Source organism: Dipodomys merriami, unplaced genomic scaffold (genome assembly GCF_024711535.1).
Source record: "Dipodomys merriami isolate MVZ:Mamm:240054 unplaced genomic scaffold, mDipMer1.0.p SCAF_36, whole genome shotgun sequence".
Taxonomy (NCBI): domain Eukaryota; kingdom Metazoa; phylum Chordata; class Mammalia; order Rodentia; family Heteromyidae; genus Dipodomys; species Dipodomys merriami.
In genome coordinates, this window is record NW_027205159.1 from 269,486 (window position 1) to 545,827 (window position 276,342).

The 276,342-nt window shown below is 38.3% G+C and overlaps 2 protein-coding genes and 1 non-coding gene across 3 annotated transcripts; 1 reads left to right on the forward strand and 2 right to left on the reverse strand.

The window, feature by feature from the left end:
• Window positions 1-14,508: 14,508 nt before the first annotated feature.
• On the reverse strand, window positions 14,509-206,543 carry Tmem131 (transmembrane protein 131). Its single transcript, XM_069988476.1, has 41 exons — window positions 206,269-206,543; window positions 155,343-155,404; window positions 141,330-141,370; window positions 123,473-123,541; window positions 103,475-103,598; window positions 97,330-97,446; window positions 96,009-96,131; window positions 89,927-90,007; window positions 87,792-87,942; window positions 87,636-87,692; window positions 86,845-86,906; window positions 79,686-79,794; window positions 75,589-75,697; window positions 74,657-74,810; window positions 74,397-74,567; window positions 69,619-69,729; window positions 69,396-69,530; window positions 67,691-67,795; window positions 66,032-66,118; window positions 65,076-65,228; window positions 64,904-64,979; window positions 64,456-64,573; window positions 60,280-60,418; window positions 59,883-59,992; window positions 59,166-59,232; window positions 55,262-55,413; window positions 54,866-55,008; window positions 54,279-54,465; window positions 53,149-53,334; window positions 52,283-52,441; window positions 51,197-51,798; window positions 34,120-34,295; window positions 30,656-30,783; window positions 25,339-25,463; window positions 25,013-25,162; window positions 20,477-20,642; window positions 19,280-19,401; window positions 19,094-19,190; window positions 18,220-18,317; window positions 16,646-16,806; window positions 14,509-15,576 (listed from the first exon to the last, which is right to left on the reverse strand). The coding sequence occupies exons 1-41, from the start codon at window positions 206,447-206,449 to the stop codon at window positions 15,292-15,294; spliced, it is 5,649 nt and encodes a 1,882-aa protein (XP_069844577.1). The 5' UTR covers window positions 206,450-206,543; the 3' UTR covers window positions 14,509-15,291.
• Window positions 21,056-21,893, forward strand: LOC138804289 (small ribosomal subunit protein eS1-like). Its single transcript, XM_069988475.1, has one exon. It carries the CDS (start codon window positions 21,074-21,076, stop codon window positions 21,536-21,538), a length of 465 nt encoding a protein of 154 aa, XP_069844576.1. The 5' UTR covers window positions 21,056-21,073; the 3' UTR covers window positions 21,539-21,893.
• On the reverse strand, window positions 120,435-120,541 carry LOC138804399 (U6 spliceosomal RNA). The gene has a single exon (XR_011365233.1). It is a non-coding gene; the product is annotated as a U6 spliceosomal RNA (small nuclear RNA).
• Window positions 206,544-276,342: the final 69,799 nt, after the last annotated feature.

The following is a 276,342-nucleotide window of genomic DNA, read 5'->3' on the forward strand; positions in this document are numbered from 1 at the left end:
AGTATATTTTAGATATGAGACCCTTGTCCATTGTATGGCTAGTGAAGATCTTCTCCCAATCTGTAGACTTTCTATTGGTCTTGCTAGCTATGTCCTTTGCCATGCAGAAGCTCTGCAGCTTCATGCAATCCCATTTGCCCAACCTTTCTTTGATTTGTTGTGTGTAGGGTCTTTACTAAGAAAATTCTGGCCTGTGCCAAGGAGCCATAGACTTTCTCCTATTCCTTCCTGTAATGTTTTCAAGGTGTCTGCTTTTACTTCGAGGTCTTTGATCCATTTGGGGTTGATTCTGGTGTAGGGTGACAGGTGTCTTACTTTTTAATCCAACTTTCCATTCTTTTTTCTTTCTTTTTTTTTTTTTTGTTACTGGGGTTTAAACTCAGAACCATGCCTCCAGCCCTGATTTTTGTTTGTTATTTTGAGATAGGGTCTTGCTTCCTGCCTAGCATGTACCTGCTTATGTCAAGTTTCCTGGCAGCTAGAAAGCAGAATAACACTACTGCGTCTTGCTTTTCATTGAGAAGGGATCTCTTGTACTTTTCTCCATCCCAGTTGGCCTTGACCTATGATCCTAACAATCTTATTTTCCCAATTGCAAAGATTACAGGATGAGTCACTACTGTTCAGCTTATTCTATATATTTTCATTGGTGAATTGAGACCATTAACGTTCAGTGTTATTATTGAAAAGTGTGTAGTCATTCTTGCCATTTTTGTTGTTTTTGTAATGTTTGGCTCTTTTCTACTCTTTTCTATCTGCTTAACTGGTGGGATTTATTTTCTCCTTATTTTTGTAATTAGACTTATCTTCTTCTGTGTGTAAAAATTTTTTTGAGTATCTTCTGCTGGTTTAGTGGCCACACATTGCTTTGGTCTTATTGATTATAGAAGGTTTTTCTTTGTTCTTCAGTTGTGAATGACAGCTTTTCTTGACAGAGCATTCTGGGTTGATAGTTACCAGCCTTTCTTTTAAGGTTTCTGTTGAGAAATCAGCTGTTACTCTGTTGGTTTTACCATTATAGATGACTTGTTGCTTCTCTCTTGTGGCTATTAGTATTCTTTTGTTTGGTGCCATTAACACTTTAACTACGATGTGTCTTGGAGTCTGGGAGCCTCTTGGCTCACAGGCCACAGGCCACATTTGTGGGTCCATGCACAACTGAGGGCACCGTTCTGGCAAGCCACTTACAAGAGAAATGCTCGTCTGTCTTAACTGTCACTGTAAGATAGCCTTGTCCCTACTAGAAATGCAAAAATAAATCAACCTCAGTGTTAGGAAGGACATATTCCTGAAGCTGGTCTCCTCACCCAGCCCTGCTTCCCACTGCCAGCCTCAGTGTCCCATCTCAGAACACCCTTCCAGAACTCAGAGCAGACATGAGAGTGAAATGTTTGAAGAAAGAGTTATGCTCCTTGTGGTCTTGGAACCATAGACAGAGGCGGGAAGGGCCAATCCAAATGCTGTCAGCATTTGACAGAACTTTCTAGAGATTACAACTCACTGACAAACCCAGGCTGTGTTGAGAGTTGAGGAGTATGAGCACATGGGAGAAACTACTTTCCTCTGCTCTACATCAGGAGCCCAGACTGAGGCTCCTCTGACCTTTGTCCAGTGCCCTTGACCTCAAATTATTCCAGTTCCTCCCTCTGGCTCTGGAAGGCAGCTGTGTCAGGGTCATTTCAACAGCTCTAGGTGGCCAGGGCTGTATCCTTGAGGACCACAATTTCCCAGGAAGCCCAGTGGAACTTCAGGTTCTGCACACCTGCTCAGAGAAGCCTCCAGCAAACAAAAGCTTCAGAATGTATCAACAGGCTTAATGACAGTACAGCCACCATGACAGTAGGTACCAGGAAGGCCCTGCAGGGGTGAAGCTGATAAGTGCTCAGAGTGCTATGCAGGTCCAGCCCCAGTGGTTCCCATGCAGCTCAGAACAAAGCCCAAATCATCCTAGGACCTACCATCTTTCATACTAGGCCCCATCTCCCCACATCTGCCCTTGCTATCAGCTGACCTCAGGATCTTTACACATGCTGTTCTCTCTGCCCAGAGCTCTCCCAACCCCTCTCCAGATATCTGCAAGGCTAATGACTGATGTTACAAGACTTCTCTTCCAGCCCTCAGGGAGAGGTCTTGCATCTGCCAGGACCTATGACTAGAGCCTCTGCATACTCAGATCTCTCAGCCTAAAGTGCAGGGAAAAGTCTCTGAGACACAATCACAATTCTGGGCTTGTAAGCACTGATAGATTCTAGCACAATACCAGTGAGAGACTTCAGAACCTCACTCTCACCAGTATATAGGTCATCCAAACAAAAAATAAAGAGACCTCAGAACTGAATGATACTACAGATTGTACTTAACAGATATCTTTAGGATATTCCATTTAAGGGCTACAAGACATATTCTCATCAGCTCACAGGACTTTCTCTAAAATATATAATATTTTACAACATAAAGCAAGTCATTGCAAATACAGAAAAAATGAAATAACTTCTTCTATTCCTTTATTTTTTGAAAGATCTAACTTATTGTATTTAATTTCTTGATTTCTTTTTTGGTGGTCCTAGGAATTAAAACCAGGACTTCATTTATACCAGGCAAGTACTCTACCACTTGAACAATGCTCAAAGCTAACTCCTAATACAATTAAACTAGAACTCTACAACAAAAGACACTACTAAAAGCATTCAAGCACATGGAGACTAAGCAGCACATTGTTGACTGACCCAGGAGTCATCAAATCACAACTTTTTGGATATAGCAAAGGTGATATTAAAAGTTTATACTATTACTAGAGCATCTACATAAAAGAGAAAATCACAAATTCATAGCATAACGATATACCACAAATTCCAAGGAAAAGAAGAACAAGCCAAACCCAAAATTAGATGAAAGCAAATAACAAAGATTAGGGCAAAAATTAATAAAATGGATACCTTTAAAACTACACAGAAACCAGGCGTTGGTGGCTCATGCCTGTAATCCTAGCTACTCAGGAGGCTGAGATCTGAGGATTGCGGTTCAAAGCCAGCCCTGGCAGGAAAGGCTGTGATACTCTTATCTCCAATAAACCACTCAGAAAGCCAGAAGCGGTGCTGTGGCTCAAGTGGTAGAGCACTCGCCTTGAGCTGAAGAGCTTAGGGACAGTGCCCAGGCCCAGAGTTAAAAAAAATACAAAGCAAGCTGGGCACCAATGGCTCATAACTGTAATCTTAGTTAGTCACGAGAGGCTGAAATCTAAGTATCACAGTTTAAAGCCAGTCCAGGCAAGAAAGTCCATGAAACTCTTATCTCCAAGTAACCATCAGGAAGTTGTAAGTAGAGCTGTGACTCAAGTAGTGGAGCACTAGTCTTGATAAAAAAAAATCTCATAGAGAGTGCAAAGGTCCTGAGTTCAAGCCCCAGGACTGGCACACACACACACACACACACAAAAAAAAGAAAAGAAAAGAAAAGAAACTACGCAAAACATCAGAAGACAAAAAGTTCTTCTTTGAAAAGATGAATTACATTGATAATCTCTTACCTGATCTAACAAAAACAATGAGGAAAAAAAGACCCAAATTGGTAAAATTTTAGACTAACATGTGATATTACAACAAAAACCAATAAAATCCCCAGGATCATGAGGGAATTGTTGAAATTCAAATCAACTAGAAAATCCAGAGAAAATGGATAAACTTCTTGATGTAGTTGAACTACCAATATTAAACCAAAAGGACATGTAGCCACTTAAATAGATCTGTAACAAGCAATGAGATTGAAGCAATAATAATCTCTTAACACTGAAAACCCCAGAGCTGACAGACTTAGCTGAATTCTATATGACCTTTAAAGAACTAACTTAATAGTCCTCAAACTTTCCTATGAAGCAGAAAAAGAAGGAACACTACGAATGCCATTCTATGAAGCTAGCATTACACTCATTGCAAAACTGGACTATGACACAACAAAAGAGAGAATTATGAATGAATGTACTTGATGAGCAAAGATTCTCAATATATTTGTAAACCATTAATCCTATCACCTTATCCAGTTGCCACACTCCAGGGATGCAAGGATGGTTCAACATATGTAAATCAATAAATATAATACAGCACACAGAATCCACTGATGCAGAAAAATCCTTTGATAAAATTCAACATCATTTTATCATAAAACTTCTGAAGAAACTAGGATTGAAAGAATGTTTTTTTTGTTTTGTTTTTTTTTTTGGTCGGTTGTGGGGCCTAAACTCTGGGCCTGGGCACTGTCCCTCAGCTCTTCACCTCAAGGCTAGTGCTCTACCACTTGAGCCACAGCGCCACTTCTGGTTTTTTCTGCTTGTGTGGTGCTGAGGAATCAAACCCAGGCCTCATGCATGCTAGGCAAGCACTCTACCACTGAGCCACCTTCCCACCCCAAAAGAATGTATCTTAACATAATAAAGACTACATATGACAAATCTATGGCCGACATCATACTTAAATGGGAAAAAGGGAAATTATCTCTAAAATCAGGAATGAGAAAAATGTGTCCATACTACCCAATTTATTCAGTGTAGTTATAATATTCCTAGCCAGAGCAATTAAAAAAGAGAGATAAGTAAAAAGGATTCAGCTAGGAAAGGAATAAGTCAAATTACTTTATTTGCAGATGGTATGATCCTATACTTAAAATGTGAAAGGCCTTACCTTCTAAGAACAAAATATGGGAAGATTTCCTAAGCTCACGAATTGGCATAATTAACACCATGAAAATGGCCGTACTAACAAAACAAATTTATAAAATTAATGCACTACCTGTCAAAAGCTTCCTATATCTGATTTTTGGAAATGTAGCAGGCTATAAAAATCACACAAAAATCAGGTAGGAGTCTTCCTCCTGAATGGACAGGTGGCTCAGAACTCCCTGGGTTGCAATTATTCCTTGAGTTTTAAGTTCCTAGGTGCGGCTCAGTATTAGCCTGCCTGCCCGCAGGCTACTTGCAACCTGATCACTGTGGCTGTTCCTGCAGCCTGGGCTCTTGACTCGCAGAAGCTAGGCAAGTTGCTGGGGATTGCCCTTAGACAACAGGACTGCAACTCAACTCTAGTGTCTCAGTCCTGGAAAGGAAGTCCTATCTCAAGAAGGTGCCTCTTTGCCACTCTTAGAGACATGGAGGATGAAGAGTGGTCTTTCCTGATGGGAAAACAACCATGACAGCATGGCTTATCATGCTGGGGATGTCACACATTGGGAAATCTTCATATTGGGGTTTGAGGCTTGTGAGATGTGTATTTGTCTCTCAGCTAGGTTGGCCAGTCTGTCTCAGAGGTCACCTGGTTTACTTTGTTGTAGAGGCTTGGGCATCTCTTCCCACTAACAGAAGCTGTAAATTGTTTCTGAACAATTTACCATCCTCTTTTTAGCTGCCCCATCCCTCATCTGAGCATCTCAGTGCTCCTTTTCATTTGTTTCATATACAGAATCCAACAGAGGAAGTCTCTGCTCTGCTGTCTTAGAAGAAATGAAATCATCATTATATCTGATTGATACATTATTTCTTTTGTTAATACAAAGTGACCTTCATTATCTCTTTGGCGAATTTTAAAATTACTTTCATATAATACAAATACATTGATTCCTACTGGATTTCATATTCCACTTGCTCAGAACATCGATTTCCAAACTAACTTTCAGTCTCGGGTGAGTTTTGCCACTGAGTTTCTTGCAGACACAAAATAGTTGAATCTTGATTTTTAAACATCCATTCATCTAGTCTGAATCTTTTTCTTTGGAGAGCTAAGACCATTTACATTTAGGGTTAATACTGAAAAGAATTTTTCCCTTCTTCCTTTTAGAATTTTGCTGCTTTACTGACTTAATAATGTTTAAGTCCTCCTAATTCTTATTGTTCTAATGAAATTTACTCTTTACTGAATTCCCATGCTGGTATACACCTTTCTTCTTTGTGTGGCATTTCTTTGAATATCTATTGTAATGTTGACTTAGTGGTCATAGATTGCTTTAGCTTAAGCTTATCCTGGTAACTTTGCTGGACTCAGTGATCTTGATTGGCATTTAATTCAGAGCTTGAAATAGTGATGTATGACCATGCTTTCTTGGCCTTCTGTAGCAGCCAAGAGGTCTACTGTTATTCTGATAAATTTACCTTTGTAAGTAACTTGGCACTTTTCCCTTTCATGTTTCTTTATTTTATATTCTTGGCATTTAAACTATGACACAGAAAGGTTCTTTTCTGGTCACATTTGCTTGGTATGTGGATGTCCAGTACTTTCTCTGGATTGGGAGAATTTTCTTGTATAATTTTATTGAATAGGCTTTCTATGCCTTCCTTTAGTCTGTACCTTGGTTTCTTATTCTATACCACTGATGTGTTCTCTTGCTTTCCAGAGGTCTTGAATGTTGTGATCATCACTACCCTCTTATTGCTAGCTGAGTGTAGGAATTCCTCAGCTGTCTTCTATCCCTGTTATTCTTTCTTCTGCCAAGTCTAGCCTATTGGTAATGATTTTCATTACATTGTAAATTTTATTTACTGAATATTTTCATTTCTAATTTTGTTTCCTTCCCTCCCTCCCTTCTCCCCTCCGTCTCTTCCTTCCTTCCTTCCTTCCTTCCTTCCTTCCTTCCTTCCTTCCTTCCTTCCTTCCTTCTTTCCTTCCTTCCTTCCTTCCTTCCTTCCTTCTTTTTTGTGTGCTGTACTGGAGCTTGAACTCAGGGGCTTCTGTCCTCATTTGGCTTTTTCTGCTCAAGGCGATGCTCTACCACTTGAGCTACACTTCTACTTCCAGATTTTTGCTGGTTAACTGGAGATAAGAGTTTCACATAGACTTTTCTGTTTGACCTGGCTCTGAACTGGCTTTGGTCTGAATAGCTAGAATTACAAACATAAGCCACCAGCATCTGACTATCTTTATTTCTTGAATTTCTTGTTTGGGTTGCCATTTGTGTGTGTGTGTGTGTGTGTGTGTGTGTGTGTGTGTGTGTGTGTGTGTGTGTGTGTGTGTGTGTGTGTGTGTGTGTGTGTGTGTGTGTGTGTGTGTGTGTGTGTGTGTGTGTGTGTGTTGTGGAGCTTGAACTCAGAGCCTGAGCGCTGGCCCTAAGCTCTTTCACTCAAGACTAGTGCTTTACCACTTTAAGCCAGAGCTCCACTTGCACTATTCGGTGGTTAATTGGAAGTAAGAGTCTCACAGACTTGCGTGCTCTGGCTGATCTTTAGATTCTGCTTCCTGAGTAATTAGGATTACAGATATGAACCACCAGCACCTGATTAGGTTGCCAGATTTTTTGTTGAAGTCCTAAATTTCATTTTTCATTTCTTTTCTTTTCCTTCCTCCCTTCCTCCCTTCCTTCCTTCCTTCCTTCCTTCCTTCCTTCCTTCCTTCCTTCCTTCCTTCCTTCCTTCCTTCCTTCTTCCTCCCTCCCTCCCTCCCTCCCTCCCTTCCTTCCTCCCTTCCTTCCTTCCTTCCTTCCTTCCTTCCTTCCTTCCTTCCTTCCTTCCTTCCTTCCTTCCTTCCTTTCTTCTCCTCCTTGTCTTCTTCCTTCTTCCTTCCTTCTTTCTTCTTCTTCTTCTTCTTCTTCTTCTTCTTCTTCTTCTTCTTCTTCTTCTTCTTCTTCTTCTTCTTCTTCTTCTTCTTCTTCTTCTTCTTCTTCTTCTTCTTCTTCCTCCATCTTCTTCTTCCTCCTTCTCCTTCTCCTCCTCCTTCCTCTTCCTCTTCCTCTTCTTTTTGTTGGTTGTGGGTTTGAACTCTGGGCCTGGGTGCTGCCCCTGAGCTCTTCAGCTCAAGGCTAGTGCTCTATTACTTGAGCCACAGCTCCACTTCCTCCTCCTTTTTTTTCTTTTCTTTTGTTTTTTGTTGGTAGTGGGGCTTGAACTCTGGGCTTACGTGCTGTCTCTCAGCTTTTCAGCTCAAGGCTAGCATTCTACCACTTTAGCCACAGCACCACTTCCTTCCTCCTTCTTTTCATTTATCTGCTTTCCTGAATCCTTTTGGAAGTCATTGATCATTTTCAACATTAGACTTTTGAAGTCTGTTATTTTTGGAAGTACTGAGGTTTGGGTTCAGAGCTTCAAGCTCTTTTGGCTAGCTCATTTGGCTGGGCTCTAACACTTGAGCCCAGACCTCCCTCTCAGCTTTTAGCTTTTTGCTAGTTATTTTAGAGATAAGAGTCTTGTGAACTTTTCTGCTCAGGCTGACTTTGATCTTCCAGACTTCAGCCCCCAGAGAATCTAGGATTGTAGATGTCAGTCACCAGTGCCTGCCTCACTGACTTTTTTTTTGGGTCCGGTCGTGGGGCCTGAACTCTGGGCCTGGGCGCTGTCCCTCAGCTCTTCAGCTCAAGGCTAGCACTCTACCACCTGGGCCACAGTGCCACTTCCGGCTTTTTTTTCTTTTTGCTTATGTGGTGCTGAGGAATCGAACCCAGGGCCTCAGGCATGCAAGGCAAGTGCTCCACCACTGAGCCACCTTCCCAGTCCTGGGAGATTCTTATCTCTAATCAACCAGCAAAAAGCTGGAAGTGAAGTGTGGCTCAAATGGTATGGCTTGAGTGAAAAAGCTAAGGAACAGCATCAGGTCCTTAGTTCAAGCCCCAGTATCAGCACACACATACACACAAATCAACAACAATGCTAATAATTACAGACCAAGTGAAATGTCAAAAACTTGAAGCATCTTTCCTGGTCCTCTAATATTGGGAGCCACCAGTTTTGGGGTGAGGGAGGCTAGTGAGCCATATCTGGAGTCCACAGTGGCTGCTCTGTGTTCCCTTGTGTGGTTTGGTCCTATATGTAAGCTGAGAGCCAGACTGGTCAAGCTATTTTATATTTCACTTTGGAAGCCCTTTGGCACCCTGGAAGGCCCTGTTGGCCTCAGTGAGCATTGTGGCCCATAAGCAGGTTCCCAGTCACTGCATAGGTTCCTCCCTCCCAGTTTGTACATGTAGGTGGAACAAATAGTTGAGCTAGGAGTGACCCCCATCTCAGGTGCACTAGAAAAGTGTGAGGAAGCAAGCAGAGTACTGAGTTCTCCAGTGGGTGGAGAGAACCAGGAAAGCAGGGCTGCCAGTCTCAGAACTTTCAAGTCCTGCAGTGCAATAATCCATCCTTGGAGAGGGGAGGCTGTGGAAGTCAATCTGCTGGTTCTGTGCTCAGAGATCTCAGTCCCACCGGACAGTAAACCACATATAGCTAGGGAGGCAACTCTGGAACCATTTGACCACTTGAGCCACATCACCAGTCCTTTTTGCTCTTAGTTATCTCTGATAGGGCTTTCCATTTTTGCCAAAGGTCTGCTGGGATTATAGTAAGTACCACCATGCCTGGCATATTTTGAATATTCCTTCCCATTTGTTCATCTTTGTGATGATTTACTATATTGATAATGTTTGATTCTATTTCTCTTTTGTGTATCTGTTCTTCTAGTGGGATCTATACTTTTACATATTTACATGATGTCTTCCTTTCATTCTACATGTAGAACTTCCTTAAGAATCTTTTATAAGAAGCCAGGCACTGATGGTTCACAACTGTAATAATCCTAGATACTCAGGAGGCTAAGATCTGAGGATTGCAGTTTGAAGCCAGCCCAGGCTGGCTTATCTCCAGTTAACTAGCAAAAAGCCAGAAGTTGAGGTATGGCTTAAGTGGTAGAGTGCCATCATTGAACAAATAGCACACACACACAGACACACAGACACACACACACCATTTTTTGTAAGGCTGTCTGCTAGTTGTGAATTCCCTTAGTTTTTGCTCATCTGGGAAGATCCTTTTTTTCTCCTTTATTTCTGAGAGATAGCTTTCTGGGCATAGGAAAATTGCTTAATAGTTATTTTATCTCAGGACTTAGAATATGTCATTCCATTTCTTCCTGGCATTTAGGGCTTCTGGTGATGTCTGCTGTTAATCAGAGAACCTAAACTTGACATTTTTCTCTTGCAAAATGTCTCTCTGTGTTGAATTTCTCATTTATGGCCTGTATTATCTTCCTAACTTGTTAGTCTATGTTCTCCTGGATCTCATTTGATTTTTTTTTGGGTGGGGGGGAACAGTACTAGGATTTGAACTTGTGTTTGCTAGGCAAATACTCTACTACTTGTTATACCTCCAAGCCCCATTCTTTAAAATTATTTATTAGGCATTTCACACATTTGGATTTATTTGTTAATCTGTTGCTAGAGAGTTATGATCTTAAGGTCTGAGAGCATGGCTTAAGTAGGGTGAGGGGGAGAGCAAGAGAACAAGAGAGTGAGAGGGAAAAAGAGGAAGAGAAGAGAGGGAGAGAAGAAAGGAGGAGAGAGAGGGGAGATAGAGACATACACACAGGAACTGTTTTGGAGGCGCTACATTACCTTGTTTCTTTTCATATTTTTTTTTTTCAGGTAAGAGGTAGGTTTATTCATCGCTCCGGCTGGCACCAGGTCAGGTTGACACTCCATGCTGCTGGGAGAGAGTGTCTGGCCCTAGGCTAGGCCTTATCTAGGGTAGGGGTGGGGGTGGGGGAAGGTGTGGCCAGGCAAAGGAAGGTGGGACCAGGTGGGAGAAAGGTGTGGCCACATCAAATCCAGATGTGACCTCTTCCAGGAGTGCCAGGTGTCTAGGCAACGCAGGTACTGGGTGGAGACTTTGCTGCAAGGGGGGCGGAGTCTGCTCGCCATCCAGGAGTGGACCTTACATTCCAGCTTTTTAATAATCATGAAATAGGGTGCAGGTTCTCTCTGGCTACTTCCTGCTGACAAGGGGTGTTGACATTAGGGGTAAAAGGCCAGAATGCAGTCCCCTCCCAGAGAAGGCATCGAACAGCAGCTGTCCCTTGGTAGGCATGAGTCCTTAGATGAAGTCTGGAGGAGACAAGTCTCTTGGATAAAGTCTGGAGGAAGTCTCATGAGGCATTGGGGGACTGGACAAAAAAAAAAAAATACAGAGAAGTGGTAATACGGACGTGGATGTGAAGGCCAGCGATGGAATTGGTGAAAAGTCTCACATGGTGTCTCAAGGCAGTTCGGTTCGCAGAAAAAAGGTGGTTAGGAAATTGTAACATTTCCAACTCAAAAACTCCATCCGAGTCACGGCACCATATGTGAGGTATATTAAGTAGGTAGATTTCATTAGGTAGCCAATGAAGAGAATACCACATGCTGTAACTGCTGCCCCTGCCGTGCATGGTGGAGAGGCATGGCTGGAAAGGAAGGGCTTTTCCTATTTCTTGAGTTTATATAATATTTGTGCAGCTGGTGGAGCATTTTGATGGAGTGGTCTTAGTAAGTAGCTTTCTCCTGAAGATGTTTCTTGGGGTTTTGGTTTGTCATGCAGTGTTGGGTTTGATTCTGGGCACACAGTATCTCCTCATGGTCTCTTTGACTGGGCATGGTGACTTTGGGCAATGTGTACTGTGGTGGAGACCAGAGACACATTGTCTCTGTATGGTGCAGGAGTTGAGACACTGCAGTTGGCACAGATGTGGTAAGGCAGCAGGCAGCAGTGCATGTGTGGTGCTCAGTGTGGGGCTAGTTCTCTGTGAAGCAAGGTGGTTTTCTCTGTTAGCTTTGCTACTTGCCAGCACCTTTGGCACTGACTCATCCCAGCAGTGATGGGAGATTGAAACACGTCCTACAACTAGTCAGTGGTATGGGCCCAGGCCCAGGCAAGGTGGCAGCAGGAATGGGAGCGGCCCTCTGGGGTGCTACCCTGTCTTAACAGCAGTGCTTGGTTGGACAAGGTGTTTTGTGTGTGTGTGCGTGTGCGTGTGTGTGTGTGTGTGTGTGTGTGTGTGTGTGCGTGCGCGTGTGTGTGAACAGTGGGAACTGTTCAGGAGCCAGGACAGCAGTAGCCATGGTGCTCTGCTCTGCCGCATCGGTGGACCTTGGCTTGGTCCTGGTCAGGGGCTCTCAGTGCAGTCTTCCTGGGTGAACAGGGATTGTAGTGATGGCTAGGGCTTTTCTCCTGACTCCTCCAGAGCTTATGCACTTGGAGTGAGACCAACCCTAGAGCTGGGCTAAGTTATCCTGAGCATCCTCTTTGTGGGTCAGGGTGACAGCCAAAGCCAGAGTTACTCAACCCCCCTTGTCATGCCCCTGTGGTGGGACAGTAACAGGAACTGTGTTGTTCCCTCCCCATCCTCACTGAAAGAAGCACCAAACATGGCATGGAGGTGGGCAGGAGTGAGCCCTGCCTGCAGTGCTGGCACTGCCATGCTGTTGGTCCCGTATGGCAGCTCCCCATCTGATCAAGGGCAGTGGTCACTCTGCTGGTGGCTTTGCAAAGCAGCAACAGCACAGGCCTATGGAGACCCAGAGATGGGAGTGTGCAGGATTCTGATCCCTAGAGCTTCCCAGACTCAGACAATGGCTCTCTTCTCAAGATGGTTCCTGGCTACAGAACCCTTGGCGGGGGAGACCCTTTCCAAATCTAAGCTACTGTGAAGATTTCAGCTCTTATCTCAATGGGCTTCAAGTCTGAGGACTGGGGGATGTTCCTGTAGCCAGCACTGCCAGTATCCCCACTGACAGTTTGCTGGGGCTTCCACCCATCTATAGATATTCCTCCTTCAACTGTAGAGCAGAGATGGCAGATGTGGGAATCTCTGACTAATTGTCTCCTGCTAATCTCAGTGTCCTTCTAGTCAATAACCTCAAAGTGCAGCTATACACCTCAGTCTTTATGGAGTGTTGGGCACTTTTAAGTTGTCATTTTCTATTTTTTTGTATATTCATAATTCTAAAATTAATTCTTGATCTAGCACTGCAGTAGTTATAACAAATTTTCAACATATTTTGTGCATGGTCAAACTTTCAGATCTCGCTGTTGGGTATGCTGCCCCTTAATTCCCACAAGTGATTTGGAAAACCTAGATAGCAGCAGGAACCCATGTTTGTACTTTTTCTCAAGTACATTGTAGTCCTCAACTCTGCTAAGGACTCTCTCATCATGATATGAAATTAGAACTTAGGAAAAAAATGTGGCTGTCTCAAGCGATAGCATGATAGAGCATATCTGTCATACCCTATTGAAGTAGTGTGATGATGAAATACGGTCTTAATGAGGGTTTTTATGAAGGTTATAGGGTTATAGACCTTTATACCTTATTTGCTTTGGTGGAGACTCCCAAGCCTTAACTATATCTTGACTCTACAAATGTACATAGGAGACTGTGCCAACAAGATTGTGCAAGGTCAGCTACAGCCCAGCTGTGCACCATAGCTCTGGGTGTATGTATGCTTCTGTTGTCCCCTGAAGGGACAAATCATAGGTTGTTAAAATCACATGTCTGGTTCAAATGAATTTTAGTGGAAATCAGAGCAAAGGTCAGATTAAAAAAAATCACACCATATGGTGATTCAACTAAAAAAATCTCTCTTGACTTTCATTGGGGGTTGATTTCATATTGATGTTCAAACAGAACATTTATGTTTAGCGTATCCTCGTTACTTAGCAAAGACTAGCTTTAAAATAGACCTGAAATATGAGAATGAAAACAGCAAGCTGGAGCAGGCAAGCCTCTGAGAGATTAACCCAAATAGATAGATGCATCATGGCTTGCTGACACTTGTCTGGTATGCAGGCAGACTAAAGATCTCATTTAGAGGAATTGTAGACTTAAAATTGGAAAATGCTCGACATACTTTGCCTTAAGAAGAAAAAAGAAAGCCTTACATTTGTCAACTTTTCTTCTGCAGCTTACAGACTTAGCAAGACTGCCCCGAGCTCTCGCTGCCAGACAGTTCATGCTGGCATCTCGATGTGGAACTCCACCTTTCCTGCCTGTCTGTGGCTCCCTCCCTTGGCTTCACAGAGGCCGCCTCTATCTGGCCTGACTTTGGGGTACAGCTCTGCCAGTTTAAGTTGCTGGGTAAATGGCTGCTTCCAAGTCTCCCAAGCTCTATAAGCTCAATGCTTTCCTGGTTGACTCCCCCAATCTAGAACTGAAAGGGGCACCTCTGAGCACCCTCACTGTGGAGCTGCTCCTGGGTCTCAGGAGCCAGGTTCCCCAGATTCCTTTGACTCTTAGGTGTTCCTCTCACACACAACCTGCTTCTCCATGGCACAGTGTCTTCCTGTTGTCCTGGGATTTCCTTAAAGAGTTGGATATAGGCATTGATGAGTTGGACAGGCCTTGTCCTGAGAAGAGTAACTAGATCTGCAACCAGCTAGCCCCTGGGCTCTGAGTGGTTTATCAGCCAGGTAACACTTCCTCAGTCTCTCAGCGGAGACAACCAACATATCCCCATGTTTTAGCCAGATGCTCAACAAAAGTAAGTGTTCAAAAAACATGAGCAACTTTTTAGTTTATTTTGGAGGCCTTTATGTTTGAGATAGTGGCAGAGGACAAAACTATCCCTAGAAACAGGCTTGAGGTCATTCTCTATCAAGGACCCTCAGTGGTTACCATGGGAATTTCATTATATCACAGGTTCCAGCCAAGACAAATCTAAACTGATCTGTCAATGCCAGAGGGTAAGGCAATGATACCAGGGCTCATTGTGCTGTCAGAAGAATCTTGTGTATAAAAAGGCAAAACAAAACCATTCAAGGCTTTTGAAAAAAGCATCATTTATTTCAAAGTACAACACAAAGTTGTATTTTTAAGAAATACACATTCAATCTTGTATCAAGACTTGGCTATGTGCATTTCAGTTTATCTTTAAAATAAATTCAGGTATACAAATCTTACATACCTCAAGTACAAACAGCACAGAAAATGCATATGGTCTCAACTGAATGTTTTTACATTCATCCATTGTTCTTAAGTTGACTTACATTTCTGTAATCTGCTTTTAAGCCAAGACAGTCTTACTTTAAAAAAATACTCTATTTTCAGCACAAAGTCCTCATACATTTTTAAAATTAGATCTTGGCGCATAATATTGTGAAATTATTAAAAAACAAACTTGGTAATTTAGTAAAATTGTCACATGCCAGGACTTCTGAATCAATTCAAATTACTCCCTTAGCTGTAATGCCAAACTTGTGTTCATACAGTTTATAAAGAAAGCATGGGAGAAGACAAGAGGGGAGAACTGGGTAGCAGTTAAAGTTTTCAGATGGACACTTCTTAGTGGTCTGTGGCTGAGTGGAGACTTCTCTACAAGCACAACAGCAAATCTCATAGTATCATAATTGCAAGAAAGATCTGAAAGAAGCGGGTGGAATAAGCCTGCCCTGCTGAAGTCTGTTTTGCAAAGATGAGGAGGGTGGGGAGTGGGAAGCAACAGCAGTAAGAGCCTTAAAAAGATGTCTCAAAAACTGGCATATCATGATCTAGATGAGGGGCCCCTACTTTTGTTTGTTTTTGCCTAATTTCAAGTTCAATTCTCATGAGGGAAGTGTGAATTAGACCAAGGGTCAGAGCTTCTTCTTCCAATTGTAGGGCTCCATATCCGCCAGGGGTTGTAGGTCTGTCCCAAGTCATCGGATGGACTGGAAGTGGAAGGAGCATGGGTAGCGGGTGAGTTTTCTGTGCCCATGAGGCTGATGCCTGACAGTGTGTTCGCTGGAGTGGTGAAAGGAAGGGCACTGTTGAGGTTACTGGACCAGATTGAGCTGCTGAATGGAGTGGAGGACCACAAGCCACTGGTATTGCCAAGGATTGACTGTGACAAAACACAACACCCAAAACTGGGCATTAGAAGAGATAGGCAGGAAGCGAGTAAAGAGTATGTACACAAAATAAGGCTGCATCATATGTCTTTCATTTCACCTACTTTTTCTCTGGTACCAGTGTTTAAACTCAGGCTCACACTTGCTTGCTCATTTGGCACTCTACTACCAGAGCCATACCTCTAGCCTGTTTTTTTTGCTGTATTATTTTGGAGATGGAGTCCCTTAGACTTTTCTGGCTGGGCTAACCTCAAACAGGGATCCTCTGAATCTCAGTATCCTCAGTAGCTAGGATTATAGACATGGTGTCTGTCTTATTTTGCTGAAACCACATTTCATAATGCTACGCCAGAGTCTGAGCAGACAGTTGTAATCTTCCAAAGAAGGGCTGGCAAACGATGGCCTGGTTTTGAGAATTCATCTCTATGGGCACCAGTGAGTTACCTATGTTCTGGCTGTGCTATTTTTATACCTTGATGGTGGAGCTGAACAGGTGCTGTGGAAATAGGACAGTCTGCAAAGCTTCAAACACTGACTTCCTGACTCTTTTTGAAATCTATGAAAGTAAAATGTGTGAGGTAAAATAGCTCCAGTTAAATCTTACACATCGAATTTACTTTGCCTGACAACAACCAAATAATTACAGTGGGGTCTTATTTTTCTGTTATAATATTGTGGAGAAGAAACCAATCATTGTTTTTCTTGGTAAGACTTTTCTTGACTTTTTTTTGGAGGATAATCTTTACAGAAAAAATTAGCATAGAAGCAGAGAGTGTTGCTTCTTAGAAACAAAATACATTCCGTTTTTTAGTTTTCTTCTTTGTGGACAGTGAAGCCATGGTCAGTGCTCACCTGAGCCTCTGATGGCACAACACCTCATGTTCTAGTACATAGGGTGGGAAGAGGCTGGAAAGCACCCCTGTCTACTAGGTAAGAAGCCAGGGACACTTAGGAGATATAGACAAAGCAGTGAAGATCATGAAAGTACTACCCACCCATTTCACAGTGGTTTTTTTTGTTGTTCATTGACTGTCTGCAAAGGCCTAGGCCTTGGGTACTCACAGAGGCTGTGTGGGTTGGGGAGCTAGCAGTTGCTGGCCAGGAGGGGCTGGGATCTGTTGCTGGAGAGTCCCAAAGATATGAAGGGCCACTGTTAAACTCATTCCAGCTTCTCTGTGAGGCCTGATTGCAGGATCGAGATAAACCGAGCTTGCTGAAAACTTCTGAAAGTAAGGAGACAATCATCCAGTCTATATTTGATTTGGCTGCAATCACTAGAACTAGACAGGACTCAGTGACACACACCTCTCTGCTGCTCACTTGGAGCTGCCACACACTCAGAACTCTGACCCATGGCACACAATCTGCATTCTTAACCCATATTCATCATTAGATTACTTCAAAATGCAAACATTCCTCAAAACTTACCTTGTAGCTAATGCAAAACCAACATATAATAACACCTAATTCTTTCTTTTTTTTTGGGGGGGGGTCCAGTCATGGGCCTGAACTCTGGTCCTGGGCACTGTCCCTCAGCTCTTCACCTCAAGGCTAGCGCTCTACCACTTGAGCCACAGCGCCACTTCCGGCTTTTTCTGCTTATGTGGTGCTGAGGAATTGAACCCAGGGCCTCATGCATGCAAGGCAAGTGCTCTACCACTGAGCCACCTTCCCAGCACAGTAACACCTAATTCTAGATAGCAAGAAAAAAAAGAGGAAGCACCATGGCACATGTGAGTCTTATGTTAGACTAGAGTCCTTCCTGGAAGCTCCTAAGTACATGCTGTAGAGAAGATTATCAACCAGCCTGCACCCTCAAAGTGAGCCATCACAGGAAGGAGGGAGGAGGAAGAGAGGGAGCTTTCTATGTGGGTGGCAATGATGTGTATATAGCACACAGACATCCTTGAGGAACTGTATGTGGCAGGCTCTCGCAATCTCTCTAGGAAAGCAAGAAGAGAACCTGCTTCCATCACATCACATCGACCTTTAAGTGTTTGACTGCAAGTGAAGGAAATGTACTTTAAATACATCTGCTCAAGGGGTGGCCATGCTTCCTCTTTTCTTTTTTTTGGGTCTGGTCGTGGGGCCTGAACTCTGGGCCTGGGCGCTGTCCCTCAGCTCTTCAGCTCAAGGCTAGCACTCTACCACTTGAGCCACAGCACCACTTCCGGCTTTTTCTTTTTGCTTATGTGGTGCTGAGGAATCTAACCCAGGGCCTCAGGCATGCAAGGCAAGTGCTCTACCACTGAGCTACCTTCCCAGCCCAGCCATGCTTCCTCTTATGTAGCTTGTTTCTTTCTTTCTTTTTGTTGGTCATGGGGCTTGAACTCTGGGCTTGGGCACTGTCCCTCAGCTCTTAGCTCAAGGTGAGCGCTCTACCACTTGAGCCACAGCGCCACTTCCGGTTTTTTTGTGGTTTATTGGAGGTAGGAGTCTCACGGTCTTTCCTGCCCGGGCTGGCTTTGAACCATGATTCTCAGATCTCAGCCTCCTGAGTAGCTAGGACTACAGGCGTGAGTCACCAGCACCTGGCCTGTAGCTGGTTCCTCTTAACACATCAAACCACATCTCTCCTCCTCCTTCATGTTTGTCCATAAGCTTATTAAGTTATATATCTAGTGAAAAACACTCACCACCGGTAAGATTAAAAGAATTTCCAAAGGCCGAGAATGAATTGAGAGGGGTGAAGTCAGGGCTGCTTGGATTGCTGACAGGACTCCATAAACCCGAGCTAAATGTTAAAGGAGGAATATGTAACACACAAAATGTAAAACCGTTAATTGGGTCCATCATTCACAGCTTCAAACACAGGAGTGCTGCTTCAAATGGAGACTGCTCAAATATGAGAAACAAAGATGAGGAGAACTGCAAAGTGGCTGCTACACTGTGAGGATTAGGTCATAGAACTAAGCTCCTGGCACCTTCCTACTTCCTACTCACTGAGAGCCTGGTTCAGAGCAAGTGTCTTATTTATGTTTACATCTTCTTTGTAATGGAAGGCTTATTAAAAAGCGATTTCAAATATACGCTCACCTGTTACTCGAGCAAGGTAAGCTGTGGCCCTTACACCTCTGACAGGCTTTGTTCTTGCTATTTGCCTCAAAAACCAACTGATATGACTGCTGATGTCACCAAGTCGCTGAGTGAAACAAGCTGGGCTAAGAAGGGACAAGGCTAGTAATTTGCTGTAAGTGGTCTGGAATTTGCTTCAATTTCCTTTCTCTGAAAGAGGCTTGTTTTCTACTTGTAAATCAGACCATAATAACAGATGAATGAACAGATTTTGATCCACACATCTTCTGGGCTGAGGCAGGCCACAGGTGCCTCTTCCCTCACTCAGGAAAAGAAAACTGGTGCCTGCAGATGGGCTTCCGAGAGGCCAGTGACCACTCTCAAAAAGGCTTCCTTGAAAATGAGGAAAAATGCTGAAACCATGCTTCTACCTATGGGAAGAAGATGCTAACCCGACCCAGGGAATTTCTATTGGTTAAGAATGGCCTACTGTACCTGTCTGAGCCATCACTGTCAAGAGGAATGTGTGAAATGCCAAGGCTGCTGGAAAAGTCTGTTTTGTTTGAAGAAAGTTTAGCAAAGCCATTCCCACCTGCAACAATGGAGTTGTGTCAGTGAAAAGCAAGCTGAGAGGAAATCCACTCACTGTGCTCGCCCAGGTCTCCAGACAGAAACACTCACCTGGGCTTTTGTCATAGCCAGCTGTGACTGCAGCAAAGGTCGGGTTGCCATTTTTACCTGGGAGTGAGGCTGCTTTTGTCAATTTGCTTTTGCTTCCGTTAGGCTGCTTTGTTTTTGGGTCACTTGGGGAAGAAGCAGAGAAAAGGGTGGAACCGAGGGTGAGTCTTGGGAATTGCGGGACCCTATAGTGGGAACCCTGTGTATGCTTTGCTAAGCTGGGTTCAGGTCTTGTGACAGCTCAGTGCACAATTGAGTCTCATGGAAAAAGCCATGGGCTCAAGAATGCTTAATGAGATGAAAAAGGGCTTTCCAGGAGGCCTATGAGAACAACCAGGGAGGGATCACAGTAAGGGACTAGAAAGGAGGGCAATCACATTTTAGAGAAAAACACTAGGAAAGAAGTCACTGGGCAGAGAAACATGCTGTCAGAATGGGAGCTTACTGACAAGCATCACACATAGGTCAAATCTGTTTGGGGAAGGCCACTTCACTGTAGTGAGGATCAAAGGATTCCTTTTCTTATCTCTTGGTGGCTCTGTGTATGGAATCCAAGGCCTTGCTCATGGAAGGCAGACACTCTACTGTTGATGTACACCTCTAGGTCAGTCTCTGTCTCTTTTGACAACTGTGGAAGACCCTAACACTAAGCCTACCTACAGGATGTGACAAATTGGTGCCTGTGTGATGCTGAGCTGCCACAAGGTGAGACCACACTCCATGAATGTTATGTGTTGGGCAGACACAAAATGGTGCTGTGCTCAATGACCATGGCTACTGTGTCCCCCACTGCCACTTGTCTGTGTGGTTAGACAGTTGCCAACCTGTGTGCTCACTCCATGTAAGCAGGAACTTGTACAACACAGACGGTCTTTGCCTAGATCTTGGCCTTTAACCTCCTGAGACCAACAATCTGAAGGTTGATATAAAAAGGTGTTACATAAATCCATATTCCCCATTCATGGAGAACCTTTCTAGAGCTTCATTTAATGAGAACACAATTCTGGTAAGTTAAAAAATGTACTTCTCATTCTATGGTAATGGGAATGGGCAGATTAGTATAGGAACAGGGCCTCTGCAGCAGGAAGAACTGATCCCAGGTAGAGGGTTGAATAGCCAGAAAATGAGTGTGACAGAAGAGCCCTGTGGTTGTTAAACATCTCTGTGTCAGGGGGACATCAATCAGGTGGTAGAGCCTACCTGTTTGAGCTGTTGTTGACGATGCTGCTGTAGCTGCCCCGGGATGTGAACAGGCAAGGGGCAGCGGGGGAAGATGGAGAGGCAGGTGTTGGTGAGGTCTGGCGTTGTTTTAAGAAAATGTCTGCGTTGAGGGTTTGCAGAGAAAGTTTATAAAGACTGTCAGTAGCTGGAAGTGAAAATAAAAGGTCATATATTAATTAATATGTATTTTTTATAGTCTTCAAAAGAATTCAAGTGCTTCTGTATGAAAACAAAATGCTTATATGTTCTGTTTAATTGTTTTGAAGAGAAGGATATCTGTTGTCCCCTTCTGATAACCTTTCTTGTCCTCTCCACCACAAGGTGAGCAGCTTTCTTCTGCCATTCCCTTCTATCATTATGAAAAAAAATCTGTCTTTGTATATACTTGGGGCTTCTAGGAAATCCCATGCCACCCAATAACAAATCCTCAAAGAAACAACTACTCCATTAATAAGTGGGCCAAAGAACTAAAAAGTGAGAGAAAATAAGAATAGCCAATAGAAACATGAAGAAATGTTGAACATCTCTGGCCATAAAAGAAATGGAAATCAGCCTTTTGGCTCTCTGACCAGCACCATGGTGGTCGGCAAGAACAAGCGCCTTACAAAAGGTGGCAAAAAGGGAGCCAAGAAGAAAGTGGTTGATCCATTTTCTAAGAAGGATTGGTATGATGTGAAAGCACCAGCCATGTTCAATATAAGGAATATTGGGAAAACACTAGTCACGAGGACTCAAGGAACCAAAATCGCATCTGATGGCCTCAAGGGTCGGGTGTGTGAAGTGAGCCTTGCTGATCTGCAGAATGATGAAGTCGCATTTAGAAAATTCAAGCTAATTACTGAGGACGTTCAGGGCAAGAACTGTCTGACCAACTTCCATGGCATGGATCTCACTGGAGACAAAATGTGCTCCATGGTCAAAAAGTGGCAGACCATGATTGAAGCTCATGTTGATGTCAAGACTACAGATGGTTATTTGCTTCGTCTGTTCTGTGTTGGTTTCACTAAAAAACGCAACAATCAGATCCGCAAGACCTCCTAGGCTCAGCATCAGCAGGTCCGCCAAATCCGGAAGAAGATGATGGAAATCATGACCCGAGAAGTACAGACAAATGACTTGAAAGAAGTAGTTAATAAATTGATTCCAGACAGCATTGGGAAAAACATAGAAAAGACTTGCCAGTCTATTTATCCACTTCATGATGTCTTCGTTAGAAAAGTAAAAATGCTGAAGAAGCCCAAGTTTGAATTGGGAAAACTCATGGAGCTTCATGGTGAAGGTGGTAGTTCTGGAAAAGCTACTGGTGACGAGACTGGTGCTAAAGTCGAGTGAGCTGATGGATACGAACCACCAGTCTATGAATCTGTTTAAAATCCAGAGTTTTAATAGTGACAAACAAAAGATTTATTTGTGGGGGCTGGGAAGGTGGCTCAGTGGTAGAGCACTTGCCTTACATGCATGAGGCCCTGGGTTCGATTCCTCAGCACCACATAAGAAAAAAGCCCAAAGTAGCACTGTGACTCAAGTGGTAGAGCGCTAGCCTTGAGCTGAAGAGCTCAGGGACAGCGCCCAGGCCCAGAGTTCAGACCCCACGACCGGACCCAAAAAAAAAAAAAAGAAAAAAAAAAAAAAGATTTATTTGTGAAAAAAAAAAAAAAAAGAAATGAAAATCAAAACAACATTGAGATACCACCTCACTTCAGTTAGAATGGCCATCATCAAAAAACCCAAATAATAACAGATGCTGGATGGGATATGTCCAAAGGGAATGCTACTGTACTGTTGGTGGGAATGTAAACTGGTTCAACCACTCTGGAAAGCAGTATGGAGGTTCCTCATAGAGTTCCCCTATGATCCAGCAATCCCACTCCTGGGATTTATCCAAATGATAAAAAACAAGGCCACATTAAAGCTACCAGCGCAACTATGTTCACTGCAGCATTATTTACTATAGCTAAGATACAGAACCAACGTAGATGAATGGATCAAGAAAATAGTGTGTGTGTGTGTGTATAAAATGGAAATCTATGCTTCCATCAGAAAGATGACATCACCCATTTGTAAGAAAATGGAAAGACTTGTAAAAAATCATATTAGGTAAAGCCAGACCCAAAGAAACATAGGCACTATGGTTTCCCTTATTTATAATAATTAGTATATGCCTAGGATAGTCCTAACAGAGGATTACAATAGTTCAATAACTATGTAGATGTGACCATATAAAATGATGCTAACTGAAATAAACTCCAAGATATGGAAATAAATTTTGTTTTTGTTTTTTTTTAAATTTAATTTTATTTTATTTGTGAACATACTGTACAGAAGAGTTACAATTATATGGGCAGGATAATGCGTACATTTCTTACCAAGCATTGCAGCCTCCTCCTTTGTTTACCCTTCACATCCCTTCCCAGCCTCCCCCCTCCCCCCCCCAATCCCAATTGTTTTTGTTTTTAATGTACTGTGTGAAGTTATTTTTTTTCTTTCAGTTTACACTGTTGTCACTGTTTTTGATTTTGGTACCCTGTGTCTTATATATGTTTATCTGATTTGGGAAGGGAAGGGGAATAACAAAATGGTGAGACAAAGGACAAAGGGTGAACCAAAGCAACGGCGATACTCACAAGACACTATGTTGGAAATGAACTTCACAACATGGGGAGGGGATGTGGGATGGGGGAAGGAAAGTGGGAGAAAACAAGGGAGAAGGTGACAATGTTTGACAAGAATGTAACTGTAACCCCTCTGAATATCACCTATACAATAAAATTTTTTAAAAGTATGCAGAGCTAAAAAAAAAATTGGTCAAGTTGAAAATGTTACCTTCTGTAACAATGCTCCAAGTTGAAAGAGAAGACAGGGGAGGAGGAGGCCAAAAATTGCACAGGGAATATACAACTAGAGAAATTTTTGCTTCAAATATTATGATTCTTTTGCCTTTAGGGCTTTCTATTTACCTTTCCACTTTTTAAGTTATGGAAAACTTCCTTGGTATCTCATGTGGTACAGAGCCTCAAGGTAAGGGTCACTACTTGGGACAGTTAGATCTTTCATCAGACTGTAGCCCTATGACACCACTTCATCCTGGCTGGAACAGTCTTAAGTGGGACAACTTTCTGGGTTCAGCAGGATAAAAGATCAAGGGAGTAGTGAGAAGAAGGGGAGCAGATGAGGTAGGCATAAGGGCAAAGGTACAAAGACAGTGAACTGGATGACTCTTCGGGGCTTCCTCTGGCCATGGCTAGTCAATGAAGCCCAGCAGAGCTTTCAGTAAAGCTGGTGCAGAGCAAAAGCTAAAGGGCTGGTTACAGGCTTGGGACCAGGCCAAATTGTTCCTTGACTAGAACAAGTATTAAAGAACTGTGCACACTGGTTTTGGTGACAAGCTTTGCCCGGAGACCCCTACAGCCTTGTTGGATAAGCAGAGAAGGATGCAGAGGCAGTCACAGCCCCCAGCTCCAAGAGCTGCTGCTCTAGACCCTTGCCTTCCACTTCTCATTTCTTCTCTTTATATGGCATGGAGATGAAACCCCATGGGATTAGACCCTGTTGTCTTTTCCTCTCCATCCCAAAAGAGCCACATTAAATGTGGCTCAGGGCCTCCTGGTGGCATCACTATCAGTCAGCTTCAATATCTAGAAGGCTTGCACCCCTCTCCCTGGTGCTCAGTTTCACAAACTAGTGGTATTTCACAGCAGAGCGTGCTTATCTGCCAGGCCTCGGAACAGTTCTAAAACACTGGCTATGGGATAATCTAACAGCCATTTTTATTGGGCACCTCACCACAGCATCCAGCTTCTTTGCCTTCATTGGCTTACTCAGGGCTTGTCATGTACACTTCATCTCAATTTCCCTTCACCTTAAATGATCTCATTGTTCAACCTGATTCTTTAGTCCTCTTCATTTCCCTTAAGTACAAACGGGCCAACTGCAAGTCCACTCTCACATGGGCAGACAGAGGTCCTAAGGTTAGGGTGACTACCCCTAAACACTGATGTCTTCCATTTTAATCCAAAAGTTTCTAGAGGGTGAGGACTTCTACCTTATTTTAGTAGTCTGTGCTTATTGTCTTGATTTACCACAGGACACATCTGAGAAACAAAGTCAAGAAGATAGTAAGAGCAATCATAAAACTTTCATGTAGGTTGTTTCTGTAAAAGTTGTAAGGTTGATAGTAAACAACTTTTACAAAGCTAGTCACAGATAAAGAACTGCTGAGTTATTATGCTTACAAAGCAGACAATTCTTGGGATGCCTAGATGGTACGGCTGGTATACCAGCAAAATGCCTCAGGAATTTTCTGCTGATCTCTGTGTAAACATTCTACCAGGGCTAGTTTCAATTTCCAGTAGTGTACCTACTGGCCAAATGGTGTAAATATTGGCCCCTTTAGCTGCATCAGGTTGGTCCCAGCAGGCTACTGACAATGGATAACCCACACTGTAGTGTTCATGCCCAGAGTGGAGGTGGGCTGTAGGTGAGGGGAGTATGGTGATTTCTAAAACCTGTACTTACAACTGCCAGGCTTGTGAACTGGTACAGCATCCCACTCTGGTGGAGGAGAGTCTTTTTCACCCTCTGAACTACTGGTGTTGCCTAGTTCTTGACTGTTCGGAAGAAATTTTGCCAGGGCTGGTGGTCTGTTATCTATTAGCTTACTTGTACCTGCACAGAAATCAGGAAAAAGTTGTTAGAGTAATTCTCCCCCTTCAGGTCTGTTTCAATGAAACTTCCAATGATGATAAAATATAGATTTGCCTTATTACTAGTAACTGTTGACAACTTGCAACAATTATGAAAACAATGATTCAAGAATGTATCTATAAGCAAAGTGACAATACCTTTTGTCTTCTGGGAATTTCGTGGTTTGGATCCACTTGTCAAAGCAGTTGGAAGAGGAATCTTGGTTGGGAGATTTCTACGTTGTTTACTTTCCAATGACGGAGTATATGATAGTTCTAAAGAACTGAAAGACAATCAATGATGGAAAATTCAAACTCGTTGTTTTGGAACAGATTGTAGAAATAATTAAAGTCATTTGAAACTGATTATCCTGAGGTAGGTATGACCCACTTATAGTCCCACAATCTTAACCTAGATACTTGGCACATGCAGATTTCCTCTTTGTGTTTCTGAATGCCAACAGTGTGTTGAGCTGCATTATCTGTTAACAGACTAGGAGTTAGAGTGCCTGCTTCAGAAATGTGTACATAGCTTGGGTCTGACTTGCTGTGTGGAACAGTAAGGGCTGCTATGGGTGAGTCTCTTCCTCTATCATACCACTTGTGGGACTTTTGAAGATATCACAGGTTCTACCAGTCAAAACCCTAAACACCTTTTCCCACAGAAACTCTTAAATGAGAGGGGACTATGTTCTGGACACTGCAGACAACTGACAGAACTTCTTGTCAGTCAAGGCAAAATGGTAGGCTGGATGGACCATTTTAAGTTTCCACAATCTGATAAAAAAAAAGACATTAAATCTTGGAGGGAGACAAGCAGTTGCAGATAAAGAATCACTTAGGGCAATGAACTTCATAGCAGGTACACACAAAGCAGCACTACAAGCAGAGGAACTACCTGGACAGCAAAGCTGCTTCTGTGATGTCCACTAAGATCACCTCTTGGACTTGGGGAGCCCTGGGAGGAGCTACACCAATACACCCAACAAGGCTATTCCACAGAAGGTTGAGCACAGCTAAGGAAACTCAATGGACCCTCCTTGGAGCTTCAGTGATTGCCACTGAACCCAGGATAGCTGCAAAGCTGGCAGTACAGGGCGGAGTTGAGAGTTTGACAGTTTACTTTTCTTTACACATCTACAAAGTTTGTGTACATGTTTTAAAGATGTAAATCTGGTATTTTCTACCTGTCCCTATGCTTCAAGTCCATTATGTACTTCATCTTCTTCCTTCCCTCATTCACCACAATGCTGCCTATTTGTGCTCTGTTCTGGGTCAGAGACAAACAGTGGTTCAAAATTCCCAAACCTAACAAAACAACCTCCACTCCACACAGACCAAGAAGGTAAATTCACAGAATGTGACCTTATAAATAAGGACATTTTATTGTTGTTTTTTGGGTCCATTCGTGGGGCCTGAACTCTGGGCCTGGGCGCTGTCCCTCAGCTCTTCAGCTCAAGGCTAGTGCTCCACCACTTGAGCCACAGCGCCACTGCTGGCTTTTTTCTTTTTGCTTATGTGGTGCTGAGGAATCGAACCCAGGGCCTCAGGCATGCAAGGCAAGTGCTCTACCACTGAGCCACCTTCCCAGCCCAAATAAGGACATTTTAAAGACAGCTGTTTACAAACACTTTATAAGGTGTCAAAGGATATTTTTATCCTTTTGTTTCTCTACATTTCTAAAATTTCCATAATAGATAAGTAAGAACTAATCTAAATTCAGAGGATTGTTAGCAAAAAAATAAGTAGAATTTATAAAAATGAATGGCAGGGGCTGGGAAGGTGGCTCAGTGGTAGAGTACTTGCCTTGCATGCATGAGGCCCTGGGTTCAATTCCTCAGCACCACATAAGCAAAAAGAAAAAAAAAGGCCGGAAGTGGCGCTGTGGCTCAAGTAGTAGAGTGCTAGCCTTGAGCTGAAGAGCTGAGGGACAGCACCCAGTCTCAGAGTTCAGGCCCCACGACCAGACCCCCCCAATACCCCCCCCCCCCCAAAAAAAAAGAATGAATGGCAGGAAATGGAAACAGGAAGTTTTTCTCTGTTTAAAAAAAAGAATTTTAGGTAGGAAAAAATTCAGAGTTTATTGGAAAGACCACGACTGCTACAGCATTATAAAATCTCTGTCCTCCTTCTACTCCAAAAGGATTATTTTAAAACTTTGCTTTCTAAAAACAGCCAGAGGACACAGATACCCAATCTTGTTGGAGGCCATGTGGGTTGTGGGTTATTTTTAGGTAAGTTGTCTAAGTGTGGGGATGGGGATAGCTATTTATAAGAACTTAACTCTGCCACTGTAAAATAATTGCTTTTAAGAAAAAAGGTGGCAGACTATTTTATTTTTGTTGACTCATCTGTTTTTAAGAGAGATGATCCTCAGCCAAATCTTTATTAAGGCTTCTAAATAAAATGGGTAAGAGCCAAATTTCTTGAGATAATTCTTTCAAAGGGAAGAGAGAAAAGTGGTTCAGATGCCAGGTTTGATTCCTCATGTCTAGAAAAGACAAGAAGCAAGAGCAGAAAGACGGTCTTCCTGTGCTGATTGATGGATCTTGGGGAGGTGGAACAGGGTAACCATGACCTTTGAGCTGAACACTGCATGCAAACATTACCAGAGAGAGTACTGCCAGTCTACATGCTAAACTTCCCTCTGTTTCCTGGAGATTACAGTTATGTAAACATGTGAGTATTACAAGACTACGATGATCTTGTGGATAGCTGTGTCCTAAACAGGGATGTCCAACTGGTTTCTTTTGGTGTCTGAGATTTACTTCCTACTTCCTAGCATCCATGACTTAGAATAGTCACTTGGAGGGTTATAGGCCATTTCTGTAATGTTAAAGCTGAAAAAAAATCTGTTAGACCAGATTTCTGTCATTGGAACCCCATGTTCCTACTCCTAGGAGCTTACATTTTGGAGTCCATTTTTGGAAGTGTGGAAGGATAGCTGTGGAGATAGCACTGAACCTTCCTTTGGCCTTTTTCTCTCTTACAAGGCTTCCTAAAAAAAGTGATGATACATGCCTTATGACATGTCTTTAAAGAATGTGTGCACCTTTCCTTCAGATACCTGGAATCATAATGGATGGGGAAACTCGGGTATCACTAAAACGTGGGCTGGCCATGATTCTACCTGAGTGACAGTGAACCATATTTACTATTACAACTCAGTAAACACAGAGAGTGGCTCTACTCTAAGAGGCAACGTTTCTTCTTCTTTTTTATTTTTAAAGTTTTTATTTATCTAAATGCATACTTGATATACTAATGAATTCTGGTTCTCAATACTTTTATCTTTAAATTCAGAAACAAAAGATTAGTGAATTTAACAAGATTAAGGAGATTAAAAACAGGAGACTGCATATGGATTTTTCCAATTAAAAAAGACAATTTAACTTTTACAATAAACTTTACATAAAAAAGACAATTTAGAGGACCTTACTTGAACTGTTGCTTGGTAATGATTTATCTTGTAACTAACTATATAATCAAGGACTGGGTGTAACTGAAGGGGTTAGAGCACTTAACTAGCATGAGCTGTGCTCTAGGTTCCGTCCTAGCACTGAAAAAAAAATTAGATTGCCTAACTACATATCAGGAGACTATGTATAAACTGTCACTTGCACAGACCACTCTCACTGCAGGTTAACATAGTGGACTCAAGTGAAGTTTTTTAGACTTTTCAAATTAAAATATGACAATATTTCCTAACTCATTTAAAAAAAGGAGAACAACATAAGCCAGTGGAAGAAGAATAGGGTTAGGAGAAACAAGTCCAGCCTCAGTCTCTGGTACTAAACTCAGGCATCAGGACTAGTAAATGGCCGAGATGGTGACTATATCTCTAAGAGTTCTTAGAAACCTTTTTTTTTTTTTTTTTTTGGTTGGTTATTGGGCTTAAACTCAGGGCTTGGGTACCCATCCCTGAGCTCTTCTGCCCAAGGCTAGTGCTCTATCCCTTTAAGCCATAGCTCCACTTCCAGTTTCTGAGTAGTTAATTGGAGAGTCTCATGGGGACTTTTCTGCTTGGGCTGGCTTTGAATCATGATCCTTAGCTTTCAGCCACCTGAGTAGCTAGGATTACAGATGTGAGCCACGGGCATGCAGCTAGAAGAACGGATTAAAAAAATTATGATTGTAAGACCCATAATGTAAATCAATGTATACAATATTTCTAATCATGTAAAAAGTTTTTCATAATTTGGATTTATTAGCATGATTTACTTTAAAATATCCCATAAATAATCTTTTTAGGTCTAGAAGAAAAATCCCTCAACACTAGGTGTAGGATGCACGGAGATGCCTCAACATTAAAACTGATCAGTGTTTCATACTGGCTTCTCTCAGGAAAGATACAAGCATTGTCAATCTCCTTTTCAGAAGAGGTGGTCTCTTCTCCCTCCCCTCAAATGGTCAATTACTACTCTAGATGACATTCCTACAGAGCCAGGCTGTTTCAACAGAATGTGAGATTGTATAATTCAAATTAACAGTTTCCACAAAAGAGTATAATTTTCATCCACGTGCCATTTTCTAAGCTTCAGGTTAAGTAAAATTTTTCTGTTGTAATCACTAATTTCTTATTCTCTTTTGGGTATAATGAACAGCACTGGCAACCCTTGTCTGAGGCCAACTGTATAATCCAGGGATAGAGAATAAGTCAATGGTGTTTCTCTCCAGTTAAGCATTCTCAGAATTAGAGTAAGAACAGACCTTCCACAGATCTAAGATCCAAACTAACAGAAACAACTATGTCTTCCTTCTTAATTTATACCCAATCCCTTCGCTATCCTGGATATCACTATCAATAGCTATCAGCTTCCATGCTGTTGAACATTTTTATAATCAACTAGGAAGGGAATTATCAATGAGCTAAAACTGAAATTGGTTTATTATGTAGGTTTTAACCAAAGGTTTAATGAAAGTATGACATAACTTTAGTTAATAAGCCAGTTGGCTCAATGGGAAAGCCTTCTGCAGCAAGCCATCAAAATGGTGCTTGACTGAGTCCTGTCCTAGAGACTGACTCGAGTCATTTCATAGTAGAACTCTAATTGGGGAACATTTTTAAAGAATAAGCTCCCAAGTTTTATGACAAAGAACTCTAGATTCCAAGTGCAGCGCTGGGTTAGTAAGTCAATAGATTAAGAGATTTTTTTGTTTTTGAAAAATCATACTCATACCTATATCTGGGGCACAAGTGTACTCATGGTGCACAAGCTCTCTGCTTGGAAACAAATCATACCTAAATTTCTACTACAGATAGCACACTTCACTCTCTATATTCCTGACATCAGAAGCACATGGTTATTTTAATCAACCACAGTGAACACATTAGACATCAGGAAAACCCCAAGAGAAACTGGAGGCAGTGCCCAGCTTTGCCACTAAGCCTTACTTTTACAAAGCAATAAACCAGAACCAATACCAGTGTCTCCTTTTAAACATCTTATTTCTCTGCAATAATTTTTTTTCTCACCTGGATTTCACATCTGTCAGGATTTCTTTCTTAACATTTAACAGTTTTTTGCTTTTTTGCTTCACTTGTGACATTTCATTTTCATGTTTTTCAGGCATGGCTTGTTTTCCTTTTTGCTTTTCTATATCCTGCAAAAAAAAAGCATATACTTAATTGCTAGAGATGATTAGTAAAAATGTTGAAATTAGTCCCATTTCAAGATTCTGACACAAAACTTAAGATGTAACAGATATACAAGTCATATGCATAAAGAATCTTTTCCTGAAATCTGCTGTGTGGTTTTGTCTATTTTCTAGTCCTTTTTTTTTTTAAAATGTCAGTCTTGGGGTTTGAACTCAGGGTATTTCACTTGCTGGCCTTGCTCAGTCAGCACTCTACAAATTGAGTGATGCCTCCAGTCAGCTTTTTTGCTGGTTATTTTGGAGATGGGAGTCCCTTTGGCTCTGAATCAAGATTCTTTGGATCTCAGTCTCCTACGTTACTAGAATTACAGGTGTGGGCCCATGACACTGAGGTCTAGCCATCTAAACTTATTATAGTTATGTTCCCATGAGGCTAAGCTACAAAGGAGGTCACTTACATTTGTACTCATATCCTATCCTGATGGGGTGGGTGGTGGTAATAGTGGCAGTTATTAGTAACATCTTATTGAGGCAAACCCTTGCATTCATTTACAAGAAAAATCCATCAAGGACTACAATATAAAGTTAAACACTTCTAGCAATGTGCCTGATCCTGAGCACAAAACTCAGTCAAGAGAGCATTTAGCATATATTCTACTGCAATTGATAACAGTGTGTAGCCACTATAATGCTAACTACCACTCCCTTCAAAAGGAGGGCCCAGATATTCATTCACTTATTCCACATACATTTACTGGCTACCCATTTGGTGCCAAGCAGTGGAATTACCAAGATGGGCTAATCTCTTCCCCCAAATGCTATGAAGTCTAGCAGGAGGGAAGCATACATAATGATAGACACACTGGCCAGATGGAGCATAGAGAGGCTGTCTTTCCTGAAAAGCAATCCAAGCTTCATCTTAAAGTCTATTCAATTGACCCACCAGCTGCTATTTCCAATTCATAGCCAGAACCTGTACTACAAGTTTTTAGGCTAATCTGACCATGTTGTGGCATGAGTCACACAGGAGTTCAGAGGACTTGGCTCCTGAGCAGGGTGTGTATCTACTTAGGGAATGGTGATCTGACCTGAAGAGAGGCACGTGGGGTGGACTGCGTACTAAAAACAACCTGGTTCTTTTCCAAAGTTGCTCAAGAAGAATGGGTTAACTGGGACACAAGCAAGGACATACTTAGCAAAGGGGGGCCAGCCATGGGTGTGAGGATCAAGCATGTGGTTAGCATGTGGTTATTAGCACCTGCCCACCAGCTGTCTGGTCTCACAGTATGTGGTTAGTAAGATAACCTAGATTTAACAGGCCACACCAGGTCAGTCTATTTAATAGTTAAGAATAAGTAACCAGTGGTGGGGCTAATACCCTCTCCACCCATGTGTTCCTTTTTTGGGGGTGGGTACCAGGTTTAAACTCAGGGTCTCATGCTTCACAGGTAGACTGTCTAACATTTGAACTACACCCTCATCCTTTTTTCTCCCCCTAGATAGGATCTCAAGGTTGGCCTGGACCAGGATCTTCCCACTATGACTCCCATACAGGTAGGATCACAGATATGTGCCCCTATGCTCAGCTTACTGGTTGCTCATTAACTCCCCCCCCCCGCCCCCCCCCTGCAATCTCTGCTTCCTGAGTAGTTGGGATTATATTAGTGCATCACCATGCCTGGCCCCTTTTGAGACTATTTAAGAAGTATTTTCTGAATCTTTGATCAGGTTAAGCACCAGACCTACCACTTAGGTGCGTAATAGAGAAACAGGGCTGAAAAGATGCACAAGAGATATTTACCTGGTTGGAAAGAAAACATACAATCTACACACCCAAGAACAGTCTCAAAGAAATAAAAGCACATAACCTCCGCTTGAGAGTGCTGAGGAGGAGTGACAGAACTCATGTGAGGGCAGGGTAAGCAGGCATGGGTTCTCCAGAAGATGAGCTCTGAGACAGAGCAGATGACACGGAAAATGGGTTAGGACAAGGACAGGAACAACAGAGGCCAGAATGATACTGGGTTAGATGACATGTCAGTCAGAGAAGGGGCACTAGAAGGTGACCAGTAAAGAGACTGGAAAGTTAGGCAGGGAGTATGGAAAAGCCTGTGCTGGACATGCTTTCCAAATAGTGGAAATTGCTGAGACTTCATTCAAGATTAGTAGGCATCCCAATTCTCTGGTCATTTGTTAGATGGATTAAAAAAAACCATGTAAATTCAGTAATAGTAAGACCTGTAATATAGTAGGCAGACCACCACATCAACTGCAAGGAGATGCAAGGGGAAAGCAGTTGATGTGAACAGTAAGTTACACATACCCTTCAAGAAATTAATTCATCCAGGTGACTATTGGGTATGCTTAAGTCATTTCTTAGGCCACTAGATTAAAACTGAGAAAGAGATCCTGGACTGTAATATTAAAGCTTGTATTGAGATAATTTCAAAAGTAGAATATATTCTTTTCAAAAATTAAAAACGTTAAAATTTTAATGTACTCTTACTTTTTTGTACGCCAGTTGTAAGTCACACTGCTGAACACATTCACAACCATAACATCACCCTCACTTTCTAATGCCTGCATGTAACAGGCATTTGCAGTATTATTCCTGATGCTAATTCACCAACTATGAGTTAAGACTCAAAGTGGGTAAGATAGCATTCTCCATTGTGTTGCCAGGTCCTGGGCCTGGCCCCCGTTCAGGAGACAATTTATTATGCCATACTCTGGGGAGAGCCACTGCTTCATCTGCCTGGAGCGAGGTGCTTCCAGAGCCCTGCTTCTAGCATTATGATGTAATGAAAATCGTACAATTCCTTCTCATGATTTCTCTCTCTCCCACCCTCCTCCTTCACTTAAGGCTAGTGTTCTATCATTTGAGTGAGATACAGCTCTACTTCCAGCTTTTTGGTGGCTGATTACAGATAAGAATTCCTGTCTGGGCTGGTATCAAACCACAATCCTCAGATCTCAGCCTCCTAAGTAGTTAAGATTTATAAGCATGAGCCTCTGGTGCTCTGCTTTTGATACTTAAAACCAAAAAAACATTCTGTGATGCATACAATTACTATTCCATAAACGCTCTTAACTTTTAAGAAGCACCAATTATGAACTTTTCTACTATGATTCCAAATGTTGTTCTCTAGGGGAAGTAAAATCAACCAGCTCCAAAACTGGGACAGGTTCTGCAGAGGATGACTTTTTAGTCATCCAAGCATACTAAGAATGAATTCTTGGAACATGTGGACATGATATGTAAAATATTAATTTTGTATTAAAACCAGGCCCCTCCAGATACATTCCTGTTCCCTGTGCAGTACTCTGTGAGCTCCCTCATACCTCCTTGAGAAGTGGTTCTGTGTCGGGGTTGGAGGTCTCTGTGGTGGTGGAGGAGCTATCATCGTCAGCCAGGGAGTCCTTTAGCTCATCCTCCTGAGGCTTTCCCTTTCCCCTCTTCTCTTTCTCCTCTTGCTTCTTCGGTGGTTTAACCTTACGCTGAAGAGGTTTTCCTTTCCCTAGGGATAAAAATGGAAGTAAAAAACTTAATCTTTAAATACTTTAGAAAACAAAGGTATGATAAGTTTGTTTTTGGAAAAGGTTGGGCTCTTTTCATTCTCTCCTTATTAATAAAGATTTCTTTCTTACTTATTTCTTCCTGATTTTAAGGTGTCCAAATTAGTTTTGAGATTGTGAGTAGATGTTTTTTTGCTGGTCCTGGAGCAACTCAGGGTTTGGGTGCTGCTCCTGAGCTTCTTTTTGCTCAAGTCTAGTTCTCTACTGCTTCTAGTATTCTATCACTTGAGTCACAGCTCCACTTCTGGCTTTCTGGTTAGTTAATAAGAGATAAGAGTCCTAGGGACTTTCCTGTCTGGGCTGGCTTCAAATTGCATTCCTCAGATCTCAGCCTCCTGTGTAGCTAGGATTATAGATGAGCCACTGGTGCCCACTGAGTAGCTGTTGTTGTTATTATTATTATTATCAGTTGTGGGGTTTGAACTCAGGGCCTGGGCCTCTTTGTGCTCAAGGCTAGTGCTCTGAGCCACAGTGCCACTTCTGGTTTTTGAGTGGTTAAGTGGAGAGTCTCACGGGGACTTTTCTGCTTGGGCTGGCTTCAAACTGAGATCTTCAGATCTCAGCCTCCCGAGTAGCTATGATTACAGGTGTGAGCCACTGGTGCCCAGCAAGTAGATTATTTTTAAAATTGAGATATAGTTTATATACATGGAACATAACACCTATCTTAAGTATATTACTGTTCGGTGACTTTGGATAAAGTTAGTAGACTTGACAAATAAGTGCCTCTGTCTCCACCTTGGTGGAGCTTTGATAAGTCATGGCAGTGAAAACCAGAGAGCCTTGAGATGGAAGCCTAGAGGTGACATAGAATGAGCTTCCATGTGCATTACTTGGAGGGTGCTAAGAACCTCAGCCAGAGAGCCATAATAGCTGGTTCCAGCCCTGGTTTTCTGGGTAGCTGTATGATATTGATCTCTCAGGTATAAGACAGAGACAAACCCTCATAGGGTTGTATGGAGCAACTACAAAAAGCCCTTAGTATAGCAGCTCGCACAGGAATAAATACTACGTAACGCTACACAGTGTATGGACAGAGTAAAACTGACTAGGAAAAGCCTAGTATTTTAGGAGATCTGGATACTACCAAGACAAATGATAACTATACCACAATATATTTCCAGACTATAGTCCATGTGCTGGAAATAAAATACTGAGCAGCATAATCTTGGCCTCATGGAGGTGACATGAGGACACGATGGATGTACAAAAATAAAAATTCTCTCATTTCAGAACCTCAGATTACACTTGCAGAACTTCTAGGCATGTGGACAGGTTACAGTGGCACTGGCCACCAAATGTTAACCCAGTCTGTGCAGGTTACCATTTCTAAACACATCTTTAAAAGAAACAGTTTGATGATTTATCCAAAGGAATGCCACTATTAATTGGTACCAAAGACTCAAAATTTGGCATCTAGAACAGAAGTTCTGGCCTGTGTTGTGCTTTGTATGATTTGAGAGCTGAGAAGGGTACTTTCATTTTTAAAGTGACTATAAAAAATAGCAACAAAGAAGAATTTGCAGCACAGGTTGTGGCCTATTCAGTCTTAGACACTTACTACTTGGCCCTTTACAGAAAAAGTTTACTGAGCTTAATCTCGAAAAAGAGTAAGTTAAGGCACTACCTGATTTTGGGAAATGTCATCTTATCACTTACTTCACACTGATGAACGAGATATTAGATTGGAAAATGTAAGTGGGATGTTAAGTCTGGGACATTAGGGTTCTTCCTGTCAGACGAGGGCAGCCTAGTTGGTTTAGTTATCATAGCTCTTGTACTCCCAGGAGGGGGATTTTTGCTAAGTACCTTAAGATAGAGATTAGTCCTTACCACTCTCTCTACTCTTGAATAGTGCTCAGTAGTGCCTGTCAAGCTGTACAAGCTCAGTTCTGTGTTGTCTTAACATTAAAACACACTAGAGGTGTGACCTATTGAGACTTGCTACCCTAGTTAAAATGCTTATCCCATCTCAATTCTTTCTAAGTAACTTATCCCATCAATAAATGGATCATATTAGCTTTTTATGAGAGGCTTTTCTAGAATTAGTGATCTGGCCAATGAGTGTGGTTTTTGTAAGATTACACTACAAATCTCTACCAATGACTTTCTAATCCTATTTCAGCCTCTATGCTTACTAGAGCTTGAGGCTTACTCTAACTGGGAAACAAATTCTGATGTTATACTTTTGGTAAGATTGGATTGCTGTGCCTTCCCCTATTTTTCCTGCTAAGCACATAAAAACCTTTGGACATATACATAAACACTGAGTAGCCCAGAAAGATGAAGAGAAGGTAACAGACTAGAGAAGGGCACTTTTCTTTAGTCACAGATATCTACCCTCAAACAACAACAAAATACGCAACAAAAGCCAGCTGTCTTTAACGATTATGCTGGGAAGGGGACAATCCAGACAATCACCCTACTCCAGCCAAACATCACAGTAAAAACTGTGGTCTCATTTCCAAGATGCCAGCCAAAGCTCTATGTGAAGAGGAGACTTCATCCTTGCAAGGTTATAAACAGCACCCCAAAAAACCCATCATGGAGGTGTCAGAGAGAGCTAAGAAGAGTCTTTTATTCCCAGTCAGTTTGGTAAAGAGCTCCTACTTTACCAGGCACTAAGGAATGAGCCTTTTACTTCCCTTCCCTATTGAGACAGTGCCAGAGAAGACTGCACGCATGAGAATTTGGACTTTCCCCAATGCCCACTGCCAGTGGAAATAACCTGGGAAGTCAGAACTTTCAACCCCATCTAGGAATTCTAACTTGGAAAGCAGGAAATCAGCATTCCACCTGGCAAGTAATAAAGCCCATCCCTCTGTCCTTCCCCTGCTGGAGAGGTATCAGAAAAAGCTCACTAACATGTAAATATCCCAAGAGTCTAGGTCTCAATCTAGTCATTCTTCATAACACGAACCAGGAAGCTCTTAAACGTAAACGACAGAGAATGTGGCTTAGTGGTAGAGTGTTTGTCTAGCATGCACAAGGCCCTGGGTTTGATTCCTCAGTACCATATAAACAGAAAAAGCCAGAAGCAGCACTGTGGCTCAAGTGGTAGAATGCTAGCCTTGAGCAAAAAAAAGCTTAGGGACAGTGCCTAGGCCCTGAATTCAAGCCCCAGGATTGGTTAAAAAAAAAAAAGTAAATGACAAAATAACATCAATACCAAGACAACAAATACAATGGAATTATTTGATGAAGACACTCAGGCAACCATTCTAAGTGCTTCAGTAAGCAATTTTGAACATGCTTGAAATAAATGAAAGAATAGAAAGCCTCAGCAAAGAAATTTATGAAATAAAAAAGACAGAAATTTTAGGTAAGCTATGAAGAAGATATTTCCCCAAAGATATTCAGATAGTAAAAAAAAAAAACCAAAACACATGGAAATATGTTCAACATCATTAGCCATTAGGAAAATGCAAATTAAAATCACAAGATATAGTACTACAGACTTATCCAAATGGCTGAAAATATAATGATGGCACCAAATGCTAGTGAAAAATGCTAGATCACTCCTACAGGACTGGTGGCAATGTAATAAAGTGTTTTAAAAAATGAAACATGCAACTATAATATGACCCAATTAATTGAGTTCTGGGTATTTATCCCAGAGAAATCAAGTCCTATTTTTATATAAAAATCTATATACAAGTATTTATAGCATCCTTACACATATTAGTGTGAACAATCCAAATATGAGCAAATGATTTAAAAAACTATACTCATTAATAAAGAAAATAAAATTGATAAATCTCCAGAGAATTGTATTTAGTGAACAAAGTTAACTCAAAAGGGTAACGTATGGATAGCTGGGAAGGTGGCTCAGTGGTAGAGCGCTTGCCTTGCATGCATGAGGCCCTGGGTTCAATTCCTCAGCACCACATAAGCAAAAAGAAAAAAGCCGGAAGTGGCATTGTGGCTCAAGTGGTAGAATGATAGCCTTGAGCAGAAGAGCTGAGGGACAGCACCCAGGCCCAGAGTTCAGGCCCCATGACTGGACCTCCCCCCCCAACCCCCCCCAAAAAACGGTAACATACTGTTTGTCTGCATTTATGAATTTTTTTTTTGAGGTACTGAGGGTTGAGCTCAGGGCCTTGTTTTTGCTAGGCAACATTCTTGAAATGACAAAATTTTACAGAAATGGAGAACAGATTAGGTGCTAAAGAGTAAGCTGGGTGGGGAAGGAAGTGGTTGTGACTAGACAAGGACCCATGAGACATCCTTGTGGTATAGGAAGTACTGTCTTGGCTGCATCACCACTATCCAGGTTGCAGTATCACAGTATAATTTCACAACATGTTATCATTAAGGAAAAAAATGAGTAAAATGTACACAGGATCTTGTATTATTATTTACAATTGTATATGAATCTACATCTCAAAATGTAAGTTTAAAACAAATATCTATGCATGTATATGCACATGTGCATGTGTCTCATTTAACTTTAAAAGCAAAAAGAATGCATAAAGAATTATTGACTATAGTTTTAAAACCTAAAACACACATTTCTTTCTTATGCAGATAATAGGTCCATTAGGCCTGAAAGCCACTCTTCCTAACTCCAACTTTCTTCTAAATATGATATGCCCCAAACTGGAATATTTTCATCTTATATCTTGTCCAAGAAAGAAAAATAGCTGGTTTACAAAAGAATACCTTACAAGAAGACATTGCTATACCTTATTTCATTCATTGAGAAAACAGACTAAAACATAACTTATGGAACTGGACAACACTTTTCTGTCAAATCCTTAATCACAGATATACACTTTTAACATAATTTTATTTATTTATGCATGTATGCATGCATGCATACCAATAATGAGGCTTGAATTCAGCAACTCCCGTTCTTGTATTTTTCTGCTTAAGGCTGGTGTGCCACTACTTAAACCACACTTATACTGCAGGCTCTTGGCTGGTTAATTGGAGATAGGAGTTTCAATGGACTTTCCTGTTTGGGCTAGCTTCAAACCATGATCCTTAGATCTCAGCCTCCTGAATTGCTAGGATTACCAGGAGTGAGCCTCTATTGCCTGACTGCTAATGTAAGTATTTTAAATGATGTGCTACATTTGGTCAGTATACTGTAATTACAAATTCCATGTTCTTGGCATTTAGATACTTCTCATAATTTACATTTAGGTATTTCCCACAATTTTACTTTATAACACACTACAAATAAGATTATTTCCTTCTGTTAAATTTCCAGATATGGACTTACTAGTTCAATGGATGTGGATATACCGTTTTACTTTTTTGGTTTTGTGCTTCAAATTGTTTCTAGCAATCTGCAGATATGAATTTTTATTTAACACAACTAATAATTTTCTCGCTCTGAAGATCCTATGGTAATGATACCTTTAGAATCATAAAATTTTCATGTCTGAATTGAAAAGAGGAAGAGTCATTTGACATTAAATTCTAATCACCAACAATGAACCAGTATAAGCCCATGTACAAACAAAATGGTAAGCCTGCTTATAGACACAATTATTATGATGAGCTAGAGTAGACTTTGGCAAGCAGTTAGCCAGTGGTCTTGAGTAACATTCTTTCTTCCTGTCTTCATGCCCTGATTCTGGGGAAGGGTATCTCCAAAAAGTTGTACATAGCAGGTTGGAAAAACAAACCTAGGAATCTTCTGAAGTTCCACCTAATTATCTCATAGCCTCTCCTGTCACCTGGCATGCCCAAGTTTACAAAGTCTGATAGGAAGTTTTGGATCTGGAAGGAAAACAAATGGCTTTTCTTGAGTTCTTAATATAAACTTCTTTCTTCACCATTGTGCTAGCAAGAGCAGCAAGGTATGGGGAAGTTAAGGTATGCTGGTACTTTAAGAAAAAGAATACTTACTGCCCACTCAGTTACTGTGGCAGGAAACCTGAGAAAGAGGCATATACTTCACACTGCTAGTATCTGGCAATCACTGGTCAAGGTGTGAATGGCTAATACTAATCAATCTCAACTTGGGGAAGGAATGTATTTTGCATGGGCCAGGAAAGATGATGCAGCTAGCCTCATAATCAGGTGTACAGTTGCTGCCTTTATGCCTAACTGCTCTAAAAATAGAATGAAACTTTTTTTCTGTGCTTTAAAATGTAAGTATATTTTTCCAAGTAATTAAATATTATATTAAAAATTCTTTATTGACAAAAACATTTATCTCTACCTGCACAGAATTTTGGGGTTAGTGTAAATAAGAATGTAGTAAGTCAAGAGCTTTATTTGTGACTGAGGTTGTATGTTGGTGGCTCATGCCTGTAATTCCAACTTTTTAGGAGGCTGAGATGGGAGGATTTTGGTTCAAAACCAGAAAAGTCTGCAAGATTCCATTTTCAATTAATTAGCAAAAGGCAAGCTGGAGGAATGGCTCAAGTGACAGAGTGACAGCTGTGAGCAGGGAAACGGAGCAAGCATAAGGGTTAGAATTTAGTACCAGTACAGATACAAATAAAAAAAAATTGTGACAGAGGACTCTTCACTGTTTACAGTGACCTGACAGTATAGCTCAACTATGAACAGACTGATGCAGTACTTGTTCAGGGTCATAAATATGGTGGGTACATCTAAGAAGAGCATGAATATATGAAGAGTTATGACAATGTTGCCATGTCAGGTTTTACAAAGGGCAAAACAAAATGCATATGTGAAGAGTATTCTCATGTTTACTTCAACATAGACATGATGTCAATTGAATTACTGAGTGTCCTCAAAATCAAGGAGGAATCTAACACAAGTAAAGTCTATTTTCTCACGTGATTTCCTATGTCTCTTTTCCTACATTGAAACCAGATAATAACATTTTCTTTTGGCCTTACCCCAAATTTGCAGCTCAACATAAGCAACTAACTTTCTTCCAGGTTTCTGTTGTAGTGGCATTAACCCCTCCAAACAGAAAATCAAAACAAAAAAATAGATGAAACACCTCAATAATTTAAACTTAATTATTCATTGTTTTACACATACTTAAATAATTTAAACTACCTGTTTTAAAAAGTAGGCAAGGTATGAACTATAAAAAGTATGTCCTGCTTGTGTTTTGTCTCTACTAAGTAGTACATAAATGAATTTGTAATACCTAATCTGACAGAGCTATTTCATTTATTTCCTACTTAAATCATTTCATTTCCTTTCTACCCTGAAGATTTAGCTGGGGGACTTTGTTACTAGCAAATGGTGTCTCTCAACATGTCTAGGCCTCAGAAGCAATAGATGCAGGTCAGGTCATACACCATCAGTTATGATACTTAGAAGGGGCATCTCAGGAGAATAGCTACAGAATTACCAACTGGCAGGAATTTGCTCTTCTTCCTCCTCTTTTGGCTGTGTGAAGGATCTAAATGGACCAACAGAGACCACTTCACAGACTCATAGGATCAGTACTACTCATTTTAATCTATATGCTACACACCCCATTTTTGAAATGATACCTTTTGGTGAATATGATAAAATACACCTCAAAACATATATAAAGAAAACTTTTCAGGCGCTCTTTAAGCTTAAAAGTCAGTACTGCTCAGGCAGATACATACAGTCCAATAGAAGTTAGAAGAGTTTGTATGAAGTGAAACAATTTTTATTCCTATCCCAGGGAAGGAATTAATCATGTTTGCAAGGAGATTCACACCCTATTTTGTTCTCATTTCTCTTACATTGATTGAATACAAACATTCTTATGTGTGTAGACAATTCTTGGCAGAAGAACTGATAAGGTAAACAGGACTGGGGGGAAAATGGCTGCATAACTAAAAGTTTATGCCATCCAGAGTGCAATTATTTAATTATTATGCTCAGTAAGAGCTCAATTTGTTTATTCTAGAAATTAAAAAAAAAACAGCTCCCGGCCCAAATAACTACTAGATGGAACAGTGGCCTGCCTTCCAAGAACTATCACTAGCTGCATTCACTGAGTGAGTGAGCGAGTGTGTGGGTCACAATGACTTAATACAAGGTATCACATCACATGGAGATTGTGGTAAACACATCCTCATTTAGTTGTCTGGGTGGGGCCCAAGATTCTATATTCCTAACAAGTTCCCAAGTGGTATCACTACTACTAGTTCCTGTAGTAAGGTTTAAAAAGAGCCAATAGCCCTTGCCTTTCAGAGGTAGCCTCTTCTGAATGGGTAAGCCAGTGTACTTCCTGTTTCTAGATAGCAAGCTGTATGCATAGGACTTTATTCCTAAAATTTAACACTAGCCCTTCTCTCTGCATTGAGTAAATCAGCTTACTTCAAGGACTGGTTATATGCCTGTGGGATTACATAGACTGCAGAGGATAGAACATGAAACAACAGTGAACAAACTTCACCAGCACTGAACAGAGCAGATACCATGCTTTTGGATGAAGGGGATTGAAGTGTAGCTCTTGTCCACTTGTTTGACTGACAGGAAGCTGGGAAGGGAGAGGGATGATTGATCAGGTGTTTGTACATGGAACTTTGTACAATTAGGCTGGGTTGCACCCACACTATTCCTACATATTGGGCCTGGCTTCACTGCTGCAACCTGCAGATTTGTCCAGTCTCTGGGAAGAGACTGCACAGTCCCTTCAGGTAATAGGTCCTGTTCTATCCTGCTAATTTCATGTAGTCTGGCACATTCATCACTCTTTTGACAACAGGACATGGCATTTACACTCCCATGACTTTTGGCTGCCCCTGTCCAGTAGGAGTAATATCTTAATATAACTTTAGTTGTTACTATTCAGTCTGATGCTGCAGTGTATAATGCAGAAAAATAGTATACACATGAAGCAGTGCCACAGTGAACCTTAGCTGGCCCTCAGCTAAAGGGTTATTCTGTAAATACAGTCTCATGTCTCAGTGTACAGAATTTTCAGCTCTTTGGAATCTGACTATTCCAAAGCCTTGACTATTTTCTTTTTTTTGGGGGGGGAGGGGAAGGGGTAGGATGGGGCAGGGATTTTCTTTTTTGGTGCTAGAGTTCAGACTCAGGGCTATATAGTTCAAGGCTGACCTCATGCTGCCTTAAGTACTGGGAAAAATAGGCCTGTACTCACTTCTGGTCTCTTTCTGTTTTTTGATGATGGAACACAGTAGCATAATATTAAGGTAGAATCACAGACTGGAGCTTGGGTCCCTTATGCTCTGATACAAACTTCCTTTCTTAGATTGAGTTTTTCTCCTTGGAGAAAAGATATAACAGCAATACCAAATATTAGGGTTCAGGAACATAGTATAGTCATGTCTAGAATGTTCTTATGGGTGGATCAACATCATTGTTCTCAGATGTACTGGCCTTTTGACCTTGTTCCTTTTTTTAAAAAAAATTAAAAATACTATAATTCAGGACTCATTCCAGGGATGCAAAGCTGGTTCAACATAGCTAAGTCAATAAATATAATACATCAACAGAAGGCCAAGAACCACATGGTCATTTCAATAGATCAAAAAAAAGCTTTGATAAAATCTGATACCCCTTGATGATAAAAGCTCTGGAGAAGCTAGGAATACATGAAACATTCCTCAATATAATAAAGCTGTGTATGACAAACCTACAGCCAACATTATGGTGAAAAACGAAAACAATTCCCTTGAAAATCAGGAACAAGACAAAGATATCCACTTTTTCCACTCCTCTTCAATATAGTACTGGAATTGCTAAGCAAAGCAATAAGACAAGAGAAAAACATAAAGGGGATCCAAATAGGGAAGGAAGAAGTAAGACATCCCTTTTTGCAGATGACATGATCCTGTATTTAAAGGCCTCTATAGTCTCTACCCCCCAAACTACTAGAGCTGATTCAAAACTTTGGTAAAGTAGCAGAGTATAAAATCCACCCACAAAAATCAGAAGCTTTTCAGTACTCCAACTGTGAGAAGATTGAGATTAAAATCAGGAAAAAGCAACTCCATTTGCAACAACCTCAAAAAAAAAAAAAAAGAACTTAGGAATTAACCAAAGATGTGAAACTCTATAGTGAAAACTTAAAAAATTTAAAGAAGGAAATTGAATAAGACTTAAGGAAATGGAAAGTCCTTCCATGTTCCTGGATTGGGAGAATTAACATTGTGAAAATGGCAATACTGCTCAAAACAACTTAAAATTCAAAGCAATACCCAGGACAATCACAACATGATTCTTCAATGAGACAGAGAAAGCAATCTAAAAGTTCATATAGAACCAAAAAAGACCCCAGGATAGCAAAAGCACTCAATAGCAAGTAGAATAGTGCCCACAGCAATGAAAGCAGCTTAATACTAGCACAAAACAGGCCTGAAGACCAATGGAACAGAAGACCCAGCAATAAACCCACATACCTACAGCCATTTAATATTCAATATGCGATCACAAAAGCCTCTTGGTGCTGGCAAAACTGGATATCGACATGCAGAAAACTGAAACTAAATCCTTATATATCACCTCATACCAGCATCAATTCAAAATGGATCAAAGTCTTCAAGGTAAGACCCAAAAGCATGAAGTTATTGTAGGACAGCGTAGGGGAAACATTAGGGCTCCTGGGCACAGGTAGAAACTTTCTGAGTAAAGATCCAGAAGCCCAGCAAATCAAAGAAGGATTTGATAAATGAGACTACAAAAAACTAAGACGTTTCTGCATGGCAAAGGACATATCTAACAAGCTAAAAAATAGCCTACAGAATGGGAGAAGACTTGCCAGCTACACATCAGACGATGGCTTAATATCCAGAATATACTGAGATCTTAAAAAATTAAACCCTCAAAAATCCAACAACCCAATTAATAAATTGGCTAATGAACTAAACAATCTTCTCAGAAGTAAAAATGGCCAACAGACACATGAAAAATGCTCAACATCTCTGGCCATAAAGGAAATACAAATCAAAACAACATTGAGATTCCACCTCACTCCAGTTAGAATGGCCATTATCAAGAAAACAAATGATAATAGATGCTGGTGAGGATGTTGGTAGGAATGTAAACTTGTTAAAACAGTTTGGAAACGTGTGGAAATTCCTGTAGGATCTAGCAATTCCCCTTATGGGCATTTACCCAAAAGACTGCAAACCATAATATAGTAACGCCACCAGCACATTCATGTTTTTTGTAGCACTATTCACCATAGCCAAGGCATGTAATCAATCCACATGCTCCTTAATGGATGAATGGATCAAGAAAATGTAGTATCTATACAAAATGGAACTTTGCTCTACCAATAATAATAACGATACTGTATCAATTGTAAAGAAATGGAAAGACCTGGAAAGAACTGTAAAGTAAGTCAGATCCAGAAAGACAAAGGATACATGTTTTCCCTTATATGGGGAAGTTAGATTTGGCTAATAAACTTATCAGTAAATGTGTTGGGTGGTACGCAAATATATACAAATGTATTAACTGAAATGTTAGATTTAAAGATCTCAAATAGTGTAATTCCTTAGAAAGGCAAAATCAAAGTTCAACAAAATAAAAGGTATGGGTTGAAAGGTATGGGTTGGGGGAAAGGGGTAGATAAATGAAAAGGGAGAAAATGTATAGCTTACAAAATTAAGAAGAGGGAATGGATGGGTAAAGAGGGAAGGGTAAGAATGTTGAAAGGGGTGACACTGATTATGGTATATTGTATCCATGCTTTGTTAAATGGAAACTCCTTTGTACAACTTAAAAATAATAAAAAGAAAAAAGATTTCTAAGAAATAGAAATGTGTTTTTGTTGGTGGTAGTTGTTTTTGTTCTTGGGTTTCTTCTTTTTGGGGGGCAAAGGAGTACAGTAAGGGAGGGAGGAAGGGTGAACAAATGCAATCATACTATGCAGTATACACTATGTGGAAAATGAACTATGTAACTTGTGGGCAGGGCTGGGAGGAGGAAACTAGAGGAAAGCGAAGGAAGGAGTTGCTTTGTCTAAAAGAAGAAATGTACTAATTACCTGGATTATGAAATGTTAACCCTTCTGTTCAACATCTTAGTAATAAGAGTGCAATTATATTAAAATATTTCCCCCAAATATATGCATTTTTTCATGTTAAAAATTGAAGAATAGAGAAAATACAGGTTCAGCGTAAATATTATACACATACGAATTAGAGGCCATTATAAGAATCCCTCTCTCTAGGGCTGGAATGTAGCTCACTGGCAAAGTGCTTGCCTAGCAAGTGCAACATCCTGGGTTCAATCCCCCAGTACCAAAAAAGAAAAGACAAGAAGAATTTATCTCAACCATAGTTATCTGGTCTCTAGGCTAATGCTTTATAGAAACTATGCCATGGTCACATGTAATATTCTAACTTCCAGGCCCCATGCATCACTGTTCTGCCATTGCTTTGGCTGGCCTTAGTAGGATGTGCTAATAACCACATGGATCTTCTACCTGTCATATGGTCAGGTAGGGCCTTGCCCTTAGGAGACAATCTGTTCTAAGGCCACTTTCAACTCAGCAAGCTAAAGAGTATGTACCATTTCCTGAACTAATAGTAACTACTGAGTTGTGATATTGTATAATATAGGTAGAAACTATTCTACTTTAAAGGTAAAAACAATATTTTCCCAAAATATGTCTCCGAAGTTACCTAGTTCGTAAGCAGCAGATTTAATCTAGGTTTGCATCTGACTATATGACTATTATAGAGTCCTGCCTTTGCTAAGGCTGCCCCTAAACTGCCAAAGTTCAAGATGAGAATGGCTATAGGTACCATCATTCCATGCTTAACACAGATATTGAGAACTGTGCTTGGATTTTATCCCTCAGTTTAGCATTGGCTTTTTTCTAGTCAACCAAGTTTAAATGTTGCAGGTGAGAAAAACCACAGAAATCTAGATTAATAACCGTCCAGCTACATAATCCCTGCTCAGGATAATAGCAGAGAGCTTTCCTGGGCACCTTCCACTAGGAACAGTGACTACAGGGAGGCCAAGAAAATAGCCAGAAGGCCTGCAAGCTGCCCAACTAGAGAAGGAAAGCTCATAGAGAACTTGAACAATGGTCAGTATAAAAGGCCTATAAAAGTCAGACATATTAGTTCATTGTAAGAGGGATTTTTGTTGTTGTGGTTTGTGATACTGGGGGTTGAAAGGGGATGGGATATTTTAAGAAAGGAAATACATTTCATGTAAACATGATGACCATATGCAGGGATATGGTGGTAGGTTGTGAAAAATTATAAAAGTTCTCTCTAACTGAAACCTAAGGTTTCATGATATATTATAATTCTGCAACTTCATATCAATGCCCATCCCCTTTCTAGTGATTCTGGGGGTGGGGGAGGTTGAACTTAGGCCTTCATGCTTTCTAAGCAGGCACTCTACCATGCCCAAGCACCTTTTGCTTTAGTTACTTTCCAAGTAGGGTCTTGTATTTTTGCTCAGGGCTGCCTGAGATGGCAATCCTCCTTAAGAACTTCAATGCAGCTGGAATCACAGTTGTGTACCACCAGCTTTTCTGGTGAGATAAAGTTAGCAAGACTTTATCTAACCTTTTGCTCAGATTGGCCTTAATTTGTTATCTTCTCAATCTTAGCTTTCTTAGTAGTTGGGAACACAGGGACAAACTACTAGTAGAGTCCCATTTGCCCACCTTTATTTTTTCTTTTCTGTTGTTGTGCTGAGAATCGAATTTAAAGCTTGATACACATGGGGCAAGTACTTGATCACTGAGCTACATCCCTAGTCCAAAAGTTCATTTTAAAGACTGTCTACATGCATGTTACACTTCAATAAAAATATTTAAGAAAAGTTGGGCTGCGAAGGTAGCTCAGCGGTAGAGTCCATGCCTTGCAAGCATGAGGCCCTGGGTTCGATTCCTCAGCACCACATAAACAGAAAAAAGCCGGAAGTGGTGCTGTGGCTCCAGTGGTAGAGTGCTAGCCTTGAGCTGAAGAGCTGAGGGACAGCGCCCAGACCCAGAGTTCAGGCCCCATGACCAGCAAAAAACAAAACAAAACAAAACAAAACAAAAATATTTAAGAAAAGTAAAACAGATTCTGGCTCCTTCTTCCAAATCAAAGCAGTAGGAAGGGAAACAAAGACAGTGGCCTTATGCAGTGGACATATGCAGGTTGTAAGCATTGTCTCCTCATGGCCTCATGTATCACTAACAATTTGCTGACCATGCTCCATTATTAAATATCTTTTAGTAGGATGTCTCTCAGACCACTATGAAATTCCAACAATACTTTTTCATTTTAAAATCTAATTTCTAAATGAATGATCCTGAAAATAAGTGGACCTATCATGAGAGGCCTATTTATATTCATTTATTTTGGCAGTACTGGGGTTTGAATTCAGGGCTTAGAAAAGTGCTTTCCTACTTGACACATGTCCCTCACATCTTTGCTTTAGTCATTTTCTGACAGGGTCTCATGCTTTGCCTGGGGCTGGCCTTGGACTATTATCATCCTCTCTCAAAGCTGGGATTTGCCTGGTGTCAGTGGCCTATTTTAACACAGAATATTTATCTTAATTTTCCCACTTTTTGTGATAAGAAAGAGATATATGCTTATTTTATTCATACCCTGAATAGGTAAAAATACAGTAAGTAACTTTAACAAAAGAGCTTTTTGTTATTCATTAAGTATTATTATAAAAATTACCCTAAAATATGAAGGTTTATAGTAATAATTTAAAAAGATATCTATAGAGGAAGGTAATTTGTTTAAAATATTGTTTTAAAATTGTTTAATTTAGGAAGTGTGCAGTGGCTCAAGGGGTAGAGTGCTAGCCTTGAGCTGAAGAGCTGAGGGACAGTGTTCAGGCCCAGAGTTCAAGTTCCATGACTGACCCACCCCCCCAAAAAAAAGCTTAACTTAAAATTTAATTAATTTAAAATTGTTAAAATACTGATTTATAAAAAAGTGCATATAATTATAAGAGGATTCAAGATAGTTTTCATATCACTGGAACTAAAGGAATTCTCTGAGAAAAAAGTAGTTTTGGGATATCAGGGCTTGTTCCAGTCTTTTTGGACTGGCAAGCTCCCTGTTGTTTTTGTAAAGGGGAGACAAAAATTCCTTGGTAAATTAGAGTAAGGGAGGTACTTGAATAAGGCCTGGGGATATATTTATACCTATAGATATAGCTGTATAAATATTTCACACTTCAGTCCTGTTGGGAACTGTGCCTTGTATTCATGAAGAACTGAATCCTGTCAACAACCACCTGTGTTAGCTTGGAAGTATCAAGTGAATTTTAAGACGACTTCATTCCTAGCCAGAGGTCTGGTGAAAGCCAGAGGATTCAGCTAACCTGACATATGGGCACCATGAGATAGTAAATGAGGGTATGCTAAGCTTTGAAATTTTGGGGTAACATGTCACTCTGAAATAGACAACTAAGGACAGACAGTATGCAGAAAGCTAAAGTAGGGGTCAGCAAGGTTTTACTCTTAAAGGGCCCAACAAAAAGTTTTTCAACTTTGTGGGATAGTAGAGTCTCTGCTGAAACCTCTCCATAATGCCTCTGTAGCATAAAAACATCCATAGACAAGATATAAACGAATACCCACAGCTGTCTTCCAATAAAACTTCTATAAACAGGCAGTAATTTTTTTTTTTTGCCTGTTGGCCAGTTTGCCAACCTGTGCTCTAAAATAAAGGTTTTGTAGAAATATTCTTTTCTGAGCTTTGATCTTGCTATCTAGTCTAGGTTGGCTTTGAATATACCATTCTCCCACATCCACCCCTCAATTGCTGGGAATAGCTGTTCTGCACCACCATGCTTGGCTGAAAATACTATTTTTGAGTTAAAAGGCAGATGATCTCCATTTTCCCCCTGTGTTTAAATTATTATTATTTTTTTGGCTGGTCCTGGGGCTTGAACTCAGGGCCTGGATGCTATCCCTGAGTTTTCTTTGCTCACAGCTAGCGTTCTTACCACTTGAGCCAAAGCTCTACTTCTGGCGGGTTTTTTTGTAGATTATTGAGGGTAAGAGTTTCACATACTTTCCTGCCCAGGTTAGCTTTGAACCATGATGCTCAGATCTCACCCTATTGAGTACCCAGGATTACAGGCATGAGCCACCAGCACTTGGCTCAAAAATATTTTAAAAATGAATAAAAGCTTACCTTATAGGAAGCCAAAAGGAAAGTCACTGGACACCACCCAACGAACCTTTATTTTTAAGAAGCAATCTAAGAAATAATATTTTTCTTTTTTGGATGATACTGGAACTCAGGGCCTTATGCTTGCTACGCAGACAATCAACCACTTAGGGCATGTCTCAGTTCTTTTTGCCTTAGTTTAAGTTTTCACATAGGTCTGCTTTTGTTGGCCTTGGAGGATGATCCTCTAACCTCCACTTCCTGCAGAGATGAGATTACAGGTATATGCTGCCACTACCAACTTTTTTTTTTTTTTGGGTCGGCTTCAACTCTGGGCCTGGGAGCTGTTTCTAAGCTCTTCAGCTCAAGGTGAGCATCTACCACTTGAGCCATGGTGCCACTTATGGTTTTCTGGTGGTTACTTAGAGATAAGAGTCTCATGCACTTTCCTTCCTGGGCTGGCTTTGAATCACGATCCTCAGATCTCAGCCTCCTGAGTAACTAGGATTACAGGTGTAAGCCACTGGCGTCCAGCTCAACTTTTTTTTTGAGATAAGGTCTTGGGCTTTTTTTTTTTAATCCTGCTTGGGCTGGACTGAAACTACAGTCCTCCTATCTTGGCCTCCCCTCTGTAGCTGGAATTACAAATTGCTACCATGCCCAGTCTCAATTCTAAATGGACATCTCTATGTGAATTGTGATATGGAAACATTGATGTTCAATACTGGGATAAATTTGAACCAAAGAGCACTCACTATAGTAATCATTTATCTTACCTGTGCTCCTAATACCTCCTGGATCATAGTCTGGCTTCTCTCTCACACATTGTTTCTCTGATAACACAGAGGGGTGATTACCTTTGCTTTTTGACAATGGTGATGGAGGCTGCTCTGTAAACACTTCTAGGGATGGGGAGTCATGGTGGTCAAAGTCTTTGTCCATGGCTTCTATAAGACTGGTGATGTCTGAGTCCTCTGAGCTATGCCTTGTGCTGCTGGCACGTTCTGGGTGGGAAGAGTGTGCAAGATGGGCTGGAGACAGCCTTTCAGGCTGTGGTTCTTGGTGCTGAGGCACTGGTGGTGGTGGTGGTGGTGGAGGCTGAGAGTGTTGCTCCAGAGGACTGTGGCTATGATGCTGGCTGCTGTGTTGGTTCTGTTTTGCTCCTTTGGACTTTTTGCCTGATACATGACCTTGGGAAGCTGTATTTACTTCTAAAACAAGGGAGTTTGTTTTGCTTGCAGACTGTGATGAGGCTGTTTGAGAAGTCCTGCTCGAGGTACTTGAACTGTTTTTGGCCTTGATGTTTTCCACGTCAGCTGAGTTTCTATTGCTGTGGCTGCTATGTGGGTGGACTGATGGGCCACATTGCTTGTGACTCCCTGTACCAGATCGGGATGATGAGCCACTTGCTCCACAGAATCCTCTACTATGGCTGGCATCACAGCTGAGTGTGTTCAAGCTGAAAAAAGGATAAAGTGCAGCTTAGTAAACAGTACCTACAGCCATCACAAATAGAAATTACTCCATGGAAAACCAACAAAACTAGAATATTTACCAAAACTTTCTAGGCTTTACTTTATCTGAAAATTTAATCTAATCAATGATAAGACTATTTTGACCCCAACTAATGTAATAAATACAAGATATAGGGCTGGGAATACAGTTCAAGAGTGCTTGCCTAGCAAGCATACGGCCCATAGTTCAATCACTAAAACTGCAAAAGCAAAAAGCAAAAAACAAACCAAAACAACCCATATCATGTTATCCAGCATAATCATCTAGTAACTGACTGCTACTACAATAGTACTGAGTAATTAGAATTAAGGTTTTGATTTTTACACTATTCCCCAAGCAAAGATGAAGTTATTTTTTTTTTTTTTTGTAATTCTATCAGCTATTCCTTATACATTTACAGGGAATTGATTGCCAGCATGTGAACATACTTTCCTTCAGATGATATACCAACAATTCTCCTGAGATCAAAAGGCCTTCCCACATCAAAGGGTGGGTTTGAGGCCTCAAAGGATAGTCGCCTTCGAAATGGTTCCCAAATTCCTTGAGCTTCCAAATACGCCGTTCCAATGACCAAGAGAAACAGTGCACTGAAAGGGTATAGAAGATGAAGATACTATTTATTAAGGCAAAAGTAACAAAATCAGCCATTAGACAGTTTTTGGTAAGGAACAATGTAGTGAAAAGACAAAGATGCCTGTAAAATTTTTTTATGGACAAGGAACAGAGTATATGGATAAAGGTTTACATAGAACGTTTTAATAGAATGTTCTCTTACATGGAGGCTTTATATAAAGGAAATGACAATTTGTATCAGAGAAACATCGGGAGGATAATTTTTCCTGACTGAGATGAATTTGAATTTCAACTCAATGAACCTTTTTTTTGTCCCTTAAAGGATATGTGCAGTAACTGTAAATTAATTTAGAGGTAGGTGTATGTGATTCTCTACTGCACATAAAATAGGACTTAACATATTTCTAATTAGTTTCATGTTGGTTAGGCGTACAATTATGTTAAAATAATAACATACACCCAAATCATACACTTTTATCTGACAAATTATGAATATTTTCCTCTTTAGGAAATTAATGTGTACTTCAGTTACTTAACTTTCAAGAGTAAAAAAGATTGTTTATTGCATATGCCACTAAAGTGATTCACTTTTAACCATTTTGAGAGTATGTAATCTGATGGTGTCAGCATTTTGTCTATATGTTGGTGTATCTTAGCATTTGGGAAAGTTGAGGCACACGGGGCACTTAATAAACTCCCAGTGCTGACTGAATGTAAGTACCTCATTATTCCTGAGATGATGATATACAGAGCAAGTTCCCAGCTGGGTCTGGGCAGTGCTTCTGCACAGGTTGCTAACATGTGGTATGGAAGGGATGCGTTCAATATAAATACAAACTCAGAACCACTGCTTGTTACAAACTTCAGCTCACGAATAACTCTGGAGGCAGTGAAATCAGGAGTAAATCTAAAACAGAATGAGAGCAGTAAGACTATGCTTTAGAATAGACCACAAACAGTTCAAATAAAATACTAGCACTATCATCTTTAAAATACAATATAAAATGAGTGAACTTTTATTCAACTCTCCCATTTTAAGTTAAGGTATTGTCCCAAGAAGTTAATAATAGGAACTTCCTGAATAAATTTAAGAAATTACATAAAAAGAACAATAATCAGCTTCTCATGCACTAATCCAGAAAGCAGTATCTGTACTTCTTTCCCTTTCTTTTTCCTTTTATCTAGGCTATATTCCCAATGGTGTGTTATTAAAAACCTTGCTTACTGTCACAATTATTTTACTTTTGTGAACTGTATGCACCTTGAGGAAAGGTGTCATATTCCTCATTCTATTTTTAGTATCAAGCATTAAACTTTGTATAATATAGCTACCTATTAAGTAAATATCCACTAAAAATAATAAAATCATTATTCACATAAGGGGATTCAGATTATACTTATTACATAAACTTAACAATAAAACAAGCAATCAATCGCTTAAATATGCTGCAACTAAAACTGATTAAGACACTAAAAAAAGTCTGACTTAAGTATTACATATTCTCAGATTGCACGTGAAAAAGCTATACATGTAAGGTACATGTCTCTGCTTTGTAGTTGAGTTACTGTAAACTAAGTCTAACATTTCATGCTTAGCACATTGATAATAATATTGAAGTTCGTTTCTAAGATTATCTCATCCACTTAGAAGAATTTTATAATTTTAAACAAAACCAAAGGAATACCTTAGCTGAACATTCAATGACACAAAAAGGAACATATTAGTAAACTACCTTAGAATTTTTGTAAATATTAAAACATATCCTTGTGTAATATTTGAACAATTCACTAAAACGGGTTAACTGGGAAGTCAGTGATTTATTATGCCATATCTTATAAGGAAATACTTACAGTATAATTATGTCTCTAGAGGCATTGGCACTTAATGAAAACTCTTGACAATTAACTACTTTAAAGCCATATCCTTCACAGGGGTATCCACTGATTTCAATGGTTTCTATGTGAATCTGAAGCTGTCCTGTATTTTCTACTTTAAATGTTCTTTTCAATGTGAAATTTGGTTCTCTTAGTTTCAAACCTAAAGGAAAAAAATAAGGAGGATAGATAAATCTTACCATTACGTACTTCTGGTCAAGATTATAAATATTATTACTTATGAACTACTATATGTAAGAGATTAAAACTCACATACAAAGAGATGAGCCATTCTCAAGTTCTATCAGAAAGTACTTCACTCTGATATGTGATTTTAGATGGCAAAGTTATTAGCTTTACTTTCACGTTATACAGTGAGTATTGATACTTTAAATCAAACAACACTGAATACCATGACACAGGATTTCCTTAACATTGTAAATATTCATCACTAATAGACAGGTGTGTACATACATATTGTTTGTACATGTATGAATTATTTGCTGTTGAGGACAAATGCTGAGATTTGTGCCATTCTCATGATTAAGAATACTCATACTCACTGTCTATACAATCTTTTAACAATGCTTCTGTGATTTTGAAGCGCAAAGAACTTCCTGGACCCGGAAGCTTGCCTGCCACCCGCAAATTTTCAGTTGTTCCTTGTCCTTGGACCATCACAGCATCCATCACTGTCAAGTTATTTCTATGCAAACATAGGAATTGCAGATTTTTTCATTAAATTTGTATAATATTTTGATTTATAATATCTACCCTTACATTAAAAGGTACCACAAGAAATTAAATATTGAATTCTAAGGTAAAAATTTAAAGTTCCAAAGAGCAAGAATTATTCATTGTTAAAGCACACATGGTACACACAGGACAATACCACTCATGCTTCTGAGTGCTATAAGGACTTGGAAATAGTCAACCAACACTTATATCCCAGAACCTACCTGACTATGATTAGTGAAGAAACGGTTCTGTTGTGAATTGGAGTAAACTTTACTTTGACAGATTTCTTTTCTCCAGGCTTTAAAATTAGGTTTAAAATTAAATGTCGAGAGAGGCCCTCTGTAAATCCTGTTGAACTTTGCAGTGGATGAGCCTTGAAATCATTGTGTAAACAAATAGGAGTCATTAACATTAATTTTCTGGGAAACATTTTTCTTTCCTTAACCCCACCTAGAGCCCAGTACAGTTCTTCAAACTGATAATGCAAATAACTTTTTCTTCATGATTTCAACACTGGTAAGCTCATGATCAGAGCTTGGCAATCAGTGAGAAGACTTCATATTCTGCATTAAATTCAAAACTGAGCCTTCCTAGGTGACCCAAGTCCTCATGCTTGCATTAAGCATTTGTTTTTGTCACACATACTTTAAGCCTTCAATTCATTTTTTGAAAATAAAACAGTATGTTGAAATTGTTTTAAAGAAAATGAGTGAATGAAGAGCTCTGAAGGGAAAATGTGTAAAAATGTCACAATGAAATCCTACCCCCTTTGCACAACTAATGTATGCAAATGAATAAAATAAAATGAAGTAAATTCTTATAAAAATTTTTAAAGAATATAACAAACATATAAAAAAGATCATAAAACTAAGACAAATAGCAATGCATCAACACAAAGTATAACCAAAGCTCAATACCCATAGGTCCTCTTGCTGCTGCCCCTGGTCACAGCTGTCCCATTCTTCCTTTCCAGGGGAAACAATGGAAGGATTGAAGTATATGTTTTACTTGTAAAAATACTGCCAATTCATATCTCTTCTTGGATTTCAGTTTGAAAATTAGATACTTAATGATTTAAATTTGAGTATAGATTAGTTTAATACCTAAATATGACATTTTGATGGTCAGTTACAAATAATGTTGGAAAATACTTATTTTTAAATTAAAAACATAGTTCATACATGAAAATGTATTGTTTTGATTTTTACGATTAAGCATTTTGGGGAAAGGTTGGTAACATTTGACTTTAGCTACCCATAAGCTCCTCTTCATGGCTTGCTGATCCAAAGGGGAGTGAGTTCTGTACCCTCTTTTACTCCCCTAGGCAGAGTTAGGTCTGATATACATAGATGTATATACTTGCATTAGCTTGAATCCACATAGAGCAAATTTAAGAGTCAGTGTGCTTTATGAAGCACATTGCTCTTTATTGCTTCTAAAGTTAAAAAAAATTTTTTTTCTTTCACATCTAACATGTTCTGTCAAAACCAAAGTCCAGTAGGACAATATTACTCCCAAGTAGGTAGTGAATAAGTTCTAATACAAACTATTCTTGATATTTATATAATTACATACATTTCCAACAAATACTAGCTAATTTAAACTCTGATGAGTTGGGAAGCACTCCAGGATGTTGTGATTTTCCCAGGATATTGTTGACAGTTTCAATAGGTTTATAGCAATAATTCTCAAGGAGTAATTTAGCAATCCCTGATTATCTCAGAGATCCTTTCAAGGTATTCATGAAGTCAAAATCATTTTCATAAGAACATTGACAGACTATTTGCTTTTCACTGGGTTAATATTTATTTACATTAATAGCCCTCAAAAGCAATGGAGATAACTGTGCTGACTCTTCAGTGTGAATCAAGGCAGTAGTGTCAAACTTCACTAGTAGCTACTCTATGCTTCCCTGCCATGCATTTGTACAAGTGGAGAAAAAAAAGTCCTCAGTGAAGCAATATATGAAGCATGCATAAAGCACTCCTTCAGCACAATGAAGTTCCATGTTGTGTTGAAAGGCTACTTGAGGTACAAGTAGCTACTTTGCTTATAAAACTCTTATGAATGTCCAAAAGAATGGCTGACAGCCAAGTTATGGTCATTCAGACTGGAGTATTTAGCAGGCATTTTGGGGAAAATAAGGCATTGAGTACCTTTGAGGGAAATAACTGCAGTATTAGTTGTTAATGAATCAGCTTTTAAGAAAAATTTAGTATTTTCGATAATGTCATCCCAACCCGTTAGCTGATTACTTTCTAATGTTGAGAAGTCAAAAACTTAGCAGAGTAAGACTGGTGGCTACATTAAAGAATAAGGTTGGTGTGAGTATTACAGTGAACCAATATTTTTCCTATAACTGTATGATATAGTGATTTGACTGTAATGGTACAACTAAGTTACTCTTTGTTTTTATAATTACATGTAAGTATTAGGTCAGATTCTCACCACATATTTTAATTTAAACAATGTATCGTGAGAGACTGAATGAGACAGAGCCTAATTACTTAATGGAACCATTAGAGATATTTGCAAAACTGTAAAGCAATTCATTCTTGAAAATGGAAGTCTTTAAAAAATATAGCTAGTTTTCATTTTATGTATCTATGTTAAAGATAAAAGATTTATTAATTTAAATGAATGAAATCAGCATTTTAAACATCTTAGTTTTCATTTCCAGTATGATAAAATATCAATAATAGATGTAATCGATATAGAAAAAAAATCCTCTCTTGGCTCCTTAATAATTTCAAGACTGTAAGGGAGTCCTTAAAAACAAATATTTTGAGAACCACAGTTCTATAACACAGTTGAAAACTGGCATAGACTTTACACTATTCTCATCTTAGGACCTCCCCTAGAATTTCTTATTTAGAATACATTCCTAGCTAGTCTGCAGGGACTAAAAGTCATTCTTTTTCCTATCTACTGCCTAGTTCAGTGCATTGTACTTTACAAACACTACTCATATGAGAAAAAAAAAGCAAGCACTAGCTTATAAAAATAGAGGAAATGAAATTATGGTTGAGCCTTTTCTTTTGGTTGGTTGTCAGGCTTGAACTCTAAGCTTGGTCGCTGTCCCTGTGTTCTTCAGCTTAAGGCTAGTACTCTACTACTTGAGCCACAACCCCACTTCTGGTTTTCTGGTGGTTAACTGGAGATAAGAGTCTCATGGACTTTCCTGTCCAGGCTGGCTTGAACTGTGATCCTCAGATCTCAGCCTCCTGAGTAGCTAGGATTATAGGCATGAGCCACTGGTGCCCAGCGAGCCTTCTTAATAACCTCCAATAATAGTTTGTTACCTTTGCATTTTATGGATGGGAAAAGCAGGCACAAGAGAAAAGGCCTGAGACTAGAATTCAGAACTCTCAACTTCAGCCTAGTGTTCCATCCATTACAACATGAAACTATAGAAAACACCACAATATCTCAAGACCTAATAAGCAACACCTCAGCAGCAATGATCCTGTGGTGCAATGGTAAGGATCACTGTTCTGGAATCTGAGAAAAACAGATTTGAATTGGGCTCTGAGCAGAAAAGGCAGGGAGGCCAAAAAACCCTTGCTAGTCTTCAGGGGCTTTAGTTCCTAGCTGTAACTTCCTGACTTATCCACACTCTTCTCATCAAGGCCTTACACAACAGTGATTAGAAGTTGCTCAGCCTGAATGATAGGAAACAGTTTAGTTCTTAGAACAATTCAGCCTATGCGTTAATTTAGTGCAAGATTATCTACTGAGTAAAAACCAAGTATAAGGCCACACCAACTATGAAAACAGCCAGTACAGACCTCATATTGATGGAGCTTACAATTCTACTAAAAGCATAAAGAAAGAAATTAAAGAACTAAATTCAATATTTTGAGGTTTAAACTTCACTTATGATGTCAGGTAGTTAAGACAAACCTCCAAGGATTTAGTGTTTCACACCAACCAAGAGCAACCATCTTAGTATGCCCTGCCTTGATTTAAATCCCACCCACTTTTCTCTATTTGCCTTTCAATTACTGGATTGTTTCACCTAGTTCAGTAACTTGCCCTTCAACCAAATTTATAAGGGCAGTCCATAGGTTTCCTTCACATTTTCTGCAGTCATATTACAAAATACTATGAAACTTTAATACTTACAGTGTTTCTGTAGACTTGGAATTCTAGTGTTCTCAAATCTATCTTTGCCACCTTACTCAAGTTAAACCTGAAATAAAAAAAAGTACGCATGTCTTCATTAACAACATTATAATTAAAGGGATTATGGAATATTGGTCAAGTTTATGCTTTACTTATAAATTAGCTTTTGGAAGGTTTGGGAATCAACAATGTAACATTGATAATCTTTAAAATATTAAGGACCACAGTCTATAATTAGTATCTTGTTTGCCTTTTTTTTGTGTCAGTTATGGGGCCTGAACTCTGGGCCTGGCAACTGTACCTTCACTCTTCAGCTCAAGACTAGCGTTCTACTTAAGCCACAGCATCACTTCCAGCTTTTTCTGCTTATATGGTGCTGAAGAATTGAACACAGGGCCTCATGCATGCAAGGCAAACACTCTACCACTGAGCCACCTTCCCAGCCCCATTTTTTACTTATTTTTATAAATGAAAATACTGGAACATTCTCAGACACTTAAAAAAAATTTGTTAGGAGGGAGTTCCACACTGCCTTAAATTGAACCTTTTCTAAATGCTTTAATGCAGAAACAGCTGTTTTCCTCAGTACCTTTAAAGCAACTTTACAGATTCAGAATCTATATTAAAAACATCGATTACTATATTACCTACAATAAAGCTTTAAATGTGTAATCAAAACTATGGAGAATAATTTTGATTAACTAAAGTAATGCTTACCTTGAGACTAACTTATCTACAAAGACTGAAGGGTTGGAATATAAAGCCAGAGGAATAAACTGAACATAGACAGGAACATCTGCAGGGTTTTCTAAGGTAATCTCTTCTTCCTTAAACAATGCAGCAATACAAAAGGTAAAGATTTTTAGAGTTAAAAGTAACTCCTTTATAATCCTATATATTTTTTTAATTTTTTTTATTGTAAAGATACTATACAGAGGGTTACAGTTACATGAGTGAGGTAATGAGTACACTTCCTCTTGAACATTGTTACCCCCTCCATTGTTTTCCCCCTACCATCCCCTCCCTCCCTCCCTTCCCCAAGGTTCTTTTTTTTTTTTTTTTTGATTGTGATAATCCTATATTTTTAAAACCAAACATTACTTTGAATACTTACTGAAGAGCAGTTTGTATTAGTGAGTGGGAACTTCAAGAACCGGGATGAGTCAAGAATGGAAGGCCAGGATAGCTCAGCAGTGATTTTTGATACTATATTTTTTTGAAGGTCTGTATTTACTTCAAATATAGCACTCAACCTAGAAAAACAATTTGTAAGAAACTGTATCAAAATGAAATATTTGAGCTTTGCAAACACAAGAAATTTTACCAAACTTGTATATTTAAGAAAGTTTATTCTGGCCCTGAAAAAAAATGCAACAGTTTATTCAGACTCGTTATTTTACTAATGATTTTACTAGATGATGCCATTATTTTGTCAAAAAGAATTGCTAACTTTTTTTTGAACTCAGAGCTCATGCTTGCTATGTAGATGACCTACCACCTGAACTAGCTCAACATCTTTTTGTGTTGGTTATTTCCAAGTTAGAGCCTTCATGCCTTTTACTTGTGCTTTTCTGTGTCAATAGGGATTATGGGTAGGCACTACTGGACTTGGACATTGGTTGAGACAGAATCACTTGAACTTCTTTTTGCCTAGGCTGGCCTTGGACTACATGTAATCCCACATCTCTGCCTCCCAAGCAGACCTGAGTTGTTTTTGTAAAGGAGGACAAATTTGAATAGTTTTAATAGCATTAGTGCAATCTTATAAGTCTTGAAAAAAATTTAAAGTATAAATTCCATAAGAAAGTCTGGATTGTATTAGATGTAATATTTAGAAAAGGCAAGATAAACAACTTGGGGAGGTAGGGGTAAGGAAAGTAGGAGAAAATTGAGGGAAAGGGTAACAAGGTTGATAAGAAATGTACTCATTACCTTACTTATGTAACTGAAACCCCTCTGTACATTACCTTGACAATAAAAAAGAGAAAAAAAAGAAAAGGCAAGATAATATGCAGATAACACGATACTGTACGGAACTAAAGGATCTTACATGACTAGGGTAAAGATCTAGCTACCCACAGCAGGGTGCCAAGAGTATTTTCAGTAGAACTATTAAAAGGCAATGCCCTGCCTGGCATAGGGATTTCCTTCTTTGATATAAAACCTAAACAAAATCCTCATGTGCAACAAAGATATCAGCTAAAAAAAGTAAAACAAGAAGGTTTGAGACAAATGAAAGTTTCATTAATATTGTGGATTTCATTTATTTCCATACTTCCAAGTGTTGATAAGCTAGTTGTTTAAGACTCAGAACACATTTATAAATGAGGCTAAGGATCAAATACCAAAGTCCACTTAAAGTAATAAATCAGTTTAATGAATGGCAAGAGTAGAGGCTTTGTTAAGACTAGCAGAAAAACTTCCCTGTAACATGCACATTGACAAGATAATACAAAGGCAAGGAAAACATTACATTCACTACGATAGTGGCATAGGGAGCCAGAACCTAGGTTTGGCAGTGGGATGTTGGGTAGGTGTTTGGTGGTAGGTAAAGAGGCTCCCTGGTTGCTGAGCCTAGGGCAGCACTGTGAGTTACTCCTTCTTTTTTTTGGGGGGGAGGGGTCCGGTCGTGGGGCTTGAACTCTGGGCCTGGGCACTGTCCCTCAGCTCTTCAGCTCAAGGCTAGCGCTCTACCACTTGAGCCCCAGCGCCACTTCTGGCTTTTTCTTTTTGCTTATGTGGTGCTAAGGAATCGAACCCAGGGCCTCATGCATGCAAGGCAAGTGCTCTACCACTGAGCCACCTTCCCAGCCCCTCATTGTTAACTATATATTAAAACTTGGGAGACTGCCTCTACTTTTTAGTGTGTACTGTGGAAACACAGGACACAAAGCAGTGTTTTAATCAGTGATCTCTTTTCAAGGCTAGAAGTATCTGTATATTTATTTTAATCATTTAAAAAGCTTAGTTTTTGGGGCTTAGCTTTCTTTTGCCTTAAGAAAATGTTTCATAGGGTTGGGAAGGTGGCTCAGTGGTAGAGTTCTTGCCTTGCATGCTCGAGGCCCTGGGTTCGATTCCTCAGCACCACATAAGCAAAAAGAAAAAAGCCGGAAGTGGCGCTGTGGCTCAAGTGGTAGAGCGCTAGCCTTGAGCTGAAGAGCTGAGGGACAGCGCCCAGGCCCAGAGTTCAGGCCCCATGACCGGACCCAAAAAAAAAAAAAAAAAAGAAAATGTTTCATAGTAGATAGGTAAAACAAACTCTTGGGTTCAACTACAATGGTTTGAGAATTTTTAGTGATTTAAGCTAGAATATATAAATTCTGACAAATATATTTCAAATTTTGCAGCTGAGAACCTTTTATGTAATATTTTATGCAATATTGCCACTTTTTCTAGACAAATATTTTTCTGAAGTATATGAACAGCTTCCTATAGTACCAAGTAAGTATTGAATACAGGTGTACTGCTTTGCTATTAGTACATTTTCTACATGCTAAAAACACAATGGAGAGCCATTTGAAGGGCCCTATATGGCTTGCCACAGCCAGAACTTTCAGACAGGAGGAGGACTTTCCACAAGAGACAAGACACTTGGGTCTCCAGCTGTGGAGTAAATGAAGCTTGCCTTTCAGAGGTCAGTGTCAAGTAAAAGCTTTTCTCATGCAAGGGATATATCTAAGATGAACTCTGTAGTTAAGCTACAGAAAGACAACTTCAAGTAATGTCTTTGGTAAGACACTGTAATCCTGGATACGCAGGCTAAGATCTGAGGATCGCAGTTTAAAGCCAGCCTGGGTAGGAAAGTCAGTGAAACTCTATCTCCAATTAACCATAAAAAGACAGAAGTGGAGCTGTAGCTTAAGTGGTAGAGCAGAAAAGTTCAGGGACAGTATTCAGGCCCAGAATTCAAAACTCAGGACTGGCAACAAAAAGCCCTGTTTGATTTTATAGAAAAGTACCGTAAGGAGTGGAGAAAAGAGAAAAATGGGTAGTGTATACCTTTCTAAATAACATACAATGATATTGATAATTTAAGATATGTCGCTAATAACTCTCTGAAGATTAGACCTATTTTCTTTTTAAAAAATCATATATATATATTTGTGTTATTTTTAAGGAGCTGTATAAAGGATTTGCCATTCAACAAAAGCTTATGACTATGATGCATCTTGATCAATATCACTCCTTTCAACATTCTTACCCATTCCTTTCAAGTCACCCTTCCCTCATTTTTCTTAATTTTGTAGGATATACACTGAATTTTTGACTGTACATTCTCTACCTTCTCTTCATTCTTCTACTCCCCCTTCCCTTTCCTATAAACCTATTAAAGACCTGTTTTTTTGGTGTTTATCTTGTTGAACTACGATTTAACCTTTCTAAAGGATTATATTGCTTGAGCTCCCCTAAATCTATTGTATTTCAGTTAATACATTTGCATACCACCCAAAGTATTTACTTGCTAGTGCTCTACCACTTAAGCCAGAGCACAACTTCTGTGTTTCTGGTGGTTTATTGGAGATAAGAGTCTCACAGACTTTCTTGTCTGGGCTGGCTTTGAACTGTGATCCTCAGATCTCAGCCTCCTGAGTAGGCAGGATTAAGGCATGAGCCACCGGCACCTGGCTCTTTATTTATATTTTTATAAACTAATTCTGACTTCCACATATGAGAGAAAACTTTCAACCTTTGTCTCTCTAGGCCTGACTCACTTAACATAATTTTTTCCAGGTTCTCCCATTTCATTGCAAATGATGCAATATTATTCTTTCTAATGGATGAATAAAATTCCACTGGGTATATATACCACATTCTCTTGATTCATTTGTCCATTGAGGGACAGCTGGGCAGATTCCCTATCTTGGCTATGGTGAAAAATGTTGCAATAAATATGGTTGTGCTGGTAGTTTACTATATCCTAGATTGTACTCTTTTGGATAACTGCCCAAGAGTGGCATTACTGGATCATATGGTAGTTCTATATTTACTTTTTTGAGATGCCTCCATACTGTTTTACAGAAAGGTTGAATAAGTTTACAGTCACGCCAACAGTGTATTAGGGCTCCTTTTTAACCTATATCCATGCCAGCATCTGTTATTTGTATTCTTGGTAATGGCCATTCTAACTGGGTGAGGTGAAATCTCAGTGTTATTCTGATTTCCATTTCCTTTATTAGGCCTAGTTTCTCAGCTGTAAAGTAATTAATATACAAGTACAGTGACATTTAGAATGCAAGATCAACTGGGATATTTCAAATCTGTGAAGATTTATACTAAATAAAGCACTTACCTATGACCTGAATTTTCCTTTATTGCCATCCATGCTTTGAATAAGCTTTGATGAGAATCCCAGTCAGCCTCCCACATATCTTCCTGCATAGCCACCCCGGGCTGTACTTTGGGTTCAGCTAAAACAAGGAAACACAAGTAATGACACACTTATAGTGGATATAGTTGTATACCTATTATCTACTTTGCAATTTTCCTTCAAATAACTTCTACAGTACCCAGATACAAGGACTTTAACAATGACAGCCTTTAATTAAATAAATATTTTGGGAGCTTGGGTGTGTTGGTACTGTATATGCCTATAATCCCAGTTACATGGGAAGTATTAGGTGAGAGGATCACAGTCCAAGGTTGATTGTAAAAATGTGAGACACTATCAAAAAAATAATTAAAAGGGAAAAAAGAGTATTTTGTGGGCAATGAGGAATCAGGGAGAGCAAGATACTCACTTTTGGATAGAAATGGCAAACCAATATAGCAATGATCCCCACACTGTAGCCCAGGATCAAAATAAATATTTGCAATCTATAAAGAGACACAGGAGAACTATGAATCCCTAATCCACAGAAAGACACAATAACAAGCTGTTAATGGGTATGATTTCTCAAATACATTTCAAACCTTTGACTTTTTTCCTGGTTCCAAGTCTTCTCTATTACCCCGTAATCGTTTGTAGTAAAATCGCACATCTTCTGATAAAGATTTTATTTGCTGTATCTTTACCTTCTGTGAGAAGGAATTCATAATATTTAAACTTTGATGAACTATTTTCCCCTGAAGGAAAACAAACAAACAAACTCAGTCACATATGGTTAAATTTTCTTAAGATCACATAGTTATTATGCAGAAAATAAAGAGATCATTATTTTTTTAAAAAAACAATGAAGTCAAGAGTTCAATATATAATCAGAGCAAAGTAGAATGGCAGGAAGGTGAAAGTTTACTTAAGAACAAACTAAAATTGATGGAGATATATTGTAATTCAAAATGTGTATTTTTAAAGAGCTACCTTGAATTTAGGTTTTACTGTATGTACTTTTTCAATGTTTTGATTCTTCTAATCTATTATGTTGTCTCTCACAGGTTACATAAGAGAGATTGTTTTTACATCTCTGAGTCCATTTCCCATTCTAGACAGTAAAACTTTTGAAGAAGGGTGTGTATGTTTGTTTGTTTCTTTTTTTGTGCTTGTACTAGAGCTTGAACTCAGGATCTGGCACTGTCCCTTATATTTTCACGCCAGGCTGGTACTCTATAATTTTAGCCACAGTTACATTTTTGGCTTTTGGTAATTTAATTATAGATAAGAGTCTCTCAGGCTTTCCTGCCTGGGCTGGCTTCAAACTGCAATCCTCAGATCTCAACTTCTTGAGTAGTCAGGATTACAGGTATGAGCCACAGGCACCCAGCAGGAAGGGGGATTTTCTTATTCCTCTTAATGTCTTCTAAAAGAGCTAGTCCAATACATTATTTTATAATAAATGATTAAGAAAGAAAAACTGAATTTCCTGTTGAATTCTAGAAATGCAGAGGCAAAGGCAAACTTAACAAGAAAGTCTATAAATTAAGTGTCTTACTGGAAAAGCAGAGGGAAGAACCATATGCTTAGGGAAACAGGTTAGAGAGCCCACTGCAATCACAGCCTTCACAGGAATAGTTAGGATCTGTAAAGTGAAAAGACAGACCACCATTTGTCAGTGTTTAAGTCTGATAATGAGCTTAACAATTACTACATTATTCTAGGGATTGAAAAATAAAGCTCATTTTGGGACCTGAACTGGCAATGACCAATTCAAAACCAATATTAAAATTGCCCTGAGTACTATTTAATAAACTGTTCAATGTTTCCATAAAATATATTGAAATACAATAAATTTCCATGTACCATTCAGTCATTCATTGAAAACATACTTAATAAGACTAAATAATGGGAAAATGCAGATAGATTTTAAAAATATAGCTATTTTGTAGGTTAATTTCAAAAAGAAAATTATACTCCTGAAATGATGTAAAACTTCAGCAGTTTCTATCTATATATAGCTCTCTATTTTTTTGTACACAGAAATAGATATCAACTCAATTTTTTTAAAAGTTGAACATTCTGGAGTTGAAATCTCAATTAACAATCCATTACAAATGAGTTAGAAATGAAGTGATACTAGAGGATATTTATTCTTACTTCATCCATGCAACAAAAATCTGTCTTAACTTTGAAATGTAATTTTATAATTTCTTTTTATTTCTGGTGATACAGGGATTTGAATTCAGGACCTCAAGTTTGCTTGGCTTATTTGCTTGACTGGTACTCTACTTCTGGGTCTTCAGACCAGTTTGCCTGTTTGCCTGTTATTTTTATAGATTAGGTCACAGACTTTTCTGCACAGGCTAGTTTAAACTTTGATCCTCCAAATCTCAGCCTCTGGGTTGCTAGGATTTCAGGTGCCAGTCATTCTTGTCTGGCTTACTTCTACATCTGAATGAATAGAAAGTATGAATTCCTCTCTTTTGGACTTAATTGACACATTACCAATGAATTACCTATTAAATGAAAAGTTCTGTTTATTCTGCAGTTAGATTTCTTTCATGAGGAGGTTGTGCATATTAAATATGTAGGGGGATAAAGACAGCAACTTGTTGAATTTACCTCTCTTCCCAAAATGCTTTTAAATGTTAAATTAAAAATGTTTATATTGTAGAAATAAATCCATAAAAGAGAAATACAACCATTCAAACCTAAGGATGTAAACTCAAGAAAGAGTCTATTATAAAAAGGAGCTCAATGATTTGTTTGCGCTTTGACTTAAAATGACTCCTATAATTATCAACTCTGAGAATTCAAGTTAAAGAATGGTTTTCCTACTTTGCCCTCTTTTTTTAAAATTGTCAAACAGGACAATTATGACGACAGGAAGAATTGTAGACATGTAACTCTAAAGTCCTGTAAGAGGTTGTAACCATCTGGTGAGGTTCTAACAGAGTAATTCTGAATGCACTAAGGGCATTTTTCTAAGGTAGTATTTTTATTTAGAAGTTTCAGTTTTATCAGAAAAAAAATCACATCAATCTTCCAAAAATGACTCAGAAGTTCAGTTTTCAGGATATGAAATGAGTATATTTAGATCTGTTTCCTGTAAAAATAAGGGGCTCTAGAAATATTTACAGTTCTTATGTATCAGTTGAAATGAACAAAAATATAAAAAGGACTGAATTGTTCAGACCCCCAGTAAGGCCCTTACCTCATAGTCTGTGGTGATCTGTATGGCTCCATCATGAATCCCTTCTAGTTTTTTTGCATTAAGTTTGACTCTAAATACTGCAAAATATCCTGATGCTAGTATTACCTGTATGTAGTAGAAGTAACATTCATTATCTCTGAAAGTTTAAGTTTCCTATAAAAGTGAAAAGGAAGGCTAGAATGATAGAACTACTTTCTAAATCTTAATATATGCTAGTATGAAACTGAAACACTACATCATGTATAAACATCTAAAGTAATATCCATTCCTTGATAATTACACCATGTTCCACACAGAATACTGGCTTCAGAAGGAGCAGTCAGATTGCCACCTGTCAAGTCAGGAGAGGTGTGGGCCTCTTGCCAGCAGAGCTCCTGATTTGACTTTCCCTTTTCTGTGTGACCAAAGTAAGTGAAGGCTGAAGAGCTCACCAGCTAAGTCACATTAGTGACAAGTACATACACAGTTATTTCTGCTTCAGATTCTCATGGTAACTCTAATGTTGTTTAACTGGCTTTATTTATGTTAAGGTTTGTCATATTAAAAACCTCAAATTGTGACATTCCATGGAAGCACAGTTTTTAACAAAGGACAAATAAACATAAGAACATGCACTTTCCTTTTTGTAACATTACTTCCAAGAACTTCTATTCTAACCTAAAGATGAGATATATTTGACAGGAGGTAGTCCTAATAATTCTTTTATCAGCAGGTCTCCACTCTATGAGTTCCTTTTTTTCTATAGTGATGAGGGAAGAGAGTGAGCTGCTTTTCTTCTTTAGTGTTCTTAGTATCAAATTATGTATGTTTATCAGAGTAAAAGTATACAGGGACCAATTTTTGCTTCCATGTTTGATACTTTCTTCTTGTTAATACAGAAAACCTTCAAGACCGTTTTCACACAATTGACTGATTGAAAAACATTCTTCCAAATATTCAGGGAACTTTTGTTTTCTCGGTACACACAAGGGTTATTTAGTACCTATGGGAATTTCTCCTGTAATGATACCGTGTTACATAAAGATAATGACATTTTGCTTCCCATGCAACTTGTTACAATAAGGTTGACCAACCCTATCGGAGTTCAGAGGGCTGATGTAGATTATCTGTAAAGTCCTTTCAATATCTCATAACCAATGTTATTAAGAATTACATAACATATTAAAGTATGCAACACAGTAATGGTCTTTTATTTGCAGTTTAGACATCCATTCTTTTTTTTTTTTTTACTTTGATGGTACTAGGGTCTTGAACTTAGGGACTTGGGCTTACTATGCAGGTAGTGAGCTATGCCCTTAGTTATTTATCAGGTAAGATCTGATGTTTGTGCCTGGGTGGTCTTTGATCCTTTTACCTGTACCTCCTAAGTAGATGGGATCACAGATGTGTGCCATTGTGTCCTGCTTATTTGTTAAGATGATGGTCTCACTAACTTTTTTTTTTGTATGTTTTTTATTGTACAAATGCTGTACAGATGGGTTACAGTTACATGAGCAAGGTAATGAGTACATTTCCTATTGAGCATTGCTGCCTCCTTTGTTTTCCCCTACCATCCCTTCCTTCCCAGCTCCACAACTACCTACTCCCCCACTCCTGAAGTTGTAAAGTTCATTTTCAACATAGTGTTTTGTACATCTCATTGTCACTAACTTTTAGTTTTAGGCATCCATATTATTATCAGTTAACAGTAAGAAAGCGTACTTACTGATGACTGGTCGGATAAGGAAGATTTTTCCAACTCTGGAAGGCTTGAAATTATTGTAGTTCTATTGCCTCTTTCTGTAGCTATAAGTTCTATTGATAAACCATCTCCTATGATATGCCAACTTTTTATAGCCAACTATAAAAAGAGAAAACATGGAAGTGATTATCACAACACAAGTATAAAACCCTTAAGTGTAATTTAGAATAAAAACAATTTTTTTTACCTCAATTGGATTGCTGTTTATAATCGCAAATAAAATGTTACTTGCTTCTGTAGCACTCAGTACTCCAAAATCTATGAAACGTTCTTCTATTTTGGGAGGTAACACAAAGTACTAGAATGAGATAAAGGAACTGAATTAAATATACAGCTATCTTTGTGTTATAGCATGTTATCAAAAGGAAGTGATTATAGTAAGATTAGAGTTTTTACTTTTTTTTTTTTTGCCAGACCTGGGGCTTGAACTCTGGGCCTGGGCACTGTCCTTGAGCTTTTGTGCTCAAGGCCAGTGTTTGACCACTTGAGCCACAGCTTCACTTCTGTCTTTTTGTGGTTAACTGGAGATGAAAGTCTCACTTTTCTGCCAGTGTTGGCTTCAAACCAAGATCCTCAAATCTCAGCTTTATGAGTAGCTATCTTATAGGCATGAGCCACTGGAGCTCGCAATTTCTACATTTAATGTATAAATACATACAGAGATAAAACACAATTAAGAACTTTGTACTAATACAATCTTCTGACCAACTAGGAATGGAAACTGCTTCTCAACAAAGCAGCCACTTCTCCTCTGAAGTTACACAAAAGAAAGAGGCTAAATACTGGGAAAGATTACATGGAACCCCTGGTGATTAAGCAAAAAAACAAAAACAAAAACCTGTGGTCTCAGTGGACACTCACATATGAATTATGAAACAAAATATGAAGGACTGGGATAATAATTAGACTCCCTTCAATTCTATGATTGTTAGGCCAATGAGCCCCCTTCCCAAAGCTTACTATGCTACTTCCCCCCTTCCACAGCTTGGCATGCTCCCTTCCTAGGCAACACTAGGCTCATTTAGTAAAGGCAGTAAATAATCAGCCTCCAACCCCCTCTACCTTGAGATGGCACTTCTCTGAGGCAGCTACCACCATATAAGGCAGCAAGAGCCCCTTAGAGTGACCTTCAGGTCTGGGCAGCTACAGGGCCCCTTACTACTGGTGCAGCAGCCATAAATCCTAGTCTGCCATGATGAAGCCCCTGGTCCACGTGTTCACACTCGGGTCTCCGCCTCCTAGCCCCTCGTAGCTCCAGTAGGTTATATAGGTCACCTCAGACAATAGCCTGCACTTTCTCACTCCTCTCTTGTGAGAAGGGGTCTTTCCGGTCCCTTTGCTGGCAATATAACTTTTCTTTGTTTTTTTGTACCTGGATGTCTGCATGGTTTTCTGGCAAAGTCTAATTTACTCTAACAATGATACTAATTGATGTTGACTTGCTGGAGCATTACATATGTCCTATCATACCTTTAAACTTTCCCAATAGCTTTATGCCTTATCTGAAGTTGTTTCATTGTTTGCCCTCATAACATCCAGATTTTTTTCCCCTGGTTCATTTTTCCATACTAGGAGGACATTTATTCTTCCTTCTGTATTGTATTTGCATAACTCTTTCCTAATGTATATACTTGCTTAATCCTTACTTCCATTTTTCATTGGTTGTTGTTTGGTACTTCCTGACTTTGGTCATTTCTTCCCTACAAAATTGCCTCTTTAACCTTCCTTATGCATCTTTTTTCTATTATTTATTCCATTTAGTTTTTTTTTTTTTTTTTAGATTTCCCATCATTGCAACAATTCAAAAGCAAAACCAAGAGAAAGCAGAATGTGAGAAACACTTAAATGGAGTTTGTAACTAGAGGAAGTAACTGTATTATAAGGAGAGATGAATCAATGACAGCTGAAATATACTAAGAAGGAAAATTCCACAAGTAAACAATTCATCAGGTTTCCAAGTGCATGCCATTCTGCATAGTGCAACAAAATCTTGTGTTATCCTGGTTTGGGATGTGAATTATTCCTTTCTCCAACATTTCTGTGCTATACATACTATTCATTTGTCAGTTACTAGCTATTCGAGCTATTTGCCTGTTGTTGTGTTACTGTACCTGTGTTTAAGAAACTCTTATTTTGCAGTGTTTCTAGCAATTCAAATATGAAAAAGAGAAACCATAAAGTATTTCCTTAAGCTGAATGCCAGTGGCTCATGCCTGTAATCCTGGCTATTGAGGAGGCTGAGATCTGAGTTCTGTAATCTGAGGCTCATGCTTTGAAGCCAGCTTGGGCAGGAAAGTCCATGAGACTCTTAAACTACTCAGAAAAAGCCAAAAGTGCTGAAGCTCAAGTGGTAGAGCACTAGCTTTGAGCACAGAGAAGCTCAGGGACAGGCCCTGAATTTCAAGCTCCAGGACCAGCAAAAAAAAGTATTTAAGTGAAAAAGCAATAATAATTTAATTACAATATATTGTTATAAATCCTAGTTTATTATTTATTCTTAATTTCTTTTTTTTTTGGGTGCCAGTCCTGGAGCTTGAATTCAAGGCCTGGGCACTGTCTCTGAGCTTTTCTTTTGCTCAAGGCTACCACTCTAACCACTTGAGCCACAGTGCCACTTCTGCCTTTTCTGTTTATGTTGTACTGAGGAACTGAACCCAAGGCTTCATGCATACTAGGCAAGCACTCTACCACTAAGCAATATTCTAAGCCTGTTAATCTATATCTTATTGTGCTTAATTTATATATTAAACAATCATTGCTAACCACAGAAAAAAAATTATGTATAGTTGGCTCTCCTTATCTGTGGGTTTCACATCCATAGAATTCACTGACTACATACAAATATTGTATTATTTAATAAACAAGACTTATGCATCCACAAATTGTGACAACTACAGTGGATTCTGGAGCCAAACACTCTCAGACAACATGGATACTCATTGGGGGGACTTATATATGTCCTCTGATAATAAGGAGGTAGTTACTGTATCTTGAAAAACTGACAAGGAAGGAATTTAGCTTACTTTGTGAGAGCTTAAGAGAATGCTATACAATTACCTAACAATATCTGAGAACAGAAAAGATGGTTAGGAGTTCACATTTTAAAGGTAGATAGTACCACAAATTCAATGTGATACCTATCAATATCCCAAAAACATTCTTTAATGAAATAGAAGAAGCAATCCAAAAATTCTTATGGAACAATAGAAGACCTTGAATAGCAAAAAAAAAAAAAAAAAAAAAAAAAAAATCCTTAGCAGGAAGAACAGTGTTAGAGGAATATCAACACCAAACTTTAAACTCTATTATAAAGCTGTAGTTATAAAAACAGCTTGATACTGGCACAGGAACAGGTCTGAGGACCAATAGAATAGAATTGAAGACCCAGACATTATTCCACAGACCTAATCTTTGATAAGGGAGCCAAAATTATCAGATGGAAGAAAGAGCCTCCTCAACAAATGGTGCTGACAGAATTGGCTATATACATATAAAAACTAATGTTAGATCCATATATATCACCCTACACCAGAATCAAAACCTCAAGGTAAGAGCAGAGACCCTGAAAATATTACAAGAAGGATAGGGGATATGCTAGGGCTCCTCGGCACAGGTCAAAACTTTCTAAAGAAACACAACAAATCAAAGGCTAGATAAATGGGATTGCATTAAGTTACAGAGATTCTGCATGGCAAAGGACACAGCTAGCAAGATAAATAGAAAGCCCACAGATTGGGAGAAGATCTTCACTAGCTGTACAAGACAAGCCTTTGTCTGTTGCATACCTAGATCTCAAAAAGTTAAACTCCCAACAACAAATCCTGAAAGAAACCTCCACCCCACCCCATTAGTAAGTGGGCTAAAGAATTAAAAAGAGACTTCTCTGGAGAAAAAGAATGGCCAATAGACACATCAAGAAATGTTCAACATTTCTGGCCATTAAAGAAATACAAATCAAAACCAAACTGAGATTCCACCTCACCCCAGTTAGAAGGGTCATTATCAAGAAAACAATAAAAGATGCTAGCAGGGCTGTGGTGGGAATGTAAGCTGTTTCAACCACTCTGGAAAGCAGTATGGAGGTTCCTCAAATGACTAAACATCTCCTATGATCCAGCAATCCCACTCCTGGGCATTTATCCAAATGATCACAAGCAAGGCCACCCTAACGCTACTAACCCAACTCTGTTCATTGCAACATTATTTACCATAGCTAAGATATGGAACCAACCCAGATGCCCCTCAATAGATGAATGGGTCAAGAAAAAATGGTATACATATACACAATGGAATTCTATGCTTCCATCAGAAAGAATGACATCACTCCATTCATAGGGAAATGGAAAGACTTGGAACAGGTCATATTAAGTGAAATAAGCCAGACTCAAAGAAACATAGGCTCCATGGTCTCCCTCATTTGTAATAATTAAGTGTATGTCTAGGATAGTCCTAGCAGATGATCACAATAGCTCAATAGCTATGTACATATGACCATATAAAATGATGGTAATTAAAATGAACTCCAAGACATGGAAACAACATGTCTTTTTTTTTTTTTTTTTGGTTGTTGTCCTTGTTGTTATCAATGTACTGTATCAAGTTCTTTCTTTTTGTTTTATTTCATTTTTCTTTTTCCTTTGGTTTATCCTGGCAATCACTGTCTTTGATTCTGGTACCCTATGTCTTGTACATTTATCTGATTTCGGAAAGGAAAGGAGAACAAAATGGTGAATTGAGGACAAAGGATGACCCAATGCAAAAATGATACTCACAAGACACTATGTTGGATATGAACTTTACAACTTGAGGTGGGGGACAGTAATGGAGGAGGAAAGGGATAGTGGGAGAAAATTAAAGGAGTGGGTAACAATGTTGGACAAGAAATGTACTCATTACCATACTTATGTAACTATAACCCCTCTGTACAGCATTTTTATAATAAAATTTTTGAAAAAGCATACTTACATCTAAAAAGCCTGTGTACACCCGTACTGGTAAGTGAAATTTAGAAGCATTGGTAATAAGTAAAATGTTGTTATCTATGTGCATGGATGATGTGGATGGCATAAAAAACAGGGTAAAAATGTATCCTGATTCATTAGGAAGAATTAAGACTGGTTTGCTGAAGTTGTGAACCTAGGTAATGAGGGGGGAGAAAAAAAAGGGTCAGTATCATTTAGTTGTTAGAACAGTGAAATAAAAAACACGAGGATTCCTAGACATACTTTAAACATTGTTTTGGCCTCTTCTGGTAGCAACACATCATGAATGAGGATCGCAAAGCTGAAAGTGTTAGTAAGGTAAATTGGCCTCTCCACAGGATCAGCAGGACTGTCTCGGATGTGAAATAATGTTGCAGCATGATCAAATCCCAAATAACTATTTAGAGAAAACAAAAACAAAATAAATAATTTTTATTTCCACATGTTAATGTAAAACCTGTTCTTTTGTTGGAATAATTTATACTTAGCCTTAAGGATTATAATCATATTAGAACTATAGAATATTGTAACGTGACTATACAATTTAGAACAAGACATATCTTACAAAATACTGCAATGCAATAGTAAGAACTATTCTTCAATGAACTACATATAACAAATAATCAGGATCAACAATGACCCAAAATCTTATCATGTTTATCAATAAAAGTGCAACTAGCCTTGTAAAAATATATACCTACCAACTTGCATATCAATAAAATTCACTGGTTGAAGTATAATCAGAAAATGATTTACATGTTACTATCCACTTACAAGAATAACTCTAGACATGCTTATGAATTTATAAAGGAATACTGATATTTTTAACTCACAAAATACTTGAGTAGCAAGCCACAAAGACTTACATGTTACAAAAGAAGGATAGAAAGAAATGGTTCAAGTGCTTTATTATTTTCAAAAAAAGTATCAGATTCACTTTTGAATAAATAATTACAACAAAAGTCATACTACCACACTTACTTTTTTCTTCTAAGAAAGTAAAAAATAAACAAGATACAGGATTTTTTCTTTCAGCTACAGTTGTACTTTTCATCAAGAATCCTTTAAGTTTAGATGAACTTGGGTATGATTTTTCCTACTAGGTTACTTAGTAGGAAAATGGAATTCACTAATTAGCAAAAAATTTATAAAGCTTACTTGAAGAAGAAACTCACCCATCTAAGACTTCTGCTTGATACGGTATTTCAAGTTTAGAGTAAGTCTTTTCCTTTGCTTTAACAGTTATTTTCCCAGAAAACTGAGATGGCTTTTTTGCCCTCGAAGCTGAAAAAAAAAAATCTGTCTTTATTTATTTATTTATTTATTTGGGTGCCAGTCCTAAGGCTTGAACTCAGTGCTTGGGCCCAAGCTTATTTTGCTCAAGGCTTAGTGCTCTACTACTTGAACCACAGCTCTAATTCTGGCTTTTTTCTGTTAGTTTAGTGGAGATAAGAATCTTATAGACTTTTCTTTCCAGACTGCCTTGGAACTGTAATCCTCAGATCTTAGCTTCCTGAGTAGCTAAGATTATAGGTATGAGCCACCAATGGCTGGCTTCTTTTTCTTCTTGTTCTTCTTTTTTTTTTTTTTTTTTTTTTTTTTTTTCGTTTTTGCTGGTCATGGGGCTTGAACTCTGGGCCTGGGTATTGTCCCTCAGCTCTTCAGCTCAAGGCTAGTGCCCTACCACTTGAGCCACTGCGCCACTTCCAGTTTTCTGGTGATTTATTGGAGATAAGAATGTCAGACTTTTCTGCCCAGGTTGGCTTTGAACCGTGGTCCTCAGATCTCATCCTCCTGAGTAGCTAGGATTACAGGTGTGAGCCACCCAGCACTTTTTTTTTTAACTACTAGAAAATAAGTGACTTCTGTGGACTGAAAAAAAATCATTAAGAAAAATAGTACTAAGTTACTCTCTATAGCCACATGTGTTGAACAGCTTTACTTAACTCCAGTGTGGGTTTTTAACCTCAAAACTATGGACATTTTAGTCCAGTCTAATTCTTTGTTTTAGGGGCTATCTTGTGAACTGTAGTATGTGTAACAGCAACAAAGCCTCTATTTTCTAGGTCTTAATATCATTCCTCTGGCTAGGACAACCAAAAATGTCTCTAGACATTACTAAATGTCCCCCGAGAGGCAAAACTGCCCTTCCCTTGAGAACCACTGGTTGACAGTATAGCAATAAAAATAAAAAACAAAAAACAAAAAACATTGCTCATATAAGCAAAGATTTGCTACCTAAGACCAATAAAGTAGTGTGATGCATGCAGAGATCGAGGGTAATGAGCTCTGATTTCTCAGTTTAGCTACGCCTAAGAGCAGTGTGAATAAGAAATCAGATCATATCATCATACATTGCCTCACTGTGGAAGCAAACCTTTAGGTTTTCATAGTTTTGAATAATCCCACCTGGAATTATATAAACTGATTCAGTGGATCTAGCCAGGGTATCCATTTCCTTTCAAAGCAAATAAAGAACTTCTTCATTTTTATCCTCCTTTTAAGCACACTTGCATTTGTGAGAAGAATTTACATATGAGTTTAGCAAATGTGGGTAATCCATTTCAGGAAAATAAAGAACAAAGAAAGAGTATGGCACTTAGTATTTGATCATGGTAACTAGGTTTTTAAATTTCCCATTAAGCCTCTTATTTCTTTTTGCTTGCTAGCCATTTCTAGGTACTTTTAAGTTTTCATAATTTGTCTCAATATAAGGCTGATTAAAAGGGCCATAATTCAGACCTTTTACAGTAGCATGTCATGTTAAATTTTAGCACATGAACTGGTTAAACAAAATCTCAGAAAACCGGCTAAAAAAACAAGTGATTTTGTTTTTTGTTTTTTTGCCAGCCATGGGGCTTGAACTCAGGGCCTGGATGCTGTCCCCAAGACTCTTTGTACTCAAGGCTAGCCCTCTACTACTTGCCAAAGCACCACTTCTGGCTTTTTTCTGAGTAGTTTATTGGAGATAAGAGTCTCATGGACTTTCCTGCCCCAGCTGGCTTCGAACCACGATCCTCAGATCTCAGCCTCCTGAGTAGCTAGAATAATAGGGGTGAGCTACCAGCACCTTTTTTTTTTTTTTATGAGGAAGATACTTATTAGATAAAACATCATAGTTAACTTACATAAGGTATAATCTAAAGTAAAACACACTTTCTGATTTTCACAGCAATTTCAGAAGTATTTTTTGTTGGGCCCTGGAGTGGTAGTAGCTGAAGTGGAAAGTGGAGGTGTTTCCCTATGACATTAAAATCACTTTTAAGTTGGAGTGAGGTGGCTCACTACTAGAATTCTAGCTACTTGGAGATGGGGAGAAGGGGAGAAGAAGAAAAAGGATGAGAGATGAAATGAGAAGAAAGAAGAGGGATATATTTATTTAAGAAAATATATGTGGGTTCTGGTGAGATCAGATTTAGTGTGAGGAAGGGAGGAGAAGGGAGGAGGATTTACTTTAGATTCAGATCCAAAAAAACCCCCACATTAATGATTCCATATTTATCACAATGAAGATATTTGCTGCAGTACCAATAAGGAACTAAAGGGGAAGAGCCTGGCACTCTAAAGAATGGGAGAGTTATACTGTACAAGTGTGGCCAATGAATAGAACCCTGTTCCTTGGGTTTAAAATTCAAAAGGTGAGTCACCCTAAGTATTCTCAGGTTCAGGAATTACTTTTAGTCACTTTCTCTTCTGTATGTCCCTGCTGATGCTGACAATTATTTTCACAAATGTGGTCCTTTAGCAGCATAGAGTCTATTTACCACACATTTGGAAGTAACTATAGCTTCAACACCCCCTATAACACTAACTCTTGACATCTGCATTATTAAAGTGCACTGTCTATCTAATTTTGATTCCTTGGGAGTTCTTGCTGGTCCTAAGGCTAGCACAGCAATGATCAGTGTCACTGCTCCAGATCCCCTCTGGAACTCTCCAGGGATGAGGAGTAACACCACAGGGGTTCTATTATTCTCATTATACCACAGGGACTGAGCTGCAAAATGTGGGTTCTGAGCAGACATGGCTTTATGAAAAGCTGAAGTTTCAACTTCACAGCTTCTCACTTGCATGGATCCCTATGAGAAAGGCCCTATTCAGACTTTTAGTTCTCATTTAATATAATTTATACACAATTAAGCAGCTGCTAAGTCACTATTTAAAAATTCTGTGACAGCAAATTCAGTAAGTTTCCATGAAACTAGGCAAAACTGAATAAAAACTGGCTGTTAAAATTTGGATTAGCTGGACTCCAGATTACAGGATTACAGGCTTGCATCTGTAATCCAGCTACTTGGGATTGTGGTTCAAAGACAGCCAGGTAAAAAAGTTTGTGAAACTGTTATCTCCAATTAACTACCCAAAGAAGCTGGAAGTGCAGATATAGTTGGAGAGGTAGAGTGCTAGCTTAGAGCAAAAAAGCTCAGAGACAGAGCCCATGTTGAGTGCTGCCAGGATTGGCATATATACACACACACAAAATCTGGGCTAACATTTCAAATGACAGAATATACATATTTGAAATAATAGCTAAGAAGGAATTTCTGTCTTCCATATAAAAGTCAGTATATATAAAAAACATTACAATGCTACAGATACTTTTGCCAGCAAACATAAATATGCTTCTGAAATTTAAATACAATAGTTCTTAATTACAAAAATTAATACTTCATAGTTAAGGCAAATTAGAACATATTGCAAATTTATATATAGCCAATACACATACACATATATAATTTTGTAAACTGGCCTAACTAGATTACAAAAAATACCCCAACTCTAATGTATTTGTTAATGTTTATCTATTACTAATACTTTTTTCCCAACTTCTAACAGTGCTTTAGCTTTATGAAGTTAGTCTTTTCTTTCATGAGTCAATCAAGTAAGAGTTTATGATGGTTTATGGGGAAAAACATTAATGTGAAATCTGACTTAAAGAGTCTGGATTTATCTATTAATATGTTAACATAGCTGTTTTTTAGCTTATCAAAATAACATCAGTATATTAAAGAAAAATAAAGGTAAATACAGGCAGGCGCTGGTAGCTCATGGCTATAATCAGAAGGCTGATATCTGAGGACTGTGGTTCAAAATCAGCCTGGGAAGGAAGTCCATGGGACTCTTATTTTCAAATTAACCACCAAAAAAGCTCCAAGTAGAGCTGTGGCTCAAGTGGGAGAGCACTAGCCTTGAGCTAAAAAGCTCAGGGACTATGCCCAAGCCTGAGTTCAAGTCCCAGGACTGGCACACACACAAAAAAGCAAATACTTACCATCAAAACTAATGCTTGCAACCTTGGTGTATTTACTTTCAGAAGCTTTTAATGTAATTGGTTTAAAATGTACCGTTATAGCATCATTTTGTGGTGTAGGTCGAACACTCTACAAAGAAAAAAATAGCATTAATTTGGTGTAATTGATTAGGCATTTGTCTATACTATAAAGTATACTAGAAAAGAATAACAAAAATTAACTTTTATAATAGCTTTAAGTGAAATATGTGAAATGGGTAAAACTTCAAAGTCATTTCTTTATATCTTTATGAAATAAAATGATGGGTACAGGGAGAAAAAGTATGACAGATGAGAGAATAGAAGAACCTAAAGATAAACATATAATTGGGTTCAAGTTTTGTTGGCACTAGGGTTTGAGCTCAGGATCTCATGCTTACTAGGCAGGCACTCAATCACTTGAGCTACTCTGTCATCCTCTTTTTGAGTTGGTTATATTTGAGATAGAGTCTTGCTTTATGCTCTGCCTAGATTTTAAACTTCCTATTTTGCTTCCTCACATTACTGGGATGATGTGTGTGCACCTAGCATTGGTTAAGATGGAGCATGGCAACCTCATTTTTTTGTTTGTTTGCCTGAGCTGAACTGGCCTGATTTCTGCCTCCCAAACAGTTAGGATTACATGTCCCAGACACCATATTTGGCTTTAAAATATTTTTTAGAAGGTATTTATTTCCCAAATGAATGTGTAATTCATATAACACAGAAGGTGACATGAGGATAAATTAAGAAGTGGTCCCTCTTGAAGAAATTCATAGCACAAATATAATACCAGGCTGTCTAAAGGTGAAGGATGACATTCATCTAGGAGTGTCCCAGTGTGGACAGGGCTATTTTGCAAAATTTGTTCCTCGTGGCATAGTCTCTTCATCTCTAGGGCCTGACTGTGTGGGTGAGATATGCTGCTGTTAAGGACTAGGGCTACATTACTAGTTAGGGAACTGAGCAGTGAGGTACATTATAGAGATGTTTAACTTGAAAGAGGTTTGATTGCTTTACTCCATTCAAACAATGGAACTTCAAATCACAGAAAAAAATCCCACAAAAGGTCTTTATTTTTATAGCATACATAAAGGAATAATACATTCTAGGGTTGGGAATGTAACTCAGTGGTAGAGAGTTTGCCTAGCATGTGTGAAACCCTGAATTTGAACCCCAGCCCACAAAAATGAAAAACAAATATTTAAAAAATAGTTAGAGAGTAGGAAGGTGGCTCAGTGGTAGAGTGCCTGCCTTGCATGTATGAGGTCCTGGGTTCAATTCCTCAGCACCACATAAGCAGAAAAAGCTGAAAGTGGCACTGTGGCTCAAGTGGTAGAGTGCAAGCCTTAAGCTGAAGAGCTGAGGGACAGTGCCCAGGCCCAGAGTTCAGGCCCCACAACTGACCAAAAAAAAAAAAAAAGCTGGGTGCTGGTGGCTCACACCTATAATCCTAGCTACTCAGGAGGCTGAGATCTGAGGATCACAGTTCAAAGCCAGCCTGGGCAGAACAATCCGTGAGACTCTTATCTCCAATAAACCACTAGAAAACCTTAAGTGGCACTGTGGCTCAAGTGGTAGAGCATACACCTTGAGTTGAAGAGCTGAGGGACAGTGCCCAGGCCCAGAGTTCAAGCCTCACAACCGCCAAAAAAAAAAAAAAGGTTAATTTTTATTCTCATTAACAGCAAATTAAATTGGAAGGACTTCAAAGATGTTAATCTCTTTCCCTATTGTACAAATGAAGGGAACTTACACTATAGAGAATGGTGTTCCAAGGAGTGGAACTGGAAACCACATTTCCTGACTTTATCCAGGGTCCTTTTGTTTGATGTCCCACTGCACAAATATGAAATTGTGGTACTGCATATGAATCTTGTTAAAAAAACTTCCTTTATAATTTATTTTGAGTCTTAACCTTGGTCTCAACACTCTAAGGCATGTGTCAAATTTTAGAAGGTCCTTACAAACTTGATGTCAGTCTGTTATTCTTTGTAGAAAAGCACACTGTTCTGTTCTGTGAAACTTATCAGGCATGCTGATTAACAGGGACAGCAGTCAGGTCCAGCAATTTATCCTGGCTTCCTACCCATCCTTTGTGCAACAGAGAAATCTGCCCAACTAAGTATCAAAGGGCAGACCCCTAAAGGCACAATAAGCACCTGAGAAGAATGTGAAGAAAAGATCAGTCCCTTTTGCCTTATGTCTGTCATTGCAGTGAAAGGAGGTTAACTGTTACGGTAACTGTAAGTGCTGTCAAGGCAACTCCCTCAGCCTTGCTTTGGGGTTAGTCTTAAGTTGCTAGCAAGTCTTTACAAGCCTGCAATAAGTAAAAGACAGTCCTTGCTAATGCCTGTGTTGGAACTGTTAGTAGTCTAAGTAGCCGGCCTTGGACTCAGCATTTTCACTCTTTCATCTGCCTTTGTTTTTCTTCTTTGAGAATGTCCTCTTATAGGCTATTGAATTTCAGACAGGCTGGGAGTTGAATGATTTGCTCACAGCACTATCTTCACTTATCAATGTTTGCTGTTATTAGCAACCACTTAAATATTTTTTCCATTCTGAGGGGTATGTGTGTTTATTATTGACAACTAAAAATCTGTTTGAATTGTAACACTAAACTACAAAGGTAAGAAAGTCTCATTTGCTTTTATTATTCTATTATAACAAATTAATACTTTTTCCAAAGAGAAGGAAAAACAGTGTAGAATACCTATGAAAAGCCAGAACTAACAGAAGTATAAGGAGGAGTAAGCTGTCCACACTCAGGTTCATTTCTTGCACCTGTAAAAAACATGCTAGGGGACTAGGTAGATTTTTGATGATCCTATTTACAAAATTTTGTGATTCAATGATGATGATGTTTTTTGCTTGTCCTGGGCCTTGAACTCAGGGTCTGGGCACTGTCCTTAAGCCTCTTTGTACTCAAGGCTAGTGCTCTACCACTTGAGCTACAGAGCCATTTTTGGCTTTTTGTGAGCAGTTTATTGGATAAGAGTCTCATAGACATTTCCTACCTGAGCTGGCTTCGAACCACAAGCCTCAGATTTTAGCATCCTGCCTGAGTAGCTAGGTTTACAGGCATGAGACACCAGCGCCCAGCTAAATGTTAACCTTTTTTTTGGGGGGGAGGGGAGGTTGTTGTTGGGGCTTGAACTCAGGCCTGGGCACTGTCCTTAAGCTTTTTTCCTAAGGCTAGTGCTCTACTACTTTGAGCCAGGGCTCAAAGTATTTAAAAATATTAGTCACTTTTATCTTGAGATCATGATTTATCAGAGTTATTATAAAGATCTGAAGTTAGCCAAAAACCTTCACAAATACTGTCCCTGTTTCCTTCCTTGTTGTACTGAATATAAGGCAGCAACAATGGCACCCTGACCATATCCCAGTATGCTGAGGTATTGAAATGGCAGTTTATCAGTAACTACCATAGCACTTTTTGAGTGTTATCAGCCTGTACAAACCCAAGCAAAAAAATAACTAAGAAATGTTTTTGCTCAAATAGAAAGAACTTAGAATAGATGGTGAAAAAGATGTTTTTCTTATATGAAATATACTACTTCAAGATTTTCCATACCAGAGGATTTTACACTGAATGTTAGTATCTTAAAATATATTGCATTAGAAGCAAACAAATATTTAATTGATAATGTATGGTTTATATAAGTGGTCTGATTTACTTATTCAGTATCAATAGAGATAAACTTAAATCAGTTAACACACATTTTCTAAAGAAACAAAAACAAAGCAAAACAAAATACCTAAATAGTGGTTCATTCTGCTGGCTTAATATCTAAGATGTTACAAAACCATTACCTTGCAATAAATGTATTTATACAGGCAACCTGTCTTAGTATTAGTCACTTAACTATTGCTTACTCAAAGATAATAAAGAACTGGAGCTGGCCACAGCAGAACACACTAGCCTGCAATCCTAGCACTTGGAAAGCTGAGACAGGAAGATCACAAGTTCCAGACCAGTCTGGGCAAAACAGTGAGACCCTGTCTCAAAAAGAAAATCAAGAGCTGGGTGCTGGTGGCTCATGCTTGTAATCCTAGATAGATAGTCAGGAGGCTGAGATCTGAGAATCATGTTTTGGAACCAGCCTAGGCACACAAGTTCTCAAGATTCTTATCCTCCAAAAAAACCCCAGCAAAAAGCCAGAAGTAGAGGTATAGCTCAAGTGATAAGTGCTAGCCATGAGTGAAAAAGCTGAAAGACAGGGTGAACTTAAGTCCCAGTACAATGAAGAAGAAAAGATCAAAACAAAACAAGACAAAACAAGTGGAAAATTATGGCAAGATTCTCAGGAAAGGCAGCTTGCAACTATGTTCTAAATACAGTTTCAGCCTTTTCTCAGGATATTCAGACTCAACTAACACCCAGAGACTCTCAATTGGGAGTCAAGAATCCAAAAAAAAAATTAAAACTACTTACAAAACAAACATGGAAAATATCCTTTTAGTGTATAACAATTGTATTTTGTGCATAAATTAAAGCAGTTATAAAGATGAAATTGCCAGAAAATAAGTAAATTTTTTGATTCCTATTCATCTATTGGCAAGGAAACTTTATACACACTCTTTTTTTTTTTTTTGTCGGTTGTGGGGCTTGAACTCTGGGCCTGGGCGCTGTCCCTCAGCTCTTCAGCTCAAGGCGAGCGCTCTACCACTTGAGCTACAGCGCCACTTCCGGTTTTCTGGTGGTATATTGGAGATAGGAGTCTCATGGTCTCTCCTGCCCGGGCTGGCTTTGAACCTCGATCCTCAGATCTCAGCCTCCTGAGTAGCTAGGATTACAGGCGTGAGCCACCAGCGCCCAGCTATACACACTCTTTTTAAGATATCTCAGGCAAAGTAATTCTGTACAAATACAGTATTAATGTTCTATAAATGTTAGAATAACTATTCCCCTACAGCTCTGTCTTAGACAACTTCAGAATAGCTTGAAGATGGGTACCTGTCCATTACCAGGTTAGGTACTTATCTATCAGTAATCCTATATTGAGAAAGACAATAGTATTTAGAAAGAGACTAAATCCCCTGAAGGAGAATTTATAGGCTTTGGGTGTTAAATAAAATACATACATATGTAAGGACAAATGTAAATATATAGACTTACAGCTCTATATTTTAATAGAAATATTGGCTATAAAAATAATATGTTCTTCAAGACTTGATTGCTAAGTACCAATATATTTCCTCTCTCTTGTTCCTTTCCCTCCTTTATACCTTTTGCTGAGGACTGAACCCAGAACCACACACATACATACATTCTACCTCTCAAGACTTAATCTTTAACTTTTAAATATACCGTCTTATAACTTTGGAGTTTTAAAAAAAATTTATTGTTGAGTATGTCACTTTTTTAAGCTTCTCTATTTAGAGAGCTAGGACCAATGCAAACAAAGCAGACTCAGTGTCGCCATATAGAGAGCTAGGATATATGCGCCTCCTAGAGTTGTATTTAACAAGGCAATGCATGTAATGAAACTAGCATTAGTGCTTGACCTATGATAAGGGCAAGAAGATTCACTTATAGTGTATCTTAAAACTGCAATTGAAAAAAAAATGAAGATAGGCCCATTTAATTCCATTTCATAAATAAACTGAATATTGCATGGTTTTTCTTTTGTATGTGTGTGTCTTTTTTTTTTTGGTCAGCCCTGGGGCTATCCCTGAGCTTCTTTTGCTCAAGGCCAGTGCTCTACCACTTGAGCCACAGTATCACTTCTGGACTTTTCTGTTTATGTGGTACTTAGGAAATGAACCCAGGGCTTCATACATGCTATGCAAGCACTCTTCCACTAAACCACATTCCCAGCTCATTTTTTTTTTTCCATTCACACTCTTAACTGTCAGTTTCATTTTTCTATAAAATGTTTTCTGGAAAAGAAATTTCCTTCAGTCCATATACTATACTAAAAGACCAGTTTGCTTGACAATTTTCCATCAAATCCCTATACCACATTAGAAAACTTGGCTAGAGGGAAGAAATGGTATATAGCATCTCTCAAGATCTGACTTGAACCACATCCTATCCTCAAGGAAGGTCACTGTGCATTACAATAGGCTAACTGAATGACTGTCTCTTGTTTCAGTCCCTACAGTTTATATACTCTCCTCTCTCTGCTCTCTACTCTTCCAGGCTGACAGTAAAATATGGGTTAGGCTATAGATGGACAAAAGTGCTCAAGCCCACATGATGGATAATTTTTTAGTCTTCTGACTTTAGATTCAAGCAGCAGTACAAGTTGTAACAACAATGTTCTGATTTTCTTTTCCATTATTCCCTATGAATGTGTCTTGGGGCACTTATCAAGGACAGAGGCTATGGGCCAAAGTAAATTTCAGATGCCTTTTATCTGTTGGCTGAAACCACCTAATAGTACAAGCCCCACTTCCATTATTAGGTACAGCTATCATGTGCTCTGTGTATGAAGGAAGAGAGAAGACTAGTTTATAATATACCTGCCAGTTAGAAATTATGTCTACAACAGAACTCTACCATTACCTATCATATTTCTTTGTCTCATTATTATTATTTGCTGCCAATTCATTTCCCTATTTTTACTAACCCATACATTAAGTCTGTTTTTTGATGCTAGTCCTGGGGCTTGGACTCAAGGGCCTGGATACTGTCTGAGTTTTTTTGCTCAAGGCTAGTGCTCTACAACTTGAACTATAGCTCCACTTCTGGAGTTTTGGTGGTTAATTGGATAAGAGTCTTACAGAGTTTCCTGCCCGGGCTGGCTAACATTCAAATCTCAGCCTCCTGAGTAGTGAGGATTACAGGCTTGAGCCACCTCAGCAAAACCCATACCTTAAGTCTAATAACTTTATGGAATCCTTATAACCATCCCATTGTGAAAGCAGAACTTTGATTTATTATAATCTGTAGGCCTCTTATGTAATTCTTTATTGATATCCTTAAGAGCACTGGTTAAAACCTGGCTTAGAGATGTTCATACACTTTCCTCTCATTCTTACACTTCAGGCAGTGAGAGGTAGACTAGGTTTCTCGCATCATACTTAGACTTAAGAGTCTCTAGGCTATCAGTAAGCCCTTTAGAGCAAGGGCTTAATTATTTCTAATTCTGTTCTGAGGTTTTTTTCCTTTTCATTTTAGAAAGAAAGAGAGAAAGAACAAATAAAAACTTACTGTTATTGGTACATCTTTTGTTCCTGAATTTAATAAATGAAGATTTAAAACTTTTGGTAGGTCTGTTAAAATGAAGGAAAAGGAATATTTCTTAAAAAGCTGTGATTTATGGCAAGTTAGAATTGTTTTCATTAGATAGCAAACTGAAGCTTCTCTAGAATATGAAATAACAATCACATTAATAAAAGAAACATTAGGAAGAAATCATTTTGTCCATAAGGAAATAGTGCACTAGAAGAATTGCTCCCTCTTAAAACAATGACCAAAATAACACAGAATAATAATTCATATTTAAACAAATGTTCAACATAACCAATGGGTGAGGAATGCAATACACTAGGATACTACTTTCTGCTTCAGTCTCCACTTAGGAGATTCAAGTTATCACCTGACCTCATTTTCCCATCTGTGAAGCAATGAAACCCATTTGAAAACAGATGAAGGTTTGTACAAGTTGTGTGTATACACACACATAAATAATATCTGTATATATAATATATACATACATACACACATATGTATCCGTACATGCATACACATATAGTACACACATACATAATATGGAGAACATAAATGTGTATATATATGCATAGGTATGTATGTGTGTGTGTCTTTATAATATGGATCCCAGATCCATATTATATATTTATAATGTGATCCCAGATCACAGAATTCACTGAGTAATAACTTCCAAAGCTGAATACAGAATACAGTACAGCCAGGAGCACTGAGTCCCATGCAGGAAAATAGATGCAATATTAAAGACTTATAAAGCAGTTTGTTTTCTTTACCTTGTGTTCGTAGTGTACCAAAATCTAACATTTCGGTTGAGGAATAAATTCCAGGAGCTTAAAAAAAAGAAAAGCCAACAATTATCTTTTACTTTGCCAGAATAAAATGTACTGAAAACAAAACAAACTTGAAATTTCTTCAGTTTTTCCACTAACCTGTTGTGACTTCAACCTCAACAGGAAGAATGATGAATTCTGTGCTGTCTGATGCATTGGTCTTTATTCTGATGAAGGCTGTATGATTATCTGCTTCTCTGGAGGAAAAACTGGCTCTCATCACTCCTTTAGTTTCATAAGGAGGGATTTCCTGCCAAGTGAACAAACCATGTTTTGTTAATAATGTTGCAAAATTACCTTGTTTGCTGAATGAGATAACATGGACTGAAAGTTCTTTATCATTTTATACTAAGAAATAATAATTCCTAATTAAACACATATGTTTCACATATGGAGAAGGTTATAATATGAAGAAAATTTCCTAAGAAAATTAGTAATTTTTTTGGCACAAAAATCAGCACATATTTTTAGTCCTGTAGTGAAAACATTCACATAGAAAACATTCACTAGAAGGAAGACATACTGAAAAAGTTTGGGGGATACATAATTCTTTTTTTTTTTTTTTAAATCATCTGGCTTGCTATGAACCACTGGAATTTTTCTCTGCATGTCTTTTAGCATATTTTTAAGACACATTTGTGTTCTAGAACTTACTGGTCATCATTTACCTTTACTTCCCTAATGTTTTAGACTCAAAGTAGAATATAAATGATTGGATCCCTCCGGGGGACCTACAGATATGGTCTCTAGGGACTCTACAAACTCTTAGAAGCTGACTTGCTCTCTGGGATTTTCTCATAGATGCACAATGAAAAAGGATGAGAATAAAATCGAGGCCTGCTGATTTTCTTTCTTATTCTAGGCTTATAGAAATAAGGATTACTAGATTTTTTTTTTTGGGTAGCCCTGGAAGTATTATAGGACTATGCTAATCTCTGTTACAGTTCATAAGTTTTTAACTACTTATAAATCTGAATTGTCTTGTGTTTATTAGATGTTAATTATTTCACAAAGTAAATTCTTAGTGTTTCTGCCTGTAATTATGATACAAATGTAACAAATTGTATTTAAACTTTTATATTTTTTTTTTACTAAAAGGCTTTACAAACGATTTCAAGGTAAGTATTTTTTCGAAATGTTATAAATGGGCTCTCCATTACATACTTCTTACTAGTGCATTTCTGTTCAGGAACTAACCAAATCTCTGACAGACATCTTTGTCTCTAAATGTTCAAGTAAACATCTCAAAAACATCACCTCCACACTGGTTGAGACTTGTCAGAAGACAGAATCAAGAGGCTGTGTGTAACAGACAAATTGATAATCATAATGGGTAAGCTCAAAGGATCAAAGTCAGTGTGTTTTCAACTACAGAAGAGCAGTGATTTGAGTGGCATTTGTATAAAAACTGCATTTACCGCTTGGATTAAAGTATAGCAGTTAAAAAATTTTAAATCCTCTTTTATAAGGTTCTTGTATATTCTTTAACTTGGTTATATATCTGATATATTTTCTAAGATAATTATCTTAAGCATTCATACAAATTGTTAAATATTCACTAATATTGAAGGTAAATGCAGATTACTTAAGAATTTAAAACAAGTAGGTTAGTAGCAAATGCTACTAACAACAGTGAGTCTGAATTTTAAAATTCTCTACCTTTTCCTGGAATTGGTGGCTCTTGCCTATAAACCCAGCTACTCAGGAGGCTGATATCTGAGGATTGTGGTTTGCAGCTAGCCAGGGGGAAAGAAAGTCCCTGACCCTTAGCTCCAACTAACCACCAAAAAGATAAAAGTGGAGGCTCAAGTGGTAGAGTGCTAGCCTTGAGTAAACAAAGCTCAGGGACAGTGCTCATAAACTGAGGATCCCCTTCCCCTGCCTATGTACAATTCTCTACCTTCAAAATATGAGCCTTTCACACAGTGTAAATCACATGGTAATGATCAGATTCAGAAACAACTTTTCTAAGAAAACAGTTGAAATGACTTCTTTAACCTACAGCAGGCTAAAGCTCTTGCCAATTTTGTTTGTTCCTATTTACAACTTGTATCTTCCCCTTACTTTTTTACCCAATTTTCAAATATATTTGATATACATTTAGCACTAAGATATTAATTAAGGAGAAATTATCCACAGTTTTTCAGATGATAATAAGTTAAGTAGTTTCTGGGGTACTTAAGAAAAATGTTTGGCTCTTCTTAGCACAGACAACAGAAATCTGTTCCACTCACCCACAGTTTTCTGGTACCTCCTTGCTGACCTGTTGGGAGCTCGAGGTGAAGGTCTCCTCCACTGGAGTACATTTCTACAACCTAGGATCAAGAGCACATGATAGTCATATTCAAAATCTTCTTTTTAATGAATGTGACTTGCTGTTAAGAGAGGTGAGTCTGGTATCCTTACTGATGCACAATAAAATACCCTTAAAGTTATAAATGTGGGATAAGTATCATGTCATATCACTTTTGAGCATAAGGTGTTTTTTTTGTTTGCTTTTAGTTGGTCATTGAGATTGAATTCAGGGCCTGGGTGCTGTTCCTGAGCTCAAGGATAGTGCTCTACACTTTGAGCTACAGTGTCACTTTCTGTTTTCTATTGGTTAATTGGAGATAAGAGTCTCATAGACTTTGCTAGCTTTGAACTGTCCTTAGATCTCAGTCTCCTGAGTAGCTAGGATTACAGGCATGAGCCACCAGCGCCCACAAAAAGGTATCATTTTTAACTAAAGTAACTCTAGAAATTAAACTTAGAAGGAATACATTTGCTTTAGGGACTAGATTACAGGAAACATTACAGGACATTTAAATTTCTTTTTTCTTTTCTTTACTTTTTTGTCAGTCATGGGGCTTGAACTGGGCCTGGGCAAGGTCCCCAAGCTCTTCAGCTCAAGGAGAGAGCTCTATCACTGGAGTCACAGCACAACTTCTGGTTTTCTGCTGGAGATGAGAGTCCCATGGACTTTCCTGCCTGGGCTGTCTTTGAATTCTGATCCTCACATCTCAGCCTCCTAAGTAGCTAGGATTACAGGCGTGAGCCTCTGGCACCCAGCTTAATTTTCTTTTTTTCTAAATACAACAATTTATTATGTTATTATTAAGTTTTAAAAATTTATTAATTGTTTATGTAAGGTGATATACAGAGGAGTTACAGTTACGTAAGTCAGACAGAGTTCATTTCTTTTTAAACAATGTCACTCCTTTCCCCACGCTCTTCCAGTTTTGCCCTTCCATCCCCAACCACAAATTGTACAGTTAATTTTCAACCTAGGTTCTAGTGAGTATCACTGCTGCATTTGTTCATCCTTTGTCCTACCATTTCTGTGCCCCCTATCCTCCCCAAAACAGGTAAATGAAGAAACAAGACAAAAGGAAATGAAAACAAAAAGAGCAATGAAGAAAAAAAAAAAAACCAAACAAACCTCTTGTTTCTATTTCCTGGAGTTTGTTTCAATAAATATTATTTTATATGGTCAGCTGAACATAGTATTGCACCTATCTGATTCTTTCCTAAGACTGTCTTCCTCTGGTCTTACTCTATTATCTTGTAATAAAGTTTTAAAAATATAAATTCTATATATTTCAGTTTCCCAAGTATTTCTTTATTCACACATATATCACAATTTCTAGTTGTGGATTCCCAAATACAATAACCATGAAATAGTGAAGAGATAAATATTTCGGGACTGGGGGAGTGGCAAGTGGTGGAACTCCTGCCTAACTCAGGGAGGTTCTGAGTTAAAACCCCAATACTGCCAAAAAAAAAAATGGTATGTGTGTGTGTTTATAAAATAATTCTAAATATAAAACAATTCTAAAAAAAGTGTTAAAATATTCACTTTCTAAGAGACTGAGAGAGGGATTGTTAATGGATAAAGGGCAAGTGGATAGGAAAAGGAATTATCTTTCATACTCTATAGCACCCTATGGTGCTATAACAGCAAACAGCTATCAGTTGGCAATAACTGATTGGATATTTCAAAAGAGCTAGCAGAGGACTGTGAATTTTTCTATAACAGATAAATGATAACATGCCTGAGGTAACACAGAAGACAATTAATCTCATCTTTCACTGTACAATGCAAGCATGTACTGAAATGTCATACTATGCCTATAAATCTGTACAATTACTACATGTCAAAACAAAAATAGAATGTTGAAGTATTTTATTTCTACGAGGAACAAAATCACAATATTCATGGCTGTATGGCTTATGGCTTTTTAGAATTTTAAAAAATTTTTGTGGTAACTGGAACTCTGGTCCTTTTGCATGCTAGGCAGGCACCCTACCACTGAGTCATACCCCCAGAATACACTGTGGGATTTTTGTTGTTGTTTGTTTTGGTCAGTTGTGGTACTTAAACTCAGGGCTTGGGGTGCTGACTCTGAGCTCTTTTGCTCAAGACTAGTGCTCTATCACTTGAGCCACAGCTTCACATCTGGCTTTTTTGGTAGTTTATTGGAGATAAGAGTCTCATGGATTTTTCTGTATGGGCTGGCTTTGAACTTTGCTTCTCAACTCTCAGCCTCCTGAGCAGCTAGGATTATAGATGTGAGCTATTGGTGCCTGGCTGGTGGTTTTTTTTTTTTCTTTGTTTTAAGACAACTCTATTGAGGTTATTACTGATATACAATAATTAATGTGAGCCATCGCCATCAGTATCCAGCCTTACAACAGTTTTTTTTTTAAAAAACATATACATATGATGGACATTTAGTTTTTTTTCCAGTGTTTGGCACTAGAGATAAAGTTCCTAAGGACTTCACTACAGATAGGCATTTTCAGTAAATACTAGGGAACAGAATGGATCATATGAAACTTTCCTTTAAGATCAGGTAACTTTAACTTTTGAAAAGAATGCTTTCATTAACTTACTTTAACTTGGGGTGTAGAGATTTTTAACACAAGAAGTCCTCCAAAAGTGAATAGATAAGGACAAAAACAAGAAAAACTACAAAGCAATAAAATAAAAAAAAGAAAAAAAGAAAAACTACAAAGCTTTAGTATAAGCTTAAAGTACTTTTGTTCTGTTTTTCTGTATGCATGTGTTGCTGAAACAAAGTAGAGCATTTTGCAAATAATTCTGAGCTAAGATTTGTCTGAGAACTACTTGCTGAGAACTACTGAGAACTAGGTTTATTCTTAGAGAATGCTTATTGTAAAATCACAATAATTGATACGGGAAAGGAATATTTTTTTTTTTCTGAAAAAAAAAAAAGAAATAAGAAAAACCCCAGCAACATAACAATGTAACACAGCACATATGTGTCACTGGATCTTTATCAAGAAAACAAGCACAATGTTTGGAAACAGAAAATTACTTTGATGATGAGGAAAATCAGTATGGAGACAAAAACTAAATTATGAAATCAAAATGAAAGATGACATTACCATGAGGAACCGTTGTCACATTCTCGATATTTAGACTAAGACTATTTGTCCTAATTTAGCATAATCTAGATAAAAGGAAAAGCCAACATCATACAAAATACAATTCACATAAAAAGACCCCACCAAAAAAATGTTTACTCGTGTGCCCACATATATGCCTACAAATGACATATATGCCCAAAAGACAGACAGCCTGAAAAGACACAGAAGATATGAATGGTAACCAGGAGAAAGGGCTTGGAATTGTAGACATATAGTCTACACAATAGCTATCAACTACTTGCAGTCATTTAAATTAAAAAAGACATTAAGTGTTTAATGCTTTGGCCACCATAGGTACCAATTCAAGTGCACAATGGACATAAACAGCTGATGATTACTATACTGGGCAGAATAGATGTAGAATTTTCTTATCATCATAGGAAGTGATGAACATCATTGGATTACGTTGGATAGCAGAACTGTAAAGTAGAAAGGTGAGGGAACTTCTTTCTGCTTCACCCATGTATGAACTATTCAATGTTGAATTGTCAGGAATAATCATGTTTGTTTTATATAAAGAATAAATCAGATGCATTTTCTTAAATTTGAGGACAAATGACAAATTTTAAGGTATTATAGAACTACCAGGTGTAGAGTAGATTCCCAGATAAACTATCTATATTGTTCCTTCGAATGCAACCTTGGTTTCCCCTTTGCTCTCCTGTGAAGTGGGTACCATGGTAAATCTTGAATTAAATACTACAAAACTCTGTCTGTCTGTCTCTCTCACACACACATTTAAACAACTATCGATTGTTAAGCATGAGCCAAGTCTCATGAGCCAAGTCTCATAAGCTCCATCCTCCCATGATGAAGGAGTAAGCTTCCTTAAATATTCTGTAGCTTCCCTAGTACAGCAGTGTGAGGCAACTTATATACCAAGGTCTGGCAGAATGAGAGGACTTTTGTTATTTTTTCATTAACAGCAGTTAAGGAAAAAAAAAGCCGAAAGAATTTCTTAAGTATAGGTCTATGAAACAGTTAACCAGAACAGGGAAAATTCACAATGATGTAGTAGTAGCAAAAGGACATAAATGATGATGATGATATAGGCAAGAGAAAAATGTTTTCACTAGAAAAACAGGACACAAAAGCATTGTCCTCTCTTGTGATGAAGGTATCAAACTAAGTTAAAACTGGACCAGAGTGCTTTCCTTAGAAGCTATCCTCCTTCAACATCAGTCAAGTCTCAGAGAAAGACTGTTCTTCTTGCTACTTTAATTTAAATTTCTAAGCATTTTACTATTCATACTTGGAAAATCTCCCTATCTTCCTTCCTCTTCATTTCCCATTTCTTTTTTTTTTTATTGTGAAAATACTGTACAGAGGGGTTACAATTATATGGGCAAGATAATGAGTACATTTTAATGAGTACATTTCTTATCAAGCATTGTAGTCTCCTCCTTTGTTTCCCCTTCCCATCCCTTCCCATCCTCCCCCCCCCACCAAAGTTGTACAGTTCGTTTTCAACATAACGACTTGTACATCTCATTGTTGCAATGGGTCCACCTGTATCCCTATTTAAACGATTTGTTTTTCCCTTCCCCTCCAAAAATTATACTGACATCAAATACAGTGAAAGCAGGGGTTATATCGTGGGGAAGGGACATACAAAGCAACAAAGAAATCATCTTATAAATGTGTTAGAAACAATTGCATGAAAGAAAAAAAAACATTTGAATACATATCTTAGGGTTCATTTCCTTTTTCCCTCCCTCCCTCCCTCCCTCCCTTCCTTCCTTCTCTTCCTCCTTTCTTCCTTCCTCCCTTTTCTTTTCTTTTTGTGCCTGTACTGGGGCTTAAACTCAGAGCTTCAAGCTCTCAATTGGCTTTTTTGCTACGTAAGTCAGGTAAAGAATACATTTCTTTTTGGACATCATCCCTTCCTACTCTCTCTCTCTCTCCCAGTTTTTCCCTCCTATCTCCACTCACAAATTGTATAGTTCATTTTCAAAATAGTGTACAATGAGTACCACTGCTGCATTTGTTCACTCTTTGTCCTTCCATTTCTATACTGCCCACTTACCCTCCAGAAGACAGATAAAGAACAAATAGAACAAAAAGAAAAGAAAATAACAATAGCAAAAAACCCCAAAACCCTCATTTCCATTTCCTGGAGTTTGTTTTGATAAATACACATAAACATTGTGCCTATGTGTTCCTCTCCTAAGAGTATCCTCCTTTGGTCTCACTGTGTATGAATACCTACAGTCCTTCATAATTTATCATTTCTAGTATATTTTAAATATAGCTTCTGCATGTGGGAGAAAATGAGTCGTTTGTATCTCTGGGCTTGGCTTAGCTCACTTAACATGATTTACTCTAGGTCCATCCATTTCCCTGCAAATGACATATTATTATTCTATTTAATGGCTGTGTAAAATTCCATTGCTTATAGGTACATTTTTTTGGATTCACTCATCTACAGTGGGGCTGCCTCTGGGCTGTTTCTATAACTTGTGAATAGTACAACAAAGCACATGGATGTGCATGTGTCTTTCTGATATACTGGCTTGTGGTGTTCTGGGTAGATGTCCAGGACTGTTATTGTAGAGAAGAGCCATGTTTAGTTTTTTTTTTTGATGAAACTCCAGACTGCTGTCCAGAATGTCTGTACGAATTCCATTCCCACCAACATGCAATAGGGTTCCTTTCTCCCCACATTCCTGCCAACATTTGTTGTTTGAATTCACAATATTGGCCAATCTAACTGGCATGAGATGGAATCTCAGATTGTTTTTGATTTGCATTTCCTTTATGGCCAATAAGTTGCACAGAAAGTATTAACCTCTTACATCTATAAGACCTCATTATTTTAAAGTTTTATAACAAGTTGAGATTTTATGTTAGGCATTAATGGATTAACCCGCTTCATAAACTCACCTGTAAAGGCTCACTGTGAGGGTTGTGTATGTTTATTATGGGTGAGAAACTGCTATTCACAGGGACTCTGGCTCCAAGGAATGGCCTCAATCGATAAGGATTTGGAACCCCAACACCAAATACCTGTTTAAAATAAGAAACAAGTGCCACATTAGTTGCATTTTGTGAGACTGCCTGATCTAGTAAAACTAACAAATCTAATTTTGATGCAAAAAATGTTACCAAATATCACCTACGAACTAGATTGGGCCACATATTTGATTTGTTTTATATATGAGCATTTGGAATTATTGCTACAATATATTGCAACTTGAAATGATAGCAGTCCCTCATGAAATGATGGAACATACAGAAAGAAAAAAATCAGAGTTAAAAGATTTCCTTATACCAATTATGAAAACAAGGATTCATGGCTCAGATAACGCTGAAACATCAAGCCCAACTCTGGGTCATGCCCACAGTGGAAAGCTCAAGGCTGACTAAACAGAGTGACTAAACAGAGTGAGCCAGTTATTCAAATGACAAGTTTATTAAGTGTCTATGATGTGCTAGGCAAAGCATATAAGAAGCATGTAATTTAATAGTAAACAATATAAATAAGGCGCCTAGTTTCCCGAAACTTACATTCTAGTATTGGGACAAACTAGGTATCAACTAAAAGATTAAAAGAGATTGCTGATGACAGTTGTCACAGTACAATCCAGTAAGAGGTGACTGTGGCTAGGAAGAGAGCAGTAGGAGTGAAGAGGAAAAAAAAAAGCAAATAGACCTGAGATACACCCCCAAGGAAGACTTAGAGAAGGATTTTACACACACACACACACACACGCACATGCACGCACGCACGCACGCATGCACGCACGCACGCGGACATGGTAAAGACAAAACAGGTGGCCATTAAGGCTCATGAGAACAAACTAAGCATGACCCTCACACAGTCTAGATTCACTGTAACTACTAGGGTCTGTTGAGGAATACCTCATACACCTCTATTCCTGTAACAGTCTTTTTGTTTTCTCAACAAGTATATGCTAACTGGATGTCATCTAGACCTAGAAGTACAACTCAGTGGTAGAACATTTGCTTAGTTGACATGAGACTCTAGGTTTGATTCTAGCACCTCAAAACACAATGCAAAACATATTTTAAGATCATTTGTTCATTAGTGTGAACTGAATAAGTAGATTTATAGTGAACATAAAAATATTCTAAGTCTAAACTCTTCTAACATTTTCTATTATCCCCAAAGTTTCTGAAGTAAGCTCTTAAAAGGCTGTCATAAAAGTGTAAAATAAATAAAAGTTCTAAATCTGGTTCTTACCTGGTAAGTAAATACCCCATGATTAGATGTGTTAATAAATAAAGTATTTTCTACATTTCCTACTACTCTTGCAAGAAAAACTACATCAAATGATGTATTTCCTCCTGGAAGAATTTTCTGAAAAAGAAAAGGAATACAGTTAAATTGGTAACGACAACAACAACAACAACAACAAAATCACTACTGTCTACAGTAAAGTTCTCTAAAACAAATACCTTAGAATCATTTTAAGAAACTAGGTTATTTCTTTTAAAGACTTAAGCCTTAAGTTAACCAAACTATTGTGTAGTGGAATACTATTATGCAAATGATAAAATATTATTGTCATATTCAATGTTTATAGTATTTCTGCCCATTATCAGCCTAAAGCCCTGTACAACAGACAGTTCCTGTGGACTCTGTTTACTTAGTAGCCACTGGGCTGGAACACAGCTTCTAATTATAGACAGTTCCATGATCAGACAATCCGGGAGAACCTGGGCAGGAGCTGGACCTTCCATGTAGATGTACTAAGCAGCAGCTTATATTTTTCTGAGAATAAATTCAGGCCTCAATTCTTCCACCTCTGCCATTTATCTACACACGTATAAAATGTTCCTATAACTCAAGTTACAAAAGAAGGCTAGGCAAGTACGTATAAGGCACTTACTTCTATTTTCTTATGCAGATTAAGAATACTACAGTCAGTAAACTAAACAGCCCTACTGCACAATACGGAAGGGTTGTTTTATAACTAGACAAACTTCAATTCTGCCTGCAATTAAGCCTTAAAATGCATTTAAGTTTGTCAAGCCATAAACCTCTCTTATCTCTGTGGCTAGAACTCTTAAAATGCTACCCAAATGATAAATTAAAGCATATAGAATACAGCATTTAGACTTTTTCATCTTAGGATGAAGTGAGAAGAAACATTTCTCATGCATTATTGGCGACAAAAAGCAAAAAATAAGATAAATGAAACTTTCTTAAACTTATCATACAGATAATCAACTAGCCAAAAATCTAAGGAAAACAAAACACTTCCAAGACAGAAAGTTAGCACTAGCTGAGTAAAGTCTCTGTTGTTCAAAGATAAATCCAAATTGCCTAGTACTTAATATATATTTGTTAAATTAGCAAGTTTCTTATTTCTGTACTGGCAGCAAAACTTTTTAATTTCTATTTTCTTACGTGTTACACATTGTAGAAGTAGTAAGTGCTTGTTGCACTTTAATAATACAGTACAAAGATGTGTGAAAAAAGTAATATCCTCAAACCTTTTTGCTTCTTAGGTCAGCCAGTTAATCTAGTATATCTAATTGTAACTTACTCGGGCTCTTATTAATATTCCCAAATCCACACAGATTTTTGTATTCTATAAAAATGACATTACATTCTGCTCTGCAATGTGCTTTACTTATATAACATCTATAGTGCGTTTTTTTTTTTTTTTGGTTGGTTGTGGGGCTTGAACTCTGGGCCTGGGTGCTGTCCCTGAGCTCTTCAGGTCAATGCAAGCACTCTACCACCTGAGCCAAGGCACCACTTCCGGTTTTCTGGTGGTTAATTGGAAATAAGAATCTCACAGACTTTTCTGCCTGGGCTGGCTTTGAACTGTGATCCTCAGATCTTTGCCTCCTGAGTAGCTAGGACTACAGGCATGAGCCACCAGCACTCAGCTATAGTGCATAATATTCCATATAAACAGATAAGAATTATTTCAGTCTATTTATTATCCGTACAATAACATGCATTGATAAGAGTTTAAACTAAAACAGAATATATGTCTGGGCACCTGTAGCTAATCAAAAATAAAAATATCCACAAGTGACCTTCAATTTATGAGTGTTATTCTAATGATATGAATATAAGTAGAATGAAACATTTAAATTTCAGCCATGGACTGAAATAAAGTTTTTCTTAATTTTAGTTTGTAAATTTAATCAAAACGTTCTAAATAAAAAAAAACACAGAAATTACCTCCTTTCTTTACCATGTGTGTAAGGTATCTCATTTCCACAATTAAAACAGTACAATTTTAACTATATACGTCTATTAACTATAGCTATTAAGAACTTGTTTTATTGTTTTATCAATCCTGGGGCTTGAACTCAGGGCCTTAGCGCTGTCCCAGAACTGCTTTTAGCTCAAGGTTAGCACTCTACCACTTGAGCCATGGCGCCACTTTGGGCTTTTTCTGTTTATGTGGTGCTGAGGAATTGAACCCATGGCCTCATGCATGCAAGGCAAGCACTCTACCACTGAGCCATCTTTCCTGCTCAAGAATTTGTATTCTTTAATGCAAAACAAATATTGACCATTTTATGGTCAATATACAATCTAGCTATGAAAGAGGAATAGGCTTAAGTTGCAGCTTAACATTATATAACTCTAATTACAATTGGATAACATTTAATTACTAGTTAACTGTGAATAAATATGTAAACACAAAAAACTATATAGAGAGAAATAAAATGTTACACGACTGTATTTTCTACATCTCTTATTATTTCTGTCTTGATTTCAGGTGGTATTAAAGTCAAAACTTTAGCAAGAGAATTGTATGTATTAAAATATAGTGATATAACACTTTTCATTTTAAATACAAATCATACTTTTCTGTATTTCCCACTGGCTCTTTAATGTAGAAATTATAAGTTAATAGTCAAGAAGTTCATGAGTTATAGGTAATGTTTTATTATTAAATAATATCTGTCTGGGGATTTCTAAGGACTATAGAGATAGAATTAAAATGAATATACAGAAAAGTTTTGCTCTCCTGGACATGAGTAACATTTATCATTTTCCCTCAAAGACTCATAGGTGGCGTAAAACCAAAGTGGAAGGGAAATCATTCTTTCCCTCTTCCTTCTCCACTTCTTAAGCTTCTGAACTCAGTGTCTTACTATAGGAAAAGATGGATAGCATAAGGTTGAAAAAAAAAAAGCAAGGTTATCTTCTTTATAGACTAAAATCTAGATGTAGATCTTGATAGGTTTAATTATTTTCACTGCTTAAGTCTACCTACTAACAGCAGGAACCCGATTATTAACTTTTGATTACATATACATTTACTTGTTAAAATATTTTCAGAAATATTACTCTGCAAAAAGTCCTTCTATAAAATAGGTCCCTAAGAGAACCTAGTCCAGATAAGTCAAATGGGTGGTCTTTAGTTTATGTTGTTTGGTTCACACCGTCTTTTAAAAACTGAATCAATTTTCAATGTGTAAAAATTATGAGATACAGAAATTTCTTATCCCTGAATCTTCTTGAAAACTCAAGAGCTACACAAAGGCCTATATTCCCACAAGGCAGTTGCTAACGGAAGCCAAGTGGGGCTGATCCTTTTTGATGAGCCACAAGCTCTCTAGAGTACCCCTCATTTCAATGTTTATCCAGCCCAGCAAGGTACTTGCAACTCTTGTTTTAGTCTCTGTATTACAAAAGCAGTGAAAACCCTGGCCATTAATCCAGATGAAGGCTGTTGTGTTTAGAAACACCATCATTTGAATTAGCAAAGTAAGTTAAAAGGGGAAAAAATGTATAGTTGGGTCCTGAGCTAGTTTTGCATTGTTTCCATTTTTGCTTGCCCAACATGTTTGCACACTGTAATAACTGAAAGCTAGGGGGTTCCATTGATACCTGATGGTATATCTCTCTATATAGTTGTAATGTATACCATTTTCTGCAGCATAATATTATACATATCACAGGCAGGCTGATAGAACACTAGACTTTCACCTTGACGATTGTGAAAAAGTGCACAACTGGGGCAAACCTCTTGGGGCTCAGCTCTTCATTTTTGTGTACGTAGATTTCTTTCAACATTAGAGTTCTTATATGTGAGATGACTGGCACATGTACAATAGCTGAAAAAATATCTTTTAGGTAACAAGAAAAATAACTAAAAGGAAAGTATTTTAAGCATATTTAGAAAGGTGATGTTTTCCCTAAGTTCTACAAAACAACTGATATTTTTTTATTATCCAAAGCAATATGCTGATTCTGATACTCTTACAAAATACTAGTTTTTTGGTGGCACTCAAATTTGAACTCAGGGCCTCATACTTGCTAAGCTGGTGCTCAACTATTTGAGACACACTTTAAGCTAAACATTGTGAAGATGGAAGCTAGTAAAGCTTTCTGCCTGAGCTAGCTTTGAGCCATCCTCCAGATCTACCTGAGTAGCTGGGATTATACGTATATTTATAAAATAAATGTAAAGGAAAAGAGAACCAAAATTCTGTCATCATGTTTTAGTGAAGTTGCTACCTCACAAAAAGATACGATGAAAGCTGGGTGCTGGTGGCTTATGCCTTATAATCCTAGCTACTCAGGAGGCTGAAATTTGAGGATCGCGGTTCAAAGCCAGCCTGGGCAGGAAAGTCTGTGAGACTCTTATCTCCAATTAGCCACCAGAAAACCAAAAGTGGCACTGTGACTCAAGTGGTAGAGTGCTCACCTTGAGCTGAAGAGCTGAGGGACAGTGAGTAGCTAGGCCCAGAGTTCAAGCCCCACGACCAACCAAAAAAAAAAAGATACAATGAAAAAGAACCTGAGCAAGGACAAATGTAAAAACTTAAGAATGATAAAAAATAAATATGGTAGCTAACATTACATATACTTAAAAAGAAGTTTCTCTTTATCACAGTCCTTAAAAGGAGTGAAAACCATGGGGAGATGAAGTTAGTTTAATTCATTTACTTCCCTATGAGAGTTCCTATTTTGTTAATTCTTTTGTGTGTGTGTGTGTGTGTGTGTGTGTGTGTGTGTGTGTGTGTGAGTGTGTGTGAGTGTGTGAGTGTGTGTGAGTGTGTGTGCGCGCGCATGCGTGCGTGCCCGTGTATGCCAGTCTTGGGGCTTGAACTCAGAGGGCACTGTCCTTGAACTTTATTGTTCATGACTAGGACTTTATGGCTTGCGCCACTGTTTTACTTCAACTTTTTGGTGATTAATTAGAGATAAAAGTCTCACCAACTTTACTGCCCCAGCTGGCTTCAAACCTTGATCCTCAAATCTCAGCCTCCAGAGTAGCTAGGATTACAAGCGTGAGCCACTGGTACTTGGCTTATTAATTATTTTTTACTTATTTGGAAACCTATACATTAAAGCTTAATGTATCCTTTGAAAGTAAAAATTGATATCCACTTTAACAAATCTTGCTCAGAGAAAAGTTCTTCCTTAAAAGGAATAACAAGTTCATATACTACCTACAAAAATGACAAGTAAAAACTTAGATGATACTTGTGGTATGTAGAACCCTAAAATGACTTTCAGGAATTCCTGCCTTGAGACTGTGAGTTTGAAAAAGAATTACACCTGTGGGGTGGTTATATATATTTACCATGTCTATGGTAAAAGGACTTTTGCACATGTAATCAAGGTTAGCAATCAGCTTAGAAAAAAAAAAGGAAACCATCTACATGATCCTGAAGCAATTCATGACTTTACTGTTCTGGTGGTACAAGAGGAAACCAGAGAAATGTAAAGTATGAAGGGAAATGAGGAAGGAGCTCAATGGATGTGTCAAGCTGAGAGGTCCTAGCTGATAGATGACAACAAATGGGAATTTCAGTTCTACAATCACAAAGAACTTAATTATGCAAACACTCTGAGTATATATGGAAGTAAAGCTTCCCTCATGGCATCCTAATTTTGGCCTATGATATGATGAACAACTCTCTGGATCTACAACTTACAGACTGTGTGCCTTAAGTGGATATTGTCTTAAACTATCAAGTTTGTGGTAATTTATTATTTGGCAACAGAAAATGAACCCAAGGCTGTAGAACTGCCTATTAAGAAGGAAAAGAAAAACAACTGGCTATAAGAATGCTGCATTTTTCAGTGTTTAAAATTCGGTACTAATTTGTTAGCAAGTTTCATGGTGAGAAAAATGTGTTTAAGGGTATAAGTAGTAATTCTTAAGAAATGGGACAGGACTAGGGTTGTGGCTCAAGGGGTAGAACACTTGCTAAAGCAAGCACAAAGACCTGAGTTCAATCCCTAGTGCCTAGTAGCAGGTTGCAGGAGGGGACAAACTGAAATCTAAGAAACATTCAAACCAGATTCTAATTATAGCAATATGAAGTTATTTAATAATGAAAAATTCCAATTTTTGATTTCAAATTTAGGAGAAATAATTTTAAGCAGAGAAACTTACCCTATTTTGAAAAAATGATGCATGAAAATGTGATGTTGTAGCAGATATTGATACTAAAGTAATAGTTTCTTCAGAACTAGGATTATGTAAGTAGACTTTTTCCATTTTTGGCATTCCAACTGGCCTACAAAAAGCAAAAACAAAATTGTCACAAATACTTCAAAATTTAATTCTGGTTTTTAATTTAATTATTGTTAAAAATTAAACATCAAAATGATTAAATTCACCTTCAAGCATATTCAAATATTTATTGAATTGATTTATATGTAAAATTACACAACATACATTTAGTTACTCAATATGATATGATATATATGCATGGGTGTATATATGATATAAATGTAAGAATATGTATGTACATTCTCCCTCCCTCTCTTTCTCTCTCTCTCCCTCTTCCCTCTGTCTACACCTGTATGTACATAAACACAAATACACACACACACACACACACACACACACACACACACACACACACACACACACACACACACACACACAACCAATAACAAACACTCTTCCCCAGTATGATGTTTCCTAACTCCCTCGGTTTTCACAATGGAAACCTTTCATTTGAGTCAGGCTAGTTGTATCTTCTGAACCAAATTCCCATTTTCACATTCAAAGACAACCTTTTAATAAGGTCATTTCCCACTGCAATCCTTTTAGTCCACACTTAAAATTTTTAAAAATTATTTTTAAGTAGTTGTCCAAAGGAGCTGCCATTTAACAAAGTCGTTTATGAATACAATGTCTTTTTTTTATTGTGAAAATACTGTACAGAGGGGTTACAATTACATGGGCAAGATAATGAGTACATTTCTTATCAGCATTGTAGCCTCCTCCTTTGTTTCCCCTTCCCATCCTTCCCCTGCCCCCCCCACCCAATCCTCCCCGAGCGCCCCCCCAACCAAAGTTGAATACAATATATCTTGATCAATATCACCCCTTTCAACATCTATCTTTCCCTTTCCTTCACTCTCTTAATTTTGTAGGATATCTAATGGATTCTTGATTGCATTCTCCCATTTTTCTCCACACTTCTTGGAATTTTGTGTTTTATATATTTAAGTCCAAGGTTTGTGTAAAAACTTCAAATCCTAAGCAGTGTCAAGGCAGAACCAGAATCATTTTACATTCAAGTACCCTTCGTGCTTTCCCCCTTCCCCTTCAAGAAGTTTTGCGTGTACCTTCTCTTTCCAATCCAGTTTGCCTCTAATTTATGACTTGGCAAAATTGATAAAGCAGTGAACAGCTGCTAATTTTCGCTAGTTTTAGGAGATGAGTCAGGGGTTTTGGCTTCTTTTAAAGATGGTAAATTAGTAAATGCTGGTTTTTCTTGCTATTTCTACCTAATTCCCAATAACAATGCTGGGAAAATTCAAGTTAGAGGGAGATACTGATTCTAATAAATAACCAAAAATGAATGAGAAATACCTGAGGGAGCCAAAGGCTACCTTTAACTGGCAGTGGGTGGAAGTAAGGGGCAAAAGGCAGCCTGAGCTAACAGTAAGAGACTAGGGTGAAGGTAGATTTCCAGACTGTTATATATCTCACTTCCTTCCTTGTTTGCTTAGAAGCATCGAAAGCCTACAATAAGAGCCTGCTTCTTCAACTCAGAAGAGTAGAAAAGTTCACAGGAATAAGGAGGCAATGATTGGAGCCTCAAGAGAAGTGTGCAGCACCAACTCTCCAGAGCTACTCCTTGGCACAGAACACAAGTTTGGGCCACATCCAAACTTTTGACTTTCTAGGAGACTGCCGGAGACATAGACCTAGCTTGCCTGAATCCAGAGGCCACTGAGAACAAAAGTGATGATTTGTACCAACAACACAGGTATATAAGTCATACAGTATACTGGTCCACAAGGTTATAAAGCTAACAGTTACATTAAAAAGAATACTCTAACATTTGTACAATTTTTGTTTTAATATGTTTCAAATATTTCAAACTAAAAAAAAGCCAGGGCAACTTAAAAGACTAACATACTATCGAGAGGTTTGTGCAAATGTAGTACAACTGTAAAGAAAATCTAGAATCGTTAAAAACATTCAAGCCAGGTTTAGTAGTGTACACCTGTAAATCTCAAATACACTGAGGATTCAGTCAAGAGATCCTATGTTTGAATGTAGCCTGGGAAAAGTTGGCAAACCCTGTCTTAAAAACAAACGTGAAGAAATAAAGCAAAACCAAACCAAAAAACCTCCAAAAGGGCTGAGGGCATGGCTCAAGTGGTAGAAAAGCCTAGCATTAGAGTGAGGTCTTGGGTTCAATCCTCAGTGTGCTGGGGGGAAAAAAAGGAAGAAAAAAATTCAAGACAGCGGCTAAAGAAACTGACCAGGGAGTGTTATACATCAGTGTCTGGGTTCTGAGAAGTTTTATTTCTAAGGAGTGTGGTAGATGTACCACTGTATGTGTCTTGTATGTTCATACACAAAAAAATGAAAATAATGTTACCGTAATGGAAACATTCTAGAAAGTAATACTTTTCTATAATTGTTTACCACCATTGCAAAATGCAATAAAACATCTTCAGCATCTCTTTTTTGAAATTTAGAAGGACCAAATGTCAGTCAGATGGCTTTGCTATGTGAACTATTTCCTTGAGGTTACTGCATTGAAATAGTGCTATGTTTGAGACCAGCATTGTTATCTAATCATCAATGCCAAGTGTTGTCTAGTCAGTGTTACGGTACTGCAATAGTTCAACTTGAAAAAATATGCTACCAAATGATATTTCAAAACAGAGTATTGCAGAACTTGTTATATAACCATTATGATAAAACAGAAATTTTAGTTTCACTCTTATAAACTTGTGTAACTTCCACATTTGGATTTCATCTTTAGTCTCTCCCCAGCCCCCATTTTGAATAAAATCTTTGAAGTAACAAGTTGGTCAGAATTTTACGTATTCAATCTGAGTTTTAATGTGGTCATATATTTCCATTCATTTTCAAATTCTATATTATCTCAATCAAATTTCAATTAACCAGTATTTGTCTCATCTATAGTTGAGTTGAATTTTGACCTAACACTTGCTTATTTTTCCTGGAATGAAATTTCTTTCCACATTAATAATATTATATGCACAGGCTCCAAAAACTGATAAATAACTTAAAACTGTATTTTTTTTTCTTATGCTGAAGTTTAAACTCAGGGCTTCATGCTCACTCAGCTGACACCATGTGAACCATGTCTCTAGGCTGGCCTTCTCTGGTTACTTTGGAGATACAATCTTGAGGATTTTTCTGCCCCAGCTGGCACTGAGCCACAATCTTCTAGATCTTAGATTCCTAAACAGGTAGGCTTATACCATGAACCACCAATGCTTTGCTCTTTTCTAAATTTTTAGTAACAGTTTGCACTGTTTTGTTTTTGTACACCATTTGAAAATTTCTATGTATATATTTCTTCTATGTATGTATTTAATTATTAACACTAATGAATCCAGAAAAGTTGTTTTCTAATCAAAATTATACTAATTTCATTTGCTAAAGGATTTTGTTTTACTAGTTTGTTGAACTATTTGATAGTGCACATTAATTGTACCAAGAAAATTCATTATGCTATTTCCATAATGCATATAATTTACTTTCATCCAATTCACCTCTCTATTATTTTCTGAGAATTTCTTTATAATGCTGACGCTTGTTATTGCTGAGGTAGATGTATTCTGATGCCTCATAAGGCCAAAATTAAATAATGTTTTCTGAAAGCTGCAGAGGCCACTATCTTGCAGAAGTAGGAGAGGAGAGATAACCTCCCTTCAAGTTTCTCACAGAGAACTGATAACTCTGCCCCACCAATAATCACTAGGAAGGTTTCTCCCACATTGCCCCAGAGTGGAAATGCCACAAAAGTTTCTTTCTTTTAGGCAGGGAAGTAAAAACTTGGCTAAAATCTTTTCATGGTTTATAGCCCAGCCATCATGAAGTCTGCCATAATTCTGTAGCTTAATAGTCTACCTATGGGCCAGGAGGACGGTGAAAGAGAGGTGCCTAGAGCAGGTTTGTAAGGGAATGTTTAGGAGTTGGGAGCAAGAAGCGGAGTATCCTCTAAACTCCTCAGACCAAGATGTAGCCTGATGAATTCCTTCTGTCTCTGGAGGAGTCTAGATTTCTTAACCAAGAGATTCAGAATAAAGAAACAATTAGGGAAATAGGGACAGAACCAGTTGGGACCTCAAACTATGATTCAGATTCTTCAGGGATAAGCCTTATATATAATATATATTATGCAATGTATTATATAATTATTACATATAATTATATAACATGTTACATTATATTTTATATTACATAATTATATATTATGATATAATATGCGATATATAATAATATACAATAGTGTATAAGATAAAGTTTTCTATACAGACATGCCAGTAGAATAATAGTACACTCAAACAGTATACAGAAACAAAATAAACCTTATATCCTGAAAGTTTCAAAAGTATTCTCTTGCCAGGTGATGGTGGTTCACACACCTTTAATCCTAACTATTTAGGAGGCTGAGATTGGGAACTGGGCTAGCCCAACCTGACACTGGGTGCAGTGGTGCAAGCTGTATGGAAATTGACAGAGAAGATCATGGTTCCGGGATAGCCTAGGCAGAGAAGTCCATGAAACTTCACCTCAATGGAAAGATGCTGGATATGATTACATACATCTGTCATCTGAGCTGTAATAGGAAGCCTAAAATAGGGGGACTGAAGTCCTGACATGAGCCTGGACTTCAAGAATCAAGACCTTATTTTAAAAATAACCGGCATAAAACCAGGATGGGAGGTATGGTTCAGCAGTACAGGCCTTTCCTATCAAGACAAAGCCCTTATTTCAAACGCTAGTATCACCAAACTAAATTTTTAAAAAAGTGCTCTTTTTTACAATTCAAATAAACTGCAGGCTAATTAACAATCAGTGAGCCATTTCCTTATTCATTTGATCTTGATTTTTCTTGTGTAATGTTAGTGCAAGCAACCGGCATTTTGATAGAACAAGCTGGAGATGACCTACAGTATGAGAGGGCACAAGATGACAAGCCTGGGGGTCCCAGGAGCCTGGAAGCAGGGGATCAAAAGGCCTGATTCCCAATACTACTGAGCCAGATCTTGCTCTTTCTTCTAGGAAATTGGCAAGGAAAAACCCTGAGCCACATACGATAGAGATGAACTCTTATTTTTTTTTTTTTAGCATCAATTCATTTTATTTTATTTTATTTTTATTGTAAAGATACTATACAGAGGGTTACAGTTACATGAATAAGGTAATGAGTACACTTCCTATTAAGCATTGTTACCCCCTCCATTGTTTTCCCCCTAACATGCCTTCCCTCCCTACTCCCTACCTTCCCCGAGGTTCTTTTTTTTTTTTTGATTGTGATTAAGTGATTACATAATTTCCCAAATTTCACAGTATTGTGGAATAATGATGCTCATTTAAAGTCACAAGTTCTTTCTAACATTCCTGGAGCAAATTGTCTATCACAGTCTGTAACATATAACGGTGTTCACATGTTATACACCACACATGTGATCAGCAGCATGGGGATATTTAGTAGTGGTTCGACCAGATGAGTGGGAGTTCTTTGTTTCTTAAGTCCTGTTAGTTTTGTCATATCACCTAACATTTTGGATTTAGCATCCACTTATCAGGGAGACCATGTACCATTTGTCTCTTTGCTCTTGGCTTACCTCACTCAACATGATTCCTTCTAGCTCCATCCATTTCCCTGCAAATGCCATTATTTTGTCATTTCTAATGGCTGCATAATATTCCATTGTGTATAGATACCACAGTTTTGGATCCATTCATCTGTGGTGGGGCATCTGGGTTGTTTCCATATCCTAGCTATTGTTAACAGTGCTGCAATAAACATGGAGGTGCACGTGTCCTTGTATATTAGTTCCTGTTGTTAAGGGCAGATGCCTAGAAGTGGTATGACTGGGTCGTAAGGGAGGCCAATCTTTAGCTTTCTAAGAACCCTCCAGACTGCTTTCCAAAGTGGTTGTATAAGTGTACATTCCCACCAGCAGTGTAATATGGTTCCTCTTTCTCCACATCCCCTCCAGCATTTGTCGTTGGCTGATTTGTGGATGTGGAACATTCTGACTGGGGTAAGGTGGTATCTCAAGGTTGTCTTTATTTGAATTTCCTTTAACACCAGGGATGATGAACATTTCCTCATGTGTTTCTTTGCCATTTTTATTTCTTCATCTGAGAAGTCCCTCTTTAGCTCCCTTGCCCATTTAGTAATTGGTTTGTTAGGTTTGGGAGGGATTAGTTTCTTGAGTTCCCTATATATACTGGATGTTAACCCCTTGTCTGATATATTGCTGGTAAATATTTTTTCCCAATTAATTGGTTGTCTTTCTAGCTTGGTTGCGATAGATTTAGCTGTGCAGAAGCTTTTTATTTTAAGGTAGTCCCATTTGTCGAATCTCTCTCCAATTTGTTGTGACCCTGGGACTCTGTTCAGGAAGTTCCTTCCTGTGCCTATTAGTTCAAGTGTCTCTCCTACTCCGTCCTGCAGTAGTTTCAGAGATTCAGGTTTCATGTTAACGTCTTTAATCCATTTTGAGTTGATGTTGGTGCATGGTGATAGGCTGGGGTCCACTTTTAGTTTTCTGCATGTGGCTGCCCAGTTTTCCCAGCACCAGCGGTTGAAGAGGCTGTGTTTCTTCCATTGTATGTCTTTGGCTCCTTTGTCGAATATCAGCTGGCTGTAGGCCTGTGGATTTATTTCTGGATCTTCTATTCTGTTCCATTGGTCTTCGGGTCTGTTTTTGTGCCAGTACCATGCTGTCTTTGTTATTATAGCTCTGTAGTAGAGTTTGAAGTTCGGCATGGATAGCCCTCCCATATTGTCTTTGTCCCCTAGAATTGTTTTGACTATTCTAGGTCTTTTGTTGTTCCATATGAATTTTTGGACTGTTTTCAGTATTTCAGTGATGTACATCATTGGGATTTTAATAGGAATTGCATTGAATTTGTATATTGATTTTGGAAGTATTACCATCTTTACTATATTAAGTGGGCCTATCCAAGAGCATGGGAGGTCTTTCCATTTCCTAGTGTCTTCTGCAATTTCTTTCTTTAACTTTTTATAGTTTTCATTAAATAGTTCTTTTACATCTTTGGTTAGGTTAATTCCTAAATATTTTATTTTTTGGGAGGTTATTGTGAATGGGGTTGCTCCCTTTATTTCCCTCTCTTCTTGTACATCGTCAGTATACAGTGTACAGGAAGGCAACTGATTTTTGTGGGTTTATTTTGTATCCTGCTACTTTGCCGAAGTGATTTATGATTTCTAAGAGTTTGGGGATGGAGTTTTTGGGATCATGAAGGTATAGTATCATGCAAAAAGGGATAGTTTAACTTCTTCTTTCCCTATGCAGATCCCTTTAATGTCTTTTTCTTGCCTTATTGACCTGGCTAAGGGTTCCAGGACTATACTGAAGAGGAGTGGAGACAGTGGGCATCCTTGCCTTGTTCCTGATTTTAGGAGAATTGCTTGTAGCTTTTCCCCATTAAGTATAATATTGGCTTTTATTGTTTTTAGAAATGTTCCTTCTATTCCTATTTTCTCCAGAGGTTTAGCATGAATGAATGTTGAATTTTATCAAAGGCCTTTTCTGCATCTGTGGTGATAATCATGTGATTCTTGACCTTGGCTCTGTTGATGTGTTGGATTACATTTATTGACTTGCGTATGTTAAACCATCCTTGCATCTCTGGAATGAAGCCTACCTGGTCATAGTGTATGATTTTTTTAATGTGTTTCTGGATTCTGTTAGCTAGAATCTTGTTAAGGATCTTTGCATCTGTGTTCATCAAGGAAATTGGCCTGTGATTCTCCTTTTTGGTTGGGTCTTTGCCTGGTTTGGGGATGAGTGTGATATTGGCTTCGTAGAATGAGTCTGGGATAGCTCCCTCCTTCTCTGTTTCTCTGAAGAGCTTGAGGAGTATGGGTATTAGTTCTTCTTTGAAGGTCTTACAGAATTCTGCTGTGAATCCATCTGGGTCCTGGGCTTTTTTTGTTGGAAGACTTTTGATAGCTTCCTGTAAGATATGAACTCTTATTCAAAGACCAAGTGTCATCTACCTATGTTGCTCAAAGAAGTTTGAACCAAAAATTTGGAGCAATGAGGACAGAAAGGAGATGTGAGGAGATTGTGAACAGGCAATTTTAGACATACATTCTCACACAAAACAGATTCCAATTCTGGGTAGCCCACATAACAGGAAGCAGAAGGTGCAATGGGAGGAACACTTAGTGATATGAGTGGACTTTGGACCATAAAAAGTACTTATAATGATGAAATGCATTCATTTACCTACATGATGCATTATTACAAACCTAGTGACTTAAAGAGATGCCCAGTTATTATTCTGTAAAAATGGCTGATTTATCTGCTCAGGGTCTCACAAGGCTTCTGTCTCCAGGTGTAAGCAAACTTATTCTCCTGAAACTCAAAGTCTTCTTCTAAATTCATCCAGGTTGTTGGCAAAATTCAATTTTCTCTTAAAACTCTGTCCAAATAGTAGGTCCTTATTTTCCACAATCAGAATAAAGAAATTTGTTTGTGAGTTATTTTCAATGGTATACATCTTAATTTCATCCCTTGAGAAGCAAAGACAGGAACACTGAGGATGTGAGAACAGCCTGGGTTACAAAGTAAGACACTATCTGAAATAACAACAAAAAGACCCCTTTGCATTAGCTATAGCCAGACTTAAAAGGCTCAGGGCCTGAGCCTAGAGTATTTCCTTATTAAAAGTGAACTGATTTTGGAACCCTAATTATACTTTCAAAATCTTTTAGTGATACCTATATAAACATTTACTAATGAGAGGAAGGTATATGTAGGTATAGTAGATACATGAAACTGCATAATCTTAGAATCCCATTGTAAGAAGCATGTATGACATGATTGGCTGGGCAGATAAAAATTTAAAAATAAAACAAAGTACAGGTACTGTTTATTTCCATTCCTGGCCGCTCCAAAGACAGAAGGAGGGCCAAAGGGACAGTGTGAAGTATTTATTGATGAACCAGGCTGAAGGAAGTAGACAGGTGTTCTAGGTGCTGCTTGCAGCAGAATGAATGACTAACCATCCACATTTTGAAAGAGTCTGAGGCTTAAAAGAACAGAGAAGTAGCTATAAATTAGAGTTTGGAAAGTAAGCTGCAATTCTGTGGTCTACGGCAAGTTTCCTATGCCACTGAAAGATGACACTGAACTGGCAATGAGGAAGCAGTTCACTAATAGTCTAGAGACAAGTTTTATGAATGAGAGTGACACAGCACTCTGTTAAACACAGCTTTTGCAGGAAATTAGGCCAAATTAACATAGTAATTTGTACTATTCACTTACCACATAAGCCTACGATTCTCACAAACATCCATTAATCAAAAATCTCTCATGAAAAGGTTGACTTGTACCATGAACTAATATCAACTCAAAGTGGATCAAAGACTTCAACATCAGCCAAGAAAATTTGAAATTATTGCAAAAGGAAGTAGGAGAAACACTAGAACTCATAGGCATAGGCAGAAACTTCTTAAAAAGAGCCCCAGAGGCATAGCAGATAGGAGAGACATTTGACAAACGGGACTACATCAAAATAAAAAGTTTCTGCACAGCAAAGGACATAGTTACTAAACTAGAAAGACAGCCAACAGACTGGAAGATCTTTACCAGCAGCACATCAGACAATGGCCTAATATCCCACATATACAAACTGCTCAAGAAAGTAACCCTTCCCAAAGCTAAGAAACTAATGACTAAATGGGCAAAGGAGCTAAGGAGAGACTTCTCAGAAGAAGAGGTAAGAATGGCAAAACAGACAAACAAACTACAAAAGAACACACATGAAGAGATGCTCATCATCCTTGGCTATAAAGGAAATACAAATCAAAAACAACTCTAAGATTTCATCTCACCCCAGTTGGATTGGCCAACATTGTGAATTCAAACAACAATAAATGCTGGCGAGGATATGGGGAGAAAAGAACCCTATTGAACTACTGGTGGGATTGTGAATTAGTACAACCACTCTGGTCAGCAGTCTGGAGCTTCATAAAAAAATAACAACAACAACAAACTAAACATGGCTCTTCTCTATGATAACACTCCTGGGCATCAACCCAGAATATCACTAGCCAGGATTCCATAAAGACACATGCACATTCATGTTCATTGCTGCATGATTCACAATATCCAAGTTATGGAAACAGCCCAGATGCCCCACTGTATGTGAGTGGATCCAAAAAATGTAATACCTATAAACACTGGCATTTTATATAACCATTAGAGTACACGCTATACCACAGAAGGAGCCTTCACTATGTTGCCACTTGCAGGGAAATGGATGGATATACAACAAATCATGTTAACTAAGGTAACCTAAGCTCAGAGAGAGAAACAGCATGTTTTCTCTCATATGTGGAATCTAGATCTAAAATACATGATAAACTATAGAGATGTCTAGGCATCAACATTTTTGTGAGACCAATGGAGAATACTTTTACAAGTGCCACTATTTGGTCTTGCTCTTAAAGAAACTGATGTGTATATTCCTGGGACTCAGTGACAACAACTTGCTTTTTGTTGTGATGGTTACAACTGAAAATGATGATCATTTTTTGTGAGGGGCCAAGTGAGATGACCTGAATCCTGTATGAATTCTTCCCCTCCCTGAGACAGTACTGTATTGTCAACCCAGCTCCAGTGGTTCAAGTACATGGGCTTAAGTTTTATTCTTGAAAATGCACTGAGGTTAGGTTCCTGCCTGCTCACTTCTGGGGCCCTGCTCTCTCAAACCCACTGGAGTGTTTTTCTTTCTCTGGTGGGAGGACCAGTTGGCCGAATGTTATTTTTCTATGTCAGCACTTTAGATGTCCTCTGACAAGATTTTAGCCTTAATCTAAGGATCACATAAGGAGGGGTTCATCTGATGGCTTTTGACCTCTTCAGATTCGTCCCATGCAATTATGGAATTAGTGACAAGTAAAAAAAAAAAAAAGAAAGAAAGGAATACAAAGGCACATTTGATCATACAAAATATTTATCAAAATGAACTCCAGGAAATGAAGAGGTTTTTTTTTTCTCTTTTGTGGTTTTTCTTTTCTTTTTGTTCTGTTTGTTCTTTATCTGTCTTTGAGAGTATAAAGGGAAGCACAGAAATGGAGGGACAAAAGGTGAACAAATGTAGCAATGGTATTCACTGGATACTATGTTAAAATGAACTATATAACTTGTAGGTGGGAAGGGGGGGGCACTGGGGGAGCGAAAGAGAAGAGGGAGGGATGGAGGTAACGTTGTCCAAAAGGAAATATACTCTTTACCTGACTTACGTAACTGTAACCCCTATGTACATCACTTTCATAATAATAAAAAAATTAAAGAAAGAAAAGGTTGACTAGTTTGAAACCAAAAAAATCAGAGGCATTAATAACTATCCCTTTAAAGGAGGTCACAATTTAATTTTCCTGGAATAACAGAAATACCTTTCATGAACTGAGTTTATTATGATAATACAGACTTCCATTTTTAACCACAATCTATGCAGTGTCCATCTTAAAGGCATTAAATAGCCATTTTCAAGGTTAGATTTGAAACAAAATTTTCTGCACTTAATAATTATATAAACCAAAGTCAATAAACCAGGTTTCTACCTAAAGTATTTTTTCTTACCCAGCAATAAATCTTTGAAAAGATTTGTTATGGAAAAAATAATTTAACCACATCAACATAAATATGAGAGAATGGGGAGAGAGAGGGGAAGCGATAGTGCCCAGATTCCTGGGATAAGTATGGGCAGGGTGGGGGTGGGGAGGTGCACAATGAGGGAAATGGAGAGAATTAAAGATAGCACTAATAAACAACATTATGAAAACAAAGGCCTATTTTTGAAATTTTAAAGTTTACTGTGAAATACATTCTAGGGGATAAAAGAAGATGATGCAGGTAATAAGAGTCAGTACAGGATATTCTAATAAGTGAGGGAGCTTCTTGCTGCATTCTTAGTAAAGGGCATGGAATCCTTAGTTTAGAGGCTATGGGCACTAAAGAATTTAAGTTCACTTGTGATAGTTCAAGTCCTATTGGTGCCCCCTCAACTTTCTACTTCACATCAGCAAACCTATTAAAAAACCCCCACTTTCTCAGAGCCAGGAAGACATTCAAAATCATGCAAGACTACCTCCTTTCACTGCTGTGCCCATCCCAACCACAGTAAAAGCCAAGCCAGCTTCCTTTTTTTGTTCTCTCAAGTCCTTTTTTCAGACATAGTTGGGAACCTGTCATAGTCTCTCTAGGGAACTTTGTTCATGTGGATATAGATGGTCTCCAACTTACAATGGCTCTACTTAGGATTTTTCAATTTTGTGACTGCCCAAAATAATATAAGTTTAGTAGAAACTACTTGAAAGTTGATCTGTGGCTAAGCTACCGCTATGTGGTCTGATCCTCTCTCATGATGTTGGCCAGTGGCAGACAGCCACAACTCCTAGCCAGCCACTGATCAGCCATGCAATTATGAGGGGCAACATCTGATACTTTATGTGTGCTGTATGGCCAGTGTGCTTTAGATACATGTATTTAATAAAGTGTATGAGCTATCTGCAGGTTATTATAAAATTGGCTCTGTTAGATAATTTTGCCTATGTTTATGGAAACTAATGTGCATGTTCTGAGCATGTTTGAGGGAGGCCAGGTTGGACTGGGAATGTAGCTCACTGACAGTATGTGCTAAGTATGTGCAAAACTCAAAGTTCAATCTATAGCTCCAAAAAGAAAACAAACAACAAACGAAAGAAGGAAAAGTAAAGAAAAAGATGTGTAATAGAAATAACATGTGCTTCAACTTAATAACAGTTTCAACTCATGATGGGTTTATTATGAAATAACTCCATCCTAAATTTGAGAGCTTTTGTACAATAAACTTTCCTATATTCTCTTCTAATGTGTGTGTGTGTGTGCATGCAAATCATTGGTCTTGCTCTCCAAACTTAATTTTGGGTGAGACTTAACCCACTTCTGCAAGGCTAACACCATACCAAAGAAACCACTACTGGGCAAGTTAGGATGGCTTGTTTTACACAGAAATCTGTTCTCTATAGGAGTACTGATCAGTAAGGATTTGATAAGGTGTTAAGAATTTCAATTACAACAACGGCCTATCTTATGATTTCTTTTTTTTTTTTTTTTTTGGGTCCGGTCATGGGGCCTGAACTCTGGGCCTGGGCACTGTCCCTCAGCTCTTCAGCTCAAGGCTAGCTCTACCACTTGAGCCACAGCGCCACTTCTGGCTTTTTTCTTTTTGCTTATGTGGTGCTGAGGAATCGAACCCAGGGCCTCTGGCATGCAAGGCATGCGTTGTACCACTGAGCCACCTTCCCAGACCTCTAATGATTTCTTATTCTTTGGATGAGAGTTCTTATTCTCTGGGTCGGAAAGCTGACCCAAGCCAGGGTAACCACTATTCTAGCCTCGATTTTAATACTCTAGAAGCAGAATCTAGTGCTTCCTCAAGTTCGGAGGCTACAGAATGTGAATCTGGAAGCTGTCTGTGGGTTTCCTTCATTAGTGTAGGAAAGGGATATTGGTGCTGAGAGAAGCTCACAGAGTGGGGTAGCTATTTAAGAGAGTCCTAGCAGTATTAGACAAAAGATACTGTTGTCCCCAGAGGGCACCACATAGTTCCACTTTTGCCTTAATGAGTTTCAGTTACCATTCTATCACAACCCGTCACTATTAATTTTCTTCTGATATCAATAATAGAGTTGATCATGGTAGTAGTTAATCTTAGACCTTTGTAGGCAGAAGCAGGATGAATGAGAATTCAAAGTGGGCTACATAGTGAGAACTTGACTTCGAAAAAAAATTAATTTTGTTGAATTCCCTTAAAATACCAGATGAAAAATTAGAAATGAATTGCCTATGGTGGAGTATGATTACATGGTAGTAGAGACAATTACTTTTATTCAAGGCCAGTCTAGATAAAGCTAGTGAGATCCTATCTCAAAAAGTAATACATCTGGGTGCTGATGACTCACACCTATAGTCCCTTGAACATAAATACAAAGTATTATAGGTTCAGTACTCTATGTTTGTTTATGCCAGTGTGTATGTCTATTGGGGGACAGCAAGCAAGAGGATACAATGTGTTCACTCATTTCTAAGGAGATCCAGCATCCAAAAAATAGGCTGAAGTCATCAATCATTACTTGATCTGGTCCCAATTTCTATTTATTCAGTAGATTCAAGGGATAATTTGGCATAGAAATTTTTAGTCTCAATTAAGAGGCTCTGTGTATCTGAAAATTTATATAAAAATGAAATTTATAAAACTCAAAAACAATAAAATGAAAGCAGCTGGATATGACTTTTGAAAGAATACCGCAATAAGTTATTGCTAAATATTTAAAGTTAGAACTCTCACTATTATAGACAAAGTTTTGATACTGTGCACTGATTGCCTCTAATACCCTCACTCATCTTGCCAAATGCCATAAACATTGCTCAATGTCAGTTGTAGCATAGTGTTCATCAGTCTCCATTCTCAGACCGTATACTCACAGAACTTTATATAGAAAAGTCTTCATTTTAAAAACAACAAATTCTTTTTTTTTTAATATTATTTTATTTTATTTGAGAACATACTGTACAGAGGGGCTACAATTACATGGGCAGGATAATGCATACATTTCTTACCAAGCATTGCAGCTTCCTCCTTTGTTTACCCTTCACCTCCCTTCCCAGCCTCCCCCCGCCCCCCACCCAATTATACCCCCCTCCACCCCACCGACATTGTAAAGCTGGTTTTGACATGACATTTTGTACTTCTCATTGTTGCAACAGGTCCACCTGAATCCTTAAACGACTTGTTTGCCCCCATCTCCTCCACATGTTATACTGACATCAAATATAGTGAAAGCGGGGGTTACACTGTGGGGGAGGGACATACAAAGCAACAAAGAAATAATCTTATAAATGCGTTAGAAACATATGCATGAAAGAAACGAAAACATTAAAATACATATTTAAGGGTTCATTTTCCTAACATCACATTATCTGACCTTTTCTGCTTGACTCATACCTATACTAGATATTGCAAATAAGGGAAACCATGGGACCTATGCTTCTTTGGGCCTGGCTTACTTCACTTAATATAATTTTTTCCAAGCCTTTCCATTTCCTAACAAATGGGGAAATGTCATTCTTTCTGATGGAGGCATAGAATTCCATTGTGTATATATACCACATTTTCTTGATCCATTCATCTACTGAGGGGCATCTGGGTTGGTTCCATATCTTAGCTATGGTAAATAATGCTGCAATAAACATAGTTGTGCTGGTAGCTTTAGTGTGGTCTTGTTTGTAAACATTTGGGTAAATGCCCAAAAGTGGGATTGCTGGATCATAGGAGAGATCTATGTGAAGTCTTTTGAGGAACCTCCATACTGCTTTCCAAAGTGGTTGAACAAGTTTACATTCCCACCAACAATGAAGTAAGGTTCCTTTCTGTCCACATCCCCTCCAGCATCTGTTGTTGTTAGAGTTCTTGATTTTTGCTGTTCTAACTGGAGTGAGGTGATATCTCAATGTTGGTTTTTTTTTTTTTTTTTTTTGCCGGTCATGGGGGCCTGAACTCTGGGCCTGGGCGCTGTCCCTGAGCTCTTCAGCTCAAGGCTAGTGCTCTACCACTGGAGCCACAGCGCCACTTCCGGCTTTTTCTGTTTATGTGGTGCTGAGAAATCGAACCCAGGGCCTCATGCTTGCAAGGCATGCACTCTACCGCTGAGCTACCTTCCCAGCCCATCTCAATGTTGTTTTGATTTGCATTTCTTTTATGGCTAGGGATGTTGAACATTTCTTCATGTGTCTATTGGCCATCCTTCTTTCTTCTTCAGAGAAGCTTCTCTTTAAGTCTTTCGCCCACTTATTTATTGGGCAGTTGTTTCTTTGAGGATTTGTTATTGGGTGGTTTAATTTTTTGAGTTCCAAGTATATTTTAGATATGAGACCCTTGTCCGTTTTATGGCTAGTAAAGATCTTCTCCCAATCGGTGGGCTTTCTATTGATCTTGCTAGCTATGTCATTTGCCCTGCAGAAGCTCTGCAACCTTATGCAATCCCATTTGTCCAACCTTTCTTTGATTTGTTGTGCTTCCGGGTCTCTATTCAGAAAATTTCGGCCTGAGCCAAGGAGACCTAAGGTTTCTCCTATTCCATCCTGTAATGATTTTAGAGTGTCTGCTTTGAGTTCAAGGTCTTTGATCCATTTGGAGTTGATTCTGGTGCAGGGTGATATATAAGGATCTAGCTTTAGTTTTCTACATGTAGTTAACCAATTTTGCCAGCACCATTTACTGAAGAGGCTGTCTTTCTTCCATTCTATTGTTTTAGCTTCCTTATCGAAGATTAGATGGCTATAGGTCTGTAGGTTCATTTCTGGGTTTTCAATTCTATTCCATTGGTCCTGAGGTCTGTTCTTATGCCAATACCAAGCTGTTTTGATTACTATGGCTTTATAGTAGAGTTTGAAATTTGGTATTGATATTCCTCCAGCAGTGTTCTTTCCGTTGAGGAGCGTTTTTGCTATTTGGGGTCTTTTATTGTTCCATATGAATTTTTGGATTGCCTCTTCTATTTCCTTGAAGAATGAGGGTGGAATTTTGATAGGTATCGCGTTGAATTTGTAGATAGCCTTGGGAAGTATTGCCATTTTCACGATGTTAATCTTGCCAATCCAGGAGCATGGGAGGTTTTGCCATTTTTTAAGTTCTGTGTTGATTTCCTTTTTCAAGATTTTAAAGTTTTCATCATAGAGGTCCTTCACTTCTTTGGTTAAGTTAATTCCTAGGTATTTTATTTTTTGTGGGGCTATTACAAATGGAGTTGCTTTCCTAATTTCAGCCACACTTTTCTCATTGTTGGCATATAGAAAAGCCATTGATTAAAAATATGGAACGCTTCACGAATTTGCGTGTCATCCTTGCGCAGGGGCCATGCTAATCTTCTCTGTATTGTTCCAATTTTAGTATATGTGCTGCCGAAGCGAACACCAACAAATTCTTTTGATAAACATTAAACACGCACTATGCTTCATTAAATACTTTGCATTTGAGAGGAGACTGGATTCTATACTACTGTAATTGGATCAAGAACTCTATATTCCTTGTAATCTTTGTACCTGTAATACTTTGTACCTGTCTTAATCCATTATATGAGGCTATAACAGAATATCAGAGATTGAGTAATTTATCAAAACCCAGAAATTTAGAGCTGAGGATGTAGCTTATTAGTATAGTGCCTGTTCAGCAAGTGCAAGTGTGCAAGGCCCTAAATTCAATCCTCAGCACTATTCTCTCTCTCTCTCTCTCTCTCTCTCTCTCCATCCCCCCCCCCCCTCTCAGCCTTAGGGAGGCTAAGGTAGGATGATACAGGTTACACTACATAGCAAGTTCCAGTTCCAAGCCTGGGCTACAGACTGAGACTCTCCACTCTCTCAAAAAGAACATAAATTGGGCACCAGTGACTAGAGCTCAATCCTATAATCCTAGTTACTCAGGAGGCTGAGATTGGGGATTGATGTTAGAAGCCAGAATGGATAAATCCCTAAGACTCTTCAGTTAATCAGCAAAAAGCTGAAAGAGGGAGGTGTGATCAAATGGTAGAGCATTAGTTGTGAACTGAAAAAGCCAAGTAAGAGTATGAGACCCAGAGTAAGCCCCAGTACCAGCACACACACACAAAAGTAAGACAAAAGTCAAACCAAATTAAATCAACCTAAAGCTAAGCAAAAAGAACAGAAATTTATCTTTTCCCAGTTCTGGAGGCTAGGAGGTCTAGATCAAGGTATGTGCATCTGATGAGGGCCTTCTTTGCTATGTCATAACATGCTGAAATGCATCACATGGAGGAGAGATAATCCACCCACAGATAGCATCCATTCATGAAGGTAGGGCTCTCAAAAATGTAACCATCTTCTAAGGGTTATATCTCAATAGTGTTGAATTGAGGATTAAGATTCCCAAAGTAGTAGTTAAGTCTATGTATAAATCAAAATAGTGATTTATGTCCTATCTGAACATTATGGTCTTAAAACCTTACACCAGTCAGATCATTTTTACTGATATAACTACTTCCAAATATTAATTTAAATAAAAACTTTTCTCTGCACTGCTACTCTTAAAATTCATAATTTTTGTAAGAATACAAACTACAGAAGATCTTCTATCAAATAACTTTTAACTCCATGATAATTATCCTACCATTGTTTTGTACAAATATAAGTGATATACTTGGATTTTTATAAGCCTAAAACTGTAAGTTAGCTAAACTTAATGGGCTTACTATAGTGAAATTTGCTAAACACTAATTGGTAGTATTAAAGAAAATCAATTTTTTCATCTGTTCAGAGTAAATCTAAAAACATTGATTGGCATAGTTATTTTACTCCTGGAAGTCTAGTCTAAGGAAATATTCTAATATAAATTCACATACTTATAAATTTACTTAAACTCACAGGAATGCTATACAGAACATAACATTTTACAAGTAATTATACATAATTATACAAGTAATTACTTGTGAGAGAAATATGATATAAAACTGCACAATCTGATTATGTCTGAGCAAAATATTATCCAAAAGTGTACACACCCAAGTAAAATCAACTCTCAAACTTTTAAGTGTTCTTTTGTTCTGCTAACTTACCTGAAAGAAAAAGCTCTACCAGTTACATTACTACATTGTAGTAGTTAACATTGTTTAAGATATTCTCCTCATTCAACTGCTTAATTGCAGTGGAGTGCAATAGAGTAAAAATACTTGTTCCTAGAGTATATGAGATGTGTGAAACCTGAGTCCTCAAAGTAGGAGGTGAGCCAGAAGTATGGTTTAAGGAAGCACTCTGTTCTTGGACCAGGTCTACCTGTAACATTTTTTTAATACTTTTTTTAATTGTAAAAATACTGTACAGAGGGGTTACAGTTACATGAGCAAGGTAATGAGTACATTTCCTATCAAGCATTGTTACCTCCTCCTTTTTTTTTCTCCAACCATCCCTTCCCTCCCACCTCACAACTACACTCCTCCATTAAACGGCCTCCGCTATCCCCCCACCTAAATTGTAAAGTTCGGTTTTTCAACATAGTGTCTTGTGCATCTCGTTACCTGTATCCTTATTTAAGCATTTTATTTTTTCCCTTCCCCTCTCCAAATTAGAGAAATATATATACGAGATGCAGTGCACCGATATCAAATACAGTGAAAACAGGGGTTATACCGTGGGGGAGGAATATACAAAGAAACAAAAAAATCACATAGTACATTATAAATACATTAGAAACAATGGCAAGAAAGAAAAAACCACTTATGTCCCTATCTTGGAGTTCATTTTGCTTAACATCATCTTATCTGGTCATATGTACATAGCTTTTGACCTCTTCTGCTTGTCCCAGACATATACTAGTTATTGCGAATAAGGGAAACCATGGGACCTATGTTTCTTTGGGCCTGGCTTACTTTTCTGCCATTCTGAATTGGGACAAAACTATTTGGCAGTATATAAAAGTCTGTACTTTTAAAGCATGTACACCAAGCAAACAATTTATCCTTCCATATCCACAAGAAATGATGTGCTTATCAAAAAAGGCAACCTATATATACATGTATATATACTTAAAACTGCTTCTGAAGGTAATATACTCTGAACCAGAGAATGCATCATCATCTGAATGTTTTTCACTTTAAAAGTTCATAAACTTCTAACTTTAAAAGCTAGTAAACTTCTAACTTCTTATTTCTTAGTTTAAGCTAGTAAACTTCTAACTTCTTATTTCTTAGTTTAAACTAGATTCAAAATAATTTTTCCTGATGACAACCATTTAACTTCCTCATATACATTAAGCCAGGCAAAAAACAAGACAAGTTCATGTAAAACACTTCTAACTTAAAAAAAAAAAAATACAGTTCCCACATCTAAAACTTACTGTTCGTGGAAATCCAGCATTGGTGGCTCAAATCGTATGGGCCTGCAATTACCCCGGTACAGAGATATACTGTAAAGAAAAAGACAAAGTGTAAAAATCAATCCTCTAATTCTCCAAACTAGTTAAGCACTTGACTTCTACCATGAGAAAGTATGTTTGAGAAAGGTGAGATCTAAGGGCTGGGAAGGTGACTCAGTGGTAGAGTAGTTGCCTGGCATGTACAAAACCCTAATTTTGCTTCCCAGCTCTGTAAAAGAGAGAGAAATATAAATGATAAATAAGTGCTCTTGAGGATATGGGGGGAAAGGAATCCTCATATGCTGCTGGTGGGAAGGCAAACTAGTATACTGGAAATCAGCATGGAAGTTCATTAAAAAAAAAACTAAACTAAAAATAAGTAAGGTGCTGACGGCTCATTTCAGTCATCTCAGCTACATAAAAGGCTGAGACCAGGCAGATGTGGTAAACCTAGCCTGGTAGACCAGGCCAGCTTGGGTAAAAAAGTTCATGAGACTCAATGAAAGAAGTTGGATGTAGTGGTGTTTATCATTCCAGTTACCTTGGAAAGCCTAAAACAGGAAGAGGTCCAGGCATATACCTGGGCAAAACAGCAAGACTCTACACCAGAATAACAAATACAGAAAGGGCTGGAGGCATGCATGACTCAAATGTAGAGTGCTTACTTAGCAAGTGTGAGACTCTGAGTTCAAATTTTAGTATGGGGATGGGGAGGAGGCCTATTACCTTGCTATACTCATTCTCTGGCAAGTATTCCAAGGATGATGATTCAACATACAAGAGAGACACCTGAATACTCATGTTAATCATACCATTATTCACAGTAGTCAAGCCCTGGAAAGCAGCCTAAGTGCCCAATAACTGATGAATAGATAAAGTATGGCAGATATGTCAGTGTGAGATTATGCAACAACAAGAAGAATGAAATTACAATGTCTGTAAGAAAATGGAGATCATCAAATGGTAAAAGAAAAAAGGTAAATACTACATTTTTCATTCATTTGCAGACTATAGGTATAAAATGATGATGATGATGGGGCATGAGTGTAAAAGGTCTTGGGGGGGATCAGCAGGTGAGAGAAGGGGGAAGGATGCTAAAATATTATTTGGGAACACGAAAATGATTGAAGACTACTTTCTGACTTCAAACTAAGGAACAACTAGAGATACAAGATACGAGATACGAAAAGTTCTTTGGAAAATGGTCTACACTGCTTGGCTGATTGGCAGATTGAATATGGTAACTTTGGTTAGCAGGCAACTACCAAATGAAACATATAAGACTTTTTCTTAGGGCTCTAGGAATTCATTCAAGCTAGAAATTTTAATGTAAAAATCAAAGTCACAAACAATTTAAAGTTGTTCCAAATCTGACTTTTATTACAGAGACAGCTAAGTAAACAATGGCTTAAGAGAAATTAGTGAGAACATATAATCTCCTATAATACATTTTAATTCATTATTGTTTTTAGATAAAAGTCTCACTATGTAGCCCTGGCCTCAAACTCAGAGCTTCCTACCTCAACCTCATAAATGCTGGGATTACAGGTATGCATGCCTGATTCCTTACATTTTAATTTTAATGTTGCATTTCTCTAATAACTAATAATGTTAACAGCTATTCATTTATTTATTGTTCGAGACAGCCTTACATATATTTTTCCCTGTCTCTTACTTTTCCTATTTTTAATGATTATCTAGAAGAGCAGAAGTTTTTAATTTCGATTAAGTGCAATTTATCATTTTCTCTTATGAACTATATTTATCATGTTCCTTATGAACTTGAGACAAGTTCATCCAGTTTACAAATAATTTCACTAAGTGACTTAACATTTTACTCTAAGGGTTTATGCTTCCAGTTTTAAAGTTAGGCTTGTTTTTTTTTTTTTTGTTGTTGTTGTCTTTTGGGTCCGGTCGTGGGGCCTGAACTCTGGTTCTGGGCGCTGTCCCTCAGCTCTTCAGCTCAAGGCTAGCACTCTACCCCTTGAGCCACAACGCCACTTCCGGCTTTTTTCTTTTTGCTTATGTGGTGCTGAGGAATCGAACCCAGGGCATCAGGCATGCAAGGCAAGCGCTCTACCACTGAGCCACCTTCCCAGCCCAGGCTTATTATGTTTTAAGTTAATTTTGGTGTATGTGTGAGTTAAGAATTAAAATTCTTTTGCTTTGTTTTTTAAATTAGGTCTTCAAAACAAGTGGCTTAAGAGTATCTTCCAATTTGTCTATTCTTGTCAAAACTTGTTTATGCTTAGTGTTATACCTGCTGATAAATATAAAAATTAAAACAAGTCCAGGTTTGTAGAGCTTCACCAGCAATCTAGACCAAAATTAATTCCGAATGCCTGATCCTACCATATGAGCAGGATATATTCAGAGCTTGAGAAAAGGAAGTGGTGGGTGCAGAGACAGTATGATTAGTTATGGCTCATGTCTGTCATAATTGAGCACTTGTATATTTATTAACCTAAACTCAGTCACTCAGGATAGGTTACTGTCTACTGATGCATAAAATCAGGTTACAGGTCACTCTGAAAAACAAAACAAAACTTGATTATTCTATTCAAGATGCTTATCATTTCCATATACACTTGAAAACTGGTATTTAAAAATTTTAATTATAAGAATTTCTTTTTATCATTATATTTTTACCTTTTTGGTGGTCTTCATTCTTTTGTTAGAATTTTTACTTATTATGATCTGTCTACCTTTCTTTTTTTTTCTCTAGCTACCTTTCTTAAATGCGTCTTTGCTAGTCATAAATGTTCTGGCTTTATCTAAGAATATTTATGTTGAGTATAGTATTCTAGGTTGGCAATTTTTCCTTTTGATAGTTTAAAGATGTCATTTATTGATTTTTGGTGTTTATTTGGGTCAGATGAAGAACTAGTAGTCCTTATGTGTAATTTTCTCCTTGGCTACAATTATCACTGTTTTTCATGAATTTGAAGATTTTTGTGGTTGAGTGTGGTTTTGTGTTATTCTTGTTTTGGAATTATCAAAATGCTTTTGACAGTCCCCCTGTTCCTAGAAACTTCATTATACATATGTTAATATTGTTTACTATTATTGTACCAGGGTTTGTTCATTCTTTTTCTACTCATTCCCTCCATCCCACCTTCAGTTTGGATTACTTCTGTTAAAATATATATTCAAATTCACTGAGCTTTTTTTTCCCTTTCTCAAATGTCTAAGTTGTTGTTACCTATTCAGTGACACTCTCATTCCCAAAACACTATTTTTCAACTCCCGAGGTTTCATTGGTCCTTTTTATTCATTATGTTTATATTTTCTTTTAAGTAACTGAAAAATGTAGAATAGATGTGTTACATTTCCTGTGGAGACTAAGCATACTTTGCTGCCATGCCACTAGCCACTCAAGCCTTTGTAGCATAGATGGTATGGAAAATAATGTCTGCCTAGGTTCACTGCCAAACCTACCGGGAACAGCTCTATTGAGAGCAGGAGGAAATGTGAACTCCTGCCATGTTCATCTGTCAAGCCCTCTGAAACAGTTCTTCAACAAGTCAGAGAGCTGTGGAAGAGGATGGGAGCAGTCCCTAAGCTTGAATGTTATGGCTTCCACTGCTTTGTTGTTGTTTTTTAAAAAATCAAATTTAGGTAGATTTTATTGAATGTTACTTGATTATTAAAGTCATTTGAACAACACCCAGAGACTGATTATCTTTGCTAATTTTGACCAGTTTACTAAGGCATGTCTCAGTAACAAGCTCCATTGCTCCTCAAGCTCATTTTTAAAAAGGAAATGTTTTTTTGAATAAAGGGTGAATAAGTTTACTTAAAGTTTACCAACAGCAATAGCAATATACCAATAAAATATATCAATCTGTTGCTATAATTTATTACAGAGAAAATCATTTCCTTAAACTCACTTTTGAAAGTTGTCATCAACTTACTATACTGACTTTAAGATTTATGGGTAGGCTAGGAGCCAGTGGCTCACACCTATAATCTTAGTTCATCAGGAGGCTGACATCTGAGGATCAAGTCAGCCTAGGCAAGGAAGTTCATGAGACTCTTATCTCCAATTGACCACCACCAAAGAGTCAGAAGTGGAGCTGTGGCTAACATGTTAGAATGCTAGCCTTGAGCACAATAGCTCAGGCCCTGAGTTCAAACCCCAGGACTGGCACACATACCCACAAAAAATTATGGAAGTATTATCATTTCTTTTTGAACATGTCACTTGTGCTCCACAAAAAAAAAAGCAAGTATAAACTCAAAAGAAATCTTGAAAAATAAACCAGCTTTTTCACAAAATGTAAAACGTCAGTCAAACTTCAACTGTTAACAAATTTCACTTGTCATTAAGAAATGGCAAGTTAGAGTAGGTAACACCGTTCAAAAAGAAATTACTCGTTACTTTATTTATGTAACTGCAACCCCTCTGTACATCAGCTTTACAAATAAAGGAGGAGGCAAAAATGTTGGATAAGAAATGTACTCGTTATCTTGCAGAGGGGAAGGGGAAACAATGAGAAGGCAACAATGCTTGATAAGAAATGAACTCGTTATCTTGCCCATGTAAATGTAACTCCTCTGTGCGGTATTCTCACAATAATTAAAAAAAAAAAGAAATGTACTCATTACCTTGCTCATGTAACTATAATCCCTCTGTATAGTATTTTCACAATAAAAACAACAACAAACAAAAAGAAAATGGCAAGTTCTGGATTTAACTACAATCTTACAACTACAATGCTTACAGTTTTTTACATGATTGATTACAAGTTATCATAGGCAACTGAAATGGTCGTCTTTAATAATAAGGAAATTATCGAATTAAGTCAATTATAAGTAATCTCTGCCACTTTAAGAAGTATTTTCCAGGCTGGGAAGGTGGCTCAGTGGTAGAGTGCTTGCCTTGCATTCATGAGGCCCTGGGTTCAATTCCTCAGCACCACATAAGCAAAAAGAAAAAAACCGGAAGTGGCACTGTGGCTCAAGTGGTAGAGCGCTGGCCTTGAGCTGAAGAGCTGAGGGACAGCGCCCAGGTCCAGAGTTCAGGCCCCACGACCGGACCCCCCCCACCAAAAAAAAAAAAGAAAGAAAGAAAGAAAGAAATTATAAAATTGAGTCAATTATAAGGAATCTCAGCTACTTTAAGAAGTATTTTCCAGGCTGGGAAGGTGGCTCAGTGGTAGACGTGCTTGTCTTGCATGCATGAGGCCTACGGTTCCATTCCTCAGCACCACATAAACACAAAAAGCCTTAAGTGGCGCTGTGACTCAAGTGGTATCGCGCTAGCCTTGAGCTGAAGAGCTGAGGGACAGCGCCCAGGTCTAGAGTTCAAGCCCCACGACTGACCAAAAAAAAAAAAAAAGTATTTTCCAAGAAATGGTGTGGTGGCACATGCCTGCAATCCCAGTACGTAGGGGGCAAAGACAGGAAGATTATAAATTGGAAGCCAGCCTAGGCTTCATAGCAAAACCCTGCCTCAAAAAACCTAAAACCCAGCTGGGCGCTGGTGGCTCTGCCTGTAATCCTAGCTCCTCAGGAGGACTGTAGTTCAAAGCCAGTCTAGTCAGGTAAGCCTTAGATTCTTATCTCCAATAAATACCAAAAAGCCATATGATGCTCTGTGGTTCAAGTGGTAGAGTGCTACCATTGAGCAAACAAAGCCCAGGAACAGCATCCTGACCCTGAGTTCAAATTCCAGGATTGGCAACAACAACAACAAAAATCCCCAAAACAAAAAAACCCAAAACAAAAAAACTCCCTAAAAGTCCCCAACTCCAAACAAAAAAATATATTACCCAATCCAAGATTTTGTCTTAGGGATACTTTCTTGGCTATATATACCTTAATTTCCAGCACTTATAACAATAGTATCAACACTACTCTCAATGTAAAACTTTATTGTCTGAAATGCTCTTCCCTAAGATTTTCATATGATAAGCTTATATGCATCAGCTCAAAGAGGCCTTCCCCAACATCCAATCTAAGAAGCAATGAAAGTTTCTCTATCACATACCTCTCTAATTGCTATTTTATTTATTTACTACCTATGGTCTATTTTCTTCATAGAATATATGCTACACCAACCATCAAAGGAGTCTAAACTATGTTGCCAATCCAACCCTGTGGTAGTTCTGAAATATAAGCAGAAACTATGATATTACTTTCTTCAAGAGATAGGATTTAAAAAATGATGGTGTATTACTTCTAAGACTCAATTAAAACAGGCCTTGTGATTCCTCATTGTTCTTTTGGATCACGTGCTCTAGGGGACATTAGCTGCCATATTATAAAAAGGTAAGCAGCTCTAAGGAGAGTTCTACATGTAAAGTAAGGCATTTTAACATCAGCCAACAAGGAATATGTATGTCAGGTAATATGTACATTTCTTTTTGGACAAGGTCACCCTTTCTTTTGATCTCTCCCAGTTTTTCCCTACCATCCCCACCCATAAGTTGTATAGTTCATATTCAACTTATTATCTACTGCATATCACAGCCCTATTTGTTCAGACTTTGTCCCTCATTTCTGTGTCTCCCTTTCCCCACCCCCAAAGACAGATAAATGAACAAACAGAACAAAAAGAAAAGAAAAACTATTCTTTCCATTTTCTGGAGTTAATTTCGATAAATATTTTATATGATCAGATGCACATAGGTATGGTGCTTTTGTGTTCCTCTCCTAAGAGTATTCTCCATTGTCTCATGTGTTGATGCCTAGAGATCTCTATAGTTTATCATGTATTTTAGATCTAGATTCCACATATGAGAGAAAACATGCTGTTTCTCTCTCTTGGGTTACCTTAGTTAACATGATTTGTGTAGATCCATCCATTTCCCTGCAAGTGGCAACATAGTGAAGGCTCCTTCTGTGGTATAGCATGTACTCTAATGGTTATATAAAATGCCAGTGTTTATAAGTATTACATTTTTTGGATCCACTCACATACAGTGGGGCATCTGGGCTGTTTCCATAACTTGGATATTGTGAATCATGCAGCAATGAACATGAATGTGCATGTGTCTTTATGGAATCCTGGCTAGTGATATTCTGGGTTGATGCCCAGGAGTGTTATCATAGAGAAGAGCCATGTTTAGTTTGTTGTTGTTGTTATTTTTTTATGAAGCTCCAGACTGCTGACCAGAGTGGTTGTACTAATTCACAATCCCACCAATAGTTCAATAGGGTTCTTTTCTCCCCATATCCTCGCCAGCATTTATTGTTGTTTGAATTCACAATGTTGGCCAATCCAACTGGGGTGAGATGAAATCTTAGAGTTGTTTTTGATTTGTATTTCCTTTATAGCCAAGGATGATGAGCATCTCTTCATGTGTGTTCTTTTGTAGTTTGTTTGTCTGTTTTGCCATTCTTACCTCTTCTTCTGAGAAGTCTCTCCTTAGCTCCTTTGCCCATTTAGTCATTAGTTTCTTAGCTTTGGGAAGGGTTACTTTCTTGAGCAGTTTGTATATGTGGGATATTAGGCCATTGTCTGATGTGCTGCTGGTAAAGATCTTCCAGTCTGTTGGCTGTCTTTCTAGTTTAGTAACTATGTCCTTTGCTGTGCAGAAACTTTTTATTTTGATGTAGTCCCGTTTGTCAAGTGTCTCTCCTATCTGCTATGCCTCTGGGGCTCTTTTTAAGAAGTTTCTGCCTATGCCTATGAGTTCTAGTGTTTCTCCTACTTCCTTTTGCAATAATTTCAAATTTTCTGGACTGATGTTGAAGTCTTTAATCCACTTTGAGTTGATATTAGTGCATGGTGACAGACAGGAATCCACTTTTAGTTTTCTGTATATGGATGTCCAGTTTTCTCAACATTAATGATTGAAGAGGCTATCTTTTTTTTCTACTGCATATTTTTGGCTCCCCTATCAAATATCAGATAACTGTAAATATATGATTTTAGTTCCACGTCTTCTAGTCTGCTCCGTTGATTTTCGGGTTTATTTTTTGTACCAATACCAAACTGTTTTTGTTATAGCTCTGTAGCAGAGTTTGATACCACTAACACTGCTGTTTTGTTTTTTCCGTCCGACCTGGGCTTTGGCTATTCAAAGTCTTTCATTGTTCCATATGAATTTTTAGATTAATTTCTCTATCTAGATAAAGACTGTCATTGGGATTTTTATGGAGACTGAATTAAATCTGTAGACCATTTTTGACAATATGGCCATTTTCACAATATTAATTCTACCTATCCATGAACATGGAAGGTCTTTTCATTTCTTAATGTTATCTTCTATTTCTTTCTTCAAATTTTTACAGTTTTCACTATAAAGGACAGAGATTTTTTTTTTCTTAATACTACACACTGGCAAGAACAGAAATCAAGTGTCCTCATTCCTAATTAACTAATGATGATGATACCATCCACAAAGGCTGGCTTCATGTCACAAAATATTAGACTAGAACTAGTATCTATTATAGTGGCTCTCAGGTCAAATGAATGGATAGACTTCTATATGCACATCCTCTATCATCTATGGAGAGTATACCTTTTAAAAGAAAACATTTAAATGTACTTGCTAAATATACTTTTTTAAAAATTAGAAAAGCTAGGCTAGGCATCGGTGGCTCACACTTGTAGTCCTAGCTACTCAGGCAGCTGAGATTTGTGAATCATGGTTCAAAACTAACCTAATTAGTAAAGTCTGTGAGAATTTTACCTCCAATTAACCACCAGAAAATTCAAGCAGAGCTGTGACTCAAGTGGTAGAACATCAGCCTTGAGCACAAAAGCTTACCAACAGCATCTAGGACCTGAGTTTAAGTTCAAGGACCAGAATGAATGCGTGTGCCTACGTGCATGTGGGTAACACACATGTACACACACACACAGACCCACACAAAGATAAGCTAGAAGATAGGAGTTAAAAAATATACTGTCTTTATTTTTCATCCATAATCCTAGGTCTGTGAAAGAAACAGCTCCTGCCTTTGTAAAATGTCCTAGAAGCAAGTAGAATCTGGCTTATCCCCAAAGCATATGGCTAAAGAGAGGTAAGGGGAACCAAATAGTAGGCAGACCCAATATCAGTGCCATCCAAGCTACTACCTACAGAATCATGTGAGCAAGTGTTCCAATATAAACTCCCTGAACAAGTTACATTTAGGTTAGGTTTCAGACATCATGTATAGGCAGTATGAGATAGGATAAGGCTGAACCTATTGTCAAAGGATACCATGTAGACTACACAAGTGGAGGATATAGGAACTGAGACTGATGCAGAAATGCCATATGTCTAAAAAAAAAGCATCTATCTCAGTCATCTCTAATGGACAGGGATGCCCAAAAGAAGAAACCAGTTGGGCCAGTAAATCCAGGAGTAAAGAGACAAATTCTGGTGTCAGAATCCCTTTCACCTTGGCTTGTGGACTGTTTTGATAATGATACCAGGCATCATATAGAGTACATGTGCTTTAAGTATCTTGACCCTTTCAGGCTTACAACACAATTATAATATCCTCTTCAAATATACTGGTTTCTTTCACAAAGTGACTTGCATTTTGTCATGTCTTTAATATATGCTAATAATGACTTCTCAAGTTCTCTCAGTCATGACAACTTTCCTCATACCTCAAGTATCTTCCCTACTTTTCCTTTACGACTATTCCCCTCGACATTTCTTTTTAGGATTTTAATTATTTTTATTAATATACTTTTAACAACAGCACACATTTACAAAGAACGTGAGTGCATTATTTAAAACTGCATTGAAAGAGAATTCAGTATTAGTCTAATTTTTTTCTGAAGCCATGAGGAAAAACTACTTTGGAAATTTTTCAAACTTACAAATTCTTGGAAGCATAACACAGTACAAATGAAAAATGCTAATACTGAACCTAAACCACACTGAAGGAGAACAATATCTTTCATCTAATTTTATAGGAATAATTTCAAATGTAAAGAAAAGATTTCTGGAAAATTATTTTTAAAGTTTTTCATTGTTTATAATTTCTCAATATATATTATATATTATGTTATAATATATAATATATAATCACTAAAAACTTTAATGCTGGACCTGAAATCACATCAAATTGTTGCTGGCTTAATTGTATGTATACACACACACAAAGACATATATAATGGAGATGTATATTTGAAGTTTTTCATTACATAATTTCTGGAATACACAAAATCAACCATACCTTCCCATTCAGGAGCACTGCTCAAACACTGAGTCATACTCCCAAACCACAGTCTCACAAATGACTGGTCAAGTCTTCCTTTGTCATGAACAACAAACAAGGAAGACTTGACTAGTCATTTATAGGACTGGAGAACCCCAACCTAGCAGTATGAACCAATGTTCCATGAATGTTCCTGGTATGGCATAGTGTAATCAACTTTATGTGTCCCAGAAATTATGAGGAAAAACTTCAAATAAAAAAATCTAGAATTTTTCATTTGCTAAGATATTAATCACAATCAACTACAATTCTAAACACTTCAATATAGTGCTCGTCTCTATGAAAATAAAATTAATGTTATATAGCTAAAAAAAAACCTTCAAAACAATGATCCATGGCAAAAGCTATCTATAATCTGCAAATCAAGACTTTCTTGTAGAGCAACTTCTGCAAGTGTTCCAGTTCTAAATTATGAGTAGTTTCAGGAAATTCTCTGGGTTCTGTGTGGTACTTGGAGCATCTTTGGGGTATTGATTACTATTATGCTCATACCAGTTTTTCAGCCTAGTTTCTCCCTCATTAACATTTCTTTTTGTTGTTGTAATTTTTTTCTCCTTCAATTTCTACTTAGGTTTTTCTATCAAGCTTCTGGATAGAAAAATTGTTTTTTTTTCTCTCTTTTTTTTTTTTTTTTGTCAGTCGTGGGGCTTGAACTCTTGACCTGGGTGCTTTCCCTGCGCTCTTCAGCTCAAGGCAAGTGCTCTACTATTTGAACCACAGCACCACTTCTGGTTTTCTAGTGGTTTATTGGAGATAAGAGTCTCAGTTTCCTGCCTGGGCTGGCTTTGAACTGTGATTCTCAGATCTCGGTCTCCTGGGTAGCTAGGATTAGAGGCGTGAGCCACTGGAACCTGGCAAATTGGCTTTTTTGTCTCTTGTTTTTCCTTGTCTATGTTGATATCAGAGCCTTCATAACAATTCCCCCACACTCCCTGACAATGCCAAGTGGTTTCTCGTGTATCATCTCATTTTGTCATCTCTAAGGTGGACAGTATCTAGTTCATTCACTTTTGCCTGCAGATAAGCTCTATTAAAGAATCTGGTTTTCATACATTCGGTTCCTTAGCAATTCTATTATTGTCAGTTTTCTCATCCTGTGACTCCAGTAAGCCTGATTCTGGTACCTCTGTTAATTTAGAAGTGCAAGAAAATTTTAGTCATTGTTCATCACCTCCAGCTGGAACCTTTTATAAACTTTTACGAGTTATTCTTTAAGGTCTGTAGTTGACTTCATACTGCTTGATGGAGGCTCCTTTCATTTCTTCTACATTCTTAAAAAAGTTCTTTTGCTGATTCATCAGATATTTTTCTATATAGCTCGTCGCTTATGACTGAATGTTCTAGAAAGGGTATATTCTTCATGTAGCTGCTTCCTGTTTTGTTGGAGCTGTTCTTGACAGATTAGAATTTTTCTAATAGATATCTTTCTTGGTGCTTCCACTGTCTTTCTGATTAAGTTATCTTTCAATATGGGCAGTTTCTGTTGTTTGCAGCATTTATTTCTGTCTTTAATATTTGTGATTATGTATGACTTCTGGGACATTCAGGAAGCAAGCCCTCAGAACTTACATATTCACATAGATTCTTTGTTCACCTGAGTTGACAGCTAAAGTGAGCCTTTGGATTTTTACCCACATTGTGTCCAGGTTTAAAACGTACTTGGAGTTTTTTCACTTGGGGATGTGTACAACTAAGATTGGTGCCTATATGTCCAAGATCACACATGGCCTTATGCCTATTAGCAGGCCATTTAAATTTCAGTTCTTGCCATTTAATTCACTGCCATTTAAATTCTGTTGGATTAACCCTGGTAGGCAGAAATATCTGGTGCATTATTTCTTGTTGTTGAATCATCGTAAGGGGTTTAGCTTTTTTGATTTTCACATTACCCCTAGAAGCCAAAAGTCCAGTGGCTTGGCTCTAAGGAGTTATGGTGAGATATACATTTTTTATGCCTATTGAACCTCTCAAGCTTAATCTCTTGGGAAGAATTAGCCTTAGCAGGAGCCCAGTGGGTTGACCAGCTACTTTTGGGAGGCTAATGGCTTGATCCATGATCTTGGTACTCTTGGTGGCCTCATCTAGTTCAGCGTCCTCCGCTGAATTAGTTGCAGTAGCCTTATTTTCAATGGATGTGGCCTCAGTTAAAATAGCTCTTAGTTTCCTATGGCAGCCTTGGATCTGGTGGTTCTTGCTTTTACTTTTTGAAAGTTTGAGGCTTGTGTACAATATTAGTGGGAGAGTCAGCCTTGCATCATTTAAGCTCCTTGGCTACATCTCTGGCAGCCAGGTGTTCATGGCTGGATCGTCTGCTCTTTTGGGGATCAGGTCAAAACTTAACTTCTTAGTGATTTTGAGAAGGACCTTCCTAATTTAACATCATCTTCTGATGAACTAGCCTTTGTAGTGGTGTTTCAAACAACTCTGCCCTCAGCTCTTTGAGATCTCACAGTTGTTTTTTTGTTAATATGGTATTTAAGTTTAATACTTTGCATATTCAATATTTGCACATTCAAGGTAATAGGCACTGAGGACACACTGCACTGTTTTACTTCTTTGCCTACAGAATTAAACCTAGCTTTGAATTCAGCATTCCAAAATGGGCAACTCTTTGCCATTTATGATAAATAATGGTCTGGAGTAGTTTAGAGTTCTCTACTGTTTCCAGGCTCCTATTTGCTGGGCAAAATTAAGAAATTCCTCTATTGCATGTTTTCTGTCACTGGTCCTACAATCCTAAAAAATTCTGTCATCAGACTCTCCAATGCCTTGAGGGAGGCTTCTTCCCAAGCCATAACTCATTAAATTCTCTTTCTCTTCCACAAACAGAAGATGTGATCACTGCTGAGGACCAGGAGTCCTCAAACTGACTTCTTAGAGTCTGTGCCACAAAGCTCAGCACATGCTAGCTGGGGTGGGCAGCTCAGGTGATCTAACTCTTGGCTTCATAAGTCCTGCTCCTAGGTCATGGTCCCAACAGACTCGGGGGGGGGGGGGGCTTTCCTACTTTACCCAGGTTGCAAGGACTTCTTAAAAAAAAGAATACAGACCCCAGGTCCTCCTCATTGGAGTCCTACTGGCCCCCTCCCCAAGGAAACTCAAAAGTAGGGATTTGGAGGCCAGAGAAAAGAGCGACTGCCAGTGGGGCAGCTGTGGGCCCAGGCAGGGGCTTAGGACTCAGAAGACAAGAGGCAATGGTAACCCAGTGCAAAGGCCAGAAACTGAAGGGACCTTGGTAGTGTGGATGGCCACAGGCCAGTGCTGTACTCTCTGCCTCAACCCACTCTGCTACTACCCCCACAACTGCCTGCTCAGATTGTTTAGGCTGCTTGGCTGACAAGTCCCCTCTACTTCTTATTTATAATATATTCTGCTTTGCAAATACCAGTTAGTGGGAAAAATTCAGTAAATATCAGGGGAGTCCACATTTAATGTGAGACTACACAGAGATTAAAACACTGGATTATCAGGCAGAAGACAAAGAATTCTTATTGAATAAGAAACTGTTAAGGGCTGGGAAGGTGGCTCAATGGTAGAGCGCTTGCCTTGCATGCATGAGGCCCTGGGTTCGATTCCTCAGCACCACATAAGCAAAAAGAAAAAAGCTGGAAGTGGCGCTGTGGCTCAAGGGGTAGAGCGCTAGCCTTGAGCTGAAGAGCTAAGGGACAGCGCCCAGGCCCAGAATTCAGGCCCCATGACCGGACTCCTCCCCCCTCCCCCCCCAAAAAAAAGAATCTGTTGATTTTAAGTCTCATCTTCTTAATATGCCTAATAAAGGGCTCAACAAGATACTCACTTAGGGTTTTTTGCAATTAGAGCCACCTTATATAATAGTCTTCATCAATTTTCAAATCCAAATTCAAACTCTGATAGCTATATAGAATAAGTTTTTCCTTAATTTTTTATTGTTATTAAGGTGATGTACAGCAGGTTTACCATTTCACCATTTCAAAGTCAGGTAAAGAGTACATTTCTTTTTGGACAATGTCACCCCTTCCTTTGCTCTTCCCCTCTTCCATCCCCATCCACAAGTTGTATAGTTCATTCTCAACAGTGTCTACTGAGTACCGCTGCTGCATTTGTTCACCTTACACAGTGTAATTTTTTTTTTTTTTGGATGTGGGGCTTGAATTCTGAGCCTGGGCAGTCTCTGAACTCTTCAGCTCAAGGTAAGGACTCTACCACTTGAGCCACAGAGCCACTTCCGGTTTTCTGGTGGTTAATTGGAGATAAGAGTCTCATAGACTTTCCTGCCCCAGCTGGTTTTGAACCTTGATCCTCAGATCTCAGTCTCCTGAATAGCTAGGATTACAGGTGTGAGCCATGATTACAGGTGTAAGCCACTGGCACCTGGACACAGAGTAATTTTCAACACAAAAAAAGATAACAATGTTTGTTGTTATATGAGTACATGTATTTTACATATATTTTCATTAAAATTACTGTTTAAAGAAGAGCTCTAGCAGTGTTTGGACTGTGTACCATGAAGTCATATCTAAAAAGAACTGAGTAAGTGGCTATGTTCTGATTATCATGTGCCACTTGATATCGATACTATACCTGCTTTTCTATGTCATACATACTTTAAAATGACAGAGCATAAGCCATAAAAATAGTTCTTAGTTGGTTGATATGAGGCATAAAATCTAAAATTAGACTTAGATATTGCTACAAGCTGAAGTGTGTCTCTCCGAAGCTTGTATGTTGAAAGGCAGGCACCATCCAATGTAATGGTAGTTGGAGACAGGGCCTTTAGAAGGTAATTTTGTTTAGACAAGGGTTGAGGATAGAATGGATCCTCATGATAGGATCATTGTTCTTATAAGAAGAACCAGCAAAAAGAAGAAGAAGGAGGAGCAGGAAGAGGAGAAGGAGGGAGAGGAGAAGGAGGAAGAGAAAAGAAAGAAGGAGAGGCAGAAGCAGCAGCAGCAGCAGCAAAACAACCACAACCACAACCACCATCACCACCACAACCACCATCACCACCACAACAACAACTAAGAACTCTCTATCTCGGTCAATCTGTCCTTCCTTCTTCCCTTTATCTTCTGTGAGGGCACAGTGAGAAGAGGAAAAGCCAAGAAGTGAGTGAGTCTTTACCAGGAAATTAATTGGCCAAAACTTTGATCATATACTTCCCTGAATAGAAAACTGTAAGCAATGTTTGTAGTATCTATTGTATTTTTAGAGTACCCACTGCAGACTATCATAGGTTTTGGTCCCTAATCAAGTGCCATATTCACAGTAAATTGCATACTAATTTGAAGCTAATGTTTGTCCAACAAACATGTGGCCTTGGTCACACATATGAAATGTGAAATGTGTATTCTAAAATGTTAGTCAGCAAATACTGAATCCGTGATGGTCTCTTCTCTCTATCCCTGCCCCGAATTCTTGCGTACTTAATGTTACTGGGTAACTAAAAGCCTATAACAGGAGTATCATTACAACTTCCAAGGATAGGTCACAAAAGATACAGCTTATTCTTTGGAACAATCACTCTTAATTCTACCCATCATACTGTAAGGAAATCCAAACTAGCCCATGTGAAAAGAACACATAGAGAAGTCTCCAAATAGGCATCCAAGAGACAGCCAACTGAAATCTCAGCTAACAAGCCAGCAACAACATTTAAGTGTTTAGGCCTCTAGCTCCCAGCTACCATGTCATTCCCAGCTTTGGTTTTTCCCTAGCTGAGGCTCCCAATCATCATGAAGCTGAGACAAGCTATCATTGCTGTGCCCTTCCTGAATTTCTGACTTCAGTGCCACCAAGTTCTGAGGTAGTCAGACAAATATAATGAATAATAGTAAAACGTGAGATGAGAACATACCTACTATACAAATATGGAAATTCATTATACTGAGAAAATACATCAATAAAAAGAACAAACTGTACAACAAGGAGAGGGAGTTATTACAGGTATGAAAGGTTCAAAATAGAAAAACATGTTGAATACTGAAGGATTTTCATTGTTACAATGAAAGAAGTTTTAATTGCCTTATTCTTAATCTGGTAATTTGACATTTTTCTCTCAAAACAAAATTTTTGTTGATACAGCCTGCGTTTTGCTGATCTAAAGACATTCTCCAAAGTACTTTATGTATCCAGGCCTATTAAAAAGTCCAAATGGAACTAAGTGATAAAACAAGAGGCAACAGCTTCTTGTATTGCCTCAGCCACTTTCACAGTTACGTGCCTGATTTCATCAGATTATTTATTGATATTTGGGAGAAGTTATACTGGAGACTAAACTCTGGGCTTTGTGAATGCTAGGCAAGTGCTCTACCACTTGAATCTTTAAAGACAAATTTGCTATTCTTTCATTCTAAGAACAGACTGACAGAGTATTTTCCTAAAAACATGAACTATAAAGTAATTGAATTTTTAAGTCTATGAAATGGGTTAATTATCTAACTGCACTAATACATGGCCAGCATACAGAAACTGCAACTATACCACAATGCTGAGATCTGAACTTCTTTAGATCTATGGTTCCAACGGAAGCAATCAGTAAAAGTTGAGGTGAACATAAAACAGCTGTTGGAGCTAGGCATTAGTGACTCACATATGTAATACTATCTACCGAGGAGGCTGAGATCTGAAGACCATGGTTTGAAGCCAGCCAAGGCAGGGAAAGTCTGTGAGACTCTTCTTTCCAATTCACCAGCAAAAAGCCAGAAGTGGTATTGTGGCTCAAGTGACAGAGCACCATCCTTGAGCACCCAGGCCTTGAGCTCAAGCCCTAGTACAAGCACAAATATATATTCAAAAGAATCAGCTGCTGGAGAGACTGGATGTTTAATTTTTTTTAAAAGCCCTTGCTCCCATTAAGTATAAGCAGCAGACATTCACTGACAATGCCAAGGAAATCAGGCCAGTATTTTCCTTTTATCTTTTCTTCTAAAGGACATGAAAAGGAGCCAAAACACCAAAGAACCTGGTGATGGGGAGGCAGAGAAGGTGCCTTCTAATAGTACATGAGGTAAAATCAAATGCTACTAATACAGGTAACCTGTGTTTAAAAGGTTTCTTTGTGTTACAAGGCCAGGTTTCTCATTTCTGAACTTCTCCTCTGGGGAGACCCCCTGGTCAGTTGAGAGTAGCAATGGTCATTCCATAAAAAGCAGAGATGGCCACAAAAGAAGTCACTAAGAAGTTACAAAGCTGATTTTCTTACAAGGCAAGGAGCATTTTTAGTTGTGAATAAACACCCTTTGTAGGTATTTAGGTCACTGGGGGTGGGAGGGTGCCCTTGAAAGGGTTTCTGGGACCTAAGCCCCCTCCTCACTCTTTCTGCTCCCTGGTTGATAGGGTGAGCAATTCTACTCTACCTTGTGCTCCTATGATGTTCTGCCTTGACTCAGACCCAAAACAGTGGGGCCAATATCTATGGACCAAAATGTCCAAACTGTGAGCCAAATAATGTTTTTCACTTTTACAAGTTTTCTTGGGTATTTGTTATAGTAACAGAAAGCTATCACAAGATACCACGTTACACAATTGCATCATGTGCAAATTCAGATTTAAACTTGATTTTCCATACATAACACTAGAAATACTATTTATATGACACATATGACACATACTATTTATATGACACATTTAACAAAAACCTAGGCAGAAAGAAGAAACTGAAAGTATATTTTACTGAGTACATAAGTTTTACCTTTTCTGTTGATATGAACTGAGTCCAAGTGTTGTCTCAGTCTGTAAAATAAAGAAAATACTCAAATCAGATCTTTGTACTTGTCATAAGTATGCAAAATTTTTATCTTGTATCACTTGGATTTTCATGTTTTATCAGATCCCAAAGTAGTATGTAATTCAAGTATGAGAATTTGTAACAAATTTTAAACATACATTAAAGTAACATAAAACAATGTGACCGATGATTGATTAGAAGCTTGCCGATCAACACAAATCCTATCTATGAGGATGATTCCCTTTATTAGTGTGAGGCTCTATGTTCCTATCACTATTCAGTTCTTACTAGCCATGTACAAGGTTCTGGAGGCCTACTAGCTTCTGTACTGTGGAATGTGAGAGTATTTTTAATTTTCATCAAAATGTTTCAATTATATAACTGGTATGCACATGTATATATAGATAAAACAAATATGGTAAAATGTTAATAGCTGTGTCTAAGTGGTAAATGTTTACTTACTGAAATTTGGTACTTTCTGTACTATAAATTTAACTTTTATTATGAAAATTATAGTCATTCCCACAAAGAATAGGTCAAATTATTTGCAAGTTACATAACTGATAAGAAGACATAAAGAATACATATAATTCAAGTACAGGGGAAAAAAAACAGACTTAAGTTTGCAAAGGACTGAATTAGGTATTTGTCTACACATACAAATAGTCAGTAGACACATGAAAAGACGCTTAGCATCTTTAGAGAAATGCATATCAAAGTCACAATAATACCTCTTCACACCTTTTAGAGTGGCTACTTATAAAAATAAAATATAAGTGTTAGCAAGGTGCCAGTAGATCATGCCATTTCCAGATATATGAAATTGTCAATACAGGCAGACAAGCCACAGAAAGCCAAAGAGAAACATAAGTAGCACATGTATCTGTCCTATTACATACAAAATGATTTTTCAGCCTTATGCAGCCTGTGGCCATACATTCCCCACCCCTGGTAGAAGAAACAGAATCCACATGCATTTATGTTAGTGAAAACATAAAATAAAAAAATGATTTTAGGAATAAACTTGCCAATTTCTTACATAGTTAAACATACACCTTGTATATGAACCAATCACTCTACTCCTAGATCTTTGCTCAAGACAAACAAATGCATGTACTCATACAAAGACTTGTATATAAATGTTCACCAAAGCTTCGTATAGCTCAATAATAGATTCTCTTAAATTTCCATCAGCCAGTAAACAGATACATGAATTATGGTATATCCATACACTATAACTCATAAATCCATTCATGAACAAAAAGGATAAAGGCTAGCAAATGATTGTAACATTAATAACTTATGATGAAAAGACCTAATATATAAATACATTTTAAACTCAACAGTGAAAAGACAAAAATGGGAAAACAGTATTATGATTAATGTACGCAAAAAACAAAGATAATTCACTCAACAAAATTAAATGGTCAATAATCATGAAAAAGATAATTATTTCATGAGACAATAACAAAAACAGAAAACAAAATCCTGCCTTGGCTCTCTCTTCCTCCCTTCCTTCCCCATCTCCTCAGAGAATCTGCATCCTACTGGGCCCTATGTATGCTCTGGCACAGCCATGGCTAACCCCTACCACCTACCTCTCTGTAACCACTGAGTGATCTAATTCACTTTTAGGTATTTTAAAGGTTTTTCCTCTGCTGGAGATCATTTGCTAGGTAAGCACTCTCTTAAGGCTAGGCAAGTACTCTCAGCTATCTTAAGTTGTTAACTCCTAACAACTGTATCTACCTCAGGTTTCATCTCTACTCACAATCACATTTACAATAGTCTAGCTCACCTTCTGACTTGGATGACAGACATGACAGATAAAAAATGAACCTGATCAGAAAATCTTGGTATTCCTCTTCTCCAACCTGGTTGTCACATAAACTTTCCAAGTAAATAATATCATTTTTCAAAAGCAAGCAAATAAAGTTAAGAAATCCCTGGATGACCACTGATTGGCAGAGACCTCTGTACTAGATAAATTCACTTGAGAAGTAAGTTTACCGAGACTACTCAAGGCCCTAGATAATTCCTGGGTCATATATTTTGGTATTCCACACAAATCCTATAGTCTTTCAAGAGAAATGTAACTAAATCTGATAAACTTGAAGTTGGTAATTCCCAACTTACTTCAAATTGTCTTCCCACTGTGTCTAATCAGAAGAGACAATTCAGAAGAGACAATTCAGACACCCACAATTCAGACTCCATTCATCTGTGGCAGTAGAACTCTTATCAGGCTCATTGAGCAGTAGGCTGCACATTCCAGACCAATTGAGAGCAAGCGCTATCAGAAAGCATCCTAACTACAAATAGGAATTGCCTGAAAGGAAAACAGAATATTCTTCTAGTAGAGTAGATCTGACTCTGCAAAAATATTTATACACCCACATATGAAGTTTACTTATGAACAAAATACAAATAACAATTTTAGGCCAATAACTTAATGGCTCTCAACTGAAGGCAATTTTGTTCACTAGGAGGTATTTAACTATATCTAGAGGTTTTTAAAAAAACTATTGCTGGATATTGAACCTAGATTCTTGTACATGCAAGGCAAGTAAAACTACCACTGAGCTACGTCCTCATTCCTCTAGAAATACTTTTGGTTGTTACAAGTGAGGTGGAGGGTAGCAGGGGACGCTACTACTAGCATCAAGTGACACTGATAAACACTTAACAATGCACATGACAATCCTCCCTCTACATCTAAACAATGAAACCTGATTCAATACTGCAAATAATGAAAAACACAGCATAAGCTTGACTTTCTAAAGAGATACCACTAACTTTACATTTTCATTTGAAATAGCAATTTTCACTGCCCCTCCTTTTTTCTTAAGACACTGAATGTATATGCAGGATTATATTTACAGGTAAGAAAACTAGGCCTCTGAAAGTTAATCTAAGATCAAATGGTAGAAGTCAGACTTGAAATCTGGTGATCTATTACTACATACATATTATGATTATGTGGCTAATATTAACTTCTTTTAGTTTACATGAGGTAGAGTTGGCCAAATTATTCCTAATAACTTTTAATGTGGTCACAACTATATATGCTATTATTGCTAAACACAAGGCATTTTTAGAAAAAAAAACGCAACTAAACATAATTTATCAGAAAACTGGGTTATGACTCAGTTGTGAACAAGGCACTAAAAGCTTTAAAGTAAGACAGGAGGGCCTGTACCATCTTAGGACTTCTTAAAAACAGGCACATATGGAAGTCAGTGGTACTATGAACTGGGTGACACATGAATGATACTTCTAGTGCAACGCTAAGTAAATATGCTTGAGAAAAGGAACCAAGTTGGTGATCAGACTATGCTTCTTTATTTTTTACAAGGGAATTTCATTTTAACAAGTCTACTTATATAAACAATGCCTCTTGATCACAATCATGCCAAACCATGTTTCTTTGTTTCTTTCATATATAAAATAATGCACCTTCTCCAGAATGGGGTATGAATCAAGAGTAACACTTTTTATTACTTCAATTTGTGACTTTGATTCTCATCAATTTAACCTACTTCATAAGGTTCTCAGAAAATAATCTCATATTGAAAGCAGATAAGACTATATGCACATAGGTATTGTGCCTTTGTGTTCTCCTAAGAGTATCCTCCTTTGGACTCACTATGTATGAATGCCTAGAGACCTGTATAATTTATCATCCCTCAGTGTTTGTTGTGTTTTTTAACCATCCAGTGTATAGATTTATAGGCACATTCTAGCTACCACAAATGAATTCTATGTTTCTCTGGGTCTGTCTTACTTTGCTCAATATAATTTTTTCTGGTACAATATTATTCTTTCTGAAGGATGAGCAGTATTCTATTGTGTATGTATATACCACATTTTCTTGATCCATTCATCGACTAAGGGGCATCTGGGCTGATTTTTCTTGTCTATGGTAAATAATTCTGCAATGAACATGGCGTGCTTCAAGAAATGGAAATGAGGTTTTTTTTTTTTTTTTCTTTGTTGCTGTTTTCATTTTCTTTTCCTTTTGTCTTGATTTTCTTTCATTTGTCTTTGGGAGGGTAAGGAAGCACACAGAAATGATGGAACAAAAGATGAAAAAATGTAGCTGTGGTACTCACTAGACACTATGTTGAAAACGAACAACTTGTGGTTAGGAATGGGAGGGAAAAACTGGGAGAGAGCAAGGGAAGGGGTGACATTGTTCAAACAGAAATGTACTATACTTTTTATCTGACTTCTGTAATTGTAACCTCTCCATATATTACCTTTATAATAACAATTAAAAATGCACAAAAGGAAAAAAAAAGAAAGCAGGTAAGATCTATGAGGCAGGTTTAAGAAATTTTTAGCTCACAAAAGTATTGTCAGACTTTTCTAAAAATTTTGGCTTTCTGTACTTGCCCGGGTATGTATCTTTTTAATATTAACTTTACTGAGAAAACTGTAGGCTCATATGTAGGTTTAAGAAACATCACAGAAACATTTTCCCCCAATGTAACATCTGCAAAAACTATGACACAATATCACAATGAGAATGCTGACACTGATACAATCCACTTATCTTAATCAAATTGCCCTCATTTTACTTGTACTCGATTGTGTGTTTGTGCAAGTATTAGTTCTACATAGTTTTCTCACCTGTGTATGTTCATGTGTCAATAACCACAGTCAAGACACAGAAGAGCTTAAGCATCTCCAGTACCTAGTATACCAGCCTTCTATAGGAATATCTACTTTCCAACTTCTCATGTCCCCAAGCCCTGGCAACCAATGCCCAGCTACTCGTGTGAAGTTTTGCAACTTTAAAACTGTTATGTCATCACTCATATATAATCTTTTGAGGCTGGCTCTTTTTATTTAATCTACTTTGCTAGAAATTCCAGGTTGTTATATCAATAATTAATTCCTTTTTATTACTAAGTAGTATTCCACAGTATGGATGTAACACAGTTTATCCATTCATCTATTGAAAATTATATGGGTTGTTTCCAGTTCTGACCTATTGCAAATAGAGCTTCTGTAAACCTTATTTATTGGTCTTAGGGAAAACATAATTTTTCATTTTTCTGGAAGACTACTTGTGAGTACAATTTTTGGGCCATACTGTAAATGCATGTTTAATTTTCTAAGAATCTCCTAAACTTTTCCAGTGCTACTAGTATGCTCCTAGCATTCATCCCAGTATCTGATACTGACTCTATTTTGTATATGTGGGGATTTAATTTACACTTTTTCTGATTGCTAATAAGGCTGGACAATTTTTTATGTTATTTTAAACACTTACATATTCTCTTCAGTGAAATATGTGTTATATATTCTACAAACTAGGTCCTCTATCATATAAATAGCTTACAGGTTTTTTTTTTTTACTCCAACCTGTATTCTATCCTTATACCATCTTCAAGTAGTCTTTTGTGAAACAAGTTTTAAATTCAATAATATTTGAATTCATTGTCTTGTCTTGCATTCTGAAGATTTTCTCTAAAAGTTTTACTATAGTTTTGTTTTACTTCAAGTCTTTGACCCATTCTGAATTAAGTTTTTGTGTAAAATGAAGTTTATCTATATATACTTAATGCTACTTTAATTTTAACAATTAATTTATTTGGTGAGACTAGGGTTTGAATTCTGGAGCACACACTTGCCAGTACTCTGTCACTTGAGACACGCCTCCAGCCCAATTAATGAAAAGCTGGTTAATTGGGGATAGTCTCAAGACTTTTCTGCCAGGCTGGCTTTGGATTTCCAGCTTCCAGATCTCAGCCTTCTAAGTAACTAGCATTACTGCATATGCTATAATCCTTGGTTCTATTTTGAAACTTTAAAAAACTGTTCTTTGTTCCTCTCTCCTTTTTAAAAAAAAAATTGTGATGAGGTCTTAGTGAGTGGTCTAGAACTCACCGAGTAGCCAGGCTGTGGTCTCAAACTAGTAATCTTTCTTCTGGTTCCCAACTATCGAGATTACAAGTATGTGCCATCATGGCAGAAAGGCTGTTCAAGTAAGCTAAGTGAGCTACTTAATTTTTTAAATTATTAATTTCATAATACAGGGCAGGAAATAGTATAGAGGAAGTAGTATCAAAATAGTGATGAAATAGGGAAAAGATAAGTTTTAAGAAGATTCAGACATTAAAACAAACAGAAAACAATCTTGTGTTCATATAAGCCCTATCTTCCCTAACCAAATAACTTTGGGAAAAATCTTGTGTAAAGCACCATTCTTTGAACTGTAAAGAGCTACATAGATAATAGCCTCTGATAAAGAACTTGTAGTGTTCCATGCATTTCTCTACTCCAGCCATTGGTAATCTACTTTATAAGAAGTGGGAGTTTCGGATAAAATTGTGTTTTATGTTTGTTTTAAAACTGCTTATATACAATAAAAAACTGTGCTTGCAAAGATCACCAATAGGAAATTAATCAAAGAATTAACTTGTATTATATTTGGTTAGTGGGATACAGGAGTTAATTCCTCCTGACCCTAATGTAAAGCACAGTGGTTAATAACTTAGGATTTAGAGTTACATGCTTTGTCTTGAATTACAGTTTTATCATTTACTAGTCACTTATTTGGATACTTAAAAGTCTTTATACTTCAAGCCGGGCGCTGGTGGCTCACGCCTGTAATCCTAGCTACTCAGGAGGCTGAGATCTGAGGATCGCGGTTCAAAGCCAGCCCGGGCAGGAGAAACCGTGAGACTCCTATCTCCAATAAACCACCAGAAAACCGGAAGCAGCACTGTAGCTCAAGTGGTAGAGCGCTCGCCTTGAGCTGAAGAGCTGAGGGACAGCGCCCAGGCCCAGAGTTCAAGCCCCACGACCGACAAAAAAAAAAAAAAAAAAAGTCTTTATACTTCAATCTGTGAAGCAAAATATGTTCATATACCTAATGTACTTAAGAATTTAGAAGAGCTAGGGGTATAGTTCAGTGGTAGAACACTTACATGCCATAGCATTCACCAGGCCCTGCCTGGGTTCAATCCACATCACCATGGGAGAAAAAAATAACCTAGAGGAAGGCCTGGTAGATAGCAATACTGAATAATATAATTGCTTCCCTCCCTCATATTTTCTAAATGTTCTAAAAATTTCTAAAATGTTTCTTTATAATAGAAGTACTTCATTTAAAACAAAAGATGACTACTTATAGGCCTCTGTACAAGCCAAAATGTTTCTCACTTGATAGCTTTTCTGTGATTCAAGCTGGAGTTGTCTGAAGCTTCAAATGTACTGGTTGTCCCATATAGCTCAATCACATGAGGGGAGAGTGATACTGGCTATCATCTGTGGGCTCAGCTGGGACCACTGACCAAAGTTTTGTGTGGTCTCTCCATGTGGTTTATATGAAGATATTATCATTACTGTACTGGTCTTGGGGCTTGAACTGGGAACTTTCCCAGAGCCTTTTTGCTCAAGGCTAGTACCACTTGAGCGGGCTTGTTGGTGTTTAATTAGAGATAGGAATCTTATGGTTTTTTCTGACAAGGCTGACTTTGTTTATTTATTTATATTTTTTTGGGTCCGGTTGTGGGGCCTGAACTCTGGGCCTGGGCACTGTCCCTCAGCTCTTCAGCTCAAGGCTAGCGCTCAACCACATGAGCCACAGCACCAGTTCTGGCTTTTTTCTTTTTGCATATGTGGTGCTGAGGAATGGAACCCAGGGCCTCATGCATGCAAGGCAAGCACTCTACCACTGAGCCACCTTCCCAGCCCTGACAAGGCTGACTTTGAACCACAATCTTTAGAGCCTAGCCTCCTGAGTAAGTAGTATTACAGTCATGTGCCATTGGCTCCTGGCCTATTAAGATATTATTATTGTGCTACATAGTATATATTCATTTAGTTACACAAATAAAGACTTCTAGTTCTCTCCAAAATAATCTTCAGATATGGTGCGATCCTAAAAAAAACAACAAACCTCCAAGGGGGAGTATATAAAACTAATTTTAAAAAGGTAAGGATACATAAGACATTATTGAAAAACAACAACAAAGTGAGAAGAATGTTCTACCAAAATACTAAAACTTTAAAATTAAACTTCTCATCAGTGTGGTATTCAAATTAAGACAGATAAACCAAGAAAAAAAAGAGCCTAGAAACAGGCACAAATATATAATTGGTTTATGATAAACTGTCTCTAAGAACACTAGGAAAAGAAGAGACTGGGGAATAGCCAGTACAAGATAACTAGAATAACTGAGTATGAAGGAAAGAAAACTTAAGCTCAAATGAACAATAAAAATGATCTCTACTTGAAATTATAGCTGTAACAGCTGTAATTGTGAAATGTAGAACAATAAATTCCAGGTTTAAGAAGATCCTAACAGAGAAGAGTTCTATAATCTCAGGACAGGAAAATTTTCTCTAATAAAGTATAAAATGTATTAAACATAATGAAGAGACCAACAAACTCAATTTCATGAAAATAAAGAATCTTTGTTCATTGGAAGTCACTATTATGAAGTCAAAGGGGGCAATCCTGGGCAGGGGATGTTTAGTGATAGAAAGTTTGACTAATATGTGAAAGGCCCCCAGCACTGCAAATTTGGAGAAAGCAATCTATCAAAATAAGGAATATATTTATTATACATTTAACCACTAAAGAGCTTATGTAACAGAATTAATCTTTTATATTGGTGGAAGTTCTAGGTTCTAAAAAGAGCTTGTATCTAAGTTTTATTAAAAACAAAGCAAAGCAAAAAAACTTGTATAGCTAGGCACTAGCAGCTCACTGCTTGTAACTTCTCAGGAGGCTGAAATTGAAAAGATCTTAGTTCCAGGTTAGTCTGGGCAAAAAAGTTCAAGAAACATTAGCTCAACAGAAACGAAGCTGGGTGGTGTGGTGGCATTCACCTATCATCTTAGCAACAGGAGTAGTGAAAATAGAAGGATCACAGTCTAAGTTGGCTTACACAGAAAGTGAGACTTTATCTCAAAAACAACCAGAGTAAAACTGAAACCACTGAGTCCAAACCACATTGGTACCCAAAATATAACTAAAAAATGGAATAAAAAACAGAGGCAGGCAACATGCATAATGTAAAATACAGTAAACAAATCTTTGCCCTTTAAAGTGGTAAAAGAGGGACACTTGGATTAGAAGTGGGTTAGAAGCCAAACTCATCTCTCTGGAAACTACAGTGTTATCTATTAAAATGGAAGATATACATATTCTATTACACAGTAATTGAAGCTTACTTCAGAAGAAATGTCCATATTCACCAAGAGATAACAAAAGTCAGCATTATTCATAATAGTCTAAGACTAGAAACAACCAAAATTCCACAAGCAGCAGAAATGACCCATAAATTGGGCATATCTATACAATGCAGTACAATTCTGCAATGAAACTGAGTAAGTTAGGCAGAGAATTTTAGAAACATTAATAAGGAGGAAAAGAAGACTTCTTCTCCCCACTAAGTACGAACTATATATACTTCAAGTCATGGATGAAACTATGGTATTTAGAAGTATAAGCTTAGATGGTAATACTATAGGAAAAGGAAATTATCATGAAATATAGGGAATGGCTAACTTTTGGGCTCATATACTGAGAAAGAAGCTGAGTAGGAGCTTCTGAAGGTGCTGGCTTTCTTTAATATTTAAACCAGGTGGTACTTACAATAGGTACTTGCTATACAAAAAAAAAACCAAAAATAGATTTTATATATTAATTATATAGTAAATATATTTTACAATAAACTCTTTAAAGAAATAATAAGTTAACAATAGTTTTAGATTCTCTTACACTCTTTAAGACTCAATATAGAGTCTTTAATTTAGGTAGTTAAAATTCAATTTACAAAATATATTTTCCTATAGTTTTTAAAGACAAAATTACAAGTAATCTCCATTCATTAATATGATGGAGCTTGTTTCCAACATTTTAGAATTCTGTTTACTACTCTAGTAGGATAGTGACAAAAATACAGTTATCTACCCTTTTTTCCTATATGCATCTCCATTTGTTTGTAGAAAGCTAGATTCAGAAGCCGTTTAATGTTTATAAGCATCTCTCTATAAGGAGATAAATGCTCATAAATGAAAATGCTTATAAATAAGAGTATCTTTTGTAAGAGAATTCCACTTCGTGGTAGAAATTTTTAATTAAAATTTTATAAAATCCCATTTTATAATCTTACAAAGAACAGGTCAGGAAGGAATCATTCTGACGAGTTAGGACTGAATAATGGCTAAGAAAATATTTGCCCAAAGCATCCTGTCATGGCAAATCTTACTTAGATCCCTGAAATGCAGATTTCTCTGGATCCTTATCTATTTTAAGAATCATTTAATTTTTTAAAATATATTCTTTTTTTTTTGTCAGTTGTAGGACTTGAACTCTGGGCCTGGGCGCTGTCCCTCAGCAATTCAGCTCAAGGCAAGTGCTCTACCTCTTGAGCCACAGTGCCACTTCCGGTTTCCTGAGTAGCTTATTTGAGATAAGAGTCTCACAGACTTTCATGCCCAGGCTGGCTTTGAACCATGATCCTCAGATCTCAGCATCCTGAGTAGCTACAGCACTTGGCTTTTTAAAAAAATATATTCTATAAGCCAACCAGGAATGACAATGACTGAAGCACTAATAGATTATGACTTCTAATCCTAACAAATGATAACCCATGGATGCATCTGAGTAAACCACATATGCTTCATTTTATGGACAGAGTCCTAAAACTAGGTGTGGGGACTTATTGGTATTGCATTCCTGCTCTAGCAACTAAATATTATTCAAATTATTTAATTTCTATAACTCTAATTGTATTTATCTCTAAGAATAATATTTTAGCCACTTTTTTAAGAGTCTGATGATTTTTACTGGCTTCTAATCAAATAATCTTGAAATCAGAAAAATTTACTACGAACCAAGCTACACAAAGTTAATATGAATTCAAGATCTGACAAGGAACACCATTAGATAAAATTCGTATTTTCAAAACTCCAAGAGAAGGTCGTTGCTTTTACTCTCTCCTGCTTTGAGAAAACTTCCTGAGAAATGCTACATTACATTCTTCCACTCTAAATATACCACATAAAACCATGAACTGCTTAAGAAATAGTCAAATCCATTGATAAATTATGCTAAAAAAAGAATACCATTATATTAAAAAAACAAAACTATTGTTTCTGGAAAACATTCTTTAATATTGAAATAAGCAATTGATTCAATGAAATAATGCTTCTCACATACAGCTATTTTGGAGGTCCATACTATACTCTTAAAGTAGCACTTCAACATTAGATATTAAGCAGTTTTAGATAAACCAACTGATACCACCTGCCTTTAACACTTCCTCAGTCTAAAACTCTACTCTTGCCATAAAATTCTGAACTCTCAACCAAACCCTAGTCTAAGCATTTGAGACGGTCCAAAGAACATAAGCAAGGGGTTGGGAAGGTGGCTCAGTGGTAGAGCGCTTGCCTTGCATGCATAAGGCCCTGGGTTCGATTCCTCAGCACCACATAAACAGAAAAAAAAAAGCCGGAAGTGGTGCTATGGCTCAAGTGGTAGCGCACTAGCCTTGAGCTGAAGAGCTGAGGGACAACGCCCAGGCCCAGAGCTCAAGCCCCACGACTGGACCCCCCCAAAAAAAGAACATAAGGAAAACGTATTCCCGTATACATGTTCTTCCATAGCCAACTCCCTCTGGATGGGACTGGTAAACTTCAGCAAAAATGTGAGTCACACTCCAGAATTTTCAAAATAGACTTGGTGGATTACCAATTTAAAATCTAGTTATCTTGTTCTTAAAGGACAAAGACACTGCCTCAATCCATAAAGAACAAACTATACTTAGGGAATTTTCAGCCAGGCGCTGGTGGCTCACACCTGTAATCCCAGCTACTCCGGAGGCTGAGATCGGAGGATTGTGGCTCAAAGCAAGCCCAGGCAGGAAAGTCCATAAGACTTATCTCCAATTAATCACAGAAAAAGCCTGTTCTAAAGCTGGCCTTGAGCAAAAAGGAGCCCAGGGGTAGCACCCAGGTCGGAGTTCAAGCCCCGGGACTGGCAAAAGAACCCAAAACAAAACAAAACAAAACAAAAAAAAAAACAGAAGGAATTTTCCAAAATATCACGCTTGATTTACCTGCCCTCAAGATCCTGAAATTGCAGGATAAAGAGAGTGAAACCTTCATTCTATAGATTCTCCAGGTCTCACCTTGAAACAGATTAGAGAACTAGGAAAAAAGGAGTCTAAGGTCATTTTCTAGTAGGAAGGCTATAAAAATATTGAGTTTACTATGTCACATTTCATTTTTATTTGTTTAAAGTATAAATGCCTTGTAGAAACTTTCTGTAGGTAGCATGTAACTCCTGCCTGCTATGTTTATGAACATCTCTTACAAAAGATATGAATGATACAGTTATTTTAAAATTTAGAAGCGGTTTCATCCAGAAGGCAAACTAGTTTCATTACTAGAGAAAAAGAGTTTGAAATCCTATCACCTTTCCTCCCCACTATTTGGCTTAGAATGTAAAATCTAAACATGAAGTTACACTAAAATGCAAACAGAAATCTCATTCTAGGTCCTTAGTAGTAACTATTTTCTATATTGTCTTGATCTATTTTTTCACTTTTTTGCCCTTATGATAAGCTGTAGGAAATCTCTTTTGAATTATTAGTCATTTAGTCACAACTAAGTAAAAAATACAATACCGACAACAACAAAAGAAACAAATGTACTTGGAGTGAGAACACAATGATTCCAGTGCAAATCCCATTCCACAAAGTCATGGGATTTTGGGTACTTCCCTAACCTAAACCTTGATTTCCCTTAGATACAAAATAATATACTGTCATAAAATATTATGTTACCAGACAGCACAGTATTTACAAGATACTGTCATCCTTGGTAATCAATAATGTTAACCATATATCATAAATGTTTGAAAGAAAGGAGGAAACACCTAACAATAAAAATCAGAGGGTTGATCCAGATATCATGGTACACAGTTATAATCTCAACATTTGAGAGACTGAGAGAGGCGGAGGATTGTTAGTTTGAGGCCAGCCTGGTTTTGTGTGTGTGTGTGTGTGTGTGTGTGTGTGTGTGTGTGTGTGTGTGTGTGTGTGTGTGTGTGTGTGTGTGTGTGTGTGTGTGTGTGTGTGTGTGTGTACAGTTATAATTTCAACATTTGAGAGACTGAGAGAGGAGGAGGATTGTTAGTTTGAGGCCAGCCTGGCTCTGTGTGTGTGTGTGTGTGTGTGTGTGTGTGTGTGTGTGTGTGTGTGTGTGTGTGTGTGTGTGTGTGTGCAGCCTGGCTGTGTGTGTGTGTGTGTGTGTGTGTGTGTGTGTGTGTGTGTGTGTGTGTGTGTTTGAGGCCAGCCTGGCTCTGTGTGAGTGTGTGTGTGTGTGTGTGTGTGTAAAAAACACAATGTTTCAATCCTCACTCTACCCTCTCCAACAGAGTGTTAGTGAAGATGGCTTTCACTGTCTCTTTCAGCTATTAAATTCTTTTAATTTTTAATTAAGAAGATTGAAGTAAGTTTCATGTTGTTATCTAAACTAAGTCTGACAAAATACTATTAGATTATACTTGTTAATTTTATGCATAACATATTTAAAGATGGAGCATAGGATTGCAAGTGGAAAGAGTACAGAGGTGAAATCTATAAAACTTATTATACATTCTAGAGGAGTTCTCTTCCAGATAAACATTTTGAGAACCAACATGTGAATTTAGTGTTTTCTTCACTGGCTTCCTACTTGACTTCATCTCTACATCCTCAGAACCACAGGCCCATACGCTTCCACCCCTAGACCAATAATCTTCTTATAAGGCTTTAATACAATAAATTTTCTTTATTAAGAAATCTTTAATCTGAAAGGTAATTCACTTAATGAGATTTATATATCATTAATAACTCTACAAAGTTTAAAAAATGTATTTCAGAAAAACCAGTTACTTTAAAATAAAATATAGTAAGATATTACTCAAGGTTTAACATTGAAATGTCTTCAACTTTACAAGAAAATTACCTGTAGTAGCCCTCCATCATCAAAACGCAGGACCTCTATTATGCTCTCCGATTGAATGAATGCTGTGAAGCAAAGATAAGAGATTATCACTGACGGACAGAAACTTGTTTGATTTTAGTACAACATTTTACTTTAAAGTTAATACCATTTTATATTTTTGAGATATATCATTTATAATGCTTTTTTGTATATGTGTTTATCTGAATTGAGGAAGGGAAGGAAAACAACAGAATGGTAAGACAAAGGACAAGTTAGGAACCAATGCAACAGCAATATACACAAGACAATATGTTAGAAATAATCTGTACAACTTGTGGGGGAGGACTGGAAGGGAGGGAAAGTTTAACAAGAAATGTACTTATTACCTTATTTATGTAACTATAACCCCCCTGTACATCACCTTGACCATTTTATATTTTAAAATACATCGTAGTCAGGTACAGTGATATATTCGTATAGTCTTAGTACTCAGGAGGCAAGAGAATCAACAACTCAAGCCAACCTGAACTACATGGAATTTTAAAAAATTACCCACTCCTTCTCATTTTCTCCCTCTCTTCCTCTTTCCCATTTACCTACTTTCTCTCTTGAGAAAAAGAAATACACATAAATATATTCTCTTTGTCTCTTGAGAAAGAGACATATACACAAACACATTGCTTGTTGGGGAATGTCTTAGTGGGAGAGCTCATATTTTTAGTATGTGTGAAGTGAAGCTTTGGGTGCAATCTTTAAACCAAAACAAATAACATACTGCTTCCTTGATGGTGCAGTTAAAGAGGAAAATATGAATAGTATAGAATTTTAGCAGATTTGAAAAGTTATAAATATAACATTTAAATTATATAATATGGTTAATATTAATTTAATGTAACAAAGTAATTACAATAACCTGGCCAACCTACTTTTGCTGTACTATTAGAAATCACAAAATAGAAATATTCAACTCTATGTAGTGATTTATTTTCACTGGTAGATTATTTGAAAAGATCATAAAGGCATGGAAAAGATCACTAGGGGACTATTTTCCACCAAATCAAAATTCTGTATCATCTATTTTGTGGTAATGATATGACCAGGAATCAATAGTTTAAAAGGGTCTCTAGGGAAATGGATAGGCAAATGGCAAGAAGTTATTCTGTCCCAAGAAACAGAACCATAAAAAGACAAGATAGGTAAGGGACAGAAACCTGAGTCAGTGGTAAAACACCTGCCTAACATGCGAAAGACACTGAATTTAAACCTTAGTACTCTCCCACAACCCTGCCCCCTGGGGAAAAAAAACAACAAAAAATACCAAAATAAACCAAAAACTAAAACTCCTCCCCCCTCCCACAAAGTATAGCTAAGATAGTTGTGCAGTACAATCTACATACAAAATACACATACAAATCTACAGGTAATTCTGTAATTACTGACTCATACAAATGTATGACTAAAGCAGGAATGGGAGACTGCTGAAATGTGTGAAAATTAAAAGACAAAAGAAATTGGATATATGTTATGTATTAGTATGAACAACCAAATATATAGATGGTATGAACAACCAAATACATTATGAACAACCAAATATAGACAGACAGACAGACAGACAGACAGACAGACAGATTAGTAAGAACAACCAAATATATAGAAGGGTATGAGACCCAGGTCTCTGACAGAAAAAGAGTTTCTAGAGAAGCAGAAAGAGACCAGAATGGTTCGGGTCATAATGGATTAAATTTGGTGATATCAGTATGAACTCAAGTTTGGCAAAATATAGATACAGAACATTATATGAAGAAATATTTATATGTGTATATACATAGTACATTTACATTTATTTCCTTGCTGTATCACCTAAAAGCAGTGACACTCCAGTTGAAATGAACACATGTACCACCCAGATCTTAGATTCTAGGACCATACTTCAGTGAAAGGAACTAGACAAGTGGCTGATTCTAAAACTGGAACAACGAATACAAAGATTGGGACCAGGGCATCTTATAATGCCAGAAAAAAAAAAGGCATAACCCAAAAGTCTGTTAAGAATATGATTGTGAAAATGGCAATACTGCCAAAGGCTATCTACAAGTTTAATGCAATATCTATCAATATCCCAACCTCATTCTTCAAGGAAATAGAAGAAGCAACCCAAAAATTCATATGAACCAATAAAAGATCCCAAATAGCAAAAACAATCCTTAACAAAAAGAACAGTGCTGGAGGAATATCAATGCCAAATTTCAAACTCTACTACAAAGCCACAGTCATCAAAACAGCTTGGTACTGGCACAAGAACAGAACCCAGGACCAATGAAATAGAACTGAAGATCCAGAAATGAACCCACAGATTTATAGCCACCTAATCTTTGATAAGGGGGCTAAGAAAATTGAATAGAAGACAGTCTTTTCAGTAAATGTTGCTGGCAAAATTGGTTAAATACCTGTAGAAAACTAAAGCTAGATCCTTATATATCACCCTGCACCAGAATCAACTCCAAATGTATCAAAGACCTTGAAGTAAAAGCAGACATCCTGAAAACACTACAGGAAGGAATAGGAGAAACCCTATATCTCCTGGGCACAGGCCAAAATTATCTTAATAAACACAAGTCAAAGAAAGGTTGGACAAATGGGACTGAATGAAACTGCAGAGCTTCTGCATGGCAAAGGACATAGCTAGCAAGATCAACAGAAAGCCCACAGATTGGGAGAAGATCTTCACTAGCCATACATCGGACAAGGGTCTCATATCTAAAATATACCTGGAACTCAAAAAATTAAATCCCCCAACAACAAATCCTCAAAGAAACAGTAAGTCTTTAGCCCAATAAGTGGGCCAAAGACTTAAAAAGAGACTTCTCTGAAGAGGAACTAAGAATGGCCAATAGACACATGAAGAAATGCTCAACTTCTCTAGCCGTAACAGAAATGCAAATCAAAACAACATTGAGATTCCACCTCACCCCAGTTAGAATGGCTATAATCAAGAACTCTAACAACAACAGATGCTAGTGGGGATATGGACAGAAGGGAATCCTACTGAATTGTTGGTGGGAGTGTAAACTTGCTCAACCACTTTGGAAAGTAGCATGGAGGTTCCTCAAAAGACTCCACATAGAGCTCCCCTATGACCCAGCAACCCCACTTTTGGGCATTTACCAAAACAAGGCCTTACTAAAGCTCCCAGCACAACTATGTTTACTATGTGTATCGCAGCATTATTTACCACAGCTAAGATATGGAACCAACCCAGATGGCCCTCAGTAGATGAATGGATCAAGAAAATGTGGTGTACACACACACACACACACACACACACACACACACACACACACACACACACACACACACACACACACACACACACACACACACACACACACACACACACACACACACACACACACACACACACACACACACACACACACACACTGGAATTCTATGCCTCCATCAGAAAGAATGACACTGCCCCATTTGTTAGATGAATGGATCAAGAAAATGTGGTGTTCTCACACACACACACACACACACACACACACACACACACAAAATGGAATTGTATGCCTCCATCAGAAAGAATTGACACTGCCCCATTTGTTAGGAAATGGAAAGACTAGGAAAAAATTATATTAATTGAAGTAAGCCAGACCCAAAGAAACATAGGTCCCAGGGTTTCCCTTATTTGTAATAACTTGTATACATCTAAGATAATCTTACCAGACAAGCAGAAAAGGTCAAAAGCTATGTACATATGACCATATAAGATGATGCCAAGGGAAATGAACCCTAAGATAGGGACACAAGAGGTTTTATCTTTGTCGCTGTTGTTTTTAATGTACTATGTGATTTTTTTTTGTTTCTTTTGTATGTTCTTCCCCCATGGTATAAGCCCTGTTATCACTATATTTGATTCCAGGACCCTGCATTTTGTATACACATTTTTCTAATTTGGGGAGGGGAAGGGAAATAACAAAATGCTGAAATAAGGATACAGGTTGACCCATTGTAACAATGAGATGTACAAGACACCATATTGAAAATGAACTTTACAACTTGGGGCGGGGAGGGAGGAGTTGGGGAAGTGGGGAGGAGAGGGAAAACAAAGGAGGGGGCAACAATGCTTGATAGGAAGTGTACCCATTATCTTACTCATGTAACTGTATCCTTTCTGTATAGTGGCTTTACAATAATATATATACATATATATATATATGTATATATATATAAAGAATATGCTAAGTAGGAGTCAATAGAAAGAAGGTCCAAATGACCAAAGCTAGAACAATGTGAGCAACAAAATGTAGTAGTATTGGATTATAACCTGAAGTAGAAACTAAACACTTATGAGCCTATACCAACATAAGAAAGTTACTGAATAAACTGAAGAAATAAGTATTCACCAAGAAGACCTCTAAATAATTTATGTATGCAGTCTGCTATCAAGAAAGTAACTGCCAGGTGCTGGTGCTGGTGGCTCACACCTTTAATCCTAGCTATTCAGAAGGTTGAAATCTGAGGATTGAGATTCAAAGCCTGCTGGAACAGGAATATCCACAAAATTCTTATCTCCAAATAAACCACCAGAAGTGGTGCTGTGGCTCAAAGTGTAGAGCACTAGTCTTGAGCAGAAAAGCTCAGGGACAGCACCCAGGCTAAATTCAAGCCATACAAATGACAAAAAAAAAAAAAAAAAAGTAATTCCTCAATTCCTAAAATATAAGATACATTTAGTGACTTTCTTACAAAGAATACAGCAACTACAAGATCAAGGTCAACTCTCGAGTCATGTTGACAGTGTATACCTTTGATATGATGTAACAAAAATGTTGAAGTACTCTTTCATCCTTCCCAAAATGTAGTCCCAGTTTAATCATGAGCAAAACATAAATATCTTCCATTTAAGGGACATTCTGCTAAATTCCTTACTTAAAACTGTAGGTCATTAGAAATGGAGACAGTCTGAGAAACCATCACAGACAAAAGCTGCCTAAGGAGACATAGTTATAAATGTGGTATCTTACATGTACAGAATCCTGGCACAGAAAGAACATTAGGTTAAAAATAAAGAAATCTGAAGTATGAAATTCTGCTATTAACATATATGTTGGCATTGGTACATTAATTTAAAAAACTGCACAATACTAAAGAAAGATATTAATAAGGAAAAACTGGGTGAGGGGTAAACAAAAACTCTATCTGCAATTAAAATAAATCTCAAATTGTTCTAACATATAAAGTTTATTTTGAAAAATAGCAAACAATGGCATGCCACTTGCCTTTAAATGGAATTCAATTCCTGTCTTTAGATCTTTTTTTATTTTAAGATTAATTTAAATAAGCTGGGTGATGGTGGCTCACATCTGTAATCCTACCTACTCAGGAGGCTGAGATCTGAGGATCATGGTTCAAAGGCAGCCCAGGGAAGTGAAGTCAATGAGACTAAGTCTTACCTCCAATAAACTACTCAGAAAAATCCAAAAGTGGCACTGTGGTTCCTTAAGAAAAGGAATCTCAGTGACAGGGCTCAGGCTCAGGCTTTAGTGTGCAAAGGAGTTGCATTTAACAAAGTAGTCCTGCAGGTCTTTTAGCTTACTTTTTGATCCTGTGTACCTAGCTATGACTAGAACTTAAAGAAATAAGAATAACACTCAGAAGTCTGAGTTTTGAGACTGTTGGGCTACACACTGAGACCTTGCCACAACACAAAATAAGAACAGAGAAGCATTAATAAGAACTTTGCTAATCAGATGACCTAATCTAGACAGTATAGTCTTATTTACTGATCATCTAGTATGCACATCTTGATTTTTTAAAAAGGAAACTACTGTTATCTATTCCTTATGTTTCTTTTCCACCCATGTCTAACTACTCCACTTCTGCTCTCCCCTGCCAGTACCTATCCCATAGAGGACATCCAATAAACACTGAAGGCATACAGGAAGTTTCACTTTTTATTCCTCTGGTATGATGTTGGCATTTGTTTTCATTGATGCAAATGACCTTATCCAGCTAGTCCTACTCCTAGCTGATAATGGAATTTCAAAACTAGTATTGGAATTAATGGCTCCAAAAGAATTATTAATAGAATACATATAGAATGTTCAAGAGTATCTAAAGAAATAAGCCCTTTAGAAAATTGGACTGTGAATATAAAAGGCTCTGCTCACTTCATCCCATTTCATCCTTCTCCCTTCCCCCAATCTTTTAACATAAAGTGAAATGTCAGATTAAAAAAAATCTTTTAGCACCCACTGAAGACAAATTAATCAACATAATAGCTAACAAGAAGTAACTGAACAGCACTCACAAATCAGTGACAAAAAGCTCTAGAAGCTTTCTATCTAATTAAAACAGGAAAACAAGAACTAGAAGCAGAGTGACTGAATAAGTTTACATTCCCATCAACAATGTATTAGGGCCCTTTCTCCCACATCTGCACCAGCATCTGTTGTTTCTCCCACATCTGCACCAGCATCTGTATTCTTGATGATGGCCATTTTAACCCAGGTAAGATGGGATCTCAGTGTTGTTCTGATTTGCATTTCCTTTATGGCCAGAGATGTTGACCATTCCTTCATGCATGTATCAGTCATTTTTACTTAAATGAATGTGTAGGTCCCAAAACTAGCAACATGTTGAGGATGTGGCTCTCATTTCTCTTATTAAACCAGAAGTTTATACACTATAATAAAGCATGAAAAAGAAACAAATGTAGCCGGGCGCTGGTGGCTCACGCCTGTAATCCTAGCTACTGAGGAGGCTGAGAGCTGAGGATCGCGGTTCAAAGCCAGCCCAGGCAGGAGAGACCATGAGACTCCTATCTCCAATAAACTACCAGAAAACCGGAAGTGGTGCTGTAGCTCAAGAGGTAGAGCGCTCGCCTTGAGCTGAAGAGCTGAGGGACAGCACCCAAGCCCAGAGTTCAAGCCCCACGACCAACAAAAAAAAAAAGAAACAAATGATATATATATATATTTTAAAAGAAATAAAAATTTTCTCTATTTACAGACTACCTAATTGCTGATACAATTTTTTTAAAAATGGAAGGGTAAGAAAATTTTAACAAGTTACAAAATATATTACAAAGACCCCAAACTGAATCCTATTTCTACACATTAACAATGAAGATGTCACTGAGAAAATTATGTGATTTATCTTCATAAAATTTGCATTAAAAACACTAATCACTATATAAATATCTAATGATAACCCCTGGCAATTATTTCTACTGGCAATTATTTCTACCTGCTCACCGGTTCATGTTACAAATATTCTCATAAGAGTAGTTCCAAACAGGGTAATATTCATTAGTTTTATGAAATATAAGCTCAGAATCTACATGCCAATATCAAAGTTAATTTGATCATTAAAAACTGATTCTAGTAACAAGAATAGAAGATAATGGCTTGAAAAAAAAGTATAGAAGGGGTTGGGGATTTAGCCCAGTGGAAAGGGCGTCTGCCCGGTGTGCGCAAGGCCCTGGGTTCGGTCCTCAGCCCTGGGGGAAAAAAAAAAGTATAGAAAAGGGGAAAAACAAGAGCAACAGAGTACTGTCAATAAATAGCAGTATCAAGAGGCTTTGAACATCTTCTCTTCCATAAGAAAGAACAGAATAAAGCTGGGCGCCGGTGGCTCACACCTGTAATCCTAGCTACTCAGGAGGCTGAGATCTGACAATCCCAGTTCAAAGGCAGCCCAGGCAGGAAAGTACGTAAAACTCTTATCTCCAATAAACCACCAGAAAACTGGAAGTGGCGCTGTAGCTCAAGTTGTAGAGCACTAGCCTTGAGTTGAAGAGCTGAGGGACAGCGCTCAGGCCCAGAGTTCAAGCCCCATGACCAACCAAAAAAAAAAAAAAAAAACAGAATAAGCTTTCTAAGAATTTTGGAAATTAACTAAAATCTTATAGCAATTCATGAGTGTTAAATCTGAGTCTTTATGAAAACAGTGAGATTTGTGGAATTTAACTTGGTCTTTTCCCATTTTATTCTCTCCATCTTTGTAGCTGCTTTACAACCAAGAACCCTACACTGAACACTAGCCTGACAGTTCACCACAGTTTGGCACTCCGTCAAAACGCTTCATTTACAGAGAACCATTTGATCTGTATGGCAATTCTCTATTAGATCCCACCTGGAAATCTATCTTGAACAGACCAGAGCTTTTATACTATGAAAAGCCTTGACCCTCAGAACTTTGAAAGTCAAAAACTGCTGGTGCCATAGCTCAAATAGATAAGAGTGCCTGCCTAACAAGCATGAGTCCCAAGTTCAAACCCTTTCCCAAAAAAGTTGATCTTGAAAATCAAAACTTAAAAATTTGGACACAGCCTATAGTAGTTAGTGGATGACAGCTAGATCAAACAATATGCCACTCAAAAGTTTAAAAGAAAAAGTTAGGAATAAGATATCCATAGAGGCTTTAAAAACCTCTCACATCTTTCTGGCTATCTGTAATGCCATGCTTATAAAAGCAAACACCATAGAATAAGCCCTAAGCTCTCAAGGTTATACTGGACAGCAGAGGCAAGCTGAGTGCTGAAGATGTACACCAACACGTGTGCATGCTCATACAAACAAAATCTCTTGGCAAAGGATAGGAGAATTGCTAGCTCAGGTTTTTATGGAAATCTGTTTAATTATTAGATGACCATGAAGCTAGCCAAGCAGGGACTGCAGTAGTCATGTATTGCAAATGACAGACTTCAAAAAATTCAGAGAAGTCACTAAACAAAATAAACCCTGGGAAAAGAAATAATCTGATTCCTAGATTTGCCACATTACATATTAATTATCCAGTTTTTGGAAAAACAACAAAAACAAAACATGAGAGCCATGCAAAGAAACCAAGAAAGTACAAAGAGAAAGAAGTGTTCAAAAGAAATTACCTTGAGGAGGCCCAGATGTCAAATTTAGTAGACAATTTCAATCAGCAATATTAAATAAAGGAATTAAAGGAAAACTGAAGGAAACCACATCCAGAGAATGCAAAGTATAGCAAAGATGTCTCACTAAATGGACAATATGAATAAAGAGATAGTAACTATTCAAAGAATCAAAATAGAAAAGTACAATAAACTGAAATGGAAATCCTCAGTTCTCAATGAATACAAAGGTTTTAAAAAAGTAAAGAAACAAGCTTTCCTAACTAGAGTGTTCTTTTTTTATATGAATTTTTAGTCTTTTTAGTATTTTGGAATATTTCAACCTTTTTTAATTTTATCTTAAAGACTATGTAGATTGGAGCTGGGAAGGAATGAAAGGGAGTGAGTCCAAGAATAAGGAAATAATTGAAGTAATCAGAAACCATTTTCCCATTATCTTTTGTTCCAAGCATATTCTACACCCTGTAAGATAGCCATCTTTTTCTTTTTAAGGTCCAGTTGTTCACTTGTAAGATTTTGTTGTATAAAATATTTATATGAGGCCGAGAGCCAGTGGCTCATGCCTGTAATCCTAGCTACTCAGGAGATCTGAGAATCACCGTTCAAATCCAGCCTGGGCAGGAAAATCCGTGAGACTCTTATCTCCAACAAACTACTAGAAAACCAAAGTGGCACTGTGGCTCAAGTGGTAGAGCACTCTCCTTGAGCTGAAGAGCTGAGGGGCAGTACCCAGGCCCAGTGTTCAAGCACCATGACCAACAACAACAACAAAAAATGCTTATATGAAATTAGAATGTGGTTAAAAAAATGAAAACCAAGATTTTAGAGCTTCTATTATTCAGTAGTTGTGTAAAAAAAAATCAGAAAATCACACAAAGCAAGATTTCTCATATGAAGATTTTTTTGCTATAATCATTAGGTTTAGAAGTATTGCTTGCTTAGTGTGGGTGCTGAGCCCATTTCCTTCATCATTCCTCAAGTACCTATACTTTTATCATGAATTCCTTTTTAATCAACTGGAAGTTATTTAAAAAAATTAAAAGCAGGGGGAAGAAAAAGAACAAAATCATATGGTCCATACACAGAAAAAAAAAAGTTAATTGACACATATTGCCTCTAAGGACAAGATTTAGTAGAGACTTCAAATAAATTATCTGAAATATGTTCAAGGAAATTATGTGCAAGAAACAAAAGGAAAAGTATGAGAATAATTTCTCACCAAAAAGAAACTAATCAATAAAGAGGAAGAAATTTTAAAAAGGAAATTTTGGACTTGAAAGTACAGTATTTTAAAATTTTACAAGTCTGGGGTGTCATAGCATATTTTAGCAAGCAGAAGAAACAATCAATGTACATGAGAACAAGTTGAGATAATCTGCTTTGAGAAACAGGAAAGAAATTAATTAGCCCTCAGAAACTATAAGACATCATCAATATTATACAATAGGAGTCCTAGAAAACAGGTGGCAGAAAAGGGGCAGGTATTAATTCAAACTAGACTGCTACAGATGTTGGTTGTAATCCTACAGCAATTATATAATGCAGACTTTAAGACAAAAATTGCAACTAGAGAAAATTATAATGATAAAGAGAACAATCCAACAAGACCTAACCATTTACAAATGTGTATACATCTTCAAGAGAGCTCCAAAATACAAGAAGCAAAATGACAGAAATGAATGAAAAATCTAAAGTTTATCAAAAATATTTGGAGAATTCAATATTCCTCTCTCAAAAGTAGGTAGAACAAATATGCAGAAGATCAGTAAGGAAATAATGAAAGTTCAATGCTAAAGATGAATGAGACCCAACAGACATTTGTAGAACAACTTACAAAGTGTTTTTTTCAAATACAATGGAATGAAATTCAAAATAACATAAGGAACTTGAGAAATAACTGGGTATTAAAAAGTCCTAAATTAAATAAGAACTAAAGATTATAAGTATTCTGAAATGAAAACACAGTATCATAATATAGAATTCAGTTGAAACAATGCCAGAGAATAGCTAGACATGCCCATGAAAGAAAAATAAAATTAAAAGCTTAATATACCATTTTAAGAAGCTAGAAAAATAAAAGCAAAATAGACTCATTGCAAGCAGAAGAAAATGAATGAAACCTCAGAATGAAAGTAGACCAGAAAACAAAGGAGAAAATGAAACCAAAAGTTGGTTTTTCTTTTCTTTTTTTGGGTCAGTCGTGGGGCTTGAACTCTAGACTTGGGCACTGTCCCTGTACTCTTCAGCTCAAGTCGACCGCTTGAGCCACAGCACCACTTCCAGTTTTCTAGTGGCTTATTGGAGATAAGAGTCTCATGGTCTTTCCTGCCTGGGCTGGCTTTGAACCACGATCCTCAGATCTCAGCCTCCTGAGTAGCTAGGATTACAATTGTGAGCCACCAGCGCCTGGCCCAAAAGTTTTTTGTTTTTTTGTTTTTTAAATCAACAAAATTGGTGCAACTTTAGCTATGCCAACCAAGAAAAAAAAATTACGAATGAAAAAAGGGATGTTCTGAGGCATGGTAGTGATCTCTTGTAATCTTAGCACGTTGAAGGCTAAGATAGGAAAATAGCAAATTCAAGGTCAACCTGAGCTTTATAAAGTGAGATCATGTCCCTCTACATCCTCCTCTCCACACACAATGCAAATAAAAAATAGAAGATATTACTGCTAACTTTACAAAATCAAAACAGACCTACCAACTTTACAGAAAAAATGATTGTGAGAGAACATGATGAACAACTATATACTACCAAGTTAAATAGCCTAAGTAAAATAGAGACAAACTATTAAAGTTAAACCAAGAATGAATAGGAAAACTTGGGACAAAAGTAATTTTGTAATTACTTTTGTAATTACAAAATGTAATTACTAATCAAAGTTTCCACAAAAGATTTACCAAAGTATGGCTTACTTCTCTAATCCTAGCTACTCAGGAGACTAAGATCCGAGGATCAAGGTTTGAAACTAGCCCAGGCAGAAAAGTACATGAGACTCTTCTTTCCAATTAGCCACCAAAAAGCCAGAAGTAGATCTGTGGCTCAAGTAGTAGTGGGCCAGGCTTGGTAGAAAAGGCTAAGGGACAGTGTGCAATACTAGCATAAAAAAAAAATAGTCCATGGATCCACTGCTTCATTGATGAATTCCCACCAAACTTTTAGAGAATACCAATCCTTCATAAACTCATCCAAAAAAACAATAGAGAAGGAAAAAAAAAACAAAAATCAAACCAAGTTATCCCAAGGAAAGGAAATTACAACCTGCTATCTCTTATAAATGAAATAAAATTCTATAATTAGTGCATGCATGTGTGGGGCAGGGAGAATGAAAAAAATGGTAAAGCATATGGGGTGAAGTGTCAACAATAAGTGAATTTATTGTAAATGGTATGTGTTTGTTAGTATATTTTCATTCCTACAGATTTTCTTAAAATCTGAATATACTCCAAGTAAAATGGTTACTGTATATCAGTCATGGTGGTGCTTTCCTATAATCCTAACACTTGGGAGTCTGAGACAGGCAGTTCTAACACTAGAGGACCATCTTGAAGAAGGAAGAAAAGTAAAGGAAGGGAGGGAAGGAGAAAGGGAAGAATGGAGAGATGAAGGAGGAATAAAAAAGGGTTACAAAATAGTAAATCACTTTGTAAGCCTTAAAATTTTAGCTGTGCAACCAGTGGGTCATACTGGTAATCCTAGTGCTTGGAGGTCTGAGGTCAGTCCAGGGAAGGCTGGGAAGGTGGCTCAGTGGTAGAGTGCTTGCCTTGTATGCCTGAGGCCCTGGGTTTGATTCCTCAGCACCACATGAGCAAAAAGAAAAAAGCCAAAGTGGCGCTGTGTGTCAAGTGGTAGAGTGCTAGCCTTGAGCTGAAGAGCTGAGGGACAGCACCCAGGCCCAGAGTTCAGGCCCCACGACCGGACCCAAAAAAAAAAAATTGCTGAGATCAGTCCAGGGAGAAAAGTCTTTGAGAGACTAGCTCCAAAATAATCAGCAAAAAGTAAGGCTGAAGGTGTGCATGGCTCCAGTGGTATAGCACCAGCTAAGTAAGCAAGCCAAGTAAGTGTGAGGCTCTGAGTTCAAACCTAAGTTCTGTCCTGCCCAAAAAGGCATAGAAGATTTTAATGTTTAAACACTTTTAAAAAGACATTTTTCAAGCTCCAGTAAATTCATTTAATTAAGCCAAGTTAGAAATAATGGTTCCAGAAGTGGTTAATATCCTTACTTCTACAAATTAACTGTGGCAAGAACAAAAAAAAAAACAGTAGATGTGTCTGTAACTACAGAAGAATTATTCTCTATTTTAAAGTATCAATTAAGTCAGGTGCAGTGGGGCTCAAGCCTACAATCCTAGCTACTTGGGAGACTGAGATCCAAGTATTTCCATCTGAAGACAACACAGGTATAAAACTCCATCTCAACCATTGACTAGGTATGGTGGCACACACTTGTTAAGATCAACTATAGGGAAACAAAAAAGACTGGAGGCACATGGTCCCCCCAAGATACAGGAAACCTAAGTACAAGGATTACAGCCCAGGCCAGTTTGGGACAAAGCAAAACCCTACCTCAAAAACTTTACAACTTTGGTGGAGGGAAGAGGGGAGGATTGGGTAGGGAGGTGGGAGGAGGATGGGATGGGAAGGGGAAACAAAGGAGGAGGCTACAATGCTTGATAAGAAATGTACTCATTATCTTGCCCATGTAATTGTAACCCCTCTGTACAGTATTTTCACAATAAAAAAAATAACCAATGTAGAAAGGGACTGGTAGTACGGCTTAAGTGGTAGAGCACCTGACTAGCTAGCACAATACCCCTAGTTTAATAGCCCAAACTGCCAAAAAAGTGCCAGCTAAAATGATACACTATGCCAACTCAACTATGCAGCGATTTTTCTTGTGGTATTTCCAATAAATATTCTAAGATATAGTCTTGTACATGAGGTATCTGAATTGCATGTATTTATCATTTACCATATGCAAGACAACAATGTTTGGTAAATAATTATCCATATCTTTTTTTTTTTTTTTTGTCGGTCGTGAGGCTTGAACTCTGGGCCTGGGCGAATCATCCATATCTTACATATACTTTTCCTATATAATCAAGCAGGAAGATGGTAAATGGGCAACCTGGCCTATGAAGTGAGATCCTGTACCAAAGATCTGATTAATTAAAAAAACTAGAACATAGCCAAATGAACTAGAGATTGTAATCCCAGCACTTGGAGATGAAAGGATCATGAGTTTGAGGCCAAAATGGGATACATAGAAAGCCTCTGTTTAAAAAAAAAAAAAAAAAAAAAAAAAGCTAGGATGATAATTCACTGTAAAAACTTAAGATAAATTATCTCAAAAAAATAACAAACCTACAGAAAAAACATTTGACTTCCTTTTTTTTTACATGTTTTATTTTCTCTAAGGAAAACTATAAACGAACTTTCTGGATAAAACCTAATCTTAACAACTTGATTGGCTTGAGAGATGCCTAGGAGATTAGTAAAGCATACTTGTGAGCCTGTGAAGGTGTTTCTAGAAAGAATTAACTAAAGAAGGAAGGTCCACTTTGAATAAGGACTGCATCATTCAATCAACTGAGAGTCCTGATAGAATAAAAGGGAAAGATGAAAACCTGCTGATAGAGGCAGTCTCCTCTCTCTACTTCCTGGCTGCCATGAGTTTGTAGCCTTTGGCCCTATATGCTTCTTCCTCCATGATTTTTTGTCTTATCACAAGCTTATAACAATAGAGCTTATGAAATGAAAATGAAATCCCTGAAACAGAAAGCCAAAATAAATCCTTCCCTTAATTTTTTTTCAGATATTTTGTTATAGTGATGAAAAACTGATTAACACAGACATATGGAAAAAATACACAGCTAACATCATACTGAAACATCAAATACTTTCCACCAAAGATCAGAACATGAAAGAGATACTGTCTCTTATCACTTCTATTTAGCATACTTCAGCGTAATACTGGAAGAAAAGCCAATAAAAAAATAATAAAGGTATGTAGACAGAAAAAGAAGTAAAACTGCTTTTGCATACAATGACACTTTCAATGTAGAAAATACAGAGACAAAATTTATAAATAAGATTAGCACAAGACTAAATGACACAAGACTAAAAACACTACTTAATATACTAGCAAAAATGACAATAAAAAATTAACAATCAAAACCATTTAGAAACCAGGCATGAGTAGTTTAAGTCTGTAATCCTAGCTACCCTAAAGAATCAAGCCAGCACAGGCAGAAAAGCCCATGAGGTTCCATCTCCAATTAACTAGCAAAAAAGTGGGTTGAAAATATGACTCAAATAATTAGAGCAACAGTTGAGCAAGCAAGCTAAGCAAAAACAGGAGGCTCTGAGTTCAAATCTAGCACAAAGATAAAGGAAGAAAAACATTATAATAACATCTAAATATATGAAATACTAAAAGATACAATGAACAAAACATGGCTTGAAAAATTAAAAGCAACCTTAGAAAAAAAGCACAGAGATATACCAGGTTCTTGAATCTGTATTGTTAGGATATAGCAACTATTAAAAAAAAAAATCTCAGCAGCTCTTTCATAGAAATTTACAAGATGATTCTGAAATGAATAAGGAAAAGCAAAGGATACCAAAGCAGTGAGACAATTTTGAAAAAAAAAAACAGATTGGAAGATTAAAGTGTTACGTCTTAACACTACAGTAATAATAATGCCATAAAGACAGTCTGTAAGTAGAACACAATAGACTAGAAATAGAACAGACTCCAGAAATAGAACCCACGCCCTAATCACCTATACATTTTTAGAAAAAAACATGCTGATAAAAATGGACAGAAAAGAGAAAAACCTGGACAACTCAACACTTATAGACTGAAGTCAATGACAGAACTTAGTATGAAAGCTAAAAATTATAAAGCTCTTAAAAATAAATATGAGTTAGGCAAAAGTTTCTTAGTATACATATACATACAATGAACTATATAAAAGGAAAAACAAGCCAAATGTGTTTAAATTTTTTAGTATTCTTACTCTTCAAAACACTGACGTCCATAGACTAGAAATAATATTTATAAAACATTTATCTGAACCAGGACTTACATACAGAATATGCAAATAAAGCTTACAACTAAGAAAACTCAAATTTAAATTTTTTAAGGTATTGCTCAAGTGGTAAAGAGCCAGTTTAAAATAAAGAAAAGATTTGAATAAACATCTAAGTAAGGGCAACATGAATAGCACATAAGGGCCAGACAGTTGTACACTTTAGTCACAAAGAGGCAGGGATGAAAGATGGAGTTTGAGGTCAACCTAGGCAAAAAAGTTAACAAAACTCTATCTCAAAAACTTAACTGCATTTGGGAGGTGAGGATTGAGAAACTGTGATTAAGGGAAAACAGGGCAAAAAAAAGGTTTGAGAGATTCCATCTTCTAATAGCTGGGTCTGTTTGTACATGCCTGCCATCCCTGCTACTGAGTGAACAGTCTAGGTTAACCTGAGGAATAAAGCAAACCTTACTTCAAAAATAACCAAAATGGCAGGGCCCTGGTAAGACCTGAAGATTGCAGTCTGAAGCTAGCTGGGGCAGGAAAGTCCATGAGACTCTTCTCTCCAATTAACCACCAAAAAGCCCAAGGTACAGCTGTAGCTATAGCTATAGCTGTACTTTAACTCTAGCCTTGAACAAAAAAGCTCAGGAACAGTGCCCAGCCAAGTTTGTTCTCTCTCTCTCTCTCTCTCTCTCTCTCTCTCTCTCTCTCTCTCTCTCTCTCTCTCTCTCTCTCTCTCTCTCTCTCTCTCTCTCTCTCTCTCTCTCTCTCTCCCCCCCCCACACACACACACACACACACACACACCAACAACAACACAAACAAAACAGGAGGTGGGGCTCAAATGCAAAATCCTGACTTTAAGCCCCAGCACTGCCAAAAAGGCCTAAATTCAAGTTCCAGTGATGAAAATAAAAAAACAAACAGAAAAGCAGCACATGTAATGATGTTCCAGATCTTTAGTCATGCTGGGTGTGGTGGCACATACCTGTTATTCTAGCATTTGGGAGACTGAGGGCAGAAGTATTGTGAAACCTGCCTCAAAAAAAAAATATAGATGCATCTCCTTACTCACTAGTGAAATAAATTAAAATCATACTGAGGCACTATATACCCACTAAAATGATTAAAATAAAAACATCTTATCATTCCATGTGTTAAGGAAGAAGAAGAATTGGAATTCAAACCACTGATGGGGATGTAAAATGTCATAATCACTTTATGTTAAGTTCTGAAAATGCTAAATGCATACCTACATATAAGACATTCCATTCCAGGAATTTACCAGACAAAATGAAATGCATACGTATAGAATAGCTTGTACATTAATACTTATAGGAAACAACCTACATTCTAAGCAATGGTTTGCCCACTAGTATAACCACTGATTTCATGGTTTACCCACTGGTATAACCATTCACACAATGGAATATTAATATAGCAATAGCAAGAACAAACTATAGAAATATACAATATTGCAAGTGAAAAACAGCTGAAAGACACACAACCGAAGAGTACACAGTATAAGATTCTGTTTATATAAAATTTTAGAATATGCAAACTAATCTATAGTGACAAAGCAGAAGAGGTATTACCTAGGATTGAGGTGAAATTATAAATGCTAACAATGAAACTTTGCGGGGACCCATATGTTCATGATTTTCATTGTGACAACTGTTTTACAAGTATAGAAATAAAAGCCAAAAATGTTTGAGTTTATTGTAATTTACTGTTCACGAATTATATCTTGATATACCCATTTATAAATAGTAATATCCTTTATATAGAACTTCCTTGGTTATTTTTAGGCAATACCTTTGTAGGATTTGAAATCACAATCTCACATCAACTACAGGTAGGCTTTTTCCCTAAAATACAACTATTTTCCTTGCCTTATTTCTTATACTTAGATAATCCAATTGGCTTCTTATATTCAAGTATATTTCCTCAGAAATATATTATATGATAATGATGGCTGTCATCCACTAATTATTAAGCTAACCAATACTTACAAAATATTCAAAACTTCAACACAAGGACAAAAAAATAAAAATTTACCTATAAAGCCAATACTTAATCAATGTTTAAAGCAGTGAATGGGGATGTATTTCTCAGTGAAATATGCTGAGAAAGCTGCATACTCTATATTTCTATTTGAATGACAGTTACAAATATTCACATATACAACACATATGCTTAATATATCCATACACTTAAGATGAACATACTACACTGACTGTGTGTTAATAGTTTCACTAAGCAATCATTCAAAATTAAACGTGGCAGTGTTTTATTTCATGGTTGTTCCTACTTTTCCTATTTATGACTTGTCCTAGACTGTCTGTGGCTTTTGTGGTCTCAGTCATCTCTCTAGTAGCCATAATCTTCTTTTGCCAAATCTTAGTTGTGTTATCTGTTTCATGCTCTTCAAGTGGCAAGAATGAGAAAGATGTTAACTTGCACAATTCAGGAGAAATGTTGTTTTGGTTTTGTGTGTGTGTCTTTTATTCACTTTTAAGATGAAATACATCTCATATCACTTACAGGGTCAAATATGTTGGGAATCAAGAATTTGATTCTCAGTCTGATGACTGCTAGGGTTAAATATTTACATCTACATCTTGTTTTAACCGCGTAATTACTCCAGTCTAAAGCTGGCACAGTGGCTCTTGTTTATAATCCTAGCTACCTGAAAGGCTTAGAGACGGAGGATCATGGACAAGGCCTATTTGGGCAAAAAAAAGTGAGATCCAAAGCTGGATGCTGATGGTTCAAAACTGTAATCCTAGCTACTCAGGAGGCTGAGATCTGAGGATCATTATACAAAGCCAGCCTGGCAGAAAAGTCTGTGAGACTCTTATCTCCAATTAATCACCAAAAAAGCTGTAAGTTGAGCAGTGGCTCAAGTGGTAGATGGCTCACTTTAGAGAAGGAAAAAAGCCTCAAGGAGAGTGCCCAGGCGCTGAGTTTAAGCCAAGACCAAGCACGCGCGCGCGCGCACACACACACACACACACACACACACACACACACACACACACACACACACACACACACACACACACACACACACACACACACACACACACACACACACACACACACACACACACACACACAAGATCCTGTTTAGAAACAAATAAAAGTAAGAAGGGCAAGAGAAAATATTTTTGTTTGTGTTAATCACTGGCTATAAATAGAAGGCATTAACTAACTCAAATGATAAAGTGGGACAATGTTATTTTATGATCTCACTATAAGAGGCAACAATTACAAACCTAAATTTCAGTAGTCTGAAATGCAGGGAATATTTAGTACAAGATAAAAGGAAAGAGCCAGGTGTGATAGTATCACTCTAATCCTAACATTCAGGAAGCTAGAACAGGAAGATTTTGAGTTTGAGGCTAACTACATAGTAATTATATACCTGTTACATATTTTTTAAAAAGATAGCACACATACCTATCTACACCGACAAGTACATATGTTTATGTGTATTATACATGTATTATATAGAGGGGTAGGGCAGGACAGCAAAGCAAAATCTAGACTGCAGTCTGTGCTAAAACCTGGAAGTTGTATGACACAACTTATCCAAGGCCACACTACTAGAAAGTGGCAGAGTTCAAGTTTGCCTCCCTGAAAAGTCCAAGCTCAGTGTGCCTCCCAACAATTTCCTATACACAGAAGAAGTCTACAAATAGTATCAGCTTCTTTTTTGTGGTTGGTCGTGGGGCTTAAACTCTAGGCTGGGCACTGTCCCTCAGCTCTTCAGTTCAAGGCTAGCACTCTACCACTTGATCCACAGCACCATTTCTGGTTTTCTGGTGGTTTATTGGTGGTTTATTATAGACTTTCCCACCTGGGCTGGCTTTGAACTGGGATCCTCAGATCTCAGCCTCCTGAGTAGCTAGGAGTCAGGTGTGAACCTTTTAAGGTATAAAAAGTTCATGGTGAACTAGTATCATAATTAATTTTGAAGCTAATAAAACAAAATGAAGTCCTTGGACTCTGCATCAGATCACCTCAACTTCAGAAAAAGGAAAATTCTGGGCCTCCATCTAGACATACCAAATGAACTACATTCTCCACATATGGTATGATTTCATTTATTTGAATGTCCAGAAGAGGCAACAGGTACAGCCAGAGTATTTCTTGGAGGCAAGGCAAGGTGACAGACAAAGCATTCATCATTTTTACTCTGTGAAAAAGAAGAATCCAGTAACACTAAGTGTGTGGAATCTGAGGAGAGAAAAAAGGGAAGACTGGAGAAACAAGGAATTTGTGGGGACCTAAGAAATTACCAAAAAGTAATCAAAGCAGAAGAAAAGTGGCACGGAGTTTGGAACCAGCAATGAGCTTCCCAATTCTTTGAGGGGAGTGAATTAGGAAGACAGCAATACCAAGTAAAATCAGAGGGTCTTATTCAGTTGCTGAGAAAGAACACAACCTGAAAACCTTAATGGTATCTCAGGGAGGTAAAGGTCAAGGACTAATGTAGTGTGAGAGGCTAGATAGACTGAGGGAATTAAAGACGCTGTTATGCCCTCCATATCCCAGAGAGCAACAGAAACTTGCCATCTTGAGAAAGTTTCTCTGGGAGCCCAGGAACAGCTTAACAACCCACTGGCTATTTTGCCACAGAACTTTAGTATGAATCAGTTCTAAGAGGGACGAAAAGGTAGTGTAGACGAGCTGGTAGGAAACAGCAAAAGTTTAAGCCTCAAGAATAGTGTGCACTTGAAAAAAATCACATTAAGATGTATAAAACACTATCTTGAAAATGAACTTTACAACTTCGGGGGGGAGGGAACAGTTGGGGAGGTGGGGGGAAGGGATGTTAGGTGAAAAATAAAGGAAGAGGTACCAACGCTCAATAGGATATGTACTCATTACTCATGTAACGATAACCCCTTTGTACAGTATCTTTACAATAAAAAATATATACAAAAAGAATAGTGTGCACTTGGAAAAAATCATATTAAGTGAAGTAAGCCAAACCCAAAGAAACATAGGCTGCCTGGTTTCCCTCATTCATAATAATTAGTATATATCTAGGATAGTTCTAGCAGAGGATCAAAATAGCTCAATAGGTACATACATATGATCTTATAAAATGAACAACAATATATGGAAAAAAGAAGTTTTTAAATTTTTCTTAGTATGCAGTTATTTCTTTTTTCATTTTCATTTGTCCCCCCCCCCTTTGGTTGACTCCCTGTTTTATATTTCGGTACCCTTTGTATTGTATATATTTATCTGATTTGGAGACAGGAAGAGGCAAAGGACAAAGGTTGAACCAATGCAACAGTGATACTCACAAGATACTATGTTGGAAATGAACTTTACAACTTGAGGGAAAAAGGGTCAGGAGGATAGCGGATGAAAACAAGGGAGGGGTTATAATGTTTGACAAGAATTGTACTTATTATATTATTTATGTAACTGTAACCCCTCTGTACATTACCTTTACAATAAAAAAAAAAGAATAGGGGCTGGAAAGGTGGCTCAGTGGTAGAGCGCTTGCCTTGCATGCATGAGGCCCTGGGTTTGATTCCTCAGCACCACATAAGCAAACAGAAAAAAGCTAGACGTGGCGCTGTGGCTCCAGTGGTAGAGCGCTAGCCTTGAGCTGAAGAGCTGAGGGACAGCGCTCAGGCCCAGAGTTCAGGCCCTCCCTCCCCCCCCCAAAAAAAAGAATAGTCGGCAACCCAGAAGCCAGAGACTATTGGAACCCAGGGGAATGCAGTACTGGGAGATGGAGAATTAAGAGTTCCCATAAGGCAAAGAGCAGAGGTGCCAGGGCAGTGGCTGTAGGTCCCAACACAGAAAGAAATGTGGTCCAGCTTGGGAGAACATCTTTACTAGATATACAACAGACAAGGGCCTCATATCTAAATATACTTAGAGCTGAAAAAATGGCCCCTCCCAGAAAAAAAGAATGTATCCTCAAAGAAATAACCACCTCTTTAATAAGTGAGCTAAAGACTTAAAAAAGAAACTTACCTGAAGAGGAAATAAGAATGGCCAATAGACACATGAAGAAATGTTCAACATCTTTGGTCATTAAAGAAAGGCTACACTGAAACATTCAAAACTACATTGAAATTCCACCTGACCCCAGTTAGAAGGGCCATTATCAAGAAAACAACAGATGCTGGCAGGGATGTGGCTAAAAGGGAACACTACTATACTGTTGGTGGGAACATAAGCAGGTTGAACCACTTTGGAAAACAGTATGGAGGTTCCTCAAAGGACTAAACATAGAGCTCCCCTATGACCCAGCAATTCCATTCTTGGGCATTTACCCAAATGACCATAAACAAGGCCACACTAAAGCTACCAGCACAACTATGTTCACTGCAGCTAAGATATGGAATCAACCCAGATGCCACTCAGTAGATGAATGGACCAAGAAAATGTGGTATATACACAATGGAATTTTATGCTTCCATCAGAAAGAATGACATCTCCCAATTGTAAGGAAATGAAAAGATTTAGAAAACATCCTATTACATAAAGTAAGCCAGACCCAAAGAAAAATGGGCTGCCTAGTTTCCCTCATTTGTAATAATTAGTCTATGTCTAGGATAGTTCTAGCAAAGGATCACAATAGCTCAATAGCTATGTACATATGACCATATAAAATGATGCTAATCGAAATGAATTCTACGATTGGGAAATAAAAAGTTTTGTTGTGTTTAAGTGTAGTGTTTGCAGTTATTTCTATTTTCTTTCATTTTTTCCCTTTGATTTATTCCCAGTGGTCACTGTTTTAGATTTCAGTACCCTTTGCTTATATATAAGTTTATCTGTTTTGGAAAAGAGAAGGGCAATCACAGAAATGGTGGGACAAAGGGTGAACCAATGCAACAGTGATGATTGGAAATGAACTTTACAACTTGGGAGGAGGGGAGCCAGGGAGGAGGGTAGGGGAAAGCAGGAGAAAATGAGGGAGAGGGTAACACTGTTTGAAAAGAAATGTACTTATTACCTTATTTATGTAACTGTAACCCTCTGTATATCATCTTTACAATTAAAGGCAAAAAAAAAACCCCAAACAAACAAAAAAAAGAACTGTGGTTCCCCTAGAAACATATGCTAACAAACTACAACAGCTCAAAAAAGTCCATCAGGGTCTATCACTGCAAGCCTAGCCCCTAAATAGCCTCAGGCCTCCCTGATGAGGCAAACAATAGAGGCATCAGCCAACAGCTAGAACTCTCAAGCCCTTCCCCCAAGAAAGGTCTTCTGAGGGAAGCAAACCCTGACCCTAAGGAAGACCTCTGTGGGCTGGGGATGTGGCTTAGTGGTAGAGTGCTTGCATAGCATGCCTGAAGCCCTGGATTCAATTCTTCAATACCAGATACACAGAAAAAGCCAGAAGAGGCGCTGTAGCTCAAGTGATAGAGTGCTAGCCTTGAGCTAGCACTAGAAGCTCAGGGACAGTGTGCAGGCCCTGGGTTCAAGCCCCAGGACTGGTAAAAAACCAAAACCAAAAAAAAACCATAAAAACCTTTGCAGCCTATAGAGAAGTCTATATAAATATACATATATAAACATACACAAAAAAATAAAAATTCATATTCATTGTATATAAGTCTGATTGTTTTTGTTCCTGTATTGGTTTAAATGTTTTGAGAACAGCTTTTCTTTTATACAAATCAGGTAAGAGCTACTTAAATTTTAACTTAGTCTAGCAGAGACCTGTTATTCCCTCTCACCAAACTCTTGCAGTTTGCGTCTCCCTCTTGCTTTTATCTGAAACCCTTGTATCTGAATCTAATCACCTGTCTTTTAATATTCGCTCTAGAAACATTTCCTTTTCTTCCCACAGTCGCCTCCTCATTTGTACTTTTCTTACAAGAACTCTTCTCTTACTCATACCTTCTGCTACCCCTGGCTCTCCCTCCTTTAAATCTTCCTCAGTATCTAAATTTATACCTGGTAACTACATTGATTATCTGACCATTATTTGTTCCTCGTTTTGTTGTTTGTTTTTTTTTAACAAAAGGTTTTGTCTTTCCTTGTTTTTTTAAATCTTTTCTCCTCAATCATTAGTGTCAACTTTTTCATTTGTACAGATTTGTACAGATTTTATATATCTATTTATCTCTCATTTCTCCCATCCCTAACCAAATACAAAATTAACTACTTTTCTGCATAACTCTCCACTTTCCTATTAATTTCTCACAAAAAACTTAGTTTCCACCTGTTCCCACCCTATGTAACCTAATGCCAAGTGTTATTCTAACTATCCTCTCTCTCTCATTCCTATTACCATACTGGCTAGGGAAGATCTTCCTAGAACATGAAGATACATCTTGTATCTACATTTATCTAAAATGGTCAATGCAGAAGCAGTGAAAAATTTCATTAGAACTTAATCACAAACATAAGGTTGTGGTTTGCCACCTGCAAAAGCTGTTAAAACCAAGTTCCTTAACATGAATGGAAAAGAGTCCCACATAGAATCTTAAACACTATTTGTTAACCAAAACTCATCTTCCCAATCCATAAACCACCACTCAGCTATCACACCATCTTAATGATGCTGGCAAGAAAATATACATGGGACTGAAACCTCCATAAATCCTGGACCCAGATGTGTCAATTCCAGGGAAAGACCACAAAATTCATGAATAAACAGGCAACGTGTCTCCCTCAAAAACCAATAATGCCGTAATGAAGAAGAAAGTCCAAACAGTGAGCTAAAAAAAAATGGCAAAATGAAATAAAGGAGCAGGTGTTAAAAAAACAAAACTGGATAAATTCCTAAAGATTCAAACAAACAAGAGAAATTCAACAAGAAAATACAAACAGCTAAATGAACTATAGAAGGCAATATAGGATTTGAAAGAGGAATTCAATTAAGAGATGAAAACAGAGCAAAAAAATCAAAATCACAAAATGAAGGGCTCAACTGCCCAAACAACTCAATCAAAAGTCTAGCTAACAGAATAGAGATGAAAACAGAATATTTTAAGTTGAAGATGAAGCAGAAAAATTAGATCAAAGAGTTAAAGACACTGAAAAAGAAACACATAAAATACCAAAAGGACTCACTCACAAGATATCTTGGACTCTATAAGAAAGATCAAATCTATGAATGAGGATAAATGAGGAAGAAAAAATAAAACCTAATGGTATTGAGAGCTTATTCAATAAATTAATGGCAAACAATTTATTCAACTTTAGCAAAAAGACTATCACCTCTGTGATGGAAGCTAACAGAACTTCACACAGACAAGATTAGCAAAGGAAGATCCCCTAGATGTAGTAACAACAGAATACATAGAATAAAGAAAGAATATTGAAAACAGCAAAAAGGAGAAAACAGTGGTAAACTTATAAGAGTAAGTTTTCTCAGCACAGATACAAAGTGCATAGAAAAATACAATTCAGGCCCTGAAAGACAATTGCTAACCTAGAAAAGTGTATGCAGCAAAGCTATCCTTTAGAATGATAGAGAAATAAAAAGCGTCCATTATAAACCAAAGCTAAAGTGAACACTAAACCAGCATTGCAAACAATATATATATGGAAATCCTACCCACAGAAGAATAAAAAGTAATATATAGGAAAGGAGAAATCCTAACAGAGTAGTTAGCAGAGAGAGGAAAGAAGCAAGCATCACAAAAAAAGAAACTGACAGCAAAATGACCTCTCAGTATTAACTTTGTCAATTGGCTCAACTCTCCAATCAAAAGGCAAAATTCAAGTATTTGTTAATTATAAGAAAACTATCTCACTGACAAAGACAAACACAGGCTTAGCTCTTCCAAGCAAATAAATAGCCGAAGCAGACAAGAGTACCTACACTTTAGATACCCGAAGCAGACAAGAGTAGCTATACTTTTATCTGGTAAAATATATTTTTCAAATTAAACTTAGTCAGAAGAGACAAAGAAGGTCATTTTATATTAATAAAGTGAATGATTCCCAAAGAGGAAATTACAGTTGTCTATATATATATATATATATATATATATATATATATATGTACACCATAGAACAAATAAAATTAACAGACATTTACAGTGTGTTTCATTCAGTATCTGCACAGTATTCTTCTCAATGGCCCATGGAAATATCTCCAATATAGATCACATCTTAGGATATACAGCATGTCTGAACAAACAAAAGAAAACGGAAATAAATTCTTTGTATCCTATCAGATCCACTGAAATTAAACTGGAGTTCAACATCAAAAATACAGAGAATATTACAATATATGGCGACTGAAAAACACTGTTGAAAAACATGTACCTAAAGAAATAAAGGTACAAATCAAAACGTTCTGGGAAACCAATAATAATGAAAAGACATCCTTCTAGAGCTCTGGGATACAGCAAAAGTGGTGTTAAAGAGGAAAATTCGTAGACCTGAGTGCCTATACTTTAAAAAGAAAGAAAGAACGAAAGAAAGAAAGAAAGGACTCAAATAATACAACTCAAATTTCTAGAAAAATGGGAACAAACCTAACCTCAAAGTAGTTAACAGAAATACTGAAAATCTGGACAAAAATTAATGAAAAGGAGACTAAAAAGCTATGTAAAGACTCAATGAAAAAGGTGGCTCTTTGAAAAAGAAAAGTCTGTTTATCTATCTATTTAAACACATTAGCCCAAAAGAGGAGAGAAGATAAATCAATAAAATTAGAGATGAAAAAAGAATATCACAACAGATAACAAAGAAATACAAAGGATGATGAGAGAATACTTTGAAAACCTATACTCAAGTTAGCAGGAAAATCTAAAAGAAATGGATAAATTGTGCTGGAAATATAGCTTAGTGGTAGAGTGCTTGCCTTACATTCATGAAGCCCTGGGTTCAATTTCTCAGTACCACATAAACAGAAAAAGCTGGAAGTGTACTGTGGCTCAATTGGTAGAATGCTAGCCTTGAGCAAAAAGCAGCTCAGGGATAGTGCCACAGCCCTGAGTTCAAGCCCTAGGACTGGAAAAAAAAGAATTGGATAATTTTTAAGACATATGTAGCTGGCCCAACAAAACTGAGCCAAGAGGATATGAACTAATTAAACCAAACTATAATAAGTAATAGATTGAAGCAATAATAGTCTCCCAACAAAGAAAATCTCAGAGCCAGATGGATTCACAGCCAAGTTCTATCAGATCTTCAAAGAACACCAATACTACTAAAATTGTTCCATGAAAGAGAAAAAGGAATAATACCAAACTCATTGTATGAAGCCAGACAGAGATGCTACAGAAGAGAATTATAGACCAATCTTGTCGATGAACACTGATGCAGAAATTCTTTTTTGTTGTTTTTAAAATAATTTAATTGATACATAAAACCATATGCATTTATAAAGGGCTATGTGTATCAAAATTCAATCTGTGTAGACATGATATAATGTTCCATCTACCCCCACAAAGTCAACACTGCTTTTGTGATATAAACAGCCAAAACCATTTCTTCTTGATTTTTGAAATATAATAGTTTTGTTATGCATAATCACTCCACTATTCAGGAATATACCAAGACCTTTCTTTTTCCCTGTATTCTCCAGTCTTTGGTAATCACTATCTACTAACACATTCCATGAGGTCAACACACTGATGCAGAAATTCTTAACAAAATCATCACAATTAGAAATCAACAACACACCAAAAAAAAAAAAAATACACCATGATCAAGTTGGTTTCATCCCAGAGATGCAAAAAAGCAATATATGTAAAACAATGTAATCAACATACATAAATTAAATAATAAAAGATTATCACAGAAAGAGGACCAAGAAAAATCCCATGATCATATCAATGTAGGAAAAAAAACCTTTTGACAAAATTCAACATTCTTTTATGTTTCCCAGAAAACTAAAAATAGACCTCATTCATGAACCCCTCCCCATGCCATTAAGGTGCTTATAACTAAAGGAGAATAAATCAATATACCAGAAAGACATACCATCTATGTTTACTACATCACTGGTCACAACAGCCAGATGATGGAATTTACTGAGGTGCCCAATATTAGAATCTGATGAACAGACAGGGAGAGGTGTAATATATAATATGTATATATATGAATAGACATATATATATATAACATCTCCCTTTTTAATAGATACATTATATACATATATACATATATGTGTGTATATACATATTCTATACATATATACATTTATATTCATATAATATGTATGTGTTTGACACTACGGAATATTACATTGCCATAAAAAATGAAATCATAACATCTACAAGAAAATGGGTGCAACTGTACAACATCATACTCAGCGAGACAGCCCAAGCTCAAAAATAAAAATATCCTACTAGACATATATATTCACGGACATACATGTACATATACATACATATACACACAGAACATGAATCAAACCAAGAAACTACTTAGGATGAGAAGGAAAGGAAAAAACAAACATAGAAAGTGAATAGTTTGGAAAACAATGAAAGTATATGTGAAAATAGCACCTCAATGAAAGCTGTTAAACACTAGAGGGATGGGGGAATGGAGAAAAATAGATTGTCAGTGTGGCTACTAGTGGTACTAGCAGGTTAGGCTAACGAGGATGAATGTGGTCAAAACAGATTAGTTGCAACCATGAAAATAGAACAATGAAATCATTTTGGGGAAGGGGAAAGGAAATAGGGGGAGTGGTAGGGGGGCAAGATTCATTGGAATACAGAGATTCATTGGAATACAGTGTAAACATGTGTGGAAAGATAATTAAAGGCCCCCCATAACTAACATAAGCTAATAAAAACTGAGAGGGAAAAAAACAAGTATAAGGACAGAAAGCAGAAGTTGGACTAGCTATGAGGAGAAGGCACTGACAGTAAGGAGGTAAAAAGGAACTTTTTGAGATGATGTTAATGTCTTGTCTATGGAAGTGTTTCCACAACTACATGTGAAACTAATAAAAGTGAACACTTACAAGTGAGTTATAAATTGTTAAATCATACTTCAATAAAGCTGATTAAAACATCAAGTAGGGGAAACAACTAATTTACAAAGTATAGGGATTCACTTTACAGAGATGTTTTAGGTCCCTATTCACACAGACTCTCAATATCTCCAAGGGATATATAGCTGTCACCTCAGTTTAGTCTTTTAGTAATTTCTTTTTTTTTTTTTTGTCGGTTGTGGGCTTGAACTCTGGGCCTGGGCGCTGTCCCTCAGCTCTTCAGCTCAAGGCGAGCGCTCTACCACTTGAGCTACAGCGCCACTTCCGGTTTTCTGGTGGTTTATTGGAGATAGGAGTCTCACGGTCTCTCCTGCCCGGGCTGGCTTTGAACCGCGATCCTCAGATCTCAGCCTCCTGAGTAGCTAGGATTACAGGCGTGAGCCACCAGCGCCCGGCTCTTTTAGTAATTTCTATGCTAAGATCTTGTGCTAGCATTTCAATGGTTTTTCTTCTTTAAGATCCAAGGAACCAGTACACTTTATAGCTATATATGTATAGCTCATTGGTACAGTATATGTCTGATATGCATGAGACCCTGGGTTCAATCTCCAACTCCTCCCCCCCCCCACACACACACAATTTTGTTTTTACTTGCTAGAATATGGCTTTCACTTCAAAAGCCAAATAACGGCCTGGTATGGTAGCATAGATTTATAATCCCAGCACTCTCAAGGTTGAGGAAAGAGGAACACAAACTCAAGACCAACATGCACTGCATAGGGAGACTGACTTAAAACAAAAATGAATGAATACCAAATAATGTTTCACTACATTGTACATCCTTAAAAGTCTTTTTTTCCATGCAAATATATAGAGGTAACTTTCTGCCAAAAGTTAAAAATATCTGGATATGGGATGAATAAATATTTGAAAAAAACTTTACCTTCTCAAGTATGAATGATTTCCCAAATCCAGTTCTTGAATATACAGGCTTATATAAAGTGGAAAATTAGTAAACCAAGAGTTCACATTTCTGGGTGTTCTACTAACAGAACGGTAGCAATGCATACACACTCATTACCACACACAGTTTTAGTAAAACAACAATGGTCTGTTTTCCTTTCTCAGTAAGGAGAGCTCCTAGGTCTCCAGATAAGAGAAAATAAAGATTATCATTTCCATATTTTAAAAAAGATTGATGCTGGATTCAGGGAATTAGGAGAATTATTATGGCATCCTATTTTTATACTGAATCTACTCAGGGATAATCTCTGACCTCTTTTTCCTTGAAATTTCCACTTGGGTCACTTCTTATTACTGAAATTGGTATGCCAGTCACTTACCTCTCATTTAGTGTAAATTCAGTTCAGCTGCAAATAAATTTTCAGAGAACTATCAGGAAAAAAAACCCCACTATTTCCATAACTTCCTTTAAAATAGTGAAATAAATGCTAGTGAGGTTGGAAACAAAACTTACTTGCAACTAAGAATGGATTTATTTTATTTTGCGGGGGGGGGGGGGGGGTCCGGTCGTGGGCCTGGGCACTGTCCCTCAGCTCTTCAGCTCAAGGCTAGGGCTCTATCACTTGAGCCACAGCGCCACTTCCAGCATTTTTGTTTTTGCTTATGTGCTGAGGAATCGAACCCAAGGCCTCAGGCATGCAAGGCAAGCACTCTACCACTGAGCCAACTTCCCAGCCCTGGATTTATTTTTATCCTGTTAAATATACTTGAAATTCATGTCTTACCATATCAATGCTAATGGAGATCTCTTTTTCCTTAAAATACACCTTCATTTCCAGACCAAATATATGAAAATAAAAATAACCAAAGTAAAATGTCTAGCAATATCTATTATATGCTTTCTACATACTGAGTATTGTGTTAAATAATCTATATGCATTTCATTTTTATTTAATCCCAACAAATACTGGGAAGACACCTTTCTAAAACAGGGATGAACTGCCAGGTAAGGGTGAGTACACCTTATTTGCAACACTTAAGAAATGCTTTCCAGATGCTTTCAGATTTTGGAATGTTCAGGGATGGGATCTAAAACTAGGTACAAATAATTTGTTTTACATATTCCTAATACAGATAACCTGAAGGTAATTTAGATAATATTCTTAGTATGCCTGCTTCTTTTGTTTTGTTTGGATTTTTTCCCCACAAAGCTGGAAATCAAACTGAGTGTGTAACAGGCATACAGATACTGTTTTAGCTAAAAAAAAAAAATAAAATAGACTCCTCACTTGATCCTGAAAAATGTCCAAAGCTGGAAAAAAGGTTGGCATCCCTGCCTCCATTCTCTATCTCTTGTCCTTTTAGATCTTTAGTCACTTTGCAGCCACCTATAAATCAGGAAGTACAAGATTGATGGATAAACATCCTTTGACAGAGTTGAAGCAATCCCCTTACCAGGTAACAACTTTCTTCTGGTTATTAAGGCCTCCCCTGACCAATGGAGAGATAATGACCAGACCAAACTTGTGACCATTTAATAATTAAGCACACCTGTCTCCACTTGCCCTTAATTCTTCCTCTATTTAAACCTAAGGCACATGTCTCTCAGGAAAAGATGGACTGACATGCTTACTTGGCCACTTGCTCCAATGTGCCCATGCTACACTAATAAATCTTCTTTTTCTATCCTTTACCATTACTTACACTTCTGTCTGGCATATATGGGCCAGTGGCTAGATATGGCATGTGGAACTCTTGGAGTTTAAGTCTGAATTCTAGAACTCCTTTTATACTAAGTAAGGCCTCATATATGTGAAACAAGTGGTCTCCCACTGCGGTTTTATACTGGGCCTTGGGCCTGGGCTTTGACTGCAGCCTCATATAAGACAGGTCAGGTGTGGAATTTTCCACTTGTAGCATCATGTCAGTACTCAAAAACCTTTGGACTCTAAAGCATTTTGAATTTAAGATTCTTTTGGCAAGAGAGGCTTAATCTATAGTAAAATTATTAAAAATATACTGTTAACCACTACCAGGAACACTTGGGAAAACACTGATTCTTAATGCCAGTGTCATTTATTTCTTGTTAAAACAGGAATTACAAAAAAAACAAACAAAAAAAAAAACAAAACAGGAATTACTACCTAACGTATCTGGGACATGACACACTACCTACCAAGCGCCTACTGTCAGGACCACTCAAGGAGCTGCTCTGCCAAGTACTTTGTGAACACCAGGAATGATGAATATGGATAACTAGGATAAGCCTTTTTGCATTAGGTATTTTTCAGATGGGGCCTCATGGTTTTTTGCCAGGCTAGCCTGGACTCTAATCTATATCTCCCGCATAGCTGAGATTATAGGCAGAATCACTACCAGCTTTTTGTTGAGATGAGATCTCACTTAGCTTTCTGCATAGGCTGCCCTTAAACCATGATATTCCCAGTCTCTGCCTCCCTAAGTAGCTTAGATTACAAGTGTGAGACACTACATTTTAGAGATTAGGTCTTACTTATGTAGCCCAAACTGGTCTCAAACTAATGATTCTGCTTGTACTTCTAAGTGCTGGGATTAAAGGCATGTATCGCCACCATCAGCTCAGAAAATTTTAAAACATTATATGTGAGTTTATCAAATTTAATTTTTTGCCATCATTAGTTTGGCATTGATAAGTATCTAATTTTTCCTTTGTCATAAACCAAATTTCTATCATGAATATTTAATGTGTTAGATTGGTTACTAGAGCTGACAGAATGTATCCATTAAATATACACTCACAGTAAGTTGGCTGTCCTCTGATCACTGTAACATTTTCAGATGTACTTAAACCAGCATAGTGTCCGACATCCAACTCAGACAAAAATATTTCTGGAGTGGTTAAGGTACAGAAAGCACAATTTCCCATTGCTTGTATTACTTTAAAAGAGAGAACCTTTTATTAATTTTTAAAATGTCTCTACTTTTCATATCTAATTCTGAGTATCCTGATCTAAAGCATTTTGGGAAGACAAAGAGCAATACAAATGAAATTTATACATTTCTTGAGGTCAGAGATCATTTCATCTTCATCCCTGAAGCATCAATGACCAAACCCAGTATCTGACAAATAAGACTCAATGAATGTTTGCTGAGCTGAATGTACGAAATAACTTCTGGCCAAGGAGCTGGTCGGGTCCAATTGAAAAAAACTTCAATGTGGCTCGCCTGGTATATGTAAGTAGTCCACACTGAAATATGAAATGAATATGTAACAACAAGAGCTAGCACTGATCTAGCACTTACTCTATGTCAAACCCTACTGACTATGTCATTCAGAACTTACACAGAACTTATGCTAACTGTACAAGACAGGTATTCCTCTCTCTATTAAAACAGATCAGGAAGCTGCAGCATGAGAGTTAGGTCTCTTGCTGAAGATCACAGGCAAGTCTATATTCCATGTCTGTTTTATGTTTAGTCTCTACATAGAGATGGGCAGCCAGGTTTATGTATATAATGATAAGACTGATTGTTTATCATGAAGATGCACGCTTGCTCTAATCAAGAATTTTTCAGTGTTCACAGGTCTGAATGCAGTTATATCTGCCCACTACTTAAATTTTTTAAAGGCACACTTAATAGCTGAGCTGAGGCACGAGGATAGAGAGTTCTAGGCCAGACTAGACTATATAACGAGACTCAATCTCAAAAAACAGTAGAGGGCACACTTACTAAAAGGGCAAAAATGATGATGAGCCAGAAGGAAATTGTAGAACAATTTGTTTTTTTGTGTGTTTTTTCTTGTGTGTGTATGTTAGTCCTTGGTCTTGAACTCAGGGCCTGAGCACTGTCTTTGAGCATTTTTGCTCAAGGTTAGTGCTCTACAATTTGAGCCACAGCTCCATTTCTGGGTTTTTTTTTTTTTTTTTTTTTTTTTTTTTTGGTGTTTAATTGGCAATGAGAGTCTCACATACTTCCCTCCCTGGGCTGGCTTTGAACCATGATCCTCAGCCTCCTCTGGTGCCTGGTTTGGAGTAGTGTTTTCACATATAGTTTTTTTAACACACAGTTAAAACTGGGTTACATAGATTCAAACTTAAATACTGTTACCAGCATTAATCTTAAGCCAATCAATACTAGATAGAGATACAGAGTCAACTCAACACACACAAGTTGATATGTATCTTTAACCTTAAACTATAATTATCTGTCTGTGCCTGTCATTCTAACAAGAAATTCTTGGAAGCTAATAACTATGTGTAAACTCATAAACATAGTCCCAGAGTCCAACAGTACTTTCAAAAGAGTACTATGTGCATGAATAATACATGCTGATAAAGAACAAGAAGCATATCATAAAACAATATGGAGAGTAAATTTGCTCCTAAGTGACCATTAAATGCTTGAGAGGATTACACTCATTTTTAAATTCTAGACCAACTGACTAAAAGAAGAACAAAAATATCAAAACATAAACATTACATAGAAAGATATTTTAATTAATATTAAAATTATTTTTAATAAAAAATGTATGCTTACAACTGAAATCTTGCACTAGGAAGTTTTTCCTGAGACTTGAAAGTGTTGAGAGAATATAAAAATAGATGGATGAAGTGTACTCAAACCAAAAGTTTACACTCTCAACACTCCACAAAATGCTTCTATTTCCCTTTAGTCTAAGAGAACACATACTCAATGTAAGTAATTTGTCCAAGACTACAGGGTTATTAGTAGTACTGAAGCCTCAACGCTCCCCTCTTTAATCCTGCCAAGCTGATTTCCATATAAAATATCTTATTGTGATGGTTTTACACCACCGTTTAAGTTGGATTACTTTTTTTAAGATTAGGAGGCAAGGAGAGGAAGAAGAAATACAAACTGTTCACATATACTTTATAACAAAACTGTAGTAATTTACTGCCTAAGACCCCAAAAATAGGTTACTAATAATTCTAAAGTTTAGTTCAAAAGGTGTTTGCTTACTTGGGGACTTTAAATACTTAAATCAAAGCTAAAGATTTTGTGTATAAGGAAGGAAGTGCAGATATATACTTTATAACAAAACTTTCACATATACTTTATAACAAAACTGTAGTATTTTACTGCCTAAGACCCCAAAAATAGGTTACTAATAATTCTAAAGTTTAGTTCAAAAGGTGTTTGCTTACTTGGGGACTTTAAATACTTAAATCAAAGCTAAAGATTTTGTGTATAAGGAAGGAAGTGCAGATGAGGCATCTGAACTTAATCACACTGATTGTATTTGCTTGGGCTTCTGACTTGAGATCTACCTTTCCCAGTGTCCCCAGTACACATAGACAGTCATGACTCAAATACTGAACACTAAATGTCTATTTGTAGACCTTTTCACCTCACCATATGGAAGACTTTGCAGTGCTAGAACTATGTCTTATCTTTCTAGATTCAGCCTAGGACATAGCACCTACTGAATTAATTTTCCAGTTTAGTCTAGGTTGGTGACTAGACAAGAAGTGAGGTGTGACAACTAGATAGGGGGTCAGAGGATCTATGTTTTTAAAAAAATTAAAATTTATGTATATTTTAAATGTTTTAAGTATTAAGGTTTCAAGATACAAACATGAACTTGTAAAGTAAACACAGGCATGGTCATGAACCACCTGTCTGTGTGTAATTCCACTTTCAGCTGAGCCAGGATTACTGAGCTCTTGCTGTATGCCATTTACACCACAGATGACACAGCAGTCACCCCTCTCTCTGTAATGATGCTTCTAAGATTAGGTTCACCCTTATAGGGGAGATGTTTAGTCAGTATGCCAAGCAGTGTTGGCATATGCTGGTAGGAAAGTATGCACAAAGCAGGAGTGACCCTCAACAGCCTCCATCTGACTTCATGTGGTAAAGACAGAGGCTGACCAGAACATGTTTCCTAGCTACTGTTATCAGGGAATTACATTCTGTCCCTAACTCATAACTTCGAGCCAGTTTTCTAAGATGATGCATCCATCCCATCAGGATAAAACAATATGACAATAATCACGTTACTACTGAAATAACAATTTGTTAGTATATTATGACCACGGCACATATAAGTTGGGGATTTTTATCTTCAATCATACAAATGAGAAGTCACCCTGAACATAGTACATTATCTTAAAGCCAGTCCCCTAAAGATGGGGGTGGCAGCGTATGTGTACTTAGATAAACCACTGGCACTTTATCACTAGGTTCTTCCAGGCTCCTATCCAAACCCCCCTTGTTCAGACCTTTCTGCTCCACCACTCCTTCCATGCAGACTTTCCTCTCTGTCCAGCAGACACTCAAATATCTACTATCTCATGATTGTTAGAAACATTTCCTTTTCAGATCTTAATGACACTTTCAGGCCTTCTCTGATAGTCTTCCAACGTAGCTTTCTGCACTCTTTCTTTCTGCACTCTACATCTCTTTCCAGGCTGCTATCCCAAAGTCTTCGAGCACTCATTCTGTGATGAGTCAGAAACATAGCTACATATAAATCTGGAGATTATTCAATATATTTCTACATACAACTTATTCAAAAAAAAATCAAGGTGATATAGTAAGAAACTTGAGGAACAGAACTGTGAAACTGAAGCCCCAACTCCATCTCTTCCCAAAGTAGTTAGCATCCATCATCTTTCCAAAGCAGCCTTTCATATGACCTCAGCCTATTTGATATTACAGTAATACAAACATGTCCCCTTCTCTAAACTTTACCCAGCACCTTTCTGATGTAGAACTATGCCATGATCCTGGCAACATTCCATTCTCTTCTTGATGACTGAGAATCACTGTTATAATATGGCAATGGTTAGCACACAAGTGTTTCCAGGAACATGCTACTGTGAGCTAAAAGTACAAAGCTCGAGATCCATCCTCCAAGGCATGCATTTGGAAACATTTGTTCTTCCACTTGAACAAATGTTTGTATACACCATTAAAATAAAAAAATAACATCTTCAACAAATGGCTACCTTTTGAGGGTACATCCTAAGGTTCCCTTTTTCCCAATGAACTACTCAATAGAAGAATAAGAATAGCAACAACCAAACCAAGAGGACGAAGTTTTTTCTACTGGGCAAGAAAAAAAAGAAGAAGAAGAAGAAGAAACATAAAACAGATACAGTCCAAAGCAAAGTTATAGAAAAAGAGAGAACAAAATGCAGAATGTCTTCTATGTAAAGATATTAAGAAACTAACATCACTCAACAAACTGTGTAGAACAACTCTAGTAAGCATGTTTATGTCCATTTTAAAGTCAAGAACAGTTAACATACAATTAGTAAATGATTTATAATTATAATATTAATATATAAGAGCTATCCATCTGCAAAACCTTGACCTCATCTATTTATCAAGAAACAGACCCTAGGAAGAAACCAGCTAGGTGTAATTACAGGTGCTAAGTGGATTGGGCTCCAAGTCCCAGGACCAGGGCCAATGGAGAATGATAACTCAAGCCTACTTCTGCATCAAGGACAGAGTGCTAAGCACTTTGGCCAACTTCTAAGAGCCTGCCCTGCTGGGCATATCTAACTCATTTCCATCAAAGATGTGTCAGCAGCAACAAAACATAAGAAAAGAGCAACAGCAGGTGTCACAAATACTTTCTGACTTAACTATGTGCTCTGAAACTGGCACCTGTGATCTATTGGCACTCAATCCTTTTTGGACTTGAATGGTTTATAAATGCAGCTTATGGGGGTGGGAGTAAGGCACACCGAATATTTCAAATTAGACTTGATCTTGAGTAGTAACTTTTAGGTCAAACAAACAACTATTGTAGAATCTTATCAATAGTTAAACATACAAAGAAAGGAGCAATCAAATACAATATATCTGTAGCAGCAACATGAACTGATACACAAAAACACAGTGGTAACTTAACATATATAAATTACTCAATATTAGGTACATATAAGCCTTCACAAAAGATCCTGGGAAAAAGTCAAGGAAAAAATTCTGGTCCTTGTCTGCCCTGAAATTGTTGGCATGTGATAACACTGCTAAAGGCCTGATAGGAAACGAGCCCATACAAGAAGTGAACAGCTGTTCCACGTGATAAACAGTGACAAAGAACACAAGAAATAAGTAGTGATAAGTGGTAAGATAGCATTATATAATTTAGAGAGAAATGAAACACCTGACAAACATGTAAGGCCCAGTAGATATTTGCCTAAAATGTAATTTGTGGCAATCAGTCTTTTTACAAGTTTGAAGAGTTTATACTGATAATCAAATGCAACAGGATGAGAAATTCTAAAAACTCTGTGAATGATCCATAAAAGTTAATTTTTGAGTTGAAATAAACTATCTCTGAGTGTTAGGTATATATGTATATAATGAGCACATAAAAAAAGTATAGATAGCATGGAAAGACTCATACATAGACTACATAGAAAGACTCAATCTCAAAAGACAGACTCTCTTTTTTTTTTTTTTTGAAGACTCTCTCTCCTCCATACTGGGGCTTGAACTGAGGGCAGCTTGCTCTTGCTTGGCTTTCTTTAAGTCACACCTCCAGTCTAGCATTTTGCTGGTTAATTGGAAATGGAAACTGGATTCAAATCACAATCCTCCAGGGCTCAGCTTCTGGTATAGCTAAGATTACAGAATCACTGGTGCCCACCTCGTTGTTTTTAACAAAATGTTTTCATGTATGAAGATTAAGAAGAAAATCCTATATAAAACCAATCTTATTTATTGATTAAAAAAAAGTCTGAGGGAGGGCAAGTGGGGGAGATGGGAAGGGAGGGAAGGGAAACAAAGAAGGAGGCAACATGCTTGATAAGAAATGCACTCATTACCTTGCTCATGTAATTGTAACCCCTCTCTCTGTACGGTATTTTCACAATTAAAAAAAAAGTCTGAGGCAGAGATAATGATGCTGAAAGCCACTTATTTATCTATGGTGGTAAAAATAATATCCACCAGCCCACTCTAAGGTGTCCACATCATAATCTCAGGATCCTATGATTATATGTCAGGTCTCATGGCAAAAGGGAATTAAGGGTGTGGTGGAAATTACAGTTCTTACCAGCTGATTTTAAATCAGGGAGATTACTCTGGATCATCTGGTCCAATGTCCTTAAAATTAGAAGAGAGAAGCAGAAGAGGAGAACCGGAAACAGAAAGATGGCACTTTAGAACAGTTTTCCCAATGCTGCTGTCCTTGAAGACAGAGGAAGGGTTTCTAAGCCAAGATGCATAGCCTTTAGTGGAAAAGTCAAGAAAAATTCTCCCTTAGCAACTCCAGAAAGAAAAAGATCCCACCAAAATTTCAACTTTATCCCTGTGATACAAATTTCAAACTTCTAATTTAAGGCAGTAAATTAGTGTTATTTTAAAGCTACTAAGTTTGTGGTTGTCTGGTTTAATAGCAGAAGCAGCAAAAGAAAACTATTACATTATCCTATCCAATATTAATTACCAAGTTTTCTATATAGCAAAAGTTTCAAAATAAAACACCTGAAAATAAAGAGTAGTATTTATACTGGAGAATAAACACTAATGTGGATGTCTATATCTGCTTTCAGTCATAATGGATTAACAGAGACAGATGTACCTTCCCAACCTAAAAGAGCCAAAATCCCAGAATACATTAAAGGGCAGTTTTCAGTAAACCAGTCAGTTAAGACAATCCACTACAGATGGGAAACAAAGTGAATTCTATGACTGTCCCAGTTTACGGCCTTAAGAGAGTTACTAGCCACAATGTAGTGAGGACAAACTGGTAGAGAGCCTGGTAGATTCTCTAAGTTGATGAGACACAGCTGAGACTGCTAGGAAACTGAGGCAGTAAAAGTTCATATGATAAACCAACGGAAAGGAGAGAATTACAAATTCTCAAGACTAATGGAGGACCCCCAGGTATGTATTCAGTAAAGTACTGTTCACATATGTATGGAATGTAATTAAGACAGGAAAGGGGGAAGAAACCATCCAAAAAGACTGTGGAGCAAACAGTGCCTAACATTCATACAGGGTCAGGTATAGTGCTTATTCCAACTAGTGAAACTGAAGAAAAAGAACGTAATTTGTGAAATATTGTTAGAGTACTCAGAAGACTCACCTCAACTGTGAATAGTTCAAAACTGAGCACTGTTCCAGGCTCACATAACTCATCTTAAAAGCAAGACTTCAAGGGACTAGGTATGTACCATCTTAAAAGCAAGACTTCAAGGGACTAGGTATGTACCTGAGTGGGAGAGTTTTTGACTAGCTTTTATGAATTCTGGATTCAATTCTCAGCTGGAGAAAAAAATATAGCAAAATCTTAAAGCCAAGAATACACACACACACACACACACACACACACACACACACACACACACACACACACACACACACACACACACACACACACACACACACACACACACACACACACACACACACACACACACACACACACACACACACACACACGGTAAAACAAATATCCAAAGATTTCCAGGCAGAACTGGAAGTATGGCTCAAATGGTAGAACATCAGCATGAGCAAGAAAGCTGAGCAAGTGTGAAGCCCTGAACAACAAAACCTGTTGAAACAGTTTTGGAAACTGGGGAAGGCAGAGTGACAGAGGGGGTGAGATTTATTGAAATACATTGTAAACATGCCTGTAAATTTAAGAATGAAATTCCCCCACAGCTAATGTAAGCCAATTAAAAAAAAAGATTATCAGGCACATAAAGAAGTAACTGAAGAGGTGTCTAAAGTTGGTTCTTGATTAGTGACAATTTTTTATTGTTTACAAAGATATATTTTATAACTAATTTATTCTAGCTTTATACTGAACACAAATATTTTAGTTAATTAAAGCAATACTTTAAAGTAAACCCCTTAATTGTATTTGCAAAAAGAAACAACACATGTCATATTGCCTCACTTCGTTGAAGGTTAAAATCATGATAAAGCTGCCACAAATAAACACCCCCAGCAGTACAGACAGATGTAGGTGAAATGTAGTTAAGCACAAATAGATTTTTGTGGTAGAAGGTAGACTGTCACCCGTGTAGGATTAATGTGATAAAGCATGCAACATAATCAGTACCATGCCTGATACAAAAAAAGTGCTTGATAAACATGAGTAATCATCATTAAGCACTATTCTCATTATGAATTATAGGCATCATCAATTACAGGCAAACACTACTGGTATATATTTCTAGAATGGTGAAAATCCGGAAGTGGCGCTGTAGCTCAAGTGGTAGAGCGCTCACCTTGAGCTGAAGAGCTGAGGGACAGCGCCCAGGCCCACAGTTCAAGCCCCATGACCGACCAAAAAAAAAAAAAAAAAGTGCTTTAGAATGGTGAAAATCCCAACTATATTAATATTATCACCAGAAATGCTTTTCCATCACTTTAGTTTATCATTCATTGGTAATGACTTCACTATTTCTTCCATGGCTACTTAGATTCAAAATGTGTTTCCAAATGCCCCCGTGTCAAAGGTTTATGGCCAAGTTTAAGAGATGGGGCCTACTGGGAGATTTTAGGCCACTAGTTGCAGCCCCTTCAAGGGGACTCATGTCTGTAATACTAGTTACTTGGGAGGCTGCAGCAGGAGGATCATAGTTTGAGGTTACTCTAAGCAAACAGTTTGAGACCCCTTCTCTATCAGCAGGCAGATCAAGCCAGGCAAAAAAGCTTGGGAGAGTGCATCTTGAAGAAAGAAGCTAAGTGTGGAACCATGTGCCTGTCATCCCTACTAGGGCAGGTAGTATAAAATAGAAGGTTCAATGTACAAGCACATACCTAGACTAAATAACTAGGGAGCTATGATTATTTCAGCCAGGGAGGCATGACTCAGAGGTAAACTATACCTACCTAGTAAGCAGAAGGCTCTAAATTCAAACCCCAGTAACACACACACACACACACACACACACACACACACACACACACACACACACACACACACACACACACACACACACACACCTGAAATCCAGGTCTTGAAGAGATAATTACACATCCATCCCCATGGCTTCATTCACAACAAGCCAAGAGGTAGAAGCAATTCAAGTGTCCATGAATGAAAAATAAAAACAAAAACAAAAATGCAGTATGTATGTATAACAGATTTTATTCTTCCTTTAAAAGGAAACAAGCAAAAGGAGAAAATTCTGTCTCATTCTACAACATAAAATTTATGGATATTACATAAATAAGAAAAGCAGGCCAACTCTCTCCACTTCTCTTCAATCTAGTATTAGAATGCCTAGCTTCAGTAATAAGACAAGATGCAAACATAAAGGGGATCCAAATAGGGAAAGAAGAAGTAAAACTCTCCCTCTTTGCAGATGACATGATCTTGTATTTAAAGAATCCCACAGATTCCACTTCCAAATTACTCAAGCTGATTCAAAACTTTGGTGAAGTAGCAGGGTATAAAATTAACCCTCAAAAATCAATGGCTTTTCTGTATGCCAACAATGAGAAAAGTGGGGCTGAAATTAGGAAAGCAACTCCATTCGTAATAGCCCCACAAAAAATAAAATACCTAGGAATTAACCAAAAATGTGAAGGACCTCTATGATGAAAACTTTAAAAACTTGAAAAAGGAAATCAAAACAGAACTTAGAAAGTGGCAAAAATTCCCATGCTCCTGGATAGGAAAGATCAACATCATGAAAATGGCAATACTTCCCAAGGCTATCTACAAATTCAATGTGATACAAAAATTCCAATCTCATTCTTCAAGGAAATAGAAGAGGGAATCCAAAAATTCATATGGAACAATAAAAGACCCTGAAGAGCAAAAACAATCCACAACAGAAAGAATACTGCTGGAGGAATATCAATACCAAATTTCAAACTCTACTATAAAGCCATAGTAATCAAAACAGCTTGGTACTGGCACAAGAACAGACCTCAGGACCAATGGAATAGAATTGAAAACCCAGAAATGAACCTACAGACCTATAGCCATCTAATCTTCGATAAGGGAGCTAAAAAAATAGAATGGATGAAAGACAGCCTCTTCAGTAAATGGTGCTGGCAAAATTGGTTAACTACTTGTAGAAAACTAAAGCTAGATCCTTATATATCACCCTGCACCAGAATCATCTCCAAATGGATCAAAGACCTCGGAGTCAAAGCAGACACCTGAAAACATTACAGGATGGAATAGGAGAAACCCTAGGTCTTGTTGGCACAGGCAGAAATTTTCTTAATAGAGACTCAGAAACACAACAAATCAAAGAAAGGTTGGACAAATGGGATTGCATGAAATTGCAGAGCTTCTGCATGGCCAAGGACATAGCTAGCAAGATCAACAGAAAGCCCACGGATTGAGAGAAGGTCTTCACTAGCCATAAAACTGACAAGGGTCTCATATTTAAAATATACCTGGAACTCAAAAAATTAAATCCCCCAACAACAAATCTTCAAAGAAACAACTGCCCAATAAATAAGCAGGCTAAAGACTTAAAGAGAAACTTCGAAGAGGAAAGAAGGATGGTCAACCTCCCTAGCCATAAAAGAAATGCAAATCAAAACAACACTGAGATACCACCTCACCCCAATTAGAATGGCTAAAATCAAGAACTCTAATAACAACAGATGCTGGAGGAGATGTGGACAGAAGGGAACCTTACTGCATTGTTGGTGGGAGTGTAAACTTGTTCAACCACTTTGGAAAGCAGTATGGAGGTTCCTCAAAAGACTCCACATAGAACTCCCCTATGACCCAGTAATCCCACTTTTGGGCATTTACCCAAATGTTCACAAACAAGACCATATTAAAGCTACCAGCACGACTATGTTTATTGCAGCATTATTTACCATAGCTAAGATATGGAACCAACCCAGATGCCCCTCAGTAGATGAATGGATCAAGAAAATGTGGTATATATACACAATGGAATTCTATGCCTCCATCAGAAAGAATGACATTGCCCCATTTGTTAGGAAATGGAAAGGCTTGGAAAAAATTATATTAAGTGAAGTAAGCCAGGCCCAAGGAAACATAAGTCCCATTATTTGCAATATCTAGTATATGTCTGAGTCAAGCAGAAAAAGTCAGATAAGTTGATGTTAGGGAAATGAACCCTAAGATATGTATTCAAATGTTTTTTTTCTTTCATGCAATTGTTTCTAACACATTTATAAGATTATTTCTTTGTTGGTTTGTTTGTCCCTCCCCCACAGTATAACCCTGCTTTCACTGTATTTGATATCGGTATAATTTGTGGAGGGGAAGGGGAAAAACAAATCGTTTAAATAGGGATACAGGTGGACCCATTGCAACAATGAGATGTTCAAGTCGTTATGTTGAAAACGAACTTTACAACTTTGGTGTGGGGAGGGAGAATTGGTTGGGGGTGTGAGGGGAGGACGGGAAGGGATGGGAAGGGGAAACAAAGGAGAAGGCTACAATGCTTGATAAGAAATGTACTCATTATCTTGCACATGTAATTGTAACCCCTCTGTACAGTATTTTCACAATAAAAAAAAAAAAAAGAAGAAAAACAGGCCAAAAAAGAATGCTATTGGGGCATGGTGATACACACCTGTAATCCCAACAATTGAGAGGCTGTGGCAGAATGATAAGAGTGGGATACATAGTGAGACTTTGTCTCAAAAACAACAACAAAGAACAAAACACAAATGTTCTATCTTTTACTTATATGAGGCATCTGTACTCAAATTCATAGAAACAGGAGAATTGTTGTTATGAGGGTCACAGGGGTGTAGAGTGAGGAAAGAAAGGGGAACAATGGGTTTAGTGGGTATAAAGATTTTATAAAATAAAAAAGTTCTAGAGAACTACTATATAACAATGTGAACACTCAACTATACACTTAAGAATGATTAAGATAATAAATTTGGGGGCTGGGAAGGTGGCTCAGTGGTAGAACGCTTGCCTTGCATGTATGAGGCCCTGGGTTGGATTCCTCAGCACCACATAAGCAAAAAGAAAAAAGCTGGAAGTGGTGCTGTGGCTCAAAGTGGTAGAGTGCTAGCCTTGAGCTGAAGAGGTGAGGGACAGCGCCCAGGCCCAGAGTTCAGGCCCCACGACCAGACCCCCCCCAAAAAAGATAATAAATTTTGAGTTGTTTTCCAGAATTTTAAAAAATGCAATAAATAAACATAAGTAGATAAGGCAGGTTTAATATATGACAGACCATGTCAAGCATCCTCTTAGATCTTAAAATATTTTTCAGACCTTAACTTTTAACATATAGTAAAATAAAGATTACAGATAGCAAAGACTAATTCTCAAATGCTTTCAAAAACAAAACAAAATGAAACGAAAAACTAACACCAGAAATTAACCACTTCTGAAGCCCCTGTACTTTTCAGTAAAGTTTTAAAGACTATAAGAAGCAAATTCCACTACCAGCCCTTGGATTACCTCCAGTTCCTTTTAATAAAAAACCAATTTCAGAGAAGATTTCTTGTCACATTAACTTGTCATAACAATTTTAGAGCTAAGAAGTAGTAGCACTAGTATTTAATTTTAAACTAAGCAATGTAACAAGGTACCTAAAATCATCGAAAACAGAAGTCAATAGCTTTTAAGACCAAATATTCATTTTAAAAAACTATCCTAATTAAGAATAGGCTGTGAACTTTTTAATACTTAACAAGCTGACAGAATATGTCCATTTAAAAGAAAAAAATCAAAATAATGTGTGCTTCACTTAGTATTTGTTTTACATAAACTAGCAAGTCTATTCCCTTCCCAATTGGTACATAATGATAAAAATCTATACCCATAAGAACCCAATCGGGAGTACTTGGCATTGGTGCTAGTCACAGGTGGCTTGGTATAAACTCCTGGCCCTACCTACCATTTACCAGTTCTGGTAAATATTTACCAATACTAAGAATATTTAGCTAACTATTGTATGCTTCCATTTTATAACCTAGGGCTTCGTGAGGATCTGAAAATCTTAAAATCCCAAACTTACAAAAGGTCTGAATTAGATAAGTTCATAAAAATCATTTTAGTTACAAAGAAATGAAACATATGAGTAAGAGAAAAAATTCTGGTGGCAGATTTTCAATGACACATCTAGGATGAGGTTTTTACCCACTCTGATTCTAAACTCAAGTCATATTTCTATCTTAAATATTCTCAATCTCAGTCATGTTTCTGTCCTAAAGATATTCCAGTCTGGGTGAAGAATGACACCTGTGATATCATTTAAGCAGCTGAACAAGACAGTATACAACTAAGTATCCAAATGAATGACAAATGAGTAATAAGTGGCTGCTAATTCAGAGGGACTGACAGTGGGAGATGAGAGAAAGTCTACTGCAGTGCCCCAGGCTAGGGACAGACTGTGGGACAGGTGACCAAAGAAAGGGGGTCACAGGTCCTAAGGCTACTTAATCAAATAAAGGTAAAAAATGAGTCCAATGTGGCAAGGAGAAAAATCATTTCATTAATAAAACCTGGGAGAAACTGGAAGTAATGTAAGATAATCCTTCCCTGGACATGTTCAAACAAAGTGTAGCCACAGCCAGCTACAACACAACCATACCCAAGAAACACAAAGCACTGCAACAGAACCCGATGCTGCTTACAACAGACACTAAGGGAAAATTGGCATTGCAAAAAAAGCCTTTTGGTCTGGCAAAGCCAATCAGAAAATGCAAGTCACATGGAAGCAGAGAGAATGCCCGAAACATCAAGCAAAAGACTTGGTTATTTTCTCAAATTATAGTTTCAAGGATAACAAATTTGATGATTTTACATCTATTCCCAAAGTTGATTTTTTTGGGGGGTGGAGGGTTAGGTAATGATCAGGGAACAGTGTGTGAAGCAGAACAGGAAAAAAGTTACTAGTACAAGAAAGAAAGGGCATCCTTTTTCCCACAATAGGACTCCAATGTATGTGACAATATCAAACAGTTCCTACTGAAAGCAAGCAATGTTTGTTCATTAGTAACCAAGTATAATAATACATGCCTGAAATCCCAGCTCTCCAGGAAGCAGAGGCAGGAAGAATTAGTCAAGAGACTAGCCTGGGTTATACAGTGAAGATCCAGGCCAACTTGAATTACATTTCAAGACCCTCTCCCAAAAAACAAAGCAAAAATCAAAAGTAAACATTAAAGCAGGGTACCAGTGACTCATGACTGTAATTGTAGTTACTCAGAAGGCTGACATCTGAGAACTGCAGTTCAAACCCAGCCCAGGGCAAAAAGTCCATGAGATTCTTATGTCCAATTAACCACCCAAAGGCTGGAAGTAGAGCTGTAGCTCAAGTGGTAGAACACTAGCCTTGAGCAAAAAAAGCTCAAGGACAGCACTCAGGTCCTGAGTTCGGGCAGGGGAGGAGGACGCATCAGTGAAGCACTTATTAAGTACTATTCTACTTATAGACCCCTAAATTTAAAGCAGTCCATCATAAAAGGGTGAAGACATCTCATTCTTAAGAAAATCACTTTAAGCTGGGTGCTGGTGGCTCATGCCTAGCTACTTAGGAAGCTGAGGTCTGAGGATCACAGTTTGAAGCCAGTCTGTGCGGGAAAGTGTATGAGACTTTTATTTCCAATTAACTATCACCCTCTCCCCCGCCAAAAAAAGTCAGAGGTGGAACTGTGTCACTAGAGCACTAGCCTAGAGTAGAAAAGCTCAGAGACAGTGCTCAGAGCCTGAGTTCAAGCACCAGGACCAGTATAAAAAAAGAAAATTACTTTATAATATATCTTTACATCATGAAGTAATTATCTCTCCTATTCTATTCTACTATTCTAAGACAAATCACTGGTAGGTTTTTTTTTTAACTCTTTTCTTTTTTCTTTGGCCGTTAGTCCTAAGCACTTTGTACTTATGCTTTATAGAGAGTACTATGTACTGTTATTCTGTACTTACAACACAATTACAGCTTGAAACAAAAATCTACACAAGAAACATAGTACACATTGGCAAAAGTGAGTCTTAAGGAGGACTTTATCAAACTTTATCTTGCCATCATTAATCGCCAATTAATGATAATACATGTAACATTAGGGTTTAAATTTGTCATGAATGGAAAAAAATCACATTCCTGAAAATAGTCCAAGTTTACCTTTAGCAGATAAATTATAGCTTCTCATCCCTAAGTTAAAAGTCACCATACCTTCCAAAAAACCCATTTTATGATGAACCTGTATTACATGGTATAAGATGTTTAAAAAGTGCTTATTTGGGGGCTGGGAATGTGGCTTAGTGATTAGAGTGCTTGCCTCACATGCATGGAGCCCTGGGTTCGATTCCTCAGTAGCATATAAACAGAAAAAAATGGAAGTGGCACTGTGGCTCAAGTGGTAAATTGCTAGCTGTAAACACAGAGAGGCTCAAAGACAGAGCCCAGGCCCAGATTTCAAACCCCAGGACTGGCAAAAACAAAACAAAATGCTTATTTGCTGGCCATATGAACTGATTTGTAACATAAAAGACTACTCAGAATTATATGTATACTATATACATACATACCTATCTCCAGTATTTTCATCATGCATATATACACACTTCCACTATTTCACTATGTATTTCATTATGCATATATACACTTTCACTATTTCACTATCTAGAGCATAGCCTCAAGAAAAATCCTGACACTAACACAAACTAAGTTATGTAGTAATTATAGTGACTTCTCCATCTGGTTAACTAGTTCAAAGTCCTTGCAAACTTGTGAACATAGCCAAAATAGTCTTAGTTTCTTTTCCTCTCTTGATAACATCATCCACAGATGGATGTTTAGATATTGGAGTGTTAAAGACATAAAAGTTGTGAAGACAAGAAATGGCTCATGCTTCTGACTCAAGAAAATGAACATCTAGTTCAAACATGAAAAACTGCATTAGATAATCTATGCCTGCAGCTTTCTTTAAGAGGCCTTAAATTTTATTTTGCTTTGAAGATTTTCTAGTAAAATTCTGCTGCAATGTAAAAAAAAATATACAAGCATACAAAATATCCAGAGAATCATTATTAAAACTACAGGTAAATTCTAACATTGAAAGTTCAAAATAGTTATTACTTGAAACAAAAAAAAAAAAAAGAAAGAAAGAAGTGTAACTACTTGGCTATAATCAGAAATCTGTCCAAGCTTCCTGAAAAAAAAAAAAAAAAAAGAACACTACTCTTTTGAGGCAAATGTTATGTTTGGGTCAAAGTCATAGTGTCACAATCATGTAACAAAATCAACTGCTAAAAGCTGTACTAGAACTTGATGTTCAAATATATTTGAAGTATAAGCCATTGTGTGTGGGGGGGTGTCTTCAGGAAATACCTGATTAGGACTAGATCCATTTGTGATAGGCAGAGTATATTCTACATTAATATAATTACTGTCAATATCTTGAGTAACTACTTAGCCTGTAAAATTGTTCATACAGATGCATCATGGGTGACAAAGGATGCCTGATTCAGCCAGGAGTACTGGCTGATTCAACCATGTTTCATACGTAACATCCTGGCAACTATTCTGTTGGCCTAACCCTTGCCAGCATCTATAGATATGAGAGAGATGCATAACACTTGTAAACTATGCAAATGGGAAATCAGCAAACATATTTTTGGCTACAGTTCTCAAATAAGAGGTATACTTAACTGTATCTAGAAAATTAGCATATAAAATGACTGCTGAAAAATAAATAGGATAATACAAATTTAATGCTTTATTTGTCATTATTTCACTTCCCTGTGCTAATAATGTGTGAAAACAGTCATTCATGCAAAAATTAAGGAAGGGCCTACTGTATGCAAGCTAAGCAAAGGAACACAAAAGCCAAGAACACCATACCCCCAAGATCTTCTTCATTAAATACAGCCATATAGTAGGTTCCATTAACACCCACAACGTGCCCAAATGCTGGGTACCATGGTCACAAAAAAAGAACACTAAATATGTAAACAAAGATGAACTGTCACAACCTCAGGCCTGCCTAGTCCTAAAGCAGCAATATTTTATGGTGGAAATAATCTTGCCTCTGTCAATTATACCTTGCAGTAGATGGCAACTCTCTGATGTTCGTTCCATATATATTAATAAATATCCACACTAAGGTTACTTACAGAGTTAAATGAAGAGTGGGACATTCTGAACAGAAGTAATCAACTAGCCCACAATTACACTCTAACACTAATTTGGTTTCCACTTGGCATTGCCTCCCATAACAATAAAAAGTGACTTTAGTCATTAAGTTTAACAGCAACTCCGAGTTCCCAGGGCAAAAAGTTAATTGTCTGGTAATACTGATGTGAAATAGAAGCTAACCTAACAAGTTTTTTTTGTTGTTGTTTTTTGTTTTGGGCTTTTAAAAAAAAAGTATTCACTTTTACTGAATTCTTCAAAGCTTTGTGGCTGTTCACTTTCCCCAAGGCTCAGAAACAGTATAGACAAAATTACTCAGATTTGATCTTCAAGATTACACAATATTTTTTGACCCTCTCGAAGTACCAGTTTTACAGCCACAGTAAGGCCACTTTAAAAACTAGGCGCCAGCCTTTTAAAAACTGTACATTATGGTTAAAAAGGTTTGCAGGCTGCAAACTTACACATCGAATAGAAAGGCATCGAATTACATGTGCAGCTTAAATAAGAAGAGTAAACCGGCTTTCAATAGCTTCCCTAGCGAGGTAAATGGAACTGTATTTAGGGTTCGTAATAAGGTAAACGGCTGTCAATAGCGCAAAGCGACAGCGAAGAGGAAGCTAAAGGAACAAGACTGACCTCCAAGCAATGCTTGAACAAATCCACATCTGAGAATCAACCTTTCCACCGGTCTCGCTGTTTCCACTACATGGTAAGAGGAGCACTCTGCGCGCCCGAATTAACACCTCCAGCAAGAAGGAAACAACAACAAAACAAACAAACCAACACCCCTTGGGTCCGCAGTGTTTACCTATTCGCACCGATCAAGCTTTTAAAAAAAAAAAAAAAAAAAAAGGAGGAAAGCCAGCCCCTCCTACATAGCGGGCCAAGTGGCAAGAACTGAGGCAAACTCGGGAAGTTTGGAAACGGCAGCGACGGCAGGGCGACCTGAGCAAAGGAATCACCGAGCCCCGGAGTTGGCACGGGCCGACAGCAAGTTGCCGGCTCGGGACAGGGACTTGGCGCCGCAGCCGGCCGCGGCCTCCCTCCCGCTCGCAGCCCCGTCGCGGCCTCCGCGAGCGCCCTGACAGCCGGCCGCGGGCCGCCTGGGGGAGGCCGGCCTGCGGACACCCACCTTCCTTCTCCGCCCGCGCCGCGGCCACCACGAGGGTCATCACCAGGTGCAGCGCTCCCAGGAGGCTGGCGGCCGCGCTCCACGGGCCCCCCCCGCGGCCGGCTGCGGGCTCCAACCCGGCCCCAGCGGACGTGGAGGCGGCGGCGGCGGCTGCTGTTCCTCCTCCGGCCCGCTTCCCCATCCTTGCCAGCCGGGGGCCGCTGCGCTAGAGGTCCGGCGCGACCCTTCTCGGCGAGACGGCGGCGGCGGCACTGAAGCCGTGGTCCGGGATGTGGCTGGGGTGCCGGGTGAAAGAGCGGTTGTGGGCCCCAGCCTCAGGCTCCCGGCGTGGGTCTGGGTCCGTGCGTGCGTGTGAGCGAGAGTGTCAGTCACAGTCTCGGCCTCCGCATCGCCTACGAGGAGCCGGGACTGAGAGGCCGCGGGTCAGGCACGGCGGGCGGCCATACTGGAAACGGGCAAGTGCCGCGGGTCCGGGGCGCTGGCCTGCGAGGGGCGGGGCACGCCTCCTGGCACCGCCCCCACCGTGCCGACACGGGCGGTCCGCCCGGCTGTCTGTCCTTCCGGAAGTTGGTGGGCCCCCGCGGCTCCTTGTCTTGCTCTTGGAAACCCAGGGCTGAGCTGGAGCAGCACGACTTCACCCCGTCACCGCTGTCTGTCCGGGGAAGAGGAGGGAAGCAGGCCTGGGTCTGGTCGCCAGGAGTAATGATGGCCGCTCATGCTTCGCGGAGGCAGCGACAGCGGTCACGTGGACACGGGGTGGCCACGCCGCGCAGCCGTCGCGGGGCGTGGGCGGGGCCGGGGCGGGGCCCCGCGCCTCGGACGCGGATACAGAGTCGGGAGTTCTGTGTAGCAATATTAAAAGCCTTCCAGGCGTCTGCGGCGCAACAGACGGCTGGCCGGGCGCGCAGAGTCCATTCCAGTGACTCCTCCGGTCGCACCTTCGATGTCGAGAATACCCCGAGTCTGATTCAGTTCCCGGTGGTGCCTCCTCGAGGATCGTGCTCGCTCTCTTTACCTTTGCACCCTCGTACTCCTGATTTATTCCCACTTGACCCACAGGAAACTTCTTGATTTAACTTCTGTGTACGGAATTCCCGGAGAGAAACTAGAAAACATGTTCAGGCCTCATCAGAAACCCAAATATCCAAAACGATCTCCCTTAACCTCCTTCATGAAGCCATCTCATGCTTCTGGTGTGTGTTTGGAGCTGAGGGGTTGAGCTCGGTATTTTACACTGCTGTGACACCACATAGCAGTGTTATGTCACTAGAATCACGATTCCAACCCTTTTTTAAAGTTATTTTTCGCTTATTCTCCCAGTTGGCCTACACTGTGATCCTCTGACCTACTCCACCTGACCTTCCACCTAGCCGAAGTTAAAGAAACAGGCCAACATATGGGACTTGTTTTTGTTTCCAGGCTGGCCTTGAACCACATTCCTCCTCTGCCTCCTAGCTAGCTAGCTGGGATTACAGGCATGAGCCACCACAACTGGCACATGACCCACTTACTGCCTCTTAGATGCCCTTTTCATCTCTGGTTGAGATTCTTAATACTTAATTGGCAGGAGTGCGGGGTGGGGCGGGTAGGGGGAATCACTGTTTACTTGCTTTAGTAATTTACCTAACTCCTATCCAGACCATTGACTTTGCCCAGCTATTTGTTGATTGAGTCAATGTATTTTTAAGCCAAAGTTGCCCATAATATGTCTAATAATAAAATAGGTAGGAAAATAGGTTTAATAAAGATTTACCAAAGGAACTCAGTGTCATCATCTGTAATAGTCATATTTGTCAAGCAAGCATTTTAATTTATAAATGGTATATTTTGAATGTAACCTCCCCCTAATTTTTTAAATCAATTTTGTTTTTCTATTAGTGTCAAACCTGAGCAATTAATTCTTTGTCCAGTGCTGGAGCCCAAACTTTTGGATTTATACATACTATATTTTGTTCTTGATGTAATCTGATAGGAATAATTATATCTAAATTAGGCATTTGGTATGTGCCTAAGGCAAGAGATTTCTGGAAGACTTAACCAGCATAAGAAATCAAGCCCGAGGATATGTAAATGAGTGCCCAGGCTGGGTCAAAGCTTAGCCTCCCAGTGTGCCTGGCAATACTGCCTTTTCCCCAATTCCAGGATCAAAGCAAACAAGTCTTTCCAACCATGAATTGCTCAGGTTCTCTTATGCAGCAGCAATCAACTACATACCCTTATAGAATGAGAGTGAAGAGCCCCTTGTGAAGTAACTTGCAATGAGTTTAGACATATACAGACATGTTTGATTGGAGGTCAATTTCCCATGAAGCTAATGAGGCTTAAACAGCAGAGCCCCTCTCTTGCATAATTTTCTTCTAAACTCTGCACCTAGTTAGTGTGTGTGTGTGTGTGTGTGTGTGTGTGTGTGTGTGTGTGTGTGTGTGTGTGTGTGTGTGTTTTCTCTTAGCTTACATGCTTTTTTTTTTTTTAAAGGGGCCTTTCTAATTCCTGAGTAAACTTTTAGGACATGTTGTACCTGAATCCTCCTCTTTGCCTTTTGAACATTGGGAGGAGGAGTGATGATGTTTTTCCAGGAAAGGATTATGTAATACAATAATGAAGGTAAATGTCTTGCTAGGACCCTTGGTAATCTATGTGTTGGAGAGCTCCTCAAATTTAGCCACTAGCACCCATCATTCACTTTCCCCCAACACTCAAATTCCATGCAGATGAAAGAGCTTTGAGTTAAACCTATAGGAACTATCAACCAAGCATCACTCTGAGTTGTGAACATTCCTTCTCCCATTTTGGGCTTTAGGAAGACCTGGGCATTTATCAGATAAATGCTGATAAAATCAGGGGAAAACAGCTAAATTAGTGGTTTTTACAGTGTTATTCCTCGACACACATGGGGACTTGCTAAAAAATGAAAATTACAGACTATATCCCATACTTATGGAGTTAAAAACATGAAGGTTAAGGTTTGGTGATCCATGTGTTAACTAACCTGGGTGATTTTGATACATGTTCAAGATTGAAGACTGATGTACTAAGTTGATCTATGCTGACTACTACCAGCTTCTGAGGCTTTTCATTTTCCATACACTTGATTCCCAGATTAGTAAATTATCACTGGAGGCAGTTATAAGGCACTCAGATACATTTCAGCTTAAATCTTAGCCTGCCTGTTTAGCCTTATGATGCTGGAGAAAGTGTTGACTTTTCTGGCCTCCATTTCTTTATCTGTAAGTGGGTGTTATAACTGTCTAATACATTTGTAAATATTAAACAAGATATGTTTGTGAAAGGGATTATTAAGAAACAGGAAAGGAGTGAGAGGAGGAGAGCAGAAAGGTGGAGTAAGAGCAGAAAAGTAGATGGGACCAATACACACTATAGCACATAAGAAAATGTCATAGTAAATCCTATCAATTTGTGCAGTTAACACGTTAATAGAATTTTAAAAATATCAGCTGGCAGAGTAACTCAGGTGGCAGAGTTCTCACCTAGCAAGCACAGGCTCTGATATCACACCCCAGTACTGAAAACAAAATCAGGAAAAGAGATACATATGAAAAGCATATAGATGGTGTCTTGCTCATACGAGATTGTCAATAGTAATGATCTTTTAGTACCTACTTTTCAAAGCACAGTGAGACTTTAAAAATCAATCGATACCCTACATCATTATACAAAATATTTGAAGAGGCTTAGAAGGCTACTGTGTGTGTGTGTGTGTGTGTGTGTGTGTGTGTGTGTGTGTGTGTGTGTGTGTGTATGTGTGTGTGTGAATTAAAATCTGGGATCAGGAAAGACAAATACTGTTGAGGTTTCTAGACCTCTGGGTCTCACTAGCTGCCCAGGGTAATGCATGCCAGCTCCTAACATGGAACACTATCTCCTTTATGTAATTGTTTCTAATAGACATCTTAAACTCAACTGAACTCATAATCTTTCTCTCAAACCTACCTTATCCACAGCCTTTCTTATCTCCATGGCAACCCAAGCCATCTAACTAGTGAGGCCCAAACTTAGATGTCATTTTCTACTCACCCCCAGGTTGTTTACTCATCTATGAGGACTTAACTCTTATCACTACCTCCTCTGCTGCACTCTACTATGATCCCTGTCATCTGCCTCCTGGATCTCTGCCAGAGTTCCTAAAAGGATTCCATTTCCACCTGTAAAAGGGAAACTTTCCACTCACAGCCCTGGTCTTCTTGACATCAGTGTGGAATGTTACAGCAGAGCACACCTGGTTCTAACCATCTGAAGCATATAAAGATCTGCAAATTTGGAGTTGCTCTAGGGTCAGCTCCTTCTTGCCCTAACTGAAGTCTCCTTCCTGTCCAGTGATTACAGGGAGTTGTTTTAATCCATGAAGTTCAAACATATCCACAATGTAGGCCTTCAGTCTTCAATGAACATAATCACCAGGAACCTCTCTAACTTTCTAGCACTTAAACCCTGACTTTTCCCATTCATTCCTTGGTGAGTGTTCATATCTGGCAAGTGTATAAACTTGGTTTAGATGTTCATGTAGATATAGTGTCAGTAGTTTTTGCTCTACATGTCTCATAAAATTTTACCTTTATCAGTTGTTGTTAACCTAGTAGCCATATGATCCATTTAAAACATAAGACACTCCACATCCCTCCTGCAGTAGATTCCATCTCAGAGTCAAAGCAAAGCTCTTATGCTAACCCCCATAGCTCTTTATTTTTATTTATTTAAAAAATTATTGTCAAGATGATGTACAAAGGGGTTAGTTACATACATAAGATAGTGAGTACATTTCTTGTTGAACTTGTTACCCTCTCCCTCATTTTTCTCCCACTTTCCCTCCCTCTACCCCCAAGTTGTACAGTTCATTTCCAATATATTGTCTTTAATTCAGATAAATGTATATATAATACCCAGGGTACCAAAATCAAGTACAGTAACAACAGGGGATAAGCCATAGGAAAAAGAAAAAAAAACACAAAAGAAAAAAGAAATCACATAGTACATTAAAAAAAACCAACAACAAATAAAAACTTCTTGTTTCCATGTCTTGAAGTTCATTACACTTAGCATCATCTTATATGGTCATATGTACATAGCTATTGAGCTATTCTGCTAAACTGCTAGGATTATACTAGCCATATACTAATTATTATAAATGAGGGAAACCATGGTGCCTGTTTCTTTGGGTCTGGCTTACTTCCGTTAATATGATTTTTACAGACTTACTATGCTCTCTTACATCTATTTGTACTATACTCCTCCAGACTTAGCCTATTTCAGTTGCTCTGACTACCACTATTGTGTGTGTGTGTGTTTTTAACAGAGGGTCTAAGGTGTAGCCCAGCCGGGCCTCAGACTCTGAATCCTCTTGCCTCAGTCTCCTAAATGCTGGGATTACAGGTGTGAACCATCAGGCATGCTTCTGACCTAGGACCTGGGCTATAAGTAGTCCATATACCTTTCTCACCAACACCTTCACAGATTTTTTTTGATCATCGTATGAACAAAGCCTACAACAACTAAGTGAATGGGAAGAAATATAGCATATTATCTTCAACATTCAGTACTCTGTGTACTGACTTTGTGAGTTGATTGATTTTCCTTTTAAAGGATGGCATCGATGGAACCCTTCCAGAAAATAAGGCACAAAATGAGCAGATTGTTCCTTGGTAGTTTTCCATTGGTGTTATTAAAAAAAATTAGCTCACCAAGTCTAGGTTAGGCCTGATCAATTTACTAGGTAAATTACCCTAGGTAAATAGACAAAGGTAACCTTAGGCACATTCATGCTGTGGCTGAGTGTGACCCAATGCTTTATAACCAGCTAGCTCTAAGGAGACTGAAGCAAGATGATCTCAAATTCGAAGCCAGCCTGGGCTATATAGTGAATTCTAGGTCAGCCTGAGCGACCCAGCAAGATCCTGACTCAAAACAAGTTCATGTTGTGAGAAGAGGTAACAGCTTCTGAGGTAGAGGGCTGAGCTCTGTGTGAATTGATACTCTTCCATTTGAGGATCTTTGCTACATATCCTCCCTCCTCTCCTCCACATAAAACCTCCCTACATTTCTTTCCAGTTTCTGTATCCACATGAACTAAGGTCTCATCAGTCACCGGACCACAAATACACCCTTATTATTAAACATTGCACTTCAATGCTAGAATGAATAATGGTTGTGTGGAATATCTTCCTTCCAAACTGACTGACACATTTTTACTAACCTATACTAATATATCTAGCATTCTTAAGAGATTTTTTTCATGGCAAGCATTCTAGTTTTAAATAAAAATTCCAGCCTGCCCTTTCAGGCTCCAATAGACACCAGTATTCTCTTTCTCTCTCCTACAACACTATTAGTCTGTGATTCTTTCAAAAATTCCATGTGATTTGATGGTCTTTCCATTAAAGAGATGGAAAAAGGGCTAGATATGATAGATCATGCCTGAAACTCAAGCACTCAATGGCCAAGGCAGGAAGATGGTGGACCCAAGGCCAACCTGAGCTACGTATCAGGGCCCTGCCTCCATAAACAAACAAATAGAAGATTTTCTTGATGACCTCTAGTATTTTTCTTGTTCCTTTTATCTCCCCTATAACTGTCCTCTCTAAGTACCCTGAGAGTAATTTGACATTGATTTTTTTAGTTTTCCCCAGAATTCCTGCACTTTCCTGAACACTACTATATTGTCAATGCTGGGTTCAGGGCCTCCTAGTTTATACACTGGGATTGAACATGGGTCCTTAAGCATGCTAATTAGACAAACGCTCTACCACCGAGCCATATCCCCAGCTCTTTTATATATATATATATATATATATATATATATATAATTTATAATATCTATATATTATAAATATAATTGTATACTATAACTACATTTACAAATTATATATTTATTTCTATCTATAGGTAGGTAGGTGTAAGTATATAATTTGTGTATCTATTTCTATAGCTATAGCTATAGATAGATAGATAGATAGATAGACTTTCTCATGCCAGTCATGAGGCTCAAACTTAGGCCCTGGGGAACTGTCCCTTCCTTCCTCAAGGCAGCACTCATCACTTGAGCCATAGCTCCACAGCTCCAGCTTTGGTGGTTAATTAGAGATAAAGAGTCTCATGGACTTTCCTACCCTAGATGACTTCAAACCAAAACCCTCAGATCTCAGTCTCCTGAGGAGAATTACAGGTGTAAGACACTGGCACCTAGCCCCTAAGCAGCTTTCAGCTGCTTTGGTTTTCCATTTTCAGCTTCTCTAGAAATGGCTGACAAGGGACCTTAGCACATTGTTGGTGTGCATAGGGACAGCTGAGAGCTCATCAAGCCCAGTAATTACTCTTCCAAAGAATTTTTGCACTTTCTAAACATTTGAATGAAGCAACTTTAGCCCAAGGTGGCAGCCAGTGCCCATGATTTGTGGTATTGGACAGCACCTCAACCTCTACTCACCAATATTGCCCTCTAAAGAGACTTGAGTGCTCAGGAGTCTTCCAAGGCCATGGTTGCTCATATGCTTCAGCACATGAGTCTTGAGTCCAACTTTGTAAGCTCTGTGTGTGTATGTGTGTGTGTGTGTGTGTGTGTGTGTGTGTGTGTGTGTGTGACCATGATGAGGTTTGAACTCAGAGCCTTGCATTCTCACTAGCTTTTTTTTTCTTAAGGCTAGTTCTCTACCATTTCAGCCACACCTCCACTTCCAGCTTTTTGCTGGTGAATTTAAGAATCTCTCTGATTTGTCTGCCCAGGCTGGCATATGTATTTGGTTATTAAGTCTTGAACACACAAACTTTTGGGGAGACAGTCAAATCATAGCACTCTTTATTTCTATGGGTGCTATGAAAAAAATTAAGTGTTACCAGCCCAAGTGCTGGTGGCTCATTCCTATAATCCTAGTTATTCAGGAGGCTAAGATCTGAGGATGGTTCAAGTGAGACTGAGAAGCTCACAATTCAAGCCCTAGTACTGTTACCAAAAAAAGTTCAGTGTTACCAAATGTGTATGTTTGCTGAGTCTCTTGAAGGGTGTAGTAGGGAGTCTCTAATCCTAATTACCTCTAGTGCTCATCTATAAAACAATTCATTTCTTCTTTTTTTAAATTAAAAATTGTTTTGAGAGAGACAAAGTCTTGTGGTGTAGCATAGGTTATCTAGAACTTGGTGATCCTCCTGCCTCAGCTGAGTACTGGGATTATAGGTGTACACCACCATCCCTGCTTCCATTCCTTCTGGAATAGGCACTGTGCTTAATTAACATTTCTACATAATGAAATTTAAAAGTGATGTACTAATGAAACAGTGCTTTCTCTCTCTCTTTCTCTCTCTTGCTGCCCACCCCCCGCCCTGCCATCTTTCCTTCCTACCTTTGGGAAATCAAAGCTGCCATAAGACATCGTATGGATAGACTCACTAGTCTCAAGACACAACTTTGGCCTAGAGCCTGTGAGACTCCAGGACCTTGCAATAACTGCAAACAGGGCTGAACCTGTGATTCCATACTTGTAATATTTGTTAAAAGTAAAACAAATGTGAAAAAGATACAACATCCTCTTGAGCCTGTCATGTAAAATTTCAAATAAAAAAAAACCACTAAAGGAGAACAAAAGGGCAATTTGTTTCCCTGTGGATTTGCAAGAATGCAGAGCTGTACCTAACTTGACTATATGCAGCTCAGGCCTATGCTGCTGCACAGTAAAAATCATTTTAAAGCTTTTAAATTTTTCTCCATCTATAGAAGTGTGTATTTAATTGAGATTGGTAGAGGCAATAAAAATTATTTTCCAAAGTTGATTTTTCTCATTTTACAATGGACTGAGATGTAAAGATTAACATAAAATATTTAATAAATAATTCTAATACACATTTTGATGATAGTTGTTCCCCTCATCCATTAAAGAGGTACAGATAATCACAGACTATGAAAAATAATGATTAGAGTATTTAATTAAAATTCTTTTATTATATCTACAACATGTAGAATTGTCCTAGGCCCTACCCATCATGGTTAAGGCTGAGGATTTGGGCGCTGGCTGTCTGAATTTTTTGTTGTCATGCTTTTTAAGCTTTATATTTTGAAATAATTATACACTTATGTGAGTGATAAGAAATGAAAACATGGAAATGCTATGTCCCCTTCACCTAGTGTCCCCTCATGGTAATGCCTTACAAAGGATACTGTATGTCTTGTACATAGCAACTGTTAAAACTAGGAAATGGACATTGGATATTCACTCTACAAAGATTTTTTTCCAGATTTCATCCATTGTAATGCATTTGTTTTATTGTGTGTATGTATGTTTAGTTCTGTGCAATTTTATTGTAATATATTTGTGCGACCACAATCACAATCAACACACCAACCTATTTCACCACCTTTCTGAAGCTACAATCAGTCACATGTCTCTATGACTCCTTGCATCCTGAATAACATTCTCCATTTGGATGATTTTGTTATTTCAAGAATGCTAAATAATTGAATCGGATAATATGAAATCTTTTGAAACTGGCTTTCTTTCTCCCCTGGCACAATTCCCTTCAGATCTTACTTCATGCCTTACTGGCTTTGTGATTTTACACAGTTATTTAATCTTTCCATCTCTGTTTCCATTTGCAACTAGGTTGCCAAGTTCTAAGGTCTTACTGTTCCCACTGTACCCGAGTGGAGGCCTTCTATAGGCTGTGTTGTCTGTTTTTCTATGGAATGTTAGAGCACAACTGGACTGTGAGCTTACAAACCTCATCTCAACATGTTCCAATAAATAAACTAGAGAGAACAAAAGAAGAAACACTACAGTTGTCATTCAGTATCCATAAGGCATTGATTCCAATACAATACCACAGATCCATGATGCTCAAGTATATTACACAAAATGGCATGGTATTTGTACATAGCCTGTGCCTAGTCCTAGGACATCTCTAGATGACATATAATATCTAATACTATGTAAATGATATTAAAATAGCTGTTATACTGTTTTGTTTAGGGAATAATTATAAAGAAAACACTATGTACATATACAGTACAGATGCAGATTTTTCTGAATATTTTTAAGCCATGGTTTGTGGGACCCTCTAATGAGGAACCTTCAGATATAGAGGGCCAACTGTTTTGGAAACAGCTTTGGTATTTAGATATTGTTACAGCTTATTCTTTTGTTGAATAACTTGATACATATTTATGGAACCATTGTTTTCCATGAAAACTCATTTCTACTGCTCCCAGTTTCTGAGTCAGCATCTCTTCTGCATGTGAATAGTGTAACCTGGATGGCATTTGCTACCTTTTAGAAGTCATTTGATTTAGCCTTACATTGAGTATAAAACACTTTTTGTAAGACCACAGGGATCTCTGCACAGAAATCAACACAGAGCCTTCCATGATCACCTACTCTAAAATGCACCTGCCTCTAACACCTGGCTCTTCATTCCATTACCTGACTATACTTGTCTTCAGAGCACTTGTTGTCACTTTATACATCATACTTTTATTTGTTTACAGTTCATCTCTTACTTTCAGAATGTAATCTTTTCTTTTCATAAAGTGGGGTTTGAACTGAGCCATGCCATTAGCCCTATATTTCACTGGTTATGTTCAGGATGGGATCTTACTTCCCATTGTATGGACCTGGACTGTAATCCACCTACTTTAAGCTTTCTGTAATTGCTAAGATCACAAGTAAATACCACCACATCCAGTTTCCTTCTGTGAGCATACACTTCCCTCTGAGGAAATGGAGTCTTGTGAACTTTTCTGCTTGTGCTGGCCTAGAACCATGATCCTCCCAATTTCAGCTTCCATGTAACTTGGGATAACAGGTGTGCTCCACTGTATCCAGTTATGGGTTGAGAAGGGATCTCATGACCTTTTCTGCCTGGGTTGCCTTCGAACTGCCATTCTCCCAAATTCAGCCTCCCAAATAAATAGCTAGAATGACAAATGTGAGCCACTAGCACCTGTCTCGGAATGCAGTGTTCAGGAGAAAAGGAACATGTCTGCCCCTTGCTATGTTTCTGTTGCCTAAGACAGTCTTTGACACATACTGTTTGTATAACAAATGAAAAAAAGGAGTGAATGAATGAGTTTTCCCACTTTAACGTAGGGAGGAGAGGGGGATCTATACTTAGAGAAGTCCTGTCAACAGGAAAGAAGTTGGACATACCAAAGATCTCCATTTAAGCCATAGAGTGGAGGTAAAATGCCTTCCATTAGAAAAGCATCTGTAATAATAATAAAGGTAATGATTAATAACATTTCCAGTGGAGATTTGCAAGAAAAACAATGATATTTATTTTCTATATCAGCTCAATTCTTACTTGAGGCTTGAGTTTGGACAGAATATAAATATTTAATGGCTGTAGGGTTGTGCTCTTGGCTCACCTTTGCCCAGAGGTGAGGGGCATGGGTTCAAGTATATATTCCTTGTGATGGGTACAGTTGTTAGTTTATCCCTAGATGACTGAGACAATGCTCTTGCCTGTCTGCACAGAGTGAAAACAGAGATTCATCAGTGCTCTGAGCCTACTCCACACTTTTCTCAGCTCTTTCGTTACAAGGTGATTCCCCTATAGCCATGTTCTGCTTTTTAGCCCTGACTGTAATTTCTGTTCTCAATTCCATGGTATGTTTCAGTTCTTCATTCTCATGGCTGATATAAGAGTCTTTCTCTAGATCTCAGGTCTCAAGATTTGGTAATGGAATAAGGTGGTTTTGTATGAAGACACCTACACTGTACTGATGAATGCACGCAAATAGTACGTGTCCTAAGAAAGGCAGCTCAGTATATGTGGTAACACTTTTCCTCAGCTGAGCACTTAGTTTCAACTAAATAATGAGTATGTGTTAGAGCCACATAGATTAATAACGGCATTAGTGCTTGGATTTTTCACAAATAAATTATTAATCTAAAATTTCTCTTGAAAAGTCTCAGCTTAAATGCAATCACAATACCAAAATTTTGTGAGAGAAAATTTCATGCTTCTTATTACACAAGGTTTTATACTGGAAATATTAATATAAAATAATAGAAATTAAAGAGAATCTAGAGAAGTAACCAACAGGATATGTCAATACTGTCCATACAGTCCTCTTAAAATTCATAAGCTTAGATAGCACACATAAAGTCTAAATTAAGAGAGTCCCCTGAGAAGTCTGACCATGGGTATACCTTTGATTGCAATCAAAAGTCCAAACCAATCCCCTCATTTGTTTGATTGATGAAGAAACTGAAGCTCAGAAAAAATAAGATAATTTGTCTAAGCTTACACATCCAGAGGTGATTTTTTAAAGTATATTCTAATAGATGGTGATTCCAAAGGCAGGAACAAAGGTTTTCTGGATTAAGATGGCTAAGATTCATTAAGGAAATCAACTTTTGTCATGTCTTTGTAATTCTGTAAGTAAAACCGATAAAGAAATTCTTAGTTCCCAGGGGAATTAACCATTGAGTATTGAGGCAAGCAGTTTTCAAAGGTCATGTTAGCATTTTACCAGAATATGTTGTCCTTTAAAAAAGAAAATGTCTTTCCACCCTGCCCACAGTGAGGCTCGAGTTTACAAGTGGGTTGAGCTAGTAAGGAACCAGTTACCTTGTCACAGATGACTCACTCTAATAGGGCTTGATCCTTAGAAGGTGCTTGACACACACTGAATATCCTGGCTCAGTTCCTTCAGGATATGGGCAAAGAAGGAAACTCATGACACAGGACACATTTACATCAATTATGTCACTTCCAGATAGTTTGAATAGGAAAACTTCCTTTAGCCGGGGTGCACTGATCTATACCTCTAGTCCTAGCTACTCAGAGGCTGACATAGGAAAATCATTTGAGTCCAGGAGTTTGTGACCAGCATGGTAAGCATACTCAGATCCTGTTTTGAAAAAAAAAAAAAACAGACTATTCCTTTTAACCTCACTACCCCCTTTCTGAGCAGTTAGCGTCTCACAACTCCACAGCCATCAATTTTCTGAAACAACCAGTGCAAATTTGTCATCTTAACTTCAACATTTATTTGTTGGTCCAGTTGGGCCCATCTGGCCATCTCTTTCTGCAAAATCTGATGCTGCTCATTCATTCACATAATTAATTTTTCTAAAGTGCTGAGATCATACCAGGCACTGTCTTAGACTCAGAGTGAGTGGAGAAGACAAAGTCTTTATCATACAGAGCTTGCTTCCTGGTGGAAACAGCTAGCTATCCAGGCAACAAACTCTAATGATTTCTATCAAAAAGGGAGATTACACTAGGAAAGAGTCTTATGGGATCCTAATTGAGATTGGGGTTGGAGGCGGCCTTTTTGGGCAAGTTGTGATAGGACTGGCCTATGAAAAAGTAGGAAAGAGTGTTCCAGGCATAAGGGACTATCAAGAGTAAGGATTCCAAATAGGGAAGAGTTCAGGTAGGCAATTCATAGACTCAAGAGAAGGAAGATGACTGTGACTAGAGTTACTGAGCTCATGGGTAGGCAGTGCTGAGAGGATCTAGAAAGACAAGAAAGGATGAGGTCATGGAGAGCCATGTAGGTCTAGCTGAGATCTTTGACCTTGATCTCAAATGCAAAGGGAAGGTACTGAGAGACTTATACAGGGATGAAACACAGTCAAATTTATTTTTAAGATCAGATAGGCAAGCAACTTGTTGCTTTAGGTTAGGGTCAGCACCTACTTTCAGCTGGGAAACAGGCTCTGAAGACAGATTTTCAACATTCTGTAACCCTTTTAAGATTAAAAGAGAACAAAATTGTTTTGAAGGGATGGAGAATTAAGCAACATATATAGATAAAGAGTCAAGGAAATTATGTTAATTTTTATGCATATTAGAAGCCCTAGACTTAGAAATTCGGACTAAAAATGAACTGAATAAAGCAGTTAGCTCCCTTCCACTAATTCCTTTTAGGAGTTAAATTACAAGATAGGGATAAAGGGATAATTCTCTGCCTTTTTTAGAATGGTTTTTAAAAAATAAGAAAAGAAAGCTACGAGGCTCCATAAAGGAATAAAAATTAAAGAGTAAAGCTATACCTGGCAAAGAAGTCCGAATGTTACTCGTGTTTGCTATAGGTCTTATCCATCTTACACACCCAGACCATTGCCTAAGGATTAGGATTTGCTAAATGACATGATCATGTCTATTCTTCCAGTTCAGAAAGCATAAAGGCTACAGACAGGAGCTATCATTTTGAGCCTTTAACTCCCATTTCCTATGTGAGGAACAGGAATTGTCTCTTTTTTCCCCATTTCTTTCTACATGATCCTCTTCTACTAAAATAAATCCTTGCTAAAACGTAGACTTGATGTCTGTTGTCTAGATCCATTAGCATGGACAGGAAGGTCATTCAGGGAACATTGTAGTGAAAGATGATTGGGGTAAGCTAGTGAAGCTCACAGTACATTTTGCAAAGGGACAGAAGCTTATATATTGGAGATCTGGAAAGTGTTGAGTAGTATCTCTCAGTTTCTGGCTTAAAATAATTGCATGGTTTGATGGTGTTATTTACTGAAATGTAAAATACTGGAAGAATAAAAGGTTGAGGGGAAGGATGAGGATTTGTGAAACATCAAAGGGGAGGTTAGGACAGCAACTGGATCAGTGGTGTCAATCTTAGAAGAGAGGTCTGGGCTGAACACAAATTGGAAGCTGTTTCGATGGTCAGTGTTGAAAGCCATTGGAATGTGGAAGGTCAATGAGGTGGAGAGAAAGTAAGTCTCTTCACAACACGAAGATTAAACAAAGAAGATCCAGAAATGAAGACAAATAGACCAAAGAGGGCAGAAGAAAACCCATGTGTGTGATGTTATGAAATCAAGGAAAAAAAAACTTTCAGAGTATGGTTATCTTTGTCAAGTTCCACGTGGAGCTCACATAAACTACAGGTTAAAAAGGGAATGCTTAGCCACGTGCTAAGTATTATAGGCTCATGCCTATAATCCTATCTACTCAGGAGGCTAAGATGTGACAATAGAGGTTTGGAGCCTGCTTGGGCAGGAAAGTCTTTGAGATCTCCAATTAGCCACCAAAAGTGTGGATGTGGGGCTCAAGTGGTAGAGCGCTAATCTTGAGCAAAAAAAAAAAAAAAGCTCAGGGTTCAAGCCCCAAGATCAGTACAAAGAGAAAAGAAAAGAAGAGAAAATAATCAGGGGAGGGAGGGAGAAAAGGAGGGAGGAAGGAAGGAAGAAAGGGAAAGGAGAGGAAGGAAGGAAGAAAGTGAAGGGGAAGGAAGGAAGGGAGGGAGGGAGGAAGGGAGGAAGGGAGGAAAGAAGAACCGTATTGATAAAATCATGAGGCAGAAGTCATACTTGGAGTGGCTTGCCCACTGATGGGAGATTTAGTATGTCACAATGAGCATTAAAGAGCAAAAGAAACAGAAAAGAATTGGGAAGACCAGAAAGCCAGAGGATATAACTGAGATTAAGGTTGACAAATGTTTTCTGAAACTTTTTGCTTTAGGTATATGAGTGAGTCATAGTCAAAGTTAAATGAAAAATACTGTGCAGTTGGTTTTTGGACATATTTTATTGTCATACCTGTGGATGAGTTCCTACTGAAATTTCTTGTAGATGCTGCTGAATATCTTGCAATTCACAGAACAGACTTCACACTGAAGATTTCTCTGCTGCAAATGTGAACAGTGCCAACGTTAAGGAATCTATTTGGATACAATGAATTTCAATTTTACTAAACCCACATGAAAATCATCTGAGAAGCTGTTAACGCATATGTGTTCTGGAAATAGGATGTATGAAACGCTCCCTGGTTTTATGTGTAGCCAAGATTAAGTAGCTCTCCTCTAGGAGAATATTTTCACTATTGTTTTATGCACAACTATTACAAAAGAGATGAGGGACATGTTGATGATACCTGAAACCACCTGCCTACACACACACAAACTCAGATATTAATGAGAAAAGCCCAATCCATATTAATAGTAAATATTAATAGTGAATTCTTGCAAAGTGGTTTGGAAGAAACCATCACTTTCTTTTTGACCTAAATGTTTCAAATATCCTACTTTTACTTGGACAATGACTACTTCTTAGTTCTTCTTTCTGGGCTAGAAGTTGAAGACCACCAGACTATCAGGCCACCAGACAAGACAGGATATAGCTTCTTGGTGACCAGCTTTAGTTCTCTTTCTTCAGAGGCTCTTAATATTTTGTCTTTGTATTTGTCACATCTCAGTTTCACTATGATGTAGCTCTAGGTTGATTTATTTTTTACTTATTCTCTTCATTATTCAGTGTGCTTTTTCAATTCTGGCAAATTTTCCACCATTTTCTGTTTGATATGTTGCATCTTCCTCCTACTTTCTCCTTCAAATTACTATTTGTTTTATATGAGATTTTGTCATTGATTTAATTTTATTTTTTAATGACACTACTAGGTCTTGAACTCAGGGACTTGTGTTTGATCAGCTGACACTCTACCACTTGAACCATGCCTCCAGCCCTTGTGTGTGTGTTTGTATGTTTGTATGGGTACACACATATACACACTAGTCCTTCAGCTTGAACTCAGAGCCTAGTGCTGTCCCTGAGTTTTTTTTGTTCAAGGCTAACACTCTACCACTTGAGCCACAGCTCCACGTCTGGCCTTTTTGGTGGTTAATTGGAAGTAAGAGTCTCATGTGTTTACTTGACCCAGCTAGCTTCAAACTGCAGTCCTCATATCTCTCCACCTCCTGGATAGCTAGGAGTATAGGCATGAGCCACCAGTGCCTGGCCATCAGCCTGTTTTTTTTCTGGAGATAATCTCCAGGCTGGCTTTGAATCACAACCTTCTAGGTCTCAGATACCAGCACCTGGCTGGGGTCAGTATTTTGTATTTTAATGACTTATTTTAATGGTTATTAATATTTAATAACAATTTTCTACTTCCTTATTTTCTCAATGTTCTCTTCCTGTTTGAACCTGTTCATTCTTTCATTTTTCTGAACATTTTAACCCTCTCTTTAGGAATGTATAGTCTGCCATTTGTCTTGCCTTCTGTTACAATCTCCTCTGGGCCTATGTAGTAATCTTACATTTCTGCAGCAACATAATCCAAATATTGCATGATTACATTCACTGCCTCCCCATACACAGAGTTTAGAAAGCTCTGTTTTTCCAACATCCAGACCTCTTACTTTGTTTTCTTCTTGGTAAAAATTAATTGTACAACCCTATTGCACTGTTGGTGGGAATGTAAATGGGTACATCCACCACTCTAGACAGAGGTCTGGAGGTTCCTCAAAAAACTAAACATAAATCTTCCTGACAACCCAGCCATACTTTTCGTGGGCACCTACCCAGAATATCACAAGCCAGGATTCCATAAAGACACATGCACCTTCATGTTCATTGCTGCATTATTCACAATAGCCACGTTGTGGAAACAGCCCAGATGCCCAATCATAGATCAGTGGATCAAAAACTTATATATAATGGAATTTTACACAGCCATTAGAAAGAATAATATTATGTCTTTTGCAGGGAAATGATGGACATAGAACAAATCATGTTTAGCTCAGAGAGACAAATGGCATATGTTTTCTCTCATATGCAGAAGCTAGATTTATAATATGCCATGACATAACAACTTATGCAGGTCTCTGAGCATTCATACATAGTGAGACCAAAGGAGAATACTCTTAGGAGAGGAACACAAAGGCAAAATAACAATGTACATCTGAGCATATAAAATAATATTTATTGAAATGAGCTCTAAGAAGTGGAAACAAGTTTTTTCTTTTTTTGTTATTTTTCTTTTCTTTTTGTTCATTTATATGCATTTGGGATTATAAAAGGAGGCACAGAAATGTAGGGCCAAAGGGTGAACAAATACAACAGGGTAGCCACTAGACACTATGTTGAAAATGAACTATACAACTTGTGGTTGGGAGATGGAGGGAAAAACTGGGAGAGAGAGATAGTGAGGGAAGGGGTGACATTGCCCAAGAAGAAATGCACTCTTTCCTGACTTACATAACTGTAACCTCTCTGTATACTACCTTTATTATAACAATTTTTACAAAATTAAAAAGAAAAATAACTTTTTTTGTCGGGTTGTGGGGCCTGAACTCTGGGCCTGGGCACTGTCCCTCAGCATTCAGCTCAAGACTAGCCCTCTACCATTTGAGCCACAGTGCCACTTCTGGCTTTTTTAAAAATGTGGTGTCGAGGAATTGAACCCAGGACAAGCAAGGCAAGCACTCTACCATTGAGCTACCTTCCCAGACCCCCAAAACCACTTTTATATAAAAATTAATTGTACAATTTTCATTATGATATTTGCATACATGTACATTATGTACTCTGATTAAATTTACTCTCTCCATCACTTTTTCTTAACCCTCCTCCTATCTCATCTTTCAATAGTCTTTAGTGGGTTTCATTGTACTAGTCTCACCAGACCTCATATTTTGGATGAGATCTGAAGAGGATTGTGTAGGCTGGCTTTTCTACAATTAAGGTTGGGATGGGAGAAAGGAAGAACACCAAACCAGCTCATCAACAGGCTTTACAAAGGTAATTTGAAGGAAAAACTTTGCCAAGATATTATCACTAATAAGGGTAGATTTTAAACGTTTAGAAAACTTGAGCAATCTTTATCAAAAGCATCCCACCAAGTCTTAGGTTTTCAGAAGCTTAAGTTTCAAGGCTTCTAGTTTTTTTATCCTCTGATGTTATTTCTAGACTACTAAACATTCTTGCTTTCCTTCATTGCGTGTTCTGGATTAGCATTGCCATTCTTCAGTGCGTAGGGAAAGAATGCAATATGTCACAACAGCAAAGATTATAGAACTCTTTCCCTCATCCTGGACCTATGCTTCTACTTATGCAGCTCAGGAACACTGAGTGATATTATAGCACTAACTTGTGATTCTCTCTCTCTCTCTCTCTCTCTCTCTCTCTCTCTCTCTCTCTCTCTCTCTCTCTCTCTCTCTCTCTCTCTCTCTCTCTCTCTCTCTGTGTGGGGTACGCTGGTCCTGGGGCTTAAATTCAGGACCTGGACCTTGACTCGCTGAGCTTTTGTGTTCAATGTTAGTGCTGTACCACTTGAGCCACAGCTCTACTTCCAACTTTTTGGTGATCAATTGGAGATAAAAGTCTCACAAACTTAACTTCCTGGCTGGCTTTGAACCATAATCCTCAGCTCTTAGCCTCCTGAGTGGCTAAAATTACAGTTATGAGCCCCAGGTATGTGTCTTTATCAAGTACTTTGATAACTTCTTTTTGTTGTTAATAACAGGGTTTAAACTCAGAGCCTTGTACTAGCTAGGCAAATGCTCTACCATTTGAAACACATCTCTATCTTCCAAGTTCTTTATATGTATAACTAAGCTATGTAACCATGTTACATTAATGGTCATATTTACTCCTCTCACATTCTATAAGGTAGAGAAAATACTCTAATTTCTCAAATGAGCAATCTGATATTAAGATGGTTGAATAAGTTGCCCTAAGTTATAAAGATACTACATGATAAAGTATTGATAGGAGCCCTGGCAAGTTTAGTTCCAGTTTTTAGGTTCTTAATCACACTAAAATACCATGCCTTAGAGGGCTAGAGTGATTCACCTTTATGCTACTGGAAATGGGAGCATGTGTCATCTTGGTCACTGCTTTCCACTGGTTGTAATTTTATGAAGACATTGCTCACTCTGCCAATGCCTATGGTGCTGCTGATCCCTGGCCTTGTATTGTATACTGAGGATTCCTTGATGAATCACATAGATATTGCCCTCAAGGAGGTGACACTCCCATAAGAAGGTCACAAGTGTGAGCCATATAAACATACCATTAAAATGCAGCAAAGGTGATTCAAAGGATGAATTACTTGATTAGATTAACTAATCCCAGGATGTAAGGGATTTCAAAGATGAAGTGGCTCATTCTAACAGAGATAGTTTTGGGAAGCCTTTAGAAAGAAGGAAATATTATATAAATTTTGATAGATGCATAATTAACCAGATAGATATGAGGGGATAAATCAAGTAGTGCTCAAGAGCACAGGAGTGAAGGCACGTGTGGCAGGTCAGGGAATAAGTACAGCTAGAAGAGACAGACATTATAAAGTACTACAGCAATCCTCAGAAGCATTCTGTAGACTACTGATTGTGAATGAGTTGAATTCAATAGCCAAATATGTGTGAACATCATTGTATTTTATAGTCTGTTTTGGAGATCCATTACGAATATAAGCATATCAGAGGCTCTAAGAAGTATTACAGTAAGTCAACCTGAATAAATCTTTTTGAACTATAGCATCACATTTTAATAGTCCACAGAATCCTTTTTAATTTTACTCTTAAATAACACTTTTATTTTTATTTCAAGAATTTACATGTTTAACTGAGTGTGGGTGGCTCATATCCATAATCCTAGCAATTTGGGTGGTTGAGATCATGAGATTGTGGTTCAAGGTGATCTTAGGCATCCATATGGGACCCCCTTTCTAACCAATAGCTGGGCATAATGGTGCATTCTTGTCATTCTAGGTACATGAGAAGCTGAGATTGGGAGGATCATGGTTCTAGGCTCATCTGAGCAGAGAAGTCTATGAGATTCCACCTTACAAAAGAAGCTTGGCTTGGTGTGCTTGTCGTCCATGCTATAAGGGGAAGTATAAAATATGTGGATCACAACTGAGTGTTGATGGCTCATGCCTGTAACCTTAGATACTGATGAGGCTGAGATCTGATGATTGTGGATCAAAGCCATCGCCAGCAGGAAAGTTTGTGAGACTCTTTATCTTAAATTAACCACCAAAAAGCCAGAGATGGAGCTATGGCTCAAGTGGTAGAACACTAACCTTGAGCACAAAAGCTCAGGGACAGGGACACATACACACACCTAAGTGCATCACAACCCAGGCACACACATAGGCAAAAAGCAGGACCCTATCTCAAAAACTAACCACTACAACAAAAGGGCTAGTGGTGTGGCTCAGCACTTGTTGGCCTATCTAGCAAGAATGAGGAACTGAATTCCAACCTCAGGACCGCTTGGTCAATGATTTTGAGCTTTAAAATAAGTCTTTCTGACCCTCACTCATTTCTTAGACACAATATAATGAAAGTTGCTTATTGAGTATGAAAAAATTGATTACTTGATTAGATTAACCAATTGCAGGAAAATTACTAGAATAGTCTGACCAATTTATTTTTAAAAATGTATTCCTACAATCTCTTTACCTGATTTATATTATAAAGGTAGACAAAAGAGTAAAGGCAGGGCTTGCCAGATTTCTGACTGATGGCCTATCCTTCTGCCTGAGTAAACTTGGCCTTGCTGAGACAATTCTTTATTTTCATATCCATCATTGTTACTCCAGCGGTTCTTGGAAAGCATATTTATAACCATACATAATTTCTTTATCCATTCATCTGTTGTGGGCACCTAGGCTGATTTCATTTAGCTATTGTGAATAATGCAACAATAAACACTGACCTGCAAAAATAAACAGAAAGACATTTTGAAGGAGTTCAGGATTTATAACTTAAACCTCAACAAGGCCATAGCTGTGTACACAAAGGCTTACAGAAAGTGGTTAGAAAATAAGCACATTTGGGCAATCCAGAAGTACAGCTCTGGTTGAGGATATTCATTAAATGATCCATCTATACATTCATCCACACAATAAATGGCAATATCTCCTGTCCATTCATTCATCCACATACCAAATCCATACAACTTTATGTGATATTTATAGAGTGCTTGCTCCATGCGAGGCTCTGTAAGAGTTAAGGGTACAGAGTAGAATGGAACAGGAGGTTAAGGAACTTATTTATTCTTTTTGTGACTGTGCTATACCTAGGGCTTGAACTCAGGGCCTGAGTACTGGCCCTTAGCTTTTTTGCTCAAGGTTGGTGCTTTACCACTTAAGCCATAGCTTCTCTTCTGGCTTTTTGGTGGTTAACTGGAGATAAGAGTCTCACAACTTTCCTGCCCAGGCTGACTTCAAACCAAGATTCTCAGATCACAGTCTCCTGAGTGACTTGGATTACAAGTGTGAGTCACTGATTCCCAGTGAAGAAACTTATTTATTGGGGGATGGAATAAAGCCTACAACAGCCCACATAATAATAACTTGACAGAGGTGGGCAGATTTTCTGGTACACAGAAGATAGGTGAGATGAACAAGAATCCTGGCCAATTCCTGGATTTCTTTCATTTTATCTTACAAGAAGAATGTTCTTAGAGCTAGAAATAGTAGAATATTGGTTGAGGCCAAGATAATGAAGCAATTTGAGGGAGAGGAGCATACATCCTTACTGTAAAAGAATTTAGATTTCTTTTAGTGTTTTAGGATGTGTCAAAGGGAAAGAGATTTCATTTATCCTCAGAATTTCCAGGAGGCAAACCTAGACTAACATAAAAAAATGAGGAAAGGAGATGAAGGGAATTTAAGTAAATATAACTCTATATTATAAATGTTAATTTTTACTTCATACAGTGTTGAACTATGTACCAAAGCTATCAATTTACAGAAAATTAAAATTACACCCAGTCTCACAATTTAGCCATTAACATTGATGGCAGTCTGTAATATTTCCATTCAGTTCTGAAATGTATGACATGGTCAAAATTACATAATCCATGCAAATTCTGCCTTTCTAGCTTACTTAACATTGTACATTTCCCATATTATTTTAGAGTTTCACAACAAGTAATGTCATAATCTTGTTCTGGCCAAGATAGACTAGTTGCATTTCACACATTTACAAATAAATGCATTTTCCTTTACAACTAAAAAGTAAACAGTACAATGAAGAGTGGAAAGAAAAAAATCTGACTGAGAACTTTGGGACTTGAGGAACAACATGGTAGTAGTGGTTAGTTTTCTGTGTTTCTTTCTTTTTTGTTTTTCTTTTCTTTTTCTCTTCCTTTCGTTTTTCTTTTTTGCTGGTATCAGGGCTTGAACTCAGGGCCTGGTGCTTACTAGGCCAGCCTTCTACCACTTGAGTTATACCTCCATTCTCACTTCTTGCTAGATAATTAGAGATGCAGTCTCATGGGCTTTTATACCTACACTGGCTTTGAACTCTGAACCTCTGGATCTCAGCCTCTTGAGTAGCTAGGATTATAGATGTGGCCAGGAGCTACTGGTATCTAACCTCTGGATTTTCAATTTTCTTTTTGCCCTTTGACTCCCCCCTCTCCCTGACCATTCCCATATATCCTGCCATCTGGATCCACCAGAAGCATGGTAAGGAGAAAAACAAAGACTTCAAGAAAAGCTTATTGCCCCTGAATAGATGATTAGGACACCATAGGCATTAAACAATAGAGTATCTACCCTACTCCAGCAAAACACCAATGGGAAAATAGCCCATCTAAGGTCCTTACCAGGCCTAACAGGGAACTAATATGTCTTGTCTGCTCCAAGGAAAAAGTAGAGCTCTAATTTACCCACCCAATGGGGTTGACAGGAAGTTAATCTTCCATCTGCCATTCAACAGAAGCAGGCACTGTTCCAATTTTCTTTTGTTCCTTGTTTGTTTGTTTGTTTGTTTATTTTTGAGATAGAGGCTCACTATGTAGCCCAGGCTGGCCTCAAATTTGCCATCTTCCTGATCCAGCCTCTCAAGAATTGAGATAATACCATGTAAAACTACCTGTTGTCTAATTTTTTTTGCTTTGGTATTGTCAGTGGGTCTCAGAGGTTCTCTGAGCACACACCTCCACCCGTATGAAGGAGACAGTTTGCAGCAGAACTCGTCAGCTGTGTCTGTATCTGATCTTTTGTCTGCTAGGCTTAGCAGGGAGCTGAGTCTGTACCCATTTGTATACAGTAAGACAGTGTGAGTTGGTACTACTAGAGATATTGAACTTCCACCCCACTCATGAATCCATAGGCAGTGTGAAGCATTGCTGAACCTTTGTCAACATGGTATCAGCTGGGCAGGAGAAAGTTAGCTAGCAAACCACACTTTGACTTGGATGTTGTGTCTATAATGATTGACTATTTGCTTAAAAAAATCTTCAATAGGATTCAGAGGTTCCCAATGTAATATTCAAAATTGTCTAGGTTACTTCTGAAAATAATTCATCATGCCAGTAGTCAAGCAAATCAGAATGTCACTCAGTGCCGTGGCTCAGTCCTGAATCCTTACTACTTAGGAGACTGTGATCTGAGGATCACAGTTGGAAGCCTTCCTGAGGAGGAAAATCCAAGAGATTCTTATCCCCAGTTAATCACCAAAAAGCTAGAAGTTGGAGCTGTGGCTCAAATGGTAGAGCATCAGCCTTGAGCACCCAAGCCCTGAGTTTAAGACCCAGGAATGGCACCAAAAAAAAAAAAAAAAAAAAGGAAAAGGAAGAAAGGCAAGAAAGAAAGAAAGAAGAAAGGAAAGAATGAATGAAAAGAAGGAAGGAAGGAAGAAAGTAAAAAGTACAATAAATAGATGTCAAAACTTATATGACTCCAATGTTCAATGATCTGACAAGAATTTCGGCAGCCATCATAAAAATCTTAACATTCCTACTCAGAATTTTAGAAAGAGGAAGAAAATAGGGGTAGAAAAATACTAGAAGCAATAATAACAGAAATTTCCCCAATTTTCACAAAAACATACAAAATGTATTCATGAAACTTAAAGGATCCCAACCATGTTGAACCTAAGGAAATTCACATCAACATATTGCGGTCAAATTTCTGAAAACTAAAGATAAATTAAAAACTTGGAAACATCCAGACAGAAATGCCTTTCTATTTATATGACAGAAGCAATTTGAATAGCAGACAGGTGTTTGTTTTTTTTTTAATGGAAAACAAAGAGGCTGGAAGAAAATGGCACAATATTGTGTAAGTCCTGAAAAGGAAACTGACATCCATGAATTCTACATCCTTTAAGAATTTAGGTGTAACCAGGTGTTAGTGGCTCATGTCTGAAATCCTAGCTACTCAGGAGTCTGAGCTCTGAGGATCATGGCTCTAAGTCAGCCCAGACAGAAAAGTTGTAAGTCTCTTATCTCCAATTAACCAGCCAAAAGCTGGAAGTAGAGGTGTGGCTCAAGCAGCAGAGTGTCAGCCTTAATTGGAAAAAGCCAAGAGAGGGTATTAGGCCCTGAGTGTAAGCCGCAGTTTAAGTCTCAGTCTCTGTCTGTCTGTCTGTCTGTCTGTCTGTCTGTCTGTCTGTCTGTCTCTCTCTCTCTCTCTCTCTCTCTCTCTCTCTCTCTCACACACACACACACACACACACACACACATACATGCACACAATGAGAAACTGAGAACATATAACCTTGGAGAATGGCTGAAAGAAGCTGGAGTGGTAGAACACCTGCCTGGCAAGCATAAAACCCTAAGTTTGAACCCCAGGACTATCATACCAAGACTAAAACAGAACAGAAGGACATTTTTGAAATTGTGCCAAGTTGGACTTTATTTTTAATGTAATTTTATTGTCATGATTAAGGTATTGTACACAGAGATTAACATTTCATAACTCAGGTAATGAGTACATTTCTTTCTGGATATTGTTACCCCTTCCTTTGCTTTCCCCAGTTTTCCCCTTCTATCCCTTCTTACAAGTTACATGGTTCATTTCCCACATACTGAGAAGGACAATTTTCAAAGAAAAAGTAACTGATGTAGTAGTCTTAGAACTACAGGAAAGAATAATAGTGGAATTGATTTTAAAAATAAAGTCAAAAGTATGATGAGGAAAAGTGTAATAGACTATATCATTTTTTGAAGAATTTCTTACGTGCTATTGACTGAAGCAAAAAAAATCGTATTGCCATCTGATGTGATATTCAGTGTATATATAGAAAATATCTTTGAAATAATTACCATTTTAAATGAACAGATGGTAAGACATTGTTAACAGTGGAGCATGATAAAATATATGCATGGAATATATATATATATACATACACACACACGTGTGTGTGTGTGTGTGTGTGTGTGTGTGTGTGTGTGTGTATAGACTGTTTTGTATAGATTCATAGTTAGTGGGCTGTCTATATTCCCTTCTTAGTAACAGAACTATTTGACAGACAATCCAACAGCACCAAAAAAACACATTTCATTGTTGTTTTCTGATTTTGTGAGACAAGGTCTTACTAGGTACCCTATGTGTCTCATGCCTCAGCCTCCGGAGTGCTATGATTATAGACAATGTCAGCACACTCAGCTTAATACATGTTCTTTTTAAATGCCCATCAAACACTCACAAAGATAGACAATTCATAACCTATGACATAATATACATCTCAGGCATTTTTAAGGACTTGAAATTATACAAAGTAACTTCCTGGAAGATAGATAGAAATCAAGTGAAAGTTAAAAGGAAAACTTTTCTAAACATTTAGGTATCAAACAACAGAATTCTAACTTATCTATGGGAATAAGTCTCATAGGAAAAAAATGCATGTAGTAAATCAAAATAAAATACAACCAATCACTTTCTTTGCATGGCATTTGAAACAGTGTCAAGAAAATAAAGAATGAGACTAAAAATCAATGACATTTGATTGAAATTATCAAAATATGTCAGCAAAGAGGTATTTACAAAACTTCTGCTCTATAGAGGCAATGAGAAAGCAGCAAAGTTTTAAAAATTATCACTTTTCAGAACTCTGCAAATTAACAGAGGGCTTTCATCAACCCAGGAGTATTTGTTTAATAAAAAGGGCTGAGTAAGCAGAGTAGTTTTCTGGCATTTTAACTTGCCCTATTTCTATCCCCCCAGTTCTCTGGCAGACTTGAAAAACACCTGCCCATAATCAAGGTGAAAATGAACAGGTTGGCAGCCTGGAGGGATCACCAGAGGAGTAGGGGTGGGGGTTGGAGCACCTTCAAAGCCTCTTCCCAGAGAATTAGCATAAAGCCACCTGCCTGGAGGTTCCCTGCTGTCTTTTGTGACCTGACTGGTATTTTGTTTTGTTGGTTGTGGGGTTTGAACTCAGGGCCTGGGTACTGTCCCAGAGCCTCTTTGTGCTCAAAGCTGGCACTCTACCACTTGAGCCACAGAGCCACTTCCGTTTTAGAGTGGTTAATTGGAGATATGAGTCTCACGGGGACTTTTCTGCCCAGGCTGGTTTTGAACCTCTATCCTCAGATCTTAGCCTGCTGAGTTGCTAGGATTATAGGCATGAGCTACATATCTGGCTTGACTATGTGTTTGAAGGTAAGATCCCATGAGCAAAGCATGGTTCTGAGTTAATTGCTAAGCCCACAAAAACACTGCTATAATTTGGTTCTTAAGTGTCCAAAGGTCAATATTGTAAACACTTGCTCCCTAGGTTAGCACTATTGGGAACTGGTAGAGCATTTGGAGGTGGGACCTAGTAGGAGGTCCTTAGGTCAATGGAAGCATGCCATTCAAGATTATAGAACCCTAATCTTTTAGTCTTCTACTCTTTTTCGTAGCCTACACATGAAGTAAACTTTTTTTTTTTTACCATGTGTTCCCACTATGATGTTCTGCCATAGGGCCAAAACATCAGGCTTAAATCTCTAAAATTATGAGTTAGAATAATCCTTTTCTCTTTACAAGTTGATTATCTCATCTGTTATAGGGTTGGAAAGCTGAGGAACACAAACTGTATGAGGCACTGTTTTTATCATCACTACTTCATAGATAAGGAAAATGAAGCACAGATTTAAAAAATCAAAGACCAACTTTCACCAGGAAGCTAACTAAATTGTAGAAGTCAAAAGTTCACAGTATACTGGTTTGTTGGCCTCACAGTCTCTTCCCCCTTAATATTGTTTTTAGTGATTATATGGTTTTTGATTTTCAGTAATTTTTGTCACCTCAGAGTACATCAAAACTCTGTCTGGCATTATGACTACCATAAATTGTAATTCTGACAAGGTGTTATAGTGGCGATTTGTATTTTAAAATAAGGTTAAAATATAGCACTATAGACAATGGTTAAAGACATTGCAAACTAGAAGCAAATAAACCTTCAGAAACAAGTAGAACACTGACTGGTAACTTGGAAATCTTTCTAAGATTGTGCATGAACTGAATTTGTGTGTGTGTGTGTGTGTGTGTGTGTGTGTGTATTCCTTGTGATGCAGTGATAATTAAATTAGTGGGAAAGCAGAGGTTGAAATAATCACTGTCACTGAAGCAGCCATCTCCCACCTATGCCGCATACTCTAATGCACTTGGATCAGCACTACACAGCAGAGCTTGACCCCAAGCCAAAAGCCTTTCCTTCCGGAAGTGTGCTATGAGTCAGGTGTATCTTAGTGATCAAGAACATGGGTAAGAGGTCATTGACTTGGACTGGGCTCCTGCACTGGCCCCAATAGACCAAATCTATAGAGTTTAATCACTGTAGCTGAGCATTAGCTAACTGCAGGAGGCTGTAACCAATAAACCAATTAAGCTGTAACTAAGTCATCTCAATACATCACTTCTGTTTTCTATGAATGCTATCAGATCACATTGTTAGGGGAAGGTATCAGAATCTTTTCCATTTCTTCATTTAGTTTAGTTTTTCTTTTTTTGGCGGGGGAGGGGGAGGAGGAAGCAGGTGATTGATTGGAGTAAGAGTCTTACAGAGGGCTGGGAAGGTGGGTCAATGGTAGAGTGCTTGCCTTGTATGCATGAGGCCCTGGGTTCGATTCCTGAGTACCACATAAGTAGAAAAAGCTGGAAGTGACTCAGGTGGTAGAACGCTAGCCTTGAGCTGAAGAGCTGAGGGACAGTGCCCAAGCCCAGAGTTCAGGCCCCACAACCAAAAGCAACAACAAAAAGAGTCTCACAGACTTTTCTGTTCAATATGGCTTTAAACAGTGATCCTCAGGTCTTAGCTTCCCAAGTAGCTAAGATTACAGGCATGAGCCACTAGCACCTAACCTAGCCTGTTTCTGGTTCTGAGGTTACTGCTTTGTGAATCTATTTCATGTCCCCCCACCAATTCTGTTTATAGTTGAATTTAATTGTTCTAAGGAATTTTCTTGTCAACATTAGTTTATAATGAAGTACCACAAACTAGGTAGCTTAGGATAACCGAATTTTGTCATGTTATAGCTCTTGAGGCTGAAAGTTCAAAATGAAGGGGTGAGCAGGAGATGAGCCAGGAGGAGATGAGCCTGCCTTGCTTCTCTCTATCTGCTAAAAGTTTGGTGTCAGAGGGCAGTGCTCCTTGAGTTATAGTTATATCACTCCAATCTTCCATGTTCACATGATCCTCCCCCTTCTGTGTGTGTTTATCTTTGCATCCAACTTTATCCTTTTTACAGCGATACTAGTCAGCTTAGTTATCTTTAAGGCATTTTGACTGATCACATTTTCAAAGGTTATTTCTAAAGAAGTGTGTACAGTATGAGGTATTGTGGGTTATGATTTTAATACTTAAAAAATTATTTTCTTTTGTTGTAAAGGTGCTGTACAAAGGGGTTACAGTTGCATAAGTAAGGTAATGAGTACATTTCTTATTGAACATTGTTGCCCACTCCTTTAACACTTTTTTTTTAATGGAGGACATAATTCAACCTATAACTGGTAACTAGAACACAGGGGTTACTAATGGGGTTTCCTGCACTTATAGAATTGAGATGGCTCTGTGGTCCTACCTTTATCAAATGGTCATGTCTTTGGGTAATTGTTCAGTTGGGCAGTGCCCTGGAAAAGCTTGCCCGGGACAGTGCTAATGTAATTTCAGTGGTCTTAGTTCCTAGATGTCATAGTGGGGTGGGAGTGGGTGGGGAGGTAGAGTAAGGAGTTTTCCCATGGACCAACAAAACAATTGGAAACACATCAAGAGCCCTCTACATTCATTGTACTATTTTTATCCAGTTGTGCTGTGTGTTTTTATTCCATTCTTCTTCCGTTCTTTTTGGGATGAAATAAGATATAAAAATAAATGAATTACTCTGCTTTGCTTTGGCAGCTTAACACAGGGGCAGACTGGAGTTGCAGAGCCTCACTGTTGCCATGACAACAACAGGGCACCTCCTCCTCCACTTGGCCCTTCCCCAACCTCCATTACTAATGTTAGCTCAGCCTGATATTTCTGCCTTCCTGAGAAGCCATCTCTGAGCAACAGACTGGAGGGCAGCTCTCTGATGGGCAGTCACAGAACCCTGGGCCTCCTCAGTCACTGTGCTCACGTTATGGTATTCCAAGTGCCTATTAATTGTCTCTCTAGGATGTGAGCTTATTGAAGGAAGAGACCATGCTTTTTCTTCATTATTTACTCCCAACTCAGCATCTGATCCAGAGCATTGCCCATTGTAATTTTTCAGCAGATTAATGAATGATAGAAGGAAAGAACCTTGGGGGAGTTACCACAACAGGCTGGAAGACAAGCAGTTATAATTTCTAGGAGTCATTTCAGAGCTGGTATCACAGCCATACATACCTATTGAAATTTGAATTAATAAAACTGAAAAAACAATTCCTTAGTCCCACTAGCCATATTTCAGGTGCTAAATGTGGCTACAGATGGATAGCAACTACCCCACTGGACAGCATATTACAGAACTTTTCCATCATCACAAAAGAGATGTGGTCCACAGAAAGTAGAAGTGTCCAGTAGGATAGTCCTGCTGTTTGAGGATAACATGACTAATGTCTGTAGAATGCTATTTGGTGGTGTTTTGGTGTGTGTGTGTATGTGTGTGTGTGTGTGTGTGTGTGTGTGTGTGTGTGTGTATGTGTGTGTGTGTGTGTGTGTGTGTGTGTGTGTGTTGTGTGTGTACTGGGGCTTGAATTCAAGGCCTGGACATTGTCCCTCAGCTTTCTCACTCAAGGCTGACACTCTGGCACTTTACTGGTTAGCTAGAGATAAGAGCCTCATGGACTTTTTTTTTGCCTAGGCTAGCTTTAAGCCATAATACTCAGATCTCAGCCTCCTAAGTGGCTAGGATTACAGGCATGACACCAGTGCCCAGCTTCCTATTCTTTTTGAATTGCTCTCCTTGCCCATCAGAACTATGCTAACTAGCTTTAACCTTATGGAAAATAGAGTATGCAGTTCATCCCTCTGTCAGGATCATGAGTTAATGCCTCCTAATTAGAGAGAGTAACATGTTTAATATGACATCATTTACTAGACAAGCCCAGACTTTTCGGCACCTATGATTTTGCACATGTATTTCTTCTGCTAGAATATCCATGCTATGAGAACTCCTGATGTCCTATCCATTCTTCAGGCATAAATACATGTGCCATCACATGCATAAATCCTTTCTCCTCATTACTTCCCCTCAGGTATACAGCTGTTTATGGCTGTTCAGAATTGTCTTCTGACATGACAACATGTCATTATGCAGTGGCATCAGAATTGATAAGTGGAACATGTTTTGTAATTGTCATAGAAGGCAAAAATCAAGTAGACAGAACTGCCCTTGAAAATCTTACATGCATTCTTTGTTTCTGTTATGCAAAGGTATATAGAAATTCTTGGAAACCACTAAATATAAATACTAGTCAACTACACTAAAAAAGATCTAGCGCAGGGATCTGGGCATCTAAAACACTTGGCTTGAAAGACAGCCTTCGTCTTGCCAGGGCATTCTGGATTGCCCATGGTGACCTGTGGCATTTCTCCCGTGGCTCTCAAAGTGTGTGTCTCTGGAGCAGCAGTGTCAGCATTGCTTGTGAACTTGTTACAAATGCAAATTCTTACAGCCAAAATAGCTCAGTTTGGAGGTTATTAGACTGAAGAAATGCAAAATATTAGGCCCTACTTCAGTCCCATTTAATTAAAAACTCTGGCCAACGATCTGTTTCCTCTGTATGTGACTTCCTTTATCCTTTATTTCTTTCCAGATAGAAGTTTGAAGCTTATCAGAACAGTTTACCACTATCTTCATTGCTATCACTTCAGATTGGTTGGTCTGTGTCCTTTCTGCCATAGTCTTGTCTTCCTTTCATCAAGATTTTGTGTCTCCAATGGTTTCCCTTATTTGTAATAATTAGTATATGTCTAAGATAATCTTAGCACATGAGCACAATAACTTAATAGCTATGTACATATGACCAGATAAGATGATGCTAAGTGAAATGAGCTCCTCTTGTGCTCATGGGCACAAGAGGGTTTTCTTTGTTGCTGTTGTTTAGAATGTACTATGTGATTATTTTGGTTTTTTGTTTTGTATGTTCTTCCCCCTATGGTCTATCCCCTGTTGTGACTGTATTTGATTTTGGAACCCTGATATTGTATATATGTTTATTTGAATTAGGGAAGGGAAGAGGAACAACAGAATGGTGAGACAGAGGACAAGGGAGGAACTAAGGCAACAGTGACATAAACAAGACAACATGTTGGAAATGATCTGTACAACTTGGGAGTGGGGAATTGGGGGGCGGGGGGGGAGGGGAAGTAGGAGAAAAATGAGGGAAGGGTTAACAAGTTTGACAATAAATGTATTTATTACCTTACTTATGTAACTGTAACCCCTCTGTATATCACCTTGATAATAAAAAAAACATAAAAGAAAAGATTTTGGGTCATTGAAGTCCATGAGTTCCTTAGGGACAGTACTGGGCAACTCTGCTTCATTGAGGAAAAGCACTTAAATGCGGACAAGGGAAATCCCAGGAAGATGAGGGACAAGGTGGCCTCCTGTGTGTTCTTCCTGTGAACTTGCTAGGAGGAGCTCAGGGAAGCACCGGACTACTTCTGTTAGTTTTCTAGAATTTTCTCAGAAGGACTCAGAGAGGTGAAAGAGAAAGGGAGATTTGCAGATGTAGCTAAGGTAGGCAAGGCTCCTTATGAAAGAGAAGTGAAAACCTCTCAATGGGGAGACAAAAACAAACAAACAAACAAACAACTCAAGGAACCCAGTGCACCCAGGAGGGCCTCCTCAGCTTTCTTCTTGTCCTGAACTGAGAATTATCCAGGAATCAAAATATGCCAACCCCCATCCATTGGTGACACTGGAAAGAGACTGGGGGAGATGTGGAGGGACCCAGCTGCAGGTGACAAGCAGCCTCATGAGCAGCAGGCTACTAAACTGAAGGATAAGCATGAAAAGGATATGGTTGCCACCTATGCTAACAGGTGAAGCAGTACAAAAGGCCGTGGTTGCTAGTCCTAGCTACCCAGAAGGCTGAGATTTGAGGATTGTGCTTCAATACCAGCCCAGGCAGGACAGTCCGTGAGACTCTTATCACCAATTCACACACACACACACACACACACACACACACACACACACACACACACACACACACACACACACACACACACACACACACACACACACACACACACACACACACACACACACACACACACACAGAGGAAATGAAAGTGTGGCTGTCATGGTAGAACAGTGGCCTTGAGCTAAAAGATAAAGGACAGTGCCCAGGCCCTGAGATCAAGTCCCAATATGGGTATAAAATAAAGAAGAGGTGGGGGGAGTGGTCAGAGATTAACAGAGCAAGAAAAAGGAAGATGAAGAACTAGGGGAAAATTAGGAAGATGGTGAATAAGTTGGTTTTCATCTTATCTGTAAAGCCTTTCACCACCACCCTTCTACCAACTCACATCTTTTAAAGTAAGTTGAAATGTAAATCTATGTAAGATTCTTTGGTTACAGTTAACACACTATTAAATGTGTCTTTCTGTACCCCCTGTCTTGATTCTATTTTTTTGTGCTTGTTCTGTGCCTTAGTTTCATGCTGTCTTTTAGCTTTTTTGCTCAAGGATGGCATTCTTTCACTTGAACCATGCCTCCACTTTCAGTTTTTTTCCCTAATTGGAGATAAAAGTCTTCCAGATTTATTTGCCCAAGCTAGCTTTGAACTATGAGTTCTGTTCTCAGCCTCCTGAGTGGCTCACAATGAGCCACTGGAGCTAAGCTTCATCATGCTACTTTTCAATAACCACTAACCTCAAGTGGCATAGTTTGGAGCATTGTAAACTGTCATGGAAGTCCAAAGCAGGTTTGTGTTAGTATATAGCACAAGTTAGTTATATAAAAGAGATGGTTGTTTTTTTTCCCTTCAGTTGCCTCTGATGCAGCTTATATGAAGTAATTTTTCTGCTAAAGGAATACCACTCTGCACTTGCAAAAAAAATGTGGCAGCTGTTTTGTTTTGTTAATTTGCTACATATATATGTAAATATTATATATATATATGTACATATATATATATATATATCATGTACATATGCAGGGATAGAGAGTCACATACAGAGAGAGACTTTGGATTTGGATCTCATCTGTTTAGGGAATCTCCACTCACAAAGCTGTGCACTGTTCTATTGTTGGTGTTCATCAGGGCATGTCATTTGCTATAGGGACTAGGTTTTCTTGGCTGTGCCTGATGTTTCCAGCTGTTGACATTCTCTCATTATCTCCTTGCAGGCTCACTTGACCTTTTGCTGTATTTGGAAACCCTTCCTCATCTATTTAGGTCAGAGTTACAGATAACTCTTAATTTCTTTGAAGATAGAGTTTGGTTCCTGTTTCTTCTTCTCCTTGCTTTTGGGTAATTTCTCAAAGAAAAGAGAAATTGGCTTCTTTATACCACATTTAAAACCAGAAGGCTCACTCTCAGACAGTCTTTTGCATACTATATTATTTTTAGTTTCAGTTCTGTATCACATATGATCTTTTTAGAGTCATTTTAAGTCATAATTAGGGAACTGAATTCAAGTTAAAATTCAACCTTTTCTAGGGCCATCAATGCAAGTAACTCAAATAAAGTGAAAATCAGACCACCAGGTATTGTTGCAATTGGTGAACCTTGCATATGTGTGGGTGATGACTGTGCTGATAAGCATCATTTAATGTTTCACCAATGCATGAGTGTGTAAAAACGTAGGAAAATGGTACATGGCATTTCATCTTGGCTTGAAGAGATAGGTTACAGCAGGCTGATAATGTCCTTCTGCAGAAGAACATCAACTGTTGCAAAGGCTGAAACTTTAGAATGGATTTAGAGACTGTTTATTTGTTTTCTGTTGCTAGAACAAAATACCTTATTGAGTACTTTTATGAAACAAAGAGGTTTACTTAGCTGAAGTTTTTGGAAGCTAACCTCTCAAGATCAAATAGATCCCAGCTACATGGCCTGTAGTGAAGACTTTCTGTCTACCTCACAATGGAATGACGTAGTGGAAACTCAAGCAGAAGAAGAGGAGAACTCATGTGAGACATTACCCTGCAAATGAGGAAGTACAAGAACGGCAAAGGAAACCAAACTGGCTATAACAACCCACTCTCACTGGACCTAATCCAGTCCCAAGAGAGAATAAATGTCCTGGTGAGATCTAACTCATCTAATGCTTTAATGATAAAGGCATTCATCTTTTTCAAAAAGTACCTCCCCCTCTCCCAAATCATCATATTGGGGACTAAGTCTCAACAGGAGTTTTGAAGGGGACAAACCAGATTCAAACCATAACAGGAGAAAAGCAGCATCTTTTGGTATGTGACACTTAGTTTTCCTATTGAATTGAGTGCCAATTCTTTAACTTACCTGAAATCTGCCCCCAATGTTCTGATACCCCACTTTTTTCATTGCCAATAGGGTAAAGCTTAAGTGCTACAACTTGGTAGTCAAAGCCAAAACTAAACTGAAGGGGTTAGTTTAACTGATCAATCAAATCCCTTTCCTTCTTTGATTTGGTACTATCCTCTCTCCTCCCCTGCCATGGGTGATTGGTGTGAACTATTCACCATTTGTGCCTTGCACTTCATATATTTGGGCTGATTATTTTAACTTATCTAGGGATCCTTCTCTTCCCAGAGGACCAATTGTGCTGATCAATTGAGCCCCACAGGTCTATCTTTACAAATATGAACTCACATCCAATCTCTGGAGTTTCATTTTACCATCTTTTCTGACCAACTATTCAATAAGGAGGTACTCTGACACGCACTCTTCTCTTCTCTGCAAACTGTATCCCAAGCCAGTCTTCAAACTCTTGCTCTCTTTGTAACCTCAGTCAGATTCAAATTTCCATGTTCAGTTGGACCCACAACTTTGTTTCTATACTTTTCTTGCTTTGACTTGGAACTTTCAGGTTCTAGGCCCATTGCTGTCTCCAAGTGTATCTTTGTTGTTCTAGCTTTTAGCTGAAATGTATATGTAGTTCTCTGATAACACTGTACAGACAAACTAGCCAGTTTGTGATCCATTTCCAGGGACTTTTAATCCAGCAGCTATCATTACTACCCCTGGCAGACCCTGGGTGACAAGCCCCCAGCTTCCCATTGATTTCTCGCTAGGCTTAAGCCGATGGGTTATGTCATCAACCTCATGGGCACTGAATATTTTCTTTGGATTTCAGTGCTCTGTGTGCTTGCCTCACACCCTTGGTTCCTTAGAGGTGGAAGTGCCTTACATAAGGAAGTGCTTAGAAGATATCTATTCAATTCTGTTGGAAGATGGGTACCTTAACCTGTCTTGGCACCCAGAGTATCCCAGCATTGGCCACATTGCATGGTCTTGCTCACCTGCATCTAGGTTTGAGTCTCTGCTTCTCTTGAGATTCACAGTTTGACACTTTCAGAATGAAAAAAACCTACACATGTACCTTTTTCTGAAAGTATGTCTTATACGATGCTTTTGAGAGCATTCTCCTCTCCTGTTTTCTTATGGTGTAGACTTGGAATACCAGTCATACCAGAAAAAGGAAACTGTCTCCTTCTAGGCTGTTGGCTTCCTGGGGCCAGGCACCAAGCCTTTTTGTATCGTACCAGGACTAAGGCCATGCCTGTCTCCTGAATGACCTAGAGTTTGCACTCATTAAAGATGTGGGTTAAATGCTTTTATGCTTTAGCTGTGTCCTGATTGCACTCATCTTTCTCTTTTTTAAACTTCTGCCAGAGCATTTAATAACACTTGAACTTTTTTATTGTTAATAAAATTTTATTGTTAATGTATTCTCCCTTTATTATTTCTTAGACAAAGGATGGAATTCAGAAGAGATTTAAAGAGATTAACCCAGGTATCAGACAGGCTTGTGTTTGACCCCTGCTGTATGAGTTATATAGGTTACATAACTAATTACTCCAAAGTGACCACTATTACTTATTGTCCATTCCATGATGCAGGGATTTTGGTCGTTTAGTAGTTTGGTTATGGTTCAGAATTTTTCATATGATCCTCCAGGGCTGCCTGAATCTGAAGACCTGGCTGGAGTGGAAGGATTTTTTGTTTATCAAGATGATTCACCCACATGGCTCATGGCTGTTAGCAAGAGGCTTTGTTTCTCTGCCATGTGTGCCTCTTCATGGATGGCTGAGTGTCCTCATGACTTCCTTCTTATAAAGATACTAGTGATGTTGGACTAGAAGCTTACCCCATTCAAGTAGGACCTGCTCTTAACTAATTATATTTGCAATAACACTATTTCTAAATAAAGTCACATTCTGCAGTATTAGGGTCACAACCTCAACATCTTTTCTGGAGGGTTACAATTCAACCTATACTCTCAGAGAGGGACAAAAGTAGAACTTGGCTTGGGTTAAGGCTCCTTGAATAGAAGATGCATATAACTCAGAGGTGTGTAGAATATGACACCCTGCTGCCAATAAGAATTGAGTTGGTGGGGTGAGACCTCAAGTTGAAAGAGTTAAAAAAAATCTGCATACATTAAAAAAAAGCTGCAGGCTGAAGGCTGGGTGACCCAGTGCTATGTTTTGGATGAGTTTTGTTTCCCAACAGTTCATGTGTTGGAAGTTTGCTTCCAGTGCAGCCTTGTTAGGAGGTGATGAGATCTTTAAGAGAAGCCTTAGGGGGACAGTGCCTCAGAAGAATTGTGGGACCCCAATCCCTCTGATTTCTATTTGGTGATGTGATCTCTTCCCTTGCATAGTCTCCTGCTGTTGTGGTAATAGGCACTATGCGATCTTAATGCAGTCTGTTGTTAGGGAACCATGTGGAGAAACACTACCTGGTTTAGACATTATCGACAGGACAATTTCATTTCTCTAGTGAAAGCAAAGACAGAGGCTTATTACATCCAGTATGGAGACCTCTTCTACTAATTCTCAAGAGTGGCTTAAAGTATGAGGCTCACTGTTTGGCTTCAATATGGCTCTCAAGCTTCAATTTCCCCTTGGCATTTGTCTATTCTGTCAACCAATGCTTAACATTGTTTCAGTTGGTTTAATTATTTCAAAACACCACTCTATGTCTCCAAAGTGATTACTTGCTACTTATGAGCAAAATCTGTCCATCTCTAAAGAAAAGCTGCTTTTGTGTAGTAATTTGGGTAATTTTGGAGAAATGTTGTTGGTTCCTGTGAAGATTGTGTGTATGTATGTGTGTGTGTGTGTGTGTGTGTGTGTGTGTGTGTGTGTGTGTGTATGTGTGGGTGTGTGGTGTTGTTAATGCCAGTCCTGGGGCTTGAATTTAGGGCCGGGCACTGTTCTGGAGCTTTTGTGCTCAAGGCTAATGTTATGCTATGTTTGTATAAATGTCATCTTTGGGTAGAGGTTGTAGTTTAAAACACTTTTGTCTTATTCTCTTAATGTATTTATTTTCCCCTAACCCAAGTCATTTCTGTTTTCTTTAGTATTATTATTTATTTCATAAGGGAATAATAACAATTCTATTTTAAATTAGAAGTGAAATTACTAATGTTATTAATATTAAGCCCAGCTCATTCTGAATAATGAGTTTGGATCCTTTCTCCAACATTATTAAGAAAAATATTTTCCGTTAAGAGCCATAGACTGATGAAGGAAAATCACTTCCTAATTTGGAAAATTTGTTCCTGCAATAGAGATAGCTGTTTTCCTTGGGAGAAAACACTAGCACACATTTGTTTTGTTTTTAAAGAAGAGTATAAAATGAATCTCAAAAACGTTATGTATAGGATGAGTCCCAGAAACCTTATGTTGAGCAAAAGAAGCCAGACACAAAAGAATATATTTATATGAAGTTGTATATGAGTCAAAATGAGTCTGTAGTGACAAAAAGCAGATCAGCAGTGGCCTGGGGCCAGGTGTGGGGGAGGACTGGCTGCTGAGGGAATGGGAGAGGAGGTATTGGTGGGGGAACTGAAATGTTCTGTGTGATTGTGATGGGGATTCCACAGATATCCACATTTGTCAAAACTCAGCAGACTGTGCATTTAATTATATGTAAGTTATACTTCAGTAAAACTGATTTAAAATCAAGAATTAATTAATTTAGTGCTAGGATCTGAAGTGACAAGAATTCTCAGAGAAGTATACTTGTATCTACATATAGATATAGACACATGCATAAGTGTGGGTGTTGTATGCATGTATGTATGTATAAAAGTATATATGTATATATATACATGTTTGTATAATTTTGTGATCTGCTTTTGTTTATAAGGTGTATTTTAAATATAATAACATTCATCTGTTTGAGGCCTTAGGGTTTAGCTCATGGTTAGGCCATGTGCTATGACCCTTGTTTGTTTATATGGGGTTTTGATATTGTGCATTTGTCTTCTTTCCTCTCTCCCTTCCTCCCTCCCTTCCTCCTTCCCCCTCCTTCCTTTTCTCCCTCCCTCCCTCCTTCTTTCCTTCTTTCCTTTCTTTTTGACATCAGTTACTTGCACAGAGGGTCAGCCCCATCATTAAACTTTTTGCCTGGTTTTTAAGTTTTTAATTTCGTGTTAGTAAATGTATAGAGCTGTGCAATCACTATCACAATCCCAAGTTTAGAATTTTTTCATCATCCCAATAAAATCCCCAATACCTATCACAGTGAATCTGTGTTGGGCTAAACAAGTACTTTAAGCAGGTTGAGCTCATTTGCCAGCCCTGGGGAAAACCTCAGCCTCTGTAAACTTTGCTTTCTTTGGATATAGTCCCTTGCACTACCCATTTCCCCTCTACACACACAGAGGCAGGATTTTCACCTGCACCTCAATTCCTTCTGTAAATGTAGTCATGGGCATATTCCCTATGCTCTTTTGTAGACTGGGCCCATGCTCCATATGGATGTATGATAAGGAAGCCAATGACTGTCCTTAAGGTGCACCTGCTGTTCTCTGTGCCCAAGTTCTGCCAATGACAAGACTGCAGAGGCCCATCACCCCAGATACTTTTACCCCAGCCCTGGCCTGCTTGCTTTCCTTCTATGCCTGTGTTGCTGTTAGACAGGGCTCAAGTGGGTAGCCTCTGTTCCTGCCAGCTGCCCAGGAGCAGAACCAGAAGGAGCCTGTCCTGCCAGTCAGCTGCTGCTGGGAACAGTGACAAGAACAGAGCTGAGTCTCCCCAGAGAAATACAAGTAAACAGAAAGAACAAACATATGACCATACCACATTTGGAGCAAAAGTTTAGCCACACTTTGGGTAGGAATTATGTTTCATCTGAAAAGCTGACACATGTCCAGACATAAGTGGTAAAACTGCAAGCCTGTTCTCCAGGAACCAAGGGTACAGGTTGGAGAACAACATGAAGACAACCTGAGTCCATCCTTCTATGCTTTTGTTGCTCCGCAAACTTAAAGCCAGAGCTCTTGACTTGCTCTGGAATACTGATGGCATTTAGGAAAGAATATAGTAAACATAGTTGACTTACCCATAGATGATCACAACCTAAGAGTGTAAGAAGACTATGTTCCTTTGCAGTATGATATTGCTCCTTTAAGGCAGTTGGTAACCAATTTTCTTAGTTCTGGTTGACCCACTAGGGCTGAAGTGAGTTTCAGAGAGGACAACGACTGTGTGTTGTTTTAGAGTAATTTTTAACATTAAAAATAGGGACTTTAGCTGGGCACCCGTGGCTCACACCTGTAATCCTAGGAGGTAATCTCAGGAGGCTGGGATCTGAGGATCTCAGTTTGAAGCTAGCTTGGGCAGAAAAGTCCCCAGGAGACACTTATCTTCAATTAACCACTCAAAAAATCCCAAGTGGAACTGTGGCTCACAGTGGTAGAGTATTAGCCTTGAGTAAAAGAGCTCAAGGACAGCACCCAGGCCTTGAGTTCAAGCCCTATATCAGACTAAACAAATAAATAAAAATAGGGACTTAAAATTTTTACTCTGTTGGGGTTGTGTTAAATCAACTCAGGAATGTTATTTTTATGTGTGCTATATATTGGGCCTGTACAAAGTAAAATGTGGGTTCCTTCGTTTATTAAGGAAGTAAAGTAGGTTCCAGTAGGACTAAGAGAGTAGTGGCTGCAGAAGGGATGGGAAAGGGTGGGTTTTCCATGGATGGGGGAGGGGGAAGTAGAAGCAGGTGGGCTGCATATGAACCATGGCACAAAGCCCTTGGACCATGCTCCATTGTTCCATTGGTCTCCACAAATCAAAAAAATTCTAGAAGACAATGACAGAGCTGGAATCCAAGCACCAGCCTTCTTTTCAGCATGGGCACCTATGTGGCTAGCTGGTTGCAGGCTTGTGCAGCTGGCTCTGAGTGACATTTATCTCTTATCATTTCTGTCTGTTTCCTGCTGGCAGGATTTGCACCCAAATGTGCCAGAAGTTCCTGGGATCAACAGCAAGTATAATACCCTGGAAAGAAGCTAACTTGATGGTAGCTTTCCTACAATTGCTTCACCTCTATAAATCTAATTCTCCATGCCTATAAACTGAATGTGCTTTTCAGAGATGTTGTGAAGGCCAAATGAATAAAGAAATCCAACTCCTTCGTACAACTACTTAAAGATAATGATGAAGAAAAGGAGGAGGAGGAGGAGGAAGGAAAAAAAAATCACCTGCAGATATACCTCTGTATCCACAGAGGATTAGATCCAGGACCCCATAGGTACCAAAATCCTTCCTTGCTCGTCTTTTATATAAAAATGGAATAGTATTTGCATTACCTCCATTCATCCTTTGTAACTTTAATTCACCTCTAGATTACTTAGAATGTCTAATAGAATGCAAGTGCTACACAGTTTGTATTGTTGAAGGAATAACAAAAAACCAAAGTCTATAAATCTTTAGTACATATGCAGTTCTTTTTTCTTTTCTAAACATTTTTATCCAAAGTTGGGGGAAACAGGATACAAAGGTCCAACTATGTATTTAAATTCATGGGGTTTTGTTTTTTTTATATTTTGGGACTCTAACATCAAGCCAAGTGTCTAATTTGAGAAAAATTCGTCACTTACACTCCCTAAGCCATTTCTGGTTTTAATGCCTGCCCTATGCAGTACTTTCACTGAATGATGCTTATCTTCCAGGTCTTCTTCCTTTTATATATAAACTTTGCTCCTCTCCCTGCTCATGCCTGGCCCCATTCTGCCTGGCTCCCTTTCAAATGTATTTCTCTCTGGACTGCACTCCCTAGGCAGTGGTCCCAGACAGCTCAGGTTCTCCTGATTCCCCTATTTAAACAAAAATTACACGATTCCTTCAGACTTCCCTCATTATCTTCAAAGGGATTGTGTGATGGAGCAATTTGAATGTTCCAGATAGCACTGCCACTGTTTCAGTAGATTACAGTCTGTGATGGCATCTGCATTTGAGCAAATAACTTATAGTATCTCGACTCAAAGAATAAGTCAGTTAGGAATCCCAAAATCCTTAGGGCCAGTAAGGGAGATTTTTGTGACTGAGAAGTGAGTAAAACCCACTGCCTCTGGGGTCAGGAAAACAGCTAGAACTCACTGGTCAGCACCAGTCAGCTGAGTTCCTAGACTGCTGCTAGACCAGAAAAGGAATTTCCTGGCCCCAGTTGAATGTGGTACTCTGACTTGTCTTATTTAGTTAGCATTGTTTGATTTCTAAGAATTTTTTTTCCTTTTTTGTCATGGGGCTTGAGGGCTGTCCATGAGCTTTTGTGCTCAAGGCTAGCTCTCTACCACTTTGAGACACAGCTCCACTCCTGGTTTTGAGGTGGTTAATTGGAGATGAGTCTCATGGATTTTCCTGCCAAGGTTCGTTTCAAACTGCTATTTTCAGATCTCAGCCTCCTGGGTAACTAGGATTACAGACATGAGCCACCACCAACTGGCTGGTTTCTAAGGGTTTTGATGTGAGATGTTGAATTAAAACCTCTTTGTACAACTTCTGAAAGATAATTAAATAAATAAATTTAATTAATAAAATAAATTAAGGAAGTTGGGTGCCGGTGGCTCATGCCTGGCATCCTAGCTACTGAGGAGGCTGAGATCTGAGGATCATGGTTCAAAGCTAGCCCAGGCAGAAAAGTCCATGAGACTCTTGTCTCCAATTAGCCACCAGAAAACTGGAAGTGGTGCTATGGCTCAAATGGTAGAGTGCTCACCTTGAACTGAAGAGCTAATGGACAGCGCCCAGGCCCAGAGTTCAAGCCCCACAACTGACAAAAAAAAAAGTTAATTAATTAAGAAAAAATTTAAATGTTAATTTTCTTTTTTTTTCTTTTTTCTTTTTGTGTGTGTATATGCAGGTCCTAGGGCTACAGTCCCTGAACTTTTTTTGCTTAAGGCTAGCACTCTACTACCTGAGCCATAGCTCCACTTCCAGATTTTGGTGGTTAATTTGAGATGAATCTTATGAACTTCCCTGACTGGCCTGGCTTTGGACTCAATCCTCAGATCTCAACCTCCTGAGTAGCTAGGATTACAGACAGGAGTCACAGGTACCTAGCTGAATGTTAATGCTTTTAAGTAGGACCAGGTAGGCCTAGTTCACTGAAAGTCCAACCTTTCCTGTTGTCTAATGAGTCCATACCCTCATCTTGGAAGTGGGAATTTGGTTTGACAAGTGAAGAGCTAGGGTCAATCCTTAGTATTACATGGCTTGTACATGCTTCTCTCCAGCCTATCTCTATCTTTATGTGGCATTGCCGTGTGTGTGTGTGTGTGTGTGTGTGTGTGTGTGTGTGTATGTGTGTGTGTTCTTCCTGAGATCCGGTATACTAGCTTAAATAGTGGTTCAGAAAATTCATGTCTAGCACAACCTCAGAAAGTGGCTCTGTTTGAAATAGGGTCTTCACCTGTGTAAACAGTTAAAAATGAGGTCATATTGTAATAGCATTGACTTGAGTCCAATGACTGGTAACCTTTTAAGAAGAGAAAGTATACACACACACACACACACACACACACACACACACACACACATACACACAGCAATACCACATGAAGATAGAGATAGGCTGGAGAGAAGCATGTACAAGCCATGTAATACTAAGGATTGACCCTATTGACTTAATTTTTCACTTGTCAAACCAAATTCCCACTTCCAAGATGAGGGTATGGATGCATTAGACAACAGGAAAGGTTGGACCTCTAGTGAACCAGACCTGCCTGGTTCTACTTAAAAGCATTAACATTCAGCCAGGCACCTGTGACTTATGTCTGTAAATCCTAGCTACTCAAGAGGTTGAGATCTGAGGATTGAGGGGATGGGAAGGTGGCTCAGTGGTACAACACTTGCCTTGCATGCATGAGGCCCTGGGTTTGATTCTTCAGCACCATATAAGCAAAAAGAATAAAGCCGGAAGTGGAACTGTGGCTCAAGTGGTAGAGCGCTAGCCTTGAGCTGAAGAGCTGAGGGACAGTGCCCAGGCCCAGAGTTCAGGTCCCACGACTGGAACCCCCCCCCCCCCCCGCCAAAAAAAAGAGAGATCTGAGGATTGAGTCCGAAGCCAGGCCAGTCAGGGAAGTCCATGAGACTCATCTCAAATTAACCACCAAAATCTGGAAGTAGAGCTATGGCTAAGGTAGTAGAGTGCTAGCCTTAAGCAAAAAAAGTTGAGGGACTATGCGCAGGCCTGAGTTCGAGCCCTATGACCTGCACACAAAAAAAGAATTAAGACAAGCCAGAATAGGAATATGCACCCAACTCCTTTGTAGAAAAAGAGCGATAGTATTCCACTTCCTTGCCTAGAATTGGCTACATGGTTTACTAGGTCCAGCACACAATGAAAATGTGGAGCTCTTTGTTAAATAAGTACTGAGAATGTCAAAGCCAAGTGCAGTGGTTCCTGCCTGAAATACCAGCTACTCAAAAGACTAAGGGGAGAGAATTACAAGTTTGAGGTCAGCTGAAAGCAGTGTAGTACTCATTTCAACAACATAAAACAAAACAGTCAGAGCAGAAGGTTAAATCCTGCATAACCTCTTCTGAGTATGGGTAATATTGAACTGAACAGTCCTACCCTTGCCTTCATCAGAATAGCTCCTAGGGGACTCCTGCCATATCTTTTCTGTTCTTTGTGGATCAAGTCAAATGCATCAGGGCCTTAAAATGGCATAGCAAGTTGCCTACATTTTTATTCCCTTGTATAGTCCAAGGTTAGAGCAAAAGAAGTTAGAAATTTGAATAACACTTTGGTGCAGCTAAAACCAAATTAAGCCCTCAACAAAGTCAGATTTTTCCAAACAGAGAACTAGAAAGATAATAACTGTTGTACTCCAACGAATGCTATATAATTTATGTTGCCACTTTACCTGTGCCAGTAAAGATTAAATGGAGAGCCTAGATTTCTACCCTTACCAGGCTGTAAGGAGTTTCAATTCCTCTGTACCCAGGATGGGTTAGAGGCCACATGGAAGGTCAGGATGTTTACCAGCACCTGTGTTAACAAAGTCACCTCTGATTGAGGCAGATGGAGGCCATGTGGGCAACAGAGATGAGAAACTCTCCTTACCAGTTCAGGAGGTACAGACTACAGGGGAGCCAGAACTTCTACTTGCACACATTTGTCTTGTGTATCAAAGGACATTTGAGGGACCTAGGATTCTGCCTTCACTGGTATTAATGAGATGGCAACCTCACGTCTTCTGTCAACACAATGTTAAAAGACAGCAACTAAAGCAACTAAAATAAAGTTTAAATATCATCCAAACTCTCATCTGGTATTGCTTCAGATGTATGGGATCCAATCACAAATCATGCATGACATACAAAAAAATCCCAGACAGCACTCCAACTAAAGTTTAAAAAAAAAATCTGTGAGTTCCAACACTAAGATGACAGGCATTATGGTTATCTGACAAGTATTTCAAAACAGACTTAATAAAGTGCTTCACAAATCTGTTTGAAATAAATGAAGAGAAGGAAGAAAAACCCCTGAAATATCTCAGCAAAGAAATACAAGCTGTAAAGTAGTAAGTGGAAATCTTAGAACCAAAAAGTGGAAAACTAAAAATGTACTAGATTAGCTAAATAGTAAAATGGATAAAAGAAGAATGAAACAACTTAGGGATAGGACAATGAAATCACCCAATTGGATTAACCAATAGATAATAGACAAGAATCTGGTATTAATTAAATGCAATATTTATTGTTCTATAATAAGAGACTTAATATTTATCTCATCTATATCTCAGAAGAGTGGATAGGTACATGTCTATAAGCCTAGCATTTGCAAGGCTAAGGCAAGAAGATCACAAATTTTAAGCCAGCCAGAGCTATGTAACAAGATCGTTCACCCTTCCCCTAAAAAAGGAATGGTAAAGAGAAGGAAGAAGTTTAAAAACAATCACTGGAAGGTACAATAGCTAAAGTACTCACTAAATTTGGTGGGAAAACATAAACTTATACATTGATGATGTTGAGGAAGTTTGAAAATGTTGAGAAATACCAAATAGAATTAAAGTAAACAAATCTACATTGAGACACATTATAGTCAAATGTTTGAAAAATAAAAAGAAAAAACACTGGAAGGCAGCCAGAAAAAAAATATCAACACCTTATGTATGGGAGAAAACTATTTTAATTACAGTGGATTTCTCATCAGAAACCATGGAAGCTAGAAAGAAGTGGCGCATAATTTTGTAAGGGCTGAAAGAATCATTAACCAAGAATCTTTTATGCTATAAATAGCATTTAAAAATGAAGGGGGCAAAGACTTCCTCTGAAGAAAGGAAACTGATGGATTTGTTACCAGAAGACTTATCCTAAAATAATCACCAAAGGAAGCTCTCTAAACATAAAGGAAATGATAGAAGGAACCTTAGAAAAGCAGGAAGAATTCAGTTAGCAAAAGCATAAAATACTTTAACCTCTTGATTTTCCTAAATTATATTTGACTATGAAATAAAATATTCTAACAAGTTCTGATACGTTGCTAAATATATGTATAGGATATAATGAAGATGATTATATTATCCTTAAATAGTTTATATATTACTTAAAAACACCAAGATATACAGTAAAACAATGACATAGCTAAATCAAAGAAAAATTTCAAAATATGTTCAAATAGCCCAGCAGAACTCAGGAAAAAAGAAAATAGATAATGAGCCAGATATAGTGGTGCATACTTGTAATCCCAGCACTTGGGAAGATGAGATAGGATTATAGTAACTCCAGTTTTGTGGGCCACAGCTAAATAGTGCTGAAGAGGGCAAGTTATTACCCTGAATACAAGTAATAAAAAGGAAAAAAAACAATTCCTTAAATTACTAATAATTTCTCCTTTGAAGAATTTAGAAAAAAGCTAAAATAAAGTGGAAGTAGAAGAAAAAATACAGATAAAGCAGAAATAAGTAAAATTGAAAACAAAGAAATCAATAAAACAAAAACTTTTGTTTTTTTTAAAAGATCAATAAAATGTATAAACCTCTATCTTGTGTACCAAAGAGAAAAAAATATAAAAAACTACCAATACCAGAAATGAATCTGAGTATATCAGTATTCAGTGTGCTTTAAAAAGACAGAAAATGTTACAAACCACACTGCTCAAACTGGATAAAGCCTCAGAAAACACAGGCTAATACAATGTACCCCATTAGGAAATAGGTAATTTAATAGTCTATAAATGTTATAAAATGACATATCTAATTTTAAAGCTCCACAAAGTAGTCAAAGTCCCATAGATCCTGACAATTTCATTATGGATATATCATGTGGGACTACCAGGCAATCTGGGGAGAATTTTCTGTGCAGATTGACTTCTGTATTGCAATGAATTTCCATGTCAAATTTACTTTCTTAAGCTTTTCTGACACATTCTTGTCATGAAGTCTCAGGTCATTCTCACCTCATGGGTGCTGATGGATTTCTTATACAAAGAAAGCTGCTATTTCATGTTTTAGAAACAATGGAACTTGAGCTTTAGTGAGAATTCTCCACTTTCTTGGGAGTATGAACACTTCAAGTGACTACCATGAATTTGGCTTTGTGATTTTACCTAGGCAGTAATCTGCATAAAAGCGGATAGATAGCACACATGCAAGTCTGTGGCTGTTATGTGCCTTGTAAGCTCCTAGATCTTCTTCTTTTCTTAACATATATTAGCTGAATGGCTCCTAGAACTTTTTCCTTAACATATATTCGTTGTACAAGGAGATTTTATTGTGCTATTTCCACATATGTATACAATGTACTTGGATCAAATTTACCCTATCACTTTCCGTCATTCTCTCTTTCCCCTTCTTAAGATAACTTCAACAGGTTTTATTATTCTATTTTCCTCCCTCCCTTCCTTCTTTCTCTTCTTTCTTTCCTTCTCTTTCTCTCTCCCTCCCGCTTTTTCTCACTCCTACCTTCTTTCTTTTCCTTCCTTCCTTCCTTCTTTCCTCCCTCTCTCCTTTCCTTCCTTCCTTCTTTCTTTCGCTTTCTCTTTCTTTCTTTCTCTCTTTCTTTCTTTCTCTCCCTCCCTCCCTCCCTCCCTCCCTCTCTCCCTTTCTTCCTTCTTTCTTTCTTTCTTCCTTCCTTCCTTTCTTTCTTCCTTCCTTCCTTCCTTCCTTCCTTCCTTTCTTTCTTTCTTTCTTTCTTTCTTTCTTTCTTTCTTTCTTTCTTCCTTCCTTTCTTTCTTTCTTTCTTCCTTTCTTTCTTCCTTTCTTCCTTTCTTCCTTCCTTTCTTCCTTCCTTCCTTCCTTTCTTCCTTTCTTTCTTTCTTTCTTTCTTTCTTTCTTTCTTTCTTTCTTTCTTTCTTTCTTTCTTTCTTTCTTTCTTCTTGCTTGCCTTTTCTTTCTCTTTGCCAGTCCTGGGCTTGAACACAGGGCCTAAATGCTGTTCCTAAGCTTCTTTTGGTAGAGACTAGCACTCTAGCCACAGCTCCATTGTTTTCTTTTCTTATATGCTTATAAGGTACTCCAACCATATTTACCACCAACCCCCACCCCACCCCTCTCAAGTCACTCTCCCCAACTGCCTGGATCTTATCAAACTACTTCCTTACTTAAATACTTCTTAAGAAACAGGAAATGGGAATTGGATTTCTTCTGTAAGAGTTTTCTGGGCAAGTTGCCCTGGGTCTGATGACATTTGGGAACATATTAGATCTTCAATTCTACATTCTGATCTCCAGAAACACTAGGAGAGTACTGAGGGCTTAAATATATGTTATGCCCTTCTTTTAGGGGTGGCATTCAGGAGCCAGAGGAACGTTATATCAGGCCATCAGCCAAGTCATAAAAGAGTATTCCTCAAACTGAGATGCAGGCATACATCCCCAGTGAACTGTGAATGCATGAGAAGTTTTATACTTCTTGGGATTTTATGTTAAAGATAACATAACAAAATATTAACATGAACACTTTTGGAATCACCTAAATGACTCCTACATAGATATGGCCATCAAATGTCATGTCATTTGGTGCCAGAACTGAATCATCAAAGGAAACACAAGGTAAAGAGCTTTTTGTAAAAATATATCCCAATGTGAGCAGTAACTTAAGGTCAGAAAACTGTTATTATCCATTACATTGAATCAATAATGCTTTAATTAATAAAGGGCATTCAAATTTAATAATACAGATTAAAATGTTATTGTGTTTGTTTCTTTGCTTGTTTCAAACTCTAAAATTACATGCACAAGGAAATATTATGCTTTAGGATTACATGTTTAAGCAATATTTTGATTAAAATAATTTTAAAAATCCTGAAGAGGCATGAGAATGGTTTTTCTTTAAGCATTTGCTTTCATTGAATACATTTTAGACTAGGAAGTTCTTCATCGAGTTAGTGGAAAGATAATTGAAGCCTTAAGAGATTAAAGGACTTTCCCAAGGTCAGACAACTAAGCTGTAGCAGGGCTATAACTAGAACCAAGTCTCCTAATGTCCATCCCAGGGCCTTTTCCAAGGTACAGCTGTTCAGAATAGTGTTCCAGGAAGGTGGATTACTTAGCCCTCAGATGACTAAACAGAGGTTAAGAGCTGTGCTTTTCCTTTTGCTGGACACTGACTTATGTAAGTCAAACACAAGTGAAAAATAAGAGAAGTTTAGAGACAAGATTTAACAACAGCTCCCATTCCACCTCCAGCAATCTCACCAAATCTAGCAAATCAATCTATCTCCATGGTATTTGAGGAAGTGCAGAAGATAAAGAAGGATGCTAGTTATTCTTAACATTTGTAAATTACTGCCTAGACTTGTACACATTAGAAAACAGGCTACCCAATGGTTTTCTGTTGGAAGTTTCTCTTTCTTTCTTTTTTGCTTTTTAAAGATCCACTTCTCTCAGGGTACCATCACTGTAGGAAGTCTGCTAAATTCTAAAGTTGATTTTTTGTTTGTTTGTTTGTTTGTTTGTTTGTTTTTTGTTTTGGTTGGTTGTGGGCCTGAACTCTGGGCCTGGGGCGCTGTCCCTCAGCTCTTTAGCTCAAGGCTAGTGCTCTACCACTTGAGCCACAGCACCACTTCAGCTTTTTTCTGCTTATGTGATACTGAGGAATCAAACCCATGGCCTTATGCATGCAAGGCAAGCATTCTACCACTGAGCCACCTTCCCAGCCCAAAGTTGGTGTCTTTTAACTTTGTAGAGAGAAATGGTAACAGTACTGTAATGATTGATTCTCAGGATTTGGACTTGCACTCTTTGTAGATAAAATCTGTCTGAGATATTCTTAGATAAGGTACATTTGATTGTTCTGGTACACAGAGCAAAGCACGAATGTCCTCAGGGAATTTCTAGGGGTACTCAGGGGTACCTTCTAAGTGCTTACAAACACACTGAACTAGTTACCAAATGGGAGTAAAGGCAATTTCCCACAGTTTAATTTTCTTCTGTCTAGGCCCTGTCTACTGGCACACATCATCATCTCTACTTCCCAGTTGTTTCTTAGGCCTATTCCTACCCTGTTTCCTGCTGATCATGCTGCTGTTTCTCTGAGGATCCCCTTCCCCCACCACTTCCCACCTTAGACCTCTGCATCTTCAGCCTCCTTCATGATGCCTGCATGGCCCCAGCTTCTCAGAAGCTTCTCAGAATTCTGTTCTGAGGAGGGGGGGAGGGAATGCCACAATGAACTACAAACAATGTTGAAATGATACAGTATAGACAATGTAACAGAATTAATGTTTTCTTCAGTGCCATTAGGGGAAGAACTTCTGCATCAGGGGCCCTTGACCTTTCATAAGTCTAAGGTAAAAATTCAGGGACATCTCCCCTCTTACTAATTTCAGTGGAAACAAAATGACAGCTTTTTGTACACTTCAAACTTCTGGTAAACTTGGAACAGATAACTTTTTGTTATTTTCCAGCCGAAATATGATGTTCCTCCCATTATGAAAGTAGTTAACTGTCACAGCAGAAATCTCAGGAGTCTTCACACTTGTTATAGGTATCTCCAAATACTGTTTACATTCAATATCACTCTTGATTACAATGATTATGGGACTTTAATCTAGATCTTCATCTAAAGTGTTAATTTAAAAAATCATATATATGTTATCAGAGTAAAAATTTGCATGTAAGATATGTGTGTGTGTGTGTGTGTGTGTGTGTGTGTGTGTGTGTGTGTGTGTGTGTGTGTGTGTGTGTGTACATTCCAGTACTGGGGCTTGAACTCAGGGCTTCCTGCTCTTCTTAATTGGCTAGTTTGCTCAAGACTGGTGCTTTACCACTTGAGCCATATCTTCACTTCTTGCTTTTTGTCCAGGCTGGCTTTAGACCCAGATTCTCAGATCTCAGCCTCCTGAGTAGCTAGGATGATAGGTATACCTGACTTATCTATATTTTAAGGTATTTTGAGAATTGTATTTCAGTGTAATCAATTTCCTTTGAAATTCTTTGCATTCAATTTTATTAAATTTAAAACATTTTCCCTTCTCTGGGAAGGGTCCATAGACTTCTTAGATTGTCATAGGAATGGATGGAACAACGTGCTTAAGAAACACTGCCCTAAAGGGTTAATTACCATAAAGAATATTAGTTATTTTTTGCTTTTATGATTGCTTTTTGGGCTCTGTTCCTGCATGACTGGGACATAAGACTCAAAAGACTCAGGAATACAATACTTGGACTCCACTTCATCTTAGCTTTACAGAAGATGCTGCTTTCTGAATTAACCAAAACCTGGTCCAGCAGTCAAGGCATTGCTGAGTTGGCTTTTGAGTCAACAAGGTGTGTTTCGTGGGTTGAATTATAACCTCCTGTGGATTGTAACCCCCTGCCATGAGGTAATGTGATTTTTTTGGAAAAGGGGTCTTTACAGAAATAATTTGTCTTACTGGAGTATACATATTCGACAACATTGGTCTTTGTAGATGTAACTGTGTTCATACAGTTCAACCAACTGAAATAAGACATGGAGAAGAGACACATAGAGATAATAATGCCATGGACAACAGAGCCAGAGACTGAGATGGTACAACTTTGAGTCAAGGAACATGAAAGATTGCAGCTAACAACCAGAAGCTAGGAAGAGGCAAGGAAAGAGTCTACCCAATGTCTCAGAGGGAGCCCAGTCATACTGATAAATTCATTTCCGACTCTAAGCCTCTAGGATTAGGAGAATAAATTTCTATTGTATTAAGCCCTGAAAATGGCACTACTGGTTCAATGGTGGAGCACAAGGCTCTGGGACCCAGCACCAAAAAAAAAAAAAAAAGACAAAGAAAAGGAAAAATACTGCAGTATTTTGCTACTGTTGTCTAGGAAACAAATCCAGCGTGATCAGAATGCCAATAAAGGGAAAGAGGGTGGGACCTGACTAAGATCACAAAACTGGTTGTGTGACTTTAGGAGCCTCGTTGAGAAGAAGGCTTGTTGTACATGTGGCAGAATCTGGTTGGAGACAAACACTGATTATTACAAACCATCTGGTTGTCAAGTTGTGGGGAAGGAAATATATAGCTTCCACCCACATCCAACTGGCAAAGCCTAGAGACACCCAAAATAGCTGTACAATTGTTGGGCTTAGAGATCAGCTTAGTTCAGTTGAAAACAAAATGCCTCTCTCCCATTTTGTGTTAGGTTTGGTTAGTGCTGCCCCATCTCACAAATGTTTCAAGTAAAATAGTATTGGGTTTTTTTTTTCCACTGTAAACTTTTATCTATTCCCTCCTCTTTCCCTGGGTTGTAAATGCATGTTCAGGGAAGATTGAATGGGAACCAAACATTAGCTCCAGTCACTGTTCCATCTTCTTTTTTTAATTTAAATTTAAGCTTTTTATTTATTTATTTTTATTGTGAGAATACCATACAGAGGAGTTACAATTACATGGGCAAGATAACGAGTACACTTTTTATCAAGCATTGTTGCCTCCTCTTTGTTTCCCCTTCCCATACTCCCCCCACCTTCCCCCCACCCAGTCCTCCCCCCCCACCAAAATTGTAAAGTTCATTTTTCGACATAATATCTTGTACATCTCATTGTTGCAATGGGTCCACCTGTATCCCTAATTAAACGATTTGTTTTTTTCCCTTCCCCTCCACAAATTATACCGACATCAAATACAGTGAAAGCATGGGTACCATGGGGGAGGGAGGGCTCCATTCTTTATGGAGCACACTTCCATCCTGTCTGCTTCCCAGGAGGGACCGAGACTTTAAATTGTCTCCTCTATGAATACTGTCTCTATCAATACTATTAGCTTTGTTTACCTGAGAGGACAAAACATGTCATTAGATATTTGTGTATCAATTCAGACACTCTCTTTTCAAATACCTTTTGAGCTAGCAGGCAAAAAGCATTCTAGGGCTCTGATTTCTTACCTCTCTGGTTTGGATTCTTAAAGAAGGGATGAAGGAGAATCAGGAATCAGTGAAGACAAGGGAATTTGATTGTTTGTGCTGTCCAGTCTACCCATGGGATCCCATTTCCTTCATGCTCGACTCCATTTCTATATATACTTTTTTTTTTGCTGGTCCTGGGGCTTGAACTTGGTACCTGGGCTTTGTCCTTGAGCTTTTTGTGCTCAAGGCTGATGCTCTACCACTTGAGCCACAGCTCTAGTTCTGCCTTTTTTGGTACTTAATTGGTGATAGATTCTCATGAGCTTTCCTTCCCAGGGAGACTTCGATCCTCAGATCTCAACTGCCTGAGTAGTTTAGGATTATAGGAGTGAACTACCAGCACCCAGTGATCTCTATATGTTCTAAGTAGTCCTCCTATCACAGAGATCCCAGACTAGCTTTCTGCTCTTTCTTAGAGAAGTGTTTTGAAGTGTACCCTCCTTCCAATAAACTCACACACACACTATATATATATATATATATATATATATAATATAATATAATATTATATTATATTATATTGTGTATCATATATAATGTATTATAATACTAGGGCCCTCATAAGAACCACCCAACGTTTCAATAGTTTCTCTTGGACTAACTTAAAGTCAATCATTGACTCTAATAAGTTTATACTCAGGTAATCTAATATTTAAATGTCAGAAAATAGCTTCCTGTTTCTTTCATCCATTCCAGAAAGAGAGATAGATACTCTGAAGCTACTTTGACCTAACATAAAACCAACACATTTTATGTCTAGTCCTGCCCCTCAGATCACGTTTCCTACTGAAAATATCTACTAATGAGGAAAATCTCATTGATTGCACTAATGTGGCATGCCTGGGGACCACATTCCTTCTCTGCCTCCCAAGTACTGGGATTATAGGCCTGCATCATCATTGCCAGCTCTTCATTGTCTTCCTCCTCCTCTTCCTCCTCCTCCTCCTCCTCTTCCTCCTCCTCCTCCTCCTCCTCCTCCTCCTCCTCCTCCTCCTCCTCCTCCTCCTCCTCCTCCTCCTCCTCCTCCTCCTTTCTTTCTCCTTCTTCCTCTTCTTTTGTAGTTCTGGGGTTCCCAGAACTCAGGGCTTTGAGCTCTTGTTTGGCTTTTCTGAATTATGCTTCCAGTTAATTTTTTGCTGGTTAACTGGAGATCGAATTTCACTGAATTTTCTATCTGGCTAGCTACATACTGTTACCCTCCAGAGCTCAGTCTCCTGAGTATTTTTTTATTTATTATTATTATTTTTTATTGTGAAAATACTGTACAGAGGGGTTACAATTAGATGGGCAAGATAATGAGTACGTTTCTTAGCAAGCATTGTAGCCTCCTCCTTTGTTTCCCCTTCCCATCCCTTCCCAGCCTCCCCCGCCCCCTCCAATCCTCTCCCCCCCCCCCAACCAATCTCCTGAGTATTTAAAGGCAGGAGCCACTAGGATCTATATGATGGTGATAATATTGTTAGGAGTGATAGTGATAGCTGGGCGCTGGTGGCTCACGCTTGTAATTCTAGCTACTCAGGAGGCTGAGACCTGAAGATTTAGGTTCAAAGCCAGCCTGGACAGGAACATCTGTGAGACTCTTATCTCCAATAAACTACTCAGAAAAGGCCAGAAGTGGTACTGTGACTCAAATGGTAGAACCTTATCTAGGCTTAGGCCAAAGAAGCTCAGGGACAGTGCTTCAGTTCTTAAGTCCTGACTTCTAGCCCCAGTACACACACACACACACACACACACACACACACACACACACACACACACACACACACACACACACACACACACACACACACAAATAATAATGACAACACTCATAAAGAGCCCAAAATCACTAGGTTAAAAAGAATACCATTATGATCATATCTACCTTGAGTAGCAAAGCATCTATTAAGACATACTCTGAACTATCATGTGTAAGCAAATCCACTAAATTCCTATAAAAGATAAAGAGCACGGTATTTTCACAATAAAAAAAAAAGAAAAAAAGGATTAAGAGCATTCTTTCAATGCTATCATAAGGAATTTAACTTTTTTGGGGGGGGGGGCGGTTGTGGGGCCTGAACTCTGGGCTTGGGCGCTGTCCCTCAGCTCTTCAGCTCAAGGCAAGTGCTCTACCACTTGAGCCACAGCACCACTTCCGGCTTTTTTCTTTTTGCTTATGTGGTGCTGGGGAATCGAACCCAGGGCCTCATGCCCTGAGCCACTGAGCCACCTTCCCAGCCCGGAATTTAACTTATTTAAAGAACTGAAACTAGAAGTTGTGTTTGTCTCAGAAGTTTCTTAGGTTTTTCTTCCTCTGTCACTAACTGTATTTGACTGTTCTTTGACTTTGTTCTTTTGAATCTGCCAGTCTTGGTGCTATGTGCTGGCTGGTACCAACTAGTGGATATTGCAAATACCTTAGTGAGAGAATGTGTGTATTGAGATCAGGGACTGAGTGGCCAACCTGCTTGACATATCTGTCAGTAAAATTTTCCTCAGAAAGCCTTTACTGGAATAATTATCACTAAAACCAAGACACTAGTTAACTCTTTTTCCAATCAATACAAAGAGGAATGTGGCTCTGAAACAGTCTTGAGGAGTTTGGACATAGCATTGGAAAGTAAGTTGCTGGTTATAGTGGCTCATGTCTGTAATCCTAGCTACTCACGAGGCTGATATTTGAAGGACTGCAGTTTGAGAGGCCCTCCCCAGCAGAAAATTTTTGCTAGACTCTGTCTCCAAAACAACCAGCAAAAAGCAGGGCTAGATGTATGTCTCAGGTAGTACAGTGCCAGCCTAACAAGTGTGAGGACTTGAGTTCAAGGACTGACAAGAAAAAGGAAGAAGGAGAAGAAAGAAGAAAAGAAGGAAGAGAAGGAGCAAAAGTTACATTGGTCTGTTTACTGTTACTATAGTAAGAATACCAATGATGATTTCTTTATGAAGGAAAGAAGTTTATTTACCTCATAGGTGTGAAGGTTCAAGGAAATGATGCTGGTATCAGCTAAGCTCTGGTGAGGACTTAATAGAAGATTCATCACAATGGTAAGAGAGGAAGAGATCCTAGGGTGAGACTGGAGAGCAGAATGATCTGAATATCCCTTACTAAGCTCACTTCTTAGAGGTTCCACACCACCTCTCAACATAATCACTCTGGGACCCTTGGAGGACACCCTAAAACCATATCCAAACTCATTGGCAAAAAAACAAGATGAAACTTGAAGCCAGACCCCAAATGCAGAAATAGTGTAACACTAACAGCACTTAACATCTGTCTTAATACTTACTACAAGCAAAGACAAAAAAGATTCTAAATGTTTCTAAGCTTGAGGACTATATAAACAATCTTGAAGGCAAAGAGAATACCATTCTTCCCTTATTTTGCTAATAACATTTCGTAATATGCACTGACATAAATTAGTAACATGCTATTTTAAAACCAAAAGAGCTAGGTGCTGCTGGCTCATATCTATAATCCTAGCTACTCAGGGTGGCTGAGATCTGGGGACTGTTGCTTCAAGTCAGCCTGGGCAGGAAAGTCTGTGGGACTCTTATCTCTAATTAATCACCAAAAAGCTGGAAGTAAAGTTGTACCTCAAGTGGTCGAGCATGAGTTTTCAGTGAAAAAGCCAAGCAAGAGTGGAGGGCCCTAAGTTCAAGCCCTAGTACTGTCACAAAAAGAAAAAAAAATAAAACCAAAAGAAATTCGTAAATTAAACACAAAAGACTGCCAAACCCAGTAACACTGAAGCTGACATTTACTGTGAGGTTCTGCTGAGGTACGTCTCACTTGAGGTAAGGCTAGGCTCTGACTGTCTCTCCACCATATGGGACATCATGACCATTTTCCTACAGGATCTCTACTAGACAGCTTGGAAGTATTTGCTCATGGACATTACCTTGACTGTCACCTGACTTCACTTTTCAAGAATGCATCATTTAAAGTTATGGTATTCACCTTGTTCTTTTCTAATTATTTGTAACAAAAATTCATTGGTTAGCAGGATAACATTCACATCCTCATATATTATAGAATATTATTAGCTGGTCATGGTGGCTCATAACTCCCAACTCAGCACTCAGGATACAGAGGGAGAAGATTTCAAGTTTGAGGCCACCATGGGCTACATACCAAGTCTTCCCAAAAGAAGAGAATAGAATTAAATACCTTCAGAGAAGATTAACAATGGAAATGGAAACATTTAGAATTAACAGGTTTTTATAGCACATCAATGGATGTCTAAAAATAAATTTAAAGAAAATGGGGTTGGGAGTCCACTTAAGAAAGTTATAGCTGTGGCTGGGTGCTGGTGGCTCACGCCTGTAATCCTAGCTACTCAGGAGGCTGAGATCTGAGGATCGCGGTTCAAAGCCAGCCCAGGCAGGAGAGACCATGAGACTCCTATCTCCAATAAACCACCAGAAAACCGGAAGTGGTGCTGTAGCTCAAGTGGTAGAGTGCTCGCCTTGAGCTGAAGAGCTGAGGGACAGCGCCCAGGCTCAGAGTTCAAGCCCCACGACTGGCAAAAAGAAAAAAAAAAAAAAGAAAGTTATAGCTGTGAGCTCTATTTGATGCATGAAAAGTCATAATAGTCTTTTTATGTTCAGACTTAGCTAAGTATTGGGCATTCAAAGATGTTCAGGTGGCACAAGGGAAAGGCTGCAGCAGTTACTATAGTGTGAGACTGTGGCACTGGAAACATTGTACTCTGAAGATGAGAAGGGAACTTTACCATGTAAGTGATATCAGCAGCATCCTGATCAATGAAGAGGAATTCCCCAAGGGGAAAAAAGGGGAACTTGAGGCAGAGGGAGTGATGCCCCTGGGCATTTTGCATAATTATTAGTCAAATAAGCAATAACGAATATCTGTTTTGTGTTAAGCTTAGTAAGAGGCCCAGTGAACTTAAGGTGCCTTCTTTCAAGAAGCTAAAAATTCTACCAGGAGACAACAAAACTACAACTGAATACATAGGGCATTACATGCTTTAAAAAATATTTAACCTGGGCTGGGAAGGTGGCTCAGTGGTAGAGCGCTTGCCTTGCATGCTCAAGGCCCTGGGTTCGATTCCTCAGCACCACATAAGCAAAAAGAAAAAAGCCGGAAGTGGTGCTGTGGCTCAAGTGGTAGAGCACTAGCCTTGAGCTGAAGAGCTGAGGGACAGTGCCCAGGCCCAGAGTTCAGGCCCCACGACCGGACCCAAAAAAAAAAAAAAATTTAACCTACAGGGTAGTATACAGCTTTTCCAAAGAGGGTAGCCTAGTAATCCAAGAATTCAGGGCAGAAGAGCTTCATGGGAAGGCAGCTAATAGAGCCTCAAAGGGCAGAATGAAACAGAAGTACATTCTGTGGTCATGTCATTCCCAAAAGGGAAGCTGGGTGCTAATAGCTTATACCTATAATTCTATTCAAGAGACTGAGACCTGGAAGATTGAGATGTGAATCCAGCTGGCAGAAAAGTCTTTGAGATTTCCTTTCTAATTAGCCAGTAGAATGCCAAACTGGAGGCATGGTGCAAGTAGTAGAGAGCCAGTCACAAGCAAGAAAACAGAATGAGAGAACAACACCCTGAGTTGTTTCTAGCACTAGTATTAACACACACACACACACACACACACACACACACACACAACACACACACACACACACACACACACAACACACACACACACACACACACACACAACACACACACACACACACACACACACACACACAAAATGTGGTCATGAAAGGCAACCCAGCTCATGGATGGGAAGACCTAGTATGGTCATAGAGTGGTGCCTTGGTTATGTTCCATTTTCATCATTGAGGTTAATATACCTAACCTAGCCAATGAAGATAATGACTTCTTCACTACCTCTTCCCTCTAGTACAGAAGAGGTAGCAAGTAGGTAGCTTGTGTAGTAAACAGAATTGATTAACTGACAGGTTATCTTGTCAACTATAGCCCACAAACTACTTTAGATTTAGTATTCTACCCATAACAATCTTGTTCCTATTAAAAATAACTATGACTATGCTCTGGGAATATGTAGTCCCCTTATGTATCTCTTGTATGAGTAACACTATAGTGACATCAAGGCAAAGACTAGTTTAAGACTGATAATTTTCAGGCTGGATTCAGTGGCTCATACTTATAATTCCAGCTACTTGGGAGGTGAAGATGGAGATTATGGCCAGCCTATGCAAAAAAGTGTGAGAGCTGACTGAACAATAAATAAGTCAAAATAGAACAGTTCTCAAATGGTAGAGTACTTGCTTAGCAATCATGCAGCCTGAGTTCAAACCCCCAGATTGAATAGGTCACATATTTGGGAGATACAAAACAATGTTTAGTGACAAGTCTTCCAATCGGTGTCCTTAAACACTTCCTTCCTTTACTGTGGGCAAGCAATACTGCAGTTTGTTAAGTCTTCTTCCAGAAATAGTTTACACACAGACAAGCAACCACATTCATATTCTTAAAGAATTGCTTAGAGTCAGACATTTTATGGTAGATAATATTAGGGATATGTTTCTTTTACTTCAGAGGGAATGATTATTCATTTTTTAAATTGCAAAATAATGTGTGCTTATAAAATACTTGCAAGTACCAAAAAGAAAAGGGGGAAAAAGGAAAAAGACAGCCTATTATCTCAGTATTTGGAGATAACCTCTAATAATCTATGATTCAGACTTTCTCCTAGAATTTTCAAACAATATGTGCGTGTGTGCGCGCGCACGCACACACACACACACACACACACACACACACACACACACACACACACACACACACACACACACGAGGCTATTTTTGTCACTGGGACCAAAATGTTTGAAAGAATAACTTAAGGGAAGAAAGAGTTTTGGCTCATGGTTTCAGAGGTGTCAGTCCATCATGGAAGGAAGGGCCGGGCAGAGCAGAGCAGTTCACATCACGGTAACAAGATGTAAATAGAGAAAGGGGGAGACAGGAAAAGAGAGACAGAGACAGAGACAGAGAGGAGAGAGAGAGAGAGAGAGAGAGAGAGAGAGAGAGAGAGAGAGAGAGAGAGAGAGAGAGAGAGAGAGGGAGGGAGGGAGGGAGGGAGACAGAGAGGGAGACAGAGAGCAAGGGAAAGAGAGGGAGGACAGATGAGGAGAGAGAGAGACAGAGAGGCGAGAGAAAGGGGCCAGAGAAAAGATACTCCCAATAGTTGGTCCCCAGTGGCTACTTCCTTCAGCTAGGTCCCACCTTCTAAAGTTTTCAGGACCTCCTAAAATAATTTCCTCAGCTGGAGACTAGGCCCTCAGCACATGAGCCTATGGGGACCTTTCAAATTCAGATCATAACAACATACTACAGATTTTTTTCCTGCTTTTAATTTCCAAGTTATTAATTGCATCTTATAGGCATTGCTTTTCATAAATTTTGATAAATACATTCATTATATAGCCTTTATTTGTTGATGATTTTGTAATTTAAGTAAACACACACACACACACACACACACACACACACACAGGTTTGGTTCCAGTCCTGGTGCTGGAACTCAGGGACTAGGTGCTGTCTCTGTGAGTTGTTTTTTTTTTTTTTAATTTTTCTTCAAGCATAGCATTCTACCAATTTGAACCACAGCTTTGCTTCCAGATTTTGGGTGGTTGATTGGAGATAAGAGTATCACACTTTCCTGCTCCAGTTGGCTTCGAACTGTGACTCTCAGATTTCAGCCTTCTGAGTAGCTAGGATTACAGGTGTGAGCCACTGGCACCCAGCTAAGTGCAAAATTTTGAAGACTTTCCTTGTATTGATTGCCTTGATATATACTCCTAGAACATAGAACCGAATTAAATAAAATTAACTATTCCAAGTTCATATCTTGTCTGGGCATGGTTAATTATGCCTGTAATCCCAGCTATTGAGCAGATGGAAATTGGGTATATCATGGTTTGAGGCCATCCTAGGTGGAAAGTAAGCAAGACTCCATCTCAACAAATGAGCTGGATGTGATAGGATGAGTGAGCCAGAAAAAAGCATGAGACTGAAAAATAACTAAAGCTTAAAGGGACTGGGGAATGTGGCTCAAGTGCTAGTGTGCTTGCCTAGCAAGTGTAAGACCCTGAGTTCAAACTCCAGTACCAAAAGTAATATATATATATATATATGGTATATATATATATATACACCATATATATACACAAATACACATGCATGTGTGTATATACATATATGTGTACACACATATACACATATATGTATACATGTGTATACATATATACATGTATATATCTATATACATACATATATACCATATATATGTATATATCAACAGTGTTATATGTAGTATGTACGTAACATTTATGTTACATAATACTATACATGTTATATGTATACACACAGGCACATACAATATTAGTACAAGTGAAATTAACCTTAGTTTCTGATATAAGTTGTTCTCTAGAAGATAGGACACACTTTCACTTGTAGCTTTAAGCCCTGTTGAAGCCACCACAAGGTATGTTCAGTCTTTTTTTTTTTTTTTTCACCAGTCTTGGGGCTTGAACTCAGGGCCTGGGCACTGTCGCTGAGCTTCTTTTGCTAAAGACTAGCACTCTACCACTTGAGCCAGTTGTCCCAATATATTAGGACAAAACCCAGGGCTTTATGAATGCTAGGCAAGTACTCTACCGCTAAGCCACATTCCCATCTCTGTTTAATCTTTTTTTTTTTTTTTTTTTTGGTCCGTCATGGGGCTTGAACTCTGGAGCACTCTACCACTTGAGCCACAGCACTACTTCCAGTTTTCTAGTGGTTTATTGGAGATAAAAGTCTCAGGGACTTTCCTGCCCGGGCTGGCTTTGAACCACAATCCTCAGATCTTAGCCTCCTGAATAGCTAGGATTACAGACGTGAGCACCAGCGCCCAGCTTGTTTAATCTTTTTTATAGAGAAGAATTGTGACTTTAGTTGGCCTGTTTGTATTTACTGGATAAATGCTCAGTGGGATTGCTGGGTAATAGGGAGCTCTATGTTTAGTCTTTTGAGGAACCTCCATACTGCTTTCCAGAGTGGTTGAACCAACTTATGTTCCCACCAATAGTGTAGAAGAGTTTCTTTTTAGCCACATCCCCATCAGCATTTGTTGTTAGTTTTCTTGATAATGGCCATTCTAACTGGGCTGAGGTAGAATCTTAATGTTGTTTTGATTTGCATTTCCTTATGGCCAAAGATAGTGAACATTTCTTCATGTGTCTGTTGGCCATTCTTACTTACTCATCTGAAAAGTCTAGTAATTGGATTGTTGATTGAGAATTTATTGGGAGGGTGCTAATTTTTTAAGCTCTAAGTATATGTGAGACCTTTTCTGATGCATAGCATTGTTTACCATAGTCAGGATACGGAATCAACTCAGATGCCCCTCAGTGGATTGAGAAAATGTGGTATATATACACAATGGAATTCTACTCATCCATCAGAAAGAATGATATTTTACTATGTGTAAGGAAATGGAGGGAAAAATCATATTAAGCGAAGTTAGCCAGACCCAAATGGTTTCCTTCATTTGTGGTAACTAAAATGTGCCTATAAATCTACAAGTAAACCCACTGGATGGTAAAAGGAAAAAAATTCACTTGGACATGATAAATGATACAGGTCTCTAGGCATTCACACAGAGTAAAACCAAAGGAGGACATTCTAAGGAGAGGATCACATAGGCATAATAGCTATATGAATCTGACCATATAAAATAATAATATGATGTTTATTGAAATTAACTCCAAAAAGTAGAAACAAGAGGTTTTTATTCTTTGTTGCTATGTTTGTTTTCATCTTTTTCTTGTTTGTTCATTTATATGTCTTTGCTGGGTGGAGGGGGTGGAGGCACAGAAATGGTGGGACAAAGGGTGACAAATACAGCAGTGATACTCACTAGACACTATGTTGAAAATGAACTATACAACTTGTGAATGGTGTGGGAGGGAAAAACTAGGAAAGAGCAAGGGAAGGGGTGACATTGTCCACAAAGAAATGTATTCTACCTGATTTAAGTAATCTTAACCCCTGTGCATCACCTTTACAATAACAATAAATAAATGAAAAAAAAAAAACAAAGAACTGTGACTTGGTGTCCTAAATACAAGAACAAAGTCACACAAAAGAAACCTCTGTTTTTAGTAAGCCTATAACTTGTATAATTCTCAATGTATTGGGACAAAAGAGTACCTTTTATACTGCTGGGATAAAATAGTTGTAGGTTACTCATACTGGGTGCCAGACATCAGATAAAGTGTTCTCTGCCTGAGTAACTGTAAGACAATGTTACTTAACTCATTATTGAAAGTGCTTTCTCAAAAAAGTATCCTATTCCTCAGGGAAAGTGTATTTTAAAAGATGATGGCCACTAGACAATTGTGATTTTTTTGTTCTTTTTCTTCGTGTGTGTGTGTGTGTGTGTGTGTGTGTGTGTGTGTGTGTGCATGTGCATGTGCGTGTGTGTGTGTGTGTGTGTGTGTGTGTGCATGCCAGTAGTGGGGCTTGAACTCAGTGTCTGGGCACGGCTCCTTAGTGATGTTGCTCAAACAAATCTCCTCATCCAGCTTTCTGATGGTTAATTGGAGATAAGAAACTAAGAGACTTTCCTGCCCAGGCTGGCTGTGAACTGGGATCCTCAGATCTCTGTCTCCTGAGTAGCTATAATTATTGGCATGTGCCACTGGTGTCTGGCTGTTATTATCCTTAATGAAGCAACAGAAACTTGTTCAGTAGGGCAAAGAAATCTTTCCTCACCTGTGTGAGGATTCATAGTGAGTTTTCTTTGTTTCTCATTAACAAGGAAAGTTGCTTCTGGGGTAAACAACAGGGATACCAGAAGTAGAGGTTGTCAGAGAAGGATATTGTTTGAGTGCTAGTATTGGAACTTCAACGAAGGGCCTTGCACTCTTGCTCACTTTTCTTCCCTCACCACTGGTGCTCTATCACTTAAACATGCCTCCAATCTGGCTTTTTGCTGGTAGGATTTGGAGGCTCACAATCTTTTCTGCCAAGCATGGTTTTGAATTTTGGTCCTCCAGATTTCAGTCTCCTGAATAGCTAGGATTGCAAGTGTAAGACACTGGTGCCTGACTGATAGAACATGTTTTTATGGCCATTCCATTTGTGAATCAGCTGAAAGTTATGTTTTAAGTTTCAAAGAATGTCTAGAGATGCCAGTTGTGTTGACAATGCCCCAGTACTAGCTATGGAAATGTGCACAGGGAGCAGGAACACAGAGGACCCCTGTCTGTAGTAGCATCAGAGTCAGTGGTCTCTGAACATTTGGACACATTTTGGCATTACTCCCTTCAAAGGAAACTTTCACATCCAAGTGCAACTAGGTGAGTTTAGACTTTTGCTTATGAAAAGAATTCTCCTTCATTGGGCTGGGAAGGTGGCTCAGTGGTAGAGCGCTTGCCTTGCATGCTTGAGGCCCTGGGTTCGATTCCCCAGCACCACATAAGCAAAAAGAAAAAAGCTGGAAGTGGTGCTGTGGCTCAAGTGGTAGAGCGCTAGCCTTGAGCTGAAGAGCTGAGGGACAGCACCCAGACCCAGAGTTCAGGCCCCACGACCGGACCCCCCCCCCCAAAAAAAAAAGAATTCTCCTTCAATCTTTTACAGAGAGAAGAGAACTAATCTCAGATCTTTGTTGTTTTCTATGTTTGTTTTACTGGAAAGTAGACATACTGCAAATAAGTTGACGTTTTTCTACTTTAAACATGATCAAAACAGGGAGATCTTTCCTGGGTATTGCCTTCTCTGAAGGCCTAAAAAACTGTTTCCTTGTTATTTTTTAAAATGATCAGTCTAAGACATTAATGGAGGAAGTTCCAATACCCTTAGAATGATAGTTTTCCCTTCAAAGTAGCTTCTAATTTCTCTACTATGCAGCAGACCCCATCCACTATTGAAGAGAAGCTACAGTTTTACCCTCTCACCAGGGGCAAGATATAATCAGCAGAAGTTCATAACATCAACTATATAAGCCTTGAAGCAGAGGCCATTGTTCTCTTCTTAACTTTTGCTTTCAAACACATGTAGATGCACAGGAATTTGTAAATATAGTTCAGCAGGTTCCCTACACTTTGCTCTCAGGTTAACCTCCTGTCAGTACACCAGCAAACCCAGAAATTTGGCATTGACACTGGTACCATAGTCATGATTTTATTTTATTGACAGCTGAAAGTATAGAAATTGAAAGTCTTAAACCGTAAGAGAAAGATGCTCATCTACTGCTAAGACTGATTACTATCAGGCTCAAGTTTTCTCCACACTCCATCCTGCTCAGGTTTTGAATCTTACTTTCTTTGGGCAGAAAAAAATGCTGTTTCCTGTAAATTGTTCTTATTCTTATCTTGAATATGCAGAACTTTGTACTGAGTTACTGGAAAGGGAAGAGGACAGACTTGAAGGCCTCTCTTATTTTGTACTTTAATAGTTTTTTAACTTTTATTTTTATTATTTTTATCTTATTTTTAAATTTATTGTAAGGGTGATGAATAGGGGGGATACAGTTACATAAAGTAATGAGTACATTTCTTTTTTAAATTTATTTTTATTGCCAAAGTGATGTATAGAGGGGTCACAGTTACATACGTAAGGTAGTAAGTACATTTCTTGTCAAACATTGTTACCCCCCTCCCTTGTTTTACTCCCACTTTCCATCCCCCCTCCAGTACATTTCTTTCTAAACACTGTTACCCTCTTCATTTTCTCCCACTTACCCCTCCTTACTTTCTCCCATAATAGTTTTATTTTTAATATCTTGTTTAAATGGTTATAGATTCACAGAAAGTTGAGAAAATAGAACAGAGAAATCTTGTGTACCGTTCACCCGGTGTTTCACAATGATTACCTACCTAATGCTTTTTCAGGCTGGAAAAGTCAACTAATTCTTGTTGTATTTTTATTTTTTATTTAGGATCTATTGCATAATCCAGGATATCCTTAAACTCCCAGTCCTCCTACCTCTGCCTCCTCCTGAGTGCTGGGATTACAGGCATATATCACCTTACCCAATTTGGGTGTGTGTGTGTGTGTGTGTGTGTGTGTGTTCATATATCACCTTACCCAATTTGGGGTGTGTGTGTGTGTGTGTGTGTGTGTGTGTGTGTGTGTGTGTGTGTGTGTGTGTGTGTGTGTGTGTGTGTGTGTGTGTGTTCCAGGGCTTGGACTTAGCATCTGGGCACTGTCTCTGAGCTTTATTTTTTTCTCAAAGTTAACACTCTAGCACTTGAACCACAGCTCCATTTCCAGTTTTTTGGTGGTTAATTGGTAACAACACTCTCATGGACTTTTCTGTCCCAAACAGCTTCAAATTGCAATCCTTTTATCTCAGTTTCTGAGTAGCTAGGATTACTGCATGAACCATCAAGGTCTAGATCCAACTTGCTTTTTTCCCTTCCTTCCTTCCTTGCTTCTTTCCTTCCTTCCTTCCTTTTTTCCTTCCTTCCTCCCTCCCTCTCTCCCTCCCTTCCTCCCATCTTTTCTTCCTTTCCTTCCTTCCTTCTTTTCTTCTGTCTTCCTTCTTTCCTCCCATCTTTCCTTCCTTCCTTCTTTTCCACTCTCCTTCCCTCTTTCCCCTCCTTTCTTCCTTCTTCTTCTTCTTCTTCTTTTTTTTTTTTTTTTGGTGACACTAGGGTTTAAACCCTGGGCCTCATTCTTCCTAGGCAAGTGATCTACCACTTAAGCCATGCCCCCAGCCCAAACATTTTCTTTGCACTTTTTGCTTAGTAAAAATAAATAAATCAATGAAAGAAAATCTATCACCAATTGTTAACCAATTAACTGAAAATATAGGATCCATTAAAATAATCTGCATATCTCATATACTTCACCTAGCTTGGCTTTGTTCGCTGAAAACTATATATCATCAGTAGTCACCCTTCTGCCTTAACAGATTGATTCTATAGGAGGTTTTTATTCTGTCTGCTAGAGATTTTCTTTTCCCCTGTGGAAAAATCCAGACTATTTGCACATTACATTTACATTACTTCTTACAAATTGGGTCTTGTATGATTTTCCTATTGAAGAGTTACAATGTTTGCCTGTTTTCTTCATTTGAAGCTTCCTTTATATGTGCTCACTTTGATATCTGAATTCTCATTTAGATATTTTACTTATTTTTTCTAAGTCTTATTGTTTATCAGGGTTAATATTTTTTCTTTGAATAATTCTGGCCAGAGTTTCTTCTCATTTAAAAACTACTCTAAGACAAGAAAGAATTCCATTTTCACTCTCTATAAAGTGGAAGTAGAGTTTAAAAATATGTGTAAGAAGTCAGCTGAGAGCTGAGGATTGAGGTTTGAAGCCGGTCTGAGCAGGAAAGTCTGTGGGACTCTTATCACCAATGAATCACAAAACACCCACCCCAAACAAAACAACAATAACAAAGAAAACAATAACAAAGAAAAAAATGGAAGTGGAGCTGTGGCTCAAGTGATAGACTGCAAATAAGCAAATAAGCTCAGGGATGATGCCCAGGCCCTGAGTTCAATTTCCAGGACAGACATGTGCACACCCCCACCCCCACCCCCACCATAGATATGTGCAAGAAATTTGAGATGGGAACCCTTCTAGATTAGTGTGCTTCTTTATCTACTGGCTCCATCTTTTAGTGGTCTCGCCAACTTTTAATGTGACAGCACTGCTACTTAGTGACTACTGGGCTTTGACTATTATTGGTCCTCACAAACATTCATGCCAAAGCTTGGTCCCAATATGGCAGTGTTGGGAAGTGCCTACTGGGAAGTGCTTGATTGGAGCTCTCAGGAATGGCTTAAAACCTCTGATTAATTCTTGCTCTCATGAGTCTGGTGTAGTTAGCATGAGAGTAGGTTATTATAAAGTGAGTTCAGTAGAACCTTGGTATCTGTGGTTCTATGGTTCCTGTCCCTGAGGAATATCCGGAATGATCAGGATACAGACTTCAGTACTGTACTGTAGACTCTTGATCCATTTTTCCCATTCTGCTACCCAATTTCCACAAAGGTACCTTTCAACAAATCTAAAATGTTCACTTTATCACTTTAATTAAGCAGATTATCTTTAGGCTTTGGGGAGCACAATCTGCTTTTGGTGAGGTATGTTTTTAAAAATTAAGAAATCACTCAAAATTAAGAAAGTACGCAGTAGATTACACATTGATCTAAACACAACTGATGATCACATGGGACTGAGAGCTATTCCTCATCCACTAGGCTGAAGCCTAAGGTTTTTGCCAGATGTGGTCACCTGATCGTGAATGTATGTCCTTACCTCGAGAACCCTGAGCTAAATAAGCTTTTCTTTATTAATTCTTAGTCTCGAGTATTCTGTGATAGCAAGAGAAAAATGCACTAAGACAATGAGTTACCTTATCAGGTTCCTAACTCATTCATCCTAAGTTTCAAAGATATGAGTTTTTTTCTTCTAACAGGCCTCTTACTAAAACATTTAAATAAATTGCATGATAAAAGTCTAACCAGAGTCAACAGATTTGAAAACAAATGTATCTGACGTCATTCAGTCCAATTGGCTGGAGCATGGCTGTGCACTGCTGACTTGCTAGGGCTGGGAGCAGTCTGTGGTGTAGTCATTCAGTCTGCAGAACTAGGTTAATCCTGTGAGGAAGGCCAGGCCAGGGAGTGGGTGGCAGAGACTGGCTGACTATTTGCACATTGCTTTCTTCTTCTCATGCCTCACATCCCAGCCAGTCACAGTACTGAATGTGGCCAATTGAGTATATGTGATAAATGTCTCCTCTAGCCTTGTCCCATAAATGCCTTTTCATAAAGCTGCTAGATTGAGAGTCAGGAGCCTGCATTCTCTCCCCAAATAATAAACCCTAAACCCAAAAGCATTACTTGGTACAGGTAGTCCCTGACTTTCCATAATTCAATTTTTGATTTTTTTTGTAGAAGTCATTAACAAGTCCTATACATTCAGTAGGAACTTTTCTTCGAATTTGAATATTTTCCCCAGCAGTGGATTATAGTATAGTTCAGGTTACTGTACCAGGCTCTTGAAATACTAAATAACTGCAGTGAGAGCCAAAGCTTTCCATGAGCCTTACCACCTGGGGACCACCAACACTTTCCAGTGTGTGATGTTGCCTAAGTATATTGTCTGGTAAGTTAAATAGATTAAATGCATTTTTGATGAATAATAATAAATTGTGATGAATATAAAATTTTTATGGCAATGGGTTTACTCATATACAATTCCCCTGAGTTAGCATTTTTTAAAATAGTGAGTTGAGGAAAATTGCTTTTCCCCCTTCATTTCATTGATCATTCTCCCTCCCCAGCCAAAAAGATTCTAATCATCGTCAAAAGCCCATGCGATGTCAGAGAGAGGCTTGTATAGAGCAAAAGAAAAATTATTCAACCTGAAAAGCAAATAGCACAAAGGTCAAATAACAATGAAAGAATGTCACAT

What these genes read in the sequence shown, in the direction of transcription:
- LOC138804289 (XM_069988475.1), top strand. Translation starts at nt 21,074, where the DNA reads ATGGTGGTCGGCAAGAACAAGCGCCTTACAAAAGGTGGCAAAAAGGGA.
- Tmem131 (XM_069988476.1), bottom strand. Translation starts at nt 206,449, where the DNA reads ATGGGGAAGCGGGCCGGAGGAGGAACAGCAGCCGCCGCCGCCGCCTCC. An exon ending in CCTTATCCGACCAGTCATCA is followed by an intron (nt 67,796 to 69,395) that starts GTAAGTACGCTT and finishes TACTACATACAG; the next exon opens with GTAATACTAGCATCAGGATA. An exon ending in TTCTTTTAATCTTACCGGTG is followed by an intron (nt 16,807 to 18,219) that starts GTGAGTGTTTTT and finishes CCTTACTTTCAG; the next exon opens with AAGTTTTCAGCAAGCTCGGT.